Source organism: Equus przewalskii, chromosome 15 (genome assembly GCF_037783145.1).
Source record: "Equus przewalskii isolate Varuska chromosome 15, EquPr2, whole genome shotgun sequence".
In the NCBI taxonomy this organism is placed as follows: Eukaryota; Metazoa; Chordata; class Mammalia; order Perissodactyla; family Equidae; genus Equus; species Equus przewalskii.
In genome coordinates, this window is record NC_091845.1 from 31,901,414 (window position 1) to 32,139,869 (window position 238,456).

At 38.8% G+C, this 238,456-nt stretch overlaps 1 protein-coding gene and 1 pseudogene across 50 annotated transcripts; one reads left to right on the top strand and one right to left on the bottom strand.

Annotated features, from left to right (window-relative positions):
• Positions 1 to 52,337: 52,337 nt before the first annotated feature.
• SLMAP (sarcolemma associated protein) lies at positions 52,338 to 211,019 on the bottom strand. 50 transcript variants are annotated; one of them, XM_070574813.1, is made up of 26 exons: positions 210,937 to 211,019; positions 209,824 to 210,729; positions 209,427 to 209,649; positions 141,415 to 141,562; positions 128,044 to 128,116; positions 124,050 to 124,086; positions 122,342 to 122,404; positions 119,233 to 119,328; positions 118,899 to 118,970; positions 117,452 to 117,592; positions 116,222 to 116,359; positions 114,668 to 114,836; positions 114,531 to 114,581; positions 113,990 to 114,040; positions 109,507 to 109,569; positions 88,033 to 88,092; positions 81,808 to 81,888; positions 81,521 to 81,580; positions 69,867 to 69,989; positions 68,479 to 68,553; positions 65,404 to 65,724; positions 64,833 to 64,950; positions 61,694 to 61,865; positions 57,657 to 57,791; positions 55,594 to 55,683; positions 52,338 to 54,218 (listed from the first exon to the last, which is right to left on the bottom strand). In XM_070574813.1, exons 3-25 carry the CDS (start codon positions 209,622 to 209,624, stop codon positions 55,600 to 55,602), a joined length of 2,529 nt encoding a protein of 842 aa, XP_070430914.1. In that variant the 5' UTR covers positions 209,625 to 209,649; positions 209,824 to 210,729; positions 210,937 to 211,019; the 3' UTR covers positions 52,338 to 54,218; positions 55,594 to 55,599. The 50 variants fall into 50 exon arrangements, with proteins under 50 accessions (XP_070430914.1, XP_070430924.1, XP_070430923.1 ...); XM_070574823.1 differs by lacking the exon at positions 114,531 to 114,581; XM_070574822.1 differs by lacking the exon at positions 113,990 to 114,040.
• LOC103550586 (pyruvate dehydrogenase E1 component subunit alpha, somatic form, mitochondrial pseudogene) lies at positions 173,615 to 174,367 on the top strand (annotated as a pseudogene).
• Positions 211,020 to 238,456: the final 27,437 nt, after the last annotated feature.

Sequence of the window (238,456 nt, forward strand, 5' to 3'; positions counted from 1 at the left end):
CTCCACTTTATATGTGGGACACTTACCACAGCATGGCTTGCCAAGTAGTGCCATGTCTGCACCGGGGATCCAAACTGGTGAACCCCGGGCCACCGAAGTGGAGCGTGTGCACCCAACCGCTGCACCACCAGGCCAGCCCCAAATGACAGATTTCTTGAGCCCTTTGCTCTGTGCTGTAGCTGTGTTTAAACCTCCCAGGACCCTGTAAGGTAAGTACCATGTGTTATCCCTGTCAGGCAGGTGAGGAAACTAGGGCACAGAGAGGTCAAGTTACTTGCCCCAAATCACAAAGCTGGGAGATAGCGAGGCTGGGCCTCAACTCAAGCACTCACAGAGCTCGACGCCTAACCGTTGCACCACAGGCTTCTATCGTTTCCCCTTCAAACCCTGTCCTCTGTCCGGGCTGTATCACTTCAGTTGCTCAAATGATTGGGCTCTCTCTCACCTCCAGGCCTTTGCACTCACTGCTCCCTCTGTTTGGTATCCCCCCTTCCCTTTTCCTCCCGGTTAAGTCCTATTCATCTTCCCAGCCTCTGCTGAAGCAGCCCTTGTTGAGCAAGTCTTCCCTGATGCTTCAGGCTGAGCGGGGGCCCTTCTCCGTGTCGCCAGCCGCAGGTGTCCCCTGCGATGCGTTGCAACTGCCCACTGCTCGATGATGTACCCTGCCAGGTGTCAGCTCCATGAGGCCGGCTTCATTCTTGCTGTTTTCGGGAACCAGGCTGCCGCTGAGAGAGCTGCAGGGGACGGGCTGACTCAGTGGTTGTTTAGCGTCCTGTGGCTGCTGTAACAAATCACCACAAATGCAGTGCCTTCCAACAACACAAATGTGTCCTCTCTCGGCTCTGGAGGCCAGACATCTGGGACCAGGCTCGCTGGGCCAAGGTCAAGATGTTGGTAGAGCCAGGTCCTTCTAGAGGCTCCAGGGGAGATCTGTTTCCTTGCCCCTTCAGCTTCCAGAGGCCACCTACATCTCTTGGCTTTTGGCCCTTTTTCCATCTTCAAAGCCAGCAGGGTGGCATCTTCAGATCTCTTTCTCTCTGTCCCTCTGCTTCGTCATCGCATCATCTTCTGTCTGAAAGACACAGGAGGAGGACATCCTCTCATAAGGGCTGTTGCGATTACATTGGGCCCACTCGGATAATCCAGGATAATCTCCTCATCTCAAAATCCTTAACTTAATCACATCTGCAAAGTCTCTTTTGCCATAGAAGGTAACGGTCACGGGTTCCAGAGGTGGACAGCTCGAGGAGCCACGGTCCTGCCGACCACAGGGGTGAAGCATGAGGGCTCCAAGGCCTGGAGGCTTGCTCTTGAACTCACATGGTTCAACCTCTAACTTGCGAGTGACCAAGCATTTTAACCTCCCTGTGTCACAGAGGGCAGAGGGCAGGAGGTGAGCAACCATAGCAGTTTGAGGAACTGACGCAATTCAGGCTGGCTGGAGGACGGGTTCAGGGGAGGAGTCATTTGGCTTCAAGCCTCAGCTCTGAGTCAGTTTCTGCGTCTGTGAAATGAGATGGTAGCGGTCCCTACCTCATAGCGCTGGCTGTCACAGGATTAAATGAGTCAAGACATGTGAAGTGCTGAGCACAGTGCTTGGCACAGAGAAAGTGCTCCATAATGTTGGCAATTAGATATCGTCTTGGTTTGATTTCCTCGCAAGCAGACCCTGAGTCCGGGATTCAAATACAAGACATTCATTTGGGAAGTGATCCCAGGAAGCCCAGCAGGGGAGGCAGGAGGTGAGACAGTCAAGGAAGGAAGGGGCTGCCCCTGTGGGCACCAGAGTGCGAGCAGCTGGGGGATTTACCATCAGTGGTAGCATCAGGTCTCCTGGGGGAGGAGGGCCCGTTCACTCGCAGCCTTCGAACCCACTGTGTGTGCAGGCAGGGCATAGAGTTGTGATGACTAAACAAACTAGTTCATGAAAAGCACTCACCCAGCAACCAGGTGGCCAGAAAATCATTGGGCAAAAGGACTCAGCTGCTGGCAGCTGGAAGTAAATGGCATCGGCTGCAGGGGGATGGGTGGGCACTGAGTGTGTGCTACAGACAACACGCAAGGCCATCCCTACCAGGGAGCCTTGACCCCTGGGACCATACACAAAGCAGCAGCATCCCCAGAAGAGTGGCACCCTTCCGCCCTGGAAATGAGCAGGCCTGGGACTGAAGCCTGAGCCTTCCGGGTTCCTCAGAGCAGTTGGGAGAGGCTCTTACCCAATGTCCTTTACTTTCTCCAAAATGTAGCTGTCGTCCAGGACAAGCTAATGTGGAAATTTTAACAGACCCCCACAGGTCCGGGCAAGTTCTTGACTACAGGTGGATGAAAGGCTGGCTCGGCAGTCCAGGGCCCCAGAGGCTAATGGGAAGATGGTGTCTGTGGATGATTTCCTGGTGGGGGTCGAGCTGCTGGAGCATCAGTCGTGTCTCTGCTTTGTCCAGGGGAGCAGAGGGGTGTGAAGGGCCCCGCATAGGGGGGTTGTCAAACAGTGAGGGCCGGGAGGAAGATGACCTTTTAAAAGAACACGGGATGCGAGGTTGCATAGTCTTGGGCAGAAGGGCAGGGCTGTTGTGGCCTTCTGACATATTTTGGGCATGACTAATGCTCAGATTGTGGGGTGGACATGGAAAGGAAAGTGGGGAGAAGTCCCAAGAGGTGGGGAAAAGCCAGCTACACTGCAGCAGCTGTGATTCGAGGCTTCAAACACACACCCCTGCCCCAGAGGGAGGAAGGCTGTCTCCCATCTCAGGGAGCCAGCAGGTGCCTCACGGCCAGGCTGGGCCCACAGGAGCAGGGCTGGTTGGGCATCAGGCCAGAGCTCTGGGACATGGCACCCCCAGCATCTCCCCAGTGCTCTCTCTGCTCTAGACCCTGGGGGAACCCAAACAGCAGAATGTGGCCACCTGCTTGGAGACTGGGATTTGGAGTTGACCATGGCCTCATTTGAGGTTCCAAAAAGAGGCCTTTTTTGAGGTGCTGCTCCAACCCTGAGACCCCCATGGCCCCATGAGCTGTAGACATGACATCTGTCCTCTGAGAGGCAGAAGAGGAGAATTCAGTGTTACCTGTTAGTCTCCCTGGTCCAGGAGAGACTGCCGTCAATGGCCAGACAGCCTGGGTTCCAATTCCAGCTCTGCCATTCACTAGCTGTGTGACCTTGGGCAAGTTAACCTCTCTGAGCCTCTACTACCTTTCTCTTGGTAAATGGTTGATTTTAATAGTACCCACCTGATACAACTGTGATGACTAAACAAGTTAGTTCATATAATACACTCATCACAGTACTTGGCACACAGGAAACAACTGACTTCTGCCACTAATATAGAGTCTCTCATTAACTCTGATAACAACACAAGCTGTACTCTCCTAGCATCCTGGATGTCCCCCATCAGAGCAAATCATCTTGCTGTGATGAATTATAACTTACTTCTTACTTTTCAGACCCTTCCCTAAAGCTCCCTGAGCCAAGAACTCTGCCTTGTCCACTGTTTTCCCCAGCATAGCACACAAGTGCTCTAAAAATGTTGATTTTGAAAGTATCCCCATTTACAGACCAGGAAGCTGTGGGCGGAGGATTTCAGGGGCATATTCATGGTTCCCTGCCCATGCCATTTTGTTCCACCTGCAATGCTTGAGTGCCTTCTAGATGTCAGGCCTTGGGCTAGGCACCAGAGAGAGACAAAGAAAAGCAGGTAAACCTCAGCCCTGTCCTTAAAGAGCTCATAGTCTTGCAAGGAGGATATAAGCGCATTATGTATGGGGCCTCACCTCTTTGGTTCAACCTGTGTCCCTATGTCCTGGCACATAGGTGGTGCTCAGGAAATATTTGTTGAGTCAATGAATGAAATAAGGCAAAAAGGAGGAATTGTAGATAAGAGTGAAATAATAGTCAGTGACATGTGCTGAGCTGTGACCCAGGGCGAACCCCACGGCAAGTGCACTATAACCTCATTGGATCCTCACAACACCCTACAAGGTAGGTACTGCTCCCTGCTCATTTTAGGGATGAGAAGAATGAGGCTCAAGAAATTACCTGTGACATCAGCGTCATGGCAGAGTGAGCTGTTTCCTTAGTCTCTCCCCACTAAGTTACAACCAAACGGACATTCATTAACAAACAGAGGATTCCCTACAAGGCATAATAGGACACAAGAGAGATCCATGAGGCCATACATCTGAAGGTGGGGGGTACTGGATCCCCAGGAAGCAGTGGAAGGAGGTGAGCAGATCCCCTCCCCCTCCCCAGAGGCAGTGATCTAGGTCGTGGGTCCTCATGAACAGCCAGCCATGTAAGAGGAGATGGGGGAGCAGGCAGGCCTATGTGTGAACACTTTCACTTTCAGAGTTGCAGCCCAGACTACAGGAATGCTCCACACCAAGTGGCACAGCTCAGGCACCATGTGGGCAACCTCAGAAAGTATGCAGACCAGGTGAACTGCCCATGAGCGCAGAGTGGGCCCACACATGAAAGAAAGTGCCCTTTCCCCACTGCTTCACACACCAGCTCAGCCAGTCCCCTGCCAAGACAGCAGATCCGCACCAGAGAACCAGCACATGCATGTGTGACCTGCCAACTGGCTGTGGCCAGTGGGCAAATGCAGATGAGCCCTATCAGCACAACTCCCAGCAGACATGGTGGGTTCAGAAAACACAGCTCCTGCCCCTTCCCCAGTAGTGGCAGGTGCAATCTGCAACCTGATACTACCACTACACATGGGCAAAGAATCACTTCATCAGACACTGTGAAGAACTACATTAACACTCTAAAGCAGAAGGAAAATGATAAGTCTCCAGAAACCAATCCTGAAGTCACAGAAATTTACCATCTAAATGACAGAGAATTCAAAATAGTTATGATAAAGAAACTCAAGAAGTGACAAGAAAACTCAGAAAGACAGTTCAATGAATGCAGGAATAAATTAATGAGCACAAGGAATTCTTCACAAAAGAGATTGAAACTCTAAAAATAAAGCCAAACAGAAATTCTGGAGATGAAGAACACAATGAATGAGATAAAAAAAAACAAACTATCTAGAAACCTTAAAAAACAGAGCTGATGTTATGGAGAACAGAAATAGTAATTTAGAGAACAGAAATATAGAACTGCTTCAGGTGGAGGAGGAGCGATAACAAAGACTTTAAAAAATTTAAGAAATTCTTCAAGAAATATCTGACTCAATTAGGAAATGCAACATAAGGATTATAGGTATTCCAGAGAGAGAAGAGAGGGAGAAAGGAGCAGAGAGCTTGTTCAAAGAAATAATAGCTGAGAACTTCCCAAATGTGGGGAAGGAACTAGACTTACAAGTATTCAATAGAATTCCTAATAAGATCAATGCAAAAAGATCTTCTCCAAGGCATATAATAGTAAAACTGGCAAAAGTCAATGGCAAAGAAAAAATATTAAGGGCAGCAAGGTAGAGGAGAATAATCTATAAAGGACCCCCAATCAGGCTTTCAGCAGAAACCTTACAATCTAGGAGAGATTGGAATAATATATTCAAAATACTGGAAGACAAAAACTTCCACCCAAGAATACGCTATCCAGTGAAACTATCCTTCAGATATGATGGAGAAATAAAAACTTTCCCAGATAAACAAAAACTGAAGGAGTTCATCACCACTAGACCTCCCTTACAAGAAATGATCAAGGATGCCCTCATGCCTGAAACAAAAACACCAAGGTTTACAAAGCCTTGAGCAAGGAGATAAATAGACAGACAAAATCAGAAAATTGCAGCTCTCTATCATAACAGGTTAGGAAACAATTATAACATAAAAGATAAAGGGAAGGAAGCATTAAAAATAACTATAAACACTTTATTTTAATCTCAAACTCACAACACAAAAGAGAATAATTTGTGACAATAACTTAAGGAAGAGGAAAGGGATGGAACCTGCTTACGCTAATGGAGATAAGATGCTATCAGAAAATGGACTATCTCATCTACGAAATCTTTTATACAAACCTCATGGTACCCACTAAACAAAAATTTAGAGCAGAGACACAAATCATAAATAAAGAGAAAACTGAGAAAACTATCACAGAAAACCACCAACTGAAATGGGAGTCAGAAATACAAGGGAAGAGAAACAGGAAAATATGGAACTGGAAAGCAAGAGATAAAATGGCAGTATTAAGCCCTCATATATCAACAATCACACTAAATGTAAATGGACTGAATTCTCCAATCAAAAGACACAGAGTGGCTGGATGGATTTTAAAAAAGACCCAAAAATATGCTCCAGGAAACACATCTCAGATGCAAAGACAAACACAAACTCAGAGTGAAGGGATGGACAATGATACTCCAAGCAAACAGCAAGCAAAAGAGAGCAGGTGTTGCCATACTTAGACAAAGCAGAATTCAAGATTAAAAAAAAAAAGTCAGCGAGAGACAAAGAGGGGCACTATAAAATGATAAAAGGGACATTGCACCAAGAGGACATAACACTTGTGAATATATATGCACCTAACACAGAAGCACCAAAGTATATAAAGCAACTGTTAACAGACCTAAAGGGAGAAATTAACAGCAACACAATAATAGTAGGGGACCTTAATACCTTACTTACATTAATAGATAGATCAGGGGCTGGCCCCGTGGCCGAGTGGTTAAGTTTGCGTGCTCCACTGCAGGCGGCCCAGTGTTTCATTGGTTTGAATCCTGGGCGCAGACATGGCACTGCTCATCAAGCTACACTGAGGCAGCGTCCCACATGCCACAACTAGAAGGATCCACAATGAAGAATATACAACTATGTACCGGGGGGCTTTGGGGAGAAAAAGGGAAAAAATAAAATCTTTAAAAAAAAGTAGATAGATCATCTAGACAGAAAGTCAACAAGGAAATAGTGGACTTAAATGAAAAAGTAGACCAGAAGGACTTAATAGATATATAGAACACTGCATCCAAAGACAGCAGAATACACATTCTTCTCAAGTGCACATGGAACATTCTCAAAGATAGACTATATATTGGGAAACAAGGCAAGCCTCTGTAAATTTAAAAAGATTGAAATCAGGGGCTGGCCCCATGGCCGAGTGGTTAAGTTCACGTGCTGCGCTGCAGGCGGCCCAGTGTTTCATTGGTTCGAATCCTAGGCGCGGACATGGCACTTCTCATCAAACCACGCTGAGGCAGCGTCCCACATGCCACAACTAGAAGGACCCACAACGAAGAATATACAACTATGTACTGGGGGACTTTGGGGAGAAAAAGGAAAAAAATAAAATAAAATCTTTAAGACAAAAAAATTTAAAGAAAAAAGATTGAAATCATATCAAGCATCTTTTCCAACCACAATGCTATGAAAGTAGTAATCAACTATAAGAAAAAAAGCTGGGAAAGTGACAATTATGTGGAGACTAAACAACACGCTACTGAACAATCGGTGGATCAATGGAGAAATCAAAAAATACCTGGAGACAAATGAAAATGAAAAGACATCATACCAACTCTTATGGGATATAGCAAAAGCAGTTCTAAGAGGGAAATTCATAGCAAGACAGGCCCGCCTCAACAAACAAGAAAAATCTCAAATAAGGAATCTTAAACTATACCTAACAGAACTAGAAAAAGAAGAAAAAAACAAAGGCAGAAGTCAACAGAAGGAGGAAAATAATAAAAATTAGAGCAGAAATAAATTAAATTGAAACAAACAAACAAAAAAAACCCAGTGGAAAGGATCAATGAAACTAAGAACTGGTTCTTTGAGAAGATAAACAAAATTGACAAACCCTTAGCCAGACTCACTAAGAAAAAAAGAGAGAAGGCTCAAATAAAAAAATCAGAAAAGAGGAGAAATTACAGTGGATACCACAGAAATAAAAAGGATTATAAGAGTATCTATGAAAAACTATATGCTAACAAATTGGATAAGCTAGAAGAAATGGATAAATTCTTAGACTCATACAACCTCCCAAAACTGAATCAAGAAGAAATAAAGAATCTGAATAGACCAATAGCAAATGAAGAGATTGAAACAGTAATCAAAAACCTCCCAAAAAACAAAAGTCCAGGACCAGATCACTTCTCTGGAGAATTCTGTCAACCTTTCAAAGAAGGTTTAATATCTATCCTTCCCAAACTATACCAAAAAATTGAAGAAGACAGAACACTTCCTAACTCATTCTACAAAGCCAACATCATCCTGATATGAAAACCAGATAAGGACAACACAAAGAAGGAAAATTACAGGCCAATATCACTGATGAACATAGATGCAAAAATCTTCAACAAAATATTGGCAAACCGAATCAGCAATGCATTAAAAGGATCACACACCATGATCAACTGGTATTTATACAAGGAATGCAGGGATGGTTCAACATCCACAAATCAATGTAATATACCACATTACCAAAATGAGTAACAAAAACCACATGATCACCTCAATAGATGCAGAGAAAGCATTTGACAAGATCCAACATCCATTTATGATAAAAGCTCTCAATAAAGTGGGTACAAAAGGAAACTACCTCAACATAATAAAGGCAATATATGAGAAACCCACAGCCAACATCATACTCAATGGGGAAACTGAAAGCCACCCCTCTGAGAACCGGAACAAGACAAGGGTGCCCACTCTTGCCACTCCTATTCAACATAGTACTGGAGGTTTCTGTCAGAGCAATTAGGCAAGAAAAGGAAATAAAAGGTATTCAGATTGGAAAGGAAGAAGTGAAACTCTTGCTGTTTGTGGATGACATGATCCTATATATAGAAAACCCTAAAGAATCCACCAGAAAACTATCAGAAATATCAACAAGTACAACAGCAAAGTGGCAGGGTACAAAATCAACTTACAGAAATCAGTTGCACTTCTATACACTAATAACGAACTAGCAGAAAGAGAATTCAAGAATATAATCTCATTTACAATCACAACGAAAAGAATAAAATATCTAGGAATAAATTTAACCAAAGAGGTGAAAGACCTATACACTGAAAACTATAAGATATTATTGAAAGAAATCAAAGATGACATAAAGAAATGGAGAGATTTATTCCACGCACATGGATTGGAAGAATAAACATTGTTAAAATGTCAATATTACATAAAGCAGTCTTCAGATTCAATGCAATCCCAGTTAGAATCCCAATGACATTCTTCACAGAAATAGAACAAAGAATCCTAAAATTTATATGGAACAAGAAAAGACTCCAAATAGCTAAAGCAATCCTGAGAAAAAAGAACAAAGCTGAAGGCATCACAATCCCTGACTTCAAAATGTACTACAAAGCTATAGTAATTAGGGCCAGCCTGGTGGTGTAACATGCGCTCTGGTTCCGCGGCCTGGGGATCGCAGGTTCAGATCCTGGGTGTGGACCTAGCACTGCTCATCAAGCCACACTGTGGCAGCATCCACATAAAAAGGGGAACGTTGGCACAGACGTTAGCTCAGCAACAACCTTCCTCAAGCAAAAAGAGGAAGACGGGCAACAGATGTTAGCTCAGGGCCAATCCTCCTCACAGAAAAAAAAAGGAAGAAAAAAAAAAAGCTATCAAACAAGCATGGTACTGGCACAAAAACAGACACAGATCAATAGGACAGAATTGAAAGCCCAGAAATAAAACCACACATCAATGGACAGCTAATCTTCAACAAAGGTGCTAGGAGCATACAATGGAGAAAGGAAAGTCTGTTCAATAAATAGTTTTGGGAAAACTGGGCAGCCACATGCAAAAGAATGAGAGTAGACCATTATCTTACACCATACACAAAAAATAACTCAAAAGGGATTAAAGACTTGAATGTAAGACTGAAACCATAAAACTCCTAGAAGAAAATAAAGGCAGTACACTCTTTGACATCAGTCTTAGCAGCGTCTTTTTGAATACCATGTCTACTCAGACATGGGAAACAAAAAACAAACAAATGGGATTATATCAGACTAAAGAGCTTCTGCAAGGCAAAGGAAACCATGAACAAAACAAAAAGACAACCCACCAACAGGGAGAAAATATTTGCAAATCACAATTTCTGGCAAGGCATTAATTTCTAAAATATATAAAGAACTCATATAACTCAACAACAAAAAAACAAACAACCTGAGCAAAAAAATGGGCAGAGGATATGAAGAGACGTTTTTCCAAGGAAGATATACAGATGGCCAAGAGGCACATGAAAAGATGTTCAATATCACTAATTAGCAGGGAAATGCAAATCAAAACTACAATGAGATATGACCTTACACCCGATAGAATGGCTATAATTACCAAGACAAAAAATAACAAATGTTGGAGAGGACGTGGAGAAAAGGGAACCTTCATACTCTGCTGGTGGGAATGCAAAGTGATGCAGCCACTATGGAAAACAGTATGGAGATTTCTCAAAAAATTAAAAATAGAAATACTGTACAAGCCAGCTATCGCAATGCTGGATATTTATCCAAAGAACTTGAAATCAGCAATTCAAAGAGACTTATGCACCCCTATGTTCACTGCAGCATTACTCACAATAACCAATATTCGGAAGCAACCCACGTACCCATCAATTGATGAATGGATAAAGATATGGTGTATATATATACACAATGGAATACTACTCAGCCATCAAAACCGACAAAATCATCCTATTTGCAACAACATAGATGGACCTTGAGGGTATTATGTTAAGCGAAATAAGCCAGACAAAGACAAACACCACATAATTTCACTCATATATGGAAGATAAACAAACACATGGACAAAGAGAACAGATTAGTGGTTACCAGAGGAGAAAGGGGGTGGGTGGGCACATATATATGGTGATGGATAAAAATTAGACTATTGGTGGTAAGCACGATGCAGTCTATACAGAAACTGATAAATAATAATACACAACTGAAATTACACAATGTTATAAACGATTATGACCTCATTAAAATAATTGAGGGGCCGGCCTGTTGGCACAGCAGTTAAGTTCGCATGTTCCACTTCTCAGTGGCCCGGGGTTCGCCGGTTCGGATCCCAGGTGCAGACATGGCACCGCTTGGCAAAAGCCATGATGTGGTAGGCGTCCCACATATAAAGTAGAGGAAGACGGGCACGGATGTTAGCTCAGGGCCAGTCTTCCTTAGCAAAAAAAAAAAAAGGAGAGAGAGAAGGATTGGCAGCAGTTAGCTCAGGGCTAATCTTCCTCAAAAAAATAAAAAAATAAAATAAAATAATTGAAAAAAAAAAAAAAGAATGAGGCTTTGGGAGGCCAAGTGACTTCCTGAGGCCATACAACTGGAGAGAGACAAAGTTGGGAGTGGAGTTCAAATCAGTATTTGAAGTTGGCCTCAAATAAAGGTGAGACCTTTTAAATTGTGCTGAGACGGGTGTGGGCATTCAAGGCAGAGGGAACAGCATGGACAAAGGTGTAGAGAGAAGAAAGAGTGGACAGGGACTACTGAGGATTCTCTTTTGAGAGTAATGAGTGAGGAGATAATCTGAGGCTAAGGAAAACAGCTTCGAATGTCAAGCAGAATGCCACAGAGGTTAACATCACAGGCTCTGCAGCCAGACACTCCTGGTCCAAGTCCTGCCTTTGCTATCTATATGCTGTGTGACGTAACCCAGCCACCCAGCCTCTCTCAGCTTCAGCATCCTCATTTTAAAAATAGAGGTCATGCATTTTTCCAAAGAAGATGTACAAATGGTCAACAGGTACATGAAAACCTGCTTGACATCACTAATCATCAAGGAAATAGAAATCAAAACCACAATGAGATATCACCTCACACCTGTTAGAAAGGCTATCGCCAAAAAGACGAGAGACAACAAGTGTTGGTGAGGATGCGGAGAAAAGGGAACGCTTGTGCACTGTTGGTGGGGAAATAAACTGGTACAGTCACAACAGAAAACAGTATGCAGGTTCCTCAAAAAGTAAAAATACAACTACCATATGATCCAGTAATTCCACTAATGGGTATATATCTGAAGGAAACAAAATCACTATCCTGAGGAGATATCCACATGCCTGTGTTCACTGTGGCATTATTCACAATAATCAAGACATGGAAACAACTTAAGTGCCCATCGACAGATGACTGGATAAAGAAAATGTGGCATACATATATAATGGAATATTATTCAGCTATAAAAAAGAAAGAAATCCTGCCTTTTGTGACAACACAGAGGGACCTTAAGGGCATTAGGCTAAGTGAAATAAGTCAGACAGAGAAAGACAAATAGTGTTTGTTTTTACTTTTATGTGGAATCTAAAAAAGCCGAACTCACAGAGAGAAAATAGACTGTGGTTGCCAGGTGCTGGGGAGTAGGGGACGTGCGGAGATGTTGGTCCAGAGGTACAAACTTCCAGCAATAAGATGAAGAAGTTCTGGGGAGCTGATGTACAGCATGGTGACTATGAGTAACAATACTGTATTATATACTTGAAAGTCATCGAAAGAGTAGATTTTTTTCTTTTTTTTTAGATTTTATTTTTCCTTTTTCTCCCAAAGGCCCCCAGTACATAGTTGTGCATTTTTAGTTGTGGGTCCTTCTAGTTGTGGCATGTGGGATGCTGCCTCAGCACGGCCCGATGAGTGGTGCCATGTCTGCCCCTAGGATCCGAACTGGCGAAACCCTGGGCCGCTGAAGTAGAGTGTGTGAACTTAACCACTTGGCCATAGGGCCCACCCTGAAAGAATAGATCTTAAATGTTATCACCACAAAAAAAAGAAAAAAGTGGTAATTATGTGAGGGGATGAAGGTGTTAACTAACCTCATTGTGGTCATCATTTCACAATATATATGTGTATAAAATCATCATGTTGTACACCATAAACTTACATATGTTGTATGTCAATAACATCTCAATAAAGCTAGAAAAAAATGGAGATTATAATAGCTCCCTCACAGGGCTACTGTGGGATGAAATGAGCTCTTGACTGCCGAGCTCCTGTCACAGGGCCCCGACTGGGGCAAGGACTTGGTAACTGGGTGCTGGTCTGTAGGCCTGCTCTTGTTCCCTTCACCTGGAGTGTCCCTTTTCTCTTCTCAGCCCCCCAAACCTGGCTAACTCCCACTGAGCTTGGTTGTCACCTCCCCTGTGAAGCAACCTGCTCCCCAGGCTGGCTTAGTCCCCTCTTCTGTGTTCTTGAAATACCCCAAGATTTTGATGCACTCCCCACACAGGGTTAGCTCCATACTAGAATGTACACTCCATGAGGAGGGGCGTGTGTCTATTTCAGCCACAGCTGAATCCCTGTACCTGGCACAGGGTCAGTCACACAGTAAATGTTGAATGAAGGAAGGAAACAAACAAGTGGGCAGATGGATGGATGGGCGGATGGATGGATGGATGGGTGAACAAATGGATGAGGGAATGAGCAAATGAACAGGTGCCAGGCTGAAGGGCGGCACTTCATCCTGCAGGCTGTGAGCAGTGCTGGGGTGTGGGGCATCCACAAGTACGTGGCTTCAAGCCTGACATTCAGGCCTAAAGAATCTACATCCCGTCCCTGCCCTGGGCGGGGTGTTTACTCTACTGTTATTTCCACAATGCAGTTAACTGCTGACACCCTTCATCCAGGAGACCGATTCTAGAGAGTCAAACAGCCCTTCCCCCCCGACCAGGAAAAGAGTGACAGGGTCTTACCATCCACCTGTAGTTGGCTTCAGGATCCTCGAGATTGCATACCCCAAAAGCTCACAGCCCCATCTTTTTATTTTCCTTTTATATGTAGCAAAACATTACACTCACAAGTCTTCCATTTTATCTCAGGGATTTAGTTTCCTGTGACCTTTTCTGAACTTTATCCTTTTGAAAGATAGCGTCCACTCAATAGAAATCATGTGTACTTTGCATTCGACTTTATACTCATTTGACATATTACTTTCCCATGATCCCAGATACTGTTTACTTATGTAACTGCTGGCAGCTGCGGCCAGGCCCACGCTGCACAATAATGTAATCTACTTAACCATCCAGCATGGGCAAACAGCTGGGTGGTTTCTAGGGTCTCACTAGAGCATGCAACTGTGTGATTGAACGCAGAACAATGCCACCAGCGTTACCTTTGTGTAAAAAAGGTGGAGCAAAGTATATATAATTACCTCACCTGTGCATAAAGTCCCTCTGGGATGATTCGCAAGAAAACGGTGATGTGATTACTTTGGGGACCAGAGATGAGAAGAGACTTTCACCTTGGATCCTTTGGTATCTTTTGCATTTTAAACCGGAAGCATGAATTTTTTAAGAAAATAATTAAATTAACATTTTTAAAAATCAAGGTTTCCTTGTGGAGGTGAGGCTAGTTCCTGCTCTCCCCCACCTAAGGGTGGGCTGACTTCCTGACTCACAAGGGCAGGCTTTGGAAACCAGTGGAGACGCCCAGCAGAAACCACCTTAACCACAACTTCAAGGTGAACCTCACCATGGCGTTGTGTGGTTGTCACAGACCCCTGATAGGAAGTGATAAGAAGGACACTTCACGTGTGTGGTTGGTGTTATCTCTAAAATCCTATAACTCCGGTCAAATTAGGAGAAAACCACCAGATGAACCCAGATTGAAGGACATTCCAGGATACCTGCCTGTCCTCCCCAAGATTGTCCAGATCATAAAAAACAAGGAGGAGCTGTCACAGATTAGCAGGGACACATGACAACTAAATGCCATCTGCTTGTTCGGAGTGAGTCTTGGAACAGAAAGAGGACATTAGTAGAAAAACAGGTGAAATTCAAATTGTCTGGAGTTTAGTTAATGGCAACGTACCAATGTCAGTTTCTAGGTTTTGACAAATATGCTCTAGTAATAGAAGGTGTTAATAACGAAGAAAATAATGTTATCTTATATAAACATTCTAAGATGTTAATAACGGAGGAAACTGGGTGAGGGAAGTTTTGATATTATCTTTACAACTTTTCTGTAAATCTAAAATGATTCCAAAATTAAAAGTTCCCTTAAAAAAATGAAGGTTTCCCAAGTTTTAATGAGGAATAAAAGAAAACAAATAACCCTACCATAAACCTTTAGGAATGAAAGTTTTGATCTGCTTTTTCCTTCTTTGGTCTGTGGTCACAGGAGCACTGGGTGTGATGAGTCAAGGAAGGACAGGGACATTTCCTGCATTTTTACCCGCAGTTCCGCTGATGGAGGTCTGATTTGGGCCTGGTGTTTGTCTGGGGTTGGGTGAGGCTGTTTCAACATGAGAAATTGCTGTTACAGTATAAATAAAAGAAATTCCCTCAGTGTTGAGGTTTATATCATTTGTGCATTCCCTTCAGTTGGTATCCGGGTTCTTTCTTTAGTGGAAATGGCTCCAGGCTGAGGGGGTCTGGAGGCCAGAGTTTTGACGCCACATATGCTACTGGCCAGCAAGCTGCCAGTTTGGGTGGGGAGTTTTTTGTTGTGGTTACTTTTGCTGAGGAAGATTTGCACTGGGCTAACATCCACTGCCAACCTTCCTCTTTCTGAATGTCAGCCGCCACCAGTGCACGGCCACCAACAGACAAGTAGTGGTGTAGGTCTGTGCCTGGCAACCGCACTTGGGCCGTGGAAGCAGAGCTTACCCACTAGGCCACTGGGGCTGGCCCTGGGTGGGGCATTTCCAAATCCAGTTTGCCTAACTGTAAAATGAGATGCTACTTTCTCTTATAAAGAACCTGTAAATCACTTTGCAAAAGGAATGATCGATTCAAAAGTGAGACCTCAGACTTTTCTACTGTGGGCCTAAGCGGGGGGATGAGATGTGAGGGGTTGAGGGTTGGGGGTGGGTATAGCCAGAGCAGCCGTCCTCAAAATATGCTTTTGTGGAGGGGAGGAGACCTCAGTTTTAGCTTGGAAAATGTAACATTCTAGTCCATGTAGGGCCTGCACTAAGGGCCAGGGTTAACTTCATGGGCGTGCGACTCATGCAGTTGACAGGGTTCTGAGCTTAGAAGGTCCCAGCACCTGATTTGATTTAATGCTCTGCTTTAAATTGAAATTCTTCATAATTTCTGCACCAGGAGGCCCACATTTTCATTTTACACCAGGCCGTGCAAATTATGTGGCCAGTCCTGCTAACAGCAGTGTATATGTGTGTGAGGGCTGCAGGCTGACTGGGATTTTGAGGGCAAGGACGGAAGGAGTGGCTAGAGGAACAGAGAGGAGGCTGTGAGTTGGGGAGGAGGCATGAAGCTGTGGCCTCAGGAAAAAAAGCCCTAGGGAAATTGCTGGGACTGGAGGTAGGATTTGAAGGAAGTCTTGCCATACTAGGAAGCTTGTCTTTTAAAGTCCTAAGAAAGCTTCCATAAAATGTTCACTTCTGATGGTGGGTCAGATTTGCTTTTGGAGGGAGAGTGTGTCTGTGTCAGGATTGGGTCCCACTCCACACCCTGCAGGGGAGGGAGGCCGCGACCATGTATTGGGTATGCACTGGATACCAGCCGCCATGTTGGGTGTGTTCACTCTGCGAGGAGAACAAATCAGTAAGTGGGGCTCAAGGGCCCCCAGCCACTCCCCTGGATCCCTGTTCCAGGCTGAGTCAGAGCAGGGGCATCTGTGATTCCTTTGGGTCTCTAAATTCCGGGATTTGGAGGGGCAGGGACAAGAGTTTCTAGTTGACAACTCAAGTCCTGTGACTACCTGAGGAAGGGAAATCTGGCTAATGGGAAAAGTAGGGAGCTCAGAGCTTGGCCTGGGCCTCAGCTTTTTGCTTTGTGCCTGAATTCCACTTGGAAGCTGGCCAGTCCCTCTACCTGCCCCTGGCTTTATCCTGGGCACTGCCTCCAGCTGAGGCCCCACCCGGCCCTGCCCGGCCCCACCTCCACACATTTGCCCCCACCTAAAATCACACCCCTCCCAATGTACAGTCCAAATTCTACCTCGTCCTCGAGGCCAAGGCCAGACCTCCTCCTCCTTAAGCCCTTTCCAGCTTCTCCGGCTCAAGCCGCACCCTCTCTCGGAACACTCACAGCACAAACTAGACAGCGGGACGGTCAGCGTTTGCCACCCGCTGTCTCAAGGTCTATTTGTTTTATCAGCGTTTCTGTATTGGGTGTCCGCCTCCCCCACAGTCCCCATAAAAGTTCAGTGATGCCCCTTACGTGCAATATATAAATGGCTAAGAGTGTGGGCTCTGGAGCCAGAGAGACCTGAGTCCAAACCCCGGCTCTACCAGTGTGATCTTGGGCACATTAACCAGAATTCCTGAGCCTCAGTGTCCTCACCTTATAGGTGTCACGGGTTTGTTGAAAGAACGTGCGAGAGGATAACAAATAGTGGCTGCTGCTGTTATTATTATTGTTATTGTTATGACTGAGGGTGGGTGAGGAGGACTCTGGACAAACCCAAATAATCCAGATGATAATAGCCAACCCAGACTTACCGTGTCCCAGGCAGTGTGCTCAGTGCTTTAGGCCGGAGTCATTTCGTCCTTGTGATAACCTGTGAAACCGGTATTATAATTTCCCCCATTTTACAGAAGGGGAACTGAGATCCATAGGAGGTTATTAAGTGATTTGCCCAACATCAGCTAAGAACAGGTGGAGATGGGATTTGAATGCAGGCAGTCCAGCCGCAAAGCCTGTACCCTCACCCACTAGTCCTGCCAGCCCTTGGCCACCACCACACTGCCCCTCCCCCCAGGGCCTGGGCTGGGCCACTACCAACCTCTTTCTGACCTGGTGCTGGGTGCCCCACCGCCTGAGGAAAAAGCCCTTTGTCTTTAAATACTTTCACTTTCCAGGTAGCTAATATTTACTGAGCAAAAACCAAGCCCCAGGAACTATGCAAAAGAGTAATCTCGTTTAATCCTCAAAGCAGCCCTATGTGTTAGGTACCATTTCAGAGATGGGAACTGAGCTCAGACAGCTTCAGTCACTTGCTCCAGGTCACACAGCAGGACATGGTGGAGCAGGGACTTGAACCCAGGTTTGTGCTGCTCTCCTCCCCAAATGGAAGCAGACAGGTCCCTTCATCCCTTCCTACAGTGGGTCCTTGGGGCCCACTGAGCTCTCCTCCCACCTAAAAGCCAGGCCATAAATCACAGCAGCTGACTTTGGGAGGCTGGAAGAAGGATGGCCCATCCCCTCCCTGGCCCCAAGAATGTGATGAGGTCAGGATGAGCGGGTTACCCCTCCAGCTCCTCCCAGCAAGCTCCCCCATCCCACCCAATCCCAGAGTTAGAAGAGGCAAGCTCTAGCCCCTGGGTTTCTGGAAAGGCTGGTTTTCCTGGAAGGCAGGATGAAGAGGGAGCAGCTTAACTTTCCAGTGAATAGCAGGAGGTGAGTCAGCCCTGGGCGTGGATAGGTGCTGTCCTGTCTGGGGTCAGGGGGCTGGACAAGATGACTTCATGGGCCTCCAGGCCTGGCCATCTTAATGGCCTAAGACCCAACAGAGGCTGAGGGGCGGCCTTGATGGGAGGGGCATCTCATCAATGTCTGGGGCCCCATCCCTCCTCAATTTTGGGTTTTTGCAGTTTTTGCATGGCTGTTCTGCTCCTTCCTGTCTCTGTCTCAAATCACCCCAGCGGGATACTGTGTTCTATAGACAACTTTGTCTGACAAGTTGTTTCATTTAAAAGAAAAAAAGTTCTGGAGATGGATAGTGGTGATGATTGCACAACAATATGCACGTACTTGATGCCACTGAACTACACTCAGAAAGGGTTAAAATGGTAAATTTTATTTCTATTTTACCACAATTTAAAAAAACAGGGGCCGACCCTGTGGCCGAGTGGTTAAGTTCGCACACTCCGCTTCGGCGGCCCAGGGTGTCACCTGTTGTATGCTGGGTGCAGACATGGCACCACTCGTCAGGCCATGCTGAGGCAGCATCCCACATGCCACAAGCAGAAGGACCCACAACTAAAATATGCAACTATGTACTGGGGGGATTTGGGGAGAAAAGGCAGGAAAAAAAAAAAAAGAAGATTGGCAACAGTTGTTAGCTCAGGGGCCAATCTTCAAAAAAGGAAATAAATTTATTATGAAAATTTTCAAATACACACAATAGAAAAAACGGTTCAATGAATTTCTATATACCCAGATTCAACCATCATTGTATTTGCCATACTTGCTCCATCTATCCTTGCTTTCTTTTTCCTTCCTTCCTTCCTTCTTTTTTTAAAGTATTTTAAAGCAAAAGCCAGACATTAGGCCATTTCACTCCTACATCACTATTCATCTCTTAAAAAATGTGGACATCGTCCTATGTAACTTTAATTCCATTATTACACCTAATACAATGAACTGATTCAAATAATACTCATTTTTCCTTAGAGGATTTTAAAATTACACCTCTATCCTCCTGTAATCACAACCCTATCCTGCTCTCTCTCACTTCCTACTGTACTATACGCTTATTTTTTATGATTATCACTTATCTTATTAGATAAGCCCTCATTAGACTACAAACGCTACACAGGCAGCAACCTTTGCTTTGCTCTCTGACATATCCCTGGGCCTAGAACAGTGCCTGACAGAGCCTAGATGGCTCAACAAACCCTCGCTGAATGAATGAGTTTATGAATAACTTAGGATAGTCTGCATAAATATCTGAATGCCATATAACAAGATAAAATAAATTAAAAATAAATAGGAAAAAGGAGATGAAATGAAAATAAGAGTAAGAGGAGGCCCGGAGTGAGGGTGGAAGGAGAACAGACCTGTGAGACCCCCTTACTTAACAGACCTGGGTCACCATTTGGCTCTGAGCTTCCTAGCAAGCAAGGCAAAGAAGCAAACTTTATTCATTTAACACATATTTATTGGGTGGTCATTATGTGCCAGGCACTGTATTAGGAACTGGGGGATACAGTAGAGAACAGGACAAATATGGTCCCTGCTCTATTGGAATTTATATTTTAGTGGGAGAGAGACAGATAATACATCCTTATAAATCCAGACAGTGATCAATGGTAGGAGGAATATAAAACACTGACAACAGTCTTGGTGAGGGCTGGTTTAGTGGGGTGGTCAGGGAAGGCTTCTCTGAGGAGGTGACAGTTGAGACATATAGTGGTTTGAATTGTGGCTCTGAAAAGATATGTCCATCAGGAACCTCAGAATGTGACCTTATTTGGAATAAGGGTTTTTGTAAACATAGTAGGTAAAGACCTCAAGATGAGATCCTCCTAGATTAGGGTGGGCCCTATATCCAATGGCAAATATCCTTATAACAGACAGAAATGGAGAAGACACAGAAACACAGAGAGAAGAGGGCCAAGATAGAGGCAGAGATCCCAGTTAGGAAGCCCCAAGCCCAGGAATGCCAAGGATTGCCAGCAGCCACCAGAAGCTAGGACAGTGGTACGGAACAGATTGTCTCTCAGAGGCTCCAAGAGGAACCGACTCTGCCAACACCTTGACTTGGGACTTCTGGCCTTCAGGACTGTGAGAGAACACACTTCTGTTGCTTTAAGCTGCCAAGTTTGTGATAATTTGCTATGGCAGCCCTTGGAACTTAACACAAGACCTGAATGATGAGAAGAAGGTGGCAGTGGGAAGATTTGGTAATAGAGTCTTCCAGGCAGAGGGAACAGCATGTGCAAAGGCCCTGAGATATGATTAATTACCTCAGTGGTTCTCAGCCCTGGCTGCACATTGGAATCATCAAGGGACTCAAAAAAACTTCTGAAGAACAATTGAACCAGAAGTTCTGGAGGTGGGGCCCAGACATCAGTATTTTTGAAAAGCTCCCCAGATGATTCTAACTTGCAGACAGGAGTCTACCACTGAGTTCCATGATTCACAATCTCCACAAGGCAAAATAAACTCATAAAAAATTAAACTATTAAATTAAATTATTAAGCTGAAACTATTTCTGGCCCCTGGTACCCCTGGGAAGCTTTGCCCAGACCCAAGCTGTGAGGCTGTTCAGGCTATCACACACAACCGTACAACTGTGGTGGATTAAGAAAATAAATGAATAAGACCCAATTTTTGGCTAATCCCATCAAGAGGAGGAGTCTATTTTTTCCCCCTTAAATCTAAGTTTGGCCTTGTGACTTCCTTTGGTCAACGGATCCTTAGCAAAAGTGATGCAAGCAGAGGCTGGAAAAGTGCTGGGGCATTGGGGTCATTTGTGTTCTCATGCTGCTGGGAACCCTGAGACCACCAGGTGAACAGGCCTGGGCTGGTCTCCTGGAGGAGGAGAGGCCACATGGAGAGAGGCCCAGATGCTCCCCCTGCCCCAGACTAGAACTGCCCAACCAACACACCAGATGGTGAAAAATATTACCTATTGTTCTTGAAAGCCTCTAAGTTTTGGCGTGATTTCTTACACAGCACAGGCTAACTGATACAACTATCTTTGATTTTTCCCTAAATGAAGACTGGGGACCTTTGCCATCGAAATAAAGAGTTGTTTCTTCTTAGAGTAACACAGTTATAAGTTTCATAAAGCTGTTTCTTTATTGTCCTGAATTGGGTGATGGCATCTGTCGAAGTGAACTCTGGGGCCAGGGGCAGGCAAGACCCAGTCTTTGGGGCCAGCCCGGCGGCACAGCGGTTAAGTTTGCACATTCCGCTTCTCGGCAGCCTGGGGTTTGCCGGTTCAGATCCTGGGTGCGGACATGGCACAGCTTGGCAAAAGCCATGCTGTGGTAGGCGTCCCATATATAAAAAAACGTAGAGGAAGATGGGCATGGATGTTGGCTCAGGGCCGGTCTTCCTCGGAAAAGGGAGGAGGATTGGTGGCAGCTGGCTCAGGGCTAATCTTCCTCAAAAAAAAAATAAATAAATAAATAAATAAAAGACCCAGTCTTTGCCCTTCTGGCCGTGGAAGCACCTCCTCCCCTCACCTGCACCCACCACCTCTCCCGCCCTTACTTCCCTTCTTATTAAAAACCAAGGAGATATACAAATATTGAACCATTATGTTGTACATCTGAAACTAATGTAATGTTCTGTCAGTTATATCTCAATTAAAAAAAAAAAAAACAACCAAGGAGAGTCCTTCCTTGGCTACCATGTTTTCCAATCTAAGTATCAAAAGAAAGGTCTCAGGTGTATGTTGGGTGGCACTTCCGGGTGAAAAAGGCAGTCAGGACACACACATCTGGATATCAAGCTGTTGAGATTTCTTGGCCATTTGGAAGATTTATGTGGGTAATGAGAGAGAATTTTTGAAATCAGGATAGTTCCAGAAAACTGGAGCTGGGCAGCTGCTGGAAGTATGGGGAACTGCTCTTCCACATTCCTCTGGATCTGGGGAGCACAATTAATTTAGCACGTGGGTAGAGACCAGCTCAACCCCCCTCCTTCCTCCCTGAGGCATTCTAGTTTCTCACCCACCTGAGAGATTCATGCTGCCTGCAAGGAGACCTCTGGAATAACCGGGCCCAGGGGCACAGCTGGGTTAACCTCTTCCTGACCTGCTGGGCATTGGGCTGGAAACCAGGTGGGAAGATGACTTTGCCCATATGGGACACGTGGAACTTCCTGAGAGGCCACCATATGCCCGGCACCACAATGACGCTACTGCCAACCTCCCAATTCCCCCAGGACCCCAGTTTTACAGATGAGGAAGACGAGGTCAAAGAAGTGAACTGATGTGCCCCAAGTCTAACAGCAGTTAGTAATGACGGTAGCAACAAAGTAAGCCTGGTAATAATGCACTAATAGCACAGTAATAATAGCAATAATGATACCTTGTGTTGAGCTCTTCTGGCTCAGCCTCTACCTAATTTACATGTATTCGCTCATTTAACCCTCGCCACATCCCTGTGAAGAAGGTCCTGTTAGGAACCCCATTTTACACTGACAGGAAGCAGGGCACACACATAGAAGGACACTTATCCGAAGTCGCACATCTAGAAAGTGGAGGGAGAGCTCAAACCCAAATGTGGCTGACCGTAAAGCCTCTGGTCTCTTTGGGGTCACTTTCACCATAGGAATCACTTAGAACAGCAGCAAACATTCACGCAGCGCTCTCTGTCGGTTCTGACTTACGCTGGAGCCCTGCCTGCATTATCTCACGGAGTCCTCACCACAAGCCTGTGCAGTAGATGTCGCTCTGTGCCCTAGTTTCCTCTCCTACAGAAAAAGGCTGGCCACGAGGATTGAGTTACTTCTTATGCATCACACAGGACAGAGCCAGGCACACAGGAAGCGCTCAGGTAAGTCTTATTCTCACTACTTTTATTACTAAGATAGCAGCCCCAAATCTCTGTGGCTTATGACAATAGTTTATGTCTGGCTCACATCATGGTCCTGTGCAGGTCAGAGAGGTGGACCAAGGGCTCTGCCCACAGAGTCATTCAAGGGCCCAGGCTCCTTCTACCTTGTAGCTCCACCTCTTCCAAGTTCTCTAAATCCTCTCAGCTGAGTCAGCAGGAGAGGGAAGGGGGCGTGAATCATGTGTGGGAGGTTTATCTGGGCCAGGCCTGGAAGTGGCACTTATGACTTTTGCTCACTTTCCATTGGAGTCACATGGTCACTCAGCACAACAAGGCGGGGTCTGGAAAATGCATTCTGGCTGGTGCCCACGAAGAAGAGGAGAACATGGATATAGTGAATACCTTGAGGTTTTGCCACACTATTACCCATCTTACCCAAAGCCACCCACTTACCTGTGGACCCAAGCCTTATGAGCGGGTGGTGACTGTGGAGCCCCTGGCATTCCCCTGTGCCACAGTTCAGTGGCTCCCGTGGCTACCTCATGTCGTCCACATACTTTCCTTTCCCATGGCCCAACATATTTCCCCTCATCCAGAAGAGGGGCCCGAGGTGGAAGGCACAGCCCTTGCTCTAATCAAGCCTTTCATAACGAGCCCAAGCATCCGGTTTGAGCAAGGGGCTGCGTCTAGCCGCTGCCCACCACAACACACAAGGAGCTCATGACGGCCAGTCTGTCTAGGGTTTCCAGGGGAGCCTGAAATCCCTTGTGCTCCGTCTCCTAATGGATGAGAGCAGAGAGCCCTCCCTATGGGACCTAATGCAGGGCCCCTAACAGATCCTGAAGGTCATCTTAAATCAGGCAGAGGAGAGTGGATGCCCCTCAACAGGATGGAGGCAGAAAAGCCTGGGGGTGGTGGAGAATGGAAGTCAGCTGGACCCAGTGGGAGACCCAGGCCTGGGTCACCTAAAATAGAAATATACTGAGAGCTAACATGTAGGGGCGTTTACCATGTGCCAGGCCCGCTACATGGATCGTGCCCTTCAGTCCTCATGGCAACCTAATGAAGGACATGCTATTAGTACCCCCATTTCAAAGAAAGGAAAACTGAGGCACACAGGGAGGCAGTGTCACTTGCTTGATTAAGGTCAGGTAGCTGGAAACAAGCAGAGTTGAGACTGGAGCCCTGCTGTATCTGAGGGTAAACCCTGTGTTCTTATATACCCCACAGACTCCGCTGCCTCCCCGGGGCTGGGGGCTGGCCCCCCGCAGGGCCTAACAGCCAGGAAGGCACAAGCGGGCGCTAGACTTTCCTGCCTCTGGGAATAAAGGAGAGAGTCTCAGGCTCAACATCACCATGCTTCTTTTCCTCATATTTCCGGATTTCGTATCTCGTCAGTTATAAGGAGCACATTTTCCACCTCTGCAACTGGGGCAATAAATCTCACAATTGCTGTCAGCAAGGCAGCAGTCATGATAAAATTGTCGTTGCCTAAGAAATATCTTGATCTATTTACTCAGCTATAATTTTCCCTTTATGTACACATAGATGATATATGGGACATGATAAAGGAATATTTCCAATGGGAAAAAGAGGAACATCCTAAGTGATAGGAGCTTTCTATCAGTTTAGTGGCAGTTTTTTCCTTCTTAGTGGCACATGAAATGATCATGTGTTCTTATGATCCCACCATCTTGGAGTCAATGAAACACAGCACGTCACGAGCATCTGACTCCCAAGAGTGAGAACAGCTGATGGCACTGAGCACTTTCCAGGCTTTACACTCACTGGCCAATTATAACCCAGATAATTACTACCTAGATATTATTATTCCCATTTTACCAATGAGGAGACAGAGGCACAGAAAAGTCAAGTAACTTTCTCAAGGTCACCCAGCCAGTGAGAAGCAGAGGCAAGACTTGGCCAGCAGCAATTTCACACCAGAGCCTGGGTGCCAACCACTGGCCCATCCTGCCTTCCACTCAGTGAGTGAGGAGAAACACTGGGGTTATCATTTCCATTTTTAACACCTGGTGGGGTGATGTGTCAGTCTATCAGCTTACTGCTTATTGGGCACCTACTGCGTGCTGAGTAAGCCCTGTGCTGGGGGCTACGGGGAATCCCAGTGAAAAGGCCCCAGGCCTCCCAGATGATTCTAGATGTAAAGAACTTTCACTCATCCCACTAATAACTTAAAAATCCAGAGGCTGGCCCGGTGGTGCAGTGGTTAAGTTCACACATTTCGCTTCAGTGGCCCGGGGTTCGCCAGTTCAGATCACAAGTGTGGACCTAGCACCACTTGTCAAGCCATGCTGTGGCAGGAATTCCACATAAAACAGACGAAGATGGGAATGGATGTTAGCTCAAGGCCAATCTTCCTCAGCAAAAAGAGGAGGATTTGAGGTAGATGTTAGCTCAGGGATAACCTTCCTCAAAAAAATAAAAAAATAATAAAAATAAAAATCCATGTAATGGTCACAGATTATTTTGGTGCAAGCTGGGTACTTTAAGTGCTAGTATGAGCAGAAAGGAGGGGCTCAGCCAGTGAGGCAATCCAGTAGGGCTTCACAGAGGTGGTGGCTTAAACCTACAGACCTCTTCCAAGGCTTTGACCAGGATCCAACAGTGCAGCTGCCCTCCCGGGAGATCAGAAGGCAGACTGTGCAGGGAGGCGGTGCTCTTGCCCACAGTCTGCTTTGCCCCTTCCTGGCTGTCCCAGTCAGCACTTGAGCCCAGACTTGGCCCTGCCTCTCCTCCTGAGCCAAGCAGGCTATGAGTCAGGGGAACACAATGTCTGGAGCTTCCTGGGAGCAGCCTGGCTGCTGTGTGCTCTCTGGGCAGGGACAGTCACCATGTCTCAGACCCTGACAGAGAGGGTGGCTTCTCCACACAGAGCGCACTGGCTCCTCCTCGGCTGGCCTGGACCCAGGACTTGCCAGTTCACGCTCGCTGATCACTCGTGCAGCTCTGGATCAAGCCCTAGATCAATCATTTACCAGTGTGACATCAGCTCACCCTGCTCAGCCTCAGTTTCCTCTTTTCTAGAATGGGGATGTTAACAGTACTGACTTTGCAGCATTTGGGGAGGATTCAGAGACAAAGCCTGCAAGCCCTGTGCTCAGCACAGAGCTTGACAGCTAGTGAGCGCTCGGGAGTGGGAGCTGCTTGGTTGGGGCCAGCACTGTGCTGATGCTGAGCGCGGTGGGAGATGCCTGCAGGGGCCAGAGAGTCAGCGCTCAGATGCCTGGGAGGAGGCGGACAGTTTACCTTCTCTGAGCCTCAGGTGAGGCCTCTGTAGAATGGGGATAAGAGCTGGAGGGGCTGCCTCATGTTGTCAGGATTCAGTAACACAGACGATGCATGCAGCAGGTCCTCAAAAAATGGCAGACTCTGGGATGATCTTGTTCAGCTCTGGCAAAACCCTTCCAGTTGCCTCCATTTTTCAGAAAGGGACAAAGCACAGAGAGGTGGAGGACTTACCCCAAGTCACACAGCGGGAAGGGGTGGAGTGAGGCCTCACTGAGGGTCCTCAGGCTGCACCACCAGCTCCCTGAGGGGCCTGATGAAGAAGCAGTGGGTGCTGATGAGAATGCTCAGGCCGGGACAACCGCAGTCAGCACTCCCTGTCTAGCACAGCCACTGACTCAGTCTTCCTCCATATGGCCGCCCCGCCCGGAGTGGGAGGGGCACCAGCCCTGTGCATGCAAGCTCTGCTATGTGTGCCTTGGGGGAAGGGCTGCCCCCAGCCCCTAATGGGAAGAGGGACCACGAAGCAAGTTGTGTGTCTCCCACATTATTTCTCCGAAGCCTCATAACCACCTACAGCATGTATCAGGTGTCATTAGCCCCACTTTCGACAGGAGAAATCCAAGTCCAGAGGGGTTCAGAAATCTGCCCAAGGTCACACGGTTTGGACATAGCAGGTCAGGATTCTAACTGACCAGAAGGGCTGGAGCGGTGGGAAAGACGATACTAAACCTGGAGACCTTGGAGTCAGGCAGCCCTCAGAAGGGGTCTGAGAGCATGGTGGGCCCACGGAGCATCCTTAGAGCAGACCCTTGCATAGTCACATTGGCTGGAAGGGGAAAAACAAGGGAAGGAGCAGGAAACTCTGTGTGGAGTTACTGTGTGTCTTCCAAGATCCCCTGTCCCTTACCACGCCAGTGCCCGCTGTCCAACTTTCAACCGCCAGCACCTGCTTTCTCTGAGTCGCTAGGGCCCACCCTGTGCCACCCAGCAAGCCTGATGTGCCCTGGAATCAACACCCTCTCCATCCCAGCAGCCCTCAAACAGACTGACGGGAGTTGATGCATCCATACCCCAGTTCCCTGGTTCTTCAGTCCGCCTGTTCCATAGTGCTTCCCAGCGTTCCCCTGTGGTACCTGTGGTACCCAGGAGCCCACAGTGATAACCTGCTCCTTATCAGTTGCCTCCTCCTCCCTGTCCCACCTCCCTACTCCCCTACTCTTGCTTCCTGAGACCCTCATCTCAAGATCTGCTGCTCCTGGGACCATCTAAGCCAGTCTTCTCAACCCAGGGTGATTTTTGCCCCCAGGGACATTCGGCAAGGTCTGGAAACATTTTTGATTGTCACAATGAAAGCAGGGGGACTTGCTACTGGCTTGTAGTGGGTAGAGGCCAGAGATGCTGCTAAACATCCTACAATGCCCAGAACAGTCCCGAGCAACACAGAATTATCTGGCCCAAAATGTCAATGGTGCTGAGGTTGAGAAATCCCTGACTAAACTAAGACACTGAGTGGTCCTTCCTGGTGATCGCCCTCTAGCATCTTTGGCCTGACAGGAATGGCCCAGCAGGGCCTGGGTGTGGAAAGGCTGGACGGGTGGGGAGCTAGCCCCTGGGGTCGCGTGGCTTTTGCCTGCCTCTTCCCCTTCCACCTCCCACCAGTTCCTGTGGTTCCACTGCTGTCCCGGCCCCCAACAAGATCCAGGACAAGGATGAGCATGCAAGGCCAGGCTTGGCCAATCAGAAATCCCGGCCCCAGACCATGGTGATTGGTTCAGAGGTGGCATGTGACTCAAGAGAAGCCAATCAGAATTTTCTCTGGGACTTTTCTGCCAGAGACTCTCCCTTTCCATTAGGGTAAGTGAGCTGGCAGGACACGAGCCTGGGGCATCTGGCAGGCGTGTAGAGAACAACGTCAGACCTGACGAGGAGGCAGAGAGCTGACAAATAGATGGCTCAGTGACATGAGTCAAAATCTTCCCTTTTTTGGAATTGCTTTTCAGTCTTGACTAACAGGGCCCTGGCTCTCCCAGTGGGCTGGGAATTTCCTGTTCTTTTATCTCGTCATCAAGCACCGGCCTCCTCCCCATTCCAAGAGCCTGGAGAGGAGGCCGCCCACCACGGGGTCCCCCACCTGCTCGTTTATGAACTCAGGTTACTCACCTGCTGTCTGGCCCTCATCCAGTCACTCATCACATCACACAGATGAGGGAACTGAGGGTGGGGAAGAGCCACGTCCACCTGGTAGGATCCCCTGGGGCAGTGGTCTCTTTGGGCACCTTTGAGGACCCGACATATGCTGTGGATAGCTCCCCAGGGGGTTCGAAAAACTCCTCATGCCCATCCCCTGCCCTGCCCAACATCTATTTTGGTTTTTCAAGGGAGTTGTCTGTGAATTTTGGATTGGACTTGAATCCTGAATCTGCTGCTTCCTGGCTGAGCAAACCTGAACAACTTACCTCCTCTCGCTGAGCCTCAGTTTCCTCATCTGCAAAATGTGGACAGGGATACCACACCCCCCCCCCCCCCCAGGGTTGTTACTGGGGTGAAGATGACAGGAAAGAGTATAGGCAAAGCCCTTAGTTTAGTGTCCAGCCCTTAGCAGACAGTCCATACTTTAGGGGAATAATAATATTCTGGAAATATTTTGTTTGAAAGATAAAGAGGAGACGCCCTGGGCCACCCCTCCCATCCTAAACTAGCAGGGTGAGGAATCCTCCTCTCCATGGAGGGCTGTCAGGAGGTGGGTGTGGAGGCTGGACACACTCCCACTGGGCCCTCCCTCCGCTGGCCAGTTGGAGCTTGGCGGTGCAGGGCCTAGCGTTTGCAGGCTCTCCCCGCTTCCTGGCCCACCCAGCCCCCCACCCCCGTGAGTCAGCCCCACTCCTTAAGCTTCAGTGAAACACACAAGTCACTTCCTGGCGGCCCCAAACAAAGGCCTAGAACTCACAGTGCAGGAACTGGCCCCTTATCGCTCCTCAGGCCTGATAAGAAGGGCAGGAGGGTCTGAGTCAGCCAGGAGTAGCTGTTTCATGACTCTGCCCTGGCCTCCATCCTGCTCCCCGCCCAATCTGGGGGTTCAGAGCCCTCCCTCGGCTTCTCCTTTCTCCCCGACAGTCAGGCTGCCCTGCGGGTCCACCATTCAGCCCTCGGGCACCACGTCCAGAAGAAACCAGCTAAAAGTTCTCTGGGAGGAGCAGCAGGCCAGGCGGTGGAGCACTCCCTGCAGTTTATCAGATAGGCAGGGTCTTCTGGGTCCCAGGGAGCGGGCAGCGGACAGGAACAGTGTGAGGGAGGGAAAAGGTGAAGGGAGGGGCGGGGCCACGCCCTCCTTCTGGAGAACTCCACGGGGAGGAGCTGCGGCTGCAGCCTCCTCAATGGCCCCGAGCCTCCCAGCTGGTGTGACTTTGGACCAGTGTCTCTCTATCTCTGTTCTCCTCTGTAAAACAGCCTGAGGCCACCTGTCAGGCAGCCAGGGGAGAAGAAAGCCTGCAGAGTGTGGAAATGCCCAGTAGGTGCTTGAGCCATTCGCTCTGTGAGGGGCTTTTCTAGGGGACGGTCTTTTGGTTGTTTCTCTGGTCTGGGTCAAGGGAAAGGGCCTGGGTTGGGGGGAAATGAGGCCAGGCCAACCCGGATTTTCCAATTGTTCCCGGCTGCACGTTTGCTCCTTGGACTGGCAGGAGGAAATTCTCCGCACAAAGACAGGAAGGCAGAGGTGCTGTGTGGCAAAGGCAGAGCTCATGGTGGGGCCTGGTACGATCTGAGGACTGCAGCAGCATCTGGAGAGCCGGGCGAGGGAACCACAGCAGAGGCTCCGGCACCACTCCAAGGCGTCAACTCGAGATGTCACAGAGGGGAAAACTGAGGCCCAGAGTGTGGACCTACCCTAGGTCACATAAAGGCCATGGCTTCCAATTCGGGTTCCCCTCCAGAGTACCTAGAAGATGGTAATCCCTCACCAATTGCGGCTTTCGGAGAATTTATTTTATATATACATATACACACTTAAACAGCTTTATCAAAGAGGAATTTATATGCCATGCAATTCACCCACAGTAAGCACATTTTTTTCCTGCTTCTTCCCCTCAAAGATCGCCCAGTACATGGTTATATATTCTAGTTGTGAGTGCCTCTGGTTGTGGCACGTGGGACACCGCCTCAGCATGGCCTGATGAGTGGTGCCATGTCTGCGCCCAGGATCCGAACCAGCGAAACCCCAGGCCACCGAAGTGGAGTGCACGAACTTAACCACTCAGCCACGGAGCGGCCCCAAAGTACATTGTCTGATGAGTGAATTTACACAGCAGTTCAACCACCCACACAGACCAGTTTTCGAACACCTCCATCACCCTGCCCATCTGCAGTCAATTCCACCCTCCACCCCAGGCAACCACTGGTCTGCTTTCTGTCTCTATAAGTTTGCTTTTTCTAGAAATCCCCACCCTCTTAAAAAAAAAAGTAAAAAACCCAGGAAGAACGCTGCTCTTGCCCAGGCCTGAAAAGGGGGAGACTTTGAGGGCAAAGAGGATGTGCCTGTGAGGGGCCTGGAGAGAGCAGGGCCCGAACCCTCCAGGCCCAATTCAGAGAACTCTCAGATGAACCTGGGGTCAGAGAGGCCTGGGTCGGGAGGGGCCTTTGCGGCCCTACGAGCCCCATGCCTTCATTTCACAGGCAATAATCAAAGCGGCAGCAGCCGTGGTTACTACTCAGCGCCTGACCTGGCCACATGCCTGTTCCCCCTGGTGACCACCTGAGAAGGGAGGACAGGTCTGGATGCAGATGACACAAGGTCCCCACTTCCCAAGGACCAGTGCATGAGGTGCTCACTAAGGGCAGGGAGGTCTCACCCATCCAGCTCGGATGGTGAAGGCCAGGCCTAGCGTCCGTTTAGGCCTCTGCCCTGCCCTGTGGGGTCCAAGGAGGCCTCTCTCAGGCCTGGCCAGTTCTAGTTCTAGCCAGAAAGTTCTTGTTTCTGACTTTTACCTCCAGGTCCAAAACCCCCCTTACAGCTCACCACGGGATACGAGTGTTCAAAAGGCAATGGCCAGTTGCACCAACTGGGGAAATCACCTTCCAAACTAGACCCAGAGTAAGCAGACAAAAAAGAGCTCATTCACACAAGCAGGGCAAGTTTGGAAGTGAGGCTGGGGGCTGGGCTGGCCTTTGCCTACAAATCACCTTGGCAGGTGAAAAGAGAGGCTGCCTTTGTCCTAATCAGGAACTTGCCATGTTTTCTGAGACTGGAGGGAGACTACAAATTCCCTTTTTCTGCAATGACCAGGCTCCGAGGGAAGGGAAACTTTCCAGTATAGGCAGGACAGCCTTTCTCACCCGCAAAAAATCAATGCAGCGAGTCTGTGAATGGGAGTGATGAGGATAATAATAATAATAATGATAATATCAGTAAACATTTACTCAGAGCTTCATATGTACTGTTCTCAGTACTATGTCATGGGGTATGTACCATTATTACCTCCATTTCACAGATGAGGAAGCTGAGGCCCAGAGAGGTGAAGAAACGTCGGGAGTCACACACAGTGGGAGTGGAGCTGGGAGCTGACCCCTGGAAGTCGGCTCCATGTATGCCCCAGGCAGAACTAACTTCACCATGGAGATGCCTTGCCGTCCCCTGAGCCTTGTTAACAGGCTGGCACTCAATCCTAGAAGACCAGAGACCCATCAAAGCCGACAGCAAAGCTGCCCGTGCCTCTGCTCTTTCCAGTACTCCAAACTGCCCCTGTGAAGCCAGGGGTCTGTGATGCTGAGTAATGAGAAATGAGTTTGGTAAGGTAGCTGTTACAAGTTGAACCGTGTCCCCCAAAAGCTGCTCAAGTCCTAACCCCCTGGTACCTGTGATGCGACCTTACTTGGAAATAGGTTCTTTGCAGATGCAATCAAGTGAATCACAATTGGTTTAGGATGCAACTGGCTTAGGATGCAATTGGATTAGGATGGCCCTGAACCCAATGACTGGCGGCCTTGTAAGGAGAGGGAGATTTGGAAATTAGAGATACACATAGAAGGAAGAAGGCCACGTGATTCCAGGGGCAGAGATTCCAGTGATGTGTCTACAAGCCAAGGGATGTCAAGGATTGTCAGCCACCACCAGCCGCAAGGGGAGGGGCCTGGAACAGATTCTCCCTCACGGCCTCCAGAAGGAACCAACCCTGCCTTGATTTCTGACTTTTGGCCTCATAAACTGGGAGAGAATAAATTTCTGTTGTTTTAGGCCATTCATTTGGTGGTAATTTGTTATGGCAGTCCTAGCAAACTAATATAGTCACTGTCTCAAATGTCTTCAACGAGCTTTGTCATTTTGCTGATTCCCTCATTAATGAGTTAAATAAATCTTTGACATGTGTTCACTACTGACTTGTATGAGAACCTTTTTGAAAATTATACTTTGTCACAGCATAGACCCAGAGCTGTTGCTTCAGCTTACTCTGCCCACTGTCCAGGAAGCAGTGTCCCCCCACCGCCCATCCCTCTGTCCCAGGCACTGGGAAAATCTAGGCTGAGCCCCCAGCTCCCCATGGAGGGCAGGCCACCTCAGATGGTGGGAGGAGGAAACAGCCCTCTCAGCCTTGGTCTTTTTTAGCAGCTGGAGGGCAGAGCCCACCTGGTGACAGAAAACTGAGAGGTGGAGGGCTAGGGAAGGGGTGACCCTTTCAAACCTAGCCACATCTGAGGAGTAGGGCAGAGAAAATACTTGTAAACCCATGCCAGAGGTGCTGGGGGCTCAGTGACATGAAGCAGACGGCCAAACAGCCCACTGAGGACAGTGAGGTCATTTTGAGGCTGACTCACTCAGATTGGCAGAGAAGAGTATCCAAGGAGGAAGTCAGCTCCCCCTGAACCAGAAACAAGCAGGGTGCACAGGGTGGGCCTGGGAGCGGGGGGCCTCGCCCTTCATCCCGGTGCTTCCTGTAGAAGGCCCAGGCATTAACGGGTCTCCTTCCTCAGGACACCTTCAGAGCTGAGGCATGTGGTGAGATGCGGGCGGGGCAGCAGGCTGGCTTTGAATCTCCTCTCCCTCATTTACTCACTGTGCGATGAGGAGCAAGAATCTGACCATCAGTTTCCTTATTTGGAAAACTCCCACTGGTTCCCAGAAGGCCTCGATGGACTCAGGGATGAGAAGGCACCTAACACAGGGCCTGGCATGAAACTGGCACATAAATGCTAAAAAAAAATTAACAATAAGTCATCCTCAAATGCAACTCCCTTGTCTTTTTTGAGGAAATTGCTCTGAGCAGGAGGGGGGGAGGTGGAAGCAACGTAAGTAATATTTTTTCCCAAAATAAAAAATATCTTTTAATCTAAAAGAAATTCTCGTATTCTACTAATTCTAAGATGCACATTTTTTTCACATTTTAACATCTCAAAAACCCAAATGTGTCTTACTATTTGGTGACATGTTGTAGTTTAATTCATAGCAGTTTTCCTTCATGGCAGTAAATAAAATAATGGTGTCTTTCAGTCAGCGGCATCTTAGACTTATGAATTGTGGTCTAAAATTGATACAGGCTCATTGTACAGTGTAGACACACGGAAGTATCCATAATAAAGGTTCCCCCAAGTTCCATTCTCCAGAGAACACCCCACCCTACAGACAGACCGCTTTGTGTGAAATTGCACGTTTCTGTTTTCATTCTCTTAATTGCCCAGCAAATCTCCTCAGACCAGTCACCCACACGTCCTCCAGTTCACCAGAGTCAAATTAATGCTCACATACAGACGGCAACACATTACAAATTTGGATTTCATGATCAGACACCTTCCCCACTCCCACCCCACGTGGCCAGCAACTCCCCTGCTGCCCAGCCCTGTCTGCAGCACGGTGCCCTGTGCCAACCAGAAGGTGTGTGGCCGAGGGAGCCGATGACTTAAGCCTTTTAAAGAACGTATGTGCAGTGTGGTTTGTAGTTTTATTACTTGCAAGTGACAAACATCAGGGAGGTGTGGGGCCTGAAGAGGGAAAGCAGTGGGAAATCAGAAACGCACGTCTTATGCAAGGACAGGCTTTTTTAACCATGATATCATTTAGCAGAGCCACCAGGAGCCCTCACACTTAGCTCTACGCCAACTTAACCAAATTGGGAAGAAGGAGACACAGTTTCATAACAAGCACGTGTTAACTCTGATGAACAGGTCGCAGCTGTCAGGAGCACTGAGCTGTGCAAGATTCTGAGAACCACGGTTTTTGGAGGAGAAGAGGTAAGTGACTTGTCTAAGATCTTTTGACTAGTCATCGTGGAACCAGCCTGGAATCTAGTCTAGTCTATCAACAAGCAAATCCAGGGCTCTTTCCATCATGCCACAGGGCCTCCAAGGGGATGCCCTCCTGCCCCCGTCAGCTACATACAAAATCTTTGCCCTTAGTCTACCTTCACAGCCTTCTGTGGATCACAACTTCAACAGAAGACTGAAATGAGAGGCAAGGGGAAGGAGGAGGGGAAACACCGGCCTGGGGGCCCCCTGGCTATGAATGAGACTTCTGTTTCCCTGCCCTGTGCGTCTGGAATTCCGTATGAAAACAATGAACTGGAAGGAGGTGAAAGCATGTTCCCCAAAGCAAGGCTACCACATACCCCCTCCCTCGCTTTATAAAAGACCTGCTTTGTTTCAAGCAAAGCAAAAGAGCAGCAGGGGATATGCTGAGGTTTGGGGGAGTTCAGGGGTTTGGGGTTGACATGCCAAGGCCTAGCAGGAAGCAGCCATCAGAAAAATCAGGAGCCAAACGAGAATCTGGGGTTTCAGGCTCTAATCATCTTCATAACGGCTCTCATATTTGTGTAATGCTTTACACAAACTTGCAAAATGCTTTCTCAGACATTTTCTCAGCAGAGCAAGAACTTGGGAGGAACAAAGAACACTGATTCTTTCAGCATTCTCTCTTGCTGTTGGGGTGGCAGTGGTGTGCCAGGCACCGTAGGTACAGTGCTTTGTCCATCACTGTCCCCACCCTTGGGAGTCTGACAGACTGGGCTGGGGTCCTGGCTTCCATGCCTGCTAGCTTCAGGACCTTGTGTGAGTTAATCAATCATGGTACCAACTGCAAAAGGCAGAATGACAGTGGCTGCTTGGCAAGATGGCTGTGAGAACTGAATGAGCTCCTGGGGAAGGGGCTCTGGCTTGTGGCAGGACTGCAGTGGATGGTGGCCATTAGTTGTTAGGGCTAATGAGAGGTTTACAGTCAGGCTGGGGTATGGTCAAGCCTGGAAGCATCTGGGTATGTCACCTGGATGTAAGTCCTCTTCAGAAAAGCAGGGTGTGGGGGGTTGGGGGGGGGGCATCATGTCAGGCAGGCTGTGGACTGAGTGATGCTCCAGGCAGAAAGGGACATTCAGGGTTGGGAGGTGTTGGTTGACAGAGTCCAAGGAACTGTGCAGCTTTTCACTCTAACTACAACACACAAGTACTGAGATCTAATGAGGGTCAGATTGCATCACTCCTCTCCCTTCCCTGGGTCCTCATCTCACTCAGAGGAAAGCCTACAATCCTTACAGTGGCCTATAGGGCCCAACACAATTGGGTCCTCGCTATCTCCCTGACCTCTGCTCCTATCACTCTCTTCCTTACTCACTCTGCCAGGGCCACACTGGCCTCCTTGCTTGCCCTCAAACATGACAAGCATGCTCCTGCCTCAGAACATGCTGTTCTCTCTGCCAGATATGTTCTTCCCCAGATAGTCACACAGCTCCCTCATTTCCTTTAGACTTCTGCTCAAATGCCACCTTTACAAAGAGGCCTTCTTTGACCACCTTATATAAGACAGAAACCTGCTCACGGTGTCCCTATCCGCTGTATCATGCTGAATTTTCCTCCAGATCGCTTATCAGACCATGATATACTTTATAATATATAGAAGTTTGTTATATGTCTTTCCACTTGAATGTAAGTTCCATGAAGGCAAAGATTTTGTTTGGTTAACCAGCTAGGACTTATGAGCCTGACATGCAATGGGTGCTCAAAAAGAATGTGTTGAATGAATAAGCCACTGTTAAAACAGTAGGCTGCTGTACAGTAGTATGGCATGAGTCCTTTTTGTTGTCTAGAACCAACATTTGTTGGCAACTGCTTCACGCCAGGCATTGGACTAAGCCCTTGACATGCATTAGCTTATTGAACTGAGTACTACTGTTATCCCATTTTATAGATGAGGAAACTGGATCTCAAAGCTTAGTCCCCTCACTCAGGTGGTAATGGCAGAGCCAGAACCATGTCCAGTTCTGACCACCCCAGAGTGTGGGTTCCTAGCTGCACACAACGCTCATTCCTGATGTAGCAGAAGTCTGAAAGGATGAACACCAGAACTATGGTAGGCTTACAGGTGATCTGTATCCCTTCTTCATATTTTTCTAAATTCATGGATTTTTCCCAATAAGGAGGTATTAACTTTATAATTGGAAAAAGGAAAAAGTTGATCTGCCTGTCCATCTATCCACCAGGCATCACCAAAAAAGTGGGGGCTCTAAAGAGAGAGGTTGCCCATGGCTCTTCTGAGAGCCTCTGAATCCCAGAATCTCCGGGAAGCTGGTTACGGGCAGGAGGGATTTGATGACCCACACTCCAGATGATGCTGGCAAGAAGGTAAGTTTTAGGTCAGCTGTGAAGACTGCAACTGCTACCAGAGGCAGCAAGGGCTAAGATGGAAGAGAAACTTTCCTCCGTAAGTGCAACTGTGTGGCTTCTTTTCCTCTTGGCTGTCATCATGTGGACAGTAAAAATACTTTAGGATCTGAGACTGGCTTGCTTAATTCACGTCACCTCCCCCCAAATCCTGCTTGGCTTTGGAACTGTGACAAGACTTGCATTTTTACCCAGAAAAAACAGGCAGACTTTTCCAAGAAGGCAACCCAGCCCCACATCTTCTTGGTGTGGTTTCTGTCCCTGTAGGGTGTAGTCAGGAGGAAAGGAACGTTGTGACAACTGTGACACTAAGTCCTTCAAATCCATGAGACTCCTGTCTCCCTACCTTCCAACTATCAGTAAACACCATATCAGGGCCAAGAAACCAGCACTCCCAGTAAGAAGTAAAACACCAAGAGAATGTCGTCGTTCTTAGGAAATACACACAAAAGCAAAGGAACAAAATGAATGAGTTGACATTCTCAAACAGTTCAGAAAACAATGTGTGTGTGTGCTCACATGTACACATACAGAGAGAGCGATAAAGCAAATGGGGAAAAATGTAATAAACAATTGGTGAATCAGGGTGAAGGGTAAATGAGAGTTCCCTGTGTTATTCTTGTAATGTTTCTGTAAGCTTGAAATCATATCAAAATAAAAAGTTACAAAGAAAAGGAAGTCTACGTATGCTGAATTAACTAAGGTGCTCAACTCGGTGTTCAGAGAGGCCGAGGTAAGGGTCCAATTCCTTTTCTTGTGCTGAACCCACCGAGGAACTGGAGAAAATTGTGATCACCTCATTCCTCTTCCCCTGGATCACTCTGGACCCTCTTAAGCTTCCTGGTATGGAAAACATCCTGCTTGGACAAGAGCCTTGATCATAAAAATGCAATAAATGCCTGGAGCCTGAGATTGGAATCTTTGCAAGGGACTGTAGGAGATAACATGGAAGGAGAAACTTGGCACCTCCCATCGTGGGCCAAGGCAAGGTCAACATGGAGAAAATCTGAAAACTCGCAGGATACACCTCCTAGGGCAGCAGCGGGCAGAAGAGTGGCAAAGGCAAGTGAGGCCCAGCTCTGCCTTTAGGAGCTCACAGTTTAATAGAGGAGAGAAGTGAAACAGGCGACTCCTGGGATGGAAAGTGCTTGGGGTATGAGGAGGGTCACAGAAAAAGTCCTCCAGTGACTGAGAGGTGGGAGGCTGCTTGGGGAATTTTCAGAGATTGGGAGGGACACAGCGAAACAGAAACAGAAATGCCCTGCAGTGTGGCTTCCTGTCAAATTCCCTTTCTGCTTTAAGCCAACCTGCTGGCTCCTCCTAACCAAAATCGTGACTCCTCCCTGCAGTGGGGCAGCCTTTGCATGGTCCAGGTGCACACCCAGCTCTCTCTGTCTCAACTATTTCTTCCACTTGAAATCCCCTCTTTCCAGTGTCCTTCCAAACCATGTTCTTCCTCCAGGCCTAGCTCCAGTCTTCATGAAAGCACTCACACGCACCGGACACTTTCCTATCTTCCCCTTGCAATGCCTTCCTGTTACATCCCCGCAAAACCTAAATCTTTTGGCCCTTTAAAGCCTGTCTGCAAAGTCTTGCCCCCTTTCAATTTCTCAAGCTGCTCCTGGAGAAGTAATTTGATTCTGAAACAATGCAAGCCATCAGTGTGAGCTAGCTTTCAAACATTTAATGCTCCCTCAAGCTGTATGGATAGGAAACTATTTTCAACTGACCAATCCCACCACATTCTGCAGTTCGGATCCTTCTGGGAACCTTTGTTGAAACCCTGACAAGCTGCCGTTGCTCCAGAAGGCACTCAGCATGGAGGACAACTTTGTCACATGACAGGGACAGCTGAGGGAGTCAAACTCATTGGGCCTTATGCCAGCCTGGAGAGGTGAATTCCAGAGTCGTCATGAAAGGAGGAATTGAATTGTGGGTGGCTCAGAGATCAGAAGAGGACCAATGCAGTCAGGAGATACAAGAACTTAAGACTCCAATGGCAAGGAACACTTGACATTATGAAATGCTGCCATATGTGGCAGTGGCTCCCTGTTGCAAGAGAGAGCCAGGTCAAAGTGGGGAAGCATATAAAGGTTTGTCTTGGCCTACATGATGACAAATAAAAATGGCAAGCAATAGGATATATTGGAGAATATGAGGAAGCCATTTGGTATAAACCTAATTCGGCCTGACCTTTTCTTTCCAAAAGGGCCTGATCGTGGCTGTTGAGCATGCATTGTATATCTGCTTTAGATATTCCCTATGGCAAGAACAAAGGCCCTTGAGATAAAGGTGCAACTTTCCTCCCCCTCCCAATGCTGGCATTCCCTTAAGGATTAAGCATCTTTCCTTAGGCTAGGAACTGATTGCTGCGCTCACCTGTGACCACCCAGCTCGAGACAATAGGCTTGCCTCCTGCTACGCCCACCGAGATAGCAGACTACTACCTGCTGTGTCCATCAGGTGCCCGACAGGGCAATCTTGTGACTGTTGTGGGAGGGACATTTCAATCATACGTGAAACATCCTGTATGGGGGTATATAACCACTCTGTATACCTCACTTCTTTGGTGCCCTTTCTTCCTTCGGGAAGAAAGGCCCCGGGCCATGGTCCTCAGATTTCAGCTCAGAATAAACTCACCCAAATTTTCATTTATAGATTGGTTATGGATTATTTTCGTGGACAGTGAGAAGCTCACAAAAGTCCAACCCTTAGGGCAGTCTCCAGTGGTCAAGGGCGACCTGAGAAAAATAAGGGCAACATGCTGAGGTTTTCATAAGCCTAGTCCATTTAAAGGGCTTTTCCTTTTATGATACAGGTCCAACAATCCAAAAAGCTCTGAAAATCAAGTTTTTGGTTTGGCACCAAAACTCATTTGGCAGAAAATCCTGTCCTGAACTGACATAGGGTTATTTATAGCCTTTACTTATTCCACTTAGTTGAATATTCATATGGTTCACTGCAGAAATTTTACATTTTATTATGGAGTATTATATGAACTACATTACCTTTCAAAATGTAAAAAACTTTCAATTCCAAAACAAATCTGCCTTCTAGAGCTTCATAAGGAATTGTGGACCACTATTAGGTGCACCCTACTTTTTAGGTGTATAATGGCCTTTCTTTAATGAAACAGTGAAACAAAACAGCAGCTGTGTGTTTTTTAATAAAAATAAAAAATGTTATTGCTTGGTAAAATAAAAAGTTGACAACTCTATGTCTAGCTCCAAAATTTCTGGAACATTTTATTGTCCTGTGAAGTCCAACTCTGGCATAAGGCACTCTTGGTGCTCTACAAATCTAGGCTTGATGAGAACAGAGGTTGCCAGCTGGTAGCCCCACTGGCCAAATTGAGCCTGCAGCCATGTTTTGTTTGCCTCATACAGTGCATTCTCCCCTCCCTTTTAATCTGGAAAGTGAACATAAAGACCAGTTTCCAGTTTCTCTTGAAAATTCAGAAGATGTTGAGCCAGTGCTGGTGGTCTACCAGTTAAGACTCGGCACTCTCAGGGCCAGCCCAGTGGCGCAGCGGTTAAGTGTGCACATTCCACTTCGGCAGCCTGGGTTCATAGGTTTGGATCCCGGGTGCGGACATGGCACCACTTGGCAAGCCATGCTTGGTAGGTGTCCCACATGTAAAGTAGAGGAAGATGGGCACGGATGTTAGCTCAGGGCCAGTCTTCCTCAGCAAAAAGAGGAGGATTGGCAGCAGTTAGCTCAGGGCTAATCTTCCTCAAACAAACAAAAAATAAATAAATTTAAAAAAAATTAATTAAAAAAAAATTCAGGAGCCAGCTCCATGGCCAAGTGGTTAATAATGTTCTCGCGCTCTGCTGCGGCGGCCCAGGTTTTCACCGGTTCAGATCCTGGCTGTGGACATGGCACCGCTCGCCATGCGACGTTGAGGTGGCATCCCACATAGCACAGCTAGAAGGACCTGCAACCAGGATATACAACTATGTACCCGGGGGACTTGGGGGAGATACAGCAGGAAAAAATATATATATATTGGCAACAGTTGTTAGCTCAGGTGCCAATCTTTAAAAAAAAAAAAATTCAGAAGATGTTGACAAAAGTCCTGAATGGCACGTGGCCCCCTCTGCTTTCCAGCTGGAAACACCCAATTTGCTTCATTGCCACTGGACAGAGTAGAAGAGACCTCTTTTCCTAGGTTAGAACTGATGGTCACCACACATGAATGGTGCCCTAGCCAATACCTGTACACAAAACTAGGAGGCTGCTGCTCCAGGGAAGGCCTGGGGCAGGGGGTACTGGGAGGCTAGGAGGCCAAGAGCAACTTGCTCGCCTCAGTGAGCTCCTTAGCTGATGACACAAAAGAACTCACTTGATTAGGAATTTCTTCTCACTTCACAGAAACTCCTGCCAAAGCTGCAATTATCAGGAATATTGTCACAGCCTGCCTGAGGCTGAGCTGCTGAAAGCCTGTGTGTGAAAAAACTGTTTTTTATTTCTATGACCAGTAGGCAAACTTCTGATCATTGTTTTCCCAGGTAGCTTGGCAACAGGGTAAAGAATAAACTTAGATGTTATAAACAAACAAACAAAAAGTCCTTTGTCCACAGGGATGGTAGCATTCTCAGGAAAAAAGAGTTTCAAAAGATGGTATTAGGGGCCGGTTCTGTGGCCAAGTGGTTAAGTTTGTGCGCTCTGCTTAGGTGGCCCAGGGTTTTGCTGGTTTGAATCCTGGGCGCAGACATGGCACCGCTCGTCAGGCCATGCTGAGGCGGCATCCCACAACTAGAAGGACCCACAACTAAAATATACAACTATGTACCAGGGGGATTTGGGGAGAAAAAGCAGGAAAAAAAAAAAAGATGGTGTTAATGAGTAATCAAAACAGCATGGTACTGGTACAAAAACAGGCACACAGATCAATGGAACAGAACTGAAAGCCCAGAAACAAAACCACACATCTAGGGACAGCTAATCTTCGACAAAGGTGCCAAGAACATACAATGGAGAAGGGATAGTTTCTTCAATAAGTGGTGCTGGAAAATCTGGACAACCACTTGCAAAAGAATGAAAGTAGACCATTATCTCACACCATAAACAAAAATAAAACTTAAACTTAAAACTCAAAGACTTGAAGGTAAGCCCTGAAACCATAAAACTCCTGGAAGATAATATAGGTAGTACACTCTTTAACATCGAATTTAAAAGGATCTTTTCAAATACCACGTCTTTTCAGAAAAGGGAAACAAAAGAAAAAATAAACAAGTGGGAGTTCATCAGACTAAAGAGCTTCTGCAAGACAAAAGAAACCAGGATCAAACAAAAAGACAACCTACCAATTGGGAGAAAATATTTGCAAATCATGTATCCAACAAGGGGTTAATCTCCATAATATACAAGGAACTCACACAACTGAACAACAAAAACAAACAGCCCACTCAAAAAATAGGCAGAGGATATGAACAGACATTTGCCCAAAGAAGACATACAAGTGGCCAATAAGCAAATGAAAAGATGTTCATCACTAATCATCAGGGAAATGCAAATCAAAACTACACTAAGACACCACCTTACACTTGTTAAGATGGCTATAATTACTAAGACTAAAAATAACAAATGTGCGGAGAGGGTGTGGAGAGAAGGGAACCCTCACACACTGGTGGGAATGCAAACTGGTGCAGACACTATGGAAAACAGTATAGAGATTCCTCGAAAAACTAAAAATAGAAATACCATATGACACAGCTATCCCACTGCTGGGTATATGCCCAAACAACCTGAAATCAATAATCCAAAGTAACATGTGTACCCCTATGTTCATTGCAGCACTATTCACAATAGCCAAGACATGGAAGCAATCCAAGTGCCCATTGACCGGTGACTGGATAAAGATATGGTGTATATACATATACAATGGAATACTACTCAGCCACAAAAAGACAAAATCATCCCATTTGCAACAACATGGATGGACCTGGAGGGTATTATGCTAAGCAAAATAAGCCAGAAAGAGAAAGACAAACACCATATGATTTCACTCATATGTGGAATATAAACGAACACATGGACAAAGAAAACAGTTCAGTGGTTACCAGGGGAAGGGGGGTGGGGGTGGGCACAGGTGGTGAAGGGGAGCACTTACATGCTAACAGACAAGAAATAATGTACAACTGAAATTTCACAACGATGTAAACTATTATGAACTCAACAAAAAAGACCCAAACCAAACCAAACCAAAACCAACTAACCAACCAAACAAAAACAGATGGTATTAATGCATTTAAAACATCTTTAAAAAAAAAAAAGGCGTAAGGAAGCTAAATAAAGAGCGATTTTTGGTTACTCAACCTATACCTGTCCAACCAGAGCTAACATTTTGCTCATAGTGGAGCTTGCACAGGTAAAATATACCACTCTTACAGAGATGGTTTGTTTAATGGAAAGAAGACAGTAGAACTCTTTTCTTCAAATACAAGCACGGAAAACAATATAGGAAACATCCCTGTACCTGTCACCCCAAATGAAGAAATGTTAATTTCTGCCACACGTGCCACCAATTTTTTACAGCAATAAACATTCATTTCAGTTAAAGCTGATGTGCCTTCCTTGTTTCTCCTTCACTTCTCTAAACCTCCTTTCCCTTCCACCACTGTTTCAGAAGCAAATATACAAAGTTAGTAGTTAAACCATTACTAGTTACACTTTTCCTACATAGACAACAGAGTGATTTTTGTTTTTCATTCAATATTGTTTGAGCTCTGGCAGAGTTGATACATACAAACCCATTCATTTTCACTGTTGTATAGTGTTCCATCACAGAGTCACACACCATAATTCACCTGTTTCCTTACTGATGGACATTTAGGTTGTTTCTAAGTTTTTGCTATTATATAGAATGCTTCAGTGAACAAAGATCCTTGTACACATTTTCTTTTGCACACACATCTGAGCTTCCCTAATATATATAATTAGAAGAGGGATTGTTGGTCAGTCTTATACACTTTCTGTTGCTCTCCCAAGTGGCCCTATCAAGTGCAATGAATGATAATTCCTGTCTTTCTATACCTTTGCTAACCCTTAGCATTGTCAGATCTTCAATTTTTTCAATGTGAAGATGCATTTAAAATATCTTTAAAAAACCCCACAATAAAAAGCAAAATAAAGATAGCGACTTTTATGACATGGTTTCTCATTGGTGTTTTAGTTTGCAGTTCCCTGAATGATCTTTTTACATTTTATTGGCCATCTGGATTCTTTCCCTGAAAGTTGCTAGTTTGTATCCTTTGACCATTTTTCTTTCAGATTTTTATTACCAGACTGTAGTTACTTATCAATTTGGGATACTAATCCTTTATTTATTTATTTTTCTTATTGCATTAACATTGGTTTATAACATCATATAAATTTCAAGTGTACATCATTATATTTCGACTTCTGTGTAGACTGCATCGTGTTCACCATCCAAAGACTAATTACAGTCCATCACCATACACATGTGCCTAATCACCTCTTTTGCCCTCCTCCCTTGCCCCTTCCCCGCTGGTAACCACCAATCCAATCTCTGTCTCTATGTGATTGATTGTTGCTGTTCTTGTCTTCTACTTATGAACGAGATCATACGGTTTTTGACTTTCTCCCTCTGACTTATTTCACTTAGCATAACACCCTCAAGCTCCATCCATGTTGCCACAAATGGCCAGATTTCATCATTTCTTATGGCTGAGGGATATTCCATTGTATATATATATACCACATCTTCTTTATCCATTCATCCCTTGATGGGCACCTAGGTTGCTTCCAAGTCCTGGCTATTGTGAACAATGCTGCAATGAACATAGGGGTCTAATCCTTTGTTTTCTATGTTGCAAATATCATCTCCCAGTTTGTCTTCTAACTTATTAAATACTTTTCATTGTACAAAAATTTTTAATGTTAATATAATTGAATTTATTTTTACCTTCATAAGTTGAACCAATACCAAAGTCATACAATTATCTGTCCTTCCTTCCTTCTTTTCCTAATAGGTTAACATCTTTAATTCACCTGGCATTCATTTCTGGGTAAGGTATAGAGACCAGCTTTTATTTTTTCTGTATGAAAACCCAATTGTCTTCAAACTGCTTATTGAATTATTTCTCCATGGTTTATAACGTAGTGTAACCTCTCTTATAATGTACCAAGATTCCATGGGGGCTTGGATTGATTTCTGAGCTCTTTTGTTCCACGGATGTGTCTGTCTGGCTCCACCCTAATACTATATTCTAAATCATTATAGCTTTACTAGAAGCCTTGAAATTTGATGGACCAAGTCTGTTCATAGATACTCTTTGGTTTTCTATAGAGATCATTATAAAATCTGAAAATGACAAATGTGTGTCTTCCTTTCCAAACCCTATATTGCATTTCTTATGTCATATAGCATTAGCCAGTATAGCTGAGGATTCGGGGTGAGAATGGGCATTATGTCCAGTTCTCAACTTCAATAAAAATGCTACTGAAGTCATCCCATTAAGTATGATGATTGCTGCACATTTAAGACACACTTTATATATATATATATATATACACACACACATATATATATATATATATTTTTTTTTTTTTGAGGAAGATTAGCCCTGAGCTAACATCTGCTGCCAATCCTCCTCTTTTTGCTGAGGAAGACTGGCCCTGAGCTAACATCCATGCCCATCCTCCTCTGCTTTATATGTGGGAAGCCTGCCACAGCATGGCTGACAAGTGATGCCATGTCCACACCTGGGATCTGAACCAGCGAACCCCAGGCCGCTGAAGCGGAACATGCACACTTAACCACTGCACCACCAGGCTGGCCCCAAGACATACTTTAAAAAAAAATCTATTGTGGGAAATTTAAAACATACACAAAAGTAGAGCAAATAGTATAATAAGTCCTCATTTACCTGTCCCAGTTTTGACAAATGGTGCTAATCTTTCTTCATTTGCTTTGAATGCTTTTGAAAAGAAGATATTCAGGATCCCCTATATCATAGAGCATGCACGTAAAAAAACAGACTTTATTTTTGGCAGCAGTTTTAGGTTCACAGCAAAATTGAGTGGAACATAGCATGCATTTTTAGAAAAGCCCTGAGAGAAATTCTGATTTAGTCTTTGTAGTTCTCAATAATTTATTATTAATCTTGTGGACACTGACTTTGGTAACTGACCATGATTTTTGGTTTGGTTATCAGAAAGCTTAGCCATATGTGCCGGGTGGCATGGAGTAATTTTTTCCTCTCAGTCTTGGCTCAATTTTAACTAATTAATTAATTAATTTTTTTGGAGGAAGATTAGCCCTGAGCTAACTACTGCCAGTCCTCCTCTTTTTGCTGAGGAAGACTGGCCCTGAGCTAACATCCGTGCCCATATTCCTCTACTTTATATGTGGGATGCCTGCCACAGCATGGCGTGTGCCAAGTGGTGTCATGTCCACACCTGGGATCCGAACTGGCGAACCTCGGGCCACCAAGAAGTGGAACATGCAAACTTAACCACCGTCCCACCAGGCCAGCCCTTTGGCTAAATTTTATATCCTCACTCTTTTTTTACTTTCTTTTTTCCCATTCCCCTGCTCATTTTAACCACGATACTTCATATTTTAGCTATCTGTGTAGGACACCTTGAAACCTTACTGAAATAAGGCAGGCATAAATAAATGCTTATTCAGTACCTTTCTACAGTCATGCACCATACAAGGACGTCTCAGTCAACAACGGACTGTACAGATGACGGTGGTCCCATAAGATTGGTACCATATAGCCTCTGCGTGCAGTAGGCTATACCATCTAGTTTTCGTGTATTTGGTGTAAGTACACTCTACAATGTTCAAACACCGATGAAATTGCCTAATGACACATTTCTCAGAATGTATCCCCCTGTATTCCTGTTAAGTGACACGTGACTATACTTGATAACTGGTAAAAACTAGGTCTGGCTTTTCTCATTGTGATGTTTAAGTGAACACTTTAAATAAGGCTAAAAAGCTGTAAGAAACAAAGTCCTCCTCCATAGTCAAAATTTACCTTCACGGTAAGAGAATGTTCACTGCCACTAAAATTGATTTTATTCCAGACCAATGGCACACCATCTACCAGTGGCTATCATTAACAACCATAAAGTAGTGATTCAAGTCTACCATAAGACTTGGATTCTACTTTTCCTTTAGCCAATAAATATTTATTGAGCATCTAATATATGCTAGGCACTGTACTAGACTCTAGATATACCAAAGAGAGTAAAGCCCCAGTAGCAGCCTTCAGAAAGCTTATGGTCTAGTGGGGAAGACAGAGAAGGAACTAGCAATTATAGCCCAGAGAAGGAGGGGTAAGCTGTGAGGAGAGGTGCACCTAGCCCAGAGTGGGCAAAAAAACCTGTCCCCTTAGTTTTTCCCACAGTGGTTGAAGATAAAGGACATAGTTTTAAAAGATCTACTTTGAGAAATCTTGAAAAAACCTTCTAAATTTAAATTGTAGGTATGACAGTTATCTTGAGGAAGCATAAGTTTGATAATTTGTCATCCAAAGAAGTGCATTTCCTAAGTGCTCTCTTGTTTTGGACTTTCTACAACTTGTTAGGAATCAATAATATCAGTGATACGAGGGAAGAATGTAATTCTTACAGAAGTCTCTTTAGTTTGCCCATTTTGATACATTTCATAAAATCAAGTCTGCCTGCCAACAATTCAGAAGTTTCCTAATGGGAAGTTAGGTGAGGAACCAGGCTCCAAATTGGTTCCCAACCATCCCTGCTGCCTCTTGGTTTCCATGCCCTTGGTTAACCCCCAAACTGCACCTGGGTTCAGTCTGTGTGACCAAGAGAACATGGCAGAGTGATGGTATGTCACTTCAGAGATTCAAAAGACTTCTATCCTTTGTGCTCTTCTCTTGAATCACTTGCTCTGGGGGAAGCCAGCTGCTGTGTCTGAGCAGCCCTGAGGGAGAGGCTCAGGTGGTGAGGAACTGAAGCGTCAGGCTAAAAGCCACCTGAATAAGCTTAGAAACGAATCCTCCAGCCCCAGCCAATAGCTTGACTGCAACTTCATGAGATCCTGGTCCAGAACCACCCAGCTAAGCTGTTCCTGGATCCTCAGAAACCATGTGAGATAATAAACGTTTGCAATTTAATTTTTTTTCTGAGGAAGATTCACCCTGAGCTAACATCTGTTGCCAATCCTCCTCTTTTCTGCTTGAGGAAGATTCGTCCTGAGCTAACATCTGTACCAATCTTCCTCTATTTTGTATGTGGGTCACTGCCATAGCATGGCCACTGACGAGTGTGTAGGTCTGTGCCCAGGAACTGAACCCAGGCCACTGAAACAAAGCATGCCAAACTTAACCACTAGGCCATAAGGCAGGCCCCGAACATTTGCTATTTTAAGCTGATAAACTTTGGAGTAATCTGTTATACAGCAATGGATAACTAAAACAATAGGTTTTGAAGATCTTGCTGTAAAACAAGGCCAGAAAAATAAATATATTTTAAGTATTCAAAGACAGATGACTTAGGCAGATAGAAGGTTCTATTCACTCCAGGTGCGATCACATCACTTACTCTCTTCACTGATATAGAGGGCTTCACATGGACATAGCACCTAATTTTTGGCTAAAGTATCTAAAATACTAGTTGTTTTTTTTCTTACCAAAGTTGCATGACTGACTGAATAAACTCTTCTTAGGGTTTTTTTTTAAATGTGATGTTATTAGCTACATTAAATGCTAAATTAGAATGTATAACTTTAAAACTATACCAGATTTAGTTTGCAGAAGAAAATGTGATTAGCTCTATATACATTGACATTTTAAGGAAAATAAAAATTTGATTAAAACTATCCAAACACATTAACTCTTAGTTAGTTATGGAAGTGCAAGAGGGCAGGGGGAGAGGGGGTTAAATAAGCACAGGCTAATTATCTCAGAGCAAGTTTTCAAACAAAACCAGAATGGCATAACTATGCAGATTTTACGGAGTCAAGTAATTTTAGCAGAAACCTGGGATTCAAGAAGTGGAAATGGTAGAACTTTTTAGTGCCTTTGGTGCTCCCTCCTTGTCTGCATGAAGAGCCTGCCACGAGGAAGGGTTCTCAGTCTAGCAAGAAAGGACCCCTGCCATTTAAGAGGAAAAAGAATGCCTTCCAAGGAGGCACGCCTGCTTCAAATTCTACTGGACAAGATGATGGGACAAATAAACATATAAAAACTTAGAATAAAAGAACCCTTTAGGGTGTAATTTCATAGAGTAGAAGTTTGAACCTCTGTTAAATGAAGTCTGGCTACCTAGATGTACTCTGGCCAATTCAAGGGGTCAAAATGAAAAGATGACGTGAACAGCAGGAGCATAACCAGCACAAGTTTCTGCACTCCCCCCTTCCCACAGCTCCATCCTCTGGTCCCTTTTGCTTTTATTTATTCTCAATGTTCTTGCCTTTTTCAAAGGCATTATCTCAGTGTCCTCGCATGACCAATCATATCAGATCTGGACCAAAACATGCTTAATCTTTAGTAAGAAATATACAGTTGCTTAATCTCCTGAATGAGCAGCACTGTAAACACATGCAGTAGGATATGGTGAACACTTGCTTCCATGTGGAAGGGGTTATTGGTTCCATCTAATCCATGGCCCAGCCCATCAATGGGAGAGTTTTTCAAATAACCAGTCTGGCTAAGACACTTTCCCCTGGCATAAAAAAAAATCCTTCATTAGTTACCAGTTATTTGCAAGGTACAATTAAAACCATTTAACAGGGCAAAACTCCAGGACAGTACACAAAGCCCTAAAAATGCTTTCCAATCACAATGACTTTTCTAGGAAAATCAATCTTAGATCTTAATGGTTTGCAAAGCCTGGTACTTTCAGAGAAACTAGTCTTGTTCCCCAGACTACCTAGAAGGGAAACTCACCTTTGGCTCTGCAGCCAGGTGTCTCTGGCTTGGATGGCTGGATGGTTCAAGGTGAGAGGAAATGCACTTCTCTTCTATGGTTTCATAGGCTCGCACGTCTTCCTCTAGTACATTGTATTGCAATTGCCAGCTTCCTTGCCTATATTTCCTCTCTACACCAAAAGCTCTATGATGCTAGGAACTGAGTATTGCCAGGACCTGGCACAGGGCCTCGTATCAGATACTCAATAAGTATTTGCTAAATGAATAGATATAAAACCATCGAAGCCTAGACACACAATGTGGAGTAGCAAAAAAAAAAAAAAAAGAAAGAATCATCTTAATTCTCAACTTTATAATTAGCTATTATTCTGACTCTGAGTCAAAAATTCTTTAGATTTTCTCCCTGGCAGGCAAAAAGGTGAGAATGGATTGCTAAGACCTCCTCCAGCATTCTAATTCTATGTACATATGTAAAAAACACGTTTAAAATTCTAAGACTGATTTTTAAATGAACACACCAGAATTCAGAAGTGCAAATGAACATTAGCCCCTTTAAATGTAGGTACTTTGACAACTTACTTACTCATTCAATCATGGAAACCACTTTGGAATTCTGCAGAATTCTTTTTGTTTCTAATTTAAGCAAAACCAAATCGCCTTTTAAAAATTTACAAAAGCAACATGTATTTACTACTAAAAATAAATGAGAAATCATAAAAGGGGAAGAGAACTGACCCACCATCATACAGACAGAGGCCCTACTGTGGCCTGGCTATAAATCTTTCTGAGTCCTCCTGCTATCAACATGTTCTGTACGTCTACATTTTTTCTTTATAGAACCAGCGTTATTCTATACTGGTAACGTCTTTCTTTTACATAATATAGTATGAATATCTCCCCACATACTTTGCAAGCACAGTAATCCATAGGGTGGCAATTTAAATTTATTTAATCAATGACCTATTGATGGATATTTAGGTTGTTTACCCATTACGATTAGAAAAAAATGCTTCACTAAATGTCCTGGAAGTTAAAATTTTGTGCACACAATTATGTTCTCAGAATAAATTTCCAGAAGTGAAATTTTTGGAGCAAGGCCGCACATTTTTAATACAGTTGATTTGTATGCAGTTTTTTCTCTTTGGTAGGAGATTTCCATCCTTTTCATAGTAGATATAAACACTAGCAGCAGCCAAAAGTCACTTGGGGTCAAGTCTGGTGATTAAAGTGAGAGATCAAGCTAGGCAATACTATTTTTGGTTGAAAGCCTCTGACTATTCAGCAATGTGACTGGTTTTCACATGTGACTCAAAGTGACCCTGAAGGGAGTTACAACAGGAATTCCACACTGTTGTAGGGAATTGGCTCATTAGCAAACTAAGCATATTACTTCCCAAAGACACACTATGAAGGGGACAAATAGAGCTGGGTGACAATGCTTTCTTAGGATTCATTATGTTGCAGTTATATCTCATTCACACATTTAGAAAGTGAACAGTTGAGTCAATCACTTCATTTTAAAGATTGGCACCTGAGGTAACAACTATTGCCAATCTTTTTTTTTCCCTGCTTTTTCTACCCAAATCCCCCCAGTACAAAGTTGCATATCTTACTTGTGGGTCCTTCTAGTTGAGGTATGTGGGACGCTGCCTCAGTGTGGCCTGATGAGCGGTGCCATGTCCACACCCAGGATCCGAACCGGCAAAACCATGGACCGCCAAAGCGGAGCGCGCGAACTCAACCACTCGGCTACGGGGCCGGCCCCCCAATCACTTCATTTTAAATAGCTGTACTAAAACTTAAATGTATGCAGTATTTTTTCCAGTATGACATTCTCATAAACACTTATTTAGCTCTCAAATGCCACTTTACATTCATTGTCTTAACTTTCATACTACCAGTAAAAATACAGATATTATTCTCTCCATTTTATAGATGTCATTTTATAGACTCAGAAAAGATAAATGATTGGCCCAAGGTAACACAGCTGATAAAAAGCAGAGCCAGGATGCCAATATGGATCTGTTTAGCTTCAAACACCACATCTTTTCATTTTCTGACCCAGTCATGTAGCAGTGTTGAGTAATTCTTAAATGTATCATTATAGGGTTGTTCAATTCTTAACTGCTATGATTAAAATTTCTTAATGACTCTATCATTAACAGTGAACAATCCTACTCTTTTGTAACCTGGAAGTGAAGTGAACAAAACTGGAGGTACTGCTTTATGAATAGGCTCATTTATATTAAGAAATACTGGCAGTAACTAGAAAACCCATTTATTCAATTTGAATAAAGTAAATATTGATACTAGACTTTACATTTAAAGAGACTTGTCTGGCAAGTGAGTCATGTTTTAACAATAACCATAGTAAAAGGGAAAAAATTAGAGCAGTAAGTTAAATAAAAGGCTAATAAAACCTGGAGGAAACAGTTCAGTGTTTTCTCATAAACCCCAAGAACACTAAACATATATTATGTTGCATAAGGAGTCATTTCAAGAAAAAACTGAAAACAATCCAATAGTAGAGTCAGCACTAAGAATTTCAATGATATCCAACTCAAAAATGCATAGGGAGAGTAAAGTTATTTTATTAAATCATGCACATCACGTGTGTTAGTGCAAATAGTTTAATCTGTACTCGAGAAATTCTATTGTACTTTATATCTTTACAAAATAGATTTAAAACAATTATTTACTTTAAAAAATGTAATTCTGAAGTTAAGCATTTCAGAACAATATTTGCAATAACCTATATACAAGAGGTACTGGGTACCACTGGCATATCAGCATTCTGTGGTGGAGTGGCTTCCTGCAACAGAAAATGATGAAATGAACTATATGACAGTATTTTCTACAAGTCATTTGTGACTAATTCCTCCATAAATCTAGTGATTCTCCCAACAGCAAATCCCAAATAGCTTAAAATATAACCTTTAAAGTATAAACAATGACTGCCAAACAGCACAAGGCAAATTATATCCTAAACTTCTATTTCAATATGTGGCTAGGCCTGTGGATTGCCACAGAACATCCAAGCCAATTCACTGACATTCCCTCCCAGTCTTCATTGACTGAAAATTTTAACTATATGATACTTTAGGATATTCTATGACCTAAATAAACTTTATTGACATAACTGTGGTGCCGCACAAAACCATAGCTAAACTTTCACTTCTGTGTCTTAAATTTATAATATCAAGCAGTGTTTAGGTGCTTCACTGTGCATGGAACACTATTAACCTTGGGAATAGTGCTTCTCATTAACAGAACGTCCCAATTAACAACAATAAAAAGAAAATAACCATTTGCATACCCAACCAGGAAATTTGTTGGTAGGTAACAACAGCTCACCTCAAACGTGAATTAGCTTTGAAATATCATAACCAAATTAAGTCAGTAAAAGCTTATCTAGAGAGATATTAATTCTTTCTTCAATTAAACATGCTTAGAGGAAGAGATGATAGGAAAAAAAAAACCCATGCTTCCTAAAATGCTGTATATGAGAAAGTAACTTGGCTTTTAAAGAAAATATCTCTTTAAATACATGAGGTTTAATAAATTACATTCCAATTGACTCAACAGTTTGGTTTACTGCACTGAAATTGTATAATTACTGTTTTTGCTCCCAGAAATACTTCAGTTTGCTCAAGAAAATACACACTCTCATGGAAAGTTTTTCAAAGTTGATGCCCTCCACATCATCAAATCACATTAAGGCTGAACAAATGCGCACATATTCCCCAAATTATCACTAGAACAGAATATTTTCCAAGTGTATTTCTCCTTAAAAAAAAAAAAATCCACACAAATAGTTGTCTCTAAGTCTTGTTCCCAACAGCTCAGTGGTTTTATAACAAGTAAAAATGGCGTAAATATGTAAAAAATATATATATATGTGTATATATTTCAAACTGATAGGCACTGAGCACACAGGGCCTCTCTTCCCATGTATGTATAGGTTGTTTGGTTTGGGTAGTTATCGAATCACAAAAATGAATTATCTGGCCACTAGAATTCAGAGTAAAATACCCATAAATTTAATGTTATAAATAATTTGGTGTACCAAGAAGCCTACTTTAGGCCACCATAATATTCAGAATCTCAACAGACTAATTTAAAAATTACATGAAAAATTGCAAGCAAATTATTGCTTACAGTAGAATCAAGTCACAATTTTATATCCTCTTTATAGACAGATACATTTTATATAATTTAAAGCAATGACCCTAACAGCTGTATTCTTGCACTTCTGCTGTTTTAAGAGGTAAAAAGGAAGAAAATGGTTCTGTTTGTCCCCAGCATGAGTGTGATGCCAGCTTCTAGAGGGAGGACGGTGTACGGACTCAAGAAACGTTCTCATGGAGAAGCTCTGGCCAGACCTGGCACGTACAGCACGATGGCTGTCACCGCAACCAGGGCAGCCAACATGGGCATCCAGGGCCAGGGTTTCTGTGTGGAAAGAAACCAAGAGTCAATATCACATTCTCCCCTCTCTTTTCATACCTATTAACCCACTGGATCCAGAGAGTCCTGAATACTTAACAGAACATTAGAAAAACCTTATCTTTGCATAAGAATAAATTTTTAAAGAAAAGAAAAAGTGGTGAGGGAGTGCAGGTGTGAGGAGAGTCATAATAGCAGACACTCTTTTAGAGGACCACTGTGAAAAAGCCTGATACATCTCAGGAAAGTCTTGGGCAGTTTCCAATTTTGTTACAGTTAAAACCTAATGGTGACTTCTAAGGAACCCTCTGGGCTCAGCCTGCTTTATTTACTCTAGTATCCATACATTACAACTAACTGATGTATACAGATGCCTGGAGTATATTTCTGCCTAAAATGTTTATTTCTTGATAAAAACCAGATTCACATGTTGGAGTAGTTTTATATAAGGGGCTGGTGGGTAAGGTGATAGAAAGAAAATCATCTAAGCTTTGATCCTCTAATTTGAAACTGCAGAAGACAAAATCAGATGGGGTTCAAGATGGGGAAGTGCTATTAGGGACCACCCCTGACTGTCTGATACTTTTGGTAAAGACCATGTCCAGTGTAAAAATGTCACATGATCATTAATTTATATGTTCTATTAATATGCAAGCATGGATAGGCTGTGCCCTGTTAACTTTCAGAGGGCTTTATAGTATCAACTTGCTTTGGTTGATAGCTTTATTTTCACGAGTTTTCTGAGAGTCTTATTGAAAAAGCTGGCTTTTAATGAAATATTCTGATATTGCAGATCAGGGCTCAGAAAGATATGGGATAGGTTTATAGTCTCATAAGTAAATGCACAATGGGGTTGAGATTGTGAGCCAATGGCCCATTATGCTAATCTCATCCTTTTTCATCTTCACAGCCACAGTGTAAATATAGGCAAAGAGTTGAAACAAAGAAACTCTACACTATGGAAAAGGGAAGAGAGGAGGGGGAAGAAAGCTGGCTGAAAACCTCAAAGAGGCAAACTCTTCATTTCTCATTCAAATCTGATTAAACATATCAATTGGGAAGAGGGTACTAATATTGCAGCAATTCATAGTTTACTCCAGTTTGCTAGAGACAAAGACTCAGTTAAAGGCAGCATGTTAACAACTGGTTAGGTTGGAATTAATTCATGGTTAGCATTACTACAAAGGAAACAACACAAAATGTTATGTGATTAGTTGATTGTTCAGTTCATTCGTATGACACAATACATGGCATACTAAATGAAGGGTTTGCTTCAGGTAACAAAATACCTGTGTGTGGTTTTGCCATGCACTATATTACAGATATGGCACAAACAGGTGACGGGGACAAACAGACAAGGACTCAACAGTAGTGCTTGTACCTTTCTCTACCACAATGGACCGAAACACCAAAACAGGAAAGCCAGGAATAGGCCGATGAATACGGCTGGGACGGGTTGTAATATGGAAGGCTAAAGAAGGGAAGGGATATTAAAATCATTTTATGCTATAAAAAAAATATCAGATAAGATGATTTAGACCCCAGGAGGGTGGGAGGGAAGATAGGAAGACTGAGGTTTTGCACTGATTCAAACATTTTAAAGACATCTAATACAATCCAGAATGATGGACCGTGGTATGTAAGTCGGCAAACTACCAGTTTAAAAGGAACAGCTGGAGGCAATGGGCAACGTGGGTATCCCTAAGACCCTAACGAAATGTAGCACGTTAAAACAGAGCAATGACAATACCTCACCAGCTGATGCCCTGCTTGACAGTACATTATTTTTGTTCCATATTCGGAATCCATTAGGATTTGACAATGTACTCCCTTGGAAATGGCTAAAGTTTATTTTATCCCTCCATCAAAATCTTTTTATTTTTTAAACCAAAACTCTTTTGCCTGAGATGGTATTGCTTTCATGCTTAAAAATAAATGCCCTGTGATGCGTGCTTCCTAAACCAAGCAAGAGATCTGATACAATGTATGATAAATATTTGGTATTATAAAGAATGCAGCTGAGTCTCAGGGCTTTCAGTTATGTTACCAGAATATAATTAATTTTTAAAATTGGAAGGGAATTACTACAATGAGTGTTATTACAGAGTAATAGTTTAATACGATAAGCCAATATCATAAAAAAAGGAAATCACCCTATTTGTACAACTATAAATAATAATAGCAAGGTTACTTTTGAAAACATTCTAAATAGTATTAGGGGGATCCATTCTGATTATGCTAGATGTCTTCATAGGTTAATTTAGTAGAAGGTGGTTTGAAATTCCACACTCAGAGGGATATGGATTAACACAAAAGAGAGAAGTAACCAAACCATTATGATCTGATTTCAGAAGAGTTCTGTAATCTACGTTTTTGAAACAAATGCAATCCATTTTTGCTTAGCATAAAGCCTCCAAACCCAATTCATCAACTTCTAAAAGGCTTCCTTCCACCTAAGTAACAAGCCTTTATTTTCTAAACAACTGAGACTTTCTTTAGCAAATGACAGTTGGACACAACTCATGAGCATTGTGTGTGCAACTGTGTAACTGGATGGCCATGCAACATCACTCTTTTGTACTTGTGCTGCAGGTTAAGCGGAGTGCGTTCCTTGGTAGGAAGTGTGTGGCTCACGCCCACTGCAGTATCCAAGCCATGACAGGGGTTTGAAGTAAGTCAGAGCACAACCAACCACACTGAACATCCATCAGTTAGGGCCCACAAAGGCAATGATCACCAAAACGTGTAACACAACATTTATTTAGAGTAACATCTTTTTAAAGACTATCTGCCTTTTTAGCAAATGAAAAACAAATTAATATTATTAAACTCAATTTATACCATAATGTTCCAATTTAACACACACACACACACACACACACAAACACACACACAGAGCCCTGCAGAAACTCACCAAATATTTCCTAATATTTATAAGAGGCCAAAAAGACACTAAGCTTTTTAGGAACGTGCCTTAGTGAGAATGTTATTTGTATAAAATGAAAACCATAATTAAGTCTCCATTTTTTGATACAGCTATGCTAAGGAGTCAAGATGTGCTACTATTTCTTGGGTAGGTCCCTGGTGGTACAGTGCTTCATTTCCTAGCAGGGGAAAGACAAGCGCCAGATGATGGCTTAGTGACAAAACTTCAGATTCATCTGGGAAAGCTGATAGTTCTTAGGTAAATTATTTTCTTGCAAACAAGGCTCTTCCTCCAGGCAGTCCTCGGACTCTTCTAGGGACACAGGTTTAAGGGGCAAATTCTTACTCAAAAATTTGACAGCACAACGATTCCATCATGGAATTTCATAATGAAAAGCTTAGTTCATGTGTTCTACAGGCTTTAGTTTCTCAAACCAGTAACAAAGTCCTCTGAAAAATCAATTTCAGGACTCTCACCTGCCTCTCAATCAAAGCTAAGCCAAGTTTGCAAAGACTTACATTATTTCCTTTCTCTCGGAGCAGCTTCAGGTTGTCTTTACATTGTTTGAGCTCATCTGTGATTGATTGTTTTTCCTGCTCAGTCATTTCAAACTTCAACTTCAGTTCTGAGAGTACAGTCTGTGTCTTTTCATACTAAAGGCAAAGAAAAAAGAGTGTGCAGACTCAACTTAAAATTGGTATGAAGTAATGGTTCTAGTCAGGCTTATATACCAGACCCTACTTAGTCACCTGCAACACCAAAGTCAAGCCTTTTTGTTTTAAGGAGGATAAGAATCATTTGCACTAAGAAGAAGTCTTGAATGCTAACTTGGTTTTATGTAAGAATTTTCTGGCCCTGGAATTTAAAAAAAAGTAAGAGAAGTCACCATTCTGTCATCTGTTTGCAAGGTAAAGGGTCATTTTTTTCTATTAAGTGAGTGAAAGGAGAAAATCAAAATTTCAAACTGAGCAAAAGAAAAGCAAATGAAGAAAAACTCCACGGCCTAATTAAATGTCAAGGTTAGGAAGTCTGAGTTTATATCCTGGTAGGAATGTTAGCCAAGCTATTTTAGCCTTAAAGTAAAAAGTGTTAACTTCCATTAGGCCTCCTTTTACTCAGCATTAAAGTGTTCTGGGTAAGTGAATTTCTAGGCAAATGAAGCAAAGAAATGTATCTAAGGTACCAACAACTAGAACTGGGACATTTCTATCTTTCTATTTAAAACGTAAGCACCAAATAAAAATAATTTTTAAAGATCTGTTTCTGATAGACATTTTTCTACAGTGAAACACACCACTTCCTGCTCTGGAAAACAGTTCACTGTATAGAATTTGACTTTCAGATGGACGAGCTATCCCTTGCACAAAGGTGAGGCCAACGTGAAACGTAGTATGGTTTGCCCCTACTTTAAATGCTCTGGGAGGCAGGAATTCTAGACTGATTCTACTTGTAGATATTGCATCTTACATGCAAGCTGAGCTCCCAGTCAAAGAGCAAAGACTGTTCTGCTGCTGGTTGTGCTTTTGTCTCAGGCTCCGCTGCCCCACTCTGCCATCTCTGAAGGTTTTAAAAGGAAGAAAGAAAGACAAGGGCTGAGTATAAAATAAATATACTGCAAGTCTGGCATACCAGAAAGGTTTCTCCTCTTCCCCAAATATAGCCCATGAGGCTGGAAAGTCACCAGTTCTTTTCCGCCTATAACCTAGAAATTCCCCCAATAAAGGACACCCTCTACATGGTGCTTCTGAATAATGCAAATACCTTGGAGTGACTAATTAGGAGCTCATCATTATGCACTCCAGAGATAACTATTAAAAGGATGCAAATGTACAAAAACATTAGTCAGAAGAAGTAGGGGTGGGAGGGCTAGAGTCAGCAGAGAGGTCACCAAAAAGTGGGAAGAAAGATATGGGTACAGAGAAGGAGGTAAAATATGAAAGGAACTCCCTGTTACCTAACAATGTTCCCAGAACAAGTTTGGGTAGGATGCCAGAGAATGAACTAAGGAGTAAGATTCATGGACTTTATGACAGTTTTTTTTTGTGGGATCTGTGGACTTCCTTCCAGAAGGCAGAAGGTTACCAGCAGGCTGCCAAAATAAATTCAGTGTACCCAGGCTAGTCTCTGCACGAGTCTCTTAGAACATAATCAATTCTCAATGATCTGATTCTTAACAGTGACTAACAAAGAATAAGTGAAAAGTGATCTGCTGACCTAAACTTTCCCTTACTTTCCTTTTCTGCCATTCTTACATCCAGCCTGTCCTTTCCACCAAAGTACTTAATCATTTCTCTGCTCCAGGAGTTGTGAAACATAATGACAGGAAGGCAGCTCAGTCAGGAAGATCCTGCTGTTAACCTTCAGCATGTGAGTGGGTGGGAAGGATTCTGGCCCCAGGGCAAGAGTGAAGCCAAACAACTTTCCTGAGTCAGTCTTTGCAGGTGGACTTGTGTACTCAATGTTTTATGAATTCTTAAATTAGATATTCCTACTAAATTAAAATATAGAGATGCTTTCTTAAGTCAAACATAAAGATGATACACTATTATTTTTCTCTTAATACTGAGGATTAAAATTTACTTTTCTCATATACTTTTTCTTTATTAAATGTTCAAATAAAAGCTGCCACAAATATAAAATTTAATTGTTGGAACAAAGGTCACCTTTTGCAGCCTTAGTTGCACATCTCACTTGGATATCATTTTTGCTCCGTCTTGCTTTCTAACTCAGAGGTGAAAAATGAGCTCAGTTCTGATTAAAAGGGAAATACCACACAGTATTACCAATACTTTTGGTTCTTCTTCATAAAAATAATCGTATCTGGGCTTGCTTAGCTTGTAATATTTTAGCTTGTCACAGTGCTGAAGACACATAATCATAATACTGTGCACATAGAAAGGAGAACAAAGGGGAAATGTTGAAAGGGGATATGTACATTAATAAAAAGGAGTAATTCATTTGCAGTGGATTACACAGATATAGGAACCTCATTAAAGAATATGTTAGTTACAGACTAGTATCCAATAGTTGACATCAGGACAAATGGAAAGAGAAGCAATTTTACATTACAAAGAAGTGTGATGACCACATTATTTCACAATGGAAAACACTGAACAAGAAAATAGAAAAGAAACATATTGACAAGATCAGACATATTTTTAAATGTGCTGCATTTAATGCAATCCAAAGGCTATCAACAATTTAGATGCTGTGACAACATGCCACTGCCATTTATGGAAACAGTTAAAGCAATTCGCACTGATTGCTCAGTGACCAAAAACAGGCAAACAAATAATGCAACAAAACGGCTAATGCATTCATATTAACATACAACAGAATTATCTTCCAACCACAGCATTCTTCCCAGACTTTGAAAGAATTATAGCATATGGACTGGAAGGACACAAAGTGCTTACAGTATTAAATACCAGCATATTTACTTTGGCACAAAATTTGTGTTCCAATTAAATAAAATGAGATTTCTCCCAAAACACATATCCTTAGCAAGAAGATAAAAACGAACATATTACAAAATCAATATGGCCACATGTAAATAAAAAAATGTTACAGTTTTTTTTTCTTTAGGAACAAACATGAAGATAGAAGAACAATAATCATTCTCAAGTTCAGGATACTATAAGGAAAGGAAAGTGCAAACAAAAACTGCATTGATTAAATAGATCCAAAAACAACTTGGGGAAAATTCATTATTAAAAACAAAGAATTGTCTTCAACTTCCTTTAATTTATAACGAATCCTTCATTTAAGAGAGTCAGCAACTGGGGTGGGGCCCTGACCAGTAGGAGATCAAGATGCATCAGCCTTCTCCATCCCCCTAAGCTGGCCAGGAGTCTATGCAGAGGAGTAGTATAAGGCAAACTGGACTGAACGCAGCTCTAACTGCCTCACTGTCAACTTCAAGGCTTTGCTCAGAAAGAGACTGGGTGGGTTCTCTGCTCCAAAGTAAACCCTCACCATTTTTAACATGATTTTTTTAAAAGCCACCCAAGTCAAGGTTTTAAGAAAAATGACATGAAAAGTGAGCAGCATATTTGTGAAGAAGAGGAAAAAGGGGTAGGAGGAGAGGAAGTAAAAGGTCATAGAAGATGTGTTTGGCTGGCTGGCTATGAGGTGAATTTTAAGTAACTTTTCAGGCCAGTTTCACCTGAGGAGTTTAGACAGCATTACAGTGTGGCCCCAGTTTGCTTTCCAAAAGTATTCTATGTTAAATATGATACTGTCTTTCAAAGGTAAATAATGAATTGAGTGATCCGGTACAAAGTGCTTCTCATATAGGTTAACTAACTGGTAGAGAAAATTTTTTTAATGTAATTTTGCATATTTATATTTTTGAGAACAAATCCTACTGATGAATTCTCTACATATGGACCATGATACATAGCTAGAAATCACCAAGCAGAGATGCTCCAAGTATCAACTTTTTAACAGGTAATGTGACTTCTGCTTCCCTTTATTTCTAACTAGCATGAATATCTGATTTGCTTTTGGCTTTAAGTCCAACCATAATTGGGCTCATAATGTCTTTTCGCTTTACCTCTTTCTGTACATCCTTTGCTTGGGTTTCAGCCTTACTGAGAAGACTTTTTAAATCAGCTGAATCTCGAAGATGCTGTTCTTTCAAGGATCCCACTTGATTCTCAAGCTCTTTTCTAGTCATCTGAAGGATGCTGAGATCACTGGTAAGCTCTAAACTCTGCTTCTGAGAACTGCAACATAAATATTGACAGAGTTATTCATGTAGAAACTAGACACAGCAGGAAGTCCAATTTCTTATACATGTCACTAGGAGGGATGGAGTGGATTTCAGGGGAGGAAAGAAAAGTGTAAAAAAGAATAAGATACTTTCAATAAGTAAAAAGCGTTAAAACATTAAAAAAGTGCAAGTTTAAAGCTATGTCCTATTTTTAGATAATCAAATATATACAAAAGTTGAAATTTTAAAAATAGAAGTAGGCAGTGACATTATATGTTTTGTTGTATTACATTATATTAACTATATCATAAAAAGATTCAATATAGGTCTTCTACAGGAAAAGAAGACCATGTATTTCAACTATTTTCTTATAAGTTTCAGTACTTGACAAATAGGTTGGGGGACAGAAACTTAAAGCTTAGGAGCCACTGCCAACTTAAGTAAAGATAAACCTAATGAAAAGAGAAAACATACCAAAGTGGGGGAAAAGCATGGGACAAAGAACCAGGAGGCTGAGTTTTGCCCCAGCTCTGCCACTATTTAGTTGTGAGATATTAAGCAAGTCACTTAACTAGTGCAATTTCATTCTCTGAGTAAGCATTTCCTGAGTTCTTAGATCTGTGCCAGGCACCAGGTTACATAGATACAAACAACACAAGGAGAGTCTCAATGCCCTCCACTGTCAAACAAGAAGATTGAACTCAATAATTTCTGAGGCTGTTTTCCGGCTTAAATTCTACGATTACTTTTATAACCTGATGTAAAAAAATCCGATTTACATACTAGGAAAACAGCTTGATAGGCATGAATAGAAATTCTTTGTTCAGTTCCTTCTACATCACAGACAACAAAGAACAAAAGATCTGTATAGTGTAGCTGTGTCAAAGAATTTGGCTCCCATCTACAACAGAAAGAGCTAAAGGAGGATAAGGTTTCCAAGATGACAGTTGTATGTCTCAGAACGGAACAAAAGACTCAGACTCAATATTGTAACAGATACTATAGAGTATAAATCCCATTCTGATTGTATGCTAGGCAGATTCTCAGGGAGTAAGTGTGATGCTGTCAGGCCAATACAGCTAGGAACTAAATGGCATATAAGACTCTATAAAGGAAGACTAGCTTCTAAATACTACTTAAATGCTGGGGAGGCTTACCAAATAAATTTAGAGAACTACTAAATCAGAAAAGTTTAAGGAAAAGAATTAGCCTTAAATAGTTTATATGAATTTAGGCAGACAACTTGACCAATGATCTACCATATTCCACCCTTTTGGGGCCTAAAATTTTTAAACCAGAGGCTTCTAACTCTTAAGGAATTTGTAGGCTTGCTTTTCAACACTTCAACAAATTTTGAAGGAATTAAGAAAATAGCATTTAACAATCCGCTAGAGTCCAATTAATCACATCTCAAAAATGAGGGATCGAGTCTGAACCTTTATAATACCAATAATTCCAAAACAAGAATAATTTAAGATAATCAATATTGGTAATCAAACATCAGTATTTCTTGCTTGATAGAATACTAAACTAAATGGATTCACTAAGATCCAAATGTATTCCAAATATGAAGAACCTGAGTGTCTGCATCATCTTATGCACACTTTATACCAAATAATTTGTCCAAATGTGCTGTAACATAGATAATCAGTTGGTACATACATGTACATATATATATACACACATGTACAACATTAATAAATTGCTTTTGGACCTTTATTTTGTCATCTTCATATTTTGGAATTTGCTTTTACAAACTTTTACATGTTATAAACAAACATTTGTTTTATTCTTTATTTATAAACATTTGTACTATTCTTTATTATTGTTTTATTCTTTATTCTCTAAACATTCAAAAAATAATACACATAAATAAATGAAAAGACTACAGTAAGCTATGACACTGGAAGAGAAAAAAGCGCTTTACAGATATTGATATGGAGAAGACATGGTATCGTAAGGAGTTTTAGAGAATAAATCAGCACATCTTGTTTCTTCAACTAGTTCTTAATTTTTAAAAATGTATAATCAATATTACAACTGGTTTTTTTTAATAAGCAGATAATGAAGCTTACTATTTTCTGATGTATCTAGTCCTTTATCATTTTTCCGTAAAGCTTGTTTTCTATGGGAACTGACCTTGATCACTGAGTTTTTGCTAACCTTAATGCTCTTCTGGAGTGTAAACATAAGGCTAACAAGAGAGTAATGACTCCCATTTTTTGCGTACCGGCAGGGAGGGAGATGGAGTAATTAAGAGCGGCTTCAATAATAAACAAGTACTACTTTTGTATTCTGAATCAGAACATAAACATTATTTAAATAATAAATATGGAATGGATCAAATTTTTAAGGAAGAAATCAATTTTAAACTATGCAACAAATGTTGGTGGGAAAACAGGACTTCACTAAATTTGCTGGAATAAATCTATTGCATTCATTGGTTTACCTGTAGGGTACTGGATACTAGAAAGATTTAACTGGTTTTAGAGACTTCTTGATGTTACACATTATTACTCTTTATATAATCCTGCTTGAAATTCAGAAGATGAATTTATATCTTTCAATAGTATAAATTCTTTATTATAGTCATCTCCTGATCACCCTTATTAACAGAAAGGATCACTGGCATGGAAGAAAAACAAATTTGTATTTGAAATTTATTATCATTTAGTTTATAGGGAAAGTTCAATCATTAATTATAGATCTTTGCTGTTTGTTTAGGGCTTTTTGGGGGAGGGGGCCTTTACTGAATATGTATTCCATGAGTACACCAAAAGTAAAGAACATATAGGATGATGGTGGCAGCAGGAAAAAAATGCTAAACTGTTCATTTAGCATGGTTAACCTGGCAAATAGCCAAGAGTCTGGCTGAACATTTTGCTCCAAAAAGATATTTAAGTATCAAAATTAAATTTAATTTGGATGAAAATTTAAGAAAAAAAGTATTTTGAAGCTAAAAAAAAGAGTTCTTGCATACTTATGCAATTCTTTTTCTTGCCGCTGCAGTTCTGATGATAGCAAAACATTTTCCTTTTTTAGAGAACGGCATTCGGTTTCCAACATATTCCATTCCTTTCTCAACTTCTCTAGTTCACCTAAAACAGTCCCAAAACATATTTGTTAATATAGGAACATAACTTCCATAGTAATTCAGAGGAGAAAGGGAAATATTTCAGTGAAGAACATACGTTTTTCTCCCTTAAAAACATGTAGAGTTTACATGGCTATCCTTTGATTTCTGTTACATTGCATTTATAACTCAGGGAAGTCCCGTGACCTTGAACTTCAGTAATATTTGTTTCCCATTTCACTTTTATAAGACAAATAATTTTTAACAGCATTTAAATAAAATATAAAATTGTAAAAAATTTCAATTTATTGTAGAACTTGGAAACCTGAAGAATATTTAGAGCCCCTAACATAAAAACACTGCTTTATACAACCAATTGCTATCAAAGAGAAAAACAGCCTGAATGGTTATCCTGTACAACTTACAAAGTTATCATTGTCAAGTGTTAAAGAGCTTCACGTAAAATACATTTACTCACCTTGTAGCCTTGTTGCTTCCTCTCTCTGTTGGTCCTCACATTGTTGACATCGAAGCTGAAAACTGTTTTGCAGACTTGTGATTTCTTTCTCATATTCAGACGCTGCTTTCCGCCACCGCTCAAGCTCAGCTCGCACCTTCTTAAGCTCTTCTTGTAAAGAAGCAATGTCAGTGTCCCGCTCAGAGGCAGCCTTTTCTGCTGCTTGATGAAGGAGCAAAATTTCATCTCGGGCACTAAGCAATTCATCGCGGGTGCTTGTGATTTCATTGTCCTTCTCCTCCCGGAGATTCTCAATATTGATGTGTAACCTCTGCAGTTGGGCTACAAAAGTATATTTATCCATCATTTTCTTAGTCCATAGCAATTAGGAATAAAAGAATAGCCCATATGGGATTGTAGTTACTGCACAGCCCAGGCTGTCAGGACTGTTTATTTCTTTTGATTAAACTGTACAAGCAATCCATGTTTAATGCAGAAAATGTCCAAATACAGAAACACAGAAAAAACCAAAGGGATCTTTATTTCTCCCATACAGAGAAACTGCTTCTAACATTTGGTACTTATTCCTCTAGGTTTTTTCTACGTATTTACACATATATAAAAACAAAAATAGGGAGGGATCATAATATATATAGTGTTCTCTATCCTGCTGGTGATGAACATCTTTTAAAACAAAAAAGTTACACTGTAACTTTCTTGACTAATCCTTTATTTTAGACATTTTAGGCTAAGTTTTAAATTACTAAGCTATAATATAAACAATACTGCTTATAATGCAATCCTGATTTTTTTCTTAGGGCGAATTCTTAGACACAATTGCTTGGTCAGAAGGGAGCATTAGTAAAACCTTTGATGTTCTTTATTCAACTTTCTGTTCAAATGTCAATTCCTTAAAGAAGGCTTCTCTGATGACTTACCTAAAAACAGCCCTCTGTCATTCTCTAGCCCTTTACTCTGCCCTTATTGGAGAACATATTATATATTTATTTGCTTATTGTTTATCTTTTCCACTAGACTGTATTTCTCATGTGTGCACTATCCCCAAACAGCAGAGTAAACAATCAAGAATTGGTTGAATTAATGAATTGATAAAATTAATGAATACGCCTGATCAAAGAGGTATATTTTAATTAATTAATTAATTTTTTAAAAGATTCTTTTTTTTTTTTGAGGCAGACTAGCTCTGAGCTAACTACTGCCAGTTCTCCTCTTTTTGCTGAGGAAGACTGGCCCTGAGCTAACATCCGTGCCCATCTTCCTCTACTTTATATGTGGGACGCCTACCACAGCATGGCGTGCCAAGCGGTGCCATGTCTGCACTCAGGATTCGAACTGGAGAACCCCGGGCCACCGAGAAGTGGAACATGTGAACTTAACCGCTGCGCCACTGGGTCGTCCCCAAAAAAGATTTTATTTTTTTCCTTTTTCTCCCCAAAGCCCCCCAGTACATAGTTGTATATTTTTAGTTGTGGGTCCTTCTAATTGTGGCACGTGGGATGCTGCCTTAGCATGGCTTGATGAGCGGTGCCATGTCCGCAACCAGGATCCGAACCTGTGAAACACCAGGCCACTGAAGTGGAGTGCTCGAACTTAAGCACTTGGCCACGGGGCTGGCCCATAAGAGGTGTATTTTTAAAAGATCTGGTTTTGTGCCCTCTTGACTTGAACTGGAAACAATTTGCATAAAATCATACTTGGTTCAGAACTAGACTACTAGTCTTGGTTACTATAACACAAGAAAATTATAGGTAGAAAAGAAGAATAATTAAAATAATTGAGGCGATTTAAGGCTGGGAGGGGGGAGGTTATCTCATAAATAAACATTAAAGACAAAATTGTAGGAATCATTTTTAAATTTGTAGGAAGCATTGAGAGGTAACAGATTCAAAATCTGAAAAGATACAATGGCCAGACATAACATAACCACAGACTTGTAGATAAAGCCCTGAAATATACATGCTGGCACTAGGGGGCACTCAATGATGCCTAGGTAAGACAGCTTTAAGACAAAAGGCAGTACAATGACATACAACCTTTAGGAAAAATTGCCCATACACAGTACAGGATACAAACATAGACTCAAATCAGAATTATATAAACTGAGTAACAGCATTAAACTATAATAAGAGTTTAAAGAGTTTTCAACTTAAAGAAATAGAACCTACACCAGATATTCTAATTTGACCATAATAAAATTAAAAATTTTAAATAATTCAAATGTCCCACTCAAAAATAAGAAAATAAAACCCCCCAAATTGGTTTTTTTCTCTGGGATATTTTAGGGCAAATATCATAGGTCTCATACAATGACTTCCCATTTCTTATGAACTGAGATTGCCTGTCTATTTAATTTCTTCTCACCCTATGTCTCAAACTAATATTTTAAAATAACATTGGTTCCCTGTTTGACAATGCAGGCAAATTAATTTTGCTTTAGGAATTTTACAATGGCATGGGAACGAAAGACCTCCCCTGGGGTATCTCAAGACTATAGCCTCAGAGTACCAGGAGCTCTGGTTAAGAAAACCCTTGACATGCAGGGAGGGGTCGTTCTGGTCATTTCTGTCATGACCCTGTGATAGCCCACACAAAGAGACAGCACAACAGTGGGTATGAAGAGAAGCCTTCACCACTGAAGGCAGTGAGGGGACCATTATTCTATTCCATGTGGTATATCATTTTTGTTGCAATGTAGGTGTGTTAGGAGCATTAGAAATAATGCCACCAACAAGCTAAAAGTGCTGATGCACAGAGCAGCTCAAACTGGTTTCCTGTCTAAAGGCCCCGTTTGTACTAATTCACTACATAATCCAGAAAGTGAGTCTTACCAAATCTGTGTCTTCACCCGTGATCATCCCACTCCAAGTGTCTACTATTGGAGTACTTGGGAACCTTCCCTTGTAGCTTCTTTAAAAAAAAAAACAAAACCACCAAGAGCCTAGTTATAGTCTCAGATTCTAGGGAAGAACCAAAGCCATGAAAAGAAAAATGGGACTCCTCTGCACTCTTACTTTCCATTCCTTAGGAATCACTACAAACAATAACAATCCCAAATAGCCTTGGGGTGTTCCATACCTTGAAGAACCTGTATTTGTTTAGTGGATTCCTCAACTTGATTTCGATAGGCTTTTCTTTCTTCTTCCAAAAGAGCTACAAGTGAAAGACAGAATATCTAATTTTGTGAGTTAATGAAAATGTTCAGAATTGAGCAGCTGGAAATTTCTAAGAAATTCTCTCCTAAAGTTTATTGACAGAAACAAAAGTTAGGCAGTAAGTATTATCAGTATGAGCAATTAGATTGTTTAAAGATTTTTAGGAGCACAAACAGTAAGTAATAAATCTATTTAATTAAGTAGTGGAGTTTTCTAGACCTTGTATCACCAAGATATTATGTGCTATTCTTTACATGAGAAGGATCCTTGATAGTCGTTAATCAGCACTCAGAGCTTAAATTTAAAAACAGACCTAAAATCCTCATGTTTACGACTAAGCACATAGTAAGTACCCACTAACCGGAAGTTCCCAGTTCCCCTTGGGATATGAATCTTCCTCCTGGTCAGGAAGGCTGTCTTAGAGAACATGAAGACTCCATAGGTCATTCACTTTCTCCTTGTTCTAAGACTTTCTAAGGTACTAATTGACTACAACTAGGTAGTTACTGTGAATGATATAGAAACGTAAACTCTAAGGAATAACACAGAATCCACTGGCCTATGACACTATAGATAAGTGAGCTACTAGAAAAGAAAGTGGTTGGGACATTAGAAGATTCTATACCTTAACCTTGCCTGGTTCCTTCCATTTATTGAAGAATATACTATAAAATCATAGGGAATATAAATTTCCCTTATCTTATACTGAGTAGTTAGCATTAGGTGTAACTAAAACTTAGAAATGTATATACAGTATGTTTTTCCTTTTGCTGTCTTAATATGTAATTAACTACTAAGATCTTTAATTAATACAGGTCTTTTTTATTTATTTATTTTAAGGAAGATTAGCCCTGAGCTAACATCTGCCGCCAATCCTCCTCTTTTTGCTGAGGAAGACTGGCCCTGAGCTAACATCGTGCCCATCTTTCTCTACTTATATGTGGGATGCCTAACACAGCATGGCTTGCCAAGCGGTGCCATGTCCACACCCGGGATCCAAACTGGTGAACCCCAGGCCACCAAAGTGGAACGTGCGCACTTAACTGCTGCGCCACCAGGCCGGCCCAATACAGGTCTTTCTTGATCACATCAACAATGGGAAGGAAGTAGGGCAACCGTAACTCTCCCCACTTTATTGATCTGAAGCATAAGTTCAGACAGGTTAAATCAATGTCCCAAGGTCACATATCTAATAACAAAATTGTGGATCTGGAACAGAATACCATGCTTCTGGATGCCAAGTTTGGGGCCACTCAGTTATATCATGTTGTCTTCACATTCCCTAAAGAATCAAAGTAATCTTGATCTCACCTTGAAGTTCAAAGCATTTTTGTTTACTTGCTCTAGCTAGCTCCTGGGCTTCAATCAATTCCTTGCGAAGATGCTGAATTTCTTGTTTTGCCTCAATTTCTGACTGTGCACCCTGCAAGTCATCTGACAAAAATATGTTTATTTTAAAAGCAAGAGTTAGTATCACACCACAATCTCTACAACCAAAGATTAGCAATCTCTTTCATGTTTAGACATGCATAGTTAAACAACACAGGACAACTGAGTTAAATAAACTTTAGAAGCAAATTATATTAAGCATTTTAGTCATTTTACCCTGGAGAAAGAACACAGGTACAGTTAAATATATATTAGTAATTCAAGGCAATGGTCCTATAAAATACATATTATTATACACTAAGTTAAATATTTCACTCATGTAGAGCTTATGTAAGGTTTGAAATTCAGTAAGACGGGCATAATGCTATTCTTCTTTATCAATTTTGAAATTTCTTCATAACAAGTCAGAAAAATTTCACTTGGAACTTAACTGGAAATGGAAAAACAGAAATAAACTTTTCTTTAGGAGAAAGTATTTTAGCACGATTTCTCCAGTTGTGAAATACAAAATAAAAATTAGGCTGAAAGTTCCACTGTGCTCACTTTGTCATCACTGTTTCCCCAACACTACACACGTATAACAAATGAATATTCGCTGAATTATTAGATGATGGTTTTTATCAAAATAAATTCAATCCAGCATTACATCTCAAATATGCCACCTCCCCTAACCTCTGCCCATTCTAGTCACTCTGTTCATCTTTCATTGTATTAAAACTTTCTGCTACTGAACACTGCTTGAAATAAATATATCATCAGGTGGGCCATATTCTTATAGTAGATTCTATTTGACTATTACTTTGGCTTACAAGTAGCTCAGGCATAACAACTTTAATCCATCAAAAAAAAGCTAAAACTAAAATTTCACAGTACTATCACAGTAGGTCACACACATATTTTCATATTCATAGATTATACCCTACTTTTCTGTCAAAAATTTTCACTCTGGGTTCATCTATTCTAATCAACCTATCAATTCTTCCTTCAAATGGCCTCTGGGTAAGGGGAGAGGCACATAGAGAGATTTTCCAGTGGCAGGAACACTCTCACAGCAACTACAAAACTTCTCTTTCAACCCTGCACATTGGAGTCTGCAAAGGTCCTAGCAACCCATCTTTGGATTTGTCATTACGTAGGACAGTGTCCATATTTTTAAGAGTAGTTAGGAGGGAAGTATCATGATCCTTATATATATTTTTTTTTTTTTTTTTTGAGGAAGATTAGCCCTGAGCTAACTACTGCCAATCCTCCTCTTTTTGCTGAAGAAGACTGGCCCTGAACTAACATCCATGCCCATCTTCCTCTACTTTATATGTGGGACGCCTACCACGGCATGGCTTTTGCCAAGCTGTGCCACGTCCGCACCCGGGATCCGAACTGGCGAACCCCAGGCCGCCAAGAAGCGGAACGTGCGAACTTAACTGCTGCGCCACTGGGCCAGCCCCCCTATATCTTATTTTCAAGTGGTTTAGCAAAAAATATCTACATGACATCCTTCAATAGATATTTTCCTAGTTGCATGCTAGCGTTTTTTTAACCTTAGCATTTTTGACATTTTGGGATGAAAAATTCTTTGTTCTGGGGGCTGTCCTGTGAATTGTGGGTGTTTAACAGTTTCCCTGGTCTCTGTTCACTAGATGCCAGTAGCACTCCCTCTGAGTTGTAACAACCAAAAATGTTTCCATATATTGCCAAATGTCCCTGGGGGTGTAAAATTACTCCATGTTGAGAACTATTGTTCTATGTTAATAATTTGATGAGCAAGAAAAAACAAATCTACACATAGGCTTCTTTTCCATAGAAGCATTGGTTAGTAACTCTGAAACTACTTTTTCTGTATTCTAAAAATGATCAAATAAATAAACATATTGTAGATAAAGGAAGCCAGGTTTCTCACTGTCGGAGAAGAGAATAACAGACATGGAAATAGGGAAGATAGAATTAATCCTGTGGTGTAGGTTATGAATTAGAGTGTGAACTCTAATAGATTTCGATGTATAGAAAAATACAGATGTAGAAATAAATATAGATATGTGAGACTGCATATATATACATTCAAGTATGTACAGGTGTATGTATTTACATATAGTCATGCATCGCTTAAGGATGGGGGATACATTCTGAGAAACGCATCGTTACGTGATTTTGTTGTTGTGTGAACATCATAGAGCGTACTCACACAAACCTAGATGATATAACCTATTACACACCTAGGCTATATGGTACTACTCTTAATGGGACCACTGTTGTATATGTGGTCCCTTGTTGACTGAAACATCATCATGCAGTGCACGACTGTACATCTATTTCTTAACTTTGTTCACTGAGTAGGCCTAGAAGCAATAAACACACCAAATACTCAGATCTTGGTTTCTAAATACCATTCCCCACTAAAAAGAACTAGGGCTCTTTGGAGAAATAGCTGATTTCAGGGCTAAGGCCAGGAAAGTACAAGATGAACAGAGAACATCTTTTATGTCATAAAATCAGAAAGGGCTCAAAAAATGATTGGGTCACATCAAAAAAGACATGAGGGGCTCCCACTGGCCAAACACAGTACAATTTGAGTATCAAAATAAATAATCATAGTGATAGATTATAAACCACTGAATAGAAACATGAATCCATGAATTCATACTGATAAAGAAAAAGGAAGGGAGGGAGGGAGACAGGAGATGAGAAAACTCTTCCTTATAGAAGCCCAGCTAACGTAGAAGGAATGAGAAAATTATGAAATCACAATTTGGCAACTATTATAGTAATAATCGATTCAGGCAAGAATCATTAGTAGATGCTAAAACTAAGTAGATAAAAGTCTGAGGAGTAACAGCATATATTTATATAAAGTTAATATCACCAGTGACAGAATAATTCAATGTGAGGCGCCTTCTGATATGGTGCCCAATATTATTTCTGTTATATTCCTGCCCAAAATGCATAGTCTGAATCTAACCATGATGAAACATTAGATATATCCAAACTGAGGGACATTTTACACAATACCTGTGCTCTTCAAAAATGTCAATGTCATGAAACACAAAGAAAAGTGAGGAACTGTTCCAGGTTAGGGGAGATTAAAGAGACATGACAACTGAACGTAAGTTACAATTCAGCATTTTCTTTTGTTATAAAGGACATTAGTGAGACAACTGACAAAATCTGAATAAGGTCTGTGGATTTGATAATAGTAATGTATTAATGTTAATTTTCTAATTTTGAGAATTGTACAGTGGTTATATAAGAGAAACAGAAAATACATACTGAAGTATTTAGGAGTAAAGGCTATCATGTCTACAACTTACTCTCAATGGTTCATGGAGAGAGAGCCAGGGGAAGGAGCAGAGAGAAGAAGACAGATAAATCAAATTTGGTAAAACGTTAAGAGCAAACGGGGTGAAACGTTAACATTTGGAGACTTCGGATAAAGAGTACATGGGATTCTTTGTCCTATTTTTGCAACTTTTCTATAAGTCTGAAATTATACTAAAATAAAAAGTTAGAAATTTTTTCTACTTATATACACATACAAATACAGAAAATATGGCAAAATACAACTGTTAAATCCAGGTGGTGGGCCCATATGGGTGTTTTCAGTACTCTTCAACTTTTCTTGGGTTTGAAATTTTTCATAACTAAAAAAGGTCTCTTGAGATTATCAATCCTAATGCCACAATCTTAGAACAAGCCTCAATCATTTCTGCCCAAATTGTTGTCCTTAACCTATCTTGCTCTTCTGCATTCTATCTTGCACTGTGATACTAGAGCAATTCTCTCAGTTAGACTAAGAACCTACATTGAATCCCTATTATATAAATCCAGACATCTTTGACTTTTAACATTCTCCACAATCCAGTCATTACTTATTTTCCATCACTCACTATTATACTCTATACACTATTATACCTACTAGTCTCCTCAGTAGCTCCGCTCATGACTACTGTCCTCACTTAAACTTGCTCATGCCATTCTCCTTTACTCCTCCAAACCTGCCCATCCTTTAAAGCCCAGGTTCAAGCCTCTGCATCAAACCTCCTGACTGCATCTAACTCTCAGCACGCAGTGGTCTCTTTTGTCTGATTTCTAGAGCTTGACAGTAAAACCCAAGCAAGCAGGAAGCCCTTTCAAGTTCCCTAATATTCAATAGCATTTAGTTTCATATTTAAAAGGAGTATGAACCCATATAGACACATAGGATTTTGGAAGAGACCTTTAAGATCAAGTAAGTACTCCTTTCATTTGAGAGAGGAGGAAATAAACGTCCAGAGATCTGAAAAAGCTTACACATCTGGGAAGTGGTGGAGATAGGATTGGAATTCTGACTCTGGCTCAATTGTCTTTCTCATAAATCATGGTACCTTCTTAGTTATATCATAGCATTAAGTGGCATGCTTTCCTAACAACCAAGTCTTTTTTTCTTCTCCAGAAATAAGAGGATTCCTATCATTGTTTTTCTTTTTAGTAACAAATGTTAAACACATGTACGTTTCACACTTATGTTCCATGTTATATGGAACATACTATTTTCCAAATAATACAATACTAGACATACAGTAGGCACTTAACTATCTGATTAACATACAAGGTAACCGAAGATTTGCATCTAACCTGTGTAGATTTTTGAAATAAACAATAATTGTAAATGAATTAATCCAACAACTAAAAAGCTGTTTTATTTTGAGGAAGGGGATCCTTTTATAAATGAAGAATCATATGTAATCTATCTCAAAGGTCTATTAAAACAGATAATTCTTGTCTGCAGCAGAACAATTCCCTTCATCATTGATGTTGTAAAACAAAACTAATTCTTGCTTTTCAAACTAAAAATAATAGAACAATTTTTATGTTAAGTAATCATGTTTCAGGAGACAGACTAATCTAGGCAATAATGAGTTTGGCTAACACAGGAACCTACTATTTGCAAATTAGTTCTTTGTGCCACATAATGAACAGGATCAGCATTTTAATTAGAGCTAATAAAGACTCCATGTTTCAAATAATGTAAACATATAAACTCTACACAGTGTTTGATTATAGAAGGATACTGACCAAAAATCTTTACAAATTAAGTTTAATATAATAAACACAAATGACTATATTCAAACTAATCAAGTAGTGTGCAGATACTCTTTTCAGAAAACGAAGTATCAATTTTTTATCAAAGATGAATGAGCAAATCTTTTTGTGCTAAGGTTGATCAAGGCCTCATTGTATTTCATATGGTTGTGTGGGAAAATGAATTATTAGTTTATTATGGCTTAGGTTCACTCTCATGGTGCCTCACTTTTGTCATGGAAACAGACTTTTTGTATCAATTTACTTCACAATCTTGTGAAGTCTTGTTATGAGTACTGATGGAAGTGTTTAGATGAAGATAAATGAAAGTCTTACTGAACCAAATCCATTTTATTTACATATGCAAGTCAAATGGATATTTTTTTAGGAACTATGATGAGGTGGAAAGATTAATAGAATCAGTTTTCCCCTTAACACAGATGGCGTAGCTTTAGAACTGCCTGGTGTACAGTCTGGGACAGGGGCCAGCTTTTCTCAGATTAAGGCTAAATGTTGTAAAGAGATCCATACCACACAAGAATCCACTAAATGAACCAGCCCTGGCACAAAGAATACCTACGTGATATCTTAAATTAAATTTGGTGTCACTATTTCTTCAGAAGAGTGACTAGAGATATAACTTAAATTTTGACCTTTGCTCTAAACATGGTTGAGATACTCTGAACCACTTGGTAAAGGGCCAAATCAAAGCATTTCTTCCCAAGATCTATTTCATCTGTGCATGTTTGTTGAAGGCTGATATAGCCACAATATGTGTTACCTCATCAACTGACAGAAGTTAGCTGGCCGAGGCAGCTGGCCAGGTGGGTGCATCCTCTTTCCACTACTATCACTCCTCCCTTTGGAAGGTCTGGTAGTTGCAGGCTTGGTTGATAAGAACAACCTTCACAATGGAGAAAGACTATTTTTCTGTCATGGATATGTGCAGTCATGTGAGATAGTTCTAGGTGGCAACCTAACTATGAATTTAACTTCAGACGCAGCCTCTTACTGTCAATTTTCACCCCTTTGCCATTCTTTCTGACCAGCTGGGTTCCTTCTTGACAACTGGATCTTTTGTTGGCTCCTTTGTCCTCCCTATTGTTCTTTTCTTTCTCTATAAATTCCCCTGCTATCATGGTCCAGCCCTACGCAAAGAATTCCCAAACACCGTTACTGCCTTCTGTCTGATCAAGTCTTATCTTTCATCATATTCGCCCCACACAGTCTGTGCTCCACCACACTTGTGTTCTTGTACACTTTACTCCTGACAGATATTATTCTTACTTTAAACATTATTCCTATATTTAAATGTTAGTACTATTTTAAAGAAATGCATGGCTCCCTTTGCCTTGTTGGCATACTCTCACTTATCTTTAACCACCTCATTTGGGAAGCCATCTTGACTACTGCTCCACTCCACCCCTGCCCTTAGCCAGGAAGTTAGCTGTGCCCTTCAAAGTTACCACCACACCTATTAAAACACTTATTAACACTGTCAACATATTTCTTTCCTCCATAAGACTGAAGCATCCTCATGTGTCTTCTCTCTCTATCTCCCAGGTCAATAAAGGTCTCAGAAATAATTGAAAATGACTTTCTACTTCTAGTTTCTGTCTTGTACTTCCAACTGCATCTCTAGTTCCTAGTGTGACAATACAAAACTGGGACACCTTTGAATGTGAAAGGAAGCAATTTTAATAATTGGGAAAACAGGCATAAATGGTTTCAGGCAAACCAGAACCTATGGTCACCCTTCCTGCTCAACATGTGCCTCACCAGCACATCTCTTCTTCCAGGAATAAATATTTCTGTTAATGACACCACCATCCTTTCAGTCACTCAGGGTCAAATGTTGGAATTATATCTGACTTCCATCTCTCTCTCTTTCAGTTTCTCAGGCCTATGGACAAGATTACCAAAGGAGAGATGATAGAGTAAGACAGGAACAGGGCCCCAAATTGGATTTTGTTCTTCTGTTTAAATTTCCACAGCACTCATCCTCGTTCAGCCTCTCAATGATTACCTAAGCCTCCTAACTGATTGCCTTACCTCCAGCCTTTAACTACTCCAATTCATTCAACAAATCTCCCAAAAGTACAGATCTGATCATATCATTTCTGTGCTCAGAAGTCTCTGAATGCTGCCAAATAATCACCCCAACTTATAGAAAAACACTCAAGTGATTATGTGAATAAACTTTAATTATACTTGTCAAACGCAACCCATATTATCTAGCTTGTGGTTTTTAATATTTTAAAATTAAAATATTTCCTTTGTCTGAGAAGGTCTCTGAATCTTCTCATAAACCTACTCATTCAAAAAATCTATCCATCTATATCTATATAATCTCTAAAAGAACTAAAACCAAAAAAATAAATAACTGTAACACTAGTACCACATTGAAAATAATGAGCAATTCCTTAATATCAAGTGTCCAGTCAATATTAAAATTTTCTCATCTGAAATTTCTTTTACAGTTGAATTGCTTGAATGAAGAGCCAAACAAGGTTCACACATTGCATCTGGCTGAAACATCTTTTAAATCTCTTTTAATTTGTAGGATCCCCCATCCTTTCCTTTTTTCTCCCAAATCTTGCAATTTACTTGAAGAAACTGGGTCGTGTCCTACAGAATTTTCCACATTCTGGATTTTGCTATTATATCCCCACCAATCATTTAGAATATGTCCCTAGTTCTTTACATATCCTGCAAGTTGGCAGTTGGATCTAGAATCTTGACCAGATTCAGGTTCAGTTTTTTGCCACTGCATATGTCATATGTGGTATGACACACTTTAAAGGTCACATCAAATGATACTTCTTTCATGAAGCTCAGGTTGCCTTTCTTCCCCTTCTTCCAAGATAAACAAAAAGAAACCAAAAATCTGGACATTCTTTCTCCTTTCTTTGACTCCTAATGGGAACAACCATCAAGAAGCAGCTTATCATCTATCCCTCTCCTATCACCAATTTGACTAGAAACTCCTCAAACCCCAAGGACAGTCTTATCAGTCTTTGAAACCACCAGAGTCCCTGGCATAGTTCCCCAAATAGAGCACATTTGCATTAGAAACTACTTGGACTGAATTCCAGTTTTCTTTTTACCTTATCTGGAACACGTCTGCAAGCATATAGAAAACTGTGATTTGAGCTACATCCTTATTTCTGTTCAAAAGTAGCATAAATTGATTGAAAATAATTAATATTTCAGGATAAACGTATCATTGCCATCATCATTTTATTTATATCTCATGGTGAATGTTTGACCTACTTTAGATTATTCTCTTAATCCGACATGACTAACATGAAGGGTAGCACACTATAATTTGAAATAAAGATTGGCTGTTTTTTAAAAGGGAAAGAATAAAATTTGAAACTAATGGTTCAAGAGTCAGGAATAGGGTTTCAATGAGGAAAATAAAGGGGCTATTTTCTACAGCTCTCAAGGTTAACACTGTGGTCTAACAACTTATACTCTTCGTTTAAGAGAAAAATTTTGTCAGCCTACTGAACCTAATTATACAGATTACAAAGTATAACTACACATAATCAAGCATAACTCAAATGTTTCTAAGTGCCAGGTAATACATTATTTTTAAGAATTTATACAACTCTTACAAAAGAAAAACAATGGATTAAATAACCACTTAGGGCCATGGTGACCGTTTCTTAGAGACTTCTAAAATACGCCTGCTTCTAATGGGTGATTTTTCTTTATATCTAATCATTGACTGACTATTGACAGTCTGTTCTTAAAATCAAGCTGCAAAACCTTTCAAGAGGTGTTGATAAAGATATGATATCATTAACAAAAGTTGGCAATCATACAGAAATGTGAAGAAAGTTTTGGGGTTCTGTTTTTGCTTTTGTCACCTTAATTTAAAGCAAGGTTAGGGAAACTGATTCATCTTCACTGGCACCCCAAGCAATTACTAGCAGCATTTATACACCCACCCTCCTTCCACATGCACCTTGTATTTTCAAGTGTCTTTCTTTCCCACATCTTTCCCTTTTATTCCCTTTTCCTTGAGACTGATTTCCCAGCCTATATCGTGGGCACTTTCACAGACAAAATTTAGCTTTCCTGTGGTACTCAAGGATTAAAAAAACTTTACCCCCTGACATCTGGCAAAGTAAACAAACAAATAAATACATTATCATTTGGAAAACATCCACCACCAACAACTGCTTTTCCCTAAAAGATAAAGTAGGAAATGCTTTTTTGAAACCACAATCTTATTCAATTAATGAAAAGTTACCCTTTAACAGATAGTTCTGCTTTTATCAATCACTATCATCATTATTATTAACAGCGCCTTCATTATGGTGCTTAACATGTTACGTTCCCAATACCCTGGTAAGTGATCTACAGGCATTATTTCATTTAATCTTCACAATAACCCTATGAAGTCATTTTTCTCCAATGTGACAAATGAAAAAACTGAAGCACATAAGGGTTAAGCAATTTGCCCAAGGTCTTATCACAAATGCAAGCCAGAGCTGGGATTGAACCCAGAGCTCTTTGACTCTTAGTTTCTTCGTTAGAGTGTGTTCCTTTCCTAATGCTCTTGTGGTTTTATAACTTTGATGTAAGAGGTCTATTATTAATTTATTGAATAAATATCTGAATTTTACTGAACATCTGGCATTGTGGTAGGCAATGGGATAAAAATAAAAATCTAAAACAGACATAAAATCACAAAAGCACTAGTAACAGTTGAAGATAATTAACACAATCATAAATACTACTTATAAATCAATCTGAACTTGGGTGCTAAAAAGATTTCTGGGAGATTTCTATAATAAAAAAAGCCATAAGAACAGCTACTTTTGTATGACAGGTGTTCATTACTCATTCACCTCCCCTCTTATTTCTCTGTGTTCCCACAAAGGTCCAGATAACGACATTTTTTTCAGTATCAGCAACAACATTTCATACAGTAACAGTATTGCGTTTCTGAGAAGAATCAGAAATGCTCCAAGATAAGCTTTCTGGACTGTGCGAATATTAACCTAGATTTATTATTATGACACTAGAAAAAAGCACGCCTCCTCAACACCAATGGTCATCTGAGAAGAGCGCAGATCACCAACAGTGCTAGAAATTACGATCATACTTAAAGACAGGTTGGCAATTGGTTGCCTGGGCCAGTATTCCTCAGGGCTTCCCTTGGTAATAGAGCTCAATCAAAGGTGGTTCAAAGAGCCACGTGAGCTTCAGTATCTGTGGGGAAGAAAAGAGAAGGCCAGGATGCCCAGAACAAGGAACGCTAAGAGAATCTGGGTAATCTCTTTGGTAACCACCCCCTATCCCTATCATTGTACCACTAGGCCAGCAGCAGAGTCATGTAGGGTAAAACTAAGTCTTCCTTATATAATCCAAGGCTCAGGGTCTGGACTAGAAGATCTCTTAATAGTCCAGCCAGAAGCACTGGAATTTCTATACAGAGAAAGTTCCACAGCTGCTTTCGTTGCCGATTCGAGAGAACTGCCTGGTGTTAGTCCACTGTTACCAACATGTTTAACCCACTGGGCTGAACTTATATGTCAACTTTTCTGTGTGCAATAAGGCAATATAAAAAAGACTAAAAGGTGACAACCACAGATTTATCAATAAGTCACCTCAAGGTACTTTATTTTAAAAACACTTTTATAAATGCTGATTTATTTCCTACCCATTTCATTCTAAACAATATCAAGAAATAAATGTACTTCTTACCTAGAAGTGAGACAAGTGAAAGAGTTTATTATATGCACTGCTTATCTTAGCCCCACCCAAAATTTCTAAAAGAGCATCCTAAGAACCTAGGGACATTTATTGGAGGATAGGGAGGACCAGAAAATGAGGAAATTTAAACTGCTACCATATGGTAACAGAGCAAACAGGTGGTTCTTTCAAGAAAGTTAATGATTTTACCTTTTTCTTTTCTTTTTTCTTTTTTTGAGGAAGATTAGCCCTGAGCTAACTGCTGCCAATCCTACTCTTTTTGCTGAGGAAGAATGGCCCTGAGCTAACATCCATGCCCATCCTCCTCCACTTTATATGTGGGACGCCTACAACAGCATGGCGTGCCAAGTGGTGCCATGTCTGCATCCAGGATCCGAACCGGTGAACCCCGGGCCGCTAAGCAGAACATGAGAACTTAACCACTGCGCCACTGGGCCAGCCCTACCTTTTTCTAGTTTATGTTATAAGTGTTAGTAAGTTTCTATCAGAGACATGAAGGTAAACACAAAAAAACCACAGCTGCATTTCATATGCAGAATATCACTCGCAGTTTCGCCTTTCATAACCTTGATAGATCCCAATTTTATAATTTCAACTTTTTGTTTGAAGCACTGGCACCAAAACTAACATTTTAAATTTTAGTTCCTGCTACCTTACAGGACCTGTTATACAATAAAAATATACAAAAAAGTTAACCTTTCAACTAAAACTTAAAACTTCACATAATACATGGAATTGAAAAGGATGAATCTGATGCCCTGGTTTAAAACGTCATAAAAACATGTTAAAAGTACCTTTTAATAGGGACACTTTAGCAAGAGGTTCATTTAGGTCTTGCTCATCCATTTGGGCGTCTACAGAGAGGGGAAAAAAGACAATTACAAACAGTAATCAGCTCTATCAGCAAGCTATCATTATCAAAATAAGTAACTGAAATTTATACAGCTATTGATAAATGGAAGCATTGTTTTTTCCCAAAACACAAACTTTGAAATCTCCACTCACATTAACCTGCATACCTAAACTGCTCTATTGGTAACAATAACATCTGTAGATTTGTAAACATTAGGTTAAAACTCACCTGTAGTGTCGTCACTACTTTTTTCCTTGCTTGGACTCAGAGTATCTGATAAATCAGATTCCTTTGCTCTTGCCTGGTTTTCTACCAAGAAAAAAATAAAAGTAGAATCCCATTATAATTAAATAGCTTATATCAATAAAACTGCTTCAGGCTATGCGTGCTCTAAATCTACTGGTATGCAAAATACTTTTAAAATTAACTGAAGTCACTGAAATCTCTTACTTCTGTACCACTCTAGTCCAAAATGGAATGCTGGCTATTACACGTAGCTCATATTAAATTATAATGTGGATTGGTGTCTGCTGTGCAGAGGGCTGGGGCTTTTGTTCAAGGTTGTCCACTGGCCAACTGGAAACAAAAACGAAGCAAGCTTTGCTAAAGTATTCAGAGAAATGCAACAAATATAGCAAAATTCCCAAGGCCATGGGGACATTGTATGAAGATGATAAAAGCAAATGGCTCTATTATATAAAAACACAAGTTAGGTTGCCTTAGTAATATTTATACTCATAATAAAATTCTAAAAAAAAAAAAAAATCACAATTATTTGTTATAAAAGTAACAGTTAAAACAAGAAAATTACCAGCTTTTTATATCTAAAGAAAATATAATGATACCTGAACTACATTGAGAAAAACTTAAAATAAAAAAAGTTTTGAAATTATTTGCAAGTAGTGTGCTGCTTGATCCAATAAAAGATATTCTAGGGCTAGTTTGCAATGAATTGCTCTCAAAAATATTAACTATAAGTCCAATAATTTATTAAAGATGACTGACTATTAATTAGGCCCTGTATACTATCGCATGCATTAGGATAGCATTTACAGAGATGGCCATTTCGCTCACCATAATCCTACAGCACTTCCCCATTTCTCCATAAGGCCTCAGCCAAGCTTCACATCCCAGAATTTAGCCATAATCTGGTCCCTGCATTAATTCCCACAGGAGCTCTGTTTCAGTCAGGTCAGCCTCTTTACAGGGCTGAGGCATGCCAGCTCATGATGGCCTGCAATTCTTTGCTTGAGTTTACATTTCCCTAAATTCAACGACCATTCTCTCTACTTGGCCTATTCATTCCGTAAGAGAGAGCGTAAGCCCCATCACCTCTAAGGAAGTCTTCACTTCTTCAGCATGCAGCTCCTTTTAATTGCATCTTCTCTGAGTCTTGTGTTTTAGCAATTAATCATGATCTTTTTTTTATCATTCTGTGTGTCTATATATCTTATTTCCTTAGTGAGATTATAAATTCACTAAGCATATGATTTTTTACAATGCTATGCACTTGATTGTACTGTTTGTGGTAATTTGTATGAAAAATGTAAATAGGCATATCCACTTCTAGTACTTTTTCTAAGGAAACAATAGACTATTTATAGTACATATAAGGATGTTCATTGCAACATTCTTCATTATGGAATGGAAAATATTCAAGATATATTCACTACTATTAAGTAAAAATAAAGTCTGTTAAAGAACAGTATGTATAATATGACCCCATTTATTTATTTTTTGAGGAAGATTAGCCCTGAGCTAACTGCTGTCAGTCCTCCTCTTTTTGCTGAGGAAGACTGGCCCTGAGCTAACATCTGTGCCCATCTTCCTCTACTTTACATGTGGGACGCCAGCCACATGCCAAGCAGTGTGTAGGTCTGCACCCGGGATCCAAACTGGTGAACCCCGGGCTGCCGAAGCAGAACGTGCGCAGTTAACCACTGCGCCACTGGGCTGGCTCCCTGACCCCATTTAGAATGAAAGTAGTTATACATTTAGCTATGAATTTTTAGTTATATTATTTATTCAAGTCTAGAAGGATCTAAAACAGAGTTACCAATGGTCTTTTTTGGAGGTAGGGACATGGCGGACATTTACTTTCTAACTTCACACAGTCATACATTATTTGAAAAACTATAGTGAATATAATTATATTATAATCAACTGTGTTATAAACAACTAAATCAAGAGATATTTTTCATTTTGAAAGTAATCAGAAAGATATCTAAAACCATTACCGTCACCAATATTTAGTACAATATTAAAATATACATTGTTATGGCTATTCCATATAAGAACACCCCTATAATTTGTAGCTTAACTTATGAAACAGGTGATGGATTACAAGAAGGCTTTTGCTTCTTTTCTCACTGCCATTTCTAGCCGAAGGCCAACTGCTGAGAGACAGGGAGCTTAGATTAGAAGTGAAGTCACTGACCACAGAGGCCCATGGGAATCCAATCTATGACCTCTGGTGCACTGATAGGGTGTGTAATCAGACATTTCTGAATGTTGTAGTTTTGATCACAAAGTTACAGTCTCAAATAAGGCATGCTAATACATCTAATCTATAATAGATAGAAAAACAACAACTCTGGGGGAATGGAAAAGAAAACAGAAAAATGACTCTCTTCTGATTTTAACATTCTGGGCAATTTTATGATCAAGATATTGAGGTAAACCAAGAGGAATATACTTTCAAAAGTATTCTTCTGGCTTAGAAGGAACTTTTACTTTATATTTAGAGTATTGGCCAGGAAGGTAAAACTGCCATAAAGGTGGGACCAAATCTTCCATTAAGATCCTACCAGAATATAAACTTCATGAGGGCAGGGATTTTTGTCTGTTTTGTTAACTGCTATATCCTCATTGCACAGAACAGTGCATAGTATATAGTAGGTGCTCCAAAAAAAGGATGACTGAAGGTACAAATTTACTTTGCATAAGAAGGCAAGATTTTAGCAAGTCAAGACATGATCCATCATTATTGTGTCCTGATACTACAGTTCCTATATCAGGGCAAACAAAATCTATTCAAGAATGAAACACAGGACACAACAAATGAGTGGTAGAGTATCTATTTTTCAAAATATCTATTCTTCAGTTAGAAGCAGCACCCAACTTTCTAGTATTAAAAAGTCATTACTGGGGCCAGCCCAGTGGTGCAGCAGTTAAGTGCACACGTTCTGCTTCGGCGGCCCAGGGTTCACCAGTTTGGATCCCGGGTGCAGACCTACACACTGCTTGGCATGTGGCTGGCGTCCCACATGTAAAGTAGAGGAAGATGGGCACAGATGTTAGCTCAGGGCCAGTCTTCCTCAGCAAAAAAGGGGAGGATTGGCAGCAGATGTTGGCTCAGGGTTAATCATCCTCAAAAAAGAAAAAAAAATGTCATCACTGGTTGATTCTCTCTGCAGTACTTAATCATTAAGATACACACCAATAGTATATAAAAGGAAATGGAAGAATAGCTAGATTATCATTATGAATAATTTACTGTGCTTTGCATATGACAATTATTATTGTAGGTAATATTTATTAGGCTTATACTATATAAAAACTACCATCCTGAAGATTATAAATGCTAAAGTCAGGTTGACTGAATTTAAATCTTAATTTCACCACTTAACAGCTCTGTAATTTGACATAAGACACAACTTTTCTTTGCCTCAGTTTCCTCATCTGTAAAGATGAGGGATAATAATGACCTTAACAAGGTTGTTGTGAGGGTTCAATGAAAGAATAAGCACATAGATTGCTGCCTGGCGCATAACTAAGTCTTCAAAAATATGAGGATTATACTTTTTAATTGGTCTTATTTTACAAATAAAGGAAATGAGGTTCTCAGAGATAAATTAATTTGGGTACCAACATCAATATTAAACTGTTCCCAAACTGAGAAATCTACAACAAGGTGACTATTTTCACTGTATCTTTGAGTAGACAGAATGATGGACAGGCAAAACAAACATACTGGCCATAGACCATTTCCTACACCACTGGAAGCACTACTTGCAAAGAAAGCAAGGTTAAAAATCAAGAAAGGAAAGGAGAACTAACACTGGTTGAACGCCAGAATGTTGCTTCCTGCTTCATAAGCAATATTTCACTAAATTCCCACAAAACCCTGCAAGTTAAATATTGTCAATCCCATTCTACAAATGAAGAAATAGGTTTAAAGAGCTAAAGTAGAGGCCGGCCCTGTGGCTGAGTGGTTAAGTTCACATGCTCCACTTCGGCGGCCCAGGGTTTCGCCAGCTCGGATCCTGGGCACGGGCATGGCACCGCTTATCAGGCCATGCTAGGGTGGTGCCCCACGTGCCACAACTGGAAGGACCCACAACTAAAAATACACAACTATGTACCAGGGGGCTTTGGGGAGAAAAAAGAAAAAAGAAAATCGTTAAAAAAAAAAAAGAACTAAAGTAAGTTGCCTGAGGGCACATAGCTAGTTGGTGGTAGAATCTGGAGTAGAAAACAACTGTTTTCTTTCTACTTCCACCCCTAAAGCTATTGTAAACATATAATGACTGCAAGTTGAGTTAGGGCTTTAACAGAAAGCATATGCAATCTATGATCACATTTTGCATTAGGTGAAATATCTGAAGGAAATACTAAGATTTGTAATAGCTAGTAATCGGCAATTTCTAGTAATATTTTCAACGCAGAAAATTCTATCAAAAACATGACCAACGAAAGCATTTAAAAAAATAAGACAATTCAGCCAAATCCAAAAGAAAATATTTTATAGCCCGATATAAAGCACTTAAAATGTAACTTATTTCAGCCATCTAGTTTGTTACAAGGTTTAGTGTACTACTGCATGTTAACTGTGAGAAGTGCTAGTAAAATTGTAGTGCTAGTAAAGGTTCCAGTTGACTGCCGATAGAAAAATCTCTGGGTATATAAAACTTCTATCTGGATTATCATTCTTAAAGGACGTATTTACCTGCATGGACTTACTTGCTATAATTTACTTAATAAATGCCCTTATTATTGGACACAAGTTTTCCTCATTTTGCTTTTAAAACAACACTGAAACAAACACACTTGCATATTTGTCCAGTTTGTTCCTTAAGATAAAAACCCAGAAGTGGAATTGCTGGATCAAAAAAGCATGTTCTTTAAAGCTTTCAATACATATTTTACAGCTAGGTTTCAAAAGGACATCAGTAAGATTGCACAAATCTTTTTTATAATGACATCACATAATTCGAAGCAAATATATTCTAATTCAAAATGTATTAAATCGAAATACGAACACACTTTAATTAAAGAAGCACTGATTTTGTTTTCTAAGGTTCCACTTCTATTTCAAAGTGTTGGCTATTCAACAAACTAATCTGAATAGGTCTTCAGGTGGTGAGGTAAAAGCTATTTTAAAGTCTGTTCTCATCTCACTTTAATAAGATGAAATAAATTGCCATATGTACTAAAAATAGTTCACTGTTCTGAAACTCAATGCCTGTTTGCCAGAACAATATTAGTGATGCATAGTCTACGCATTCTTTCCCCAAATATGGCATCTGCCGTGTACAAAATTCAGAAAGGAAGCCCCAGATATTTGAAATAACACTATCCTTTTAAATATTTTTAAAAGCCAAATGGATCTAGTTACTTTCATAAAACAGAATGTGCTGAAGCTGAGTATTCCAAACTTCTTTCGCTCATTTTTTTAATTGACCAAAATGATTGTGAATCTAGTTTTAAATTTTACACTGGTATGTTCTGATGAAAGTCCTAGAATGATAATGAGCATATCCCACCAAATTTATTTGCCCAATTTCCCTATACATAAAAGTGACTTGATAATATGATGTTTTAAAACCCACTTTTCTTCTCTAAATCTAACAATTGTAGCAGAAAAGAATTAATAAACTACTTCACACAATTATAGGACTCCACGATAAAATATAAGAAGATTCTACATTATCACTTTGGTTTAAATCAAATTGAGATGCCAAGAATTAAGAAAATATTAAATATCATAAGAAATGTTAAAGGTACGATAACCACAAAAATGGAATTGTAAGCATTTTTCACCTGTTGTTTCAAAAAAGATTTACATTGTGTTTGATTAAAATTTTGACATCAAAGCTGAAACTAATGCTGGAAGTGAGACAGAGAGATCATAACAAATCTTTAATACCCAAAGAAACTCATTCTAAGCATTTAAAAACACACACATCTATACTCATTTAAAGAGAAACTTTCCAGTTAAGATATCCTCCTTAAAACAAAACTCCAACTACTTTATATTATTATCTGATACTGTTACTGGATTGCCATTTTGTGAGCTATAAGAAATAAACTGATGAAATAAAATACTATGAATAGTATTTAGAGAGAGAAAATAAAATACTATGACCTTGGAAACGTACACTAACCTTCATTATCCAAAAGAGCTGTCAAAACCCACAGGAAAATCCCACAGAAAACCCACAGAAAACGAACCTTTTGAAAGCTTTGTTTCTTCTACCACTTTGGTTAGATGACCCTCGACGATCAGCCTCTCTGCCAAAGAAAATAAACATTACTATCCAAGCCCAAACCGAGTAGCATTTCCCTGAGCGGGGCAGTGTAACACATTCCATGACCAAATTTAAAGATGATAACATTACTCCCATGACTAGGCTTCAACAAAAACTTGAACCTGAAAGAGGAACTAAGAGAATTCGCACTATAATAGAGCAATCAGGTTAGGGGGTAGGGACACAATTTGCCTTTTATTTTCATTAGTTTTCATGTTATTTAAAAAGCCTAGATCTTTTTGAAAAGGACTCAGAAGGAACAAAGCAAGCAACTCTTTCAAAATCAAGGATATTAAGTTGAAATAAAGGAATTCTGAGAAGGTATTTTATTTAAATAAAGTAATACAAATTATATCAATAGCATACTTTTCCCTATTGATACAAGTCAGCCTATATGACGTGTTTCAGTAAAATGAATCATTTTAGAAGAACTAATTATTTAAATAAATTTAAAATATTTTTGTTTTGTTTTATGGGGGATTATCTGTAAATGTCTAATGTAGCTTCTTTATAATTTATTTAAAGTCAGATTTTCATATTCTGTATTTCACTGAGGAAGATAACACATCTATTCTGTATATCCCCTTATTTAATCCTGTATGTCAGTTAGTCTCCTTCAATTTACACTTTTGCGGTACATGAAATAATTTCTCTTTCACTCTGCCACCTCCTGCAACCTGGTCTACACCCACCACTCAACCACTGAAGCTGCTCCAAGATCACTATAACCTCCTATCTGCCAAAGCCCATGGCTCCTTTTAATACTTTTCATTTCATATAGGATTTTTGCAGTATGTAGCGCTGTTTCCCCCTCACTCCTTAAAAACAACTTTTTTTAAGTCAAAGTAATAGATTCAATTTTAAAAGCCATTAGTCTTACAAGATGTACAATGTGAGCTGTCCTATTCATCCTCTGTCCTACTCCACTCCATTCCTGAAATTCAATTCCTGGAAGCGACAACTTTTAATTTTTAGCCATTTCTTCTGGTATTTGCATTTATATTTCTAAATAATATATTGCTATTTGTCTATTTTTCCATTTTAGACATTATTTACTGACAATCTCTTATAGATGATTAAGCTCTCAAATCTTACTATCATCCTCATAAGAGTTACATTTGAGACATCTATAATCAGTATTTATATTACGACCATTATTTATATCTGGGTCATATAATATGCTATGATTACATTTCTCATGTACAACATTTAGAATTTTTGGAGCTTAAAACGTCTTGTTTTGTTTTGCTAGTTTTTTATATATCTATCTCAAAGAGCCCAAGTTCTCACAGAACTATAAAACTCTCAATATTAACATATCAAACATATCAGGTAATCTATCACATTATATATCCCTGTCCCTCCCTCCCCCCAGCCCTTTAATCTTCCTGATCCAGTCTGGACTATATATATCCTGTGCAAAATCCTTTGCCCCCAGATTCCAAATCTTCCTTTTCCTGTTCTATTCCCTTGTTTTAGAGTAACATATCCTCTGAGAATTTCCTGAAAAGTAGTGGATAGAAGGTAAACGCTTTGTGACTTTTGTTCCTCTGAAAACGTTAGTGTTCTATCCTCACATTTGACTAATGCTTTGACTAGATACACAATTCTATAAAAAATAATTTTCCTTCAGAATTTTGAAAGCATTGTTCTACTGTCTTCTAGCTTCAAACTAGAAGGTAATGCCAGTCTGAGTCCTGCTCCTCAGCATGCACAGTAGAGACTTCTTGTGCTCAGCAATGGCTGGTTTGCCTATCCTGTTTGGGCACCTGGGAGGACTGGACGTTCCAACTCCCTAGGCACTGGGGAAAGTCTATATGACTGGTTCTAGCCACAGCCAAAGCATTCAAGAGAGAGCAGGAGTCTTCTATACTTCTCTCTTCCCCTACTCTAGCAACCAAGTGTTGACATGGCAACACCATAGGATGGTAAAGCCTCCATTAGCCTAGATCCATAAATAACATGGTGGAATAGCGTTCTCCCTCACCAAGGACATGTACCATGAGAGAAAAATAAGTGTTTGTTAAATTAAGCCACTAAAATTTCAGGGTTATTTATTGCTACACTATAATTGAGTTTATTATGACTATTACAGTATGAGAGCCTTTGTTTCTCTCTGGCCATTTTCAGAATTTTCTCTTTATTCTTGGTGTCCTTAAATTTCATATACTTCAGTACATGATCTCTTATTTTTTTGCTGAGGAAGATTCACCTGAGCTAACATCCAAGCCAATCTTCCTCTATTTTGTATACAGGTCGCCACCACAGCATGGCCGCCAATAAGTTCCGCACACAGGAACCAAACCCAGGGTGCTGAAGTGGAACACACCAAACTTAACCACTAGGCCACAGGGTTGGACCCACGGTCTTTTTTTTTCACCTGAGGTTAAATTCACATACCATAAAACAATCATTTTAAAGTGAACAATTCAGGGCCATTTAGTACATTCACAATGTTATGCAACCACCACCTCTATCTAGTTCCAAAATATTTTCATCACTCTAAAAGGAAACCTCATGCTCACTAAGAATTTACTTCCCATCCTGCCTTCTCAGTCCCAGCCATCACTTGTCTGGTTTCTGTCACTGTGAATTCCTACACTGGATATTTCATCCAGTATAGTGGATATGTGACTTTTTGCGTCTAGCTTAGTGTGTGGTCTTTTAAAATACATTGTACTGAGCATTCAGTGCATCCTTGCAGTTTACAAGGTCATATCTTCAATTCTGGGGAAGTATCTTGTATTCTATTTCACTGATAAATTCTCTTTTCTCACTTCTCTTCTTCTTCTACTCTCTCCTTTCTCGCGCTTAAGAAATCTTCTTATTTAGACGCTAGATCTCCAGGATCAATTCTCTAATTTTCTTAAATTTGCCCTCCTTTCTTCCTTAAAGAAACAAATTTAAAAAAACCTCTTGTCTTTTTTATTATATCTTCTGCAATGTTTCCTCTATTTTCTCTTCTAATCCTTCTACTGATTTTTTTTTTAGTGTAAAAGGAAGTTTATTGTGCTAAATATCTTTTTTAAAATTTTTTATTTTATTGAGGTCATAATAGTTTACAACACTGTGAAATTTCAGTTGTACATTATTATTTGTCAGTCAACATATATACGTGCCCCTTTACCCCTATGCCCACCTGCCAACTCCCTTGCCCTCTGTTAACAACTGATTTGCTCCCTTTGTCCACGTGTTTGTTTATCTTCCACATATGAGTGAAATCACATGGTGTTTGTCTTTGTCTGGCTTATTTCGCTTAAAACAATGTCCTCAAGGGCCACACATGTTGTTGCAAATGGGACGATTTTGTCTGTTTTATGGCTGAATAGTATTCCTATATATCACATCTTCTTTATCCATTCATCAGGCAATGGGCACTTGGGTTGCTTCCATGTCATGGCTGTTGTGAATAATGCTAGAATGAGCATGGGAGTGCATAAGTCTCTGAATTGCTTATTTCAAATTCTTTGGATAAATAGCCAGTAGTGAGATAGCTGGGTCATATGGTATTTGTACTTTTATTCTTATTTTTATTTTTTTTTGAGGAAGATTAGCCCTGAGCTAACATCTGTGCCCATCTTCCTCTATTTTATATGTGGGACACCTGCCACAGCATGGCTTGATAAGCAGTGCATAGGTCTGACCCTGGGATCCAAAGCAGCAAACCCCGGGCCAATGAATTGGAGTGTGCAAACTTAACCACTACACCAACAGGCTGGCCCCTCTATTTTTAATTTTTTGAGAAATCTCCATCCAGTTTTTAATAATGGTCGCACCAGTTTGCATTCCCAACATCAGTGTGTGAGGGTTCTGTTTTCTCCACATTCTTCCCAACACTTGTTGGTTTTGTCTTAGTAATTATAGCCAATCCAACAGGTGTAAGGTGATATCTCATTGTAGTTCTGATTTGCATTTCCCTAATGATTAGTGATGTCGAACATCTTTTCATGTGCCTATTGGCCATCTGTGTATCTTCTTTGGAAAAATGTCTATTCATATCCTCTGCCCATTTTTTGATTGGGTTTTTTTGTTGTTGTTGAGTTGTATGAGTTCTTTATATATTTTGGAGATTAACCCCTTGTCGAATATATGATTTGCAAGTATTTTCTCCCAGTTGGTGTGAATTGTCTTTTTGTTTTGTTCCTGGTTTCCTTTGCCTTTAATTAAAGCAGCTCTTTAATCTGATGTAGTCCCATTTGTTCATTTTTTTCCTTTCTTTCCCTTGCCTTAGCAGACATGGTATTTGAAAAGATGCTTCTAAGACGATGCTAAAGAGTGTACTGCCTATATTTTCTTCTAGGAGTTTTATGATTTAACATCTTACTTTCAAGTCTTTAATCCCTTTTGAGTTAATTTTTGTGGATGGCAAAAGACAATGGTCTACTTTCATTCTTTCGCATGTGGCTGTCCAGTTTTCCCAACACCATTTATTGAAGAGACTTTCTGTTCTCCATTGTATGTTCTTGGCTCCTTCGTCAAAGATTAGCTGTCTGCAGATGCGTAATTTTATTTCTGCATGTTCAATTTTGTTCCATTGATCTGTGTGTCTATTTTTATGCCAGAACCATGCTGTTTGATTACTATAGCTTTGTAGTATATTTTGAAGTCAGGGATTGTGATGCTTCCAGCTTTGTTCTTTTTTCTCAGGATTGCTTTAGGTATTTGGGGTCTTTTGTTGCCCCATATGAATTTTAGGATTCTTTGTTCTATTTCTGTGAAGAATGTCATTGGGATTCTGATTGGGATTGCACTGAATCCGTAGATTGTTTTAGGCATTATGGACATTTTAATGATGTTTATTCTTCTAATCCATGTGCATGGAATATCTTTTCATTTCCTTATGTCATCAGCAATTTCTTTCAATAATGTCTTACAGTTTTCATTGTATAGGTCTTTCATCTCCTTGGTTAAATTTATTCCTAGATATTTTATTCTTTTTGTTGTGATCGAAGTAGGATTGTCTTCTTTTTTTTCTCTCTTCACCCCAAAACCCTCCCATACATAGTTGTATATTCTAGTTGTAGGTCCCTCTGGCTGTGCTATGTGGGGCGCCGCCTCAGCATGGCCTGATGAGTGGTGCCATGTCCGCGCCCAGGATCAGAACTGGCAAAATCCTGGGTCGCCGAAGCAGAGTGTACGAACTTAACCACTCGGCCATGGGGCTGGTCCCAGGACTGTATTCTTGAGTTCACTTTCTGTTAATTCATTACAGAGTATAGAAATGCAACTAATTTTCATAAGTTGATTCTGTACTCTGCAACTTTGCTGTAGCTGTTAATTATTTCTAATAGTTTTCCGATGGATTCTTTAGGGTTTTCTATATATAAAACCACGTTGTCTGAAAACAGTGAGTTTCACTTCTTCACTGCCAATTTGGATACCTTGATTTCCTTTTCTTGCCTCATTCCTCTGGCCAAAATTTCCAGTACTATGCTGAGTAAGAGTGGCAAGAGTGGTCACTCTTGTCTTGTTCCTGTTCTCAGAAGGATGGCTTTCAGTCTTGTACTGTTGAGTATGACGTTGGCTGTGGGTTTGTCATATATGGCCTTTATTATGTTAAGGTACTTTCCTCCTATACCCATTTTATTGCGAGTTTTTATCATAAATGGATGTTGGGTCTTGTCAAATGCTTCCTCTGCTTCTATTGAGATGATCATGTGGTTTTTGTTACTCATTTTGGTAATGTGGTGTATCACACTCATTGATTTGTGCATGTCGAACCATTCCTATGTCCCTGGTATAAATCCCACATGATCATGCTGTATGATCCTTTTAATGTATTGCTGATTCGGTCTGCCAATATTTTGTTGAAGATTTCTGCATTTAGTTCCTCAGCAATACTGGCCTGTAATTTTCCTTCTTTGTGTTGTCCTTATGTGGGTTTGAGATCAGATGATGTTGGCCTTGTAAAATGTTTTAGGAAGTGCTCCATTTTCTTCAATTTTTTGGAATAGTTTGAGAAGGAGAGGTATTAAATCTTCCTTGAATGTTTGGCAGAATTCTCCAGGGAAGCCATCTGGTCCTGGATTTTTATTTTTGGGGAGGATTTTGATTACTGTTTCAATCTCTTTATTTGTGAATTTTCTACTCAGACTCTCTATTTCTTTTTGATTCAGTTTTGGGAGGTTGTATGAACCTAAGAACTTACCCATTTCTTCTAGATTGTCCAATTTATTGGCATATAGTTTTTCATAGTATTCTCTTACAATCCTTTGTATTTCTGTGGTATCTGTTGTAATTTCTTCTCTTTCATTTCTAATTTTATTTATTTGAGTCTTCTATTGTTTTTCTTAGTGAGTCTGGCTAAGGATTTGTCAATTTTGTTTACCTTCTCAAAGAAACAGCTCTTAGTTTCGCTGATCCTTTCCATAGTTTTCTTTTTGTTTCTATTTCATTTATTTCTGCTCTAATTTTTATTATTTCCCTCCTTCTGCTGACTTTGGGCTTTGTTTGTTCTTCTTTTTCTAGTTTTGTTAGGTGTAGTAAGATTACTTACTTGAGATTTTTCTTGTTTGTTAAGGTGGGCCTGTATCACTATGAATTTCCCTCTTAGGACCACTTTTGCTGCATCCCATATGAGTTGCTATGGTGTATTTTCATTTTCATTTGTCTCCAGACATTTTTTTATTTCTCTTTTAATTTTTTCAATTACTATTGGTTGTTCAGAAGCACGTTGTTTAGTCTCTACATGTTTGTTACTTTCTCAGCTTTTTTCTTGTAGTTCATTTCTTTTTTTTTTTTTTTTAAGATTGGCTCCTGAGCTAACAACTATTGCCAATTCTTTTTTTTTTTAATTCTTCTTCCCAAAGCCCCCAGTACATAGTTGTAGATTCTTGTTGTGAGTGCCTCTGGTTGTGCTATGTGGGATGCTGCCTCAGCGTGGCCTGACGAGCAGGGCCATGTGCACACCCAGGATCCAAACCAGTGAAACCCTGGCCCGCCGAAACAGAGCACATGAACTTAACCACTCAGCCACGGGGCTGGCCTCTCTTGTAGTTCATTCTAGTTTCATAGCATTGTGGTTAGAAAAGATGCTTGATATGATTTCAATCTTCTTAAATTTATTGAGGTTTGCCTTGTTTCCCAAAATATGATCTTTGAGAATGTTCCATGCGCACTTGAGGAGAATATGTATTTTGCTGTTTTTGGATGGAGTGTTCTATATATATCTATTAAGTCCATCTGGTCTAGTTTTTCATTTAATTCTACTATTTCCTTGTTGACTTTTTGTCTGGATGATCTGTCCACTGATGTAAGTGATGTATTAAGGTCCCCTACTGTTATTAAATTGCTGTTAATATCTGCTTTTAGGTTTGTTAATAGCTGCTTTATGTACTTTAGTACTCCTGTGTGAGGCGCATATGTGTGTGTGTGTATATATATATATATATATATATTTTTTTTTTTTTTAAAGATTGGCAGCTGAGCTAACAACTGTTGCCAATCTTCTTTTTTTCCCCCCTTCCCAAAGCACCCCAGTACATACTTTTATATCCTAGTTGTGAGTGCCTCTGGCTGTGCTATGTGGGACGCTGCCTCAGCATGGCCTGATGAGCAGTGCCATGTCCACAGCTAGGATCCCAACTGGTGAAAACTTGGGCCACCAAAGCAGAGTGCATGAACTTAACCACTCAGCCACAGGGCTGGCCCCTGCATATATATTTATAAGTGTTATGTCCTCTTGGTGGAATGCCCCTTTTATCATTATATATTGCCCCTCTTTGTCTCTCATTGCCCTTTTTATCTTGAAGTCTATCTTGTGTGATACAAGTAGGGCAACACCTGCTTTCTTTTGTTTGCCATTAGCTTGAAGTATCATCTTCCATTCCTTCACTCTGAGCCTGTGATTGTCTTACAGTTGAGAGGTGTTTCCTGGAGGCAGCATATTGTTGGGTCTTATTTTTTAATCCATCCAGCCACTCTGTGTCTTCGGATTGGAGAATTCAAGCCATTTACATTTAGAGTTATTATTGATATATGAGGGCTTAATGCTGCCATTTTATCACTAGTTTTCCAGTTGTTCTGTATTTCCCTCATTTCTCATCCTGTGTATTTCTGACTGCTAATTCAGCTTGGTGCTTATTTACGACGGTTTTCTCAGTTTTCTCTTTATTTATCACTTGTGTCTCTGTTCTGATTTTTTTTTTAGTGGTTACCATGAGGTTTGTATAAAAGATCTCCTAGATGAGATAGTTCATTTTCTGATAGCCTCTTATTTCCTTAGTCTAAGCAGGTTCCATCCCTTTCCTCATCCCTGTCTAAGTTATTGGTGTCACAACTTATTTCATTTTTTGTTGTGAGTTTGTGGTTATAATGAAATGATTATTGATGTTTTCCTTCCTTTTACCTTTAATGCTATAATTGTTTGCTAACCTGTTCTGATAGAGAGCTGCAATTTTCTGATTTTGTCTGCCTATTTATCTCCTTGCTCAAGGCTTTGTAAACTCCTTTTTTTTTTTCAGGTATGAGGGCCTTCTTGATCATTTCTTGTGGGGGAAGGGTCTTATGGTGATGAACTCCCTTAGCTTTTGTTTATCTTGGAAAGTTCTTATTTCTCCACCACATCTGAAGGTTATTTTCATTGAACAGAGTATTCTTGGCTGAAAGTTTTCATCCTTCAGAATTTTGAATGTATCATTCCACTCTCTCCTACCATGTAGGGTTTCTGCTGAGAAATCCACTGAAACGCTGATAGGGGTTCCTTTGTAAGTTATTTTCTTCTGCCTTGCTGCCCTTAATATTTTGTTTTTGTCATTGACTTTTGCCAGTTTTACTAATTATATGCCTCGGAGAAAATCTTTTAACACTGATGTAATTAGAACTTCTGTTAGCTTCTTTTATTATTAAAGATTTTATTTTTCCTTCTTCTCCCCAAAGCCCCCTGGTACATAGTTGTGTATTTTCAGTTGTGGGTCCTTCTAGTTGTGGCATGTGGGATGCTGCCTCAGCATGGCCTGATGAGTGATGCCATGTCCACACCCAGGATCCGAACTGGCGAAACCCTGGGCCGTCAAAGCAGAGCACACGAACTTAACCACTCGGCCATGGGACCAGCCCCAGCTTCTTTTATTATTATTCCAGCTCCTTCCCCAGATTTGGGAAGTTCTCTGCTATTATTTCTTTGAACGTGCTCTCTGGTCCTTTCTCCCTCTGGAATGCCTATAATCCTTATATTGCATTTCCTAATTGAGTCATATATTTCTCAAAGAATTTCTTCATTTCTTTTTAGTCTTAGTTCTCTCTCCTCCATCTGAAGCATTTCTATGTTTCTGTCCTCTAAATTGCTAATTCTGTCCTCCATGATGTCAGCTCTGTTATTCAAGGACTCCAGATTTTTCTTTATCTCATATTGTTTTTCACCTCCAATGTTTCTGATTGTTTTTTATAGTTCCAATCTCTTTTGTGGAGAATTCCCTCTGTTAATTTTATTCCTGATTTCATTGAACTTTCTGAGTTTTCTGGTAACTTGTTGAGTTTTTTTATGATAGCTAGTTTGAATTCCGTCATTTAGATTGTAAATTTCTATGCCTTTAGGATGGACTTTTGGGGGCTTGTCACTTTTCTTCTGGTCTGGAGTGTTAATATACCTCTTCATACTATTTGATTGGGTAGATTTGTCCTTTCACATACTGGTAGTATCTGGTTACAGATGCCACCTGCTGCCATGGGTGGGGGGGTAGGGGTGGCAGGAGCTGTGTATTCTGGGCCTTCTGTGATCCCTGACAGCTATGCCTATCCTTTGGAAGCTATGCTGACAGAGCCTGTCTGTGTTGGCACACTTGCCGCCACTGCTTTATAAATGTATGTGCAGGTGCTCTGGCTGGGGTCCCTTGCTCAAGCCAACCTGCTGAGCTGATGTGCCAGGCAGGAGGAGGGGCATTTTGTTTTGCATGCGTGATCCCAGGGTGCACTCACTCTCTGCCCTCCTGGGGTGCTCAGCTTGGTGAAGATGCCCACACAATTGCTTAGGTTCCTCAGTGTGGAGCTTTCCCACAGGCTGGGAGGCAATTTCAAGAACTAAGGCGTTCCTGCAGAGGGCACGCCCTCCCCACCCCTCACCCAAGCTGCATGCGGTCCTGTGACCTAGGTTGCTGCCATTGGGGGAGGGAAAGGAGATCCCATTACCTCCTTCCACTGCCTCCCAGGGGGGTCCAGCACCTCCACCTTCAGAAGTATGGTTGTGTGGATCTCTCAGACTTCTGTTGTGTCGTGTGAATGTCCTCTGTTGGTTTATGTGTGTCCTTTTCATTGTATCTTAGCGGGGAGAGTCCAAGGGAAGAGCTCACTCTGCCATGATGCTTACTTCACTCTCCCTACTGGTCTAACTTTTTTTCTTAAATCTGGCATTTATATTTTTAGTTTTCAAGAATTCTACTTGCACTCTGCTCCTTTTTAAAAATAGCATCTTTATCTTGTTTCATCCATGAAACACTCTATCTTCCTGAAGAAATTATTTATACTTTTTTTTTTTAAGATTTTATTTTTTCCTTTTTCTCCCCAAAGCCCCCCGGTACATAGTTGTATATTCTTGGTTGTGGGTCCTTCTAGTTGTGGTATGTGGGACGCTGCCTCAGCGTGGTTTGATGAGCAGTGCCATGTCTGCACCCAGGATTCGAACCAACGAAACACTGGGCTGCCTGCAGCGGAGCGCGCGAACGTAACCACTCGGCCACGGGGCCAGCCCTATTTATACTTTTTTAAATATAGTTTTCTTCTGCTTCTCACATTTTTCCTGTTTCTTCTCCAGTCACATTTTCTGTTTGTTTTGATCTCTGTCTTTCTCAGCAGAGAATTTCCTCAAAAGTTTGGTGATCTTGGTTGTCTCTTCATTTTCAAGGGTGAGGCAATACAAAGCTGACAAAGTTCTGTGTGCACATGCAGGGCTTGTTACCTGCTGGGCTGCACCGTGGCCGTTTGTTGTGAGACCTTCAAATGTCACTATCAGTAAGTATTTTCTCTTGGTCTGATCAGTTCCCCCAGAGAAGAATCCTCTCAGCTCCTTTCTAGGGAGTATAAACCCGGTGACCAGCATTCTGATTCAGTATACAGACTTTCATTTAATTCTCCCACCTTTTTTTCAGTAAGATGTTCAGACCCTGCCCTCAGCCATGTCTGAAGTACCCCAGTCTAGAGACTCTCCATTTCAGCCTCCAGAGAACAAACCTCCAGTCTTTTTGTGGGAGGAAAGAGATACCCGTCTGTCTGCACGGACCAAGGGAAGAAAACGAAGGTTGAATGATTCCTCATATAAACTTTCAATCCTGTTTTTAGCACCACCCAACACTCCTGCCCTGGCTAAGAGGTACTAAGTGCCTCTGACAACTGTGCCACAGTATTAACTCGCTTTTTTTGGCTTCCTTCACACCACCTCCCCCTTGCAGCCCCTTAAAAAAGAAAGAATGAAAACCCAAATCTCTTATCATTCAATTATCTGTTTTACATTTTCCAAAATTTTGTTGACATCTACTATCTGCTATAGTCTCCATTCCCATTCTCTTTGTCCCTGTGGCCTCATGTCTTCTATAATCCTTTACTATGAATGGGTCCATTTTACTATATTTAATCAAAAGTTTACTGCCTCCCTTTTAAAACTCTTTTCCTTTGACTTCTAGGATACCACTCATTTCTACTACTTTTATGTGTTTGCCCATTCCTTTCTTCTCAGCTTTTCATTGGCTTTCCTTTCTTCCAATTGTGATCTAATATGTGTTACAGCTCAATAGCAAAAACCAAACAATCTGATTAAAAAAACAGGCAAAAGATCTAAATAGACGTTTCCCCAAAGAAGACATACAGATGGACAACAAATACATGAAAAGATGCTCAACACTGTTAATCATCAGGGGAATGTAAATCAAAACCACAATGAAATACCACTTCACATCTGTTAGAATAGCTGCTATCAAAGATAAGAAATAACAAGTGTTTGTGAGAATGTGGAGAAAAGAGAACTCTTGTGCACTGTTGGTGGGAATGTAAAATGGAACAGAGACTATGGAAAACAGTATGGAGCTTCCTCAAAAAATTGAAAACAGAACTACCATATCATCCAGCAATTTCACTTCTGGGTATTTATCAGAAGAAAATGAAAGTACTAACTTGAAAAGATATACATACCCCCATGTTCACTGCAGCATTATTTACAATAGCCAAGATATGGAAACAACCTAAGTGTCTATCAACGGGCGAATGGATAAACAAATTGTGGAATACATATACATGGAATATTATTTAGCCATAAAAAAGAACGAAATCTTGCCGCCTGCGACAACATGGACGGACCTTGAGGGCATTATGCTGAGCGAAATAAGTTAGACAGAGAAAGACAAATACCATGTGCTCTCTCTTATATGTGGAATCTAAAAAATATATATAGATATATTTAAAAAAAAAAAACTAAGCTCATAAATACAGAGAAGAAATTGGTGGTTGCCAGAGGCAGGGAGTGGGGAGTGGGCGAAAATGGGTGAAGGTAGTCAAAAAGTTCAAAAAAAAAACAACAAAAAGGCTTTAGGCAAAACGAAGAACACAAAAGACATCTGAAAGAACTGATAGATTTGACCTCAAATAAATGAAAATTTTCTGTATGATTAACCTTATCATAAACAAAGGTAAAGGGCATGTGACAGACATGGAGAAAACGTCTGAAAAACAATAAATGAACTCATTCATTCATTGAACAATTAATTAGGGAGTCCCTACTATGTGTCAGACATTGTCCTAGGTGCTGGAAACATTAGAATGAACAAATCACAAAATCCCTGCCCTCCTAGTCTTACATTCTAATAGGGCAGGGAGGGACAGGCAATAAAGAAATAAACCAACAGTATGTCAGATAGTAGTTACGGAGAAAAATAAAACAAGGAAGGAGGAAAGGGAGTATAGAGAAGGCAAGCAAAGATGTGAAGCCCTCCAAAAATGAGTAAGAAAAAGTCAAACACCACAATAGAAAAAGGGGCAAAGAATAGCAACGTAGAATTCACAATTCCAGCAAACATGCGAAACTCATGGTCTACTCACTGAAACAATGCCCTAGCATTATTTGCCCACCAGATTGGCAAACATTCACTACTGAGATGGGTAGGTAAATGAGTAATCCGGTGTCCTTCTGGTGGGAATGTAAATCAGTATCATTTTTTTTAGAGGGCAATTTGGCAGGATGTCTCCAAATGTTGAAAGCGCATGTCCTTTAACCCACACCCTTCTGCGTATCACTCTGGAAAGAGAGAAACTTATACAAAGATTTCCAATGCAGCACTGTGTGCACTGAGGTAGGGGTGGGGGAACAGAATATAAAATTTTTATGGTTCTACAAAGCCCCCCCCCAAAAAAAAGTGTGTTAGTCTTCAAGATCTGTCAACAACAAAAACTCTTTTTTAATGGCATTAACTACCTACTACACTTGAATAATTTCTAAATGTTGATACCTAGTCTACCTCTCTCTCTTAGGTCCCAGAATCTTACTGTTTAACAACTTCTCAGACATCTTCACCCAGAAATCCCACAGGATCTTAATCTCGCCATGTCTAAAACTGAATTTATCTTCTCTTCTTTTCTCCTAGATGGATTTGGTATCTCTCCTCTTGTCTTCCATAGCTCTTCATTCATATCTCTATTATCCTAGATTGCAAGTATCTATTTATGTCTACTTTTCCCAACATAATATGAACTCTTTGAGGAATATACTCATGCCTTCAAATATTTACTATGCACCAGTTACAGTGCTGGGTACTCCTGACAGATTATCAAGATAAATGTGATAATTTAGGGTCTAGTGAAAGCAGGTAGGTATCTTATTAATAATTTAATTCCCAACACAGTTCTGACACGTAACACAGGTTCCACAAATGCTTGTTACATGAATACAGCAAATAATAATATAATATAAACAAAGACTTTGAAAGCCATTCCAATCTTTTTCTAGTATGTTAAAGATCTAAGAACCATCTTGTCTAAAAAATTATAAATACATATTAGGAGTAATTTATTGCTCGAAACTCCCTCATCCTTAGAACAAAATCTGAAGTCCCTGCCATGACCTACAAGGTCTATATGATCTAGCCCAGGAGTCAGCCAACTACAGGCCTGCAGGGCCAAACCCAGCCTGCTGCCTATTTGGTAAATAAAGTTTTATATGAACACAGCCAAGTCCAATCATTTACATATTGTCCATTGCTGCTTTCCACTACAATGGCAGACTTTAGTAGTTGCAGCAGAGACCCTATAGCCTGCAAAGTCTAAATATTTACTATCTGGTCCTTTATTTTTTTAAAAAAAGCAATTTTATTGTTCTAAAACTCCAATTTTAGACCTGCCTTGGGTATTTACATGGTTTCTTTCTATTTCACATACTCTTTCTCCAAATACATGTACAACTCACTCAGCTTAGTCTAGAATCTGTTCAAATCCCCTTGACTACCTTTGTCGCTCCCTATTGCCTTATATTCTTTTATTTTTCTTTGGTGGACTTATCACTACCCGACATACTATTAGTTTATTAGCTTTTGTTGCCTCAAGAAAATGTAAACTCCATGAAGGCAAAGCTTTCTTTGTCTTGTTCATTTCTATACCCCTAACAACTACTAAATAATGCCTGACATGTAGATTGTAGATGCTTAATAAACATTTGCTGAATGAATGAATTGAGCATCTATTTTTAAAGAGCTAAAACTTGGAAAAAGTAATCTGAATGTTTTCCTTATTCTTATAACTACGGATTAAATATATATAAAAAGTTTTAAGCAGTACTAGTATACAAGTGCTAAATAATAATTACCTGCTGCTATTATCACTACTGAAATTATTTAAGGTTATACTATCAAATCTGGTGAATCATTAGCGGCCTGTGATTAAAGAATTAACAAAGAGAATATTGTTTTTAAAAAACTTTCTAATCAGGGCCAGCCCTGTGGCCGAGTGGTTAAGTTTTGCAAGCTCCACTGCAGCGGCCCAGCGTTTGGCTGGTTCAGATCCTGGGCGTGGACATGGCACCGCTCGTTAGGACACACTGAGGCGGTGTTCCACATGCCACAATTAGAAGGACCCACAACTAAAACATACAACTATGTACTCGGGGGATTTGGGGAGAGGAAGCAGGAAAAAAACACAAAACTTTCTAATCACTGGTTCTCAAACTTGTGGCAGAGACTCAATTCTTCAGGAATACTAAGTCAGAGACCTCTCAGAGACTCAAAAGAGAACTTCCATGTAATGATAACTGCAGGTCTTAAAAGAGCTATTTGCCTTGGCACAACTGTAAGATAAAGCAGAGGATTTTCTTTCTTTTTTAAAACTCCCTCTTTTTGAGGGATACTATAGAGAGATAATTATTCATGTTTCCCTATTTTAAAACCATATTTATTTATTGTGAAAAATAACACTCAGAAAGGGGCATAGAACACAATGGTGCAAAGTTAATAAATTTCTTTTAAAGCAAATGTCTATATGATTACAGCCCAAATCCAGAAACAGAACCTAACCATGCTCCCCACTGCTACCCCGCCAAAGCCTTCCACATACTCCTTTCCAATCAAAACTCCATAAAGGTAACTACTACCTTAACTTTTATGGTATTTAATTTCTTTCATTTCTTTATAGTCACACTATCTAAATATACATGACTGAATAATTTAATATAATTTTAGTGGTTTTGAGCTTTAAATAAATAGAATACTATAGTATGTACTCTTTTGTGTCAAGAGTTCTTTCATCCAATATACCTCAGTGTATTCATCCATTTGACTACCAGAGGTCTTCTAGGTTATTTCCAGTTTTGAACTAGCGTAAATAACGCCACTGTAAACATTTTAAATTTGTACCTGATATATATATGTAGGCATTTCTGTATAGACCCTACCAAGGAGTAGAAATCATGGGTCTAATAAGTTTGACAACATTTGAGAACCATCACCTAAGCACTTAGTTTAGTAAGAAAACATATGATGGAGTTGCAAAAACTGTCAAATCTTGTCAAAGACTGAATAAGAAGAGAGCCAAATTTATTTCTTGGTTGATAAAAATAAATTATATACTACCTATATTGCCATGTGGCACAAAATAAAAACAAGAAACAATGCAAACAATGCATTTCAAAGAAGCTCAAAGGAGCACAGGTGTGCCTAGACTGGATTAAGTTCTTTTAATTTTTCCCTGCTCTTCTCTTGGATTAAGTTATTAAAGCTAAAGAGCCATTTACCTTACATGACAGCCACAAGCAATTGAAAGCAAAAGATAAACTCAAATAGTACTGACTATCAGATACTGATGTCAGTTGCCTAGGGATCTTAAACAAACTGAAAGAAGAGTAGATGAATATAAAAGAACTACATAAACTGCTGTTGTAACTGCCAGCCTGGAAAATAGAATAGGCTGGAGTACTAGCAGAATATTAGTAAATTTCAAAGTCAGGTGTCATTCAAAAAATAATATTATGACTAGGACATCAAAATAATGTGCTTGAGATCAAAATTTTTAAATGGCATACTGGTATTTAAAAAGTTAGATAATCTCCAGATTGTCAGAAACATATTACTTTAACAGGAACAACAAAGCTAATCAATCAGCTTTCACTGTCCTGAGACTGGGAATAAAAAGGAGGAAAACAAGCTACTTCAACAAAAAAGTTCCCATAACACCCTTCTTTACCCCTGCCAACAAGCTTTCTACCTACCAGTTAACATGTATTTCTGTGTACCAGGCACTACTTAAAGCACTTAGTAAATAGGATCTCATTTAATTCTCATAATAATCCTATGAAGTAGGTACTACCATTCCATTTAATAAATGAGGAAATTAAGATTTAAAGAGGTCATAATGCCAGCAAGGGACCAAATGAGAATTCACATGAAGGTTCCTCTGATTTAAATCTAAACATCATAAATAAAAATGAGCTAAAGTTACCTAAATGATCATTAAAGGGAAATACGGCAAAGAAACTGAGATTAGAATAAACAAGATACAGTTAAAGTAAAAGTTAACAATCAGCGTTCGACATCAAGCCAACAATTTATTTCTCTTCAGAGAGCAGGAGTTCACAAAGCAGAAATAGACTTTTTAGAACCTCACAGAGGAGGCCCTGTGAGGTTGCTAAATTTAATACAGACTTTCACAAGGTTATTCATTTCTACAGCAAAATAAAATTGGTTAAAGCAATTCTTGCTACAGAAGATAGTCTGCCTTTTCATAAAAACAGTTCCAGAAAGCTATTTGTCCTAAAACCAATGAATAAGGAAGAACAAAATAGAAAAAACAAAATTTAGAATTTGAGGATAGATTTAAAACTAAATGAAATGGACCAATTTCAAGAACACAGAAACATATCTTTTTTTAAAAAAAGGAAGAGTCTACATATCAAAACACTGTTGGCATGAACTTAAGACTATCTTCTGTGCAGTTACACTGGGAGAAAAATCTGGTAAAAATGTTGGAAAGCAAGCTGACTGGGGAAATGCTTGGTACAACAAAACAATAAACAAAACCCTCCAATATACCCTAGATTGGACAACTACTCTAAGAACGAAGAAATAAAGAATAGCAACATCTAATTTAAACTCAAGAGTTTTCCTATAATAGGGACATAAACTACTATAAGTAGGAACTACACCAAATGTTTTCTAGTCTTTGTCATAAATAAATTGCTTTGGCTTAGAGAAATAAAAGTTCAAAAAATGAAAATTCAGGAATCTGTTTCAAGTAGAACGTATAATCAGAATAATCCAGAGATTGTTCAGAGAGGCTGATCTCATAGAGTGATGAAAAGTAAACAGTCACACAAGCAACAATGATTCAACGCATTACTCCAAATAAGGCAATTTTTATGTGAGAGCAAAGCCGTAAGAGAAAGGAGGACAGAATGAGAGAAGCATAACAGACAGTGACTGTAATTTCAAAATGGGGGTGGGAGGCAGGGAGAAAATTCTTTAAAGATCAAGAAAAAACAATAAAACATGAAATATTAAGAGCACTAGACTTTTGCCTAATAAGAAAAACCATTAAGTCTCACAGTAAGAATGGATTAAGAATACAAAGATATGAGGTTTATTTCAGGGCACTTGTTAACTCCATCGTCAAAAGGCAGATGCCCTTGGGGGAAGGGGCAGTTTCTCTCCAAAGCAGACCTCAGAGGAAAGTTTCTCTGGCAACCAGCAGTGATGCCTCTGCCCTCACCAGGGCAAAGAACAGCAAGAGAAATCAAAGGGGCAGGCAGCAGCCCAGACAAGGCTGTCTTTCACTCTATGCCCACAAAGGGACGTTAGGTCTGCAGATCCTTAGATTCTCCACCTTTTACCCTTCATCCTCACTCGGCATACAAGTTAATCAAGTGACAGTTTAAGGAATATGCATAAAACAGATTTAGAGATGCACAATTTACAAGTTAATATACAATATAACATAACAAGACAATATAAAACACAAGTTAATCAAGTGACAGTTCATGGAATATATATGAAACAGATTTAGAGATGCACAATTTCTTAACTCAGAAAGCACCTTTAACAGAACACAAAAGTCTCAATGTATTCATTAAGTTTATATGGTAAAGTCTGAGTAACTAAAATTTGAAGGGAACATGGAATGTGGAGTTCTGCTTAAACCAAATTTCATGCCTGAATCTCTAAAGAAGAAAATATTGCTAGAGCTTTTTAGCAAGTCCCACTAAAGTTACTTGCTAAGTCTAGATTTTATATGGTGTATTTTTCTGCATAAAATTTATTTCACAGTTCTGGAATTATGCAAAAGGCTATTTAAATCTGTTCAAAATCCAATTTCATTGCATGGGATTAAAAGCTTTTCTCCTAAAAGAGAATTAAAAGAAACACAGTCTGTTTTACCATAAAAGGAAAACAAACTGAAATGTATTTCAACTCATTTAATTTCCTCAAAATCACCTTATAAACGGAGAGAGCCAACAACCAAATTGTTCTCTTGTGGATTCATACACCTAAACTGAAAAAAATCTGTCGATATATTAAAAATAGACATGATGAATCCTATGGAAGTGAATTACTTGCTTTCTAATTTTTAAAACACAAGGCGAATTTATACTATACAAGCACATTAAATAATGAAAGTTAGGAACTTAACATTTACTTTTTAAAAGACTGGAAACAAGAATATGAAGTATCACTGCTCACAGAATATGCACGTCATGTTCAAGATCATAAATCAGTTCAAGATGCTTATCAATGAAAATAATAGCAAAAAAGTTTGTGCGCTTGTCAAAAAATAATCCAAAATTGTTTCAAAAGTTCTCTTGAATAAAATTTTTGTTGAATTTGCCTTGCTTGCCTTAATACTTATGAAACACAACAATTTCTATAATGGCAACTTGTCATAAAATAACAAAAATGTCCCTTCTGTCAACAAATCAAACCAGAGGCAACCCTTACTATGCCACCTCTGGCTATCCAAATTTAAGGAGCCAAACAGATTTGGAAAATTTTGAGATACAACTGGTAGGTATCCTCATTAACCAAACTTTTGCTATTTATTACTGAAACTCAAGAACCAAACAGATTCAGATAATGGGCTATATCCCTAGATACCTGAATTCACACTCCAAACTTCTATTCGCACTTAGAAACCCAACGGATTCAGATGGTTAGGAACACTTGTATTTTATGTTTTCTGTTCTTTGGTTCACTCTTTGTCCACAAGAATAGGATTTCATCTTCTAATTTTCCCCTCTATGTACCACATTTTGCATTTTCCCATGCCCTTATAGTCCTCATAAACATCATTTTATTGGCTAATATCCCCACTGAGAGGATTGCTACAATTTACATAACTTCCCTCTAACTCTGAATATTTATTTGGCCAATTTCCCCCCACAACTATAATATAATAAAACTCTCCAAACATCTTTTTCTTTTATTTAAAACAAACATTATTCTGTGTTATAATTACAGCTAAATATTTTACGTATTTTATAATAATATTTTAAATGATTGTTGCAAACTTAATAAAAACACACTTTTGATAGTTTTCTGTTCTTATTTCTTTGAGTTCAAAATATAAATCCCAAAAATTCAAAATAAAAATAACATTAAAAAAGGGCCACGTATAACAAAACTAAGTATAAAATTCTTCTCCTAAAGATCTATATTTTAGATTATACATTCTACTTTTAGTTGGTTTCAGTGAGTACCAATTATTTTGCCCCAATTTCCTATAAAAGTGAGATTTAGAAATCAGAAGACCACAAAAAAGACGCACTACTATTTGCTTTACGAAAAAATTTTAAAGGACAAAGAAATATGCATGCCATATTTATTAACCAATTTACCTCAAAGTAATGTTAAACTTACACTCAACATTATAGTCTCTAAAATGGACAAAAACAGAAGCTCTTCTAAAATTATTAAATGAAATTCAGGTTTCTTTAAAGCATTTCTAAATAGTATAAATATTTGATCTGTTGAGTTTGCATCCGCTATAATTACCAGGTGTGATCCTGACAACCCCCAAGTGCTCCTGAGATTATGTATGTGTGGGGGAGAACCATACATGCATGCACACCCAGAAAATGAATTTATGGGCATAAAAACATGGAAAATCACTCATTTCAAAACGAGAGCAAGCAGGAAGATAAAAATGCCTGACAAAGTGCGTCTGACAGGAAAAAATACAGACATTATCAATAAATCTTTACTACACATAGTGACAATTAATTGTCACTAAGAAGACTGAGAGAATATCACAACCTTGTGATTGTTACAGATTTAAGCAGCCATGTGATTTTCAAGTAAGAGGGAATTCAAGATACTTTTGTTCAGAATCCAGCAGAGGTCTAAACCACCTCAAAAGCCAACCTATCTTTAAAATATGATTAAAGATAGTCTTTGCACAACTTCCCAAGGGTAGGTAGTTGATGTTAGACTGTGGGACAGTCCACTGCTACTCCTTCCCTAAAAAGCTCCTGCCACCCTAAGGGCCATCTTCAGATCTGAGTGCCCAAACTAAATCATTGCTTTTGTGGTTTCATTTAATCATTTAAGAAATGTATTTAAGAACCTCAAAGGCCAAATCTGTGATAGTACTAGAACTTAAATAAACAGGTTAACGTTATTACTATCTCTTAAGTATCCACACAGAAAGTTTAGGTGCTTGACATTCTATTTCCCACTCAATGACGATTTTTAATTAAAAAGCTTGAAACTTCCTGTTTTTTGTGAGCAATATGAAATGCTCACCTCCATCCGTGAAGGCAAATGCAACAAAAATATTTTTCTCAAAAGAGAGAAACGGAAACAGCATGAAAAGGACTGCTGCTGTCTGCAGATTGCCCTTTGTGCACCTCTACCATAGCAAACACATTGAGATCTTCATTGTCCCTCTCGTTTTCCAGTTTTAGCCCCTGACTTCATTAAAATCAATGTGAAAAATACTCTGTACTCACTCTGGCATTCTATGAATTGATGAATAAAAGTGCAGTCCCCGCCACTCTTTGAAAGCAAGTGCTCTAATAAAGAAAGAAACACCTTTAAGGATATAGCTTGTTGCTGTTTTTGAAAACGAACAACAGCAAAGGTAGGAAAACCGAAATATATTAACATGGGTAACTCTAAATAAGATTAATAAAAGTTTAATATATTTTAACACTAACAGCAGACATATTGTGGAGTTAAAGTTAAATAACTGAATATTATAATAATATAATCATTAATTTGTACCCTGAATGGTTAGCTTTTAAAGGTGCAGTTTCTATCCAAAGAGGTCAAGAAAACCACAGAAATATATTGCTTTAAAAAGCTTCTCCCACTTTTAAAACACGCCTTTCTCCATGAGAGCTTAACAAATATCCTTAAATAATTTTACAATTTAACATTTGTTCTTACTGTTCTCTAACAGTCCCTCTTCCAAACTATCCATCTTAGTCAAGAGGCAAAAAGTAAATATTTTAAGAATACCATAAAATAATGCCTAAAAATTTTAAGAAACTGATGAAATATTTTAATTTTTACACTTCCATTTCACCGTCTTCTCCTTTGAATCACTTAATCTGTACTTCATACATTATCAAAACATTACATTGTTTGTCTCTGCCCAAATGATTAAAACCAATGCCTGCACATTTTAAAATAAGAGCTTGGTAAATAGCTTTGCTCATGTCAAACAGAATTTGTTTTTTGGGGTTTTATTTGTTTTTTAAATAAGTGGAGAGAATCAAAACCTAACATAGTAGTTTAATAAAAGTTTCAGTCTCTTTCTTACAATAACATTATTATTTACTTTGATTCAAAGAGTTAACTTCTGAATCTGGATAACATCCTTCAATTAGATATTTACAGCTTTCAAAACTACCAAACAGACTTTGGAAGTTCAAGTGTTAAAAACATATTCCAACATGATGACTCTCTAGAAGGTGTGAAAGCACTAAAACCTGTCAGAGAGGACAATGAATTAGCACCACGCTGACTGTAAAAGCCACTTTTCTCTTCATCCCCAACTCAACCCACCTCATCCTTCATCATCTCAACTTAGCATCTCCTACTCTGATCGCTCATCAGTCTCTCTTGACATCCTTACTGACAGCCTTTTTCTTAACTTTCATACTCAAATCTATCATCATCCTTTATCTAGTTATATATGTTTATGTGTGTGTGTGTATAGTTATATACGGTTGTATATAACTGTATAGTTAAATACAATTATATTATACAGAGATACAATATAGCCCTTAAAAGAAAAAAAGGCTAACCGCAACAGAAATTTGAAATTAAAAAAAAAAAAATCTAATAAATAGCATTTGCCAATTGGAGCCAAGAAAGCTAAAACAAGAGTCCTCAGTTGAATAGTTATTACCAAGGTAAAGAGTTGTTTTACATAAATCCTAAGCTATGATAACATTTTCAGAACTCAAACTACACGACACCACTGTTAAATATGAAAACTCATTTGAAACCAAATTTTAACCTAACTAAAGGACTTTACAAAACTTATTTGAAACCAAATTCCAGGCTACATCACAGGACTTTAGATGATATTTGTTAATGCAGGACATCCCACCATCGCTCATCAAGCCAAAAATCCCCCTTTTATCTACTCTGATTTTAACATAAGGACTCTACATTAAAATATTTACTATACTAATTTAAATAAAATGCAAGATTAATGTAAGAAGATATATATATGACTTCCACAAAGGCATCTCCTAAGACACATTAGATAAAAGTCTTTCAGAGAGTATATGTAAAGGATTTGGATCATGACACTTTTAATACTTCATTACTTGAATTCAGGCCCTTGGGAACTCACTTAGCCAAAATTATAAAAGATGTCACTGATAATCCAAAAAGAATCAGATACTTATGGAGGGTTGTCTAGGATACTAAATAGGGCTATAGAAATGTAAAGAAAAAAACGGATACAGAAACATAATAGAGAACCACGATACTTAAAATGTGTTTTATTTATACATACGAGTTTCCTATGAATTTTGATTTTCTGTATCTGTGTTGTCCAGAACAGTAGCCATTAGCCACATGTGGCTACTGAGCTTTTAAAAAGTGCTTAGAGCAAACTGAGATGTGCTATAAGTGTAAAATAAATATACACTGATTTCAAAGACTTTCTAAGGGAAAAACAATGTGAAATACCCCATTTTTAATCTTTTAATATTAAATACATGGTGAAATAATATTTTGAATATAGTGGGTTAAAGTAAATACGTTATTAAATACATTATTAAAATACATTATTAAAATTTTACCTTTTTTAATATTTTTAATGTGGCTACGAGGCATTTTTAAACTGTGTATATGGCTCTTATAATATTACTATTAGACAGTGCTTTTCTATACCCTTTAAGACATATTCAAATTATGTTTATCAGATAAGATAAAAAAATTTACAGTACAGAAACTATGTTTACAGCAGCTACTTTAGATTTAAATAATTTCAAAAATGAAGTTTACTGGAGAAGCATTAGTAATCTTAACATCTCTGGACACTTCTGAAATATTCTCTTACAATTTAAAGAATTTTAATTAAAATCATATCATATAGCACATTATGGCTATGGACTTTGGTAACAGTGGGATACTTGATAACTGGTTTCTTATTATATCACAAATGATTCAGAATAGACCCATCTTATTCCAAAATCCACTCTGTAACTAAATCTGGTGTAATGAAACTTTTGTGCAAATCCAGATATTTACTACTAGATTTATTTAAAGATATTCTATTAGTGACTCTTACACTACTCAATTTATCACCACTAAAAAAACAAACACACCAGCAAGGGAAAAATAATTATAGGAAGGAGTATCTTAAAGTATCCAAAATATCTCATTCAGTCTTAAATCAAGGATTTGTCTACAACTATTCTTATCTAAATCAACTGGAATTGGCAAAAAATTTTGAGCACTAATTCAACAACTCTAAATAGTATAAAGATGATTCATTGTATATAAAAGGATTCTCTTAAGTGAAGGAATAGAATGTCCCCAGCTTGAGTTAACACTAACATTATTAATAAACACATGCTCAAATCAAAAGGGAGATGTATTTGAATAAAAAGTGTACATGTCAGGAAGAGAAAAAAAGGCAAAATAATGACAACAGGAAATATAAATTCATTTGAAGATGACAAGCTTCCAGAAGATGAAGACTAATTCATTTTACATGTTTGCTAAATACACTTAAAGAGAAATTAGTAATATTGGTGCAATGAATATAAACTACACCTTTAAAAATTCTCAAATTGAAATTCAATCAAACTGAAATTTTAAAATACCAATGCATTTTACAAAACATATATAGAATAGTCAAATAACAATGATTAATGAAATTTTTTTTTAATTTAGAGTTTCAAGATTCGTCATATATGTAATATTGGGTCTTGACTTGCAGCTCACATATACATGATTACCTGAGCCTATTTTGCCAGTTCTTGATGAAAAATAAACCAACGAAATGAAGACAAAACAAACAAAAAAGGACCTCCTAACTTTATCAGTTTGGTTGCTGCTCAGGTACTATAAAGATATCCCCTGATACATGGAAAAAATACTTAATAAGAAGTTCTCGGTATCAATCCTGACTTCTTCCACTAACTTCTGTATAAAAACTGAGATGAGAGACACATAGATTTGTAAACACAGAAGATAGTATTATTCATTCTGTAATCCAAGCATCTAATGCAGGATCTGGCACATAGTTGGTGCTCAATTAATGTTGGATGGATGGGGAGGGGAGAAGGATGAATAGGGATCTTTGTGACAGAAGGAATATAGAAACCACTGGGTAAAAAGTACCCCATGCAGTAGTAAAAAAAAACAATAGTGGCTGTCCATTTTTGGCAAGAGATAACACAAGCTCCCCAGAAAGAAGGGTCACAGTACCAAGAACTAACAAGGGATTTTTCAGATGGCAGAAAATGACTGACCCTGTTTTCTCTGATCAATGAAACGATAGATAAAGAAAGCAGTTTCTATGACATGTCCAAGGGTTCAATGGGCTCTTAACTAAACTCTTGGCTGGGAGGGGGGCAGGGCACAAACATTAAAAATGGGGGTCAATTATCCCCAGGAAGCAGTACTTAATGGAAGAAAACGGTAGTATAGTTCTTTGAAAAACATAGGGGGGCGGGGGGAGCTATATTATATCATACAAGCCAATGCTAAAGTTGAACTTCATCATTTTCTTATAATTTGAATAATTGAAATTTCCATATAACAAGGGATATCCAACCACAGATCATAGCATGAAGAATTACAAAATAAATGGAAGCTTGATTTTAAAGGATAGGATTCGATGGTCTAGGAACAGCATGCTTTTCATTCCAAACACTTAAACCTTAAAATCCTGACCTCTCTATCCTGCTTAAATAGTAAAAGGATATCATGAAAGAAAAATATTTAAGTATTTTACACTACCTTTTTCTGTGCTCCCATTTATTTTAGGTAAGAAGTCATCAACTTGTATCCCTAGGATTAAGAGAGTGTATCATTGCCTGATCAAAGAAAGTATTCCTTTAAAATTGGTCTCAAGTGTAGCCATGGCATTTTGTATTCCTCCTTAGATTGAGACTGTATAGAACACTTCAAATTTATTTTCACAAAAAGGGTTCAACTTGCCATTTTCTAACAAGTCAGATAAAAGGCTACAACTGCTTAGTAGCCTTCCACAGAACCTTAAAAGAAAAAGGATCCTGCTGTTTGTGTTTTTCTATTTAAATATCTCTAAGTAGAACATCTCAGCTGCATAAATTTCATTCACTTCAAGGACTAAACAATGGTGCCCACTGGTGGCAATCCAGCATATTTTTAAAGGAAATTTTCTGAAAGCGTGTAGATACTTTATACCTAATATTTAAAACATCCCTCTTAAGGAAAATAAGTAACTAATGTGAGGTAGTAAACATCAAAAGTTCAATGATAAAATTCAGCTTTAAATAAGAAATTTGATGACACCTACCTAAGCTGCTGCATTCTTTAAGAGTTTTCTCCTGAAGATGTTCTAACCGTACTGTAAATAAAAGTCCAAGAAAAAGGTATTTCACAGATTAAAAAAAAAAAATCAAATCAAATCAATTTCCGGATTAGCTAATTTACCTTGTAAAGCTGTTAGCCTTTCATTGGTGAAGTCATTATCAGCTTGCAAAGCTTCTATTTTTGCCTGGAGCTCCTGTTCTTTTTCTTCCATTTCATCTATTTTATGTTGTAATTCTTTTTTCTCAGCTTGTCCCTTCTGTTGGATTTCTTCTTGTTTTCCCTCTGCCACCTATTGAGAAAGCAAAAGAAAATGCAGTTATTTAATAAAACTTGAGCTTGTTTTAAGAGGCCCAAAGCAGGACTGCTTTTATTCACAAAAATTTCTAAGGAGAATATTCAATATTATAAAACATATTTATAAATGTCAAAATAATGTCAAAAATGACCTGCATTGGAGTCATGTCACCATATCACCTAGGACATAAAAACTTGCAGCAAGCAAACAGGCTCAATACACAGAGAGATAGAGTCAAAATGAAAAGCTCCACATTTTTCAAGAGGGAAATAAGGTTTTCCCCTGATTACTACTGTTTCAATTACTATGCAAATGCTAAAATGTAACTTATTCTGAAATTTTAAGCAAAATTATGTTTAGCTAAAACAATTATGATTACAAGCACTTTTCAAAACGACCGCCTTTTAACAAGACCAATCTTTAAAACTGTTATAGGTTAACCAACCACACAGAGGGGAGGTACGCTCTGGTCTTTTCTAACAAACGTTTATCTTCTAGCCACTCAATCCATGGTTTGAATTATATAAAGATGGGTCTTCACAAACTCAGTTATAACATTTTATTGGGGCTTTTTTGCTAAGGAAGATTCGCCCTGAGCTAACATCCATTACCAATCCTCCTCTTTTTTTTTGGCTTGAGGAAGACCAGCCCTGAGCCAACATCTGTGCCAATCTTCCTCTATTTTGTATATGGGACACCTCCAGGGCATGGCTAGTGACTGGAGTAGGTCCACACTCAGGATCAGAACCTGCGAACCCAGGCCACCAGAAGCAGAGCCAAGGAACTTTAACCATTCAGCCATAGGGCTGGGCCCTCAGTTATAACATTTTAAAGGACAAACTTGAGCTACCTACAGTCTGGTTCCATCCTTATCTTAAATGTCCTATAGCTATATGGCGCTGCAGCTGAAGAGGAGTCAATAGCATCCCCTGAAGAGGAGTCAATAGCATCCCCGGAGGCTACAAGGGTTTAAGAAGATCACTTCAAGGTTCCCTCTGGGCTTGTTCTAGCACTAACATATCTGGGCCCTGCTTTTGGGACAGTCTAAAGATAAGCAGATGCAAGTTCAAAAAAATTCTGAATATCCTGGGTTTTGCTGATTATCAACTACTTCCTGTTATATATTAAAAGATGCCTATTGTGAAGTACTGACTATTTATTTCCATCCAGAGGAAATATGCCAACTTCTAAGACTTTCAATTATCTGTGGCAATGGGGTCTGAGCTAAACGACCTGATTTTTACTACAAATTTCAACCATTAGCAAATTTTATATCAACAATTATTCAGCAATACCTAAAATTTTAAGTTACCCAGTGTGTTAGGGACAATTAATAACATACTTTTATGCTTATGTTAACATGTTGAGTAAACACATACCTTTAATTTATCAGATAAATCTTTAATTTCATTAACTGCTCCATTATATTTATTGGCTAATTCTCTTAATTCTTCCTGAGTCCGTTCATTCATTTCTTTCAGGTGGGTACATTCATCTTCAGTATTACTCAGACTTCGCTGTAATTCAAATTTACAGGCAATTTAGAATAAATGCACATTCTAAATCCAATTTATAACAAGTGTAACTCTATGGGCTGTTCTAAATCAACATCTGCCCTGGATTTTATATAAGGCTAAGTTAAACAACACAAGGATTTCAATTTACTTCAGGTACCAGCCAAGACAGAAAATAAGACTAAGAATTTGGGGAGGGGGTTGGGAGGGAGGAGAAAAAAAGACACCAGGTAGGGAAGAGATGATACTACCTTTACATAATTACACTTTTATGACCATTAGCCTTGAAAATATTTTAAGCCTACTGATTGTTGAAAGCAAGTTTAATAACATGCACAATTAATTTAATAAGAAAATTAGGAGACAGCTAGCGACTTTCTTTCCTTGCATGTCCAATTACGACATGACAGTGAGTCAGTCACTCTGGGATGAGGCTGTTACAGAAGCTATCCCTACACTGAAGTATGCTTACCATTTAGTTTACAATGGGTACTTTACTAAATCCAGTAACAGATAAATTCTGTGGTAATTTTGCAGTGGTTCACAGGAATGAGTTGTATTATCAATTAGCTTGTCTATTGCTTTGAAATAGACAAAGCAATGAGAATCACATTTTGATTGTTCCTAAAAGACTCAGAAAGGACCACAGAGATAATTTCCCCTTTGAACCTCCAAAGTTAAGATAGTTTTCCTCTCTGGAGGATGGGTAAAATAATAACAGTGGTATAAGGCTCTCCAACTTACACAGACTATCGTCAACTGGAAGAAAAGCAAAACAAGGTGACGAGATCAATACCCTGGCACATGGTCCACTGAGTGGAGGCTGAATCCTAAACAGACTGCAAATATTAAGATTCCCTGATTAGGCCTCTATTTCCTCAATCACTGACTACAGACCATAAGCACCAGAGCTCACATGGTTATGTTGAGAATTCCTGACAATGAAAACAGCACACTGCTCCTTCCCAACTGATAGACAGGAAATCTTTCCTGGCTACATAACACTACTCAAATTTAAAATGTTCTGAAATGTAAGCAATTTTAGTAGAATTTTAAAATCATGCTACTATTTAGTATTTGTTAAATTGAAATTACCTCAACTTCTGAAAGTTTTCTAACCACATCAATTTTCTCCTGAAGAACCCGCCTCAGGGACTCTTTGGCTGTCGTCTCATAGTTGTGTTTATCCTCCTGTAATGCTATAAGTTCCTTCCGTAAACTATCGTCCGTTTGATTCTAGGATTAAAAGATATTTATAATTACAGCCAAGTTATTTTTTTTAAAGTATTTACCATTTGAAAAAAAACCACACTATGATGCTCCTTGAATTCTATATTAAAGTACTTCGAAACACAAATGATGTAGGCCTTGTTTTAATTGAAGCTGTATTTAAAAGTTGCATTAATAAATTATGCTTCACAAATATGGAGAAAAAAATTCCAAGGAAATTGAGAATTTCTCCTAAATATACAAAATGAATGAACCCTTCTACTTGTCATATTCTCTGCAAGCCATACAATTTACACTTGTGGGCAAAAATAATCTCTTACCTTCAAAGGGGCCAAGCATTTTAAAACAATGGTTAAAACAAAAGGAATAAAAGTACCCTGGGGAAAAAGCTGATTCCAGGTCTGAGGAAGGAAATGTACAAGATGAATCTGGAATATCTTGTCCAATATAACAGGAGGAAGCTATCAAAGTCTGCTAGGGTTCTAGCAGGATTCAGGTGCCAACCTGAAGAAGTTCTCATGGACCAAAGATGGGATAATTTGACTATCAATAAGAAAAACACATGGAATAGGATGAAACACAAGAAATATATTTAAATCTAAGTTGGGGAGAAAAACCACTTCACAGTCATTCTTTGGTGGATGAGAAGAAACCAATTCACTATTTCCAAATCCAGTAAATAAAAGGAGAAAACCACTTATCCTGCTTTTCCTAAAGAAAATGTACCTCAGGGTAACAAAATGGTTTATGAGGGGAAGTTTCTCTCTATAGTAGTCCAGTTAGTAAGTGAAAGGATGATGAAGTTACAATCACCATTTTTTTGCAACCTTTAATAAAATAATGGATCTAGGCAAGGATCATCAAAGACTGCTAATATCTCAAAAAGAAAGACAAATAGACATTATGGTGCCTCGTGGTGAAAGTATACACTACTAGCCACGAAGAGCTGTTAACAAAAAAAAAAGCTGAAGATAAATCTCTAGATCAAGCTACCAATTTATGGTGTGGGAGGGGGAGCTAGAAGAATGTTTAAATAACCCAGGTGGAGGGAAATTATTGATGACAAATGATACAGTACCTACAACAAATATCAATTGTGATGGAAAGAAGAGAGAGAGTTGTACATGGGTATTCACTATACAATTCTTTCTACTCACATGTATGCTTGAAATTTCCCATAATGACGAAAGGTTTAAAAGAATGGTGAAAATGTAGTATAAATGTTTTAGCATGTACTCAAAATGGCAGTCAAAGACATAAAGCTCATAAAAAACTATGCATTTTTCTTTATGTACTTGAGATTAATACCTACTTTGGAGCATGCCTGCAATTGGTTTCCCATAACTTCTAACCGTGATAAGAGTCTATCTTCATCTATTAAAGCCTGTTGACGAAAAATTAAGTATAAATAAAATCCCAGGGTAATTAAAAAATACCATATTAAAAAGGTTGCTAATGCCAAACAAAAGATATCAAATCATAAAACTGAGCAATATCTACTGTAAAATGCTAAATTTTCAATATTTGTTCATTAGGAAATAATTTTGCCTTTGCTTGCCAAAAAATTTTAGTTTTAGTTTAAACAATATCTAAAGGATATTAAACTATGCTTAAATGCTTCTAGAATATAAAGGCAATTGGAATACCTGCCAACTGGTATCTGAAGCCTCTTGGGTGATGGCTAGTAGCCGCTGAAGCGTGGCTAACTTCTGTTCCAACATCTGTTCCCGGTGTAAGGCCTCCTAATATTATAAATCACAAAAGAGATTCTAATAAACTCAGCATGATTCCTTTGGAGAGTAATCAGTTTTTAGCACATTCTGAAAGTATTCTCATTTTACATCCCATTTAGTATCTTACTTTCAAACCTGAGAAATCTACTCTGTAAAATATATATGGGCGACATCATTTTAGTTTCATTTGTTGGGGCTGTTAGGGGTGCTGGCTGCAACTTCCCCTATAACAGAAAACAAATCATCTGTCTTTGTTTCCTTTGTATTCAGAATTCACTGAGAGTGAGTTAAAAAAAAAAAAAACCCAAAACGTAGAGCAGAAGAATCCAACAAATGTTTTAACCCTGAATTTTACATATACATATGAAAAAATTTTTTTTAATTTATATATGTATCTCAGAACAAACATTCCAAACTAAGCCAAAACAATCTGATCAGTAGCAAAGATACCTATTAATGGCTTAGCTGCACAGGAATGAAACCTAACAAAATGTTACGGATATAAATATGTATATTTAGAAAGAAACTGCTTCACTCTCACAGTCTATTGCATTTTCAGGGCCTCTGATTCTCTCGGGTGACTGCACACCACTTAGCAGCAATCAAATGTCCCCAAAATAAGTAAGAGTCCACCAGTGCTAGTTCAATGTAATTAAGGGGTCAACTATTTGGCAGCTCCAAAGGAATATTTTACAGAGAAAGACATTGATGAGCAAAACCTTATCTCTAGGTCACTTGTTAATATTTGATAGCTGTTAACAGCATCTCCTTCACTGAAAGTCAAGGCGAAAACGCTCATACAGCATTTAGTTGTGGTTTTGGCACATCTCTAAATTTCACTTTTTTCTATTCCTGTCGTTATCCAAAGAAGAACACTTACTACCCTAATTCCTCTGAGCCACCTCAACTGAGAAGTGTATGCTTCAAACATAGTACTTGAGGTTTAAAGCATGCACTTATTGCTCTCCACATCCTTGATAATGACTACGAAAAATCTGGTTTAATTAGAGTTAGAGGTACTGTTTTTAAATATAACTCTAAATATATAGATTAAGGAATCTAATAAAAGCCATATCACCTCAGAACTCACATTAAAACACAGCTTACACTTAAAAGAGACTAGTTGCCAAATTTATTTTAAGCTTCTAAAACATTCGTACCATCCAGGAAATTACACTAATGCTGCAAAAAGTTTTACTTAAAAACAAAGCCACCAAAAAACTACTACTTCCACTAGATGGCGTAATTTCACCTGTTTCAGTCAAATCCATTTAGAGTTTTGTAACTCCATGAACCACATCCTAATAGAAACTTAATACTTTCAAGAATGGGCTTTCAGTTCTAAGGCATAAACTGCATCTATCCCAGTTTTTATTCAAAAGGTTTACCACTTACATTAGAACTTTAGTAATTCAAAAAGATGTATACGGAAAAGACAGTGCAGCATAATTTTCTCTCAAAGAATTAGAAAAAGAGTGAAAGATTATGCCTTACTAAAAATATTCAGAACTGACAAGAAAGTTGGAAAGAGGACTGGAGTGAGTAAGGATGTTAAGATTCACAGTCCATGATGACTAGTAACAATAGCTTTAGGAAATCCTTTTACCTATATGAGCCCCATATTTCGTATATGAAAAATGAAGGTTAGACCAGATTAATCTCAAAATTTTCTTTCACCTCTAAAAATAAGAGAGATGTAGGTCAACTAATGTGCCTTCCTACTGCATGGTAAATAACTACTAATATTTATGGGATACATTCTATGTGCCAGACATTGTTGTAAGTGCTTTATATATATTAATTCATTTATTCTTAATTCTGCAAGGTAAGTGCTATTATTATATCCATATCACAGATGAGATAAATGAGGCACAAAAAGGTTAAACAACTTTCCCAACAGGTCAGAAGTTAAACCCACAGATCAAGTCCAGGGAATTCTGGCTAGAGTCTATGCTTTTAACTATTCCACTAAACTGCAAGTGTGTAAAACTGCTTTTCTACGCACCATTACATTTATGCCCAGTGGAAGATCTGATTAATACATTGATAGTTTTCTGTTTATTTTCACAACGTGTACATTCTTAACTGAGGTAGAAATGCTCTTAGTGACTGACTCCTATAAAAGAATGTAGAGACTCAGGATCACTGGTTTGGTCCTATAATTTTAAACAAAAGGAAACTGAAGACCCACCCAAAGTCACAGAACTAATTGAGTAGCAGAGCCAAGATAAAAGCCTCAATGTCTAAACTCCTGATCCAGAGTTTTCCTTAACCACGAGAATCATAATCCAGTGCAAATCTACCAAAACCAGGAAAAAAAAAAATAACATTTGTTTCCTTTTTAGAAATTTGTATGGCTCTTTAAATATGGTGTTAACTTCCTGCAGAACCCATTCCAAGCATCTGCCCTATCAAGCAATCTTTCCATAGATCCAGCAGAATAGCATAGTGGTTAAGAACATAGACTCTAAGATCTAACTGTCTGGGTTCAAATCCCAGCTCTACCACATACTAGGTTTGTGATATTGTGTAAATGATTTAACCATCCTGTCCCTCAGTTCCTCCACCTGTAAAAATGGGAATAAGAAATGTACCTTATAGAATTGTTGTGAGGATTAAGTAAATTAATATAGGGAAAGTACTAGACTAGAGTCTGGCATATATTGAATGCTATATAATTGTTTGCTATTAATATCAAATTAAGCAACCAAAATCTCTCCAGGTTTAATTTTACTTAAAAGTCATCTACAGATAAAGAACTATTTTGGAACTTTTTCATATTTGAAGAAAAATATTCCTCTTGTACAGAATCTTATCTTCTTTAGACTTAACAATCCTGATTCTTTTTATCTTTTCTTCATAAGATCTATTTTTGATTCTTTTTTTTACTTCAAAAAGATGTTTCTTTTGTACTTGTATCCAACCAATATTTCTTTAGCCAATATCTGTGAACTAGCAAAATCAAATCTAAGTTGTTTAATTCTGCTTTTAAAGACTAAGAAGTCTCAAGATTTACTTTTACCTGTAGATACTGAGAAAGCTGGAATAGTTCCTGAGAGTACATACTTGGAGTGTTAGCAGCAACCTAGAAACAAAATCACATAGCGTCAATAGTCACACAAAATATTTATATTAGACATTAAAACCAAACCAAGTCCTTGAAATGCCTATTTACTGAAATATGCAAAATAAAAATTATTTTTCAAATTAACCAGTGCCTTTAGTCTTCAAAATATTTCTGTACCATGTCTAGAATTTGTAAATGGCATTATATTATGCTGACCAGTTTGAGATTTATAAGCAGGGTGGTGGAATAAGTGCTACTCATGAAAACATTCCTTGATAAACCAAATCACAAATTTACAGCACAAAGGCAACACAGCCGTTTCTTAATCCAGAAATAATACCTCCTAATCAATAGATCTACATTTTTCTCCTTTAAAATTCATTATTAAATAGTAATACGTCAACAAGTCACAATTCATTTAGAAGTAGCCATCTTCAAAATGATATTTGTATATGGGGGTGTGGGGGAGGCAGGACACGAAACAAAACTTTGTCCAATGGCCAGAGGCAATGAAAATAGTTTCGTCTTTTTTTTTTTAAACTATAGGTAGGTTTTAAGAAGAAAAAGATAGGAATAACGTCGTTTAAACATTATAAATCACTGTCAAAAATGCTTAGAACTCAAGAGTATTAGAAGAAATACCTTCTTATAAGGGGTATCTCCCAGGTGTGGAATAGAGAACCACAGCATTATTCCAAAAAAATAAAAATAAAAGAAGGGCACTAGTAGGTTGCTGTAACATTTACTCACATTCTCAACACTACCAAGCCTTATGCATTAACTTATTAATGACAGTAATAGCATCATTCCTTATTAAGCTCAGAAAGTACATTTTTATTAATATGCCAACTAGAAGACAGAGAGGTAGCATTATTTTCAAAGTTAGTCCTAAATCAGGAAGCCCATTATTTACTTCTAAAATAATTCTTGGTATTGCTGAAGTTGATGATTAACCATTTTTACTTCTAAAAAAAGAAATCTAACAGAACTTCAGTTTCAAGCAGGCTTTCATTCTTCATCCAAATGGGAAAAAAAGGGAAAATATTTTTCCCAATAGTTTAGTTAACTGAACTAAGAGAACTCAACATCCACATTAATGTGAAAAGATACAAAAGATGTATTTTCTTTTTTGCTATTTAGCAAAGATATCTACAGTTTAACACGCCATTTATTTCTGAACAAAAAATATTTTCTAACAAGTAATTATTGCAGAGTCCCTGACCCAAATCAAGTTAAAAAGGATCTTCGAAGACAATAAAAGAGCAATTTGTGTAAGCCCATATTTCTGTGTTATTTCCATGTGTAGGTATATGTTAAGTGAACTATTTGGGCAGAAAGCCTTAATAAATATTTCTAGACAGAACTGTATTCCAGAATAAAAAGTAGTAACTAACACTTCTCACTCTGGCTACGCACAAAACAAGTACTCCTGGTCTACACAGTCAGCCATTTACTTGCAAAGGCTTTTTCGTAAGAAACAGCCGTCCTAAATTCTCCAGATATTGAAAATCAGAAGGCTACAGTAACTATGTAGTTATATGCACTCTAAATATACTGTTAGAAAAGAGAAATAAGTTTCTAGGTAAAGTATATTAAAAACAGAAACATTTTCCAAAGCAATATAGCTGAGTCAGTTTAGAAAAAGGAATCATTAGCAACTTACTTTGTCAACAGGACTTGGTAATGGAGCATGGATGACACTGAAAAGTAAAACTTAGAATTTTTATCTCATTTCCTGACAACAGAGGAAACAAAGTACAACAGTACCAATATATCCTCAACCCCAAAGTTGATATATAATTGCCTTCACATAATTAAGAGAATGTGAATTATTTTTCAATCCTTTATAAATGTATAGAATTCTTAGAAAACACAGTGATAAATACAAAGTCTAGCTTTGACACATAATATATTTCTAAAAACAAATTCAAAATCCAAAATCTATTAAATGTTCTTTGAGGATTCACTACTTAACAGGGACTATGGTGAATTCCTTGGTTAAGTCTATATGAAAAAGAAGCATTCCTTAAAATATCCATTTTCAATTTTGGAATGTATAAATTAAGTTCTTTTAAAATTTAAATATTCCTACACAGAAAGTCTTAACAAGCAAAGTTCTACCGGAATGAAGGCTACAATTTGGAAACTTGCTCTAGTGGAGAACAACTTTAGCTAATCAAAACAGTATCCTCTCTACCCAGCCACCTCACACACTAATGACTGAAAGCTTAGATGTAGGTATGAAACTAAACTCAGTACGTCAGTTTAAAACTTAATTAGTAGACAGTACTAATTGGTACTAAATGCCTTTTGGGCCTTAAAAAGTACTACTGACAGAGAGGCAGTATGTGTAGCAGTTAAGCACACAGGCTCAGAAGCTATACTGACTGGGTCCAAATTCTGGCTCTACTTCCAGATATGCAATCTCATGCAAGTAACTTAATCACTATAGGTCTCAGCTTCCTTGTCCATAAAATGAGGATAATCATAAAACCAACCCCATAGGATTACTCTGAGTATTGAACATGTTAATATAAACAAAGAGCTTAACACAGTACCTAGGACACCGTAGCACTTGATCACTACTACCATTTCTAAGAGAACAGAGCAGTTAAGGAAGCCAGGCTCTCTATCTCACAACGCCCTGTAAGATACTGTACGTGGGCTGCATTGGGGATGAGTAGCAGGAACACAGAGCAAGGCTGCCACCCAAGTCCCCGACCAGATGCTAATCACTCCATACCCTGGAGGCCATTCATGGTCAGCTTGAAGGCTGACTGGGAAAAGTTCCAGATTCAATGGGTTAATCATGTATAAGCTGCAGAGAAAGTCATCTTGCAGGACTTAAAAATAGGAATGACAATTCTGGTCCTACTGAAATAACTGCAAACATCCTAAGAACTGTTTCAACTCAATTATCACAAATACACTAAAATGTTGAATAAAATCAATATTAAATACCAGCAGCCACCTCCCTTATGAGCACCCATAATAACATGCACAGACTCCTACTGAGACCATAAAACTCTTTACGTACTCTACATCTTTGATTTCACATCTGTGTTCTCAGGCACTGTGATCAATTCACCTCTGCATCCCCAAAACCTACTGCAAGGCCCTAAAAAAGCTAGTGCCTTATGAGGGTTTAAAAAATTATAAACAACTTTAGATTTTTTTCTCTACCTCATAAAAATGAAATAGACATCTTAAAACAAGTTTCTTTTTCTTGACTATACAAGGAATATATACTGATTATGGGAAATATATAAAGTAAAGCATGAGGAAATAAATAAAAATTACCCAATGCTAGCACCCAGAGATAAGCATTTTGGATATAAATTTTCTGTTCTCATGAAAATCAGACTAAACTTGCAGCAAAACATTTCATAAGTGATATATACTTGTATTTTACAAAAAATATCTTGGATATAGGTGTATTTTGTTTGAATTATGTAAAAAGTTCATATTGAATAAGGGAATGTAGAAAAGGAAAACCATTATTTAGTGCTAGGGTAGTGGGATTACAGCCAAGTTCTCTCTGTTTCTTATTATTTGAAAATTATTTGTGCAATATAATAAAAATCAAGGCAGAAAAAGAATCAGCTCTTCAAAAACTACCTACTGAAGACCTTAAAAGCATTAAAAGCTATATATACAATGTACCTTAAACTCTAAGCATTCTGGCATAAGCAAAAGCATCTTGATTGCTGAAATATATTAAATTACAATAACAGAAACAGCTAATGTTCATCACATGCTTATTGCATGCCAGGTACTACATTAAGCTCTTCATGTGCACAATCTTGTTTAATCCTCATAAAATTCCTGCTCAGTAGGTACTATTATTATCTTCATTTTTCAAGTAAGAAAAGGGAGGCCTGATCAAGTCACAGAATAGGTGCAGTCAGGCTTTGAACTGGACTATCCACCTCTAAAGACCCTTTGACCTTCCTCCACCTCCAGAGAACTGCCTGTTCAAAATTTATCTTCTCTTGAAAGTCAGCCAGATTATGTACCATGAAACTGGAAGCAAAATTTTAAATGATGCTAATATTTAACCACATAAGAAAAACCAAACAGAGCCAGCCCTGATAGCCTCACGGTTAAAGTTCGGCATGTTCCACTTTAGGGGCCAGGTTTGGTTCCCAGACATGGAACCACACCACTTGTCTATCAGTAGCCATGCTGTGGCAGTGGCTCACATAGAAGAACCGGAAGAACTTACAGCTGTACATCATAACTATGTACTGAGGCTTGCGGGGATAAAAGGAAGAAAAAGAGGAAGATTGGCAACAGATGTTGGCTTAGGGCAAATCTTCCTCTGCAAAAAAAGAAAAAAGAAAAACCAAACAATGAGAAGGAAACAGAGGCAAAGATCAAAAACGCTGGGAAAGAGACAGGAACAAAAGTCACTAAAATAGACTGTCAAAAAATTTGTATGCCCTACTAGATTGAAACTGAGAACACAGATGACCCTTTATGTAATTGCTCAAAGTTCTTGACTCCATGAAAGAAAAATTTCATTATCAAATACAACATCAAGGTCTTTACGAAGCCATATGTCAATAGTTGATTAATAGTTACTCATTTTAAAACCTTAACTCTCAACTCATAAAACCTGAGTCATATTAAAGTTCCCCAAATTAATGTTATTTTTAATAATTAAACTATAATTTAGAATGAGAAACATTAACAGCTTAAATTTAAAATGTTTTAAAATTTCTGCTTTGTTTCAGATAGCCTTAAAGCTAAAAAAAAAAAAATTGGTGGCTTCTAACTGAAGCATAGTATATAATAATTCTAATGAAAGCACAGACTATCATAGTAATAGGAAGGCCTTGTTCTGCTTTCTTTTTCCTTCTCTCTCTCCTACTCACTACTCTACCTTGCCTTCATCTTACTGCTTCTCTCAGTCTCCCACCCTCAGATCTTCGTCTCTGCTTTTGAAAGAGAAAATATTATGTTGGGTATAAAAACAAGCTTCTAGCATATTCAAGGTTTTCTCCCCAAATAAAAAAAATGCTGAAGTTTAAAGATTGTTTAGCTCTCTCAATACTTCATAATGACAATCTGTGAAAAGCACAAGATCAAATTGTACTTATGCTTACGTTTTGACATTTACATTTTATTAGTATTGTTTTCAAGTGTGTCCTCCTCTAAGTGATCTTTCCACTGCTTCTTTAAAAAAAAAAAATTACAATGTTCTAAAATCCCTCCGAAAACTCCCACTAAAATAGGCTACTAATGATAACAACTTCCTCAAGGTCCTATAGGATTGTGACACTGGCATTAACTTCAGACACAATCATAGTCTAAGAAGTCCTATATTAAATGCAGATCAAAATGAATACAGTTATCACTTACCAATAACTTACATACCACAAATATTTTGAAAAACAACTAATTATCCATCAAAACATAACTTATAAAATTAAATTTGGAAACAAAATAACCTGCCTCCTTATATATTATTATTTACTAGAATTGCAACTAATGTGAAAAGCAATTAAATTGAAATGTATTATGTTCCAAAAGTACTACATCAATTTCCTAACATTATTAGAATAATCCCGAAGCATTAACAGTACACCATCATCTAGAATATTATTAACCAAAGTAATTAATACAAAAACTTCATAGCACCAAATTATACTCACTCTGAGCGGAGCCGGGCTTCCATACCATCTGGTAGAAAAAGTTTTATTGTGGAAACAATACACCCATGGGTAACTGGTTAAAACAAACAAATAAGATAGATAAAATAATTGTTTAAAAATATAAACCTTTGATATAAGCAGTACACTCTGTGACACTGATCTTATAAGGATCTTTTTGAATACCATGTCTTCTTGGACAAGGGAAACAAAAGAAAAAATAAACAGGTGAGACTTCATCAGACTAAAGAGCTTCTGCAAGGCAAAGGAAACCAGGATCAAAACAAAAAGACAATCGACCAACTGGGAGAAAATATTCGCAAATCATATATCCGACAAGGGGTTAATCTTCATAATATATAAAGAACTCACACAACTGAACAACAAAAAACAAACAACTTGATCAAAAAACAGACAGAGTATGGGGCTGGCCCAGTGGCACAGCGGTTAAGTTCACACACTCCACTTCGATGGCCTAGGGTTAACCAGTTTGGATCCTGGGTGCAGACCAACACACCACTTGTCAACCCATGCTGTGGTAGGCATCCCACATATAAAGCAAAGGAAGATGGGCAAGGATGTTAGCTCAGGGCCAGTCTTCCTCAGCAAAAAAAGAGAATTGGTGGCAGATGTTAGCTCAGGGCAAATCTTCCTCAAAAAAGAAAGGGCAAAGAATATGAACAGAAATTTCTGCAAAGAATATACACACATGGCCAATAGGCACATGAAAATATGTTCAACATCACCAATCATTAGAGAAATGCATATCAAAACCATACTAAGATATCACCTTACACTGGTTAAAATGGCTATAATCACCAAGACAAAAAATAACAAATGTTGGAGAGGACATGGAGAAAAGGGAACCCTCATACAATTTATGAGGTATGAACACTCGTACCTCATACACTGCTGGTGGGAATGCAAACTGGTGTAGCCACTATGGAAAACAGTATGGAGATTTCTCAAAAAAACTAAAAATAGAAATACCATATGACACAGCTATCCCACTACTGGGTATCTATCCAAACAACTTGAAATCAACAATTCAAAGTGACTTAAGCACCTCTATGTTCATTGCAGCATTATTCAGTTATTATACAATGGAATACTATTCAGTCATAAAAAAAGACAAAATCATCCCATTCGCAATGACATGGATGGACCTGGAGGGTATTATGCAAAATAAGCCAAACAGAGATAGACAAACACCATATGATTTCACTCATATGTGGAAGATAAACAAACACACGGAAAAAGAGGTTCAGTGGTTACTAGGGAGAAGGGGCATGGGGGGTATGCACAAAGGGTGAAGGGGAGCACTTATATGGTGATGGCCAAACAATAACGTACAACTGAAATTTCACAATGTTGTAAACTATTATGAACTCAATAAAAAAAATTCAAAAAGAAAAAAAATTCATTTATGTTTTCTAAGAATGTTAGCTCCAAAAGTAATCTTGGAAATCATGTGTTTCAATTTCCTTATTTTCTAAAAGGAGAAACTAAGACCTGGAAAGGGGGAGAGATTTTGCTGAGGCCACCACTGAACTGACATGACCAGAAGCCAATGTTTTGCTCCACAGAGATTGTTTTCATTAGGTCTCTGAAGCCAAGATGACTGATGTTTGCATTTCCCGTATCACCAAAATGCCTAGTCTTAAAGTACACAAAATCTTATCGGAATTAACTTCCTCTTTTTTGGTTGTTTTATTTTCTTTTACAATTTTGTGACTACAAAAAGCTGAAAACAGAGGTGGGAAATAAAATATAACTTTCAAAAAGAATATAAACCTTTGTACCTCTCATATCTAAACATGTATTTCATTCCTATATGTAATAACTTGTGGAAAAGAAAATAAATCTGGTAGTTTAACGACAACATTCATTTCCCTGGAGAAACTCATCCCTATCCATAATGAATCGCAATTGCAAGGCAGAATTACAGACAGAATTGTTTCAAGTGTCCTAACCTCCAATGCTTTAATAACAGTCAATAAAAGGTCAGCTGAATATATGGGAAAAAAATTGAGGAAGGAAATGCACTTTCTCCCCTATCTGCCAGCATCAAGCCTAACTCCAACTATTCCCCAGTTTAAAACTTAGCCCTTATTCCTGATTCTCCAACCTACAACTCCTAATGGCACCTCACAAAACTCTGAAGTTCTGCATAATACAGCTTGGAATATGCCATTCAATTTCCTATTTTATGGGTGTCCAAGACCTTGGACAAGTGAAACTGCTTCTACAACTCTCTGCTATTAGCATCAGAGCTGTTTGCTAGAACTCAAGTCTGAGGTTTCCAGTGTGGTATCTAAAATTTTGGTTTTGTTTTCTTGGTGGTTGTTTCTTCCTCCACTCCCAAACATCTTTACATAATGTCACAGCAGTCACTCTGTAGGCAACTTCTTACTGTTGCTTCTTACTTCCTCCTTTTCCTTCTAAAGATTTCAGGAGACAACACCCTCCCCCCCCCCCACCCCGAAAGCAGCACTTGTATAGAGCTTCTCTTTATGTGCAGATTTTATAGAAAAAGAATATTTTTGCTGGTTTAAAGGTTGATAGTTTTTCAATTTCTCTATTCTTCAGATATTATGTCTTTCAGGGTTTAAAGAGTTCATTTATTTAGTTTATCAAACTCTAATTAAAAGCTAATGCAGAGTGAGGAAAATATACTATACCATGACTAGAGGAACGGTGGGTATGTGACTGTATACATTTGTCAAAACTCACTGAATTGTAAACGTGAAATTGGTGTTGTAAATAAATTATATCTCAAATAAAACTGATTTTTAAGAATAGAGCTAATGCATTTATATGAGGGTAACATTAAGTGATCAGGACCATGAATCATCAAGATGACATTTTAAACATGAAGTAATAATTACTCTCATTTGGAAATGCACATTAAACTTAAGAAAGTTAGCATAGTTTATTCAATATTAATTTTCACTAATTAATTTCTTATATGAAAAGTGCTAGTAGATCAAGAACCATCTATGGGTCAGTCTTCTAAACTCTCTGCCTAACATAGCAGGTGCGGCCATGAACCACTGGGCTCCTTCCTTCCTTTCGGGCCTTATCCTCCATCCTGCTACCACAAATACCCTATACAAAACCAAGCTACCTGCATCTCCAAATACCTTACTTTACACAACCCCAGGCCTTTTACACAAGCTGTCCTCTCTGTCAGTGATATCCTTTATTCCCTTGCCTGCAGGACCAAATGCTTATCCTCCAGGCTCAGATTTTGTTCTTCCTTCACCAAAGCTCAGTATATGAGTTAGGTGTCCCCAGAGCCTCCTATCTCTACATCTTATAACACTAAGCACAAAGCATTGTGAATATTTATCATTTACACAACCGTTGTCTCACCAGTTAGATTCAACTCTTTGAGGGCAGCAAGGATTGGCTGCTTCTCACTTTTTAAACACTAGTACTTAGAGTTATCTAGTATAAAGTAGAAATTTAATAAATGCTTATTGAATGTGTCAAAGAACATGTCTGGTTAATACTTTACGGCCTCCCTTACTCGGGGGTAAAGATGTCTCTTACTTTGAGGACAGTAGGGTTTATCTCTACTTGCCAAGAACCACCTAACTTCCTCCTTTCCCTGGCAGAAGACAGGGAAGGACAGATTTATCCCAACTCTATGGTTCCCCCAGAGAGTTACTATAAACAGGTTACAATCAATACAGGAGCACAATACAAGAAGATCCAGCAATACTGACACAACCAATAGATTTAAATTGATAATAAAGTTGTTTTTTTAAAAAAAATAAGTGCAGCGAGTAACAGAAATAAAACTGCAGTGCCAGAGCTGACAACCTGTGATACATTACATCAGGATTTCTGTTGCTCAGATGTATCACCCCAAAGCCCGGAAAGTAGACTGATGCACAAATCTGTGAGATGAACCAAGGGCTAATACTGACTGGGCAATACAAGGTTGCAGTACTACTGAAGGCAGTAAAGACTGCGCGTTGACAAAGCTGACTATCTAGTCTAGCCAACTCTGCCTTTGAAAGGGGTCCTGTGACAACTAGATAATAGATGCATAGAAATGTTCTCTCTTTAATTTGCAATAGGTAAGTATTTAAAGCAACCTGATAAAAATGTTTTGTTCTAATATTTATATTAATCAACTCTACATAGCAGCATTTCCCAAAGTGGAGTGCTAGTAGGTATTAACAAAAGAGGATTTTGAGTCAGAAGAGCTTGGAAAATACTTGGTTAAAAGAATTTTTACTTTTTTAAACCACAAGCTTTCTCAGAGCTTAATGGGCTTTTCATCCACTATAACGCTCTAAAAGATGCATTTTCCAAACATATTTGAGGACTGAGCATTCCTGTCCTCCTTTTTAGGAGCACTTACACAGGAACTGGTATTATGGTATTAAATGCATGGTATATATGGTATTATGAAGAAAGACCTCAGAAAATATTGCTCTAAAATATTCTATGAAGTACTTTTAAAATAAATTTTGCTCTCAAAAATTCACCCAGAAATATTACTATTACGGTATTTCCAAGATTCAAAGACAAAATTGATTGTAAAACACACAATTTAGAAGTTTCTTGGGCGGGGTAAGGAGGCCACAGAAACACTGCCAAATTAAATATACACACGCATTGTAAGCTAGATGTAAATTTCATAAATGTTAAAACATGAAAAACAAGTGCGTCTGAATCGAGGAAACAAGGCGTTTGTGGAAAAAAGTCTGAAATTACCTGCTGTAGTTAAGACTTTATTAAAAATCAGAATTAAGACTACACAAGCTGACTGCCATTTGTGTGGTTTTTTCCTCTATGATCTTATACAGATTATTTAGCTTTTGAATTAACATATTTACTTTATGGTTTGCAGTCAGATTTTTCTATTACCTCTTCACAAAAACATCACATAAAGAACCTGTGTTCACTTTGATTAGTTTAAAAACTGTTTAGGCCCTGGGCTGGGAGACTGAAACTTCTGGGGTATGTTGTAGTTTGGTTCTATCTCTGTTCCTACCTCAAGCAGGAAGGTCAATACTAGTCTATACTTGAGTAGTTTGAAGGATCTCTTGAAACGACTGGCAGTAATAGGAAGTACAATGAGTAAGACCATAAAAGCCCAAGAAACAACCAAAACCTAATATTTGGTTTAAAAAACCAAAACCTAAATGAGAAGTGTTAACATTTCCAGACTGGGGAATTCTCTGCTTAACTGCCTTTTGATTGCAATCTAAAATAAAAGAGTTACCAAACATCCATTCTTGAATTTTTTGCTTCATAAAGCTTCTGATTCAAAGACCTTTTTCTTTTAAGTTAGAAAAGAGGCAGGGAAAATTAGCTGAATAGACAATTACTCTTTTAATTCTAAAAAAAATTTTTTAATTGATATTCTTTCATACTGTCTTCATTTGTGACCTGGAGTTCAGTTATAAAAAACTTTCCCTCTTCAACTATTTGTTGATCTCAGGTATGATTCCTACAGGAAAGGTAGCATAAAAGCTTTACTCTTTCTCTTTATCTACTTGTTTTCAGAATAATAAATGGGTTTCCTAAGTTCTTCCACAGGTGATCAAATTTTTTTCTTTTTAGTATCATTTTAAGTTCACGGATTTAAACATATTTGATATATTTCAATCTTCTGCTGTTGTTATTATTTGATGCTCAAACTGCCCCCATCTTTGATCAGTTGGAACTCCACATTAATTCCTGAGTCCTTGTGACAGAACCCCAGCAGTCTTAGACTGCTTCATTGCTTTCTGGGATATGACAAAATCTTCTAGGCTCAATTTGTACATTTCCTCTCCTAGACTCAGAGGCTGCTATTTCTCCCAGGAATCTTGTTTCTACCTATCTATTTGGTGGGAGGAATCCTTTCCGTAGGTATATGAATTCATTTGCTACTTTATTTCTCTAGCATACTATTGAGTGATACTGCTCCTTGGCTTATTTTTCGATTCACCCATGAGGAGTGGTGGTTCTTTGGCTTTACCTGTTTATTCAATATTCACTGAGAACCTGGTGGCTACAAAGTAGTATGCTGGGAATGATGGGGAAAACCAACATTATGATGACTAGGTCTTTGTCCTTGAGGAGATTTCAATTTAGTTTGTAGAGAGAACAAATTAGAAATATCTAACGTAACAACAAATAGAGAAAAAAATTCACAAATGCTACAAAAGGTACAAAACACTACGGGAATCTGGAATGGACAAGAGCAGGGGAAGGATTTATGCAAAGGGGGGAAAAAAGAATAGGATTTCAAAAGCTGGAAATGGAAGGACAGGCAAAGAGAATGGCATGAGCAAAGAAACAGAAAAAGAGAAGGATGTGAGAGAGTGCGCAACTAAGGAGGGCAGCTGGAGGAGACTGGAGAGTGGTGGTAAAGAATACCTTTCAAGGCCCTATAGGTGCCAGGTCCCATACTAAGCACACTATACATATTGCCTACTTATGACAAACCATGTAGTTATTTTTATGTCCTATTTTATAGATGAGGCAAGTAAGGTCAAAGAGGCTAAAGTAACTTGCTAAAGGTCATACCTTTGGTAAGTGGCAGTGCTAGGATTCAAAAAAATCTTTTCTATATACCATCTAACCTCTAAATAATCTAGTTAAACAGCTTAGCATATATTAAGGGAATTAATGGGAAACAAAATCAAAAGGTTGAACTGAGTCCACATTTTTGAGGACCTCAAGTGTACAATTAAGCATTTCAGACTTCATTCTGCAGTATGGCACAGCCACTTAAGGCTTCTAAAAGCAGGAGAATGACATAAATAAAACTGAAACAGAAGAATATTCTGGAAGCAATGAATTGGCAGAGTATGATGGCCAGAGTAGGGTGCTACAGTAGCACCCTACTACTGTAGCACCCTAGGTTGGCAAGAAGAAAAACAAGTAGTAGCAGGGAAAAGAGGCAAACGGTCTAGATGACACAACTGCTAGAGATAAGGAAGAGACAGGATTCAGAAAAACACCAAGATTCTAGCTAGAGTGTTTGGGAGAATGATGGAGCAATAAAAGAAATTGGGAAGTCAGTAGAATGTTCTAATTTGAAGGCGAAATTAAGCTTTATACAGAGTAATCATAGGGCAACAGTAGGATATTCAAAAGGAACCAACTAACAAGCATCTGGAAATACAGGTAAAGAGCCAGCAAGAATGGATTCACAGCAGACAAGGTGAGAAGGGAAACTTGGGACTTGAGGATAAGGGAAAGCAAATAAAACAGCTGCTGCCAGGAACTTAACTGAGTAGGGTTCTTAAACCTAGCTGTCCAAAAGAACAACCCGAGGCTTTTTAAAAATAGGCATGTCCAGTCTCCACACCTAGCAATTCTCCTTCTTAGGGCTGAACGATACGATCCAGGCATCTATAGTTTTACAAAGCTCTGCAGGTAACTCTGGTGCACATCCTGGGTTGACAATCCATGTTTTTAATGAAGAAAAGAGATTGCAGGGCTGCCCCACGGCCAAGTGGTTAGGTTCACGTACTCCACTTCAGTGGCCAAGGGTTTCACTGGTTTGGATCCTGGGCACAGACATGGCACCACTCATCAGGCCATGCTGAGGCAGAATCCCACATAGCACAACCAGAAGGACCTACAACTAGAATATACAACTATGTACTCGGGGCCTTTGGGGAGAAGAAGAAGAAAGAAAAAAAAAAGAAAGAAGACTGGCAACAGATGCTGGCTCAGGTGCCAATCTTTAAAAAAAAATTTAAAAAGAACATTGCCATGCCATCTGAAAAATTCTCTCAGTCAACCTAGCAAATTTGGCGTAGTCTGCGCTGAATCAGCTTTGTGATTTTCCCTAACAGCTAGAAAGTGGAAGTGTGTAAAGCTATGGTGAAAGTAACCAAGAGCAAGGAATGAGTGAGGACAGCACAGCCAAAAGTCAAGTAGTCGTCTAGGAATCGGCGAGAGTACCTTTGAAATGGCCAGTGATGGGTTCCAAAGGACAGACAGGTAAAGGAGCCTGGGGTTGAAGCTACTGAGAAAGAGGAGCAAACTTAACGGCAAAAAAAGATAGTACAAATGATTGCCAAGGGTTTTAGTAATAACAATAGTACCTGGCCCTGAGATGAGCACTTTATATACACGCTTTCAAAGTTCATGTTGAACATTGTGCTACAATGTAAACACTGAAGATTGTAGCACAAACCTTGAGGTAGGCAGTAGTATCATGCGTCCTATTTTACAAGATGAGGCAATTAAAGATTAGACAGGTTAACGAGAGGTCACTGAGTCACAGCAGAATAAAAAGGGTAGCGGGAAAAAGAAGGTTGCCAATTTCCAATCCTCATATTAAGGTTCCAGATTAGGAGGCAGGTTGTCAAAATCTTAGTTGAGATAAGTTGGTAGAAAGAACTTTTATAAAATGGTGGATGAAGATTCATGCGACATCTCAAAATTTATTCAACCAACATGTGCCATGTTAAGTGTGGAGATTCTACCACGAAGACAGAAACATTGCCTGCTCTTGCACAGCTTACAGTTTAGTGAGGGAGGCAAACACATAAAAGGGAGTACAGTGTGCAAGAGGGACATGGTAGGGCACCTCATCTGGCCTAGAAAGGTTTCTAGGTGAAGGAAAAAGCATGTGAAAGAGCTTGAAAGCCAGAAAAGGCAAGGTCTATTGTGGGGAGTAAAAGTAACTCAGCACAGTTTGAGCATAAAGCAAAAGGAAGATCCCATTGATCTTGCTCATAATAGGTCCTCTGTTCATAGGGGCTTAACCTAGGAAGAGATATTGGGGAAGTGGACCTGGGCTGATGAGCTGATTGGAGTTATATGCAAAGATTATAGAACTAACTTGCCCCAAGCTTTGCAACAGAGGGTTACTGTAGTGTTGTGTGACCCAGGAAATTCATGCCCTGTCTGAGCAGTTTGTGGGTTCGGGAAGAGAGGAGTGGGCAACAGTTGGGTTGCTAAGGCCTTTGTTGCAGGAGGATCTGATAGACTGTCTTTCTCTCTTCCTCCCTTCCTTTTTTTTTTTTTTTTTTAATCTATTAGAATGTCACTTTGTTTACAGTGATATTTTGTATCTCTACAGCAGGTTATTTGTACAGTGCTGACCAGTGAGTTTTCTCCCCGGAGCCGTACTATGTGGAAAGCCAAACATCAAAATCAGTTTGTTTTTGGAGAGCTTGGATTGGAAGAGACACTAATATGAACTGATATGTTCAATAACATCAAGCTCATATCACCTTTTTAACAAAATCCCGATTTTATACACACACATATACATGAAAATCTTTATATGTTATATATATTTTTTTGGAATTTCCTTTTACACATACCTGATTTTGCATAAATACATAAATGTTATACATACTGGCGTGTTTCTACTGCAGTTTCATTAGCCCTGCCCTTTTTAATTTGGCTCCCTTTTCTCCTTTACTCTTCCCTTCTACCCACACTCCAGGATGACTCACCTTCATGACCGAGAATGCATTCTTTCACTTTTTTCCCTCATGTTCATATAATCCTATACAAACACATACATATATATACATTTATAGGAACTGGTGAGACTTTTTACAAATTATGAAATTATTAAAAGTAATTCTTTCTTTACTCAACAATATATCTCATAGAAATCCCTGTAATTCATATAATCCTAATTTATTCTTTTTAATAGCTGCATATTGGGAAATTTTTAAATTATGCTTCCACTGTTTTTTGTACTATACAAACTGATACAAAAAAAAAATCCTTTCATAGATCCTCACAAACTATATTTATCATTCCAAGTGTCTAACTTTATATCTTTACTATAAATGTATTCAAAAGCACTGTATAGCATTGTTTGCGTGAATTCATGCTTTATGTAAATAGTATTATATCACACACATCCTTCTGCAATTTTCTTAAGATACTGTTTGAGCTTTATCCTTATTGATACATGCAAATTTAGTTGAGACATTTTTATATCTGTAAAGTATTTTTGCTATTTTTATTCTATTTTAATTAGAATTTTTATTTTAGTTTTTCTTTTCATTCTATTTACCTAGAATTCTTATTGGGAATAACTCCTGAACTTGATCAAACGTCTTTGCAATATCTATTGGTTATACAGTTAAATGTTTTTCAGTTTTAGTTTATTGATAGAGTTCTCCAATATTGAATGATCTTTGCACTCCTAGAATAAATTCTACTCTGTTATTTTAGCTTCATTTCTGAATTTAATTTACTAACATCTTAGAATTTCTCATCTATTGTCACAGTAAAACTAGTTACAGTTTTCTTTTTTGTATTCTATCTTTATCAGAATTTGGCATTAATGATAGGCTGCTGACTTCTTTAAAGGATTCTGAGAGCTTTCCACCTTTATATATGTTTGGATTATTTAAATAACATTGGATTTATCTGTTTTCTAAAATAAGATCAAATCAGCTATGAATGCTTCTGTTTCTGGTCAATCTTTAATAACTTTTTAGTCTCTTTTAAGGAAATCGATTTACTCAAGTTTTCCATATCTTGTGATAACTTTGCTAGGAAAACATCAATTTACTATAGTTTTTTTTTTCTCTCTCTCTGTCAGAGGTTAGCATGTAATACAGTCTCTTAGAATTCCTTTAGTATGTCCTGTATCTGTGTTTACATCTCCTTTCTCATGCCTTACCTTGCATATTTTCTCTAGTATTTTTTTTAACCTAATGAAGAAATCAAGGCTCATGAATTACCTATTTTATTGTTTGCTTATAAAGAACCAGCATTTGAGTTTGTTTATCCCTTCTAGAGTTTTTTATTTCATTAATTTCTGCCTTTTATTTCTTCTTTCCAGCTTCTTTTTTTTTTCCTTGAGGAAGATTAGCCCTCAGCTAACATCTGCCACCAATCCTCCTCTTTTTGCTGAGGTAAACTGGCCCTGAGCTAACATTCATGCCCATCTTCCTTTACTTTATATGTGGGATGCCTGCCACAGCATGGCTTGACAAGCAGTGTGTAGGTCCACACCCAGAATCCAAACCAGCAAACCACAAGCTGCCAAAGCAGAACGTGTGAACTTAACAGTAGTACTGTGCCACCAGGCCAGCCCCAGCCCAGCTTCCTTTTCTTGTTACTCTTTTTCTAATTTCTTCTAAGTGCCAAGTTCCTTCATTGTTTGCCTTTCTTCTTCAATACAGAAGAAGTTTAAGATTATAAATTTTTATCTGAGTAAAGTATTTAATGTATTTTGGTGTAAAAGTCTCCTTTCCTTTCTACACTGTTTGAAATTCCCCTTTTGATTTCCTCTTTGATCGAGGGGTTATCCAGCAGTGTTGCATAATTTCAGTAGGATTTTTCAAGTTATATAAAGCTTATCACAGTACTGTTTAGCATAGGAGAAAGTCTATACTTCTTTTTCTGGCATATGCTTAAACAGGTAGTATTCAAATGTGACACAGCTGTGTCCCAAGAGGCCATGCATAAAATAAGTCAACGTTTTTAAGTGAATAAATACCAAAAGAAACAAAATTTTAAATGAAGAAATTTTTCTTTACTTAATTTCCTTAAAGTTGGCATAAAAGATAGTTAAATTTTCAAAAAAGCCTGCAAGAATCTAATGTTGCTAAAATAATACTCTACTAATAATAACCCTCCATCTCAGGGTTGTCCTCTTAGCTTTCTACAGCATTTTCTAAACAGCGTCTCTCACAACTAGAAGAGTAGGAAAGAGTTTAGAAAGAGCTGCATTCTCTAACAGTCACCCTCTTGGAGCTCTGCATATATGTTAGCATATCAAAGACTCCGAGAAGTCCTGCTTATCTTTGGTTAACTAAGCATTTCCTAAATGTTATTTGATTATCTCATTCTTTTATTAATTAATACCTATTAATTCTCTTTGGGAAATGCAAGCCAAGAAGATAGACATTCCTTGGAGAGAAAGACAGTGTAATCAAATTCTCTGTCTTCTCTGGGGGTTACTCACAGCTGGGGCTCAGAAAATGTCTGCTGAATGGCTTGGTACCAGAGGAGGTGTGATGTGGCAACAGCAGATGTTAGCGGGTCCACTGCAGCTGTTCTCAGTATGGTCACATATAAGTTGAGTTCTCTTAATAAGGAGTACTCAATATTTTGCATCAAAACACAAACTTTCTTTTCTATTTTACAATTGTAAATGGAAACTCCTAAGACTTTGGCCCTACCCAAATTCAAACATCAAAATCTAACTCCCTGAGGAGGCCAACAAAAACTCAGTTAAAATAATATTGCAGTTGCAACACCAGTCAAAGTATATAAACAAATATACACATGCACACACACACCAGAATTATCACCACCACGGCTCCCCACCTCATCCCCATGTCTACTATGCAAAATGTCAGAGACTGATGACTTAGAATATCACCAGATCAGAGTATGTTCAAAGAAGCAAAAGGACAAACATGACAATTGGTTTGATTGTCCATATTAAACTAACCTAGTGGAACTGCATACTTATGATTCACTCATATAATTTCATGGTCACAAAGTGGTCAGTGAACTAGGTAGAGCCACCAAGCTTCAGAATTGCAAAAATAAGGACAATTTACATTGATTTAGCAAGAGAACTTCTAGTTTCAAAAATTGAGACATGAAACTTTATATTTGTGATAGGTACAACTAGCTCCCCGTAGAACTCTGATTTTGTTTGGGGCAACAATGCATACACAACTGGAAGGGATAAACCATAACTGATCTTTGCCAGTCATGGATCTCCTGATCCCCTTTGCCAGGTAAGCAACTTTTCAGGCTCCTTTGTAGTTACAAGTAGCTATGCCCGTGACCTAACCATGTGGGCAGGGAGACAAAGGAAGAAATCTGCTGGGAGGATTCTACAGATTATTCTTTCCAACATAAAGAGAGCCACACAGGAAAACATTTGTCCTCACCTCGTCCATTTTGCCTAGGCCAGTGGTGTGAGGAAAATAATGCCTGGGGCTAAATTCATCACCCTTTGACCATGAGGCAACAAGCAAAAGCACAAGAAACTGACACGTTAAGGACAGTAGACTAGGAAGACAGTAAGACTCTGGATTCCTGACGACACCATTGAGTCAAGTGAACAAAGTCTGGATCTATCTACCTCCAGACTTCTTGTTAACAAATATCCTTACGGTTTAAGCGCCTGTTGGTTGGGTATGCTGTCACTGTAGCCAAGTGTTTCCTAACTGACATGGTAGTGCCTATGTTTTCACACTGTGATGAAAAACATAAACTACTTATTAAAATTTCAGAACTTAAGATTTTAGAAAAGCAATAGAGAAAGTAAGAGACTTTTAACTTTTCACTGCATGTAATGCTGTATTTAAATTGCCTTTACAAACACGAAATGTTTTGTAACATTAAATAATAGAATTTTTAAAAAATTTAAAAAGACAAACAATAGGAAAAATCGATCCATACCCGTACCTTTCCGTGTGTTCTCCGTCACATCTACCCCAAACTGGATAATGTCACCGGAAAGAATTTCACATGGTGGACTTTCTTCAGAGCCTCGACTCAATCTCTGGCTATTTATAAAGGTACCATTACTACTTTTAGTGTCTTGGAGATAAAACTGCAAAAACAAAATTTAAAAACAAAAGGCCAAAGATTAATAGTAATAATTCCAAACCTATTTTTTAAAAAAGTTCTTCCAACTTTGCCAACTACTGCAGGTGGATATTTTCCCCTATCAATTCAAACCATTCCTATCAGCTAGGGTTCTCCTTCAATATATATGAAATTAGAACCCTAAAACTGGGTGATTTAAAATTGAGCTAGACAAAATAGTGCGGTTACCTTGGAAAACAGTTTATAAGGCCCTCAAGATGTTAAACGTAAAGTTAGCATATGACCCAGCAATTCCACTCTGAGGTATATGCTCAAGAGAACTGAAAACATGTCCTCCCCAAAACTTGTACACGAATGTTCATAGCAGCATTATTCATAACAGCTAAAAAGCAGAAACAACCCAAATGTCCATCAATTGATGAAATGGGTAAATATCCATATGAAATTATATTATTTGGCAAAAAAAGTAATGAAGTACTGATTCATGCTACAACATGGATGAACCTTTAAAACATTACACTACGTAAAAGCAGTCACAAAATACCATAACATAATTCCATTTATATGAAATATCCAGAATAAGCAAATTCATAGAGACAAAAAGCACATTAGTAGTTGCAAGGGGCTGAGATGCCAGGGAAAGGAGGGTAGGGTAGGTGGAGAAAAGACTGCTAATGGGTACAAGGTATCTTTTTGGGGTAATTAAAATGTTCTAAAATTAGATAGTTGCCATGGTTGCACAGCTCCATGAATATACTAAAAACCACTGAATTCTACTCTGAAAGGGTGAATTTTATGGTATATGAATTTTATCTCGATAAAGTTATTCAAAAAGAAAAATCCAGCTAGATAAAATTCTAATTCTATCTTTGGTTTTCACTCTGACTTTGTAACTTTGTTCCTAGGATGTCTGGGTTAAATCAAAGGCAATGTTTATTCCACAGGCAAAGACAACTGGTTTTAAGTAACACCTATAATTAATAGCTATCAGTTAGCTAACATACTTGGTATCAGAACAGCATCTTCAGTAAATTCTTTGCAATAAAGCAGACTGGAAGCACTAGAAACCAAAATACTGGAATCAGCTATGAAAGTACTATTTCCTGGCCTCCCAAACTTGCCTTTCATCACTTGGGTAATCTTCCCCCTTTAAAAAGGGAAGAAGTAGCAGGAGGCACAGGAAGCCTATTTATTTATTACTTACCTATCCTAAAAGAAATTAGGAACAACTAGGACCACACACAATAGACTCACTAGGAAGAAAACAACCAATAAAAAAAGATGTACCTTTCTTTTTGCATTTTTCTACACTCTCCAGCCCTGCTTATTCTAGCAACATATTTTCACTGAATTCCTTCCTAAGGAAGAAAGGAAAGAAGAAACTAATATTTATTAAAATACATGTTATGCCACGAGGCCCTCATTTAACCTTAACATTAAAGCTATGATATAGATATTACTTTCATTTATAAACGAGAAAAATGAGGCACAGGCAAGTATCTTTCCAAAGGTCACAGAGCAAGGGAACACAGGAGCAAGGATTCAGATAACAGAATTAAAATGACCATTTTTTCCCATTACTTCATACTGACCTTTATGTTTCATTTATCCTTCACTCCTCCCACAAGCTCTCTTCCAAATGAAAGACAACAAAAGAATAAGCAATTTTCAGAAACTATGAAATGACATTTCTTTTCATTAATTCTTAGGTGACAATTTAAAGGCCACCAGGCTGTCTATAAATGACTTAGCTCTGTTTACAATTCAGAAGAGATCAACTGTTACTTCAGCTGGCAGTTTGTATATTTAATTACAGACCACTAATAAAACTGTGTTGATATTTTATAAGTCCACTTGAAATTTACAGGCCTTAACATTTCATGCCAGGAAGATAAGCACAGGCAATCCACTCAAGTAGAAACACTTACCCACAAATTTTTACTACACTGGAGCCTACTGTTATACTGTATAAAGGAGTTTGCTTTCTGTTTTTTAATAAATATATTCTTGAAAAATGTGGCGGTATCTAGATTGTTTTGGTCATTTTCAGTAATGTATTCTTTGGCAAGCCAAATAAAGGAATTACACTAGATTTACAGACTTCAAGTTCTGATCCATTAGTGTGTTGCTAAGCCAACTTAGTGGGCTGAGACTAGCGTTTTGTTTTAAACATTGAAGAGAACAGAATAGAAATAAGAATATATAAAATGAGGTTTAGTACTATTTAGCAAACTTTGTTTGGAAAACAAAAAGGGGTGTGTGCGTGTGTATCTCAACACCTCATGTTTGTAGTTCTTAATTCTAAAATCACAAATTTTCAAATTAAAAAAATTTTAAATCAATATTAACCCAGATTCCTTTCATTGTGACAGGCCTATATTACTGTCCAAAGCACATTTAGCTTGAACATGTCATTTACACCAGTTGTTCATTCTTCCTCCGTTCTCAACCTGCTAATGGCTTCTAAAAACTTTAGAATAAAATCGAAAAGCCTATAAAGCCCTACATGACCTGGCTCCTGGTTCCCTCTCTAAACTCATTAACTTCCACTATTTTCTTCCCTCATCCCTCTCAGCCAACACTAACCTCCACTCATGTACCTGAGCCTCTGCTCTTGTGTACAGCTAGACTGCATTAGTTTACCTCCCTGCAGAAATATTTTCATTGATGTGATTTATCCTTCTACCCTTGGCTGTTTTGAAAGATTGATATTAAAAATGTTTCTGTACCTCCTATGAAACAATCTGCCATTATTCAGTCTACATTGTACAGAAGCTAATCTATTTACTATCAGTTAGGTTCCTGAAAGTATAAAGAAGTCAACTTGTTTGCAAGGAACTGGGAAGGGACTAGGCTCACAAACCTCTGGACGCATTTCCCATAAGCAGGTATGTTTGTCGGTCCTCTGTCACTTTCAAACTAGAAATATTTTTCTCCTCTCTGCAGACAAATCTTCTTCTATCAGGCAGCTTTTATTTTCCTTAAAAGAGATCAGTTTTGGCCACTCTAAAAAAAAAATCCTGTCAAAGCTTTAACTGTCTTTACTTCCTAGTAGCCTAAGGAATGCCCAAGTAGCTCTAGTGTTTGCACTAGCCACCGGGCAGTCACTTTGATGTTGAGCAAGTGTGTAAGTAGTACTGAATTTATAAAACCCTCTGTAGCTTGTGGCCAAAGTTCAACTTTCACTGATTTCAGGTTTTATCATTAACCCCTTACTTTCCCCGAATGAATGTCAAGCTCCCATAAATCGGGCATTGATGATTATCCTAGAACTGAAAGGTTGTCCCTGTCCCATCAGTCACTTTTCCTCATCTCTTGCTGATTATGATTACCTTCAGTGACACAGGCACTGCACTTTAAAGGTTACATAATTTGCCCTTCGGCCTTCAGAAAGTTCTTGCTTTTCATTCCACAAACAAATACACTTCGTGTCACTTTCAACTTTGCTAAAATCTGTAAATACTTTCGTTTCCACTATAATGATAAAATGCTCCTTTCTAGCCCTTTCTACATTGACAGGTTTTGCAATATGTAAACACCAGTAGACTAACAACATTTGAACTAAAGCTTCAGAATAAAGCACAAACATAGTAGACATGCCATAGGCCAGAAGCCGGAAACTCTAAGTATATAGAGGGGAGTTTTTAAAATGTGAATGCAGAATGGATTATGGATTCCAGTTGGCAGATGCTGAGCACATCATGGATTTTGAATCTACCTGAATCACCACCTAAGATCAAACAGAGTGACTAACGTAGAAAAACCAAAATCCCACAGACAACATTTACAACAAAAGTAGGTAAAAAGGTATCCTTATGAACCTCAAAACACAAGTGAGCGGAAAAAACCATCAACAGCCACCAGACAAGCATGAAATCAGCATCTGTGAAGAAGGATGCATAGGGAAGCAATGGGGCATTTGAGAGACTTGAGGAGAACATCAAAATAGTCACTATGAATTCACTGGACAATATGATGGCCAATTTGAGAAGAAAAGCTGAAAATGGGAAAGGTTTAGCCCAATTCAGTAACAAGTGAGTACAAGCTAAGTTCTGAAGAAGGCTGGAGCAGTCCGAGTTATATAAATTCTCTTTTTTTCTTATTTTTTTTTAAAGATTTTTTTTTTCCTTTTTCTCCCCAAAGCCCCCCAGTACATAGTTGTATATTCTTCGTTGTTGGTCCTTCTAGTCATGGCATGTGGGACGCTGCCTCAGCGTGGTTTGATGAGCAGTGCCATGTCCGCGCCCAGGATTCGAACCAACGAAACACTGGGCCGCCTGCAGCAGAGCGCACGAACTTCACCACTCAGCCACGGGGCCAGCCCCTATATAAATTCTTATAATCAACCTACCTACCAAAACTGCCTTCCACGATAGGGCTCCACACTGAGAGAAAGTTGTGGAGTATGGAACCAAAATTAAGCAGGGCAGGGACAATAGAGACAAGAAAAGAAAAGGTCCAGATAAAAGTGAAGAAGAGGAAGGAAGTGACCATATTTCTGAACACTTTACAAAAGCAACAGAAGAGGGAGCTCTTTGACATTAGAAAAGTTATCCTGAATCACAACCCCTTCTAAAAGTTCAGGAAACAAATTTCACATAAAAATGAGCAACAGGAAAATATCAAGCTTCCATCCCAAACAGTTATTTTAAGAAAAAAGGGACTAAAGAGCAGAATAACATCTCTTCAGATAACGAAAGACAGACCTTGGGAAGAAATAAAAATCATAACATACTATTTCAAAACAAGCTAAAAGACATGAAGAAAATAATTCAAAAAAAAAAGAAATATAAATCACAATTATAACACTTTAGGAAAGGTGAAAGACCTCAAAAAAGAAAGAGAAATAAAAGGAAAAAAATTTCAGAAATGAAAACTAAATTAGAAGGACACAAGTGACTAAATATAACAAATAATGCATTAAGAGAAATAAAAAGCAAAAAGGAGGAGTTTTGTTTTTTGTTGGGTTTTTTTGCTGAGGAAGATTCACCCTGAGCTAACATCTGTTGCCAACCTTCCTCTTTTTGTATGTGAGCTGCTGCCAGAGCATGGTCACTAACAGAATAGTGGTGTAGGTCTGTGCCCAGGAACCGAACTTGGGCCACTGAACTGGAGCATGCTGAACTTAACCACTAGGCAACAGGGGATGGCCCAGGAAATTTTTAAAAATCAAAAATAAATGAAATAAGTTACATCAGCAAAATAGTGAAGTAGGCAGCACCAAGCTCCCATCACTCTTCAGAAAACTGAAAAACAAGCAGAAACCTTTAGAATCAACTTTGTTAGAACTCTGGAAAACAAAGTTTTACAGCAACCAAGTAAACACTGAATCAAGAAAAAGGCAACTTAAAAATGGTAGGAAATCTTTGTGGCATTACTTACTCTTGTCCCATCCCCTTCCCCAGTACAAGAGAAATCTTGAAGACATCGTCCTGCATTCCCAGTACCTGGTTCCAGAGAGAGCAGAACACATCCAAATTGCAAATAATTGTGCTTATCTCTTGTAACCTGTCTGGGACTACCTGAGGACTGACCCAAGGCTCTCATCTCTGTTTAGCCTAACTGGGACCTCACCCAAGCTGGAAAAGCAGTGGCTGGTTGAAAAAGTGGGATTTAACCCAAGTGGTTCAACATAAGAAAGTCAATCAATGTAAATACCACATTAATAGAAAGAAGGGGGAGGGGGGAACCACACAATAATCTCAATTAATGCAGAAGAGGCATTTGACAAAATCCAACACCCTTTCATGATAAAAACACTCAGAAAGCTACAATTAGAAGGGAACTTCCTCAACATAATAAAGTACATTTATGAAAAACCCACAGCTAACATAATACTCAATAGTGCAAGATCAAAGGCTTTCTTCCTAAGATCAGGAACATGACAAGGAAGACTGTTTTCACCACTGCTATGCAGTACAGCACTGAAAATTCTAGCCGGACACAAGAAAAGGAAATAAAAGGCATCTTATTGGAAAGGAAGACGTAAACTAAGTCTATTCACAGATAACATGATTTTATATATGGAAAATCCCACAGAACCCACAAGAAACCTACTAGAGCTAATAAATGAATTCAGCAAAGTTGGAGCTGGCAAAGATAAACACACAAAAATCAGCTGTGTTTCTACACATGAGCAATGAACAATCTAAAAAGGAAATGAAGAAAGCAATTCCATGTACAACAGCATCTAAATAAAATACCTAGGAATAAATTTAACCAAAGAGGTAAAAGACTTGTATACTGAAAACTACAGAATATTGCTGAAAGAAATTAAAGAAGACTTAAATAAATAGAAAGACATCCTATGTTCATGGATTGGAAAACTTAATATTGTTAAAGTATCAATATTAACCAAAGTGATCTACAGATTTAATGCAATCCCTATCAAAATTCCAACAGCCTTTTTTTGCAGAAATGGAAAGCTGGTCCTCAAATTCATACAGAATTTCAAGGGAGTCTGAATAGGCAAAACAATCTTGAAAAAAAAAACCCAGGAAATTTGGAGGATCCACAATTCCTGAATTCAAAACTTACTACAAAGCTACAGTAATCCAAACAGTGTGGTACAGGCATAAGGACAGACATAAAAGGAACAGAATTAAGAGTCTAGAAATAAACCCATACATCTAGAGCCAAATGAATTTTGACAAAGGCGCCAAGACCTTCCAATAGGAAAAAAACCAGTCTCTTCAACAAATGGTACTGAGACAGCTGGATAACCACACGCAAAAGAATGAAGTTGGACCCTTACCTCATCCCATATACAAAAATTAACACAAAATGCATCAAAGACCTAAATATAAGAGCTAAAACCACAAAATTCTTTTCAGCCATTATGTCTTCCAATATTTTTTTCTGCCCCTTTCTTTCTCTCTTCTCCTTCTAGGATTTCCATAATGTGTGTTGATGCACATGATGGTGTCACATAGGTCCCTTAGGTATTGTTCATTTTTCTTCATCTTTTTTCTTTCTGGTTCTCAGAAAGGGTAATTTCAATTACCCTATCTTCAAGTTTTTTGATTCCTTCTTCTGCCTGCTCAAATCTGCCACTGAACCTTCCAGTGAATTTTTATTTCAGCTATTGTAATTCTTACAATTTCTCTCTCCCTATTGATATTCCCCACTTGTTCACACATTGTTCTCCTGATTTCCTTTAGTTCTTTGTCCATGATTTCCTTCAGCATTCTGAGCATATTTAAAACAGTTAATTTAAAGTCTTTGTCTAATAAGTCCACTGTCTGAGCTTCCTCAGGGATGGTTTCTGTCAATTTCTTTTCTTCCTGGGTGTGGGCCACAAGGTCCTATATCTTTGTTTTGTAATTTTTTGTTGAGAATTGGATATTTTGAATATTGTAATGTGGTAACTCTATAAATCAGGCTCTGTCTTCTCCCTGAGGATTGTTGTTATTTGATGAAGGCTGTCATCGTCTGTTTAGTGACCTTTCCAAACTATTTTTTGCAAAGACTATATTCCTTGTCACGTCATCATTGAAGTCTCTATTCTGTTATCTCCATGGTCAGCTAGTGACCTGACAGAGATTTCCTTAAATGCCGGGCTCCAATAAGAAAAAGAAGGGGAGGGGTTGTCTCTTTAAATCCCCTTGGCAGATGCCAGGGAAGCCACTTTAGCCCATGAGGTTTGAAACAATGGCCAGCCTCTGTGCCGGACCCTTGGCAATCAAAACACACAACCCCAATTTTTGAAGGACAAGTAAGTCCACCAGGAACCATGGGCCACCATCCCACAGCTGACTGCTGCAGGTCTGGGGAACTAAACATGGTAGCCACTATGCAAAACACTGAAATTCTTGTAAATCTACTAGCCTCTTTCTTCATTAAGCACTCGCCTGGAGGCGTAAGTGTTTGATTAGACTCCAGAGTTCCAAAATAATTGCTTCAAATAGTTGAGGCTAGCTTAACAGTTGTCTTGGTGAAGAAACCAATTTTTGGACTTCCATCTCCACCATTTTCCGTGATGTCACTCCCACTAGCCTCGTTTTGACCTACAAATCTTTTCTTGGGCCAAACTAAACAAGTCCTTAATCTATAAGAATAGCCACCATTTATTGGCTACCTGCTATGTGCAGGCACTACTGATCCTCACAACAATCCTACCAAGTAGATATTACCATCTCCATTTTATAGATTAAGAAACTGAGCCTCAGGTATATTAAGTAGATGGCCATGGTCTCATAGCTATTGCAGATTTGGCACTGCTATTCCTTCAAAACCTCTACACTGCCTTCCTCCTCTCCTACTTAGACTTTTAAACGTTTTCCGGTCTTTGAGTCCAAACTTACAAAATCCTACTTTGTTTATGCAGTATTCTTGAAGAAATTAGAATAGGAAGAGCCAGTTCCAACTCTAATTCCACCATTAAGGCAAATCATTCATTCTACAACACTTACTGGGCAACTGTCTGGGCAAGATTGCACATCCATAAAATCAAATGCAGGGCAACTCTACACTGAGAATAAATTAAGAGAGTATGAATTAAGTACCAAAATTCTGAAAGGCTGGTGAAAAATACAGTTAGGAACAGTCAGTTGCTAAGGAGGACTTACAAGTGAGGGTGGTGATTTGAATGAAAGGCAAGGAGAAGAAGGAGGTGAAGGAGGAGGTGAAGGAGGAACAGGTATTGCAGTACATCTATATATAGTTAAGGCCCAGCTCCAGAGGGTAACAAAAACCAAAGAAAGAAAGAAGTGGGGAAATGCATGATAGAGTGAAGCTATAAGAGAGGGCTTTGTGCACTGGACTAAGGAGTTGTGATTTCTTAAGAGATAAGCCACTACTAAAGAATTTGATGAAAATATTATTTTAGGGAGATTATTCTAACAGCTCTGATAATCTAGCAGCTGTATGTAGGATGAATTGCAGTGGGAGTCACTAGAAATAGGGAAATCCATGACTTGTACCTTTTTGCCACCAACGATTTACAGTCATGTACCACAAAATGACGTTTTAGTCAAGAACAAACTGCATATACGACGGTGGTCCATAAGATTTAGTACTGTATAGCCTAGATTAGTACCATCGAGGTTTGTGTATGTACACTCTATGATGTTCACCCAATGACAAAATCACCTAATGACACATCTCTCAGAACATATCCCCATAGTTAAGCAAAGCATGACTGTAGTTATTTCTTAGAGTACACCAAACTCTTTATATGCATGTTACATATGCATTTATCTGCTTATATAATCTTCCTGGCTTCCTGACTAGCAAAGCACCACGTGTTTCAGAGGCTGGAATTTTTAAGCTGTGCCACTGAAAGAGGAAATACAAAGATTTATTCATATGCTATACGAAAACACACAGAAATGTGGTAAAGTGTTCTCGCCAAAATGAAATCTCACATATAAACTCAAATGAACTTATCAACATACCACTCAAAGGTCTTGAAAGTGTTACGAATTTGCCGGGATTTTTTCCATCTCCCAGTGACATTCCAGACACATTTACTGTACAGTAATTTTTTCTTGCAGAGACAGCTCACAAGAAAAAAGGGAAAGAAAAAGTATTTCTCTCTCTCTCTACATCAGAATAGAGATAAGATTATGAAGGACAGAAGTAGAGAAGGTGGGAAGGAGAAATTTTTAAAAATTTAATGAGAACATTATAAAACATACAAAATACAGCTAGAATGATTACATCCTTCTTAAATATGCAATCAAATTGTGACAGTTCTTCACCGAGAATTGAGAACACAGTAAATTAGATTTCTGAAGCTCAGCAAGATACAAAATAAACATATCATCAAAACATTACAGTTCTGAGAAGTAAGGCTATTGAAAGCCTACATCAAACTCTAATTCGGAGGGGCTGGCCCCGTGGCTCAGTGGTTAAGTTTGTGCGTTCTGCCTCAAAGGCCCAGGGTTTCGCTGGTTCAGATCCTGGGCACGGATATGGCACCGCTCGTCAGGCCATGCTGGGGTGGCGTCCCACATGCCACAACTAGAAGGACCAACAACTAAAATATACAACTACGTATTGGGGGGATTTGGGGAGAAAAAGCAGAAGGAAAAAAAGAAAAGATTGGTAACAGTTGTTAGCTCAAGTGCCAATCTTAAAAAAAAACCCTCTAATTTGGAGGAGATTAACCTATTTCCCATATCCCAAAACTGTTGTGGTGACAAGCAAATCCTGATTCTTTTCTCCTCTCATGGAACATTAATCACTGCAAGATGCATTCAACTTTGTCTTTGAGGTTCCTACTCAGGTAACTGGTATTAAAGAACAAATACTGATCCGAAACTGAACCCATTAGACCCCAAGAGGTCTCTAATTACCTCAAAGAACGTCAAAATTTTAATTCCAATATTTAAAATATGTATTTGTAAAAATGCCACGTATTCTAGCACATTAAGGATAAAACAAGGTGATACTGTCATATTTTAAATACACAATGCTCTGACTATAATTTATAGTCATTATTTTCCTCATAAAATGTTAGCTTAGGGGGCCAGCCCCGTGGCCGAGCGGTTAAGTTCGCGTACTCCGCTTCGGCGGCCCAGAGTTTCGCAGGTTCGGATCCTGGGTGCGGACATGGCACTGCTCATCAAGCCATGCTGAGGCAGCGTCCCACATGCCACAACTAGAAGGACCCACAACTAAAAATACACAACTATGTACCAGGGGGCTTTGGGGAGAAAAAGGAAAAATAAAATCTTTAAAAAAATAAAAATAAAAATAAAATAAAATGTTAGCTTAAATCATCCTGAGATCAGCTGAAACAACAACAAAATAATTGCACCACTACTCTTTATCTCTGATAGGCAAAAAACCTCACCCATAGAATAATAGCCTTGTTTGCCGCAAAAGGAAATCATAGTGATCACATTTGTGGGAAATATAGAACAAGGTGACTATTTTTAAAGGATGTAGCCTTGCATACTGTTTAATAATGCACATGATAGGCTCAATCTAGGGACAGTTGATATTGATTTATATAGTCACTAAGAGGTAGGGGAGAGGGAGAAGCTAAAAAAAAAATCACATCGAAGATCAGCAAAATTGGCAAAACACAGGAATCTAGATAGTATTTAGAAAAAAAAAACACCCACACATAAAAACAATTTATTTGGCAAAGAAATTCAATGGAAATGTTGAAAGATGCAAATAGTACATCTGCCTAAAAAAGGAACATTCATAGCTTTTCCAAATGCTTATTAAAGTGGGCAGCCCCCATGGCTGAGTGGTTAAGTTTGCGTGCTCCCCTTCAGCGGCCCAGGGTTTTGCAGGTTCAAATCCTAGGCGCGGACATGGCACCACTCATCACACCATGCTGAGGTGGTATCCCACATGCCACAACTGGAAGGACCCACAACTAAAAATACACAACTATGTACTGGGGTGGTTTGGGGAGAAAAAGCAAAAAAAATCGAAAAAAAAAATGCTTATTAAAGGTAGTGAAAATAATCATGATGGCCTTTTCCATTCTTTAAGCACAACTACTCAGGTTAGCATATAATTTTAATGTTTAAAACACCTTGGTCTTTACTCATGTCTCTCCATTTTTAGTGATAGTTAATTCAAGAGATTTATCTCCTCAATGCTTTGACAATTCACACATCCATAGGTGAGTTCTTTAAAAATTGTAATAATTCTACTTCGAAAGAGAAAAAGAAACAAAGTCACTAACTGAGGATTATATATAAATAGAAATAATAACAATGCAATTTATGAAACAATTATTTTGACTGAGTTGGGAAATGACTATCAGGACCAAAGAAAATAAACCCCTTACACAGTTAAGTAAAGTGCAAAGAATCCCATTTTTCTGCCGTCACATGATTCAGATGTTCAAACACAGTCTATCCCCAATATCCCTCATGATCTCAGAATGGGTAGATGATGCCCTCAGTTAAGAGTCACTAATTCTTTTCTATTTTGAACTGAAATTTAATAATAGAAAGTATCACATTCAAATTCTACCTCCATTTATGGTTTAAACAGAAGGCCTTAAACATTCTTCCCTAGGAAACTTTTTAAGGGGCTAAGTCAAGTTTTCTTTTAAAAGGGTCATTGATTTTTTTTTTTACTACCATAAAAGGTAACATCACCTATATTCGGAATTCAGCTATACAGAAATTTTAACCACTGAGTAATGCCAAACAAGAATTCATTGTTCAATAGTGTCAAAAGGATACCACATAATATACAAAAATCACAAGTTTTTGAGTGCTTATCATGTGCTTAGATAAACTACTTTCCGTGCATTCTTTCACTTAATCTTTACAGCAATCCTATGAGGTATATGTTTTATTATTCCTAAACTACAGATAAAGAAATTGGGACTAAAAGAGGTTAAGTAAATTGCCAAAGGGCCTCCCAAGCTAGTAATGAGGAGAGATGCGCATTTCAAGCTTTTTTAGCTCAACCACTCTGCTGTGCTACTTATGTTTGACTGGCAATTTCATATCCACAATCTCTAATATTTCTCCCAACCACTCTGTGAAATAGGAATGATTTTGTTCATTTTACAGATCAGCAAATTGAGGCTGACATTTAAGCTCAGTGACCTATCTACAGTCACAATGGAGAAAATAATAAAATAGCAATTCGGCCTTATGATGCCAAGTCATCAGGAAAGATAAACTTTTTTGGGGGGGTTGAGGAAGATTTGCCCTGAGCTAACATCCGTTGCCAATCTTTCTCTTTTTTTTGCTCAGAAAGATTACCCCTAAGCTAATGTCTGTGTCAGTCTTCCTCTATTTTGTATATGGGTCACTGCCACAGCATGGCTGAAAAGTGGTGTAGGTCCACGCCTGGCATCTGAACCTACGAACCCAGGCCACCAAAGCTGAGCACACCGAACTCAACCACTTTGCCACAGGGCTGGCCTGCAGGAAAAGTAAACTTTTAAAATTTCTTTCAAAAATGCATTCACTACCTGCTGCCACCTACCTGACACACAATCCTAATAAATTTGAGTTTCCCAGCTTCTGTGTCCACCGCAGATTAAAAGAAAACAAGCATTCGCTTATCCCGGGGACTATGCCAGGCACTTTACACACATTACCTCATCTAAACTTCAGAATACTATGAAGTAAGCAGTATCTCACGTGAACAGATTGAGTCAGGACTTAAACCATATGCCCAACAATTGCACAGAAATTAAGAATGGCAAATAAGGTCTACTAGACTCCTCATGGCTGTGGCAAATTCCTTGAAGATCAGGATCAGTGATGTCCCTAGCCCTTAACAAAATGTCTGCTGAGTAAGCACCAAACAAATATTCTAAATAAATACTTCATGAGTATAATATTTACAACGCAGACTCATTCCATCATTTACCCATCACTTCCTGAGCACCTCTGGACAGGAATTCAGCCATCAGTTACTAAAAACAGAACGCATAATTGACTACCAGAAGCCACTTAGAGCAAATGCAAAAAAGTGGCAATAACAAATACTATCAGTAATAATAAGTAATAGCAAACCAATCCAATATGTTACAAATTCCTATGAATTCTGATTCAGAACAATCTCTCCATTACAGACTGCCTTTCCCTTCCCATTACTTTTCTTCTAACTCAGCCCCATAACCGTTGTCAAGATGATGGCTATGATTCCACACTCTCTCCACCCTTCACACTGACGCTAGAGTTATTTCCTAAAATACAAACCTGATTACATTGCTTCCCTTTATACAAAGGCAGCTTCTGCTGCCTTCAAAATCAAATCTGAGAGCTGCAAAAACTTCAAAAATCTTTAAAAATGAACCCAATCACCCTATCTAACCTGATCTTCCACTCTTCCTAAAAGTACTATCCATTGCACCCTTACTTAACTACTAGCAATTCCCTTCCAAGCCCTAAGCCTCTGTGTGTATGCTTACACTGTTCTTGGACCCGAAAAGCCCTTGCTTCCACCTACCCACACTCTGTACTTGTTAAAAATCTCCTTTTGTTTCTGAAGCCAAGTTTTAACATCTTAACAAATAAGATTTCTCTCTCAGATAACATTTCTCATTAAATAAACACCTAAATCAGTGACTCAAGGCTTTATTCCAAGTTAAGCAGCTAACTCCCAAACCTCTGTGTCCAAATCACACTTTCAACAGCACTATAATCCCATCTTTTCTAATCTATAACATTCATTCCCTGTCAGAAAGTTCCAATAGGTAAAAGTCACAAACGATTTTTTTAAATGTAAAATGAATAAATGAAATAATTCATACTCTAGAATGGAAGCTATCAAGTTTTGATTTAACACAGGATGGCCCAACTGCATTATATTCAAATAAGTCTATGCTTGATAGTCTAGCGGTTAAGATTCAGAACTCCCACCGCTGGGGCTTGGGTCTGCTTCTCAGTCAAGGAATCACATCATGCATCTACTGGTTGTCACACCGTGGCTGCTGCGTGTTGCTGTTATGCTGAAAGCTTTGCCACCGGTGTTTCAAATATTCAGCAGGGTCACCCTTGGTGGACAGGTTTCAGCGGAGCTTCCACACTAGACAGACTAGGAAGAAGGACGTGGACACCCATTTTCGAAAAAATTGGGCACGAAAACAGCAGTGAAGCATTGTCTGATATAGCACCAAAAATGAGAGGATGACACAAAAAAGACCAGGCAGGGTTTCACTCTGCTGTACACAGGGTCACTAGGAGTTGGAATCGACTCAACAGCACTAACAACAAAACAATATGCTGTATGGAACACAGCATACATTATACGTATGAATTCTAGCTCTATCACCTTCTAACTTACTGTGTGACCTATACCATGTTACTTAACCTCTCGAAGCATCTCTTTAGTTTTAAAGCGCTATTTATAAATCCCTATTTATAAATTGGGGATAATACCAGTACCTACCTCAGAGTGTTTGCTGTAAAAGTTAAATTATGTTAAGCACGTAAAGTATTTAGCACATTATTTGTACATAGTAACTGCTAAACAAATGGAAGATATTATGACTAAATTCACAGAATATGCATAAATATGTAATCACTTTGACTTTCTTCAGTCAGGGAACCAGTGCAAGACTTTATTGGTTAAGGTACTTAAAAATAAGTCCTTTGCCAATTAATTATTTAAACAGTAAACAGCTGATAGAGATATAAATAGATCAGTAACAGCTGAACTCTTACACACACAGGTGTTAAAAATAGTATGCTGTTGCCCCCATTACACGTGAATATTACCATAAATAACCACAACCTGTACACAGAAGAAAAGCAACTAAGCCTTTGTCTCACAGCATAGACTGAAAACCTTTTATGAAAAATATGAAAAACATATCACAATATGGGTCAGCAAATTCCCTAATCAAAGTTAAATCAAAAGGAAATTATACTCTCAGGCATGTGTAAATATACTTAGAATATATTATATAGATTAGCAATCTACAGCTCATTTAACAGTGTGACCCAGTTTATGAATAAATTAAGCCAAGTGATATTTAGCAAATGTCATAATTCTAAACCAGAGCACTACTGTACTCCTGCCCCTGAGTGACAGAGCTGGAAACCCAGTAAAATCATGGAATAATGCAAACAGACGGTTATAACTCACTCATTTCAAAACTTAAAATGCTACTTGGGACACCCTATAAACTATTAAGGTGGGAGTAGAAGTTTTCCCATTATACCTTCCTATATTATTTCAATTTTCTGTTTAAAAAAAAGAGAGAGACGTTGAGAAGAGGTGAATAAGCACCTAACTCTAAAACTTGAGAAACCTAAAAGCTCAAAAGATGAGCAATGAACGAAGTGGTCAATATCAACTTGGCAAAGATTAAGACTAGTGACACTTGGCTCCAGCAAGAACGTAGAGAAACGGCACTCTCATATACTGGGCATCAGAATGCAAACTGCTACAACTTTTTTGGAAAATGATTCAGCAATGCCTTTTAAAATTTTAAATGCTTATAATACTCTGAGTAATTCCATATCTAGGAATCTAACCTATAGAAACAATAAAATACACACAAGTACAATGGCAAATGCATAAGCATGTCCACTGAAGGAAGGTTAATAGAAGTTTAAAACTGGAAACAACTAATGCCCACCCAAACTGTATTATGCTCATTAGATGAAATATCAGACATTACAATCACAATATAACAATCATAAAAAATAATGAGATAGAGTTTTAATTTCAGCACTGAAATTAAAATATATCAAGATATACAGTGATACTTTTTACAAAAAGAATGATATATGCTAACACACCATTAGACAAAAGTCTGAAAGAAAGTATACAAACTGTTCACAGCGTTTATCTCCACAAAAAGAAATCTTAAAGAGTTAAACTTTAAAATTAAGAAAGATATAAAACTTTATTCAATAAGCCTAACAAATCTCCAATTCTGGGTTATGATTATTTAGTGAAAGAGAATGGAAGGAAAATAAAAAGAAGAAAACAAAACAAAACAAAACAGGGAAACAAATATAACTACACAATGAGGGAAAACCACATAAAAACAGAATTTGCCAGAAAGAAAAGAGGTAAACATCAAGGAAGATCAAAGAGGAAAGTTCAATAAATTCAAAAGGGTTAGTAAACTAGTCATCACTTGGCACAACTGAAGAGCAGACTTCAGGAGTAAAATCACTACTTTTGACATATACTTAAGAGTTTTCACAGTTCACTTCGTCTTTGTTCTTTCAGATTACAGGAATCAATTCTGAATGAAATAGTTTCTGCAACCCACGAGAGACCATCACCTGGGGGTAATTCAAACCAAAGGACCTGGTATAACTATGGTCTTCAGGATCTCTGCCCTTCAAATAAAACAATGCTGTAAAACTGGAAAAGCATTATATTAACCTTTTACACGACACAGCACACACTGAAAATGATAATATTTGTAATACCACAAGATTTCCTGACCGACTGGATGTACAATATGAAAGAAAGGAGTCAAGAAGGATACCAAATTTTTTTACCCAATCAATCTTCCAAGGATGTAGCTGCCTCTACGTGACCTGGGAGGGCTGAAGATGGGAAGTCTTTTTTATGGAGGTTGGGGGAGGTGTTAGGAGTTCAGCTTTGGACATATTAAATTTGAGGTGTCTGTTAGATATCAGTTGGAAATGTCAGAAAGACAACTGGATATGAGTCTACAGTTCAGGAAAGAAGTCTGGGCTTGAGATAAAAATTTGGTTGTCATCAGCGTATACAAAGAATTTAAAGTCCAGAGACAGGATGAAATCACCATGGTAGTTAGTATAGACAGACAAGAAGAGTAAGGACAGAACCTGGGAGCATCCAAGGTTTACACGTCAGCGAGATGAAGACCAAGCAAAGGAAATTGGCCAGTGAAATATGAGGAGAATCAAGGGAAAGTGGTATGTCCTAGAAGCCAAGTGAATGATGTTTCCCAAGAACAAGGGAGAGATCAACTATGTCAAATGATGCTGAAAGATCAAGTAAGGTAAGAAATAAGAACTTGCCACTGGAAAAGCAAACTGAAAGCCACTGAAGACCTGGACAAGACCCGTGTGGATGTAGCAGAGAATGAAAGCCTGACCAGAATGATTTAAGAGAAAATGGACAGAGGAGTGGGTCAGCATAAAGATGGAGTGAGCTGTTTCTTTAGTCTCTCCCCACTGGGTTACAACCAAACGGACATTCAATAACCAAGAGAGGATTCCCTACAAAGCACACTAGGACGGCTGAGAGATCCACACAGCTATACAGCTAAAGGAGGAGGTACTGGATCCCCAGGAATCAGTGAAAGGAGGTGAGAAGATCCCCTCTACCTCCTCAGAGGCAACAATCTTGCTCTCCGGTCCTCACACAGCAGCCAGCATATGACTGTGACATGAGGCAGGGGAGCAGGCAGGCTTGTGGGCAAACACTTTTGCTTTCGGCACTGCAGCCCAGCCCAAGGGAATGCTCCACATCAAGTGGTGTGGTTCAGCCACAACATGGGTGCCCCCACCAAGCACTGCAGCCCAAGCAAACTACCAGTGAGCACAGAGCAGGCCCCAAGAGCATGAGAAAGAAAATGCAGCTCCCTCCCCATCTAGCAAACCAGGTTGGCCTGTCCCCAGCCAAGGCAGTGGATCCACACCAGAGCACCTGCACAAGTGTGTGTGACCTGCAAAGCAGCTGTGGTCAGGGCAAATGCAGAGGAGCTGATGGCAGAGCAGCCCTATAGGCACAGCAGCCAGCAGATGTGGCAGGTTGAGAAAATACAGCTCCTGGCCCCCAAGTGGTTGGAGGTGGAACCTGTGATCTGGTACTACTACTATGAGCCAGAAAAGAATCACTTCAAACACCATGAAGAACTATGTTAACACTCTAGAGCAGAAGGAAAATGACAAGTCTCCAGAAACCAATCCTGAAGACATAGGTATTTACAATGTAAATGACAGAGAATTCAAAATAGTTATTATAAGGAAACTTAATGAGTTACAAGAAAACAGAAAGTTCAATGAATTCAGGAATAAAATTACTGAGAAGGAATTCTTCACAAAAGAGATTGAATCTCTAAAGAAAAGAACCAAACAAATTCTGAAGATGAAGAAAACAATGAATGAGATTAAAAAAACAATCTAGAAACCCTAAAAAACAGAGCTGACAGAATTAGTAATTTAGAGAACAGAAATATAGAAATGCTTCAGGTGGAGGAGGGGAGAGAACTAAGACTTAAAAAAAATGAAGAAATTCTTTGAGAAATATTCAACTCAATTAGGAAATACAACATAAGGATTATGGATATTCCAGAGGGAGAAGAGAGGGAGAAAAGGAGCAGAGAGCTTGTTCAAAGAAATAATAGCTGAGAACTTCCCAAACCTGGGGAAGAAACTGGACTTACAAGTATATAAAGAAAATAGAACTCCTAACTACATCAATGCAAAAAGACCTTCTCAAAGTCATATGACAAGAACTGGCAAAAGTCAATGACAAACAAAAAATATTAAGGATAGCAAGGCAGAAGAGAATAATCCACAAAGGAACCCCTATCAGGCTTTCGGTGGATTTCTTGGCAGAAACTTTGCAGACTAGGAGAGACTGGAGTAATATATTCCAAACACTGAAAGAAAAACTTTCACCCAAGAATACTCTATCCAGTGAAACTATTCTTCAGATGTGATGGAGAAATAAAAACTTTCCCAGATAAACAAAAGCAGAGGGAGTTCATCACCACTAGACCTCCCTTACAAGAAATGATGAATACCTGAAACAAAAATGCAAAGGTTTACAAAGTTTTGAGCAAGGAGATAAAGAGAGAGACAAAACCAGAAAATTGCAGCTCTCTCTCAGAACAGGTTAGCAAACAATTATAACATAAAAAATAAAGGGAAGCAAGCATCAAAAATAACTATAAACCCTTTATTTTAATCACAAACTCACAAAACAGAATAATTTGTGACAACAATAACTTAGGGAAGAGTAAAGGGATGGAACCTGCTTATGCTAGTTAACAGGCTACCAGAAAATGGACTATCTGATCTATGAGATCTTTTATACATACCTCATGGTAACCACTAAACAAAAAATCAAAGCAGAGACACAAATCATAAATAAAGAGAAAACTGAGAAAAACATCACAGAAAACCACCAAACTGAAATGGCAGTCAGAAATATAGGGAAGAGAAAAACTGGAAATATAGAACTAGAAAGCAAGAGACAAAATGGCAGTATTAAGCCCTCATATATCAATAATCACACTAAATGTAAATACACTGAATTCTCCAATCAAAAGACACAGAGCAGGTGGATGGATTTTTTAAAAAAGACCTAACAATATGCTACCTCCAGGAAACACATCTCAGATACAAGGACAAACACAGGCTCAGAGTGAAGCGATGGAAGACGATACTCCATGCAAATGGTAAGTAAAAAAAGCAGGTGTAGCCATACTTATATCAGACAAAGCAGACTTCAAGCTAAAAGAGGCAGTGAGAAACAAAGAGGGACAGTATATAATGATAAAAGGGACAAAACACCAAGAGGACATCACACTTCTGAACATATATGCACCTAACACAGAAGCACCAAAGTAAATAAAACAACTATTAACAGACTTAAAGGGAGAAATTAACAGCAACACAATAATAGTAGGGACCGCTACACCTCACTTACATCAAAGGATACATCATCCAGACAGAAAGTCAACAAGGAAACAGCAGACTTAAATGAAAAAGTAGACCAGATGGAGTTATTTGATATATATAGAACATTCCATCCAAAACCAGGAGAACACACATTCTTCTCAAGTCCACAAGGAACACTCAGAGATAGACCATATGTTGGGAAACAAGGCAAGCATCAATAAATTTAAGAAGACTGAAATCATACCAAGCATATTTTCGAACCACAATGCAATGAAACTAGAAATCAATGGAAATAAAAAGGCAGGGAAAGTCACAAATATGTGGAAACTAAACAATATGCTACTGAACAACCAATGCATCAATGAAGAAATCAAAGGAGAAGTCAAAAAATACCTGAAGACAATGTGGGTCTGGCCCAGTGGCATAGTGGTTAAGTTCATACACCCCACTCCAGTGGCCCAGGGTTCATGGGCTTGGATCTGGGGCATAGACCTAGACACCGCTCATCAAGCCATGCTGTGGCAGTGTTGCAAATACAAAACAGAGGAAGACTGGCACAGATGTTTAGCTCAGCAACAATCTTCCTCAAGTTAAAAGAGGTAGATCGGCAACAGATGTTGGCTCAGGGCCAACCTTCCTCACCGCCCCCCCCCCCAAAAAAAATACCTGGAGACAAATGAAAATGAAAAAACATCATACCAACTCTTATGGGATGCAACAAAAGCAGTTCTAAGAGGGAAATGCATAGCACTATAGGTCCACCTAAATGAACAAATCTCAAATAAGGAATCTTTTTTTTTTATTTAATTGGCACTTGAGCTAACATCTGTTGCCAATCTTCTTTCTTCTTCTTCTTCTTCTTCTTCTCCTTCTCCCCAAAGCCCCCAAGTACATAGCTGTATGTTCCAATTGTGAGTGCCTCTGGATGTGCTATGTGGGACGCCACCTTGGCATGGCCTGATGAGCAGTGCCATGTCCACACCCAAGATCCGAACCGGTGCAACCCAGGGCTGCCGAAGCAGGGGACATGAACTTAACCACTTGGCCACAGGGCCAGCCTCTCAAATAAGGAATCTTAAACTACACCTAACTAGAAAAAGAAGAACAAACAAAGTCCAAAGTCAGCAGAAGTAGGGAAATAATAAAAATTAGAGCAGAAATAAATGAAATAGAGACCAAAAGAACAGTCAAAAGGATAAATGAAACTAAAAGCTGGTTCTTTGAGAAGTTTAACAAAATCAACAAACCCTTGGCCAGACTAAGAAAAAAAGAGAGAAGGCTCAAATAAATAAAATTAGAAATGAAAGAGGAAAAATTATAACAGGAGTCACAGAAATACAAAAGATTATAAGAGAATACTATGAAAAACTATATGCCAACAAACTGGATAACCCACAAGAAATGGATAAATTCTTAGACTCATACAGCCTCCCAAAATTGAATCAAGAAGAAACAGAGAATCTGAATAAACCAATAACAAGTAAACAGATTGAAACAGTAATCAAAAACCTCCCAAAAAAACAAAAGTCCAGGACCAGATCACTTCTCTGGAGAATTCTACCAAACATTCAAGGAAGATTTAATATCTATCCTTCTCAAACTATTTCAAAAAACTGAAGGGAGAAGACTTCCTTACTCATTCTATGAAGCCAACATCACCCCGATATCAAAACTAGACATGGACAACACAGAGGGAAAATTACAGGCTAATATCACTGATGAACTGAGAAGCAAAAGTCTGCAACAAAATATTGGCAAACCGAACGCAGTAATACATTGAAAGGATCATACACCATGATCATGGGGGATTTATACCAGGGATGCAGGGATGGTTCAACATCCACAAATCAGATACACCACATTAACAAATGGAGGAATAAAAATCACATAATCATTTCAATAGATGCAGAGAAAGCATTTGAAAATATCCAACACTGATTTATGATAAACAAAAAAACCTCAATAAAATGGGTATAGAAGGAAAGTACCTCAACATAATAAAGGCCATATACAACAAACCCACAGGCAACATCATATTCAAAGGGGAAAAACTAAGTCATACATCTGAGAACAGGAACAAGAGAAGGGTGCCCACTCTTGCCACTCCTATTCAACATAGTACTAGAGGTTTTGGCCAATCAATCAGGCAAGAAAGAGAAATAAAAGGTATAGTATTCGGCAATGAAGAAGTGAAACTACCACAGTTTGCAGATGACATGATCCTATATACAGAAAACCCTAAGGAATCCACCAGAAAACTATTAAAAATAATCAATAACTATAGCAAAATGGCAGGGTACAAAGTCAACTTAGAAAAATCAGTTGGATTTCTATACAATAATAACCAATTAGCAGAAAGAGAAGTCAAGAATTCAATCCCATTTAGAGCAACAAAAAGAATTAAATATCTAGGGATAAATTTAGCCAGGAGGTGAAAGACCTATACAATGAAAACTATAAGACATTATTGAAAGAAAGTGAAGATGACATAAAGAAATGGAAAGATATTCCATGCTCATGGATTGGAAGAACAAACATAGTTAAAATGTCCATATTACCTAAAGCAATCTACAGATTCCATGCAATCCAAATCAGAACCCAATGACATTCTTCACAGAAACAGAACAAAGAATCCTAAAATTTAATGGAACAACAAAAGACCCCAAATAGCTAAAGCAATCCTAAAAAAAGAACAAAGCTGGAGGCTTCACAATCCCTGACTTCAAAATGTACTACAAAGCTATAGTAATCAAAACAGCGTGGGACTGGCACAAAAACAGACACACTGATCAGTGGAACACAAATTAAATAAAACCACACATGTATGGACAACTAATCTTTGACAAACGAGCCAAGAACATACAATGGAGAATGGAAAGTCTCTTCAATAAACGGTGTTGGGAAGATTGGACAGCCACAGGCAAAAGAATGAAAGTAGACCATTCTCTTACACCATACCCAACAATTAACTCAAAAGGCATTAAAGACTTGAATGTAAGACCTGAAACCATAAAACTCCTAGATGAAAATACAGGGAGTACATTCTTTGACATGGGTCTTAGCAGCATCTTTTCAAATACCATGTCTACTCAAGGATGGGAAACAAACGAAAAAATAAACAAGTGGGATTACATCAGACTACGGAGCTTCTGCTCCATGTACAAAGGAAACCATGAACAAAATGAAAACACAACCCACCAACTGGGAGAAAATATTTGCAAATCACACATCCGAAAAGGGGTTAATCTCCAAAATATATAAAGAACTCATACAATATAACTCAACAACAAAAAAACAAACAACCTCATCAAAAAATGGGCAGAGGATATGAACATTTTTCTATACATACAGATGGCCAAGAGGCACATGAAAAGATGTTCAACATCACTAATTATCAGGGAAACGCAAATCAAAACTACAGTGAGACATCACCTTACACCTGTTACAGGGGCCATAATTACCAAGACAAAAAATAACAAATGTTGGAGAGGATGTGGAAAAAGAGGAACCCTCATACACTGCTGGTGGGAATGCAAAGTGGTGCAGCCGCTATGGAAACTAGTATGGAGATTTCTCAAAAAGTTAAAAATAGAAATACCGTATGACCCAGCTATTCCACTACTGGATATTTATCCAAAGAACTTGAAATCAACAATTCAGAGACTTATGCAACCCTATGTTCACTGAGGCATTATTCAGAATAGCCAATCCATGGAAGCAATCCAAGTGCCCAGTGACTGATGAACGAATCAAGAAGATGTGTTATACGTGTGTGTGTGTGTGTGTGTGTGTGCATGCGTATACACACAGAATTGAATACTGCTCAGCCACAAAAAAAAGACAAAATCGTCCCATTTGTAATAACATGGATGGACCTGGAGGGTATTACGTTAAGTGAAATAAGCCAGGCAGAGAAAGACAAACACAACATGATTTCACTCATATGTGGAAGATAAACAAACACATGGATAAAGAGAACAGATTAGTGATAACCAGAGGGGAAAGGGTGGGGGTAGGGTGGGCAAAAGGGGTAAAAGGGCACATATATATGGTGACGGATGAAAATTACACTATTGGTGGTGAGCACAATGCAGTCTATACAGAAACTGATAACTAATGTACACCTGAAATTACACATTATAAACCATTATGACCTCAATTAAATAATGGAAAAAATAAGAAAATTTAAAACAAGAAAATGGACAGAGAAAATGAGAAACCACACATGTAGACAAATCTTTTAAGGAGTTTTGCTCTAAAGGGAAGCAAAGAAATGAGCAAGCACAGCAAAGGAAACCATCAACAAAATGAAAAGGCAACCTACTAAATGGAAGAAAATATTTGCAAATCATTTATCTAATAAGGGGTTAATATCCACAATATATAAAGATCTCATACAGCTCAACAGGAAAAAAAGGAAAGTATTCGATTAAAAAATAGGCAAAGGGGAGCCAGCACCGTGGCCAAGTGGTTAAGTTCATGCGTTTCGCTTTGGCAGCCCAGGCTTTCACCAGTTTGGATCCTGGGTGTGGACATGGCACCACCCATCAGGCCATGCTGAGGCGGCATCCCACATAGCACAGTCAGAAACACCTACAACTAGAATATACAACCATGTACTGGGGGGCTTTGGGGAGATGAAGAAGGGGAAAAAAAAAAAGGAAGATTAGCAACAAATGTTAGCTCAGGTGCCAATCTTAAAAAAAAAAAAGGCGGGCTGGCCCAGCGGCGCAGCGGTTAAGTTCCCACATTCCGCTTCTCGGCAGCCCGGGGTTCGCCGGTTCGGATCCTGGGTGCGGACATGGTACCGCCTGGCACGCCATGCTGTGGTAGGCGTCCCACATATAAAGTAGAGGAAGATGGGCACGGATGTTAGCTCAGGGCCAGGCTTCCTCAGCAAAAAAGAGGACTGGCAGTAGTTAGCTCAGGGCTAATCCTCCTCCTCCAAAAAAAAAAAAAAAAAGGCAAAGGATCTGAATAGATATTTTTCCACAGAAGACATACAGATATACAGATAGCCACAAGTACGTGAAAAGATGCTCAACATCATTAATCATCAGAAGAATGCAAATCAGAGCCACAATGAGATATCACCTCACTCCTGTTAGAATGTCTATTATCAAAAAGATAAGAAATAACCAGTGCTGAAGAGGATGTGGAAGAAAGGCAACCCTTGTGCACTGTTGGTGGGAATGTAAATTGGTGCAACCATTATGAAAAACAGTATGGAGGTTCCTCAAAAAACTAAAAATAGAACTACCATATGATCCAGCAATTCCACTTCTGGGTATTAATCCAAAGAAAATGAAAATACTAACATGGAAACACTAACACTCCCATGTTAACTGCAGCATTATTTACAATAGACGAGATAAGGAAACAACCTAAATGTCCATCAACAAATTAAAGGATAAATAAAATGTGGTGTATATATAGAGATACACAATGGAATATTATTCAGCCATTAAAAAGAACAAAATCCTGACATTTGTGACAACATGGATGAGCCTTGAGGGCATTATGCTAAGTGAAGTAAGTCAGACAAAGACAAACACCATATGCTCTCCCTTATATGTGGACTCTAGAAAATATATATACATTACAAAAAAACAAACAAAACTAAGCTCATAGATACAGAGAACAGACTTGTGGTTGGCAGAGGTGCAGGGTGGGGGTTAGAGGGGATTAGGTGAATGGAGTAAAAAATACAAACTTCAAAAAAAAAAACAAACTTCCAGTTATAAAATAAATAAGTCATGGGGATATAACGTACAGCATGGCAACTATAGTTAATAATACCATATTGCATGTTTGAAAGTTGCTATGTAAGTAGATATTGAAAGTTCTCATCACAAGAGAAAAGATTGTAACTGTATGGTAATGGGCATTAACTAGACTTATTGTGGTGATCATTTTGCAATATATACAAATACTGGATCATTATGTTGTACACTTGAAACAAATATAATGTATATCAATTATACCTCAATAAAAATTTTTAATCAAAAATAAAAAAAGAAATGAGCAGTAGCTAGAAGGCAAAATGAGGTCATGATAATTTTTTTTTTTAATAAGAGAAAAATCACAGTGTTTCATATATTAACAAGAAATCCAGTAGAAGGGAGGGGCACTTGGCTCAACTCTGAGGATTCAGAAAAGGCTTGGAGAAGGAGCTGTCCCACGCTGAGTAAGAGTTAGTCATGATCAGTGGGGAGAGGACTGAAACAGCAGGAGCAAATAAAGGTAAGAAACAACATCGGGTGGTGGGAAGGCATGTGAAGTACAAGACTGAGAATGACAGGTGAGGCTGAAGAGGTAAGTAAGCAGTCACTAGGCCTTTTTTTTAAGATGTATCAAGCGGTACAATCTTTATCATATAGTTGAAAGGGGACTTGCCACTACAGGGTTTAGGCAGGAAGTAGAGATCAAACTGCCATTTCACTCAGGGGGGGAATGGCTTGAGCAGTACTATACTGAAAGCAGGGAGACCAGCTACGAGGCTACTGAAATAAACAAAAAATAAGGTCCTAAACAAGGACAATGTAAGAAGTAATGAAAGGGGCTTAGTAACAGAGCCTATGTGCTCAGCGTCGAAGGCGCAGTTTCTAGTGTGGGCTACTAGGCAGATGCTAACACGATTACCTGTATTTAGAAATACTGAGGAGGGGATAGTGAATGATTCACTTCAGTTTGGGGTACACTGCTTTTGGAGTCTCTATAGGACATGCAAGGAAGTAAACATAAGTAGAGAGTGGGTAGAAAACTCAGACCTTAGGGCTCAAGGTATCTGAAAGGCATCAGCATTTGGGTGATTATTAAAATTATTTTAATATATGAGATGATCCAAAAATAACATTTACAGAGAAAACAATGAACTTTTAGGAACACTAACATATAAGGAGAAATTAGCGGAAAAAAGGTTGAAGGAATTTCAGATAGAACAGTCAGAAAGGTGCAAGAAAAATCAGGAAAAGAAACAAACATCCAAGAGGCCAGAGAAACAGCCATGGGCTAATACCTCTACCAGTGTAAAAAGAGATTTTGTAGTGACCTGAATAAGCTGGCAGAGATCAGAGATCAAGAAAAGTCAAATCACATAACAGTCCGGACTTCGCAATTCTGTTGTATTAATTTTTCAAAAATAAGTAGAACCTACAGATCCATCTCTTCCTGAGGTCCTTAAGCAGTCAAGCCAGTCCGAGTGGAAAAGAGTAAAAGGACTAAATACGGTTGTACCACTATCTATAGTAGAAAATTATTTACAGTTTCAGTAGAAGAGTAGTATTTATGGTTGTTCTAGACAAAGAAAACTGGTAATATATTTCTTAATAAAACAAAAATTGTTGTCAATCAGAATAAAACAGGAAAGTTTTTACTTTTTATCAATCCTGACTTTTTCTTTTTAAAAGACTGGCACCTGAGCTAACAACTGTTGCCAATCTTCTTTTTTTTTCCTGCTTTTTCTCCCCAAATCCCCCCAGTACATAGTTGTATATTTTAGTTGTGAGTCCTTCTAGTTGTGGCCTATGGGACACCACCACAGCATCATCTGATGAGCGGTGCCATGTCCGCCTCCAGGATCCAAACCAGCAAAACCCTGGGGCAGGCCCCCATTGTTGACTTCTTGATTGTTACAAACTACCTCACCTATGACTTCACATAAACTCAACTAACAACGGAAAAATCACACAGCCTTATATAACAGGTATTTAAGCATGGATCAAGTAATAATAATGCTAGTAATTAGGGAGAAATATTACCAATACAACAAAAAAATTATCACAAATAGAATTTTTGATATTGGAAGTAAAAAGATAAGTTGAAAGATACAAGAAGGAAATAAATAAATCAAGGATCAATTTCCGTTTCTTGATTCTAGCTCTACTTTACCACTTTTTGGCAGACAATTTGTCAAACTAAAAAATCACTTACTTTTGGATGGCTGTACTGTACTAACTGGGAGTGACTCACAAGTGTTTGGTCCCACCCATACAGAAGAACTCCACAAAGAGCTTAAAAAAAAACCAACAGAAAACATATTTCAGATGAGTGCCTAAAGCAAAATCAGCAAAGCACAGAAAGGACATGACAGAATTATTTACGCAAAATGGGAAAGTTAATAGTATTTTCTTGGAGTGGGGTGGGGGGAACTCCCAAGGTGTGAGTCATTGGATTAAAGAACCACTGGATCCAGGATTTAGCCAGAACCGGAAATGCAGGATTTAGAACACAGCAGAGCAAACACGCAGCTCTCTAGGCCAGAAAGAAAAAAAGCCTAGTTGGGTTAGTGCCGCCAGAGTTTGGGTGAGTCACAGAGATAGAAAGGAAAGCATGACCAGCCTCAACTTTAGCACAGGAGGAAAATGTGCAGCTGTTTTCTTATCTTTTGGTTTATTCCTTCCTTTATTAATTTACTATTAAAGCACTTAATTACATTCAAGGAAGCTAAAATGAAAGTTACTGGGCCAGCGTCCCTGGCCTAGTGGTCAAGTTCTGCACCTTCTGCTTCGACAGCCTGGGTTCAGTTCCAGGGTGTGGACCTACACCACTCTTTTGTCAGTGGGCATGCTGTGGCAGCAGCTCACATACAAAATGAGAAAGACAGGCAGCAGATGTTAGCTCAGGGTGAATTTTCCTCAGCAAAAACATAAAGAGAAAAAAAGAAAGTTACCTCAGAATCCTACTACTCCAAGGATCCGGACAGGCTTGACCACATAGCTTTGCACATGGACTAGACCCACATACAAAGCTAACATCACTACCACAATCTTTCTAGCACTAGACAGTTTGATTTTACCAATTTAATATAACAGCCCATTTGTAAAATATTTATTTCTGCAGTTATTAGCAAAAGTGAATGTTTATTTACTACATATAATCATCCTGAACAAATTGACTGCTTGCTGCTTTGGCCTGTTTATCTACAACAATCTTGATGGCCTTCTTTTATATTGGAAAGGGCATTTTACGTGTTTTATATATATATTCATTTTTATGTCATAATGAATGCAAATGATGTCCCATTTCCATTTTTCTCATTTTTCATGGAACTGAAGTTTTCACTGTTTATTTAGATGCTCACTGATTTTATCTGCCTTTACTTGGTTTTCGGCTCTAGGAGTTCCTCATCTACCAATAAATGCTGAAGTGGTTTCCGTCATTACACAGTCATACGGCATATCGTAGAACTTTTCACTTGCCTGCTCCGATTGTTCCATTTTAAATCTTTCATATCATTTAATGGTGCTTCTTCACAAGTACAGTGCTGCCATTTATTCTTTAAAAGAAACATTTTTGAGGCTAAGTATTGATATGAAATTTAACGAGTTCCAAGCAATTCTAATCCTAGGTATCCACCCAAGAGAAACGATGGATCCAAAGAACTGCACATAAACTTCCTAGCAGCACTGCTCATAATAACGAAAAGTTGGAAGCAATCCAAATGTCCATCAGCCACTGAATAAATAAGATAAATCAGCAATAAAAATGAATGAACTACTGACACATTCTGCCACATAGATGAACCTCAAAAACATACTGCTAAGTGAAAGAAGCCACTCACAAATGATTGCATTGAGTATGGTTTGGTTATTTGATATTTCTAGAATATGTAAATCTATACAGACAGAAAGCAGATCAAGCGGCTGCCTAAGGCTGAGTGTGAGATCAAGGACTGAACTGAATGCAAATGGGCATAAGGGATCTTTTCGGGGTGATGGAAATGTTTTACAGCTGGATTGTGGTGATGTTTGCAAAACCAGAGATTTTCTAAAAGTCATTAACTTCAAGTAAACTCAATTTACATTTACAATGGGGGAATTTTATGGAGTGCAAAGTATAACTCAATAAAGCTATTTTTAAAAAGCCCATGAACGGAGGAAGGATAAAAAGAATACATACATATATACACACACATATTAAATGACCATGAAATATAAAAATTTAAAAGATTCAATTTGTTACTGATAAAAGTAGCAGAAAGTATTTTAAATAATAAATACTTAGTGCTTCCAAGAGTGACATAAGAGAAACATTTTCACAAGTTGGTCATGGGAGTATAAATTAGCACAACCTGGGGGCCAGCCCAGTGGCGTAGCAGTTAAGTTCACACGTTCCGATTCAGCAGCCCAGGGTTCACTGGGTCGGACCCCAGGTGCAGACCTATGTGCCAGTTGTCAAGCCATGCTGTAGCAGGTGTCTCACATATAAAGTAGAGGAAGATGGGCACAGATGTTAGCTCTGGGCCAGTCTTCCTCAGCAAAAAGAGGAGGATTGGCGGCAGACGTTAGCTCAGGGCTAATCTTCCTCTAAATAAATAAATAAATAAATTAGCACAACCTGTCTTGAAAGTAGTCTGGGGAGGTACATCAAGGGAGCTTTCAAAATGTGCCCTTTGCAGTATGATCTTTGACACTGGTCTTAGCAGTATTTTCAAATACCATGTCTACTCAGGCAAGGGAAACAAAAGAAAAACTAAACAAATGGGACTACATGAGACTAATAAGCTTCTGCATAGCAAAGGAAACCATCAATAAAATGAAAAGACAACCCACCAACTGGGAGAAAATATTTGCAAATCATATATCCAAAAAGGGATTAACTTCCAAAATATATAAAGAATTCATACAACTCAACAACAAGAAAACAAACAACCTGATCAAAAAATTGGCAGAGGATATGAACAGACATTTTTCCAAAGAAGATACACAGGTGACCAACAGGCACATGAAAAGATGCTCAACATCACGAATCATTAGGGAAATGCAAATCAAAATTACAATGAGATGTCACCTCATGCCCGTCAGAACGGCTATAACTAACAAGACCAGAAATGACAAATGTTGGAGATGTAGAGAAAAGGGAACTCTCATATACAGCTGGTGGGAGTGCAAACTGGTGCAGCCACTATGGAAAACAGTATGGAGATTCCTCAAAAAAATTAAAAATAGAGCTACCATACAATCCAGCTATTCCACTGCTGGGTATTTATCCAAAGAATGTGAAATCAATAATTCAAAAAGATTTATACACCCCTATGTTCACTGCAGTATTATTCACAATAGCCAAGATGTAGAAACAAACCCAAGTGCCCATCAATGGATGAACAGATAAAGAAGATGTGGTATATATATACAATAGAATACTACTCAGCCATAAAAAAAGACAAAATTTTGCCATTTGCAAGAACACGGATGGACCTTGAGGATATTATGCTAAGTGAAATAAGTCAGACAGAGAAAGACAAATACTCTATGATTTCACTCATACCTGGAAGATAAACAGGGGGAGGGCGAAAGAGGTAAAGGGGCACATATGTATAGTAACAGATAAAAACTTGACTATTGGTGGTGAACACAATGCAGTCTACACAGAAACTGAAATATAATAATGTACACCTGAAATTTACACAATGTTATAAGTCAATGTGACTTCAATAAAATAATTTTTTAAATACGTCCTTTGATTCACTTCTGAGAATTCAGCCTAAAGAAGTAATAAAAAATATGACTAAAGATATAGGTATAAAGATATGCAGCAAAGCAAAATACACAATAGTTTTTAAAAATGGAAACTATGGAAATATTCAACAACGGAAGAATGCTTAAGAAAATTATAGCCCACCCACGAATATTATACACCCTTAAAAAATGTTTGTGGGTCTATGGCCCAGTGTACAGCAAGACATCATAACCACCACCACCATGGCCCGCACTCAGGAGGAAGATGTTCTAAGAGAAATATACTCATTGTTTCCCAAATGTCATGGCTAGGAGAGTGCTGGCGGCATATCACGTAACTTTGTAAATGATGCTACAGTTGAAATTAAGAAATGTGACTGACCTTCACGGGTTTGAAGAGGGCCCTCCTATCACAACAGGGAAAAGGGACTCAGTACAGGATGATAGAGACTATTAACCAATGGAATTAAACAGGAAATTCTTAGTGGTATCTATCACTTGTATAATGTCAGGAAGTCTGGGGGGTCTCGATGTCAGGATAAATAATGCAGATCATCACATCCAACTGGGGTCATGGCTTTACCTTTACTTGTGGATCTTCTATCCCATAAATTTGCAGAGTTTACAGGACCAAGAGAAAGTTGCACTAAAAGAAAAGTAGGATCTATGCACATGTACGTCAAGAACTTCTGGGGCAAAAGCATTGTCAGAGCTCATGTCCCTGTGAGAGCTGGTATTGGTCTGGCCTGTAAGTATAATGGAAAAGATCAGGTCTGTCTGACTTCATATTTGAAGCTTACAACATGGCAGCTTTGTGGAAATCACTGTTTATTTTCACCTGTGAGAATAACTGCTATGGAATGGGAGCATCTGTTGAGATAGCAGCAGCCAGCACTGATTACTACAAGAGAGGCAATTTTATTCCTGGGCTAAGGGCAGATGGAATGGATGTTCTACGTGTTCAGGAGGCAACAAAGACTGCAGCTGCTATTATATTACAGATCTGTAAAGGGGACACTACTGCAGATTTACCATTATCAAGGACACCATACGAGTGACCCTGGAGTCAATTATCATACACGAGAAGAATTCAAGAAGAAGAGCGACCTTATTATGCTTCTCAAAGATAGAATAGTACACAGCAATATTGCCAGTGTTGAAGAAGTAAAGGAAGCTGATACTGAAGAGAGGAAAGAAATTGAGAACACGGTCCAGTTTACTAGAGTTGATTCTGAACCACCTTTGGAAGAATTAAGCCATCACATCTACAGCAGCGATACACTTTTTGAAGTTTATGGTACAAATCTGTGGATCAAGTTTAACTAGATCATTTAACAGAAGACTGTAAATTTACTATTATGCCTTCAATGGAACATCCATCGTCAACTTTAAGAAACTTTGTGGTCTCAACTTTAAAAGGCATAAAACCCATAAAATACCAAAAAGTTTATGAATGTGTTACGCTGTGCTACAAAATTAAGTTTAAAAACTCGGGGGGGGGGGGGGCGGGGCTGGCCCCATGGCCGAGTGGTTAAGTTCATGCGCTCCACTGCAGGCGGCCCAGTGTTTCATCAGTTCGAATCCTGGGCGCGGACATGGCACTGCTCATCAAACCACACTGAGGCAGCATCCCACATGCCACAACCAGAAGGACCCACAACGAAGAATATACAACTATGTACCGGGGGCTTTGAGGAGAAAAAGGAAAAAAATAAAATCTTTAAAAAAAAAAAACTCGGGGGAAAATGAAATGAGTTCCAAAGGTCCAGCGGTACAGTAAAAAGTACGTCTTCTTCACTATGTCCCACAGTTTCCCAATTTCCCTCCACAGAAGCAAACATGTTACCAGTTTCTTCTACATTAAAAAACGAAATTTCTCTTAACTGAAACAAACCAACACACACAAAAAACTCTCAAAATGTTTAAAAGAAAAGCCTCATAAATTCTCACATTCAGAAAGTAAAACTTGGAGGGAGAAATATAAACACTATGTAATTAATGTGAAATATAAACACTATGTAATTAATGTGACCCAAGCAGAAGATACAAAATATATATATTCACTCAGGGAATTTGAAGTCATTGAGTTAAATCTCTGGGAAGATAGAATAAGATATTTGACACATAGGGTAGGAATTCTCTCATATCTATACTTATACAAACAACTCATCCTAAAATAAAATCCAATCCCTAAGGCAAGCAGAGCCCTCCTCTCTTCTGTCAATGAGTCAGAAAGCTGTCTTGATTTTTGCCCATCAAGCCAGAAGACACACCACCTCTCTCTTGTTATGGGGGTTAGTTAGGTATGTTTTATAAACAAAAGTTTTTACAATTAGAGGAAAACATCCTCTAATATCTGTTATAAGTAACAAATTGTATCCCTTAACTGTGGCAGTTAAACTCTTGCCTTTTGCTTCCTGGCAACGTCACTCGACTAATTTATTCTCTAACACAGAAATAATGACCCCCCATGGTGGGCTGCCTACTGCAGCTAAACCACACAGACAAGAGAACTTCTGAAGATCTAAAAATAAATGTATTAAAATACAACTCTCATTCTTACCCCTAGTAGAGAAAAAATATAATTATCTTATGAGTACCATTATAAACTGAGGTATCAGAGTGACTTGCTCACAGACAAAAATTTCCAAAGCGATGGAATACCTGAGTCACTATTCACCAAAGACTTAATTATCTCATATAGTCAGTGAAAGAAAATGATATAATATTATCAAAGTCATGTATTTCTGTAGTCTTTGTTCGGGGTTCCAAAATGAATTTCAATATGGTTGCTGATTCTGAAAGTGATTTTCACACACTCAGATTTCTCTCTTAAAGCATTTAGATACATCCTTTTTCTGGGATTAAATTAAATAACATCTATGCATGAATTGATTTACACTATAGGTCATGCTCTACCAACTTCTAGCTGAGTTTACCTTATAACGTTAGCTTTTCCTAGAATGGGCTACTCAACTGAGCTATCACATTGCTTTGGGCTTTCTGCCATATCCTAAATTTAAAATTGAAACAGCACTTGAAGAAAAATAGGTACAACCTAACAGCCTATGAAACTTAATTATGGAGAGATTAAGCTGCATACATTAGCTCCAGAACAAAAAGAGTGAGGAAAAAAACCTAGAAAATCAAATATGAGATTTTTACTGCTGCAAAGGTCTACAAAATAGCCTCATCAATGAGAGATAACTTAGGGCCCCAAAGAAGCTGTCTATACAAGAACGCAAGACAAATAAACAAAACCAGGGGAAGGGGCCAGGACTCCAAAATATTATATTTCACAAATCAACAGCCTCCACAATCTCAAAAATATATAAATAGAAAATTAGCTCAACTTTCAAATGATAGACAAATTTAAGAATCACTTACTTGATTAAAAATATTATTGGCAATAAATGACTGCATTAGAAAAGATCTTATATACCAGTAAAAATAGTTAACATTTATTGAGTCCTTATTATGTGCTAGATTCTATCTTATTAAGTCCTTTATATATATTAACTCATTTAATTCTCACAACTACCCTGTGAGGTATTATTGTTATCCCCACTTTATAAATAAGAAAACTGAGGCACAGAGAGGTTAAGTTACTTGCCAGAAGTCACCAAGAGAATAAGAATCAGGATATGAACCCATGCAATGATCTCCTCAGCTGTAGTCCCTAATTCCCACTTCTGAGCCCCCAGCTCTTAATCACTCCACTATACTGCCTTTATAATTTTAGTACAACTCCTCATTTTGCAGATGAGGAAACTGTGTCCTCTGAGGAAAAGATAAAATTCATTCAAGGCTCAAAACTATTTAAAAGCAGTACTAGTACTAGGACTCAGGTTTCCTATTCACATTATGCTTTCCTATTTCACAATGGGCTTTTCCTATTTTCCGATCATTTTTCCTATTTCACAGTGGGCTGCCTCCATTTAGTCTTTTTCAAATAATTTGTTTTTCTGAGAATAATATACTTATTATTGACGTCAGGAGAGTACAATAAAGTATGGAAGAAAATTAAAATCACTCCTCTCAGCTTCCAAGGATAACTACTGTAACAGTTCAACGTATTTCTTTATATGCATTACAAGACTAACATTCCACTTCTCTGCCCTGTATTTTTAAAGAAGTTAAGAGACATACTTTATATATAGTTGTATATTTATTTTACTTTTTCATTTATATCATTATTTTCCCATGGAACTAAATATTTTTTGAAAATATGACTAAACGGTAAACGACATTTCGTAAATTCCATTAATTTATTTAACCATAGGTCTACTATCACATAAGGTAGATTTCTTGCAATTAATCTCAGCGATGAAATTGTTATACATACATTTTTTTTTTTTTTGAGGAAGATTAGCCCTGAGCTAACATCTGCTGCCAATCCTCCTCTTTTTGCTAAGGAAAACTGGCCCTGAGTTCACATCCATGCCCATCTTCCTCTACTTTAAATGAGGGACGCCTATCACAGCATGGCTTGCCAAGCGGTGCCATGCCTGCACCCAGGATCCAAACCAGCAAACCCCAGGCCACTGAAGTGGAACATGCAAACTTAACTGCTGTACCACCGGGCCAGCCCTACATACATTCTTATGCAACATCTCTGATAATTTTCCTAGATTAAGTTCCTAGAAATGACATTATTGAGTTAAAGAACATGACAATATCTAACACTTCTGTGGTGCTTACTATTGCCAAACTGTCCTAAGTGCTTCACAGATAGTATTAGCTTGTTTAATCCTTGCAACAATCCAATGAGAAAGGAAATGAATGCCCAGAGACAACAAGTGACTTGCCCAAGGTCATATAGCTAGAAAGTGACAGAGCCAGGATAAAGACCCAGGTAGTCAGGCTCCACGATCCATGCTCTTAATCACTATGCTGGAGTGTTTTAATCCCACACTTTTCCAACCACATGATGTGAAGCCTCCTACAAGTTTACTAAAAATGTACAAAAATCATCTGAGGAAACTGTGTTTTAGTAAGCATCCCAGGAGATTCTAAAGATTGAAACACACCATCTCGATCAAAAAATTTAAAAGAGAGGGTAGTGCCTGGTGGTGTAGTGGTTAAGTTCACACGCTCCACTTTGGTGGCCCAGCATTTGCAGTTTGGAGCCCAGGCATGGAACCACACCCACTCATCAAGCCATGCTGTGGTGGCATCCCAAATACAAAATAGAGGTAGATTGGCACAGATTTTGGCTCAGTGATAATCTTCCTCAAGAAAAAAAAATTATAAGAGAATATTTAATAAACTTTCCCATAAAACCTTTGATGGTTATATTGATATTTTAAATATGGATGGGAGGGCCAAGTAAGAAAGTACTCAAAAATGGTTAAAATAAATCTTCATGACCTTGAATTAGCCAATGGCTTCTTAAATATGACACTAAAAGCACAAGTGATAATGTAAATTAAAAATTTTAAGATCATCAAAAATTATTTAAAAAATAAAAAATAGATAAACTGAACTTAATCAAAATTAAAAACTTTTGTGTTGTAAAAGACACCATCAGGACAAATATGATATGATTCCACTCATGTGAAGCAACTGGAATAGGCAAATCCATAGAGTCACAAAGTAGAAATAGAGGTTATCAGGGGCTAGGGGAGGAGAAGAAGGGGAGTTATTGTTTAATGGGTACAGAGTTTCTGTTTGGGATGATGAAGAAGTTCTGGAAATGGATGAAGATTATGGTTGCACAGCACTGTGAATGTATTTAATACTGCTGAATTGTACACTTAAAATGGTAAGAATGATAAATTTTATGTTACATATATTTTACCATAACAATTTTTAAAAGGCATCAACAAGACAATCTACAGAATGGGAAAAAATATTTGCAAATGATCCATCTGAGAAGGGAATTGTATCCAGCATATACACTCAACAATAAAAAGATAAATAACCTAATTTTTAAAATAGGGAAAGGATATGAACAGACATTTCTCAAAAAATATACACAAGTGGCAGTAAGTACATGAAAAGTTCAACATTATTAGTTATTAGTGAAATGCAAATCAAAAACACAATGAGACACCCCTTCATACTCACTGGATGGCTACAATAAAAAAGACAGACAATAACAAGTGTTGACCAGGAACTGGAGAAAATGAACCTTCATACACTGCTGGTGGGAATGTAAACTAGTACAGACACTTGTGGAAAACAGTTTGGCAGTTCCTCAAAAGGTTAAATACAGAGTTACAATACGACCAAGCAATGCCAGTCCTGGCATATAACCAAGAAAACTGAAAATATATGGCCACATAAGAACTTGTACATGTATGTTCACAGTGGCATTATTCATAATAGCCAAAAAGTAGAAACAACCCAAATGTCCATCAACTAATGAATGGATAAATGAAATGTGGTATATCCCTACAATGGAATAATATTTGGCAGTAAGAGGTACGAATTACCGATACATACTACAACATGGACGAACCTTGAAAACACTATGCTGAATGAAAGAAGCAAGACACGAAAGGCCAATGTTATACGATTCCATTTATATGAAATATCCAGATAGACAAATATATAGAGACAGAAAGTAGATTAGGGGCTGCCACAGGCTGAGAGAGAAGGAAATGGGGAGTGATTGCTAATGGGTACAGAGTTTCTTTTCAAGACAACAAAAATGTTCTGGAATTAAATCGTAGCAATAGCTGCACAATTTTGTAAATATACTAGAAAACCACTTCAGTGTACACTTTAAAAAATTAAAAATATGATGAAGAAATTCATGATAAAGACATAAATTCTGAAATAAAGTGCTTAGAAGTGGTAATTTAAGACAGTAAGTATGTGAATTTTGAAAGAGAATCTTGGGAGAAAAATCCAAAGGATTTATAGAAACAACAGACAATGGAAACAAAGATAAAGATATTAAAACTGTCAAAAAGTTAAGAACTAGGAAAGTACAATGTCATGCAAACAAAAGTTTGAAAAGTTCTATTAAAATTCATGCTGAGGAAGATGGAAAAGAGAGTTTCAGAGTAGAGAGAAAACAAAAGGAATAACCATCAAAACAAAATCATTCAATGACTCATCTAAGAGGTTCCCTGATGACTTCAAAAAATAACTTAAGTGAAGTTTTGCCTGTTAGTAAAGAACAAGGTCAAGAAGACACATACATGATCTAAATTTATAAAATTGAGGGAGATATGGACAGATTTCACCAAATGCAGAGCGCTAGTAATTGAAGGCAAAACTGAAATTTAACCAGAATATTTTGGGGACATAGGATAGTTTTGCTTTTACACAGCAAATTTCTAGAATAAGATGAACTGAACTATGTTGGACTCCCTGTCAATAAATCAGAAGCATTTGTCCTAAATAAGCTGAGGGGATGATGAAAGATGGATGGGCATACTGCACGCTAGAGTATCAGCTCTATGGGGGCAGGGACTTCGTTTTGTTTAACTAGAACAGTTCTTGGCACATAGGAAGTGCTCAATAAGAATGGCTAAACGAATCAACAGCACTTTGAAATCTACAGAATACTGTGCATATGCTTCAGGAATTCAAATCTAGACTAGGGAATTCTACACATCTAGAAATGGAATCTTAATGGAGGAAAGACCAGAGTTATCTGAGATATCTGCATTTCCCTCTAAATACCACACTGGGTGGAAGCAGACAAGAAGCCTACATCACTTGTTTGTGTTGTTAAATGTTTAAACATATTCATAAATTTCCTTTATTTTTTACAATTGTCAGTATAAGGAAAAATATAAATGAGTCCATACACTTTTACAGAGTTAACTATTTAAATGGTAAAAATAACTATATACGCTTAGAATTCACCATGGCCAAGTTAAAAGAACACACAATATAGAAGATAAAATCCCATAAAGGCAAAGTATGATTTAAGTAAAATATAACAGACAAAATCAATATCTAAGAGATACAAGGAGAAAATATAAAACCTAACTGTTAAAACCTATTCAATACTAACTAAACTTCAAACAATGAATACAGAAGTAAGACAAAGTCCCCCCACCTTAAAGGAATTCAATTCATAATAATAAACAAGAAAGAACTAAAATACAGTGATAAAAGTCATGACAGAGATAAAGACAATTTCTAACGATGACTGATTCAGCTAATTTACTTAAGTGCACATGGAGAACTTAAGACACATCTTATTTTAAAGCATTAGTACATGTATAAAAAGTTTCTATATCTGCCACATAAATAGTAAAATCAATACCAAAAAAAGGTATTTTATATTAAAATACCACTGAGAAGGTTGTATTTAAATATTTAATCAACACAATTATTACAAAATTTTGTTCTTTAAATCAAAGTACTCTATTGTGAGAATAATGACCAATGTCACTAGTTAGTTCATTTCACCTCACTTTTTAAACAAGACACCTGCAGGCAAGAGACATGCAATTAAAGCTGTAGCTCAAGTTCAAACAATTCCCTTTGAACAGACTAAAAAGACAGCCCACTAAAACATCCTGTTATACTTCTCATATTTGAATACTGTTTCAGATTTATCTTTACCAAGAACTTTACTTGAATCTAAAATATCAAGCAAAATTTGAGATGAAATGTTGTTTTGCTTTGCATTAATAAATAGATATGTCTTTATATCAATCAGTTTCAATCCTAAAGTTTAGTAAAGGACATAAATTGGTTCAAGTAAGAGAGATCTCTATTACCCAGTAAAATTACAATTTTTAAGTACTTACTCTAAGAGAACTTAGATACTATATCAAAAAACAAGCTATTTTTGGAGTTTTCTCTTGATACAGGAGTTTATTTGATAGTTTTTAAAAAAATTATATTGAAAATGTTGAAATGAACTTTCAAATGGTCATAACTTATAAAATTAGTCATACCTTAACTTTTTTTTCATCCTCAAACTGCTTTTCAAGACCCTGAGAAATTTACATGCTGTTTCAGGCATATTCTTAGCAGCAAAGCCGGGTTTACAATAAGGAAGTGACAGTGCAGATTCTGGGTTTTGACATACATGCTGTACAATACAAAATATTGTGCAAGTGAAAGAGTACTAGTGTTCAGAACTGCAACACATGCTAAGCAAAATGGTTCGTTTTTAAAAAGTAAGACTGATGCTATATACTTATACTGAGCCAAAACTTATAAAAAGCCACTCTTTCAAAATCTTCTTCTCCTACTCTTCTGCTTAAAATAACGTTTTCCGTCTAAGAACTCATAAAATTTATTTAAAATAAATATTTCAGTACATCTTTATTATCTTTACATTCATGGATATAACACCTTGAAAGTGAAAACATTTTATTTGACCACTTTGCTCCAAAATAATGTTTTTCAATTAAATTTAGAATGAATTTTAAATATTTTTCCTATCTGTAAAATTAACTACTTAATTTCTAATTACCAAGTTTATAAAACAGTTCTGCATAGACCACCTCATTTCATTTAGTATACATTCAGAGGAATTATTAGTCTTACATGTTTAATTAATAATTGTTTGATATCCTCCCTTTTTCCTTAATGTTGAAAGCACATTTTAACAGTCATATATTCAGCACCTACCACAAAAACAAGCATGCAAAACTGAAAATTATAAAATTATATAAAGAGAAAATAAGTGACCAAAGTAACATAAAATTAAGTAATAGAATTTGATAATTCACAAAATGTCTCTCTCACTACAAAAATATTCAAATTTTATCATGGTGTTTCCCTTCTTTTTTTATCCTTGGTTTATAAGTTCCTGTAACCATTCTTTAATAGTCAGGTGTTTGTCAGGATGGATACTAAAATATTTAACCCTTTTGTTGAATATTATAGGATTTATGCTAAAAATTTAATTTGGGCCAAATGTAAACTATCAGTAATCCCAGATTAAGCCATCCTCAGAGAGTCTCTCATTCATATACTTTGGACAGAGTAAGACCTGGATATGTATCTAGCTATACACACACACATACATTTACACACATATATACACAAATTTTGCATAGAAGTACCTTTCTACCAATAGAAATGCAAAGATAAATTCCTAGCATTAAAAACTCAGAACATCAAAAACATAACAGGGAATATCATCTTTGGCTACTGAATTTCTAATTTGTGTGGAATTACAAAGTTTTTAACATTCCTATATATTTTTGACATCTGTGACATGTCCCACTTGCACCAATTATATTTAACTCAGTAAGACTTCAGCATACATTTAAGTCTATGAGCAAATTAATCAGAATAGGGAATGCCTAACCTATGTGGCTCTTCTCATTCCACACACACCCCGCCATGCACCTGGAGAACCACCACAGTCTCCCTGGAAGTAGCAACAATTAAAACTGAAGAAGAGGGGCCAGCCCCGCGGCTGAGTGGTTAAGTCCGCGCACTCCACTGCGGCAACCCAGGGTTTCGCTGGTTCGGATCCTGGGTGTGGACATGGCACTGCTCGTCAGGCCACGTTGAGGCAGCATCCCACATGACACAAATAGAAGGACATGCAACTAAGATATACAACTACGTAGCAGTGGGATTTGGGGAGAGACAGCAGAAAAAAAAGAAAAAAAAAAAGATTGGCAACAGTTGTTAGCTCAGGTACCAATCTTTAAAAAAAAAAAACCTGAAGAAAAAAATTATCATCACTGAAGTATACGTACACATATCTTTCATACGGAAAGACCCTTAATTACCCTCTGCATCCACTCAGTCAAGCACTTTCAGGGCTATCACGTTCACTAACTAGCAGGCTTCTTAACCCACTGCCAGTGAGTTTCCACACCCACCACTCTAGTGAACAGCCCTCATGCCACTCATGAGACTTCCACCTGCCAAATCCAAGGACTACTTTCAGCCTTTATAAGGTGATATTTGAGTGCCATTAACAATTACCTTCTCAAAAACGTTCCCCTGCCTTATTCCTCACAAATCCAATCTTTCCTGGTCCTCCACTTCTCTGCTAGCTGTTCCAATGTTGATCATCCCCAGGAAACTTCCCTGGAAAAGTATTTCCTACAGCCTTCACTACACATGAGCTCATGACTCCCAAATCTGTCTCCCTCAATCCAGATGATTTGGTTGCACATCAGGATGTTATTTCTAACTGTCCTTTCTACGGTATCACTCTTCTGGGTCTCCTTGCCTCTAGTTGCAATACTGATGTCTTACACTATCACCAAAACTGCTGCTCTAAAACCAAAGATCTAACTATCTTCTGTTACTTAAAATCTTTTGGAACTCATCACCACCTGTCCTAAAGGAAAAAGCTGCATGATGTTAAAATTCTTCATGAGTTGTTCCTAAACTACCTTTTCTGCCTCATCTGTCCCTTCCCCCACATGATATCACACAAAATCACTCAAAGTTTCTCAAACAAGCCACCTATTTTTACTCCTTCATCTTATTACTCCTGCTATCTATTAGTTCTGCCCGAAATGTACTTCCCTTTATTTGCATGCTAAAATCTTGCTCTTCTTTTAAGACTTGTTTCAGATGTCATCTGCAGAGAAGACATTCTTTTCCCTCCTTCATTGTCTTATCAATTGGTCAGTCCATCCTCAACATTTCTACTGAAGTTCATTTGAATAGTAGCTCTCTTAGCAATTATTTCACTGCATTATAATTATCTGTAGACATGTCCACTGAATCAAGGGTCATATCTTTTCACCCTTGTCTCCCTGTCAGCTAGCAAGCATGCCACGTAGTAGATGCTTAATAAAGAGATGCCCAATAAGTAAATGCTACATAATTAATGTCACTATTTTAAATACTCTGTTTGACCCTATGAACTAATATATCTCAGTGTTTTATTTGAAAACATGATTGTTGTAGATTCAGTCCATGACAAAGCACATGAATAGGAAAGATAACGTAAACTGAAGAGATGTTTGGGGGGGAGGGGAATTAACGACTAAACCCCATAATTCAACATCAGTGTTATCCACAAAAGATACTAAGTAGTGTATCAATGATATAGTCTTCTATCTCTCATAAAGAGAACAGCACTACTTCAAATTATAATTTTTCTGCCTTAATTTTCTCTTCTCTGATAGAGATACAAACCATTTTTTACTTTATGTCTATTAGAACACTCATAAAGGCTAAGGAAACAACTTTATTTTTGCTAAAATGCATTCTTATTTGATAGCTCCCAGAGCTACATAATTTTTACTTTGCGTTGGAAAGTAAGTGAAGCATAGTAGAATGTAAGACTGTACTCAATTATTCCACTGCTTCTTCCCAAATGAATATTAACTACACTGCCCTACCCAAGTGCATCATACTTGGCCATGTGACTTGCTTCAGCCAATGAAATGTGAGTGGGAGTGACATACGCCATTTCTTTTTCTTTTTCTTTTCTTTTTTGCTGAGAAAGATTAGCCCTGAACTAACATCTGTTGCCCGTTGCCCATCTTCCTCTTTTTTTGGTGGAGGAATGTTTGCCCTGAGCTAACATCTGTGCCAACCTTCTTCCACTTTGTATATGGATTGCGGCTACAGCATGGCTGATGAGTGGTGTAGGTCTATGCCTGGGATACGATCCCATGAACCCAAGCTGCCAAAGCAGAGCACGCTGAACTTAACCACTAGGCCACAGGGGTGGCCCACGTATTCTATTTCTAAACAGAAGTTTTAACTGTAATTACACAGCTCTGCATGGCTCTTTTCCTTCTACCACCAAAACATGTCCTAGATAGGAGCTGCTCCTTTAGCTGAATTCCAGACATGAGAACAACTGTGGATGGAGCTGCCATCTACCTATACAGGTAACAAGAACAAAAAATAAATCTTTGTTATTACAAGGCACTGAAGTCTTGGGGTGGTTTATTACCACAGTATAAACAGCACAAACTAACTCATACCCTGAATTCAATGCTCCTCCTCTATAATATCATAACACCCATGCATATACTGCTATAAAATTATTATACTATTCTTAAAGGGTTTTTTATTGTCTTATGCAAATAGACATAATTTCAAGAAGTCAGACATTTGTTTCTTCATCTCTAGTACTTGCCAGTAGAAGACTGATAAACGATTGTTGAAAGAACTATAAAGGTACCCATCATACATTTTCCAATAAATGAAGCCACAAAGTTACTGAAAATTTTGAAAATGTAATACAAATATAACTTACATTATAAAGACGAGCTGAACAGATCAAAACAACATATATTGTAAAAAGCTGAAGAGATCTCACAGTCATTTGTTACCTTATCTTTGGTTAAATATCTTAACATTCTTCTAAAAGGTTTCAGCAATATATTTATCAAAGATTCCAAAAATACCAAAGATTCCAAAAATTCCAAAAAAATCTTACTTACAACACATTCACTTAATAACCAGGAAGGAAAGAAGAGAAGCATGGGAGCAGATGTCCAAGTTCATGTATTGTAAAATTCACATGCTTTCTCACAGATCCATATTTATATATGTTTAGTTATGCTGTTTCTAAACAGTGCCTAAAGGAATGGCTGACCCAGAAAATTGACCAATACCAACTCAGAAGAACCAACACATTACAAAACCACATAATTCAGTAATTTTAAAATATGTTAATCTGAAGTCACTTAGCACTGGGGTAAAAAGCCTACAGCCTCTAATGCCTCTAAGTGTGTAACTCTATTAGTAAATACAACCAGGTCATTAAGAAAAGGTTATGTCCTTTACTCTATTTAAGATCACAGAGAAATGTTTAATCACTTTAGGAAAATTTCCATCCAAAATTGATTTGGGTGCAAAAGGTAAATTTTCAGCTCATCAGAAAATCCTATTTTCTAAAACAACTCATTCTCTCATGGTGTCAGAAAACTATGACATAATGATGACTGGTGTAATTCCTAATCTATTACAATATATTTGAGTTTTAAATTTTATACAGACTAAGATGTACCTCAAATTCTCTAAAATCAAGTAAATGCCTGTGTTTGCTAAATCTTGCTAGCATTTTATTACATAATGGAGTACATGCATTAAAAACTACACAAGGTGGAGCTGGCCCCATGGCCAAGTGGTTAAAGTTTTGCACGCTCTGCTTTGGCAGCTTGGGGTTCGCAGGTTCAGATCCTAGGTGCGGACCTACTGCACTCATCAACCATGCTGTGGAGGCATCCCACAGACAAAGTAGAGGAAGACTGGCACAGATGTTAGACCAGGGCTAATCTTCCTCAAGCAAAACAGAGGAGGATTGGCAACGGATTTTAGCTCAGGGCAAATCTTCTTCACACACATACAAAAAAACCCCAAAAATAATAAAAACCACATCAGGTGATAGGAACAGAAATTTTAACATTAAGTTAATACTACAAACAGATTCTCAATCTTTGTGATTTTCCTAAACACTTGTGCTATTTTTATTCTAAAGAATCTAAAACTATAACAGCACTTCAAAATGAATGGCTTACTCATTTTATAAGTTAACTTTACTATAACAACATCTATATGGACAATTTAAAAACAGCACTAACCAAAAGTCACACAGGACATTTTCTATGTGCTTTTTTTTCTTGTAAATATTTTTTTTAAGTAGGGTGTTTTTACCTATGAGCAGTCTAAATAAGAAAATAAATGCTAAGATAAAAGTTGTCACCTTATTCCATTTAAATACTGAAATGTACAGTTAGGTTAATATATTTTTACTTCTCAACATTCCATCAAAATGCTTTAGTCATGTCACCAACAACCTTCATAGATATTAACAGTATACAGACTTTTAAAATATGAATAATTGATAAGTATTAAATAGTAATCTCTGGAGGATTGGGTGCAGGTATCAATGCATTTTTAAAACTCTAGATGATTCTCAAACTCTTCCAAAAAACTGAAGAGGATGGGAAGCTTCCTAACTCATTCTAGGAGGCCAATATCACCCTGATACCAAAACCAGACAAGGACAACACAAAAAAAGAAAATTACAGGTCAATATCACTGATGAACATTGATGCAAAAATCCTCAACAAAATGCTGGCAAATCGAATACAACAATACATTAAAAACTCATACACCATGATCAAGTGGGCTGTATACCAGGGACCCAGGGATGGTTCAACATCCGCAAATCAATCAACATGATATATACCACATTAACAAAATGAAGAAAAATCACATGATCATCTCAGCAGATGCAGAGAAAGCATTTGACAAGATACAGCAACTATTTATGATAAAAACTCTGAATAAAATGGGTATAGAAGGAAAGTACCTCAACATAATAAAGGCCACATATGACAAACCCACAGCTAACATTATACTCAATGGAGAAAAACTGAAAGCTTATCCTTCTAAGAACAGGAACCAGACAAGGATGTCCACTTTCACCACTCTTATTTAACATGGTACTAGAAGTCCTAGCCAGAGCAATCAGGCAAGAAAAAGAAATAAAAGGGATCCAAACTGGAAAGGAAGAAGTAAAACGGTTACTATTTGCAGATGACATGATTTTATACATAGAAAACCCTGAAGAATCCACCAAAAAACTTTTAGAAATAATAAATGAATACAGTAAAATTGCAGGATTCAAAATCAACATACAAAAATCTGTTGCATTTCTATACACTAACAATGAAGTAGCAGAAAGAGAAATTAAGAATATAATCCCATTTGTAACTGCAACAAAAAGAATAAAATGCCTAGGAATAAACTTAACCAAAGAGGTGCAAGACCTATAAACTGAAAACTGTAAAACATTGTTGAAAGAAATTGCAGAAAACACAAAGAAATGGAAAGATACTCTGCGCTCTTGGATTAGAAGAATTAACATAGTTAAAATGCCCATGTTTCCTAAAGCAATCTACAGATTCAATGCAATCCCTATCAAAGTTTCAACGACATTTTTCACAGAAATAGAACAAAGAGTCTTAAAATTTATATGGAACAACAGAAGACCCCAAATAGCCAAAGGAATCCTGAGAAAAAAGAACGAGGTATCACATTCCCTGATTTCAAAATACACTACAAAGCTATAGTAATCAAAACAGCATGGGACTGGCACAAAAACTGGACAGAGATCAATGGAACAGAATTGAGAGCCCAAAAATAAACCCACATATCTATGGACAGCTAATTTTCAACAAGGGAACCAAGAACATAAAATGAAGAACGGAAAGTCTCTTCAATAAATGGTGAGAAGAAAACTGGACAGCCACATGCAAAAGAAAAGTAGGGGCTGGCCCAGTGGCACAGCAGTTAAGTGCACACGTTCCTCTTCGGTGGCCTGGGGTTCACCGGTTTGGATCCTGGATGCGGACACAGCACCGTGTGGCAAGCCATGCTGTGGTAGGCATCGCACAGATAAAGTAGAGAAAGATGGGCACGGATGTTAGCTCAGGGCCAGTCTTCCTCAGCAAAAAGAGGAGGACTGGCAGCAGTTAGCTCAGGGCTAATCTTCCTCAAAAAAATAAATAAATAAATAAATAAGAACTCATACATCTCAACAACAAAAGAACTAACAACTCAATTAAAAAATGGGCAAAAGATCTGAACAGACATTTTTCCAAAGAAGACAGAGGGCCAACAGGTACATGTAAAGACATTCAACATCACTAATTATTAGGGAAATGCAAATCAAAATTACAATGAGATGTCACCTCACACCCGTTAGAATGGCTATAATTAACAAGACAAGAAATGACAAGTGTTGGAGAAGATGTAGAGAAAAGGGAACTTTCACACACTGCTAGTGGGAGTACCTACTGGTGGGAGCCACTATGGAAAACAGTATGGAGATCCCTCAAAAAATTAAGAATAGAGCTACCATACAATCCAGCTATTCCACTGCTGGGTATTTATCTAAAGAACATGAAAATTCAAATGCATAAAGATATATGTACCCCTATGTTCACTGCATCATTACTCACAATAGCCAAGACTTGGAAGCAACCTAGGTGTACACTAAGGGACAAATGGATAAAGATGAGGTATACATATACAATGGAATACTACTCAGCCATAAAAAAAAGATGAAATCTTGCCATTTGTAATAACATGGGTGGACCCTGAGGGTATTATGCTAAGTGAAATAAGTCAGAGGGGGAAAGTCAAACACCACATGATCTCACTCATAAACAGAAGATAAAAACAACAACAAACACACACATAGAGACAGAGATTGGACTGGTGGTTACCAGATGGGAAGAGGAGAGAGACGAGGACAAAAGGGGTGATTAGGCACATGTGTATGGTCATGGATGGTAATTAGTTTTCGGATGGTGAACATGATGCAATCTATACAGAAATAGAAATATAATGATGTACACCTGAAATTTATATGATGTTATAAATCAACGTTACCTCAACAAAAAAAAAATTCCAAAAAAAACTCCAGATGATTCTAATATGCAGCTGAGGTTGCATTTTATATTTTTTTCAATGTGCCAACAAAAGATTAACACCTTTTTTCTTTCAATTTAATTCATTTTTAAGGGAATGGCTTTAAACATTTCGTTAAACTAGTATAAATTTATACTATTAACCTCCATTTCAACTTCTGGAGATTTTGATTATACAGTAATTTTTATCATGCTTATAAAATATGTCTTAAAATGACAATCTTTAAAAAGGAAAAAAGAACACTTTGGCCATCTAAACACTAAATTTTCCTATGTTTTATTTTAAGTTAAATGATGTCAGAATGCTCAAAGTCACAGTACCAAGGCACTTTTTAAATTATAAAACAGTTTAAATATAAGGTTGTATTATTAACAAAAAGCCTTCTCATTAAAAGGAAAGTTCTGCGTATATAAGCACAGCATCCAAAAGAGGCAGAAGGTAATCAAAAAAGAACTGAAATAACACTAGAAGGGGAGACTCTGGAATGATTTTGGAAATTTAAATGAAAAAGTCCTCTTTGAACATAAGTCCTTATTAATGGTATAGTATTCCCAAAATTTCTCTATTTCAAGAGGTTGTAAGACCAAATCTCCTGAAAATGGGAATATCTTATAGGCAACAAATAAATAAATTTAAGTCTCAAAATAAAAGGACATAAATCTGAGTCTACCTGAAAGAACCATGCTAAACACATATTCTTTTTAAATTAACAAACTAATGTTTATTTATTTAGAATTGGTTGAATAGTCACATGGTTCCAAAAGAACTAAAAAGGTATATATAGGGAAAAGTCTTCCTGCCATCCTTATATCAACCTAGTCTCCACCCCTATCCTACTCCCAGGTAACCATGGTTACTAATTCCTTACGTATCCTTCCAGATTTCTTTATGCATAAACAAATAAATAACAAATATAGATTCTTATTTTTCCCTCATTTGCACAAAAGGTAGATTACTATATAAATTATGCTGTATAACTTTTTGTTGTGTTGTTTTGTTGCCTGGCAATATATAACCACTTAAACCTTTTCAATGAAGCAGAATCTCAAAAAGAAACCCCCTTTACTTTATAACTCATTTTATAATCCCCTTATGATCATCCAACAGAGACATATAATACAGCTGCAATTAAAAAATCTTTGGAGTTTAAAAAATCTTATCTGATATTTTTATTATAAAGAATTTATTGAAATATGGAATACCTACACAGTATACAAATCAAAAGTGTACAGCTTGATGAGTCACCACTAAGTGAACATACCACCGTAACTACCACCCAGGTCAAGACACAAAAAACTAACACATCATCTATCTGACTTTTTAATATTTATGGTCTACTAGTATCTAGGAAAGATGTTATAGAAAATTGACAGTGTTGACTTCCTAAACTTCCACTTAGGATACAGTTTAGGGAATTATGTTTCTTACATTCCATTTCAGATGGCTTGACCTTTCTTATTTTTCTTTTAAATTTTTAACTAAATAGTTCATACATACAAAAGTAAACATGAACGCAGAAATAAGAACTAAAGAATTATAAAACAAACATCCATGTACCTAGCACTCAGCTTAAGAAGCCCCCCTGCCCCTCCCATCAGGGCAAGCAGTTGGCTTAATGATTAAGAGTGATGACTCTGGAGCGAGACTGCCTGAGTATGATTACAAGGTTTACACTTATTAGCTGTGAGATTTGGGAAAGTTAAAGTTTCTGCACCCTTATTTATAAGCTCCTTTGTTTATAAATGAGAATACTAATAGTGCCTGCTTCCCAGCAGGTACTCAATTTAATTATGACAATTAAAGCAGGTATTCACTTAACTATGAGAATTAAATAAGTAAATATTGGTAAAGTATTTAAAACATTTTCCAGGGGCCGGCCCCATGGCATAATGGTTGAGTTCAGTGCACTCTGGTTCAGCAGATAGGGGTTCGTAGGTTCAGATCCCAGGCGTGGACCTATACCACCCATTAGCCATGCTAAAGTGGCAACCCACATACAAAATAGAGGAAGACTGGCACGGATGTTAGCTCAGGGCTAACCTTACTCAAGCAAGAAAAGAGGAAGACTGGTAACAGATGTTAGCTCAGAGTGAATCTTCCTCAGCAAAAATAAATAAATAAACAAAATACTTCCTAGCATATATTATGTAAAATTTAGCTATTTTTGTATTCACTCTCTGCCTCCTTCACAAAGAAATATGTTTTCCATTCTATTACTATATATGTAGCATAAACAGATATATGAACAAGTATTGTGATTTTTAAATTTTATATTAACTAGTATCATGGTCTAAGTTTTCCTTCGCAATTTGCTTTTTTCATTCAACATTTCTGAGATTCATCTACAGTGATATATACAGTCATTGTTCACTCCTGTGTAGTATTCTAAGGTGTAAATTAACATAAGTGTTTACATATTAATGTCAATGGACATCTGGATTATTTCCCGTTTTTTGCTATTATGAAAAATGCTACTACAAACATGTTTGAACACGTCTACTGATGGAGTTATAACAAAGTATTTCTAGAGTATATACCCAGGTGAAGAACTGCTGAGCCATTAGGTATACACAAATTTAGCATTATAACAATGTCGAATTGTTTATCAAAATGATTATATTATAGCATTATATGCCTTTATTAGAAAAGAAGAGAGGTCTTAAATCAATGATCTAAGCTTCCAATTTAAGAAACCAGAAAACAGAAGAGGAAATTAAACCCAAAATAGGGAGAAAGAAGGATATAATAAAGATAAGAACAGAAATCCATGAAGCAGAAAACAGAAAAATAAGAGAAAATTCTACTAAAAATAATTGATTCTTTAAGAAGATCAATAAAGTTGATAAACTTCTACCAATGTGATAAAAAAAAGGGAAAAGATACAAATTACCAATGTTAGGAATAAGATAGATGACATCACTAAAGATTCTATAGATATTAAAGGGGCAAGAAAATAATGTTATGATTAATTTTATGCCAATAAATTCAACAACTTGGATAAAATAGACAAATTTCTTGAAAGACACAAAGTACCAAAGTTAAAGAAGAAATAGATAACCTGAAAAGCCCTATATCTATCAAAGAAATTGAATTTATAGTTTAAAACTTTCCACAAAAATACAAAAACAAAATAAAACACAAACAGATCCAGATGCCTTCATTGGTGAATTCTAACAAGTATTTAGAGACTAATCCTTTGTAAACAGAGATGCAAAATTCCTAAATAAAATAGAAGCAAATCAAATCCAGCAATGTATAAAAGGATAATACAGTACAAATAAATGGAGTTTATCCCAGGAATACAAAGGTAGTTTCACATTCAAAAATCACTGTAACTCAGCATATCAACAACAGTGCTGGAGATTTTCTATTACTCTACAGTGTCACCCACATCTGGTATTATCCAACTTTTTAAATGGGTATAAATGGTATCTCAAGGTTTAAGTTTACAGTTCCCTAGATACACTGAACACCTTGTGTTTGTTTATTGGCCATTCTTATTTCTTCTTCTGTGAAATTCTTACTTGGGTCTTTTGACTATTTTTTCTGTTGGGTTGAATTTTTTAATTTGGACAAGTCCAGTCTCTATTCTGGATAGTAATCCTTTGTAAGTGATACGTATCACAAATATTTTCCCCTAGTTTTTTTATTCTTCATTTTTTTCACTCTATTTTAATGAAAGAAATTAATTTTAATGTATTCGAATTTATCAATCTTTCACTTCAATGTGTGCTTTTTGTTAATTACTTATAATATCCTTCCCTATCCCACAGTCTTAAAGACATTCTCTATTTTCTTTTAAGAGGCTAAAAAAAAAAAGACATTTCTTAAGTTAGTACTTCTATAATTTCTTTGGAGAAAGGTAATGAATTGGTGATAATTTTCTTAACTACACACTAAGTACTAGGCACTGTACCTATGCTGCAGGGCTACAAGGCAGTGTAGGCTATTACAGTTGCCTTTAAGAAGATTATAAACGAATTAGGGCCATAATAATTAAAGAGCTAAGAATAATATATAATTAAGGGTTAAGTTTTGTGATAGACTTGATCAAAGTTCAAAGTATTAGGAGAAAGGATAAATTAGTGATAACTGGGGCTATCAGTAAAATTTCATGAAGAAAGCATTAAACCTTCACTTAATAATTCTGATTCAGAATAACAACAAAATCCAAAATTTATCCAAAACACAACCATATTTTTTAAAACCAACAAATAAAAACCACAAAGTCTGAATTAATGCAAAACCTCCTTGTAACAGCAACAGAAAATGGAAAATAGAATAAAATTAACAATGTAAAACATACATAAACATTATATAAATTTTTATTTTGTATGGCTGCATTGCTTAGGGCCATATATAATTCAGATTTACCCAGCCCAACTCTGCAGACAACCAGGAAATTCAAAATCCAAAAGTAAAACAGAAAGTTGACACTGGTGCAACCAGCATATGAAAAATAACTAAATAACAGTTATTAATAAAAATAACTGAGGGCCGGCCCAGTGGTGCAGCAGTTAAGTGTGCACATTCCACTTCGGTGAACCACGGTTCACCAGTTTGGATCCCGGCTGCGGACATGACACTGCTTGGCAAGCCATGCTGTGGCTGGAGTCTTACATATAAAGTAGAGGAAGATAGGCACGGATGTTAGCTCAGGGCCAGTCTCCCTCAGCAAAAAGAGGAAGATTGGCAGCAGATGTTAGCTCAGGGCTAATCTTCCTAAAAAAAAAAAAAAATTTTTAAATTTAAAAATTTAAAAAAAATAAAAATAACTGAAACCAGAAAAAAATAATAGTTGACAGGTTAAGTGAGTTGGATAACAGAATTAACTGGTACTATCAGAGTATTACGTAGTCATAAAAGTGGAGCTATGACATTGAGTCCAGAAAAGAGAAAGAGTATCCTCTTCTAGCAAGTCTTTTTTGTGTATGTGTAAGGAAGATTGTCCCTGAGCTAACATCTCTGCCAATCCTCCTGTATTTTGTATATGGAATGCTGCCACAGCATGGCTTCACAAGCAGGGTGTAGGTCCGCACCCAGGATCCAAACCCTCGAACTCCAGGCTGTCAAAGTAGAGAGTGCAAACTCAACCACTACTCCACCAGGCCGGCCCCCACATTTTTCATTCAAAGTATTAAATCTATACTTCTGGCAATATCAGAAATGGTATTTAAATGAGTTTATTCCAGAATTAAAAATGACTGACCAAAAAAAATACACCTTAAAAGGATGCACACAAGCACAATCTTTTAATATGCCAAGAGAGAAACAATGTTTGGTTTTTTTTTTGAGGAAGATTAGCCCTGAGCTAACATGTGCCACCAATCCTCCTCTTTTTGCTGAGGAAGACTGGTCCTGTTCTAACATCCGTGCCCATCTTCCTACTTTATATGTGGGACACCTGCCACAGAATGGCTTGCCAAGCGGTGCCATGTCTGCACCCAGGATCCGAACCGGTGAACTCTGGGCTGCCAAAGTAAAACGTACAAACTTAACTGTTGTGCCACCGGGCCGGCCCCAAAACCATCTTGAAAATAAGAAATCATACTTTGGAAACTTAAAATCTTGTCTACTCACTTTACCTATGAATCCAATTTTCATCACTTTTCAATCACCCTATTATGAATATATCCAGCATATTAAAGCAGATGAGTGTTTCATAACCCACTAGAGAACCTACCAGTTTAGTGATTAGGGTTATCTAGACGGATTAAGGGAAGGCATAGCTTTCCCTAAAGTTGCAAATCCAAGATTCTTACCCCTAAGGTTTGTGCCTTGGTTCCATAAAGGTTCTTGCCCTATTGCCCCATCAACTCTTGTACCTCCAACAGCCTTCCTGAAACAGAACCTGACTCAGGTTCACCTCTATCATTTAAACTATCTGATCAATCCAGTAGTAGGGCTCCTCAACATACAACTGCCTCTTGACTATCCCTCTGGGCTTATGCCTTTTTATGCAGACTTTTATATACCAAGAACACCTGTTATTTTCTACCTGAAATCTTCAGAGTCCAATACAAGTTCCCCTTCCTAGATAAACAAGCCTTCCCTACCTTAATCACATGGAGCTTTAAATTCCACTTAGAACTTCTTTCCTAATTGTTTATGGGGGGAAGCTTTGCCTCCCAGTTAAACTATAAGCTCCTTGAGGACTGAAGTAACACTCAACAGAGTTATGCACCACACAACAACATTTTGGTCAACAATGGACCACATAAACAACAGTGGTCCCATTATACTAGCACCATACAGCATAGGTATGTAGTAGGCTATACCTAGGTTCGTGTAAGTACACTCTATGATGTTTGCACAACTACGAAATCACCTGACAATGCATTTCTCAGAATGTATCCCTGTCATTAAGCAACGTATGACTGTCCCTTCATTATGCCCCATGTTGCCTAATATAGCATATACACTCTTTTCCATGTTTCCTGATTGACTAGATTCTCATCATATAACTTACTCAACTCTTAATTGCCTTCAAGTAAGGTAGGCTAAGTATGCTACCAATTTTTATTGCTTCTAACAGGAAAACTATACAAAGTTGGTACTAGTAGCAAATGGATATTAATTATAAGACTATTTGAACTGTTTTTATTCACAACACTTCTGACACCAAATTCGCGGTGTCTTTTCCAATACTATTTCTCTGACTCTCCGACAAAAGCTGGGTGTCCTACAATTCAATTCAATTTTGACATTATCTACCTGGAGTTAATGTCAGATTCCACAAGTTAAGGGCTCAGTCCCACAAGACTGCTCCCACTTCAGATGGCAGTCAAAAGCCCCAGGTTAATACTTTCAACCAACTGGCTATAAATTCAAGGGGTTCCTAATTTGCACCTCAGGTTCAATAATTCCCTAAAATGACTCACAGAACTCAGGAAAGTGCTTTACTTACTATTACCGGTTTATTATAAAGGATACAACTCAGGAAGAGCCAAATGGAAGAGATGCATAGGGAGAGGTACAGGGGAAGGGGCTCAGAGCTTCCATGGCCCCTCCGGGTGAGGCGCCTTCCCAGTACCTTGAGGTGTACACCAATCTTAAAAGCTCCCCGAATACCAATGTTCAAGAGTTTTTACAGAGCTCTAGCTTCAGCCAGCCCTCGTCCCTTTGCTGGTGATTGGGAGATGGGGCTGAAAGTTCCAACTCTCCAATCACTGGGTCTTTTTGGTGATCAGCCCCATCCTGAAGCTACCTAGGAGGCCCCAAGGCACCAATCATATTATTAGCATACAAAAGACACTCTTATCACTCTGCAGATTCCAAGAGTTTTAGGAATTGTGTGCCAGGAACCTGACACAAAAACCAAATATTTATTTTTTACTGTATCACACTATTTCTTTAAACACACTCAAAAAAATTTCAAGATATCAAAGAATTTACTTAGTTTAGGAAACTGATACTAAAAGGAGAAAACTTTTTTAACAATGAAAAAGTACACTTCTGGAAAATAAGCATACAGGTCTTACTTACCATGCAAACGCACGAACTGAAACAATAAAGAAAAATTATAATAGGCCCAAGTTATTGAGTACTCATTCGGTGCCAGGCATTCTGCTAACCACTTTACATAAATTTTCATTAAATTTCTACAACAAGCCTATGAGATGAATCCCAATATTAGCCTCCTTTTACAGATGAAGAAAACTGAGGCACAGAGACTCCCCAAGGTCACACATCTGGCAAGCAGTGGAACGAGGATCCCGACGCAGGTAGACCAACTCTGGAACCTTTAACCTTTAGCCACGCTGCCTCCCCTCGGCCCGCTGCCAGCAGTGCTCAATCCAAAGATTTGACAGCAGCTCTATTGTCCCCTGCCCAATTCTGCTGGGTTTAATAACTTTTGGGTTTGCATTTCCCAGAATACATCATTCTCTTTCAAGCTTTTCTGCCTTAAACACACACTGTTCCCTTGGGCTGGAATGCTCTGCTCTTTTTTATCCAGCTAGCAAAGCGCCACTCATTCTTCAAACAGCAGCCTAAAAACAACTTTCTCTGTGAAGCCCTCTTCATTCCTTCCACATTGTCTGACCCTAATCCTGGGGGAAGGAATACACCACTCCTGTAGCTCCCTGGAAACAATGATGCAGAGATACTTCTATTATTGGACTTACTTGTATTATAATTCTATTTTTCAGTACTACCTACTGGCGAGTACACTACACTGCAAGCATGAGGCACTCAGATACTTGTTAAAGAGCATGGTCCCAGTTCAAATTCAACTATAATTTAAATGAGTACTTTCTTCTAGTCAAGACAACATCATTGCCCGTGGCCAAGTGGTTAAGTTCGCGTGCTCTGCTTTGGCAACCCAGGGTTTCACCGGTTCGGATCCTGGGTGCAGACATGGCACCGCTCATCAGGCCACGCTGAGGCAGCGTCCCACATGCCACAACTAGAGCGACCCACAACTAAAAATATACAACTATGTACCGGGGGGCTTTGGGGAGAAAAAGGAAAAATAAAATCTTAAAAAAAAAACAAAGACAGCATCATTCATTCCAACAATATTTTACCACCCTCTGTGGGCCTGCATACTCGGAAGATTCACTGGTGAGTAAAATTACCATCTTAAGTTTCCCAGGTTCAGACTGGGACTTTTAAACCATATCTTTCCAACCATTTCTCAACTGCTATGTTAAGACTTTGGCACTACAACTTTCAATAATACCAAAACTGTGCCTATTAACAAATATTTCAAAATTGGAAACACTCCATCTATTAAATTTGTTAAAAGTCTAACCAAGAGTAAGACATTTAGGCTAAGGAAGTAAGGATAAAAATTAAACTACACAGTACTTTAAAAGCTGTTCTGCTAATCCTACCCACATCTGAACACTCAGTCTACACTCTTTCACTTCCTACACCCTAATGTGCTTTCACTAAGCTATTACTCCATCTAACATGCCTCTTTTTATAAGAGCTTTTCTGAGATATAATTCACATACTATGTAATTTGCCAATTTAAAGTGTACAATTCAAAGTTGTTCGACCGTCACCACAATCAACTTTATAACATTTTTATCACCCCCAAAACAAACCCATACCCATTTAGCAGTCACTCCCTGTATTAGTCAGGGTTTTTCAGAGAAACAGAATCAATAGGATGGGTAAATATACAGAGAGAGAGTTTTATTTTAAGGAATTGGCTCATGTGACTGTAGGGACTGTCAAGTCTAAAATCTGCAGGGCAGGCCACCAAGCAAGAGACACAAGGAAGAGCGGCTGTTGCAGTCTTGAGTAGGATGGCTCTCTGAAGGCAGAATTCCTTCCCAGGGGAACCTCAGTCTTTTCTCTTAAGGTCTTCAACCAACTGGAGAAGGCCCACTCACATTCTGGAGGGTAATCTACTTTACTCAAAGTCTACTGATTTAAACATTAACCACTTTTTAAAAATACCTTCACACCAACATCTAGACTGGTATTTGACCAAAAACTGGATACCATGGCTTAGCCAAGTTGACATAAAATTAACCATCACACTACCTGTTACTCCCAGCCCCTGGCAACCACTAATCTACTTTCTCTCTATGGATTTGCCTATCCTACACATTTCATATAAACAGAGTTATACAGTATGTGGCCTTTTATGTCTGGCTTCTTTCATTTAGCATAGTGTGTTCAAGGTTCATCCATGTTGTAGCATGTATCAGTATTTCATTCCTTTTTATTGACGAATAATATTCCATGTTATACTACATTTTATTTATTCATTCATCAGTTGATGGACACTTGGATTCTTTCTACTTTTTTTTGACTATTATGAATAATGATGCTATGAAGATTCATACAAGTTTTTGTGTGGACATATATTTTCATTTTTCTTGGGTATACACCTAGGAGTAGAATTGCTGGGTTATAAGGTAACTCTATAACATTGCTTTTTACTATGCAATTTTTTTATAAAATTCAAAACTATAAATTTTGTTTATTCTACAAGCATAACTACCATAGCTATACTGGTAACACACAGCATGATCTTATTTTCTGTCCCTGGATTTTTGAAATGGAAAGAAATTTATGACTAGCATCAAATAATATAGTTGGTATTTCTACAGTTAAACAGTTAAAAAAACAAACATAGTCATTTTTTCTAAATCAGATTTACTTATGAGGGTTATATATACATTCCGTTTAAAACACAATCTCTAAACATATTAAACTTAGAAATTATCCAATAAAAGAAAAAAGAACCTTTTTTAGTATATTATAGTATCTGAACAGTGATACTCCAATATCCTTACACGTAAAAAGTTGTTTTTATTCAACCTGTAAAATGTTAAGTGATGAATAAATACCGCTTGAGGAACTGATCTTCAGTTAAAACCCTAAACTGATGTTCAACATCACCAATCATCAAGGAAATGCAAATCAAAACTACAATGAGAACATCACCTTACACCCTTTAGAACAGCTAGAATCACCAAGACAAAAAATAACAAATGTTGGAGAGGACGTGGAGAAAAGGGAATCCACATACACTGCTGGTGGGAATGCAAACTGGTATAGTCACCATGGAAAATAGTATGGAGATTTCTTGAAAAATTAAAAATAGAAATACCATATGACCCAGCTATTCTACTACTGGATATTTACCCAAAGAACTTGAAATCAACAATTCAAGGGGCCCCCGTGGCCGAGTGGTTAAGTTCATGCACTCCACTGCAGTGGCCCAGGGTTTCACGGGTTTGAATCGGGGGGACACAGACATGGCACTGCTCGTAAGGCCATGTTGAGGTGGCATCCCAAATGCCACAACTAGAAGGACTTGCAACTAAGATACACAACTATGTACCGGGGGGATTTGGGGAGATAAAGCAGAAAAAAGAAAAAATTCAAAGAGTCTTATGCACCCCTATGTTCACTGCGGCATTATTCACAATAGCCAAGATGTGGAAGCAACCCAAGTGTCCATCGACTGATAACAGACAAAGAAGATATGGCATATTTATGAAATGGAATACTACTCAGGCACAAAAAAACCCAAAATCATGCCATCTGCAATAAAATGGATGGAACCTGAGAGTATTATGTCAAGCGAGATAAGTCAGACAAAGAAAGACAAACACCGTATTTCACTCATATGTGGAAGATAAACAAATACATGGACAAAGAGAACAAATCAGTGGTTACCAAGGGGAAGGGGGATAGGTCAGTGGGCATAATGGGTAAAAGGGCACATATACATGGTAACGGACAAATAATAATGTACAACTGAAATTTCACAATGTTATAAACTATTATGACTTCAATTAAAAAAATGCAAAAAAACTCTAAACTGATTTACAGCCAAAATATCTAAGAGTTAATAGATAAGAAAGTTTTTATTTCAGTGTATTTTGTGTGTGTGTGTGTGAGGAAGACTGGCCCTGAGCTAACATCTGTTGCCAATCTCCCTCTTTTTGCTTGAGGAAGACTGTCGTGGAGCTAACATCTGTGCCCATCTTCCTCCATTTTTTACATGGGATGCCACTACAGCATGGCTTGATGAGTAGCGCGAGGTCTGCACCCAGGATCCAAACTCACGAACCTCAGGCCGCTGCAGCAGAGCAGGTGAACTTAACTACTCTACCACTAGGCTGGCCCCATGTATTTTTTTCTTTTGATTATCGCTAACAGTGTGGTGATGAGATTAATAACGACTAAGAGTTCTTAGGTAGCAAGCAATAGAGTATTCAAGAGTGTGCATTCTGCAGTCAGATGACTGGGGTTTGAATCCTGACTCCACCACTATCTGTGTCACCCTAAACAAATCATTTTCACCTCTCTGAACCTCAGCTTTCTCATCTGTAAACTCAGAATAATAGTACTACCCTACTTCAAAAGCTTGTTGTGAGGATTAAATGAGATTATGCACATAAAATCCTGAGCATACTACCTGGTAAGTGCTCAATAAATGGTAACTATTAATTTTACAGCAGTTTGGATGCTGGTCAGAACTTAGAGGATATTAACACATTCCAGATAAGCTTACTACAATTCACTTGATGTCATCAGCTAAAAGCACATTTTAAATTAAGATCCAATAACTTATGGAAAAAAGTAAAAACAAAAAACTATGTCTCTTTGTCTACATACCCAAGAAGGTTAACGGACAGAAAAAGTCCAGAAAATTACATACCAAACTAATAACAGTTACTTCTGGAATGGGGAAGAGGATGGGAGGTGCCCAAGTGAAGGAGGACATATATATACTCTATATATTTCCCTACTGCTTGAATTTTTATGAGAATCTATTCCTATTATTTGTATAAGGAAAAAACAAGAAAAGAAATAACAGCTTGAAAGTCCATACTGCACACTCATTTCTACTTGGCTCAGCTAGAACAAGTCAGTAGTTATAAATGTAGATAAAATTATAAGCCTGAAAGTACTGATAAACATTAAGACAAATAAATAAGAAAACATAGTTTCATATGCCTTTAAATTAAAATCCAACCCAAACTGTATACCTGACAAAGGTTACAGTACTAATCACCAAAAACTTTGAGGTTTTCAAGTGCCTAAACTTTACTTTTTTTCTCTACATCTATTAGCTAGTCTCTTTAAAGGATAAAAAATTTACATAGCAAACAAGTTTTTCCAAGGCTGTTTCATTTATTTGCATAAACACCCAAATCCAAATCAGTTGCCTGAATACAAGCCTCAGAAAAAATATATTTATTGCTAGAAGTAGTAGAGGTATGTCTAAAAAATGCTAGCTGACTCAGAAATAATTAACTCAAGTTCTCTCGGTCTTTGAAAGTCTGTCATACGACAAGCATTTTAGTTATGCATCCAGAAAACAACAGCTTAGATTACCTTTCAAGAGAGCAAAAGACAGATTTTCATTACAACAATTGTTCAGTCCATAATCAGATAGTTCAGAATAAATGTCTAGCAGTTGGCTTTTATTTCAGGGGGTGAAAATCTAGATTCTGTTTCTAACTCGCATAGGTACTAATAGATGACCTTGCACAAATAACCTCTAAACATCAAACTCTTTTTGGATAAAAGCAGTCTGTACCTGCTCTACCTACCTCCTAGGAGTGTTATATAGATCAAGGGAAATAAGAAAGTACTCTGAATATTATAAACTCTTAAAACAGAAGTATTACTTTGCATGAGAATGGATACATATGTAATAGCTCAAAATTAATACCACCAACCACAAAATTATCTATGATGCCAAAACACTTAGCAAAGTGTCTTGCACACTGTAGACTCTCAATAAGTAATGATTTATACAAACACTACCTATTGGTAATTAAGTCCAAGATTCCAAATTGAGAACTAACTCAAATGACCTTCTACCTTTTGACCCTCCTCAGGTTAGCAGAAATACAGACTGCTCCATTGTTCACATTTCACGCATTCAAACATTTATGTAGTTCTTGTTCTCAAGAGCTCACATCTGGCAGGGCAATAGTACACTTGCATCATAGTTATTTCGTTGTCTGTGTCCCATAATGAAATTATATACAAAGTTCTACGGCAGTATAGAGGAAGAAGCAATTAATTCTTCAATTAGTAGGAGTCAGGGAAGGTTTCGCTTTGGAACTGGGCCTCAAGAGATGAAGGGGAAAGGTCATTCTGGAAGACAAACAGCAAAAAAGGCACTTGTTCTAGGAACAGCAAGCACTGTCACACAGCTACTGCACAAAGTTTGGGGCAAAGGAAAAAAAGAGCAATAGAAGACGGAGCTGGAAAAAAAACGAAATGACAGATTTTGAAGGAGTTGTATATCGTGCGAAAAATTAATGGTGCAAGAACCAAGATTTTTGAGCAGAGGTATGAACTGTTCATTTACCTGTAGTGGCAGTGAGAGAAGCATGGGCAGGATAGAGTCCTTAGAATACTTCCGCAGCTAACAAATGCCATCATTTTTCTTGATTCAAGTAACTGATACACAGAAAGAACTTATCTCACAATCTTTTCACTTAAAACTCTAAATGACAGACACCCTCTTCTCTATTTATCAAAGAAAATAGATAATAAGCTCTAACATAAACACCACTTGAGAAGACCAAATAAGAGCCTGAAAAGGTAAAGAGTAAATTTAATCTAAGGAGTAAAGTAAAATAACTAAGTAGGAAAAAAATGTTTTAATTGCATACAACATCCATATTTTTAACGATTTGAAATAATAGATAAAATATTTCATTAATGTTCCACTACCGTGAAAAGTAACACAGAAGGAAATGAGTGCATTTTGGATATACAACCTGGCCTTCTAAACATGTTTACATGAATGTGACTTAAACATAACATGTGCCAAATACATGACTTTCTCACAGAAACCAGCACCTCTTAATGACCTTTTTACTTGTCAATAAAAAAATTAGGTAAACAAATAAACAAAATCAACGAATGTATGATCTGTCATTCTCCCAAAAGGTGAGGCCAGGATCTTTGCTGTCATGTTTAGATATGGGGAGGAAGAAGGAAGAAACTATCTTGGTTGTCAAATTCTGGAGATTCTTCCTTCGCAATGACTTCCTTGCAATGTTCTTGGAATGTGCTGTATCATTCCTGCTTCTATGCCTTTACTTGAGCAATTCTTCCCACCCAAAACTCCTTCTCCTGAATGACTCTATCTACATTCTGCCCTATTTAAAAAGACCTAAGGTGTAGTTCAAATTGCATCTCATCCATGAAACTGTCTCATCCATGACACCTTCCCTAAAATATCCAGTCCATACAGAACCTCTCTCTTTGCTGAAGTCCTAATAGACAAGTTAACATACTTGTCTTCTTTCACTTTCTGGCACTTAATCATTTTCATTCCTACTGCAAACCTGGTCTATGCCCTTACAAAATGACATCATATCTAAACTGATAGAAAGCCTTGCAATAGCAGAGTAGTTAAGAGCTTGGGTTCCAGACTCTAAAGTCAAGAATCAGAATACCTTGGTTCACATCCCAGGTCTACCATTTATTAGCTATATGAACTTGGGCAAGTTAACCTAATTGAATCTGTCTATGCCTTAATTTCCTCATAGGTTAAGGAAAAATAAGCACCCATCTTAAACATTTATTTAAGGAGTAAATAAGTTAACATGTAAAGCATTTAGAACAGGGCATGGTACATAGTGCCACAAGTGTTAGTTCAGCTGTTACCCATTTCCCCTTGCTCCAGGCCTCTCTGCATATTGCTCTATCACCCTTACAGGGTGGTTTTGTTAAGTCAGTGCTCTGCACAGAACTCTCCCTGGACTTCCATATCCCATGGGTCCATGACCTGAGCTTGGTAATCCAGGCACTCCACAACTCCACACTATCTAGTCAGCTTCAGTTATTCAACATCTGCTTTATACAAAATAAGAAATAGACACATAAGGCATAAATCCTCTCTTCCAGGGTCTGATAGATAATTACAAAAACAAGGCACAAACATAAAAACATCACAGAGAATAGATGTTCACCCATAGCTACTCTGCAAAAGAACTCTCCAATCCAACACAGTTTCCTCAGTGTTTGGAAGATGCCAAATTCATTCAAAATTATCTGCTTTTGTCTGTTTTACGCCACTCTCAATCCTTTAAAACACACAAACAACTCCAAAAAGCACTGTTACTTAACTCGTATCTATACACCCCCATTTTAAAGTCTAATTCAAACACCATCACTCTCTTGCCATTTAAACTTATATAATCCTATCTCACGTCAATCAACTGCTCTCAAGTTGTAGAGTCACACTCTCTATCCAAAATATAAGCTCCTAGAAAGAAGGAACAACAATTTCTTACTAGTTCTTGTCATTTCCTCTCCCCTCAACACTAGGCCCTCCATTAAAACAGATCATGATAGAAGAGGTGCTCAAAAACATGCATTGAATTTAAGCAAAAAAGCGAAACTGGAAATAGGCAATTACTGCTCCTACTACTAAGTAAACTACAGTGAGACTGGAAATAACACTACCATGTCAAGCACTAGAGTACACCTGTCCACAAAGCCTCAGTCAAATAGGATCATCCAAACCAGAAGGAGGCAGTCAACTCACTCTGCCTTCTATGTAACCACCATATGGCAGATTTGCTTGTTCAGTGGCACCGTAAGTCAACAGAAAGATTAACAACCATTCTATTATCTGCCATCTAATTTAAAGAGCTTGACCTCCAAAAAGGAGTGAAGGACGAAACACAGGGCCAGCATCCAACCAGCACAATATCCAGCTGCTACGTCCCTGAGTAGATGATCTGGGAAAGCTTATTAAATTCCACTTTGTGGCAAATCTGTCACCCTCCAACATGCAGGTTTTAAGTACCATAACACATTCCATGAACTTAGCACTAAAAGGTATTACCTAGATTTCCATGTACTGACATTTTGCAAATTTTCTACAATAAACATGTGTTGATTGAATAATCAGGAAGTTTCAAGTGTTTATTATTTCTTTCAGCTTTTAATGGGCTTCCAATAATGACCAATGCAGAATGCAACAATCACAAAGTGAAAGTCAACCAAAGAGCATACTACCCCAATTTTCCACTTCCCAAGTAAAGTGCCAATTTGGACAAAGTTCTCAACTCTGTATGTTTCAATTTAAAACATTACTTCTACATATGACATCGCATGAAAGAAAAAAATTTCCTATTATCTTCCTAAGACTCCACAGCACTATAACAAATTACAAAGAGCTGTTTCCCTCTTCCCCTCAACCCAAACACCCACCTCCCTAAGTACTGAGCCCTTAATAAGGGCCAAGAACAGGGTGCTAAATGATTTACATAATAATCTCGATTCTCAAAACAATAGCAGGTACCATCACTATCCCCAGAAGAGAAAACTGAGGTTTAAAGACGTCTTTTTAAAAAACTTGCCTGAGGTGATGCTTATAGAAGGAGGGGATTCTTGTGTTGTACAAAGGAATTTGCTGGGAATATATAGTAGGCCTGGGGACCTTTGTTACGAGACAATTATAGCAGAAATTCTCAAACTGGAAATTTCACACAGAGAAAACAATTAACGATATTTGGTCAAACTGTGGGTTTTCCTTGGAACTGTGTACCTCACAATATCTGACAGATAATAAATGCTCAATAAAAACCTACTGTCTGTTCAAACCTAAATTTTAAATAATTAATTTCTAAAACAATTTGATCACATGGCAAGATCTGACAGGGCATTTGTTTTAACTAGATTAGGTCGTACGATAATCAATAATTATATCTACACCTAAAGTAATGGCTTCATATCCTGAAGATGGTTTAGCTTGTAATACAGTTGGAAAACAAAAAGTGAAAAGGGTAAAAATAAGCTGTGTATCCTTTAAAGATAAGTTTTTCTAATAACAAATTCCATTCAACATTTTAACAAGTCATCTCAATCTAACATACACAATAAACACTCACTACTGACCTATTCTTAATCATCTCAAAATAACCTATTGTGGGGGTTTTAGTATAGCCATGAAAAGCACTGTTCCTATAATCATTATTTTTCAAATAAGTAAAAGAAAAAATCTAAGTCTCTTTTGAGTACTGAATGAAAGTAAAGAATGTGCATTTGCAGAGTGTGTACTTTAAGCAAACCTGTTATCTGATTAAGCTGGACCTTAATTGTTGCTCAGGGACAAAAAGAGACAAATACATAAAAGCTGGCTGAGTTAAGACACTAGCAGTTAACTGACGTTTGAATTTAATTTCTGGAAAGATGAGTTCTATGAATATTCCCTTTAAATGATTACGGGTAATCTATGAAGTCTTTCAGGTACCTAAACTTTAGTTTCCAGGGAGAAAAAAAAAGGGTCTGACCCAGGTAAAGGATCACCTGGCATTACACAGAAAAATTAACATATTTTCCAGTTCTCATCCCACACACACAGTAGGGTATAGGTATTATGCAAGCACATAGCACTTGGGCAATCTTTTCCTCCTTTCTCTGAAAAATAATTTATTTAATAATTCCTTGATTCAGTAGCAACTGAAGTACTGCCTTCTCTCTTCCTCTTCAGGCTCAGGTTTCTTTCATTTCAAAACACCACTTGACTTAAATTCTTTTTTTAAAAAAGATTTAATTATTTAACTCAGAAAGAGGGAGCAAAAAGTCAGGAGATGAAACCAGAGATATTCTTATTAGTCTTACATAACTCCCTCTAAGTTAGAACTCTGAAATCAGTAGCACAAAGGTGAGCTCTTTAGTATATACTCCCAACACATAAAGAGTTTTAAAATTTGAAAAGGTCTGTCTTTATTTTTTTTCTTATATTTTTAAAATACAAGGACCCACATGTATAGTAAATTAGAGTGCCTAAATAAAAATGCTAAAATGGTCACGCTTAAAATGAAGAGCACTAAAATCATCCTATCACATCTAGGTAATGCAATAATTGATAGAACTGGATATAATATCAGAAAATAAATTAATTTCCTAAATATCACCTCTGTAAGTATGCATTAAGAATTTTTAGTAAATGCTGCAGGGAACATCAAAAAGTGATTTTCAAAAGCAATAGGTATATGTTCTCCCAATATGCAAACAAAACTGAAAATGTAAAGTTAACAGTTGTTCATGCTTAATTAAATCGCCTTTGATAACTGCAAATTACTCCTACACGGGTAAATATGTATCAAATCCTTCAAAAACATAAATTCACACAAAGCATTGTCCTTACTAGAAAGGCCCTGATCTGAACTCAACTAAAAGCTATGTGTTAACTACCTCTCACCACTGAGACACTTGAGCCCCAGTGTAACACTGGCCGCGGATTCCCTGCATTGCTTTGAGAACTGCTGCTTGCTTCATCAAGCGCTGAACTGCGAATTCACCTTTCTAAAAAGACTGAAAGCAAGAAGCCAAGTTTCACTATCTAGTTTTCCCAAAGGAATTAGGGTTTGGGATTTCACTGGGAATGACCAGGTTATCAAGATGCCATCGCCCTCCAGAGGCATTTAATTACAATACCTTCTCTGTTTTCCATTCAACCACCTCAACTAAATTTCCACTAGAATCCAACACACAAAAAGTTGATTCCGTGGCCTTGCTGAAAGTCTCCTGCGCGTGCGAACCCTGGGATCCTGAATACGTTACGCAGAAAGAGCAAAGGGAAAGGAAAAGTAAAGACTGTCAGACAGCGTGGGGACATTACCTTGCCCGTCTTGTGATCAAACCAGACGAGAGCATGGTTCCTTGACAGCACTTTGCAATCGAAAGTAGCATTATTCTGCGCTGGTCGACAGCGGGCCACGGAGCGGCCGATTTTAATGGGCTCGTCCAGGTAGACATGACGCTCCTGAAACGGGTGCGAGTTCGGGCGGCAAGTGAAGATGGCCAAGGCTGACGGCATCGAGGACAGACTGGGGGTGTTTCTCCTATCAAGGGACAAAGAGGAGTTCCACCGGATCCGGACTGCCCTTCACAAGCCTCTACCCCTATCCCCCCCAAAATTTTAAATTAAAACAAACTGTGCATGGTCTAAGCATAACCAGCGAACATCAACAACTCTTCACTTGAGTGGGAAGACAAGCCAGCGCAAGCCCCATTACCTCCTTTAAAACCCAGCAGCTCCCTGATCACAAAAAGTCCCCAACTGGCAGCTTTCAGTCCATCCTCTTCCCTGGGAAGAAAAGGCTCAAACATCGGACAGCTTCGGCCAAGAAAACTCCTGGAAGACAGTTTGGGGACTGGAGGTATCCAAGCAGATGAGTCACAAACCAATTCTTGTGTTTTGTTTGGGATCGCGGCCGCCTTTCCCCCTCGGTGGCGGAAATGTTGCAGCACTGCAGCATGAAGGAAGGGTCGGTTCGGGGCGGCCAGCAAGGTCCTTTCGGGCCGAAAGAAGGTGTAGCCGAGCAGCTCTGGGCAGCCACCGCCCGTCCTCGAGGGCCTCGACAGTGGAAAGGCAGAGGCGAGGGGGTCTACACGGCCAGCCGGACAGTCTGCATGGCCCCTGCGGCGCGGAGGCCGCCCGGGAGGTGGCACGGGGTCCCTGGCCCAGCACGAGCCGAGGCGGCGGTGGCCGGGTTCCTGGGCGCGAGGAGCGGGCACCGGCGGAGGCGCGGGCAGAGGCCGAGTCGGGACTCCCCGGCACCTGGCGGGCGTCCCCGCGACCAGGGCGGGGATCCGGCTCCGCAGGCCGGTGCGGACCGAGCGAGGCGCGACCCCGGGGAGGCTCGGGGGTCTCCGCCCGCAGGAAGTTGGTCCCTGGACGCCTGGGCTCCTGGCTGCTGCTCAGCACACCGGCCGCCTCCCTTCAGGGTCGCCCCCGCGAGGGTCGCATCTCAGGGACAGCAGCCGCAGCTCCCGGAGGACGAGGAGGTGGGGGAGGGAGGCCGGCCCGGAGGTTGGGGGAGAGGCCTGGAGGCCCCGGGCTGGGTCCGCCGCAGCCTCCACCACTCGCGGCCGGTGGGACACGCTCAGGCTGTGCCCGACGAGGCAGGAAACTTTCCGACCTGGTGGGGGAAACATCAAAACAAACGGCCGTCAGGCGCCGGTGCCCGCCCGCCTCAGCCCTCATCTCCCTCAACCCGCCCCCCGCCAGTCCCCGCCAGGGGCCACGACCTCGGTCGACCTCTCCGCGGAGGGGCTGCGGGGATTTGGAGTCCGGACGCCACGACGGGTCCAGCCTCCCTCGCCGCCGCGCCGCCGCCTCAGCTTACCTTGCCAGCGCCGGCCGCCATAGTGACTCTGACTGAAACCTACCCGGTGCACCGCCACGGGAACGCGCACCCTTCAAGGGCCCTCCTACCCCCTCTCCCGCGCCGTAGTCCGGGGACATCACGTGATCGACGCCGCGGAAGCCATGATAGTCGAGGGCAGAAAAGAGGGCAAGGGAATTTTTAACAAGCCTCCGGGCGCCATCTTAGTTAAGGGCCGAAAGCTTCAAACCATGAGGCAACGTTTACCACCATTTTGGTTAATGGCAAGAAAAAATTTGACCTGTTGAAGGTTTTCTGAATAAAACGTACTAACTTCCTACTTTACCATCTTGGTTAGAAATCACCAACGTTTACTAAGTTTTATTCACTATAATTCTCGTTGAAAGTGGCGACGGGCAAAAAGAACAGGGCCATCCAAAGGAGATGTTCATTAGCAGCCATCTTAGCTGTGGGCAACACTGTCCCTCACAGCCGCCTTAGGTGTGAACAACCATATACCCACAAGTCTCAGGATTTGTGAATCTAAGATGAGAAGGTCCATCCTCCTCCTGCTCAAGTGTCCTCTGTGTATCCGAGCTAGAGGAAAACTCTTTCTTAATCCCCGCGTTCCATTTCGAATGACCATTCTGCTCCCTGGTAACTATGGTGTCCCCCAGGGCTCCAAACGCAGATTCTACCCCGGAAAGTGTGACTAAAGAAAGTTTAAATTCACGTTGCTTCTAGAGAGAGATAATCAATTTATAATGAAAAAAAGGGGATATCGCTCCTCACTCATGATATTCAGCTAGATGAGGAGTCATTGGTCGAAGGAACGAAAGAATGCAAAATCTAAAAGAAAATTTCAAGAAAAGGTGGTGAGAAGGAGTCATTCATTTAGAATCAATGGTGGCTTCATTCTCCACGACCGTGTGACCCTGCTCAAGTTTCTAAACCTTTTCAAGCCTGGTTTTCTCATCTATAACATGGAGATAACACAAGAGAATTGTAAGAACTACAATTATTATTCTGAGGATTCAAGATGATAATCCATGTTGCTCAATAAAGAGTAACTATTGTTCATTTCAATACTTAAAACATAGGCTTTTGTCCCTGTCCTAAACTCTGTGCTGAGCCCCAGGGGTGAATGAAACCTCAATCCCTGCCCTGAGAGGGCTCACCGGGGTGTTGTGGGATAGGATAAGAGGTGACAAACATAGATACAAATAACTTTGATGTAATCGGGGCTAAGATGGAGACAAGCACCGGATGCTAAAGGGGTCAGGGAGGGCCTTGTAGAGGAAGTAACTGAACTGAATCAAGGAGGGTAGGAAAACTAGAATAAATATGGTATTTGCTGAATGGCGTCATAAATTTCCAGGAAGAGGGAATAGCAAGAAAAGGAACAAGGCTGTTTGAAACAGTGGACCAGTGTGCCAGGCACGTCGTAGTGACTCAATAAATATTTGATACCTGAATAGAAATTGCATATTGTTACTCATTATTCCAGGATAAAGTAGGAGTGGCACAAAGTGAATCTGGAGAAAGAATATGCACTAGTTTATGAAGGCTTCATATACTTTTCTAAGATTCTTCACTAATTCAGCAAATATGTGTTGAACAAGTACTCCATCCATGTACTTTATTCTGGAGAAAAATAAGAATATGTTGAAAAGTTTTATTTATTTATAAGAAGAGTTTTCATTTCTGGTAACTTTTAGGCTTATGTGGAATAAAGTAATATAGGTCCCTCTGCAAATCCCTGATGACTTCTGTGCGTGAATTTATAAGTGATTTATGCGCTCTTTCATTCATTCGTTCAATAAATATTTTTGTTGTTCTTTTTTTTTTTTGAGGAAGTTTAGTTCTGTGCTAACATCTGCCACCAATCCTCCTCTTTTTGCTGAGGAATACTGGCCCTGAGCTAACATCGTACCCATCTTCCTCTACTTTATATGTGGGATGCCTGTCACAGCATGGCTTGCTAAGCAGTGCCTAGGTCCATACCTGGTATCTGAACTGGTGAACCCAGGCCCCCAAAGCGGAACATGCCAACTTAACCCCCGTGGGACTGGGCCAGCCCCTTGTTCAATAAATGTTTAATTGAATGCCTACTGGGAAACAGATACTTTGAAAGGCCCTGAAAATACAACAATGAAAAAAGACTCCTTCGAGTTGCTCACAATTTAGGTGATGATGCAATAAGATCCCTGCCATAATGAGTATATGAAGAGTAATGGCAGGGGACCCGTGCAGCAGTTAAATTCACATGTTCCGCTCCACTGGCCCAGGGTCGCTGGTTCGAATCCCGGATACAGACCTACGCACTGTTTGTCAAGCCATGCTGTGGCAGGCATCCCACATATAAAATAGAGGAAGATGGGCACAGATGTTAGCTCAGGGCCAATCTTCCTCAAAAGAAAAAAAAAAAGAGTAATGGCAGTATGGTGGAGTAGTTTAAACTAAGATTTGAAAAATGAGTAGGAGGAAGGCAGCTAGTCTGGCAGTAGTGGGATAATGAAATTTTAGACCAAGAAAATATCATAAACAAAGACCAAGAAACTTGAGAGAACAGGACTTTAAGGGAATTACAAATAGGTCTGTATTACTGCAGCAGAAGGGGATGTGGGGGTATTCAAGGAGAGGGGCACAAAAGCATGGTTTCAATTGCTGAAGGACTTGTAGGCGATGCAACAGACTTCAGAACATTTCCATCTTTCTCTTACAAAGTCAAAGTAGAACAATGAGAATCAAGGTTTCAGAATCAGACATTGCATCACCATTTACCAGCACTGTGAATGGTAAATTATTTAGTTTCTCTAAGTCTCAATGTCCTCATTTGAAAAAAAGTAGAGAATACCTCATAGAGTCTTGTTAGGGTTAAATAAGACAAAAAGGACAAAGTGCCTACCACGATGCTAGGAAAATAGTAGATATTCAGAGAATGTTAGTTTTTTTATTATTCTTACTAACAAAATTCCCCCAGCTTTCCGCATACAGTAAGGAGCGAGTTGTATTATCCCTAATTTGTGTACGAAGAAACTTGTTCATAAATAAGAGAACAAAAAGTCTCTTTATGTTCAGTTCTACTATAATGTCTTTTAAAATTAATGTTAAACAAATAGAATAGGCTTTTTTTCTCCAAGAAAAGCTGGGATTGCTATAACCTGGAAGGGTAAAGAATCCTACCAAGCTACACAGGGTGTGGAAATGCCAAAACGGCATTGAAGGCGTTCTTCACCCACTGGTATTCGGCAGGCACAGAAAAGGCTTAAATTAAGAAATCTCATACATGAGATATTTTGAATTCTAAACCATGTGGGTGTTCCTCTCTATGATTCTGTATCCATACAGTATTTTAATTAAATTAAAAACATGTCATGTTTTGAGAGATTTCAAATGGTAGTATTTCCCAATCTTGTAGCTTTCTCTCCCTTTTTTTATTTTTACATTTTTAATAGACTGATAACTATCACCACTGCTATGATCCATGCTACTTTTCAATCTTAGAAAAGCAAAGAGAGAACTGTAGAATTATTACCCTGGTACCCGGAAAGACAGGTAATTATTAGCATTTCAGATGTGTAGGAGACAACTCTGTAAACTCACTTAATATGCAACCTTCCCTAAATGATAATGATCTAATTGGACTTTAACCAATGACATATGATATAATGAATTATGGAAGACTTGCATAACTGCTTGATCAGAGTATCTGGATTGCAAATATAGGTAAGCAAACTAATTAAAGAGGAGGCCTGAAGTAGTCAAAGATTAAAATTGAGAGTATATAATATTTTTAATGGCACACACTGGCTTATTAAAACTGAAGTTTGATCCTCTTCCTAATAAGGAAGGCTCTTCTCATCAGGGAGCTTCTAATGAGTGGAAATACCCTGTCATTTCCCAGGTGCCCAGGGTGGAGTGGCCCAGACATTCCAGAGGTACTGCTCATCTGTTTTTGGCTTCCTGGTTCTTCAGGAAATAAAAGAAAAATAATTACATGAAGACAAGTAAAGACATGTATTTTTCATTTGGCAATAATTATCTGTGAATATCAAAAGAAGGAATCAGAATATTAATTCTCACAAGGATCATGGACAACTAATCCAACTCTCTCATTTTGGCGGCAAGGAAATTGAGGTTCAGAGAAGGAACCTTTATGAAATGTGTGTTTACCATGTGGTAAGCCATTTTCCTCATGACATCTCTGTGTCATTTTATAAGTAGGGAAACTGAGGCTCAAAGTGATTAAGTTACTGATCCCAGATCACCATGCTAGATCTAAAGTACAGGCTGGGGTTTTTTTCTTTTTAAAAAATATGCTTACTGATTTTTTTGGATTGATAAAACTAATATATATTCCTTGCATATATTCAAATACGCAAAGTAAGGAAAGTAAAAATCCTAGCCTCATCACAAATCTTTAGTCTAAAGCTAACTACTATTACCAGTTTCTTAGCTGTATCCTTCCAGATGTTTTTCCAAGTTACATGAGTAACTTTTAAAATCACCATTTTATTTATTAGAAATGGGAAAATCAACACTAGGAGCCTTTTTCCTAAAAGTGATAAAGACTTTATATCAATGGCAAAAATCCTGTATTGAGGGGAGGTGAAAGAGGAAGGGAAGAAATTATGTTTATTTTTGTCACTCTTGTATAAGTCTCCTTTTGATTACTGGAAGTGTCCTCTTGCTTTTTATAATCGATTTAAGAATGTTACTTGGAATGCAGCAAAGGCTCAAGAATAAAAGGGATGGGTCAGAAAGTCACATGAGGCATTTTCTTTCTGAATTTTTATTGGTACATTGGGGTTTGTTTTTAAATAACTTAGTTACCAATTAAAATACCAGTAGCTGTTTATGTGTGGTGGTTTTTTCATCCAGTGATTTTTAAAAAAATATTTTAAGTATATTCTTTATTCTGGGAAAAGTATGACATTTTGAATCATCATTTTTTGATATAATTGTATTTACTTTTAATAAGCTCCATTGGAGCTTTTGTTTTAGATAAATGCATTGTTGCTACAACTGTACAACACTGTCATAGATAATGGTTGACAACATCTCACCAAATGGCTATACTTTGGAAAACTGATAGATTTTTCGGGGATGTTTGGTCTTAAGCATCCCTAAGAAGACTGGTTGAAATGGAATGAAGAGACCTATGCAGTAAAATGAGTCTAGAGTGTCTGCTCCTCTTCCACTCCCATCCCCACCAAGCATGCCCAGCATACAAGGCTTGGTGGGAGATCATTTGTACATGGCTGATTTCTTGGGTGTGTAACCTTACATAGGGCCTGGGTTTGGAAGGACTCTGCTCCCTTGAAATGCTTAATAATTTTTTAACAAAGGATCTTTCATTTTCATTTTGCATTGAGCCCCTCAAAGTATGGAGCTGAGGGGATGGCCCACTGGGGCAGCAGTTAATTTCGCATGTTCCCGTTTGGCAGCCCAGGCTTCGCGGTTCGGATCCCAAGTGCGGACATGGCACTGCTTGGCAAGCCATGCTATGGTAGGCGTCCCACATAGAAAGCAGAGGAAGATGGACACGGTTGTTAGCTCAGGGTCAGTCTTCCTCAGCAAAAAAGAGGAGGATTGGCTGCAGATGTTAGCTCAGGGCTAATCTTCCTCAGAAAAAAGAAAGAAAGAAAGAAAAAAAATGGAGCTGATCCTGCACTGAGCATACTGCTTCGAGAACCCAGTCTCCTCTCTACAAGTCTAGCATGTTGATAAGCATGACAGATGAAATGCTATAGGAGAAATTAGTGGCCTGTTGACAGTGAAGAAGCATCACTATAGAAATGAGACCTTTTTTTTTAACATTTGTTGCCAGTCTTCCTCTTTTTTAGTTTTTCCCAGAGCCCCTGTACGTAGTTGTATATCCTAGTTGTATGTCCTTCTTGTTCTTCTATGTGGGGCGCTGCCGCAGCATGGCTTGATGAGCGGTGTGCCGATCCACACCCAGGATCTAAACCTGTGAACCCTGGGCCGCCCAAGCGGAGCACACAAACTTAACCACTACATCACCAGGCCGCCCCTGAAATGAGACCTTTATAAGTGAAACCAGACAGGTCCATCTTCCCTTTTCCTGGGGTCTAATTATGCAACTTGGTATCAGTGGTAAAGATGGTTGCAGAAGAAAACGTGCCTTGATTTTATAACTTATCTTCTTTCTCTAGCTTAGACTCTGAATTTATTCTTTTGTGTGTGTGTGTGTGTGTGGAAGATCAGCCCTGAGCTAACATCTGCCGTCAATCCTCCTCTTTTTGCTAAGGAAGACTGGCCCTGAGCGAACATCTGTGCCCATCTTCCTCTACTTTATATGTGGGACGCCTACCACAGCATGGCCTGTCAAGCGGTGCCATGTCTGCACCCGGGATCCAAACTGGCGAACCCCCGGCTGCCAAAGTGGAACGTCTGCACTTAACCACTGCGCCACCTGGCCAGCTGAATTTGTTCTTGAAAATGATAATGTGAATAATATAGAATCAATATAGAATCTCTGTCCATTAAAATTTGGCTTTTATATAACTTTTTATTATAAAAAAATTTCAAATGCGCAAGAAAATTGAAATAGAATTACAACAAACATACATATATACCCCTCCTTGATTCAAAGTTGTTACTATTTGGCCATATTTGCCTTATCTATCTACGTGTGTGTTTTCTGAACTCTTTGAGAGTAGGTTGCAGACATCATGATACTTTACTCCACAATAGATCAGCATGCATTTCCTAACATTACAGACATTCTCCTAAATAACCACGATAAATGGGGGTTTAAGTATTTTATTTTTAACGTACAAAATTTGGAAAACAGAGAAGCATAAAAAAATTACCCATAATTCCACTACCCCGAGAGAACTCCTGTGAGCACTTTGGTGCTACCCAGAAAAATGGCATCATCTTCTATATATTGCTTTGTCCACACAGAATGAAGCATCTTTACTTTTTTTACCCTTAACAAGAACATTTTCCATGCCTTCTGTGGTAGGCAGAATGATGACCCCTCAAAGATGTCCATGTTCTAATCCCCAGAATCTCTGAATATGTTATGTTACATGGCAAAGGAGACTTTGCAGGTATGATTAAAGGTACAGAACTTGAGCTGGGGAGATGATCCTGGCTTATCTGGGTGGATCTACTTTTAGTCATATGAGTCCTTAAAAGCAGAAGAGGGAGGCAGAGAGTAGGTTAGAGAGATGTTACACAAGGACTCAACCTGTTGCTGACTTTGAAGATGGCGGAAGGGGGGCTACAAACCACGGAACGAAGGAAGCCTCTAGAAGCTGGAAAAAGGCAAGGAAACTGATACTCTCCTAGAGCCTCCAAAAAGGAACTCAGTTCTGCCAACACCTTGAGTTTAGCCTAGTGAGACAGTTGAACTTCTGACCCATAGAATTTTAAGATAATAAATTTGTGCTGCTTAAAGCCCTTAAATTTGTGGTAATTTGTTACAGCAGTAATAGAAAATGAATACGTCTCCTCATTTGTATTTGCCTTTGAAATGGTAGTCTTTAATTCTTTACAACCTTTTATCTGAGTAGTTTTCCTCTTCTAGCTGGCTTTGAAAAATGATAATGATTAGTTCAATGAGGAAATAAAGGCAGAACCTGTAGGTTTTGCTCTGAAAGGGGGACTAGATCTTCTATGAGTTTTCTTTGACCATGGCTGGGCTGGTACATTTAAAGAGCACTTACAGATTAGGAGTAGGAATTGCCCTATAGTCCTTTTAAGAAACTCAGTTGGAATTATGGAAACCATTTGTTTTGCGGAAAACAGTTTACTCTTAGTCTCTCTCATGGATCTTTGTACTTGTCTTTCATAGCACTTGTAACAATTTATAACGGGGTATGAGTATAGTATCTTCATTAATGTTTGCTTTCCCTCCAGACTGGAAGCATTGTAAGAGTAAGGACCCTGTCTGTTTTTGCTTTCTGTTGTTTCTCCAGAACCTAGCACAGTGCCTGGCACACAGTAGGCACAAAAATATTTATTAAATGAAAGGATCTTTGGCTACGCAAATATCTGGTTCTTGAGTGGCTAATAAGAAGCTAAACTGTTCTGTGTAATAAGATTAAAAATAATGTTAAATTATATATAATTAATTATATATGATATATAATTATATTATTTTAAATACTAATAAAATAATTGTTTTGAGAAAAAAGCTGTTTTCAACAAGAGCTTGGGACCTCTTTGCAAATGATTATGCTTTTATGGAGACTTTTTTCCTAGATGCAGATTCAGACTACACTATCTGAATGTCATTCTGGGGACAGCAGTGTGTTCTTGCATATGTGTGTGTTCCTTCCAAAAGTCCTCTCAGGAGGTCAGGAACAGATTGTCAGGAAAGACAATGTGCAGTGTCTTCACTTCCTGCTGGCAGCAGGCCCTAGAGTCACTCTGGCAGAGAGTCCACCCTGGGCTATTGTGCTCAAGTTAGATTGTATTTCACCACTCTAACTGCCCAGATGGAGCAGTCTGGGGGCAATGGAGTTAAAATAACCACTGACTAAGCGATGTTCCCTTGCTGGAGACATTTCTAAGCACTACAACTAACAGAAAGCTTGCTCTGTTTTTCTAGGAACAGTCACTTCTGGGAGAGTAAAAGTGGAGTGTCATTGGTGAAACTGAACAGCAGAGAGATGAACCTGAAAAGCACTTCCACACTAAGCTTTGAGGAAGGGTGTATACCCAGGCCCAGCTTTTTTCTATGCAACCTAAGTCACAGTTTTGTTTGGGCAAGTAAAAATTTTTTTCTGATCAGCTGTTACTGGTTAGGGTCCTGTGTTTGCAAGCAACAGAAACTAACCCTAGCCAACCTAAGCTTATGGAAATTATTAAAAGACATGGGGGTAGTTCACGGAATGGAAATAAATGCTGAAAAAGGAAGTCTCGAGCAAGACGGGAATCAGAACTGATATGCAACAAGAGCTAATAAGCAGCCTCTTCAGGGCACCACCTTTAGGAGGAATCAGCTCACCCTTTTTCAATCCTTGAGACCCTCTCCTCAAGATTCAAGTGCCCCAGACATCATTGACCTAGGTTGGATTACATGCTCATTTCATGGCCAGAAGGGTAGGGCACTTTGAAGGACAGTCCCACTCACTCTGTATCCAATGGAAGAAGGATGGTTTCCCAAAGCTGTTGTCAGGAGCAGGGGTAAGGATTGCTAGGCAGGCAAAAGCATTAGGTGTCCACTTGTCAGCTTATTCACTGAGTGTGCATTCAGGAAAATTAGTCTTTTCTTTGAGCCCCTTAGCAAAGAGGTATGGCTGCCTATGGAATCTAGGCAAATAACTTCCTATGTGACCTTAGACAAATCATAAACCCTCTCTAAGCCATAGTTTCCTCATTTATAAAATTTATTGAACAGTTTGGACCAGATGATTCTTAATGGCTTATAGAGTAGAAAGAGCCAGAAGAGAGGGTCTTCTTGCAGATACTGGCAGTGCAACCCTGGCTGACTCATTTACCAATTCTGTGTTTCCTTGTATAAAATAAAAGGGTTGAACTGGACATCTTTAGGTTCCTTCTATCTCTTAAAGTCCATGATTCAGTAAAAGGATAGGTGGAAGTAGTCAGGTCAGTCTTTCTGCCCAAAATCAATGGTATATCCTTGTTTTTATGAAATACACACTGAAATATTAAGGGGTAAAGGGGAATTATGTATGCAACCTACTCTCCAAAAAAACCCTGTTTATATATAGAAAGAGAAAGAGGAGAATGTGGCCAAATGTCTCTAAGCGTAATTATTTCAAAACAAAGTTGAAAAAAAGTCAATGGGAAGGTCAAAAGGAAATCTGCTCCTCCGCTTGCGTGTCGAAAGGCCTTTTGATGAATTATTTGTATGACAAATGAATATTTGTATGTCTGTGTTGCTAGATCCAAACTCTCTAGGGGAAGTTCTTAACGCCAAGGCATGGACTCCACAATGAGTTCTCAATATTAGTGTGACAAAGTTCCGCCGTGGGCCTCGAAGACCCTGGAGAAGGCCTATCTATTTACTCGTCTTGGGGAGTCTGACTAAGTGGGTGGAGGTTTCCTGTTGGCTTGTATGCTTTTCTTTTGTTTTTAATAGTCGTCTGAGGGAACATATTTCAGACATAGCATATATATTTAATGCTTTGTGCTTTTAATATTCATCTATAACCTAACAAATGTCTCTACCAAGTACTTATTAACTTGATGTGAGGCCAAACAATACTACCTTCACACAGTCATTTCTTGTTCCAAAATGATTTCAGTATCTAGAAGGGTATTCATTGCAGGATTGTATTAGCAAAATATCGGGACCAACCTAGGGTTCCATCAGCAGAGTACTGGTTAAATACATTCATGCAGTAGAAAATTGTGTAGATGGTAAAAAAGAATGAAGCAGCTCTCTAAGAGTGGCTACAGAATGATCTCCGAGTTAAAAATAAATGACGCAACTCTATATGAACGGATATGGAACAACCTCCAAGACATAATTTTAAGAGCAGTGTGCAAAATCATGTGGAAGAACAGTATTATTGTATTAAAAAATTGCTTGAATGAGTAAGCGATGAGTGGACAATTAATGTTTTGGCCTGCTCAGCATATGTCTGTATACATAGATGAGCATTTTCTGGGAAGATATACAGGAAATCAGTTATAGTGGTAACCTCTGGAGAAGGGTATGATGGATGAGGATACAGATCTGGGAAACAATGATGAGAGGGAGACTTGCTTTTCATTTATATCTTTGAATTTTGTACAAATTTAATGTACGAGTCAGTGCCTCTTTAGGAGTAAATCCTTAGGGTCTATTCTTATCATGTAGGTTTAAGTGAAGATAAATCACTGGAGCCAAGGAAATTGCCCTATTAGGTTGTGAGTATTCTGAATATTAAGTCCATGGCTTCTCGTTTTTCTGCTCCCAGTAGCTAGCCTTATCTTTGCATGCAGTAGGTGCTTAATAATTGCTACTGAATTCAGTTCAACTGGATTGATTTGCAGTGCTTTTAGGGGCACTTCTATATACATTCTTGCTTGCTGGTTTAAATCTAAGCATATTAGCCCTTCAAGTGTTTCCTTCTCTTCTATAGTAAAGGAAAAGATAAACATTTATTTTATATTGTTAAGAATTTAAAACTTAGGCAGTCAGTGGTGCAAATTGGTGTCTTCTTTTTGGAGGGCATTTTAGTATCATAAGCCAGCATGTAAAATGTGCTCAGGTTGTAACCCAGTAATCCCACCCCTGGCAATTTATCCTAAGAAAATAATTACACAGTTCAGAAAAAGATGTATGTACAAGGATGTTCATTGCAGGGTTGCTGATAATCCTGAAATTTGGAAACAATCTTAAATGTTCATGGGTAGGTAACAGGTTGATTAAAGAACAGTATGTCTAGTGTTGCCATTAAAAATGATGATTCTGGGGCTGGCCCTGTGGCCGAGTGGTTAAGTTCGCGTGCTCCGCTGCAGGCAGCCCAGTGTTTCGTTGGTTCGAATCCTGGGCGCGGACATGGCACTGCTCATCAAACCACGCTGAGGCAGTGTCCCACATACCACAACTAGAAGGACCCACACGAAGAGTATACAACTATGTACTCGGGGGCTTTGGGGAGAAAAAGGAAAAAAATAAAATTAAAAAAAAAATGATGATTCTGCCCTATGTTTATTGATCAGGAAAAATATCTATAATATATTGTTAACTGATATAAACAGATTATACATGTGCATGATCCCATTTTTATCAAATTTCATACATAGATCACTATAGGTACATATAAATAGATATCTGGGAGAAATGTCATCAAAATATTAAAAATATTTGGATCAAAGACTTAAAACCTGAAACCATAAGACTTCTGGAAGAAAATATAGGTCGTACACTCTGACCTCAAACTTAAAAGGATCTTTTCGAATACCATGTCTTCTCAGACAAGGGAAACAAAAGAAAAAATAAACAAGTGAGACTTCATCAGACTAAAAAGCTTCTACAAGGCAAGAGAAACCAGAATCAAAACAAAAAGACAACCCACCAATTGGGAGAAGATATTTGCAAATCACATATCTGATAAGGGATTAATCTCCATAATATATAAAGAATTCACACAACTGAGGAACAAAAAAAAAAAAAAACAGCCTGATCAAAAAATGGGCAGAGGATATGAACAGACATTTTTCCAAAGAAGATACACAGATGGGCAATAAATACATGAAAAGATGTTCAACATCACTAATCATCAGGGAAATGCAAATCAAAACTACACTAAGATACCACCTTACAGCTGTTAAAATGACTATAATCACTAAGACTAAAAATCACAAATGTTGGAGGGGGTGTGGAGAAAAGGGAACCCTCATACACTGCTGGTGGGAATGCAAACTGGTGCAGCCTCTATGGCAAACAGTATGGAGATTCCTCGAAAAACTAAAAGAAATACCATATGACACAGCTATCCCACTGCTGGGTATCTATCCAAAACTTGAAATCAACAATCCAAAGTGACCTATGCACCTCTACATTCATTGCAGCATTACTCACAATAGCCCAGACATGGAAGCAATCCAAGTGCCCATCGACCAATGATTGGATAAAGAAGATATGGTACATATATACACAATGGAATACCACTCAGCCATAAAAAAAGACAAAATCATCCCATTTTCAACAACACAGATGGACCTGGAGGGTATTATATTAAATGAAATAACCAGATTGAGAAAGACAAACACCATATGATTTCACTCATATGTGGAAGATAAACAAGCACACGGACAAAGAGAACAGTTCAGTGGTTACCAGGGGAAGGGGAGTGGGGATTGGGCACAGGGGATGAAAGGGAGCAATCATGTAGTAAGGGACAAGAAATAGTATACAACTGAAATTCACAATGATATAAACTATTATGAACTCAATTTTTTAAAAAGCCAGAAAAAATGTATAAAAAGTGTTTATCCCTTCATAATGGGTGATTTTTAATTTCCTCTCTGTATTTTTTCATATTACTTATGGTTTTTTCTGGACTATACATTGTATCACTTTTACCAAAAAATGAAGCTGTTCAAAAGAAAAAACAGGGGCCAGCCTGGTGGTGCAGCGGTTAAGTGTGCACATTCCACTTTGGTGCCCAGGGTTCGCCGGTTCAGATCCCGGGTGTGGACATGGCACCGCTTGGCACGCCATACTGTGGTAGGCGTCCCACATATAAAGTAGAGGAAGATGGGCACAGACGTTAGCTCAGGGCCAGACTTCCTCAGCAAAAAGAGGAGGATGGGCAGCAGATAGCTCAGGGCTGATCTTCCTCAAAAAAAAAAAGAAAAGAAAAAACAGTCAAGTGATTTCCTTAGTTTTACTCTTTGACTCAAAAAATAGTTGGTGATTGCATCAGAGTATCCTAGACTTATCCTATTTTACAGTCCGTAGAATTTTCTATGTACCCATGAGAGAAAACACTGAAGCTAAGTACTTATAAAGGCCCTTTTGAAAAATCTGAGCACCAGAAAAACAAATCAGAATAATAGTTGTCTCTGGGGAAGGTCAAGATGGAGATTGATTGGGAATGGATAAGAAGGAACTTTTTAGGGTGATGGCAATGTTGTAGATGTTCGAGTTACAGAGGTATTTGCATTTGTCAAAACTGAGCAAGTTTACTCTTAAGGTCTGTATGTTCCTCTATATGTCAATTTTACATCAAAAGAAAAAAAGCTAAACAAGTTGAACTTTAGTTAGTGGTATTGATGTTTGGAATTTAGTTTGAAATGCATCAAAAGCAAGATAGATTAATGGATGGTTTGAGGAATAGATAGGTGGATAGATATATAATAAAGCAAATATAATAAAATGTTAATTGTAGAATCTAGGTGCTGTGTATACATGTGTTCACTATAAAATTCTTATAATTCTGCTGTTTCAAAACTTTTCATAATAAAATGAGAAAAACAAAAGCACAAATCATCTATGGATATACTGAATATGTATATATTTTATCCTTATAAACTAAATTCAACAGATTGAGTTCTGAAACTTGCCACCAGGCAAAATTCAACTTTTTTGGATAGGTAAACTATGTAAATACATAATATATGTATATATGACATAGTTCATGACAGGACTGTCTTGATGCATCTGTTAACTATGCAGTCACACAGGGCCTCAGACTTGGTTTAGTGCTCTGCTGTTGCTGTATTGAAATTCTTCTTCTTCTTTTTTTGTGAGGAAGATTGGTCCTGAGCTAACATCTGTTGCCAATCCTCCTGTTTTTGCTTGAGGAAGATTGTTGCTGAGCTAACATCTGTGTCAGTCTTCCTCTATTTTATGTTGGATGCCTCCACAGCGTGGCTTCATGAGCAGTGCTAGGTCTGCACCCAGGATCTGAACCTGCAAACCCCAGGCTGCAGAAGCGGAGTGCACAAACTTAACCACTATGCCACTGGGGCAGCCCCCGCTGTATTGAAATTCTTAATAATTTTTCAACAAGGGGCCCTGCATTTTCATTTTGCACTGGGCCCTGCAAATTATGCAGCCAGTCCTAATGAACAATAATAATATTATTAACCCACATTATCTTCTCCTTATGTCAAGCACTATGTTAAACACTTTATATACATTATCTCATTGAATCCTTCATAAAAGACTAAAGAGGTAGATACTAATATCTCCATTTTAGAGATGAACATATTGAGGCTCAAAGAAGTTAAGCTATTTGCTCAAGTTCACACATTTATTGTACCCTCAATATGCCTAGTAGCACAGTACACATGGTAGATACTCAATAAATATTTATTGAGTAAGTGATAAAACGTCAGGTCTCCTTTTATGATACCCTAGTCGTCTTCTTTATAGCATTAATCACAACCGTAATTAAGTAGCTCTTTGTTCACTGCCCGTCTTCCCTTCTGAACTGGAGTCTCGGTGAAGACAGTGACTAATTTTTATCTGTTTGTCATTCTATTGCTACCATCCAGTGCTGTACCTGGAGTACAGCCTGCCTGCCTGTCAGGGCTTGCTTATATATTTTCTCATTTAATCCTCAACCCTATGAGGTAGAGATTGTTACTATCATTTTACGGGTGAAGAAACCAAGGCTCAGAGAAGTTAAGTCTGAGATACCCCACCATAGGGGAAGCATCCACGGTAATGTGGACCTACATTTGCCTGACTCCAAAATCTCGAGTCATTTCAGTGCAGCCTACTGTTTCCACATGACAATCTGCTTGACATTATTTTCTATCTCCAGGCACCACTTACTCCTTCAATATCTCTTTCAGATCCTATTTTTGCTGTCTGACCTCCAGCCTCTCTAATGAAGTGGAGACGTGCTTTCCAAGAAGTAATTATGGCAGGTGATATAACCAGGCTTGCCAGGATTTTGTTTTTTAACTTTGATGAGTAAAGCAGCTGGAAACACTACCATCTAAAAGCAGAAGATCCAATTTCACTTTGATACTAACTCTTCCTTAGTCCTGGGAAACACCTTAAAGTGGTCTCGTGGGCAATGTAAATTCAAAGCAATCACCCACATCTAGTTCTTGAGGAAGCCCTGAAATAATTAAGGTAAAGCAAATGTAGATACTTTGGGCTGTTAATAAGATGTCTCTTAGTAGTTTTCAGCTTCTGTAGATTATGAATTCTACAAGGAAATGCTTTTCCCTAAATGTGGATTTAGGCTGTCCTATGCTTAAGCATTACTGGATATCTTTGCAGAGTTGAGATGACTATTCTTTAGGCAATTGTTTGTGAGGGTCATGGAAGTGGAATGGAAAGGAATGCTGGGAGAGTGCACAGGCTTATTTTCTTCAGCCACTGCTGGAGGAGAGGCAGTGAACAAGAAATGCAGAGTGCTGAACCAGCGTGCCATGGTATGGATTGTTGAGTTCCACCTGTGGTGTTATTTAAAGACTGAAAATCCCAGACCTTAGGAATTGGACTGATGACAGATTGTGTTGTACCTTGTCTTTTGTAGGACGCAGGAAAATAGAGAACATCCTCTGGTGGTGTTAGACTTTCCAAAGGACCTAGGTTTGTGCCTTTCTGAGGCTAAGTTTAGACTGTGGACCTCTTAGAGTAGCCACTGCTAATACCAGTGTAAGTTACCTTGTTTATTACACTTCTACTGTGTCTGTTACACTTCTTTTCTGGTATTCCCAAGCCTTCTGAAAAGACTTGTTAACAGCCACAGCCTGGCCTCAGCTGTGCTCTTGAGTTTGTTCCACTTTCGCGGAGGAATATCCAGCGCTTCTCAGAGTCAGTGGTAGAAGCAATGTTGACAGTCATCTGTGCAAAACAGTGGTGCCCAGTGGGGCTACATCCTCCTAAGGGTAAGAGACAGCAGGGAGATTTGCTTCTCCCCAAATCCCCCCAGTACATAGTTGTATATTTTAGTTGTGGGTCCTTCTAGTTGTGGCATGTGGGATGCCACCTCAACATGGCCTGATGAGCAGTGCCACGTTCATGCCCAGGATCCGAACCAGCGAAACCCTGGGCCACCAAAGCAGAGTGCGTGAACTTAACCACTTGGCCACAGGGCCAGCCCCATCATGAAGGTTTCTTAAGCAGCTCTCTGGAGAGGCCCACAAGAGAAGGAAATGAGGCCTCCACCAACATCCAGCACTGACTTGCCAGCCATGTAACTAAGCCATTGGAAGTGGATCTTCCAGCCCCATTCAAGCCTTCAGATGACTGCAGCCCCAGCTGACATTCAAATGAACTTCATGAGAAACCCCTAGCCAGAACTTCCCAGTCAAGTGGCTCCCATATTCCTGACCCATAGAAATCATGTGAGACAATAAATGTTTATTATTGTTTTAAGCTACTAAGTTTTCGGATAATTTTTTTTTCCTCCTTCTCCCCAAAGCCCCCCACCAGTACATAGTTGTATGTTCTAATTGTGAGTGTCTCTGGTTGTGCTATGTGGTAGCTGCCTCAGCATGGCCCAGTGAGCAGTGCCATGTCCACACCCAGGATCTGAACTAGTGAAACCCCAGACTGCCAAAGCAGAGCACATGAACCCAACCACTCAGCCGCGAGGCCCACCCCACTACTAAGTTTTTGGATTATTTGTTATGTGGCAATAAATAAAACACTATTCTATAAATTCTATAGAATAAATATCTAAATGAAACTCTGACTAATAGGCCAGAAAAGTCTTCAGGAAAAAAGGGGACATGCGTTGAGTCTTCAAAGATGAGTAGGAGCTTGCAGGTAGATATAAGGTGGAGACAGGGGAGTCATTTCTGGCTGAAGGAATAGCTTGGCCACTGGGCCAGAAGTAACAGGGCATGGCTCGTTTGAAAAACAGCAATTAGTTGAGCATGACTGGGGTGCAGTGTATTTATAGAATGAGGTAGAGAGAGATTAGAAGGGTAGACAGAAACCAACTCACGAAGTACCTTATATGCCATGCTCATGCATTTGTTTTTTTTTTTTTTTTGTGAGGAAGATTAGCCCTGAGCTAACATCTGCTGCCAATCCTCCTCTTTTTGTTGAGGAAGACTGGTCCTGAGCTAACATCCGTGCCCATCTTCCTCTACTTTGTATGTGGGACACCTACCACAGCATGCCTTGCCAAGCAGTGCCATGTCCACACCTGGGATCTGAACTGGCAAACCCTGGGCCACTGAAGCAGAATGTGCGCACTTAACAGCTGCACCACTGGGCCAGCCTCAGCATTTGTGTTTTTTTTTATCCTGAAGAAAATGAGGAGCCACTGAAGAATTTTTAAGCAGGCGACTGACATGATCAATTGTACATTTTAGAACGATGGCCAAATGGAAGATGGATTGGAGGCAGAAAAACCATTTAGAAGCTACTGCAAGTCCAGGTGAGAAATGATTAGTGCCTGCACTAAGGCCTTAGCAGTGTGAACAGAGAAGGGGGAATGGATTCAGAGGGCTTTTAGGAGGTATAATTTTTAGAATGTGAGGGAGGAGGGAAAGGGAAGATGTGGGATCCAGAAGGAGAAGCAAGTTTTGAAGGGGAGAATTTGAGTGGTCTGTGGAACATCCAGGTAAATATGAACAGTGAGCAATTAGAAACAGTGGCCTGGCGTGGAACTCAAGAGGGCATGAGGTCAGGTTGAAGACGGACACTTCAGTTTCGAAGGCTTTTTCATGCAAACACCCCTTACTAAAATGATATAATTTCATGGGTGGAATAAAACCTAAATAAAATTTAGAGTTTTAGCCTTATCTTTCACTGATAGCAAAGCCATTTAGAAATAAGATTCACAGTAAGAAGCTGGAATAGGATTGGAGGAACAGAATTAGCAGTAGGTACAGGTAGAAGAGTAACTTGAAGACCATTTTTTAATATCTTCTGGTTTTGCTGGGGATTCAACCATCAGCAGAATCTGGTGACTAGATATAGAGATTGAAGGAAAGGGAAGAATCTAAAAAATTATTATTCCCTTCCCCAAAAGTTTCCTTTTTAGATCTACTTTTTTCATCACCTCTAATATCTTATGATCTATGCCCTATTTCTATATCACTGATTTAAAATTTGTTGAATTAAATTTTGCTTCAACTATTTTGTAGCAAAGTGGTATCAGTTTTGTGATCTTCTACTTCCTCTTTTTTTTTTTTTCTTTTTCCTCTTCCTGTTTTTCGTAAACAGAAGAAAATAAAGCCTCTCCCTTTACTGGATATATAACAGGTGTGGCAGAGTTCCTGATTTCTTTTATTGAGTATTTTACAGGCATGGTACCATTCTTGATTTCACTGTCAATAGCTCTCTGAATCTTTGAAATTGTTTTTCACCGAATACAGTGATTTTCGTCTCTTTAACACACCTAAGTATGACCTAGCACCCAACGCTCCAAGATTGGAATTCAACCAGTTCACTTGATTTGACCTCATCTGCTTATCCAAGAACTATGTATTTAAAAATATCACATACATGATAAATGCAGTGGCCGTAGCATTAGCATTTCAAGGATTAAAGAAAAAGTAACTTGCAGGTCACATAGTTTTGTAATTGGGTTGGGAAGAAGAATCTTTGCTATATATGTGCTAAGATCCCAGAGTTTGAACAGTCGTTTTTCCTTTGCTTATTTCAAAACTATTTCTGCCTCAGTAAAAATTAATATCAGTAGAATTCATGTCATCTCATTTGTGGAAATAATTGTGGTTTTTAAAAAATAACCACTTAATTTTCATTAGCAAAAAAGCCCAAGGAAAATAATGTTAAAAATGAGTAAATGGAGCTGAGTGTTTTTATCAGAGTGCTTAGTGGTTAGCATAAAGAGACACCACTTAATGTGCTTAACTTTCTCAACATTTAATTGATGAAAATGGAGGCTTAATAAAAATTTTCTAAGGTACAAAATGTTTTAAATTTAGCTTTAGATAAAACACTTTTACGGCTATAATTAAAGGTAAAATTGTGAAATCCTAGGTAATAGATTTCTAAGATGAAAATGTTCTTTCTATTACGTAAATGAGACATGCTCATTTTTAAAAATTCAGTTAATCCAGAAAAGCAGGAAATAAATTAAATTACATAAACCTCACTAGCCACAGATAAGGGTTGTTAACATTTTGTGAACTTGCTTCCAACTGTCTCTTAATACATATATTTGTGTATGCATATGTATGCACATGATTGGACTTACACAGAATCATACTGTACATACTGTTCTGTAAACTGATTCCTTTCATTTTTAACACATTATGGACACCTTTCCACATCTATAAATATAGATCTGTTCCAGCTTTCTCAACAGATGCATAGCATCACACTTTATATAAATACCATAATTTAATCAACCATTCCCACATTGTTGAACATTGAGGTTGTTCCCAAGGTTTTCCTTTAATTAGCAATGCCATGGTTAACATCCCCATCATATTTCTTTATTTTATTTATTTATATATCTATTCATTCATTCAAATAAAACATGGCTCAGAGCCCTGACTCATCAAGGTGGACAAGAGTTATTTCTGGGATTCTTTTCCCCATTGCAGTGAACTATACAGGACCTTTAGGGTTTGAGTGGTCCTGGGAAACTGGATTGGGGTTACGCTGTTAATCTTCCTTTGTCTGGCCAGAGATAGCCCTCTCCAGAGGTCTTCTCCATGCTTGGTAGCACTCTTACAGCTACTTCCAGGGTCTCAATGCCTACTGACCTGTCTCCCAGGCATCCTGCAGCCATCCCAACCTGAGTCCTGTCCTTTTCTGGATGCTTTAAGAGAGGCAAACACTTGGAAATCCTAAAATCCCACAACCCCTCCCCAGCCTTAGTGTTGTTTTTACATTGGCAAAGGCTATTTTCTTGAGGAGATAGGGAAAAGGGGACCTACCACTCAATGTTTCCAGATAAATCTATAACAGACAACTAGACAGTTGACTTTGGAGGGGTTACTTAATCTCCTTAAAGCTGAAATTCTTTATCTATAAGATAGCAACAAATAGCAACTCTATCTTGCCAGTTGTGGAGGCCAAAACACTTAGTTGTCTTTATCTCCTCTCATTCTCTCACTCCCACTCATATTCTGCTTCCTGAAACTTCTGAATAGATCCAGAATCTGACCACTTCAACCTACTGCTTCTACCCTGGGCCAAGCCTCCATGATGTCTCACCTGGATCTTTACAGTAGCCTCCTAACAGGTCTCCCTAAATCTGCCTTTGTTCCCCTGTGATCCATTTTCAAGACAATAGCCCCTAGCTCTTTTAAAAAGGACTATGGCTTTACACCTAACTTAGAGGAAAAGGCAAAGTTCTTAGATTAATCTATAAAGCCCTCCTATATGATTCTGCCCCATCTCTCCCACTTCTCTGACCTCAACTCCAATCACCCGCTTCTTCAGTCCATCTCCCCTTGCCGAAACAGGTTAAGCATACTTTTTGCATTTGCATTTTTCTCTGCCTCCAGCTGTCCTTAAGGGTAACAGTTCTCTTCATTCAAGCATTTGCTCAAACCATTACCTTTATCAGTATCCTCATACTCTGCTTCCTTTTGCTTCACAGCACTTATCACTGACATATTGTATATTCACTTACTAATTGTTTGTCTCTTAAAACTGAAATGTAAGCCTGTTGAAGGAAGGGACTTATCTATTTTGTTTTTCAGTGCCTAGAGTAGTGCCTGGCACACGTTATGGGCACAATAAATATTTACTGAATGAATGAATGGACCATCATAATGATCATTATCTTTCACAGCTGTAGTGAGGATTCGTCTGATGATGCAGTGCCTACCAAATAATATGGACTATGTAAATATTGATTGTTGTTGCATCGTCATTACTATTATGTTTAAACTAGGCTTTGAAGAGTATATTAGAAAAAGGGCATTCCAGCAAAGAACTGACTAGAGCAGAGGCCTACGAGTAGGAAATACTCTGTAGGTAGGTACGACCTGTACTAAAAGTGTGTGAGAAAACTGGATATTGGTAACAGATAAGGTTGGAAATGTAAGGATGGGGCAGAATGTGGAGGAACTGAACTCAAAGCTCAGAAGTCTGAGTTTGCCCCTAACAGTGAGGAGCCATCCAAGATTTTCAGCAGAAGATGTGATAAGATCTTGGTTTTTGAAACTTCTGTGGTGATAGTCAGTTATCCTGTGTTGCAAAGTTGCATTTTCTAGCTTGTGGGAGGTGGTTTTGTTAATCCGAGAAAATAATGAGTCTCTTTAAGAACTTTGCTGGACTTTTTCGGGTATAGGACCTACCTGTGACCTTTTCCATGACCCCTCTTTTCATGCAGACATCAAACATGCTCCATGTGGGGAAAAAAAGGCTGAGAGCCAGAGCCTTGGTGATTCACTCTTAGCCAGTCTGAGTTGCCAGCTATTTCCCCTTTCATGACTCTAATTTGCTTAACCTTTGGATTAAGTCTTATTCAGGCCTTGGCTGTGTTTCATGTCTTAGTTTTCCACTTCACATGCATTTTCTGACCATATTGCTCTCCATTACATAACCCCACTTTCAGTTAAAATCTTGGCATTCAAAGTGTAGTCCTGGGACCAGCAGCATTGGCATCATTTGGGAGCTGGTTAGAACTAGAGAATGGTCAGGACCCACTCAGCCCCACTGAATTAGAATTTGCATTTTAACAAGATCCCTGGTGATTTGTGTGCACATTAAAGTTTAAGAAGCACTGCCATTAAGCATCCCTTAACGAATGGCTGCACCAGTGTCCCTCAGGAGCCCCTCATCACCTCAAACAAACATACAGGGTGTTTGCTTTCTAAATAAACTTTCTGGATGAGTCTCCCTAGCCACCCTCTCCAACTAGAGAGCTTTCCACACTCTACCTTCTGCATAGAAAATCTGAAGCAGTGGCTGCTCTAAATGTGCAGTGTTTCTCAAGGTACAGTTCTCAAATCACCCGCATCCAAATAACCCAGTGGGTTTGTTAACAAAGCAGATTCCTGGCCCCCATCTTACACCTACTAAATCCAACCCTTTAGGGGAAGGGCCCTGCGAACCACTTTTTCAACTAATGTCTGATACGTACCAACCATCAAAGAACCATCAGAGAACTGGCTGCAGAAGCAAATCCAGTTTCTGACTTTAATAGCTCCCCATTCTCCATATCGTATCCTCTTTCCAGCTTTGACCCCACTCCCTCATCCAGTTCTGCAGTGGGTTATTTGGAATACAGTAATTTAGTTATGATCCTATTGTTAGTGATATTTTTGCAAGAGATTTCACACAAATGCTGTCCTGGCACCTCTTTTTCAAACATATGCAAATAGCAGTCTAGAATTTCATTTTTTATTGGTTATCAGTCACTAAGATACAAATGAAATGTAAATCCTCCTATCAAATAATTTAATGTTTATTTCTCGGCTTCTTAGTATTTTCTTATGTAATAAAAGAGAATGTTTTATGTCTGATGCTTTTTTTAAGTCACCGTGTTCCTCTTTATCAATATCTTCTATCAGGCTAGATAGTTTCATATTGGAAAAGTACTGGAAGAGGAAGGAGGAAGTGGCAGATATATTGTTCACCAGGTCATGATATTATATAACTAAACCTGACTTCTTTACACCATTCTCCAGGGCCGGGGAGTTGTGGGGCAGGGATAAGAGCTGAAACAGGTGTATGGTGCCAGCAGTTTGCTGGTCTGCCTCTTTATTGCTACAGACTAAATCAAGGGCTCCTACCACTGACAAGGAAGTCCACCAGATGGGTGAGAGAACAGCAGCACTAGTTGTAAAACTTTTATGAAATTAAATTACACAATTTGAATCCACATCAATAGATATTAAATGTTAAATTAATAAAATGACGTCTCTTGCAAATAAAATTTAAAGGAAGTCTGAATCTTAATGAAGAGAGATCAAAAGAGAGAATAAAATGTATTCTGGACTTCTGCATCCACTCCCAACAGTGTTGTTTTAAATTAAAAAATCCTTCTTTAAAAAAATTAGAAAATCAAAAACAAAAGTCTCTTTTCTCTCAAGGAGTTTAAGACTTCAAGGGCATTCTTTAATGAGTCTATCTTTATGCATCCTTTTCTGAATCCTCAGCAAGATCTAATCTTGTCCTTTTAGAGCCCCTGACAAGAGTGCTTCCTTTTCTCGTTTCCAGTTCCCTTACTCTTTCTTGATTTGTGGTCATATCTGGGCCTCTTCTTCTTGGTTTTTCTTCCTTGGCGAGTTGTAAATTCCCTTAGGCAGAAACTGTGTATTCTCCTCTTTGTACCTATCAACAAGTATTTATTGCATTCTCTGTGCTCAGCAAAGTGAGGCAAACAAAAGCATAAATTATGAAACAAATAGTTTAGCTTGGAAGAAAAATCTTGCATGTGTAAAACTGTGACAATTACTACAAGAGAGTATATAAGTATATGGCTAATAGAAACGTGAGCTTTGATCCCATGATCATGAGAACCATGAGCTTTGATCTGTCCTGGGAGATGCAAAACCACTGAAGAAGATGACTATTGATGACTGGGCCCTCGATACTAAGCAATTTAGCCTTGAAACCTGCAGCAAAAATCCCAGTGATCTAGAGAGAATAGATGACCTCAGTAGAGCTGCTCATATTCAAATGGAAAATGAGGGCAGTGAATATCCCCAAGCTATCATGATATACCAAGGCCAAAGCTCTTGGTTCAGTTTCCCTGGCTTCTATCATTTCTAGGACTTACGTATGCTTCAGGGGGAGGGGCACATGAAGACTGGTTGCTAACATTAGCCAAGCAGGTGAAGACAGTGCCAAATTTAATTTGATTTATAAACATAAAGATGGGTGAAATTTCTGCATGTCACGAAGCAGTTCATAAAGTTACATGAATTATAACGGTCATAGGTGTTTTTGCCTCCCAGATTCCCTTCTTCTGATAACCCTATCTCAATTTTTCCTTTAGGAACTCTCTTTACTCCATTCTCAGTCCCCTTGATTCAGCCAGGGCTCTAATCCCAGTTCTGATGGTGGAGTATGTAACCCAGATCTGACCAGCCAGTATCCAGAATCCTACTTAGTACAGTGTTGGTCCTGGTATGGGTGTGATCAATCCAAGATAGAAAGGGTGAATTCCAACAGTTGCTTGAACATTTCCAGGAAGAAAGGCTCTCTGTTTTTCCGTTGGACTTGAACCTGGGAGGATGTGGAGTTGGAGCTTTGAGGTGTATTGGTATGCAGGAAGGGAGAAATCACAAAGATAGAGCTCGAGAAGAAAGCCAATTCAACGGAAGGCAGAACTCAGAAATGGAAAGCAACCAAATCCTGATGACATTGCTGGAGCTTTTGGATAGAACCCTACTAAAGGAAGATATATTCTGAAATTTTAAGTTACATCAATCACCAAATTTCCTTTTATTGTTTAATAAATTCACGTGAGTTGGGTTTTCTGTCACTTGCAACCAAAAGAGTCCTAACTGGTATATACACAAATTCTAAATGATGTGGTACCTACTCTAAATGTTTTGGTTGGGAGGGCCTAAGGAGTATAATCAGGTCAGGGTCAGACAGGCAGGGCTTTATAAATAAAATGGAACTTAAATAAGAGATGAAGAGAAAGAAAAGGGAGAAAGTGCATGACTTAAGTTTGGAGTAGGAATGAACACACTGGGTGAGTGGAGCCCTGGGGAGAGGAGAATTGTCAAGGAGGATGTGGATGGGAAGTTAAACCAGATAGGGTGGAGCTAGCTTATGGGAGAGCCATGAAACTGAGGTAAAGGGATTTAATGTAATGAGAGTAGGAAGGGATTGGCAGCTAAGGAAGATTAGATTATGCTGAGTGTGGTTAAGAGTGGGAGAACCTGATATTAAGAAGACTGACTTCCTAAATTGAATGGTGAGACCAGCAATGGTGAACAGACAGAAGGGATAGAAATGGAAAGCTGTTTAAAGGGAAAAGGTACAGATTTTGTTGGATATGGATAAGATAACAGATGAGTTACATAAAGCTGGTTTCACCCTTTGAACATCAGGCACATATGTACTGAGTAATTGAATCAAAGTTAAAACACAAAAAGAAGTGAGGAATTGGGGAGAAAGAATCAAATTTCCCATCACCGCATCAGCCGAGGATTCCTTTTCTAAGTCTATATTTCTGCAATGAAGATAATGTTTTGAAAATTTTGATCTTTCACTCTCCATCTTAATTGCCACCATTCTAGTCCAGGTCATTATTATCTCTGATCTGGATGGATGATTGAAATTGCTTCTTAAATGTTTTTCCCACTTCATTGTTATCTCCTACTCCTTTGTGTCAGGGATCCCCAAGACCCCCTCCCATGTCCAATGATTTGCTAGGAAGACTCACAGGACTCAGAATATAGTCCTATTTATGGCTATGATTTATTACAGCAAGAAGATTCAAAGCAAAATCAGCAAAGGGAAAAGGCACATGGGGCAAAGTCCAGGGGAAACCAGGCCCAAGCTTCCAAGAGTCTTCTCCCTCTGGAGTCACATAGGATATGCTTAATTCCCCTGGCAATGGGTTGTGACAACACATGTGAAATGTTGCCAACCAGGTAAGCTTGTTTAAAACTCAGCAACCAGGGATATTATTGGAGGCTGTTCACATGGACATCCTCTGCCTAGCGGGTACCAAAATTCCAGATTCCTCAAAGGAGATCAGGTGTTCAGCATAAAGCAGACAGTTTAGGCAATGTGAGCCATTCTTGTCAGTTGGATGGTGGGAACTCTCCCAAAATCCAAGTTTCCAGACACCGGCCAAGGTCCAATCTTGTAAGTCAGATTTTCAAAGGACAACAGTCAGGCCTGCTATGTAAACTCTTTTCTGCACAATTTCCAACCCATTCTCCAGTCAATAACCAGAAGGAATCTTCTTAAAATATAAACCAAATTGTGTGTATGGTACTTATACTAAAATTCAAACTCTTTACCATGGTCCACAAGTCCCTTCTTGATATTGATAACTCCTTCCCCCCAAACTCATCTCTTGCCACTCTCCTCAGCATCATCCTTCCACCATATTAGCCTCCTCTAAGTTCCTAAAATACCACTGCCCAATAGAACTATGATAACGGAAATATTCTTCTGCACTGTCCAGTTGTCTGTTGGTGTCCACCAACCACGCATAGCTACTGAGCACTTGGAATGTGGATAGTGAAACTGAGGAAATGAATTTTTAATTTTATTTAATTTTAATTAATTAAAATTTAAATAGCCACATGTGGCTAGTGGCTACCATATGGGGCAGTGCAGTTCTAGAATACATTAAGCTTTTCTCATTTTAAGGCCTTTTGTTGTATGAGAAACTAACTTGATGCAATGGTAAATGTCAATTATACTATCAGGCAGGCTATCCCAAAGGTCACAGTACAGAAGGGCTCCCAGATCAAATTAGAATGCTTGAATTGTGGAGTTTATTAAGTCAACTTAAAGCACACAGCACAAAGCAAGGGGAAACAGACAGGGTAAGTTAACACACTATTAGGAAAGGCTGTAAGAGAGGTGGAAGGATCACACTACTTAAATCCTGGGTTCTATAATGTTTGCATGTCCTACATCTCTCTGCTCTTTCAGCTTTCTCTGCTGATAGACCAGAGTTGAGATTCAAGCAAGGGGGCCCACAGACGGATGATGCCCTGGGCCAATGACATACATTTGTTCTACCAGAAAGATGCTGGGACGAGTACACCTGGCCAATAACTGCAGCTTGCCAATTAACCTGCTGAACAACTATGGGTTTTATTTGGGCTATGGGTTTATGAGTTTTGGGCAGAGGACACATGGACCAGAATAGTTATAACCAATGAATGGCTGGATTAATGCCTCATAAATATTAAGTGCTCATGTATATTTAGTGTATCTTAGATATTAAATATCTTGTATATATTTAATTTGTCATGAATATTTAGAGTCTCAGTGCCTCATGTATATTTAGTGCCTCTCAAATATTACTCTTAGTCCTTTAATTCCTTTCTATTTACGTTTAACGCACTACCCACTAACTACTTATCTATATTATCACATCTTATGAGTGTCATTTATCCCACTTGTTTTTTCTTTCCTTCTGCATTTTAACTCTATTCTCAAATGGTATAACAAATGCGTGTTATATCTCTGCACGTGTTTCTTCTTCGTGTAGTGACCTTCCTCTGGCTCATCCCATAGCAAGCTCATATAGCCTTTAGGCGTCAGTGG

Excerpts from the sequence above, each read along its gene's own strand:
- SLMAP (XM_008519400.2), bottom strand. The coding sequence starts at position 209,624 with ATGCCGTCAGCCTTGGCCATCTTCACTTGCCGCCCGAACTCGCACCCG. Across the intron at positions 141,563-209,426 it reads TTGATCACAAGACGGGCAAG|TTTTATCTCCAAGACACTAA; the intron begins GTAATGTCCCCA and ends TTGTTTTTGCAG. Across the intron at positions 124,087-128,043 it reads GAAGCCCGGCTCCGCTCAGA|TGTCATCCATGCTCCATTAC; the intron begins GTGAGTATAATT and ends TTTACTTTTCAG.